At 35.3% G+C, this 274,481-nt stretch overlaps 5 protein-coding genes across 23 annotated transcripts in view; 3 read left to right on the plus strand and 2 right to left on the minus strand.

Moving 5' to 3' along the window:
- The first annotated feature begins 3,207 nt into the window (after positions 1–3,207).
- LOC101884647 (galanin receptor type 1) lies at positions 3,208–10,785 on the plus strand. Its single transcript, XM_017358400.4, has 2 exons — positions 3,208–3,973; positions 8,550–10,785. Exon 2 carries the CDS (start codon positions 8,569–8,571, stop codon positions 9,583–9,585), a length of 1,017 nt encoding a protein of 338 aa, XP_017213889.1. The 5' UTR covers positions 3,208–3,973; positions 8,550–8,568; the 3' UTR covers positions 9,586–10,785.
- Positions 10,786–20,557: 9,772 nt separating this feature from the next.
- Positions 20,558–44,603, plus strand: il17rc (interleukin 17 receptor C). Of its 2 annotated transcripts, none has more exons than XM_009306242.4 (17): positions 20,558–20,642; positions 21,698–22,028; positions 23,372–23,594; positions 23,677–23,729; positions 24,025–24,064; positions 26,464–26,564; positions 29,025–29,124; positions 31,012–31,053; positions 31,378–31,499; positions 31,647–31,703; positions 31,797–31,854; positions 35,152–35,369; positions 37,489–37,545; positions 37,631–37,673; positions 37,792–37,887; positions 40,608–40,643; positions 42,219–44,603. In XM_009306242.4, exons 2-17 carry the CDS (start codon positions 21,921–21,923, stop codon positions 42,905–42,907), a joined length of 2,043 nt encoding a protein of 680 aa, XP_009304517.1. In that variant the 5' UTR covers positions 20,558–20,642; positions 21,698–21,920; the 3' UTR covers positions 42,908–44,603. The 2 variants fall into 2 exon arrangements, with proteins under 2 accessions (XP_009304517.1, XP_073773186.1); XM_073917085.1 differs by lacking the exon at positions 20,558–20,642 and adding an exon at positions 21,537–21,577.
- A 357-nt stretch (positions 44,604–44,960) lies between these two features.
- creld1a (cysteine-rich with EGF-like domains 1a) lies at positions 44,961–67,765 on the plus strand. The gene is made up of 6 exons (XM_009306241.5): positions 44,961–45,046; positions 47,836–48,126; positions 51,215–51,298; positions 51,409–51,504; positions 56,903–57,043; positions 62,315–67,765. Exons 2-6 carry the CDS (start codon positions 47,964–47,966, stop codon positions 62,533–62,535), a joined length of 705 nt encoding a protein of 234 aa, XP_009304516.1. The 5' UTR covers positions 44,961–45,046; positions 47,836–47,963; the 3' UTR covers positions 62,536–67,765.
- Positions 67,766–73,888: 6,123 nt separating this feature from the next.
- erc2 (ELKS/RAB6-interacting/CAST family member 2) lies at positions 73,889–199,549 on the minus strand. Of its 17 annotated transcripts, none has more exons than XM_009306244.5 (21): positions 199,496–199,549; positions 185,115–185,849; positions 149,559–149,585; positions 144,009–144,446; positions 136,472–136,546; positions 129,060–129,215; positions 122,996–123,163; positions 121,560–121,727; positions 116,849–116,986; positions 113,335–113,475; positions 112,647–112,787; positions 110,781–110,816; positions 107,008–107,210; positions 94,420–94,431; positions 92,098–92,218; positions 91,852–92,012; positions 85,357–85,504; positions 82,702–83,283; positions 80,492–80,555; positions 80,185–80,379; positions 73,889–76,662 (listed from the first exon to the last, which is right to left on the minus strand). In XM_009306244.5, the coding sequence occupies exons 2-19, from the start codon at positions 185,766–185,768 to the stop codon at positions 80,529–80,531; spliced, it is 3,396 nt and encodes a 1,131-aa protein (XP_009304519.1). In that variant the 5' UTR covers positions 185,769–185,849; positions 199,496–199,549; the 3' UTR covers positions 73,889–76,662; positions 80,185–80,379; positions 80,492–80,528. The 17 variants fall into 17 exon arrangements, with proteins under 17 accessions (XP_009304519.1, XP_068080530.1, XP_073773163.1 ...); XM_068224429.2 differs by lacking the exon at positions 94,420–94,431 and adding an exon at positions 99,351–99,473; XM_073917062.1 differs by lacking the exon at positions 149,559–149,585.
- A 6,381-nt stretch (positions 199,550–205,930) lies between these two features.
- The window catches only part of bsnb (bassoon (presynaptic cytomatrix protein) b), a 187,288-nt gene continuing 118,737 nt past the window's right edge, over positions 205,931–274,481 (minus strand). The window contains exons 4-12 of one of the 2 annotated variants that reach the window (XM_073917005.1): positions 226,205–226,408; positions 219,215–225,484; positions 216,153–218,187; positions 214,929–215,776; positions 214,572–214,695; positions 214,320–214,445; positions 213,910–213,965; positions 212,714–212,814; positions 205,931–208,861 (exon numbers count right to left, since the gene is read on the minus strand). In XM_073917005.1, coding sequence (XP_073773106.1) covers positions 213,925–213,965; positions 214,320–214,445; positions 214,572–214,695; positions 214,929–215,776; positions 216,153–218,187; positions 219,215–225,484; positions 226,205–226,408 — 9,648 coding nt within the window. In that variant the 3' untranslated portion in view covers positions 205,931–208,861; positions 212,714–212,814; positions 213,910–213,924. Of the gene's footprint in view, positions 208,862–212,713; positions 212,815–213,909; positions 213,966–214,319; positions 214,446–214,571; positions 214,696–214,928; positions 215,777–216,152; positions 218,188–219,214; positions 225,485–225,970; positions 226,409–274,481 lie in introns of both variants that reach the window. The other variant, XM_005155903.6, reaches the window with a different exon arrangement.

Here is a 274,481-nt window from a genome sequence, read left to right on the forward strand (position 1 = left end):
GCCCAGACAGCAGCTGACATCGCTCAGTAGTGTTTGCTCTTCAGTGTTTGAACTCTCAGTAATGATTAAATCACACTGAACTGAGCTAAACTGAACTGAACTGAACTTAAACACTAAAACCTGAACCACACTGTTCCAGTTACTATGACCATTTATGTGAAGCTGCTTTGACACAATCTACATTGTAAAAGCGCTATACAAATAAAGCTGAATTGAATTGAATTGAATAGTTCTTCAGCAACTTTCTGTCCTTCCTCTGTGGAAATTAATATTCGCTGCTTCAGTCCAACATCTACATTAGCAAGAGGATGAAGATAAAACCAGAGTGGACATTTCAGCAAAAACACAGGCAAGAAAGTTCTCAAATGCTTTCAGAGAAAGAAAATCAAGCTGTAGATTGGCCCAGCCAATCACCTGACTTAAATCCAATAGAGAATACACAATAAATATCAGATTTAATAGAGGATACACACAGAACCATCCAAATTTGTACACTTTGTTGAAGTCTGTGAAAAACTCACACCTGAACAATGCATGTGACTTCATTCTATATGAGGCGTCCTTAAGTAGTCATTACCAAAAAAGCCTTTTATAATGTGTTAAATAAGTTTCAGCACTTTCTGCTTGTGTCATTTCATTATTACACATAACTAATTACTGCAGATTTTTTTTTTATGCTTGAAATTGTTTGGGTTTTTACCAAAATCTGGTTCAAATAAACAACTTCTTTAGATGAATTTTAAAATAAAAAAATAAAGAAAATAAAAACATGACATATTCAATACTTATTTCCCCCACTGTATATAAGTAAACATAGAAATAAAAAAATACTGGCATCTTATTACCCTTTTTTGATACCCAAACCTGACCAGTCCAGATAATATATCAAAACCCATAATAAAAGTCCCAAATTGCTATTTGAAAATGTAAACACATGCAAAAACACCAGTGAATTTGGGAAACTAATTTAAGGTTTTAGTCAATATACAAACTGTTTTGTTGATCAATCATCTTCCCTTCATCAGACGTGTGCTGACTAGAACAGGCAAATGGACAACATGCTTCAACATCGAGCAAGCTTTGTCATAAACCAAGTCATGGTGATTCATTGGATTAAGCTAAGTCCTCAAGGAGATAATAATGAGGGTATTTATGAGTCAGCAGGTACTCAGACAATCTAAATTACCCATGGGTCACTTTATCTGTTTGTTTTGCCCTTTGCCCATGTCGTTTATACTTTCAGATCACGTAAGTTTATGACTTTCTGTAACACCCTAAAGGAACCTGACATAAATTCAAGCTTATGTAACTCATGTTTTCAGTAGTTATTAGAGGAATGATTAACCAAAAAGTAAAGTATGCACTGTAAAGAAATTGAGCTTAAATTCACTGTAAATTACTGGCTAATAATTGCATTACTTTCACAGTAAAATACTGTATGTAAGTTCACAACTAATTACTGTGAGCTAGTTCATATTTACTGTATTTTTATTATATTCTTATTTTTATTATATTATATTTTTATTATTTTTAATTTTGTTATATTCAATTTCTGTGAAATTACAGCCATATAGTGTAGCTTTACAGTGGATAATAAAGTCCATTACTGTGATTTCACAGTATTATCTTGTAGAATTAACTATATTTTACGGTGAAGCAGGCTTTTCTCAGCTAGTCATTCTGACATTTACCCTGACTTTGAAATCATTTTGGGTCTTTAACAGTGTTTGGTTTTATAAATCAATTACTTTTGTTCCAGTGTATGATGTTTTTGGCTAAGTACAAAGTTATGTTCATTAAAAAATTATTTCATATTTCCATGTTAACCTTATAAAATGAAATAAAGATGCAGTGCACCCAAAAATGAAAATTTACAATGAGATTCATGTCATTTCAAAACAGGATGAGTTATTTTTGAAGATGTAACCAAATAGTTTTTGGGTCTGCAATAACATTGTGTTATTTATAAATATCAAACAATTGCCAACACTAACATAAATGTTAATTTAATATCTATGTTGAATAAAATAAAAAAGAGTTTGAATTCCTGTAACTAAAATGCAAAATATATAGCCCTTTGTACAGTAATTTGCTGAAATCATGCTAATTTGATAATTTCACAATAAAATTCTGAATACCGCATGTTACTGTGAATATTTACAGTTAAATCCTGTAATATGATACCAATGTAATTTACTGTGAAAAATTCAGTAACGTTTTGAAAATCTGAATTTTTTTACAGTGTTCATTCACTGTAAAAAGGGATTTGTGCTTTACTTAAAAAAGTGAGTAAACCCATAATAACATAGAACTGTTGACTTTACCTAAAATGTATAAGCACAGAGTTCATTTAAGTAAGGTGAACTTATAACTTTTTACACTGTTAGTTATTCACCCTCATTTAATTCCAAACCATTTATTCATTCATTCATTTTCTTGTCGGCTTAGTCCCTTTATTAATCCGGGGTCACCACAACGGAATGAACCGCCAACTTATTCATCACACACACTTATACACTACGGACAATTTAGCCTACCCAATTCACCTGTACCGCATGTCTTTAAACTGTGAGGGAAACCAGAGCACCCGGAGGAAACCATGCACGCGAACGCAGGGAGAACATGCAAACTCCACACAGAAATGCCAACTGAGCCGAGGCTCGAACCAGCGACCCAGTGACCTTCTTGCTGTGAGGCAACAACACTACCTACTGCGCCACTGCTTCACCCCAAACCATTTATTATTATTATTATTATTATTATTCATTCATTTATTATTATTATTATTATTATTATTATTATTCATTCATTCATTCATTTATTATTATTATTATTATTTTGCAGAACACAAGAAGATATTTGTTTAAATGTCTGTTTATTTTGGTCATAAAAAGCGTTCTGAACCCCTTTAATTGTTATTATATAACCAAAAACTGTTCAAACTAAAGGGTGGGCCATTTATATGGATACATCTTAATAAACTTATTGGGAATTTCACCAAAAAAAAAAAAAAAAGGCAATAGAGTGCTAGGTTTTAACGTAAATTTCTTCTTTCACGAGTTATTTACCAGCCCCCTCACATATACTAATTTACCACAAACAGAACATTAATATCACCAACCATTCCCGCTTTATTAAGGTGTATCTAAATGGCGCACCCTGTATAGCTCCTTTGTGCTTCATAGATGGCAAAGTATAAAATGACATGGGAGTAAGTAAAATAATGGCAGAATAAAAATTTTTGGACACTACAAATGTATTTTTTTTAAATTGCAAGGCAATCAGATTCCAGGTTAAAACAGCCTGGGATAGAAAGAAACTACTGAGAGGAGTTGAAGGTTTTCTCTATTGACTAAATGAGTGGTTAAACAGAGCTCTGTGTTTATAGGAGCTGCGTCACTGCTGTCAGGTCAAAGGACATTGACTTGCCTTTATCCGGCTGTTGAAGTTTGCATTTGAAGCAGAGCTTCGCACTCCAGATCTTTTGAATAATGGCAGCAGATTGACGCTCTGGATTACTGAGCTCACCGATGCTGAATTTATTCAAATCATCTTCCAGTTATCTGAAGAATTCAGCAAAACCGTTGAACGAATCTTCAATCTTCTGAGTACAACTGCAAGAGTTTTTGCCTCAAATCTGTCATAGACGATATAGAGATATCTGTGGAAAGACGATTAAACAATGTCATCAAGGAATATTTTGCTTTACCCAGAGAAAACCGCTGCAAACCAACAGCAGGATTTCGTGGCTTTTAGGTCTGCTGCAATCATTAACTTATGATGCATTCCAGAGCCTTTCATCAAGACTGCTGTACAGTATGATCAACGCTGGGCGTCACACTGTTCTACAAGAATGCATAAGGATATACGGTCTATAACCAAAATAAGGATTGCTGAAAAAAATAGTTTGCACACTTTTGTAAAGTCTGAGAAAAAATCTCAAATGTTTTTGCTGTAAGGGTGAAAATTTCAAGTGAGTATGCTGCTAAAAGAACCATTTCGTTTCTAAGAATGCTTTGCTATCATTACCATTACGTTATGAAAATTGTATAACCTTTCCCTTATCCAGTTTTTTCTTGCTCGTATGGATATTAAAAGAACAGTCCATTCTATCATATTGCAAACCTACTGAAAAAGTTACAGTGCTTTTAAAAGTTCTCTGAAAAAACAAAACCTAAAGCATTATAAACATTCACAAACAATCTACAAATGACGTCTAAATAAAGTTTGTGAGCTAAGATGTTGAGAACATTAAAGACATTTTTTAATTAATATTACTGAAAGAACAATTTGTTTCAATTCAAAGCATCCATCTAAAAATTCTAAAACCTCCTGTGGAGATACATAAATATAATACTGTTAACAATGTTCTGTAAAATCAACAGTAAATCAGTTACAGTATAAATACTGTATTTACACCACCATTTATCTTCATTGGATTTGCTCTTCAGTGTTTGGACTTACAGCAGTAAAAATTAAAGCATGCTGAACTGAACTAAACTGAACTTCAACTCTGAAAACTGGACTGACACAGTTTTAAGTTTTTGACTAGAACTTCTATGTTAAGCTGCTTTGGCACAATCTACGGTGTAAATTGTATTGTAAATTGTACACGATAGAAATTAAGATGAATTAAGTATTGCTGTATATGTATTTACAGTATTGTTTATCTTTATGTAAAATTCAATTTAAGTTTATTTGTATAGCGCTTTTTAAAGGTGCACATAATTGCATTACAGTACAATCAAAATCAGAAAAGCTAAGATTATTAGTTATCATACTTCATTATTTACTAATAACTTTAACTAATCAACTAGTAAATAATAGCTTTTAACAGTTAGTTTTATTATATATAAACATAGTTAACCTGTAGTTATATACAGTGCTTAAATTTAGCCAGATCTTGCTGGATCCTGTTTTAGAAAATGTCAGATATTCGTGCTTTGCATTTTGCTATTTATTTTGATGGATCCGGCATTAACTTGTGCAATCTTTGATTCACAATCAAAATTGTGAATACCTACATATGTGTTTGTGTGTGTGTGTGTGTGTGTGTGTGTGTGTGTGTGTGTGTGTGTGTGTGTGTGCGTGTGCGTGTGTGAGTGTGAGTGTGTGCGTGTGAGTGTGTGCGTGCGTGCATTCGTGTGTGTGAGAGAAAGAGAGAGAGAAAATGTGAATGAGTGCAAGTGTGGATTGATGGTAGTCACCATGCGAAAGTTAAAGCAAAGTTACGTTTCACTATTGGCCCTCAACAATATTTTCAACCAATCTGCTTTCTTATCTTTACAATCACTCTCATTGGTTGGTGATTGTTTCGCGGGCAGTGAGCAATGAAAATAAATAATGGCATAGTCAGTGGCGTAGCGCAAAATGCGGGGGGCCCCTGCAGGGGTTACTGGGGGCCCCTGGTGAATCACTCTCAGTGATTTTAAAAATTAAAAAAGGCAAGCATGTTTTCATTTATTAAAACCACCAGTAAATCTGAGGTAACACTTTATTATTATGGTCTATTTGAGTATTAGTAGACTGTCTGCTTAATATCTGTTGATACTGCTTCTTCAACAGACATTTAACTGACTTTAAGAAACTTTGCAAGTACATGTCAACTTATACTAACTCTAACCCCAACCTAACAGTCTACTAATCTAATGAGAATTAATTGGCATGTAGATGCAATGTAACTAAAATCAACAAACCGATCATCAAAATAAAGTGTGACCAAATCTGACAATGAGCCTGATCAAAAGAGATCTTGAGGAGATGAAACTGCACATGGATCAGGATAGCGGGAGACAGAAGCAAAGCAATCTCAAGTCAACCAGTAAATATGACAGAAGAGGTAACTGTGGGTTCTTCTTAAAGATTTGACTTAGTGAGTAATGTAATTATTATATTTTTTTAGTAAAGTGAACTGAATAGTGATTGTTTATATGATTTATGTTTGTAGCTACATGTTTTTATTATCCTTGACTGACCTATAACGATATATGGCACAAAATAATCAAAGACCGTTCAGAAATGTGATGCTCTTTTAAGGACGTCTGTTGTGGGAAAACTTTGAGTGGTGGATGTTCTGGGAATTATTTATTTACAAATTAAGCACTGGTTATATAGTGTGTAGGGGATGTCTGTGTGTACATGTAATTGAAAACTACAGAGCATATTCTGGTCTTTGGAATAAACTCCCTGGAATTTAAAAATCAATTCAATCTGAGTGTACATGCGTGGCCATCAAATTTACTCCCCTACAGAGTTAAAATCTCACTGCTTTTAGAGTTTTAACACTTTCTGGAGTTAAAATTGTAATCTTACAGAGAGTACATTTGAGTATGATATGAACTCCTTACCAATGTTAAAATGTAACACTTCTTAGAGGTATTTAACAACTAATGTTAGTGTGATTGAAAATGTAATACATAGTTGAAAACAGCATCTCACGGTCACGAATAAATCATGTTACAATTCAAAACATTCCAAGAGCAATATTACACGTATTAAATCACAGAGACATAAAGCTGTGTTGCTGGATAAAAGATATTAACGCTTCCTCGTTGTGTAAGTTAGCCTATTTAAAAAGTGAACAGCAGGTTTTTTCATCTGATCATGTAGCGCTTCTTTTTGACAGCAGAACACACATTTTCAGAAACACAAGGAGAGGAAAGATGATTAGCTAGTGTTAGCTTGTTCACTTTCACAACATTTTAAAAAAATACTCCACAAAAGAGACACATTGAAAAAAGCTAACTTTTGCTAGATGCTAAGTTTGCCACAAGCAGTTACTAGCGTCACAGTACAAAACAAAACAGCTACAGCAAAACACATTTCTGTCACAAAATATCCAACATTTCGAAAAAGCTTTTAGAATTGTATAACAACGCACTACCTCACAACGAACACAACTCCAGTTCCCTTGTGCTGCTCAGCAGGGTTGTGTAATGGCGGACTGTCTAAAAATGTAGAGTAACTCCAAATATGAACTTAAAGCACGTTCTGAACACCAACAAATGAACTCCAAAATACAGCAAAGCAGGATGTATCCCACATCACAAAATTTCGTTAGAGTTTTAAAATAAACTCCGAAAATTGAACTCTTTCACACTTTTTTCCTAACTCCTAATTTTTCAACTCCAGAAATTTGCTGTAAAGTATACTCAAAATTTACTGAAAGTTAATTCTACTCATTTACAGTTTTATATATTTTACTGTATTTTCCCTACAAATACAGTGTACACAGTGTTCATCCCAACCAACACAAAGTTGCAGATATCGTGATCTACATAAACCATCAACAGAACAGCAATTATTAGTATTTACTGAATACAGTCACAGTAAAAAAATAAAATAAAAAATACAAATAAAAAACAGCTATACTCCATCTGCTTTTCTGTTTTGGTCTGGCCAAGCAGTGGGGGAAACGTCACTTTGCAAGGCGAATCCAGCCACGAAAAGCATCAACTGCTATAGCTTGGAGAAGGGGTATACGTGTGCGCGTGTGTAGATTTCGGTCATTCCATCTCCAGGCAGAAAAACAATTCCTCAATAGGTTTGAGGAATGCATAATATGGAGGGAGATAAACAACTAAAAACATGGGTGGGCAGTAAACTATTTGTGAACCAGATGAGCTCTGATTTCTAAATTGCAATTCTGTGTGAAAGGTGTTTACTCATGTGATGAGTTAGTATGCAAAGTAGGACAACTGACTTTACAAATGTGAATGACAGTGTGTTCCTTGTAAAAACAAAAGGTTTTCTGCATGAAAATTGTGCAAAATGCAGAGAATTGTGTTGTGTTTTGAAAAAAAAGTGTGTTTTAAACCTGCAATTTGAGTGTAAAGCAGGAATTGTGCTTGTAGTTTAGCAGAATTGGTTCAGGGGGTTGGTGCATCAGTTACATGTTGTAGTCATTGTGTCTGAAGTACAAGTATTTGAGTGTAAACAATTGGAAAAACTGTAAAAAGAGTTTTGAACTCAGTGTTGAAGGTAATGGGTTAATTAAATACCTCATTACTTCAACTTAAATGGAGCAAGTTCACAGTACTAATATACTGTAGATTTAGATAGATAGTTTTTAGATAGATAAAAAGCCTTGATAGTTTAAAAAAAACGGTAGATAGTTTTTTAAACTCAAATGGTTTGTTGCAATCGGTTTCCTCAAATGGTTTGAGTTGCCTGAATTTATAGGGTTTTACAGCACTCAGTTGGTTTGAGTTATATTCATTTATTGGGTTTTACTGTGCTCAAATTGCTTTATTTACTCAAATGGATTAAGTTCACAGTTCTCTTTAGGATTAGTTTTTGAACTTAAATTTTGTTTAAAATTTAAAATTTGTTTAAAGCTTCAAATTTGTTGCAATCGGTTTTCATCAAATGGTTTTAGTTACATTAACTTTTCGGGTTTTACAGTGTAGTTTTCACAATGCAACTTTAAAATACAGTAACATACCACATAACTGTCAAATACAGTTCATAATACAGTTAAATACTGTGTCATTTACCAAAGTTGGTAACAGTGTTGGATTAAAGAACTAATCCTATTCAATATTACACAGGATTCTTGGACACTCCACCATGGTTAACATGTCCGAGTCAAACAGTTCCAGTCCTGGACTGAGTGATGTTGAGCGAGTGTTGGTTCCCATATTCGACAGCTTCATCCTGGTGACTGGAGTAATCGGACACGTCTTAGTTCTCATTGTCATCAGTAGAATGATGCGCAAAGGACATGGACAGCCCAGCGGAGGACGGACAGGAGGACTCCAACAAACCAATGCAAACGGGACGGATGTTCTTCTTCTGTCTTTAAGTGTGGCGGATCTTCTCCTGCTTTGCTGTCTCCCTTATCACACGGTTGCCATTGCAACCCGTCACTGGCCATTTGGAAGCTTCATGTGCAAGTCTGTGAGCTTCCTTAGTGCCATGTGTACGGCTGCAAGCGCCTTTACTTTGTCCGCTTTGGCCTTCGCTCGATACGTTATTGTGGTTCATCAGTCAAAAGCGTACCGATGGCGTAGAGAGGGCCGTATGAAAGTGATCGCTGGTGTACTGTGGATACCAGCCATTATCTTGGCATCGCCTCAATTTGCTTGGAGGACGCTGATTTCAGGAGTGGACGACCGTGAATCTCGCGAGGACTTGGCATGCTTTAATTTCCTTTCGGACTCAGGCCAGTTGGCTTACGGCGTGTGCCACTTCCTACTGGCTTTTGCATTTCCACTTGGGATCATCGTAATAGCTTACGCCAAGATATATCACTTCTTGAAGATCACTAGACGGAGTCGCACAACTCAAACCACTGACCGACTGGAGCACTACCATGTGCACGTGACCCAAACGTCTGCTCTGTTAGTGCTGGCGTTTACAGTGTGTTGGCTGCCGTCATATGGGTTGATGTTTGCTCAGATGGCTGAGAGTGACAAAGCGACTGGTCCTTTATCTCAGTTAGGACCGTTTGCCACATTTGCTCGCATCATGGCCACGTCTTCAACTGTGGCCAATCCCATTCTCTATGTTTTCATGTCAGAGAAATTCAGAAAGGAACTAATGGATCTTTTTAAAGGGGGCTGTGGAAACAGACTCTCCATATAGGAGCCCTATATACAGACTACAGACTTCCTGAATTAACCTTTGAGTGCTCAAGAGTAAATGACATGGTGAAGTCCATAAAATAAGTTGTTTACACACGGTACATAAATGCAATTGTTAACAATCAGTATTTATTTGTAAACAAATATGGAGAATATTTCTATGAGTGATGCTACAGTGACCAATGGCTTGGACTCACTGTCATTGATGTGTGTATTATGTCATTTGTATATTAAAATCTACAGATACGGGCCGTCACGGTGGCGCAGTGGATAGCCTTACGGCAAGAAGGTCGCTGGTTCAAGCCCCGGCTGGGTCAGTTGGCATTTCTGTGTGGAGTTTGCATGTTTTCCCAGGGTTTACATGGATTTTCTCTGGGTGCTCCCCACAGTCCAAAGACATGTGCTATAGGTAAATTAAGCTAAATTGGACTTAGTGTTTTCATTCATTCTTTAATTTTCTTGAAATGAGATCCATTTGCTAAAGATCTTCAAGTTAGTTCATTTTGCTTTATTAGACTTTTTTACTCTCAAAGAGCCACGTGGTAGCCTTTGACGTACACTCTATAATAATCCATCTCAAAATCTTATCATTTGAATCAAGTATTTCATGTGCATTACCAGGCCCGGATTGGCTAATCGGGAGGACCGGGAGAATTCCCGGTGGGCCGGTCCGTTTTTTGGCCGCGAGGGCCGGTGTCCCTAGCTCCAGAATCTCACACTTTTTAAATTAATTTATTTATTTACTTGACCACATTCTTCTTATTCATTATTTTACTGCAGCTCTACTCTTTTTATATACAACCAGCCTGCAGGTTAATGATGATATAACTCATGAGTAGATGAGTCACCTTTCAATATTCAGCTGTTGTGGTCCAGCGGTTAGCACCATAGACTGTAAAATATATGGACGTAGTATCCGTGACATCACCCATAGGTTTCTAAAGAGCGCACAAGTAGGCGTGGCCAACCGTCGCCATTTTGTTCGCGCGTCATCACACCCACGGCGGGATACCAAACATGGGCAAAGAGGCGGAGAGTGAGCGGAGCTACAGACGCATGCTGCATTTAGCTTGGACCTGGTTCAGACACCTGGTTTACTTTGGGAGAACGCTTAATACTTTATCACTTGTGACTCGTTTGTATTCTGACCACTTGTGCTTGGTTGTATACTATATCAATAAAGTGTTTAGTCTTTTAAAAACACTGCTGTAATACATTGAGCTACTAAACATTGTTCTTATGACGTTTCTCAACAGGAGGAAAACACGAATTACATCCAAACACTTCAGATATAGTCTGTGTTAATAAATGCAGGACTATTGATGAAATCCAGCATAACACTGTATGACAACACTTCAGATGACGGTTCTAGAGCCTACAGCTAATCAATCTGACAGATTCTGGAGTGCATTACAGCTCTAAATATAAATATAAACGATAAATGATCTTAAATAAAACAAATGCATGTATAGAGATGGTATATAAGTATATAACTTTACTCACATGGGAAACGGAGGCCACGTGAACGGTTTGTGAGCACAATTAAGTGCACTCAGCATGACATTCCATCAAATAATTGTAGGAAACAAGTCCAAAAGGCAGTCGACTGTGTAAAGCCACATAAAACAACACAGAAATACGATAAATATGCCGAGTTCAGTGGCTAATCTGCAGGATTCAGCTGAGGTGACGTGACGGCGACCAACGAGACCTAGCTGTCACTCAAGTGACCACGCCCTTAATTATGCAAACTTAATATAACTTAATATAAAGGAAACGGATGAGTTATAAAAAAATTCACCCCCCTCACAGTTGTCAGGAAGGGTAATATTAGCTGTATTAACCAAAACCTTTTTTTGTACCAGGCTGTAAACACCTTTATTTCTGCTGTAAAGTTGGCCATTCTAACAGTGGGCTCAATTGAAATTTGCTCTGTTTTGGAGCCAGGAGCGGCCAGGACTAGCGGAATTTCAGATGAATTGCAGTTTTAGTTACTTCCGTATTGGCTTCCTGAGGGAGAGCGGGAGGTTGCCGCTTGCTTAGCACAAAAGAATGTGACGCCGCTGACCCGGGTTTGATCCTCGTCTTAGTATGTTTTTTTTTTTTTTTATTTTTATTGTTAAGACATATAATACTGTTAGGGTTGTTGAACATTTGAAGTTCTAAAGCAGCTGTTTTCTCAAAAAAAGACGTGATAGTGTCATTAGAAACTGAATTGGAATGACCCGGCCCGGTGCATTACTGTACATTTGCAAGTACACACCACACATCGATGTCCTCATGTCTTATCAACTTTTCTTGCGGTTAAGGTAAAGCAGAGGAACACGTAAAGCAAGACACTCACTGAGCACGTGAAACTATTTTTAATTGGTGTGGAGTGTTAATACACATGTGCAAGACGCAGGGCAGCAGTTTATACAACAGCTAAAATTAGCACAGCAGAATACAGTACAACGCATCCTGTGTAAACAAAAAACGATCTGGTGGATATTTACCTCCACGCTTCCCCTTTTCTCAAATATTTACTGCTAGTAAATGAGATCGAGAAAAGGCCTTTGGGCTATAAAAGACAAATACAGTTTGAGTAACTCATTGTAGTTTATATCATTAAGCAAATATTACTTTGGCAAATATTAAATGATTTGTGTCGAATGTAGTTAACTAGGCAATATATGAACAGAGGCGACACGGTGGCTCTGTGGTTAGCACTGTCGCCTCACAGCAAGAAGGTCGCTGGGTCAGTTCTGTTTGGAGTTTGCATGTTCTCCACGTGTTCACATGGGTTTCCTCCGGGTGCTCAGGTTTTCCCCACAGTCTAAACCAGTGGTTCTCAAAGTGGGGGTCGGGACCCCCCGAGGGGTCGCGGGGCAATGAAGGGGGGTCGCCTGGTGATTTCCAAAAATCGATTTATTTTTATTAAACCATAAGAATTAACATATTTTATTCATAACTATACTGAAAATAAAAATAGTCGTTTATAGTTACTATATACTATATAGTTACTATAGTAGCTTATAGTTACAAGTTCTATTGGATTGCGACCCCTGGGGTAATTACATTATATTAAAGGCAGCAATAGCGTCAGATGCATTTTGATTTTATAAAATCAGGTTATACTTTCTGGCACATTTAAAGCACTGACACAAATTTAATTGGTGTGTCTGCGTCATTGCATGCAAGGTTTCTGTATTTATAACCACCTCAGAGGATATGGGGGGTTGTGAGTCACTGGCATTGTTATTTTGGGGTCGCGGGCTGAAAAGTTTGGGAACCCCTGGTCTAAACCACAGGTGTCAAACAGGGCTGCAGCTCTGCACAGTTTAGTTCCAACCCTAATTAAACACACCTGATCAAACTAATTGAGTCCTTCAGGCTTGTTTGAAACCTACAGGTAAGTGTGTTGGAGCAGGGTTGGAACTAAACTGTGCAGGGCTTCGGCCCTCCAGGAAATGAGTTTGACACCCCTGAGCTAAACACATGCGCTATAGGTGAATTGAATGAACTAAATTGGCTGTAGTGTGTGTGTGTGAATGAGTGTGTATGGGTGTCTGCATAGTGAAGGGCATCCACTTTGTAAAACATATGCTGGATTAGTTGGTGGTTCATTCTGATGTGGTGACCCCTGTGAATAAAGAGACTAAGCGGAAGGAAAATGAATGAATTAATATTTTTACTGAAAAAAAATAATAATTCATTCATTCATTTTTTTTTCCCGGCTTAGTCCCTTTATTAATCCGGTGTTGCCACAGCGGAATGAACCACCAACTAATCCTGCACATTTTTATGCAGTGGATGCCCTTCCAGCCGCAACCCATCTCTGGGAAACATCCACACACACTCATTAACACTCATACACTACAGACAGTTTAGCTTACCCAATTCACCTGTACTGCATGTCTTTGGACTGTGGGGGAAACAGGAGCACCCAGAGGAAACCCATGCGAACGCAGGGAGAACATGCAAACTCCACACAGAAACGCCAACTGACCCAGCCGAGCCTCGAACCAGCGACCTTCTTGCTGTGAGGTGCCACTGCATCGCCTACAGAAAAACTTATGGTTAGTAAAACATAATATATTTCTTTATCAGAGTCAACAACAACAAGTTTAGCCTATATTTTAATTCAATTAGTTGAAATTGTATGGATGCTTATAGATCTTATATGTAAATCTAGCTCGAGCCTATATTAAATGTGACAAAATCATGTTTGGCATTTGTTGCATCAGGGTTTTTTGCTAATATGGTGGGTGAAAACCCAGAGGCAAGTTGTTTAGAGGCAAGTACATTTTACCAAAACAATTTTTTTTTTAATTTAGATGTTTTGTTTTTGACAAAAAAAGTAACCTGTAGTTCTGATAGTTTATCATGATAATTTAATTGTAGACTACTATATGAGTTTATCTTTAATATTATATCTTAAAAGCTGCTTTATAAATTCTTAGTTTTATGATCAAAGCACTGAAATTTAAATTGCCTGACAAATATCTGACTGTCAGATGTAAATGATGAATACAATTTGACATGTATTTTGAATATATAGTTGAAGTCAGAATTATTAGCCCCCTTTTGATTTAGTTTTTCTTTTTTAAAATATTTTTCAAATGATGTTCACAGTATGTCTGATAATATTTTTTCTTCTGGAGAAAGTATTATTTCTTTTATTTTGGCTAGAATGAAAGCAGTTTTTAATTTTTTAAAAGCCATTTTAAGGTCAAAATTATTAGCCCCTTTAAGCTATATATATATATATATATATATATATATATATATATATATATATATATATATATATATATATATATATATATATATATATATATATATATATATATATATATATATATATATATGTATGTATGTGTGTATGTGTGTATACATATATATATATATATATATATATATATATATATATATATATATATATTACAAACACACACACACACACACACACACACACACACATACATACATACATACATACATACATACATATATATATATATATATATATATATATATATATATATATATATATATATATATATATATATATATATATATATATATATATATATATATATATATATATATATATACACATATATTATTACCCTTATCTGCTGTATAGAAGTGTCTTGAAAAATATCTAGTCAAATATTAAGTACTGTCATCATGGCAAGGATAAAATAAATCAGTTATTAGAAACGAGTTATTAAAACTATTATGTTAAGAAATATGTTGAAAAAAAAACTTCTCTCCGTTAAACAGAAATTGGGGGAAAAAAACAGGGGCTAATAATTCTGAGGGGCTAATAATTTGGACATCAACTGTATATTTATATATAGATTTTTATATATAGATTTTTAATCCTCACATGGATTATCATTCATTTATTTATTCATTCATTCATTTGGATCATCAAAACAGATCATCAAGTAAACCCAAGCTGCTTTCAGGACCTTGGTAAGTAATTTCAAAGCATTGACTTCATGCAATATTTAAGTTCATGTTTTATGTCAGTTTAATGTAATGCATTAGTTGAAATAACTTGTTTGAATTTTAAACATGTTAACAACTTGGCGTCACAGTGGCGCAATGGGTAGCACAATCGCCTCACAGCAAGAGAGTCGCTGGTTCGAGCCCTGGCTGGAGTTTGCATGGTCTCCCCGTGTTCACGTGGGTTTCCTCCAGGTGCTCTGGTTTCCCCCAAAGTCCAGAGACACGTGCTATAGGTGAATTGGGTAGCTAAATTGTCCATAGTGTATATGAATGTTTCCCATTGATGGGTTGAAGCTGGAAGGGCATTCGCTGAGTAAAACATATGCTGGATAAGTTGGCGGTTCATTCTGCTGTGGTGACCCCTGATTAATAAAGGGACTAAGCCGAAAAGAAAATTAATGAATGTTATCAAACTATCAGGAAAACAATGTTAAAATGGACCTCTAAAATATAACAGGCTGTTTGTTTTTTATTTATAAATGTACATCATTCATTTTCTTTTCGGCTTAGTCCCTTTACTAATTTGGGGTCGCCACAGCAAAATGAACTGCCAACTTATCCAACATACGTTTTACGCAGCAGATGCCCTTCCAGCTGCAACCCATCACCCGGAAACTTCCAAACACACTTATTCACCATGGACAATTTAGCTTACTAATTTCACCAGGAAACCGGAGTACCCGGAGCCGGAGGAAACCCATGCGAACTGACCCAGCCGAGGCTCGAACCAGCGACCTTCTTGCTGTGAAGCAATCGTGCTACCCACTGCGCCAGCCGTTAATTATTGTAATATTAATAATTTTATTTGTCAGTCATCATTGTATTGGATATTTTGCCCCCACAAGGGATAACTGATTGGATACTTTTGGAAAAATTGAAGACATCCATGTTCTCCTAAACCATACGAGCAATAAAAACCGGACGCACCAAAGCCAGATGAATGAAACATAAAAAAAACCTTAAAATCTCAGAGGTTTAATAAACAGTTCTGTTAAAATTTGACGTTTTTTTAGATCATATTTGAATGTTCAGGTTCAAGTTCTTAACATTGACGTGTGTGATGTAAAAATACCAACAGAGGGCGCTTTGTGACAGCCTATGCACTGAAGGTAAAGCCTCTCTGACTAAAGCAAAAATAAAATTAAAAAGTATATATCAGTCTATCAGTGATCTTTTTTAAATAAGATTTATTTTATTAATAAAACAAACAAATAAATACATAAATAAATAAATAAACTTATAGGTTTGAGTTGAATCAAAATCACTTAGCTACAATGCAATGTCATGTAATTGTGTCCTCTAAGAGTTTAGATGTAGTTATGGCAACTTTATAAACAAATATTGTAAAAGAGAAAGGAAACTGCTTATACATTATAGAGAGCAAACAGAAAGCAGCATTGCTAAATGTATTCAGTTGCTATTTAATTACACAAGAGAGCAAATTTACACAAGAGCAAATAAACATGTATTGTAGTCTCTATAAGGCACCATTGTTGTTGTTGTTTTTTTTTTTTTGTAATAATCAAACGACCTCTTTGAGAAAAAGGAGATAAAAGCATGTAGTGAATGTGGCAGAGCGTGTCAAGGAAATGCTACTTTTTACCTGGGCCAGAGTTTAAAGTAGTAAGAGAATGCAAACCAACAAGTCTAGTCAGATTTTGTTTTTTGGGCTGTGTTCAAGAAAAACTCCTTTAGCCATGAGAGATTTCTAGAACAAGCACACAGAATGAACGCTATGTTTTTGTTAAGTCACCAAGTGCAGTCAGGTTGATTGGAAATAAATCTTATAATTGATTTCAATAGGAACTTGTTCAATGTACTTATTTAAAATAAGCTTAATCGACTCAATTCTTGAGCTTTTGGGCAGGAGAACTTCATTGATTTATGTTCAATGCACTTAAATTTGTACAAACAATTAAGATTTGTGTTGGGACAAGGGAACCCAGCATTTTTACAGTGCAGATAAGTGATACGTCTATAAAGCAGGAGTTTATAATGTTATGACCTGCTAAAGAACATTTCTGACAGTACAAATTTCATATAAATTGCTTTATTATGACGATGACTATGATTCCACCATTTTTGTCCAGGTATAAATGACTTATTTTAACAACAGGCATGCTGTCAAGTCACCATTTGCATGCTTTTCTTGTGACTAGATGACTGTATTACAGTTTTTCTCAGTCACTTTTGTACATTTCTCAGATCAGAATTAAAATTTGCAAAACAGTAAGTGCATTTGTTAAAACACTGCATACAAATAGCAAAACACCATGATTACCTGCAAAACCTCTTGCTCTAAATTCTAAGTTCATCTTCCAAAACTAAATTTCTGTGTCAATGAACGTATCAGTGCCATCAGAATGACAAGTCCTTGTGTCATTGTGTGGATAAGACTCACTTAGACAAATCACTTAGTCATGTTGTCAATATAACAATGTACTCTGGATGAATGTTCTGATGTACACTCCCACACGGAAAAAAAACTATATAAACATATATGTTTTAATATAAGTTTACAAAAAATTGCTAAAATTTACCAGAAATTTTATTTTAAGGACATTTTTGTAATTTACAGTTTTTCTAGTTTGCTTTGACCTGGTTAAAGAAACTAGGTTCCTCTTCATTTTCCTCATCACTATCCCAGCAGAGCAGGGGACCGGTCTTGCAAATGTGTAAACCCTTTCTCATTGGGTTGACACATTTTCCCCACCATTTTTCCAAACAGTTAACACAGATATCATTCAAGCAGTCCAAACTCCATTGTTTTAGTTTTGGTAACCAAACAGAATCCATCTATTCCTAACTATTAAAAACTACCAACATCAGTATGAAATCACTGAAGCACCGGTTTGACACTCACACAAACCTTCAATTAGCCATCATTCTGCAAACCTTATATAAACGATGGAAGGTCTGTGTTGTTCTGTGCCAGCATTGATGGAGGAGGTCAGTATGGCTATGTCCTATACTCCCAATAGTTTTGACTGTATATGGTTTACATGTGTTTTCTCTAATATTTACAGTATTTTATTACTTTTGTCTGTTTTTTTTTATATACAGTATTTCGGTTTTCAGCCACAGTTTGAAAAATGTCATGAATTCAATATATATTCAATCAAAGCACATCTTATTCTTGATCCAATTCTTTGCAAAAAGGCGAATTTGACAGCCCAAATAGAGACAACAAATGCCATTGGCTATAAGCTACAATGGCAAGCAATGGTGGTGCATTTTGAGTTCTGTATTTTGTATTTTGTTGTGCATTGTGTAATGATTAATTGAAAGAGCTCATATACTTGTTTGCAAGTTGTGTTGTTTGAAGGTAAAACTAGCTTTTGTTGCATATGTTAAATGTTTTGACACGGTATGTGCCTTTTGCAAGCAAAATGTGTCATTTTGACCATGAGTGCCGCAGTTTAGGCCTGTGTGTTAACTGTTTTGAAAATGTGGAGTTTCAGTTGACAACTGCATCCAAGCAATCGAGAAAAACTGTAATATCCGTTATTTTATGGTATATTTCTGTAATTCAATGGCCGTTATTTTAAGTTTTTTTTTTCTGGCACCCCAGCTGCCGCAAATAAACTGTAAAATTACAGATTATTTTTACAGTGGGAAAACTAATGTTAACTTACCTCCATGTTGTCTCAACACAAATCGATTAACCTGTTAGCCAGCACTTAATTTTGGGGATTTACATCTAGCTAACTTTAAATTAAAACAATTCCTGACTCCAGTAAGCTACAAACACACATTATGTATATTGGAAAGAAGACACTCTGTGCTTTACTGTGGTAAAAGGAGAAGTTACTTGTTAAAAAATATAAAATGTTATGCATTATGAAGTCATGAGGAAAAAAATTGTATTGATTTCAATATGAGTTTTCCACATACAAACACGGGAAAACATTAATGTAACGTCCTAGAAAAAATATGACTTTAAAGCCAAGCATTTCATGAGGTTATATTTTAAATTCGGTATTTTAAATTTGATGAACTTAGTTTGTTAACTTAATCGATTATACAAATTTAAGTAAATTCAACATGAAACAATGAAGTTATCCTAAAACAACTAAAAAACTGTGTTGTTTCAACCTCATTTACTATAAGTAATGCAAGGCAAGTTTATTTATACAGCATATTTCATACATAATTTCATAAAATAATTCAAAGTGCTTTATACAAACAGGAATAAAAGAATTAAGTATAAGAAAATACAAACAACAGAGAATAAAAATGATTAAAACAGATTGAAATATGTTAAGAACTAGTTTTAAAGGAATGAAAAGGATGGATGCACAGCTAAACAGATTTGTATTCAGTTTTGATTTGAATGTGCCTAATGTTGGAGCACATCTGATCATTTCTGGAAGCTGATTAAAGCAACGGGGGACGTAGCTGAAAGCCGATTCTCCCTGCTTTGACTGAACTCTTGGAATTTCTAGTTTACTTGATCCTAAAGATCTGAGTGATCTGTTAGGTTTGTATTCAGTGAGCATATCTGTAATGTATTGAGGTCCTACAGTAGGTCATTTAGTGATTTATAGTCAAGTAACAACTATTCTGAATGTAATTGGGAGCCAGTGTAAAGACCTGAGGACAGGTGTGATGTGCTCTGATTTTCTAGTTCTGGTCAGAATCCTGGCAGCAACGTTCTGGAAAAAATTGTCTGACTGTCTTTTTGGGAAGTAATCCAACCTGCTGGTGATAAAAGCATGAAAAAGTTTCTCTAAATCCTCAATAGAAACAAAGCATCTAATTCTTACAATGGTTTTGAAATGATAGCATGCTGATTTATTGACTGCTTTGACATAACTACTGTAACTCAGATCTGACTCCAGAATCCAGTTAGGTCAAGCAGCATATATAATTTGAGTGAAGGATCAGATTAGTGTGAAAATGTTTTTAGAAAATAAATATCCCATAAAATCTTGGTGCCACAAATGATATATAAATAATATTAAAAAAGAAATGTCTAAATGATCAGTATTCACTGTATTTCAAAGTATCTTTGATCACAATAAATATTGAATTATTAAATTTCAGCACATTTCTAGTGTTGTAACAACTAGTCATGGGGATTATCTTTATTATCTCTGAATAAATCCTCAGGAGGGACTCGTTGCATTACTCCCTGTTTGGGTGGTTACTGTCTGTTATTAATTGACTCTTAAATCCAGGTGTATTATTAAAATCAGTTGCCATGATACAAGAAATAAAGAACCGCTAAACAAATCCACTCGGTTACCGAGAACAGGACTTTGCACCTGGCAGTGGTTACAGTTTTACGAAGCTGCAAATGACCAATATCATATAGCAGCCCAGGTAATTAAGAGCAAGCATTATTTTGAGGTTTTCAACAGAGGTCATTTGCATTTGTGTGTTTGTGTGTGTGTGTGTTTGTGTGTGTGTGTTTTGATTCTCAGATGGGAGGGGTGAGTCTCTCATGCATACTCAAAATTTGTTTCTCATTTAAAGATTGTCTGGCATATGTGAAGTCATATGAGCATTTACACACACTCCTGCATCATACTCTCTACTTTCTAAGACCTCAATGCAGTAAGTAGCCTACATTTTTTTATTTTATTATAGGTAGAGTCATCTATTCTTGTGTATTTTATTGTGAATTTGTGATTGTTATTTTTTTATCAGCTTAGCAATTTTAGCAAGTGTTTCCCAGTACTGGGTTGTGGTTGGAAGGGCATCCACTGCCTAACACATATGCCTGAGTAGTTGGTGGTTCATTGCGCTGTGGTGACCCCTCATAAATAATGGACTAGGCTGAAGGAAAGAAATTGAATGAATTTTAGCAAGTGATTTTTCTTGCTTTTATTTTTCAATGGATGAAGTAAGAGTTCCTAAAGTTCAATATGTAGATGCACATGTAAAGAGTAATTTGAACATTTTTTGTCAAATGTTCGGCTTGAAAAGTGAGTTTGAGTATGATTGTGCTAAATTACGAAGGGATAGATTACATCAAATTTAAAATTATGCCAGCAATTTTTAACCTCAAAGTTACAAACCGGAATCTCAAACCAGAAGAAAACAAAAATAAAATGATGTAAAAACTTGAGGCGTGCCTTTTAAAATGAATACTAATTAGTTTTCCACCAGACCAAATTTAATAACTAGATAAATCTGTCATTACCTATTCACCCTCTACTTGTTCCAAATCTTTCTGACGTTTTCCCTCTAAAGATATTACGAAGAAAGCTGGAAACCTGTAACCATTGACTTCCATTTGTTTTTCCTATAATGTTGGCCACTATTTCAGCTACCTTATAAAAAGAACAAAACAAAAAGGTGTGAAAGCACCTGAGGGTAAGTAAATAGTGTTTAAATGATCCTATTTGTCTGACTTATCCTTCAAGTGGCGTGTTTACATACATAAAATGAAAGTAGGCATTCCAGCAAACATGATTCATAAACACCCACGTTATAACCGGGAAATCTGTCATTCGCACAGACACACCTGAGCCTCGTGCGTACGTCAGGTGACTTTACCGGACACAAATCTACTTTTCATGTTGGACCAGGAGCTGAAATGATATATTAAAGAGCTGAAGAGTTTATATCTGTAGATATTAAGGTCGTTTTCTGTTTACTCTCCTCAGGTAACCGGGACATTATGCTGCATTGCTGCGGGTTTTCGCGCTTCCTGCTCGGCGAGACTCGAGTAATAACCGGACTGAAGATTTGGACTTTGTATCCGAACTGATCAACAATGGTCCGTTCTGGTCCAGTTAAAGGATATACAACGAAGTATATATAATCTACAGGATTTTGTTGTGAAGTAGTTTCGGTTAAACGCTTGTTGGACAGCGAAACTGTTACGTAATGGATTTGACGTCGTTTATATCGAAGCTGCTTTTATTGGCCGGTACCTGTGTGTGTTCAATGGAGCGGGTCACACACAGGCCAGAAAACAACATCACCTGTCCTCAGGTTGAGTATTTATGCAGTGATAATGTAATATATGCAATGACATACAAGGACTAGCACTATAATAGACAACTAATAGGCGGTCCATTCCGCTGTGGCGACCTCTGATAAATAAGAGACTAAGGCGAGGGATAGTGAATGAATGAATAATAATACAATACAATATGAAAGTTATACAAGAACATAACGCACAATTTCAGTGTTGGTTATAAAGTTAGCCTATCTTTAAAAGTAAAATATGACAACCACCAGCACTGAAATAAGTAACTAAATATGTTTTAAGGAAAGTAGTGTGAACATATGTGTTATATGTTATTTATTTACATATATTTTTAAGAGTAGATGTGTTTATCATAATATATTAATTTTAAAACAACTTTACCCAAAACTGTTCATTACTAAAAACTAGAAACACATTGGAACAAAACTGAAAGAAGTATGTTATATGCAAACAATAATTCAGCTTTGAATGTTGTTTACTACGTATTCTTTGTCTTTTATCTACAGTATGCAAATAATGATGTTATCCCTTTTTATAATGATTTACAGAAGATGCCCATAAATATACAATATAAAATAATTTACATATACAATTTTTTTAAATACATAGTTAGAAGAGGAGTCGTCTGATTACAAATTAAAAAACTATCTAAGAATTACGAGGTACAAGTGAATTATATAATATTAAATGTTCATTCATCAAGTCCCAGTTAAAATAGGTGAACGATTAAAGAACATAAGGGGTTAGGGTTTGAATGTAGGTTAAGTTTAGGGTTAGGTGCATGTAATTATGCGTGATTAATAGTAATTACTACAGTAAATACATGGAACATGTGTAACTAGGACATTCTAAATTAAAGCATTGCTAAATGTATTATTTTATACTTTTACAATATCCCAACACTGGGATATTATATTATATTATATTATATTATATTATATTATATTATATTATATTATATTATTAAATAATATGCAAATGTTTATATGATTTATGTACAACAGTTTGTTAAGTATTTTTATTTTTTTCGTTTTTAGCAGACAGTCTAATGGGTTTTGCATTGTAAACCTTAAACAAAAGATAAAATGTTTTTTTATTTCATAGGTAAAATTGTAAGTTACTATACTTTCAAAATCATTCCCCTTAAATCTGCAGATTTTGTGCAAAATTCTGCACAGAAATAGCAAAAAAAGTTTGCAGATTCTGTCTCGCCCTGCCCATAAATCTATCGCACTTCCCTCTTAATTAAGAAACAAAAACAAATCAGCTGTCTTGTGAATCTAGTCTAGACACAGTTTATGCAACCAACCCTTGATCATAACCTTGATGTTGTTTGTGTTTTCAGACTCTTTTAAACTGCACATTGAAACGCACAGATCCTCTCAGCGCTTCTGATGTAACCTGTTGCCCTGCCTCTGTATGTCATTCTGTGACCGTCAAGCCCAAACTGTGCTGTTACAATCAGGATTGCAAACCATGTTTTTGGATCAACATCCAGTTGAGCTTCATTGAAGATACTGAGGATGTTAGTGATGAATCAGTATATGAAGGATCTGAAGAAAACAGCGGTATGTCTTTATAGCAGCATCCAATTAGAGTTTGTGGTTCACAGGAATATGTTTTACATAAACCTAACCTTTGTGATTGCAGGAGAGGATTCAGAATATGTATCTGAATCAAATGACCATACACTATGCCAAATGGTAAGTGATTTATTAATTCATATATAGCAGGGGTCACCAATCTCGGTCCTGGAGGGCCGGTGTCCCTGCAGGGTTAAGCTCCAAGTTGTCTAAACACACCTGCCTGGATGTTTCAAGTATACCTAGCAAGACCTTGATTAGCTTGTTCAGGTGTGTTTGATTAGGGTTGGAGCTAAAATGTGCAGGACACCGGCCCTCCAGGAACAAGTTTGGTGACCACTGATATATAGTAAATATAGAAAATCTGAATGAGGAATCACCTTTAATCTTTAATATGTGTTGTTCTTTTAAACAGAAAGAAAATTTTAATTGTGAAGAACACACAGATGATAAAGGTAGGCCGACTGCACTTACAGTAAAACAAAAAAAATGAAATATCCTTTAGTTCTTTGTTAGTTTATAAGCTGTTTCAGCATTATGGTTGTGACATTTGCAGTAAAACTTGAAACATAAATTGACAGAGAATGTCTATGTTATTGTACTGTATATTGAAACATCTGTTTCCAAAATACTAAAGTTTATTTATGAACTAATTTCCAGAGGATCACATGCTGATGATTGCTGGCGGCTGGTCCCGCATAATCCAATTTATGACTGAGCAATCAGACGACTTATAAGCCACTATTAATACCCTAAGTTTCATATAACAGCCATCTTTGTTTTGAAGAATCCCCCCTTCCACCCCTACTTCTCCTTTCCTAGATGGGTGGCACAGTGGTTAGCACTGTTGCCTCACAGCAAGAACATCACCGGTTCTAGTCCTTATCAAGTCAGCTGATGTTTCTGTGTGGAGTTTACATGTTCTCTCACGTGGGTTTCCCCCGGGTTCCCCGATTTCCTCCCAGAGTTAAAAAATATGCAACTTAAGTTAATTAACTAATCCAAATCGGCATCATAGACATGCTCCTAGCAAGTAGTCTCTTAAGAGCAATCACTATCTGTTCATTAGCTACTACAGCAGGGGAGTTCTCGAGATCTACCTGAGCTCAAACTCCCCTCTCATCTTGCAAACAGGAGGGAGCCCCGGGCTCGAGGTTCTTATGAGCGCAGGGCTCTCTCCTGGGACAACATGCCAAACTCGCTTTATAATCAATCATCAGCTGAGTGTGACCTCTTGAAATGAGCAAAAAATAAATAAATAAATAAAAAAAATCCAACAACTAACCACATAGAAAAGGGGTTGGAAAGATATCAATCTGTAAATGTGTTTTATAGTTTAATTGAGGGAAATAAACATGCATTGTGGATGTGACCAAAAGAGTTTACATTATACAAAATACTCTAGAAATTCTGTGAATTAAACTGTACGACCCAAGAAAAATAATACTAATCAGGAGGAATTTGAAATGAACAAGAAAATGAATGAGGAAACAAATGTGGAACAAAAAATATTTATTTTGTTTTATATTTTTGCATTCATGAGGAAAAGCACGTTGTGTATGTGATATACACTTACCAGCCACTTTATTAGGTACACCTTACTAGTACCGGGTTGGACACACTTTTGCCTTCAGGACTGCCTTAATCCTTTGTGGCATAGATTCAACAAGGTACTGGAAATATTCCTCAGATACTTTGGTTCATATTGACATGATAGAATTATGCAGTTCAGATTTGTTGCACATCCATGATGCGAATCGATGGACATGGTCAGCAACAATGCTCAGGTTGACTGTGGTGTTGACACAATGCTCAATTGGTACTAATAAGTCCAAAATGTACCAAGAAAATATCCCCCACACCATTACACCACCACCACCAGCCTGAACTGTTGATACAAGACAGGATGGATCTTTTCTTTCATGTTGTTGACGCCAAATTCTGACCCTACCATCCGAATGTCGCAGCAGAAATCGAGACTTAACAGACTAGGCAAAAGTTTTTCAATCTTCTATTGTCCAATTTTGGTGAGTCTGTGTAAATTTCCTGTTCTTAGCTGACAGGACTGTCTCCCGATGTGATCTTCTGCTGCTGTAGCCCATCTGCCTCAGGGTTGGATGCGTTGTGTGTTCACCGATGATCTTCTGCATACCTTGGTTGTAACAAGTGGTTATTGAGTTATTGTTTCCTTCCTATCAGCTCGGACCAGTCTGGCAATTCTTCTCTGACCTCTGGCATCAACAAGGCATTTGCGCCCACAGAACTGCCGCTCACTGGATATTTTCTCTTTTTCGGACCATTCTCTGTAAACCCTAGAGATGTTTGTGCGTGAAAATCCCAGTAGATCAGCAGTTTCTGAAATACTAAGACCAGCCCATCTAGTACCTACAAGTGCCCATCTAGTGCCACGCTCAAAGTCACTTAAATCACATTTCCTCCCCATTCTGATGCTCGGTTTGAACTGCAGCTGCTCATTTTGACCCGGTCTACACGTCTAAATGCATTAAGTTGATGCCATGTGTTCGGCTGATTAGAAATTTGGATAGATGTACCTAATAAAGTGGCCGGTGAGAGTATATAAAAATTAGAAGTTGTGATTTTGGTAACATAAAAATAAAAATGTTTGAAAACATTTTCAGTAGTTTTACTATACTGTACTGTAAAATACAAACAAATTACTGTAAAAATTGTTTTGATGAACATATATTGTATGGCAAGGTTGACATTTGCATGGAATTGCTCAGTGTTAGCATGCAGATTTAATAAACTGTATATGATTTGTTGAATCAGCAGTGGATTCACCATTGTTTGTTGTGTGATGCTTTAATAATACCTCTGTCTTCTCTTCATATAGTTACTATTGCAGTTTGCTACCAATCAGCTGAAAGCAATGAAATGCGGTGCAACAGATTAGACTTCACTGTGGTTTCTTCTGAAAGGCACAAACCTCTCGATGTGAGTAACACCTCTGTGCATATTTATTATGACTTTTTTGTTGTGGAGGTCTCTAACAATTTCCATTCTAGATTAAAATCACTTTATTTCCCTTGTAATATATTGCAGCATCAGGTCTTACCTTTATATTTTATACCTAGAGCACCATTTACTGTTAAAAACTATCCTACAGTGCCATCTGATGTTAAAAAAACTATCCTAGGGCGCCATCTGCTGTTAAAACTAGCCTAGAGTGCCTTCTGCTGTTTAAAAGTAGCCTAGAGCCGCGATCTGCTGTTAAAACTAGCCTAGAGTGCCATTTACTGTTTAAAACTAGCCTAGAGTGCCATCTGCTGTTAAAACTAGCCTAGAGTGCCATCTGCTTTTAAAAACTGTCCTAGAGTGCCACCTGCTGTTAAAACTAGCCTAGAGTGCCATCTGCTGTTTAAAAGTAGCCTAGAGCACCATCTGCTGTTAAAAACCATCCTAGAGCACCATCTGCCATCTGCCTAGCCTAGCGTGCCATCTGCTGTTTAAAAGTAGCCTAGAGCCGCGATCTGCTGTTAAAACTAGCCTAAAGTGCCATCTGATGTTTAAAAGTAGCCTACAGCGCAATCTGCTGTTAAAACTAGCCTAGAGTGCCATCTACTGTTTAAAACCAGCCTAGAGTACCATCTGCTTTTAAAAACTGTCCTAGAGTGCCACCTGCTGTTAAAACTAGCCTAGAGTGCCACCTGCTGTTAAAACTAGCCTAGAGTGCCATCTGCTGTTTAAAAGTAGCCTACAGCGCAATCTGCTGTTAAAACTAGCCTAGAGTGCCATCTGCTGTTTAAAACCAGCCTACAGTACCATCTGCTTTTAAAAACTGTCCTAGAGTGCCACCTGCTGATAAAACTAGCCTAGAGTGCCATCTGCTGTTAAAACCAGCCTAGAGTGCCAACTGCTGTTTAAAAGTAGCCTACAGCGCAATCTGCTGTTAAAACCAGCCTATACTACCATCTGCTTTTAAAAACTGTCCTAGAGCGCCAATTGCTGTTAAAACTAGCCTAGAGTGCCACCTGCTGTTTAAAACTAGCCTAGAATGCCATCGGATGTTACAACTAGCCTAGAGTCCCATCTGCTGTTTAAAGTTAACATATAGCACCATCTTCTGTTTAATGCGAACCTAGAGCATCATCTACAGTTTAAAACCAGCCTAGAGCAGCATCTGCAGTTTAAAACAGCCCTAGAGCGCCATCTACTGTTAAAAATAGCCTAGAGCACCATCTGCTGGTAAAATATAGCCTAGAGCAGTTATAGTTATAAATATAAAAGCTTTATACACCGGCGCACACATACTATTAGGCTCAAGTCTATTCATTATTTAATTTTGAAGAACGCCACTCAGAGGCCATCCTCCATGTTCAATTGTGGCCTGTATTTATTTTAAATGTACGTGAGTGCCGTAAAAGGTGTCCGAAAGTTTAACCTGGTGCCCTAAAATCAATGTGCTGTGTCTTTAATATAGCGTAATCACCTCAGGGGTTGCAAACAAATGAGAGGCTGATGGCTTTTTATTTGCATGTTGTTGTTTTTTTAATGTAACTACTGTTTTACTTCTGTAGGTTATGGATAAAATATGTTAATTCTAATAGTTTAATAAAATGAATTTGATTTTTGGAAATCATCAAGCAACCCCCCGTCATTGTTCAACGACCCTCTGGGGGTCCCAACCCCCACTTTGTCAACCACTGGCTTAAAGTGCCATCTGCTATTAAATGAAGTTTCACAAACTAATTTTGAGGGGAGCACGTGATATGATTGACTGCAGCTGGCCACTCATCTACACTCATTGGCTAGCCAATTGGATTGATCCAAACTCACTATAAGTAACCTAGCTAAGAACTACTCCCTTATCTTCGTTTTCCGAAGAAACCCCCCATCCACCCCTTCTCCTCCTTTTTCTTTTGCCGAGGGGAGCTCTCGAGAACACCTGACCTCGTACTCCCCTCACATTATTTATGGACCTGGCGGGAGCCCTGGGCTCAACTATCTCCGAGCTCAGGGTTCTCTCCTGGGACAGCATGCCAAACCTGCTAACTTGCTAACAACAGTATCTAAGTGTGAACTCTTGAAAACTAAGCTCAGAATCAATTCAAGAGAGAATAGGGTTGCAAATCAGAAATTCGCAACCAGCTACATTAAAAACCAGATAAAAAGTAATCTCCCAAAACAAAGATAGACAGGGTAATGATCAAAGGTATTGAAAATTCTTGGTAAAAATAAATCTTTTGAAGTGGTATTGACAGTTTAATATTTAAAGCTTTAAATTAAATGCTCTTTTAATATTTAAATAAACTTTTCACCCAATTTGTCAAGTGTAATGTGCTTGCAAAGGTAAAGAGTGAAGCAATGCAGAATTTCCTGAAGATCCTGATTTCAGAAAACGTTAGCGTGACACTGGTGACTGGATTGTGATGTGTTAATCTTTTTGTCGTGCAGCTGACTCTGGTGGAGTATGAAGATGTTCTCTTTGGCAGAAAAATGACTATCTCGGTTGGATCAAAGAAAACGGAAGCTGAAGTTCCTACATTAAAAACAGGTAGTCATTGATGGACTACTTGTCACACATTTAAATAAATAACAGATTTTTGTAATGTTTGAACAAGAAGGCACTTACTCCATGTTCACTTTTTGATCAAAACACAGTTTATTAAAAATAGATTCAAATATAATTCATGGGCGGCACGGTGGCTCAGTGGTTAGCACTGTCGCCTCACAGCAAGAAGGTTGCTGGTTTGAGTCCCAGCTGGGTCAATTGGCATTTCTGTGTGGAGTTTGCATGTTTGTGTAGGTTTCCTGATTTCCCCTCACAGTCCAAAGATATGCGCTATAAGTGAATCGGATTAACTAAATTGGCCGTAGTGTATGACTGTGTTTGTGAATGTGAGAGTGTATGGGTGTTTTCCAGTACTGGGTTGCGGCTGGAAGGGCATCCACTGCGTAAAACATATGCCAGAATAGTTGGTGGTTCATCCCGCTGTGGCTACCCCTGATAAATAAGGGACTAAGCCGAAGGAAAATGAATGAATGAATTAGAATACATTAATTACAGGATGTAAAAATATTTCACATTGTGACTTTAATAGTCTTTAATGGAGTACATTTCAAACAATGTGAAATCTGTAAATGCAAATTTATTTGTATTAATTGTTTTTGCTTTGCACAATGTTTGTGTTATTGCATTGCATCTGAAAAATAAGAAGTATTTTAGATTTATATAGTTAATTTATATATTTTTATATTTATTTTTGTCATTTTTTATTTTAAACATGCTTTATGTGTTTTGATATTTAAATTATGTAATGTTTTATAAGATTTTTGGCACATTTAAAAGGAAATGCATGCAAATTCATTGTTAAGGCATTAAGAGATTACAAAGCAGTGACTGCCTGTCATAACATCGGAAAGGCATCTGCACAAACCAGTGTTTTATTAAGCAGTAGTTGCTGTAAATCAGGGGTGTCAAAACTCCTGGAGTTCCTGGAGGCCTGCAGCCCTGCAGTTTAGTTCCAATTCTGCTTCAAAACATTTACCTGAATGTTTAAAACACGCCTGACTCAAATAGTTTGATCAAGCGTGTATTAAATTAGGGTTGGAACTAAAGTTTGCAGTGCTGTGGTCCTCTATGCTCTAAAGCATATCTCAAACTCAGTTCCCGGAGGGCTGCAGATCTGCACAGTTTTACTCCAACCCTAATCAAACACAGCTGATCCAAAAAAATCAAGGTGTTCAAGACTACTAAAGACTATTTAGCAGGTGTGAGTTGTTGGTGGTTGGAGCTAAACTATGCAGAGCTATGGCCAGGGCCGGATTAACCAACGGGCTTTATGGGCACAGACCATGGGGCCCGTACGCACTTGGGGCCCCTGGAAGAAGGGAAAATGCCGATTTTGGAGTGTCTATTTAGGACAGAGTGGTATTATGGAAGACTCAGATTCACAGAACTGGATTGGAGAGGTGTTATATCCAAATCATATGCATTATAAGTTTGTAGAAGTTATACATTAAAAATACCCTTAAATATACATTTTCAATACTGCTTCAGTGAACATGAACAAGTATATTAAAATCCATTAATTTCACTAGTTGTATTAGTATATATTTTTTTCAAATTAAGCTTTAAATGCTTTAAAAATAAGGTAAATCTTTGTAGACTAGAAATATATGTACTGCATATTATTTATTTAAAAAATGCAGACAATAAATTATAGATTAATTTAATTATGAAAATATTATATTAATCTTATTTTTTAATTTAACTATAGAGGTGCGGAGCCTACAAGACATTGTGCCCAGGGGCCTCTGAATTCTTAATTCGGGCCTGGCTGTGGCCCTCCAGGAACTGGGTTTGAGACCATTGCTCTAAAGGCAGCAATGTAGAATGTGTGTGCTGTTTTTATTATAATATATATTTTTCTGTTGGTAGTGTGTTCCTCACGGGATCTCAAGGACATACAGCAGTGTAAAGGTATGCTTGGATTAAATGTATTTTCCTACAATGTGTCTATATACTTTATAATGATTTAAACCCAGGTTAAAATACAGTTCAAGACATAACTTAAACATTTAGAATAAAAAATATATGTCTCTAAATGGCTCAATCACTATGTGGTGCTTTGTTAGATCATCAAGTCTTCATCATATAATTTTGACTTGAGGTTCAAGAACGTTTTTAAAGAAATATTTAATTATTAATTTGGCATAATAATTTCTTATTTGTAGGACTAAAACCATAATGTTTGAGCTAATTTCACTTCAGGTGTCATGTCTTCTTGACGTCTGTTCATTTTAGGTCTCAGAATTCAGACTGAAACACACAAGGGCCTGGATAAGATGATATTGATCAGTAAAGATGAGGGAGCTTCTCAACCCTTGTACACGTGCATGAAACGCGGAAGAGAAGGGAAATGCTGGGTCAGTGAACTCAACATTTTTTTCTGTCCAAATAACTCACAGCCAGAGGACTCGCTGCATACTTACAGAGAATGCAATGTACAAACCTGTTTGTTCTTTCTGTCGTCTACCTGTTCTTGGTAACTTATGTTATACTTTGTCTTTCAGCCCCTGCCAAATAACAGCATTCCACTGGCATCAATCACAGACTGCATCTGTTTTCAGGTGCTTTTCAAACACATACAGATGCAAAACAAAGCCCAAACTATTTGTTTGTTCATGACTTTAATTTGCCTTCTGTTTGCTTATACGCTGTAGGCTTGGAAGCAAGATTCCGAACGTTCTGAAATCTGTCCCTTTGAAGGGAATAAAACAGGTATTTCAGAGCCTCATTTTGTTGACAAGAGCGTTCAGATTCACCTCTTTTAACAGTAGTGCATTTCATTTAAAATTCTTACGTTTTGTTAGGTTACGCCTGACTTATAGACTACTGTGGTTTAAGATTTGTTTCAGTTTGAAAATGTTAGGATTTATTGATCAAAATAGGCGGCATGGTAGCTCAGAGGTTAGCACTGTGGCCTCACAGCAAGAAGATTGCCGTATCGAGTCACAGTTGGCATTTCTGTGTGGAGTTTGCATGTTCTCCCCGTGTTCGCGTGGGTTTCCTCCAGGTGCCTTGGTTTCCCCCACAGTCCAAAGACATGTGGTACAGGCGAATTAAATAAAACTAAATCGGCTCTAGTGTATGAGTGTGTGTGCATGTTACAGTTTATTGGTGTTTCCCAGTACTGGGTTGCGGCTGGAAGGGCTTCCACTGCGTAAAACATATGGAGAAATAGTTAATGGTTCATTCTGCTGTGGTCACCCCGATAAATAAGCAGGGGCGGACTGGGACAAAAATTCAGCCCTGGCACTGTAGCCACATCAGCCCACAATACCACACCAACATAACCCCCCCCACGGACACGCACATTCACTATTTATTTTGATGTACAGATGGTGAAATAATATGACATTCTTGCCATTCTTGATTTTGATTACGTCCGGGTAACCTCGGATTGGGTCGGCCCATCTTGAAATCAGTTGGCCGTCGCCGATTGGTCCAAATGCTTAAGATTTATTATTATTATTATCATCATCATCATAATATCACATCTAGCAAGAGATAAAAGCTGTCTCCACGTAAAAACAATACATTTAAAAAATAAAATAAAAACTGACTGGCCCACATTTAAAAATTGGTCTGGCCCTTCTGGCATTTGCTAGAATTGCCAGATGGCCAGTCCGCCCCTGTAAATAAGGGACTAAGCCGAAGGAAAATAAATGAATGAATAAATATTGATTAAAATATTTATATGGTTTGCCACAGCCTAGATCTAGGGTTCTGGACCGAGTGGCCTTAAAAGTGTGTGGGTCTGCGGACCTGCAGCTGGATAAAGCTCTTGTAAACAGATATTCTTTTTTTTCTGTATGGGTGAGGAGCATTCATTCTCATTCTACTACATTCCACTAGTGCAAACACAGCCTTAATCTGAGACACAATAAACAGATGAGATATTTAAGTACAAATGCTTTGTTGACAGGCTTCTGCTGTGTTGGCGAGGTGTCAACATTTTTTTAATTAAAGATTTTTTAAGTTTTTGAAATGTTTTTTAGCATTGGCCTGATATAGTATGTTCATTCATTTATATTCTTTTCGGCTTAGTCCCTTTATTAATCTGGGGACGCCACAGCAGAATGAACTGCCAACTTATCAAGCATATGTTTTATGCAGGGGATGCCCTTCCAGCTGCAACCCATCACTGGGAAACACCCATACACTCAAATTCACACACACATATACTACGGTCAATTTTATCATACCCAATTCACCTATACCACATGTCTTTCAACTTTGGAAACCAGAGCACCTGAAGGAAACCCATGCAAACACAAGGAGAACATGCAAACTCCTCACAAAAGTCCCAGCCGTGTCTCGAACCGGCGACCTTCTCGCTGTGAGGCGATCGTACTGCGCCATCGCGTCACCCCTGATCGAGTATATAATACATTTTCCTGTTTTCTGATTTTGAGTACTGCAGGCCAAATTAATTCAAATAATTTAATCATTATGCCATGTTTTGATGTGGATATCTGGGTTTAATTTGTATGTACAGTTGAAGTCTGAATTATTAGCACCCCTGAATTATTATATTAACTTTTAATAACTCATTTCTAATAGCTGATTTCTTTTATCTTTGCCATGATGACAGTACATAATATTTAACAGAATATTTTTAGTATTCAGCCTAAAGTCTAGCCGACAGCTAGCTCTCTGCAATCTCACATGGTCGCCCACTGAAGCTAAGCAGGGCTGTGCCTGGTCAGTACCTGGATGGGAGACCACATGGGAAAGCTAGTTTGTAGCTAAAAGGGGTCTTAGTGAGAGCAGCAGGAGGTACTCAACCTGCCTCTGTGTGGGTCCTAACGCCCCACAATAGTGAAGGGGACTCTATATTGCTCAGAGAGCGCCATCTTTTGCATGAGATGTTAAACCAAGGTCCTGACTCTCTGTGGTCATTAAAAACACTTTGAAAAAAAAATTAGGGGTTTAACCCTGGCATCCTGGCCGAATTTGCCCACTGGCCTCTGTTCATCATGGCCTCTTTACCATCCCCATATCATAACTGGCTTCATCACTCTGTCTCCTCTACAACAATCAGGTATTGTGTGGTGCGCATTATAGATGCCATTGTGTCATCTAGGTGGATGCTGCACACTGGTGGTGGATAAGGAGATTCCCCCAAAAAATGTGTAAAGCGCTTTGAGTATCCAGAAAATCGCTATATAAATGTAAGCAATTATTATTATTATTATTATTATTAAAGTGCCATTTAAAGGCTTAAATAGGTTAATTAGGCTAGTTAGGGTAATTAGGCTAGTCATATAACGGGGGCTGCACGGTGGCGCATGTTCGCCTCACAGCAAGATGCTCGCTGGCTAGAGCCCTGGTTGGGTCAATTGTTGTTTCTGTGTGGAGTTTGCATGTTCTCCCTGTGTTCAAGTGGGTTCACTCCGGGTGCTCTGATTTCCCTTGACATGTGGTATAGGTGAATTGGGTAGGCAAAATTTTACGTAGTGTATGTTTGTGAATTCGTATGTATGAATGTTTCCCAGTGATGGGTTGCAGCTAGAAGGGCATCCGCTGTGTAATATATATGCTGTATAAGTTGGTGGTTGTGCCGCTGTGTCAACCCCAGATTAATAAAATGACTTAGCTGAAAAGAAATTGAATGAATGAACAGAATGATGGTTTGTTCTGTAGACAATTAAACAATGTTTATTGCTTAAGGGGGCTAATATTAACCTTAAACTTAAAAAAAAAAATTTAATATTTAAACTGCTTTTATTCTAGCCGAAATAAACAATACAATACAATATTTATTTATAAAGCACATTTAAAAACAACCAAGGTTGACCAAAGTGCTGTACATAAGATTAGAAATATTTGAAAAAGAAAAAAGTGCTGAAAGTTTTGACTTCAACTGTATATGCTGAGAAATTTGTACACATGTGAGTGGTAATTTTATTTATTTTAAGTCATATTGCACAAAAGTGATAATGCACTAGAATGTGCATTTTTACTCTTCTTATTTCTGTACTTATTTACTTTATTTATTTGTTTCTCCTACAGATTTTAGGGCCAATGTCTGGTCACAGACATCAGTGTCTGTTGTCCACATGAAAACAAATGACAACGAGCCAATGCTGAGCTGGAATTTAACATCGCCCTGCAGGATCAGCCCTGAGCTGTGGCCGTGTCTCCTGCAGGCGGATGGAGTATGCAAAGAAGTTAAAGGATTCAGGCAGAAGTGCTGTAACACCTGGACAGAAAACAGCACTAAACTATGGGTAAATAATATATTACATCATGCAAAGCTTTGACTCTCTGAGAAGCTATGAAGCAAATATTATTGGATTTAAAATAAGGTGACATAAACCAGCACGGTGGCTCAGTGGTTAGTCGCCTCATTGCAAGAAGGTCACTGGTTTGAATCCCGACTGGGCCAGTTGGCATTTCTGACATGCGCTATAGGTGAATTGAATAAACTAATTTGGCCGTAGTCTATGTGTGTGCATGTGAGAGTGTATGGGTGTTTCACAGTACTGGATTGCAGCCGGAAGGGCATCCACTGTGTAATACATATGCTGGAATAGTTGGCGGTTTATTCCACTGTGGCGACCTCTGATAAATAAGGGACTTAGCTGAAGGAAAATTAATATATGAAGATATAAGGGAATTATTATGATTATAAAATTTTATTATTATTAATTATTATAATGTTTTTTATTAGCGATTTATGAGTTATAGAAACTTTAAGAATGTTTTATTTTTCCACAATTATCTAAAATAATAGTCTTTTTTAACTGTGTTTTTATAAACATAGTATACAAATAGCATTTACTTAGAATGTTTACAATCACAAAAATGTAAACAAGTAATAGATAGAAAATAATAATAGATATAAATTATAATAACAGATAAATAAGAGTGACAGCTTTAAAAAAAAAGAAAAAAAGAAGGTGGGGAGTGTACAAATAAATACACTCCAATATAAGAATAGTCTTTAATAGTAGTTTAGTTTTTATTTTTAGTTTTTTTGTGATGTTTATAGCAATATGTATGAACACAGCAGAGGTTTTAGTGAAGGTTAGCTTTGAGGTTCCTTACGGTGAGATGCTGTAATTATAGCAACAGCAGTACTCATTGCCATTTGTTGGCAGAAACTGCAGTGAAACACTTAGTAAAAACACAGGTAGGGATGATAATTAAGGAGACACCGTCAATGAAATCTGGATAGAAAACAGCAAAAAATTTGACAGCATTCAAAGCTTTGATTCTCTTTTCAAGGTTGCAAATGAAGCAAATAGTACTATAATTATTACAAATATATTTCATCATTGGGTGAAAAAAAAATGTGCAAGAATATTGAAATCTTTTATTGAAATCTAGAAATTAAATAAAATTAAGTTAAATTAAATTAAATTTTTATTAATTAGTTTAATTTAATTTATCCATTCATACATTCATTTTCTTTTTGGCTTAGAGCCTTTATATTTTATATTTAATAATTTTATTTAATGACTTTATTTCATTCTTTTATTTAATAATTTTATTTAAAATTTTTATTTTATTTCCATTGATTCATTCATTTTCTTTTCGGCTTAGTCCCTTTATTAATCTCGCCACAGTGGAATAAACCACCAACTTTTCACGCAATTGTTTTATGCTGCGGATGCCCTTCTAGCTGCAACCTATCACTAGGAAACATCCATACAAACTCATACACTACAGACAATTTAGCTTACCCAATTCACCTGTACCACATGTCTACCAAGTCTTTGAACTTTGGACTGGGGAAACCGGAACACTCGGAGGAAACTCACACAAACACAGGGAGAACATGCAAACTCCACACAGAAATGCCAACGGGCCCAACCAGGACTCGAACACGCAACCTTTTTGCTGTGAGGCGATCCTGCTACCCACTGCGCCACCGTGACGTCCTAATTTAATTTAATTGTTTATTATTTTATTTCATCGTATTTTACTGTACCTGGAGGTCCTTCAACAAAACTATGAGATTATTGGATTCATATAAACAAAAGTATCATTATTAATTAATGCATAATTTATACATCTTGTTTTTAGTGTGTCTTTTTTACTTTAATGTTGCTTTAATTATTTTGATCATCATTATGTTTTGCTGAATTAAAAGACATACTATATCAGTTTTTCTTCTTCAAAAGTTCATGTTAATTTTAATGTGTTGCTATTTGCTTGTAGATTTCTGAAAATTGTTTCTTAGGCATTGTTCCACACCCCCAAGTGTACTTCTATTTAATTTAGTTTCACTTTTTATCTTGGTGAAATGTAATATCGCCTCTACCCCGACTGAGGTCAAAATCAATAATTGTTTTTCCAGCGATAAGAAAAAAAGTTTGCTTTACTGTTATTTGTCTTGGGCAGGCATCCGGGACGTTCGTGAACATCCCATCTGAAAATCAGCAGCCTCTCTGCATAATGGTAAGATAACATTTCTCGTTTTGATTTCCTTCGGACAGAACATGAACACAGTAAACATGATTCATTCTCTGTCTTTTGTCTGCAGCTTAAAGTGGATGAAGAGATTATGCAGTACTGTCAACATCCCTGTAAGTGTGATGATGAAGCACCACTAATCATTGCCATTTGATCGCAGTTATGCGTGTATGTTTGATGTACTTAAATCAACATTTGCTGTTCTAAATGTTATGACGGTTGTTGTTTTAGTGGAGCGGCAGTACTGGAGTCTTCTTCTCCTCCTGCCGCTGATCGGTGTTTGTCTGACTGTTGTTGGAGGACTTCTGCTGGTGAACAAAATCAAATGTAAGTCTTTGTTCATTTGTTTATGTACAGTTGTAAGATGTTTTGCCTCTCAGGTGAAAAAAAATTAGGTGACTCTCAACTAAATTCAATTAATTAAAATCACACACACAAGTTGTTTTTTGTGCTTTATGAGGATTCTCCATAGGCATACTGTAATTTAAACTGTAAACATTGCTGGTAACACTTTAAAACAGTAATATATTAGTTAATATATTTACTAACATAAACAAACAATTAGTTATACATTTATTACAGCACTTATTCATCTTTGTTAACGTTAGGTAATGTTATTTAAGTTAATGAAAGTTAGTTCATGTTAACTCACTGTAAATTAGCCAATATTAACAAGGACAAGTTTGGATTTTAATGTTTTTAGTTGTTTAATTAGTTGATGTTGAACTATTATTAATAAATGCTTTACTAAATTATTCGTTCTTAGGTATTATTAGTAAGTACATTAAATTACTTACTCTCAGGGCCATTTATATTAAAGTTGATATTTAACCGAACCATGTTGGTGTTTCGTAACATCTAATTTTTTACGAGGTAGGTCATTAGCCCAATGCTCAACCCCCAATCTGAAGAACCAGGGCATACACACGTACACTCCGGACAATTTAGCTTATTCAATCCACCTACAGCACACGTCTTTGGACTTGTGGGGGAAACTGGAGCACCTGAAGGAAACCGAACCAGCAGGGCTTGAACCAGTCACCTTAACTAGCATTAACTAATGATCCATTATTTTAAAACGTCACCAAGCTTATTATATGACCTTATTTTCCCCCTACCACTAATCCCAACCCGTAGCAAATTTTGAGTATGAAAAAAGTAGAATTTTACAGTTTTAAATTATGAGGACTGTGTCCTCATAAACCACTTCGGCATTGCAATACCTACAGTAGGTCACACCCATGTCATTACACAAATGTGTCTTCATAAATTACATAAATCACACACTACACACACACTACTACTAAATATGCATGTACAGGTAAAATGATTAGCCCTCTTGGTAATTTTTTTCTTTTTTAAATATTTCCTAAATTATGTTTAACAGAGCAAGAAATTTTCATGGTATATCCTATAACATTTTTTCTTATGGAGAAAGTGTTATTCGTTTTATTTAAGCTAGAATAAAAGCAGTAAAAAAAAACATAATATTATTAGCCCCTTTAAGCAATATTAGGCGGGAGGGGGTAAAATATTCAGGAGGGACTTCAACTGCATATATGGCTAAACTAAAATCAACTTAATACCATTAGTTTTTATTAAATTTAACTTTATTTTGTAAACTCTGTAAGAAAAGAAAATGCCATGGACAAATTAGCCAGTTCTCATTTTCTGAAAACAAAATAACACAAGCAAAAATGGAGAATTGTTATGGGCCCTTTTTATATTTCTCAGCAGCGGAAGTCAGCATAGTTGGGTAAACTTTGAACGCAGTAAATGGGAAAATACCAAAAATATAATTTTTACAATTATATTTGCTTAAATAATAAAAGGAAAAACTTGGTAGTATTATCAAGAAAATACAAAAAAAACATACCAGTGAATGCATTAGAAACACCTCAATCTGTATTTTTTGTACTTTAATGCAAAGACAATATGTAAATATAAATGTAAATACATATAAATGCTCATATGTTTTTTTTATCTGAAATATTAAAAACTTTCAAGAACTTAAGATGCTTATGACCAAATAACAATTTAGTAACCGGCTTGTGAAAAGGAAAGAAGAAAAAAAATTAAGAAAAAAAAACTTGTTAGTTTGTTAATATCCATAAAAATCCATGTTTAAAAAAGACATAAATGATTATATGTAACTCATTACTTTAGTACATATTATAAATCACTACAATAAATTTAAAAAAAATGTAAAAAACTGCGTGCGCAAGCTGTAAGGTTAACTAATCTGCTCCGTCATTAACTACATAGCGCAGGAGATCGGTTGCTTTCACCCTGGCAGCCAATGAGCTTGCTTCTCATCAGTTTAAAAGATCTGCATCATTTTACACTGTTAAGCTGTAGCGCATTTTTGGAGATCCTCCTCCACCCAAGCTCCACTTGAGTTTAGATCTGCTATGGGCGTTGAATATATATTATGTTTGCAGCAGCAGTGTGTTACATTCTCATGATGGCATGTGTGTGTATATACAGGCTGGCAGTAGCAGGTCTCGGTACTTACTCTGCCATAACAATCAAAGCAGAAGCAGCATTATAGCAGATCAAATACCGCCAAGACCAAATACATCAACATTGCCATCTACATATACATTACCATACTAAATCCCGAGAGTGTTCATGACAGAAGTAGATTTAGCATATCCTAGCCGCTAACTATTGTGTTTCAAACTACAAGTGACCAAACACATATCACTGTGTCCAGAGAACATTAAAAAGAGACTTTTTTGTTGAGTTTTTTTCTTTCTCCTCTTCTCTCAATGGATCTATTGATGCGCTTTTGGCAGTGGCACATATTTTTGTGCTGATCTGTGTTTAATGCATTTATCCCATCTAAGCCTGCTCTTTGTCTTTTCCTTCTGCCATTTTCTGTTCTTTCATCCATTTTGTGAAGTCTGTGAATCTTACACACTTTCCATGACTTTTCACTACACATATTATAGAAAATTATATATGAAAGTGGTTTTTTAGACATATTATAGAAAGCATTTTGAGAGTCTGATGAAATGTTTTATTCTTCTACATCCTTTTCACAGGGTCTCTGAGCGAATGGGACAGATGTTACTCTCAAGGTACGCAAGGTTTACAATCATGTGTACACAAGAAGCATTTCAGCATAGCAAAAGTTCAATTTTCCAGACTCAATTTCAAATCATATTTAAAGCTTTTTATAATTATTTAATTTTCAAAAGGGTACAGCATGTTAATCCATGGCAAATGTTCTTTAGAAAGTTTTAAACTTAACACAAAATAGCAACAGTCCAAACGTGTTAGCTAGGTGTTGAATAAAATTTAGCTCACATTTATTTTCTAAATGTATTTTTACTTAAATAATGCAGGGTTCCACACAATTTCTTTATGTTGTCCCAACACAAATTGATTAAGTTAATTAAATTGTTTTTGCAAATTTAAGTGGATTAAACATAAAACAATCAAGTTTTCCCAATAACACCTCAAGAAATGTATTGATTCCGCTCATTTTAAATAATTAGTTTAAACAAGTAGCACAATTTTTTTTGTGTGTGAATATAGCATACCCCACATGAGAAAATACCATAGTAATTTATAGTAAGTACTATTGCATATTTAAAGAATACTATAGTAAAGTATATTATATTGTATATATTATAACTCTTTATTAATGAATGCAATAGCATACTGTTTTACTATAGTGTACTGATAAGCTTTATTTAATATTGTATACTTACATTTTGTTTTACTACAGTAAACTGTGGTGTATAATATGCAATATAGTGCAACGGTTTGTACTGCATTGGGCACACTGCAAAAATTCTTTTTTAGAGTTTTTTTTAGTCCAAATATCTAAAAAAAAATTATTATACTTTTATAATTTTTATTTGTTTTAAATATTTGGACTAAAAACAAATAAAATTATAAAAGAATAATAATTCTAAAGATTTTTAATAATATAATATAAAGATTTTTTTTTTTAGATATTTGGAGTTTTAAATAATTGGACTATAAACAAATAAAAATGATAAAAGTATAATAATTCTAAAGATTTTTAATAATAATATAATATAAAGATTTTTTTATATTTAGACTAGAATAAAAAAAATAAAATTATAATTACTTATAAAGATTTGTAATAATATAATATACAGATTTTTTTAGATATTTGGACTTAGATATTTGGACTAGAAACAAATAAAAATTATAAAGATTTTCAATGATAGTCATAATATTAATATTTTTTTTTAGATATTTGGACTAGAAACAAATAAAAATTAATTATAATAATTCTAAAGATTTTTAATAATAATAAAATATAAAGATTTTTTTTAGATATTTGGACTTTAAATATTTGGACTAGAAACAAATAATAATTATAAAAGTATAATAATTATTTAAAAATTATAATAATAGAATATAAAGATTCTTTAGATATTTGGACTTTTAGATATTTGAAGTAGAAACAAATAAAAATTATATAATTTACTATAAGTTAGTATGGTGTGGTTGGAAAAACTCTTGTTTACAGTATTTACTGTAAATCACTATAATAAGTTTTATATGTGGGAAAGTACAAAGCTGTTACAAACATCCAGACAGGGCATTTTATAGTCAGCTTTGTCCCAACAAACTTTACAACATTTGTCTCATGATCTTTTCTTGACTGTGTGTAGATACACGAGGACAGGTGTTATTGCTCCATTCCCCTGCCACCAACTCACAGCTGGTGCGTAAAATAGGCCAGTTGCTTTCTGAGCTGGGTTTTAGAGTATTTCTTGACTTATGGAATCCAGCAGAACTGGGCTCATGTGGTCCGACAGCGTGGCTTCATTCTAAGCTCGATCACATCAAGAAACATGGAGGAAAAGCTCTACTTCTTCTTTCTCAATCAACACTACAGAGAGCTGACTTGTTCTGGGATGCTGCAGTGGAAAGACAAAACAATCCGGAAGCAAACTGCTCAGATACTTTAGCTTCGGCTCTTGGCTGCATTTTTGCTGACCGCCAGAAGGGCGGCGCCGTGCAGCGGTTCATTCTTGTGCAGATAGACTCTCCTGAACTGCTCGTCAATGAGGAGAATGACTTGCCAAAACTGTTGAGAGGCCTGCCGCTCTATAAACTGCCCTCACAGGCTCAGGGATTATTAACAGAACTTTGTTTGGAGAAACCAAATAATGTGAACGAGAAGCTGAAGAAGATGTGGTGGATGAAAAGGGCACAAAGAAAGTTGGCTACAGGAATGCAGAACTTTTGGAAAATGACAAGAGTGAGAACTGAATCCATGAACACCCAGACTGATTCACTTAGTGTCGACATGGAAGACACAGAGGAGAGAGTTTGTCTCAGACATGAACTGCACTGACATGCTGTTTGTATGGACTATTATTACATTATATGAATAATACTCATGTCCACAAAGATACTACATCTAAAAAAATGTTGATGGTGTGCTTTACTAGGCATAAATGTCAATTTACAGGTTTTTTTTATGTATGGTTTAGTGGCTCCATAGGAATGCCACTTAGATGTTATGCAAGCAAAGACTTACTTAGTATGTACACGACCTGAAGTAGGTCTGTATGGGAAATGTTTACATGCGGAAATTGAAAAGTGCAGACACTGCAGGAGGAACTTTAGACTAAAGAGGTAAAGACTTCAAATTCCAAGATGCGAATTCCAGTGTTAGGTTCGAATTCCTTTGTTGGGTAAAGTTACTTGTAAAAGTAATATGTTACAATCTCGAGTAACTTTAAAAATGTGTCTAAATAAGGGAAACAGTGTGAAAGTATGTGTTTTGTGGTTATTATTGTGGTTAGATTTTGTGTTATTTGTGCATTTTTAAATTGTAATGTAATGAAAGTTTGTAATATATTAGTATAGTATACTGTACATTATATTCATTCTGCTTAGTCCCTTTATTTATTAGGGGTCGCTTCTTGGTTTGAGGAGACAGTGCTTCTGAGCCACGTCTATTATAAATTACTTTTAAAAGTAACTTTACCCAACACCGTCCAAGCAATATACATAGTTATACTGTTCACATGCAATAGTAATATATGTATATAGCCATCTCATTATATTTCCATATGTATTACTATTAGGAAAGGGTTGACTTACCATTTGCAAGTCTGCATTTTAATTTAATAGTTGTAAATCATTCGCTCTCCTTTAGTTAAACGTAAATTCTTTTGTGAAATGGTGTATATTTTTCTAAACTAAACATATATAATGTGCAATAGTGTGGTTGTATGCAAATGTACAGTTTATTTACACTTATCAATGTCAATGTTAATGATGTCAATGGTGTTGTGTCATAGGGTGACCAGTGAAATATAGAATATAGCTGGCCAAAGTGAACTTTCTATCTAAACATAACTAAGACACTTTTGTGTGCTGGTATTGTTTATGCTTATCTTAACAATACGGGAATACTGACCCCCTTAAATCTATAATGATGTTCAAATGTAGAAATCTTTTGACTGCCACCTCATCTGGTTAGAGCTCTTGAAATTGTCTTATGACACTGACCAGCAAACCATCAGACTAGTCACAATTACAGTCTATAAAAAGAAGTTTAAGAAGGGGGCAGGGTAAAAAAATACTGTACACCAGACCCACTGCTATAAATAAGCTCTGTTATCTGAGAAGCGCAGTATGACCTCAGCTGACTGAAGTAAACTAAGAATTGAGGTTGGTTTGATATTCACACATTCAGACTTTCTCCTTAATCATATAATTTCAGAAAAGTATTCACTGCAAATTCTAAAGAGTGGTCATATTAGCAGCCAATGACTATCAAAGTACAGCACATTGAATAGTGCTAAGTCATACTTACATGCAAGTTCAGTCAGAATAGTTAATGTAGTAAACAATGTATAGAGCTGCTAAACGAATGTGTGAATATAAAATCTTTACCTCAATACAGAAAAAGACCCGGGGGGCGAAAAATTGTCTTATACTAATCAGGTACAATGGTGATAAATATATTGTATTTAACTGCTGTGTATTTTTAACAAACTATATGTTAAATAAGTTACAGCTATAAAAACGTTGGTTCATACGTGTGTCATGTGGTATGTGTATTTTCGCTGTCAGAGGATTTTTAAGAGTTAAACTTGTGAAGATTTTTTTGGGTTGTTTGTTTTTCGGCTACAGAAATGTGTAACGAAAATATTAAAACGGTTAAAACTCATACCTGTTTCTCCAGCACGACAAAACGAGTTTGGCTAAACTACTATGGCGAAGACGCATTTTAATATTTATGAGCTACAAGTTATCTTTAAAATACTGTCACTGTACGTCACGAGTACCTCGTTAATATTCACGAGCGTTAGCCTACCATTGGACGTGGAGAAATGAATATTCAATATTCATGACGCACGCCTTCGCCATAGCAGGATCTGTAATTTCCCGTCAAACGGCGCTCAGAGAAATCTCTGCTGGGTGTGTTTTTGCGCGAAACGCGAACTGTTTTTATTGACCTCATCACTTTCGCCTGTTTGTAAGTATTTAAAGTACTAACTGCATGCTGAACCTTCCAAAACTTTGTAGCCATTAACTAACTTTTACGTGTTTTGTTGAACTAAACTGGCTATAATGTTATAAACACAAACATATTTACTATTTTAGATTAAAGATATAAACCCTCTCCTAATCTTTACGAAAATAAACCAATAACCAAATCATCTACAAACGTCACAAAACATTATATTCACTGTAACCCGAATGAGTAATGTTTACTTTAGAAACGTTAGGGCTAAATATTTCTTAAATATTTTGACGTAAAAATACCTAAGAACTCTTGTACAGAACTAACTTATTAGAGTTAAACTAAACCTCACAGTTAATAGTTAATATATGAAGAATTCAGATGCAAAAACCTTTAAGTGCCATCTGAAATTTTCTTCTAATATATTAGCATTTCTCAGGTGTCTTAAGTAATTTCACTTTTATGGCAAATAACAGGTTATTTTCATAATTTTAACGTGAAATAACTGAACATAAACATACGAGGCTGAGAAAAATGCTCATTGTAGAAGAGAATTCTAGATGGCACTAGGTTTTTGAATCTGAACTCTTTATATAATATTGTAAAGTTGAAAATTTTGAACAGTTGTTTCAAAGAGTTAAGACAAGTTATGCATTAAAATCAATAAGATTTATGTAATAATGTACAATAATATAGGCTAACGATAGTTTCTTTGGTATTATTACATTACAAAAATACCTAAGAACTCTTGTACAGAACTATTAGAGCTAAACTAAAACTCACAGTTAATAGTTAATATATGAAGAGTTCAGATGCAAAAACCTCTTAATGTCATCTGAAATGTTCTTTTAATATATTAGCATTCTTCTCAGGCTCTTATCTTGATTCAGTTCTTTCACTTTTATGGCAAAGAAAAGGTTATTTTCATCATTTAACACATGAAATAACTGAACATAAACATAGAAGGCTGAGAAAAATGCTCATTGTAGAATAAAATTCCTGATGGCACTTAGAGGTTTTTGCATTTGAACTCTTTATAATTTAATATTTTATACAGTTGTTTCAAAGTGTTAAGACAAATCATTCATTAAAAGCAAAATGATTTATATAGTAATATACAATAATAGAGACTAAAGATAATTTCTTTGATATTTTGACATAAAAAAATACCTAAGAACTCTTGTACAGAACTATTAGAGTTAAACTAAACCTCACAGTTAATATATACTAATATGAAATTAAATATTATATACAGCTGTTTTTAAACCATTGAGACAAATCATTCATTCAAAGCAATGAGATTTATTACAAAAAGCTTACAACTTAACACTGAATTGTAATAACACAAAGACAAAAATATAGACTAAAGATAATTTTATTACTTTAGGTACTTTGACAAATATACTTTACTATTAAGAAATTTAGTTTGGAATTAATAAACAGAACTGTTACATTTAAACTAAAGCTCACAATCAACAGGTATAAACACTCACCGGCCACTTTATTAGGTACAAAAATCCAACTGCTTGTTAACACAAATGTCTGACTTTGACTTTGAACGTGGCATGGTTGTTGGTGACAGACAGGCTGGTCTGAGTGTTTCAGAAACTGCTGATCTACTGGGATTTTCACACACAACCATCTTTAGGGTTTACAGAGAATGGTCTGAAAAGAAAAAATATCCAGTGAGCGGCAGTTGTGTGGGCACAAATGCCTTGTCGATGCCAGAGGTCAGAGGAGAATTGCCAGACTGGTTCTAGCTGATAGAAAGGCAACAGCAACTCAAATAGCCACTCGTTACGACCGAGATATGCTGAAGAGCACAACACGTCCAACCTTGAGGCGGATGGGCTACAGCAGCAGAAGACCACACCGGGTGCCACTCCAGTCAGCTAAGAACAGGAAACTGAGGCTACAATTCACACAGGCTCATTAAAATTGGACAATAGAAGATTGGAAAAATGTTGCCTGGTCTGATGAGTCTCGATTTCTGCTACAACACTCGGATGGTAGGGTCAGAATTTGGCGTCAACAACATGAAAGCATCGATCCATGCTGCTTTAAATCAACGGTTAAGGCTGGCGGTAGTGGTGTAATAGGGTGGGGGCTATTTCTTGGCAAATTTTTTGCCCATTAGTACCAATTGAGCATCGTGTCAATGCCACAGCCTACTTGAGTTATGTTGCTGACCGTCCATCGCTTTAGGATGACCACAGTGAACCCATCTTCCAGCAGGATAACGTACCATGTCATAAAGCGCGAATTATCTCAGACTGGTTTCTCAAACATAACAATGAGTTCACTGTACTCAAATGGCCTCCACAGTCACCAGATCTCAATCCAATAGACATCTTTGGGATGTGGTGGAACGGGAGATTCTCATCATGGATGTGCAGCCGACAAATCTGCAGCAACTGTGGACCAAGATCTCTGAGGAATATTTCCAGCACCTTGTTGAATCTACGCCATGAAGAATTACGGCAGTTCTGAAGGCAAAAGAGGATCAAACCCGTTACTAGTAAGGTGTACCTAATAAAGTGGCCAGTGAGTGTATAACAATGTAAAATGTAATATTTTATAAAGTTGTTTTAAACAGCTAAGATAAATCTTTTATTAAAAGAAATGAGATTTATACATTTAAAAAGATCTTACACATCAACACTAAATTGTAATAATTGAATGCATACTAATTTAACTGCTTCAGATAATTATCACTCATTATAATTGCTCCTATGTTGATTTGTGTTAATATAACATAATATGTCCCCCTTCAAATGAATTCTTGTTTTTAAAATCATCAGATGTCGTGAGAAGATTCTTCTTATCAGCCATTCTAACAGTAAACTTTGTGGAAAGCGAGGGTTTTGGAGCACTCAACCGTGGCCTGAGCATTTCACTAGTGCATGGAGAAAACAAACCAGTGTCACCAATGTCACGGATGTTCATCCTGTCTGCTGCGCTCAGTGTGGCCCTTTCTCATCTAACCTGGGGTCAAAACTGCTCAGATCACTGCAAAGCATGTGGAGGGCCAGAGAACAACCAGTGTCTTCAGTGCCAAACCGGATTCATCCTGCATGACAACCTGTGTGTGGGTGAGTGAGATGAACACACTGCACTCTTAAAGGAACAGTTCACCCAAAGCTGAAAATTCTGTCATCATTTACTTGTCACAAACCTGTTTAAGAAGATATTTAGATTAATGCTGAAAACCCGTAACCACTGATTTCTATTGTATTTTTCCCTACTATAGAAGTCAGTGGTTACAGGTTTTTAACATTTTTCAAAATATCATCATTTGTGTAAAGAAAAAACTTACATACTCACATTGACAGCCTGTGTGTGGGTGAGTGAGATGAACACACTGCACACTTAAAGGGACAGTTCACCCAAAACTGAAAATTCTGTCATCATTTACTTGTCACAAACCTGTTTAAGTTTCTTTCTTCTGTCGAACACGAAAGGAAATATTTTGAAAAATGCTGAAAACCTGTAACCATTGACTTCTATTGGATTTTCTCCCTACTATGGATGTACAGTAAATGGTTACAGGTTTTAAACTTTTTTTCAAAGTATCATTTTTTGTGTACAGAAAAAAACTTACATACTTACACAGACAGCCTTTGTGTGGGTGAGATAGATGAACACACTGCACACTTAAAGTGACAGTTTACCCCAAACTGAAAGTTCTGTCATTTTCTCTCATCATTTACTTGTCACAAACTTAAGTTTCTTTCTTCTGTCAAACACAAAAGAAGATATTTTGAAAAATACTGAAAACCTGTAACCATTGACTTCTATTGTATTTTTGTTCTACTATAGAACTCAATGGTTACATCCTTTGCGTTCTACAGAAAAACTTACACACTCACATAGAGAGCCTGTGTGTGGGTGAGTGAGATGAACACACTGCACACTTAAAGGGACAGTTCACCCAAAACTGAAAATTCTGTCATCATTTACTTGTCACAAACCTGTTTAAGTTTCTTTATTCTGTCGAACACAAAAGAAAATATTTTGAAAAATGCTGAAAACCTGTAACCATTGACTTCTATTGGATTTTCTCCCTACTATGGATGTACAGTAAATGGTTACAGGTTTTAAACTTTTTTTCAAAGTATCATTTTTTGTGTACAGAAAAAAACTTACATACTTACACAGACAGCCTTTGTGTGGGTGAGATAGATGAACACACTGCACACTTAAAGTGACAGTTTACCCCAAACTGAAAGTTCTGTCATTTTCTCTCATCATTTACTTGTCACAAACTTAAGTTTCTTTCTTCTGTCAAACACAAAAGAAGATATTTTGAAAAATGCTGAAAACCTGTAACCATTGACTTCTATTGTATTTTTGTTCTACTATAGAACTCAATGGTTACATCCTTTGCGTTCTACAGAAAAACTTACACACTCACATAGAGAGCCTGTGTGTGGGTGAGTGGGATGAACACACTGCACACTTAAAGGGACAGTTCACCCAAAACTGAAAATTCTGTCATCATTTACTTGTCACAAACCTGTTTAAGTTTCTTTCTTCTGTCGAACACGAAAGGAAATATTTTGAAAAATGCTGAAAACCTGTAACCATTGACTTCTATTGGTTTTTCTCCCTACTATGGATGTACAGTAAATGGTTAAAGGTTTTAAAAAAAATTCAAAGTATCATTTTTTGTGTACAGAAAAAAACTTACATACTTACATAGACAGCCTTTGTGTGGGTGAGATAAATGAACACACTGCACACTTAAAGTGACAGTTTACCCCAAACTGAAAGTTCTGTCATTTTCTCTCATCATTTACTTGTCACAAATTTAAGTTTCTTTCTTCTGTCAAACACAAAAGAAGATATTTTGAAAAATGCTGAAAACCTGTAACCATTGACTTCTATTGTATTTTTGTTCTACTATAGAACTCAATGGTTACATTCTTTGCGTTCTACAGAAAAACTTACACACTTACATAGACAGCCTGTGTGTGGGTGAGTGAGATGAACACACTGCACACTTAAAGTGACAGTTCACCCAAAACTAATCTTTACTCATCATTGGCTTGACTGTTTTAGTTTCTTTAGTGTCTTTTTTTATCGAACACAAAAGAAGATATTTTGAAAAATGCTGAAAACCTGTAACCATTGACTTCCGTTTTTTTTTTCGTACTATGCAAGTCAATGGTTACAGGTTTCTAACATTTTTCGAAATATCATCTTTTGTGTTCTACAAAAATAAGGAACTCCTAAATAGTGAGTGAATCTTCATTTTTGGGTGAACTATCCCTATATAGTTCATCTAAAATCTTAACTTAGTGACATCCATTAGACATCCACTCATTGACACCCATTTGACCGGCAAAATAACAACACAAAAGTATTATAATATAAGAAAAGTTTAATTCATCTGATTTATTCATCTTCAAATCCAAATTTACTCTGGATTTTGTATTCCTACAATGCATGTAAACTACCTTGATGTTTTTGATGCCAATGTTAGATGTCAGTTTGATGTCTATTTGTCAATTTCCACCAAATCGATCTGCATTTTTGACATGTTTTTTATGTCGTTTTGACATGCAGATGCGCGCTGGGTTTGACCATTAAAGGTTAAAAAGGGTCAAATGTCTTTATACAAAGCATAAGACATTTCATAATAACAACACGCACACACATACACACAGTCTGATCAAATCAGCAGCAGATCAACAACAACAAGCCAAGCACAACAGACAATGAACTGTACTCTGGACTGTATTTGCATTTGTGGTGGATGTATTTTGGGATTTGTTTATCGGTGTATCAGATTTCATATTTGTTTGTGAATGATACTGCAATGGTGTACTACATATGCAAACATCATTGTAATGTCTTTACAAACATTGCCACCCAACTTGATCAAACTGTACATGCATGTGCTAAAGAAATAAAATGTGTTTGGTTGAACAATTTATGGATGTTGTCTGGGGCCAAAACATGCACAGTTTGGTTTTGTCAACACTTCCGCAAGCGAATGATATTGCTGCATTTGCCATCATCTTACAGTACATTTTATGAATCAACAAGGCTCACACTTTCAGCTAAAATGTAACTTCACAGTTATTAAATGTCCTGAGGCTGAGTAAATGAACAGCGAGTGTTCACCGAATGCTCCATTTTAGTCTGAAGTTGACTTTTACTCCTTTCCCCTGACAGACATTGACGAATGCGGGACTGATCTGGATCAATGTCCTCACAACACATACTGCTTCAACACACGGGGCTCTTATGAATGCAAAGGTCAGTGTAATTTACTGTGTGCTCAGTGTTGTTATTTCATTAACAGTAGCACACTGTACAAATACCCTTCTAATGCTTATCTATTTCTGATATGCTTTATTATTTGTCAGGCTGTGATAAGGCTTGTGTTGGCTGTATGGGTGGAGGAGCCGCTCGCTGTAAGAAATGTGCTCCTGGTTACAGATCTTCAGGCCTGAGATGCATGGGTGAGTTATAGCGAAGTCAATGTCAAGCAAATCAGCAGATACGAATGATTTCTGAACGATCATGGGACATCACAGATATCAATATTTTAACAATTTATGAAAAATGAATCACTTTCTGGCCATCTGATATAGAGATATAGAGTGCATCTGGAAAGGGTTCATAGTTTTGTCCTTAAAATGGTGCTTGAAAAGTTAATAACTGCTTTTATTCTAGCCGTAATAAAACAAATAAGACTTTTTCCAGAAGAAAAAATATTATTAGACATGCTATGAAAATTTCCTTGCTCTGTTTAATGTAATTTGGGAAATATAAAAAAAAAAAAATAAATTTAAAGGTGGGCTAATTATTCTGACTTCAACTGTATATATTCACTGGCCACTTTATTAGGTACATCTTACTAGTACCAGGTTGGACCCTCCTTTGCCGTCAGAACTGCCTTAATCCTTCGTGGGATAGATTCAACAAGGTACAGGAAAATTCCTCAGATCTTGGTCCATATTGACACGATAGCGTTACACAGTTGCTGCAGATTTGCCGGCTGCACATCCATGATGCGAATCTCCCATTCCACCACATCCCAAAGGTGCTCTATTGGATTGAGATCTGTTGACTGAGGGGGGCATTTGAGTACAGTAAACTCATTGTCATGTTCAAGAAATCAGTCTAAGATGATTTGCACTTTATGACTTGGCACGTTATTCTGCTGAGAAGTGGCCATCAGAGGATGGGTACACTGTGGTCATAAAGGGATAGACATGGTCAGCAACAACACTCAGGTAGGATGTGGTGTTGACACGATGCTCAATTGGTATTAATGGACCCAAAGTGTGCCAAGAAAATATCCCCCACACCATTACACCACCAATAGCCTGAACTGTTAATACAAGGCAGGATGGATCCTGACCCTACCATCCGTTACCATGCAGCAACATATATATTAGATTTATTAAACACAGTAATGTTGTGTTATTAAATGAACGCATTAATTAATTAATTCATTCATTCATGCATTCATGAAATAACAAAATATTTTTGTATTTAAAAAAAATCCCAGGTTTTTACTATATATTTATACTTTCGATTTAGTTAAATTTGAGTTTTTATACAAATTTTTTTTGTTAGTTATTGGAATGTTGTTGGTTTGATTAAACAAGTTTTCACATAAAACAAAATAAGCCTTACAATATATTGAAATTATAGGAATATAACTCTAAATATATTACAGTATACAGTATACAATAAAATTGAGCAAAACCATTTGCTGGGATACTCAAGAATGTATCCATCACCAACAAGAGATTTTTTTGAGGTGTTGCTTAAATTGGGTGTGAAAACTGCTTTAAAAAGAGTGACGCAACAATGATGCACTATATTTTTAAGTAAATCTAGCATTTTTTTAGTGTAAAAAATATGAACTACAATAATATACAGATCATAAAAATTTGCCTCTGTGAGCTTTAAGGAACAGTTCACCCAAAAATTGAAAGTCTGTCATTAAAAGTCTTTACTCATCCTTCACTCGTTCCAAACCTGTTGTGATTCTTTTTTCTGTTGAACACAAAGGCAGATATACTGAAATATGCTGAGTATATAAAATACCTGTATCTACTTTTTAGCAGTTGTATTTCTTACATATGACAGTGGATGTAAGGGTTCCGGCAACCAGCATTCTTCAAAATATCTTATTTTGAGTTCATCAGAAGAAAGTAACTTATAAAGCTTTAAAACCATGTGAGGGAAAGTAAATAATGAAGTCATTCTCATTTTTGGCTGAACTATCCCTTTAGCAGACTTCTTTCAATCATTAAAATAAGCATGACAAAGTTTGAACTAAGTGAGTGAATACTGCAATGAATTGAGTGAATACTGCAATGTTTTGTAAAAGTTGTTGCATTAGACTTCAGAGATGTGTGATAATGTTGTTTGTGGAGGACGATGTGGATATACAGATATAATCTAACTGTATAAATCATGTTAAAGATGTTTATGAACAGTAGTGTTGTGGTTCGGTTGGAGAAAGTATGATATTCATCTCTGGAGTGTGAAACTCTGCAGGCTATGGAAATGAGGAAGTTCAGGTGTGTGTGTTCCAGCTTATGTGAAAACAAACCTTTGCATTGTGTTTTTGACAGTTAAGAAAAGAATCGGATCAAAAACAAATTTTGTAAACACAAAACATGATAATCATCACCGCTGTTGATGTAAAAGTAAAATAAATAAATATTAATATTTCAAAAAGTATTTATTATTCAAATTTATGTGCTTGAAAAATTCTGACTTAAAGTTTGTGTTTAAATGTAAATAAACAGGGTTTTCAAGGGGGCTCAAAATAGTCTTAAAATGTCTTAAACCTCAAAAGTTAAAATTTAGTCCTTAAAATGTCTTAAATCTACTGAAATGTTGTGTTGTAGGTCTTAAATATTTTATAACAGGTTTTAATTTCCTTTGTTCATGGATAGCTACCCAATCTGGCCATCAACACCCATACAACCCCCAGCAATCCCTATCTCAATTAAACCTTTAACTTTTTATTTAAAAATAGCATTTAATTTCTTTCCTTACAGTAATATTTGCTTTAAAGTTCTCCATTTATTTACTGCTGAGGATACTGACCTGGCCTATATATTTATTATTATTATTAAATTATTATTATTGTAGACTGAAGCATTGACAGCTATGTTTTGTTCTATTCTTGGTAAGGGTTATAGGGTTTGTGAATGGATATATTTTTCATTCATTCATTTTCTTTTCGGCTTAGTTCCTTTATTAATTAAGGGGTCGCCACAGTGGAATGAACCGCCAACTTATCCAGCATATGTTTTACGCAGCAGAAGCCCTTCCAGCTGCAACTCATTACTGGGAAACAATGAATATATTTAAAATTCAAAAAAAAAATATATATATATATATATATATATATATATATATATATATATATATATATATATATATATATATATTCACACTAAATTATTATTATAGTATTATTAAATGTATTCAATTTTAATCATTTTTGATAGGGCAAGTGAAAATCTTTGCTAACTGGGATATTCAAAAACTTCCTTATCATTTAGCCCTGCACAAATCTAAAATTTCATTCATAATGTCTTAAAAAACATGTCCTAAAAAGTGTTACATTTATCTTGGTGAAACCTGCAGAGAAAAGCTGAGAAATATTATTTCTTCTCCACAATGATGCCTTTTTTAGCCTGTCTCATTTCTGGTCAAAATAAATAAATAAAAAACAATCTTGTTGGAATAATTAAAATGACTTTATATTACTTTTTTATAATGTTTAGTCTTATATAAAATTGAACGTCCTTCTTTTAAAAATCCAAAGCACAACCAGTTTGTTTTGGCTTATGTAGAAAGCTAACAACAATCTGTCCTTGTTTTTCAGTGTGGTTATCTGCTGCTTTTTTTTTTTTTCATAAGTTTGTAAAATGATCCAAGACTGGATCTTTTCAGTAACGACACAAATGAGACTTCTGTATGAAATGGCACCACCTTGTGTCCGAGTGTCATATAGCAAGAATGTTTTTATTTATTCATTTTCTTTTTGGCTTATTTCCTTTATTAATCTGGGGTTGCCACAGTGGAATGACCCGACAACTTATCCAGCACATTTTTTTTAATGCTGCGATTGCACTTCCACCCTTAACCCATCACTGGGAAACATTTATTCACCCTCATTCAATACAGACAATTTAGCTTACCTGATTCATCTGTACCACGTCTTTGGACTTGTGGGGGAAACCGGAGCACCCAGAGGAAACCCACGCGAACATAGGGAGAACATGCAAACTCCACACAGAAATGCCAACTGACCCAGCCAAGGCTAGAACCAGTGACTTTCTTGCTGTAAGGGGACAGCACTACCTACTATTTTTGATCAGTGGTCTCAAACTCAATTCCTGGAGGTCTGCAGCTCTGCATAGTTTAGCTCCAACCCTCCAATTCACACCTGCTTAATAGTCATTCATTCATTTTCTTTTTAGCTTAGACCTTTTATTAATCCGGGGTTGCCACAGCGGAATGAACCGCCAACTCATCTTTCACGTTTTTACAAAGCGGATCCCCTTTCAGCCGCAACCCATCACTGGGAAACATCCATACACACTCATTCACACTTATACACTATGGACAATTTAGCTTACCCTATTCACCTGTACTGCATGTCTTTGGACTGTAGGGGAAACCGGAGTACCCGGAGGAAACCCACATGAATGCAGGGAGAACATGCCAACTCCACACAGAAACACCAAATGACCCAGCCGAGGCTTGAACCAGCGACCTTCTTGCTGTGAGGCGACAGCACTACCTACTGCGCAACTGCTTCACCCTGCTTAATAGTCTCTAGTAGTTTTGAACACCGTTTTACCAGCGTGGACCACACCACACTTTGAGCTAGACTTTATTGTCGGAATGAAAGGGATGGTAAGGGAACAGTGGGATGAAGGGGAAGGGAAGTAAGAGGATAAACAGTGAACAGGTAGGTAGGTTGATTGGGCATCCTACGATGATGCCCAGAGACTCAGTGGGGGTACCGTCTCTGTAATATTTTGGTAGATTGTTTGGACCCCCAGAGTCAACCAAGAAGTGAAGAGAGAGTTATAGGATTGTAAATGGGAAGCGAGGAAATAAAGAGAGGCAGGGTGTTAGAGAGATTACATTGATATGTATATTGGGTGGCACAGTGGTTCAGTGGTTAGCTTTGTTGCCTTACAGCAAAAAGGTCGCTGGTTTCAGTCCCGGCTGGGTCAGTTGGCATTTCTGTGTGGAGTTTGCATGTTCTCCCCGTGTTGGCGTGGGCTTTCTCCGGGAGCTCCGGTTTCCTCCACAAGTCCAACGACATGCGCTATAGGTGAATTGAATAAACTTAATTAGCTATAGTGTATGTGTGTGAATGTGTCTATGGGTGCTTACCAGTACTGGGCTGCGGCTGGGTGGGCATTGGCTGTGTAAAACATATGCCGGATAAGTTGGCGGTTCATTCCGCTGTGGTGACCCCTGATGAATAAAGGGACTAAGCTGAAGGAAAATGAATTAAGTAATGAAAAAAAAAATTGCTATTTAATAAAAATGTAGCAATGCTAAAAAAAAATTTATTATTATTATATATTTGATTATTTAGTTTGTTATTTTTGATTTATTTAGCTATATTATTGTCATTTATTTCACTGCATTTTAATTAATACTTCATAGAATTTCATGCACATTGTTATCTTTTCATTTTAAATTCATATGGCCTCAAGAGCCCAATTTTTTCTGGTTTGGAAACGCAGTTTCTCTTGATGCGTCACAATAGCAGTGAAAAGCTGTTTGTTTGTTTGTTGTGTGTAATCTGTCGATCTGTTCTGCTTCTTCACTTTGCATGATGTTGTGTTTGTCCTGCAGATGTAGATGAGTGCGGTGAGGAGGTTTTAGCCTGCGCTGGACTCAATGTGTTCTGTGTGAATACTGAAGGCTCTTTCCAGTGTCAGTGTGCGGAGGGATTCACTCGCAGAGAGCAGAACTGTGAGAGACAACAGACCTCAGGTGAACCCCACAGAAGGTTCAATGACATGTATTTGAAGTCTGAATTATTAGCTCTCCTGATGAATGTTAAATTTTAAAATATTTTTCCCCGTGTTTTGTTTAACAGAGAGATTTTTTTCAACACATTTCTAAACATCATCGTTTTAATAACTAATAATATTGAACACATTTCTACATAATAATAACTGATTTCTATTTATTTTATCTTTGCCATGACGACAGTATATAATATTTGACTAGATATTTTTTCAAGAAAAGTTTTCAGCTTGTAACAGGTGTTAAAGGCTTAACTAGGTTAATTAAATAAAATCACTTTTATTGTCACATTATCAGCAGCACGTGTGCTATGATGAGTGAAAAGCTTAAGATGCGCGCCCGTAGCTCGCAAAGTTTGTTGTCCAGTGACTGAATGTTAGCCAGCAGAATGGTGGGGAGCACACGTCGAAATTTACGGTGTCTTATTCTTACATGGACGCCGGCTCTCTTTCCTCTTTTCCTGGCTGTGTTTCCGTCGTCGCTTCGGTTGTGTGACCCAGACAAAGGGCTCTGTTGCTGTGTTTGTAAACAGAGCGTCGTTAAAGAACTCAAAGTCCGGTCTTCAATGTGCAACGAGGGAGCCAATTTCCCGAAGTGTGTATCTGTCCGTACATGTCTTAACAATAAAAAAAAAAAAAAAAAAGATTCACTCAAGTGAGGAACGAACACGTATCGACGACATTGAAACGCAACGTGCTGACCACTGGACCACAATGGCGCTGTTATATACCTGAGGCCGGAATGTTAGTTAGATTATCATTACCCTGCAGGCTGCATTTTGCTCATGGGGCTGTGGGATAATAAATAAGAAGAGCGGAGCTGTGGCAAAATAATGAATAAAAAAGGTGAGGCTATGGTCAAATAAATAAATAAATGAAAAAATTATTATTATTATTATTTAAAAATAGTATTTAATTACTTTCCTTTCAGTAATATTCGCTTTAAAGTTCTCCATTTATTTACTGCTGAGGATACTGACCTGGCCTATATATTTATTATTATTATTAAATTATTATTATTGTAGACTGAAGCATTGACAGCTATGTTTTGTTCTATTCTTGGTAAGGGTTATAGGGTTTGTGAATGGATATATTTTTCATTCATTCATTTTCTTTTCGGCTTAGTTCCTTTATTAATTAAGGGGTCGCCACAGTGGAATGAACCACCAACTTATCCAGCATATGTTTTACGCAGCAGAAGCCCTTCCAGCTGCAACTCATCACTGGGAAACAATGAATATATTTGAAATTCCAAAAAAAAAAAAAAAAAAATAAAAAAAAAAAAAAAATATATATATATATATATATATATATATATATATATATATATATATATATATATATATATATATATATATATATATATATATATATATTCACTCTAAATTATTATTGTAGTAATATTAAATGTATTCAATTCATTTTTGATAGGGCAAGTGAAAATCTTTGCTAACTGGGATATTCAAAAAATTCCTTATCATTTAGCCCTGCACAAATCTAAAATTTCATTCATAATGTCTTAAAAAAACATGTCCTAAAAAGTGTTAAATTTATCTTGGTGAAACCTGCAGAGAAAAGCTGAGAAATATTATTTCTTCTCCACAATGATGCCTTTTGTAGCCTGTCTCAGTTCTGATCAAAATAAATAAATACAAAACAATCTTGTTGGAATAATTAAAATAACTTTATATTACTTTTTTATAATTTTTGGTCTTATATAAAATTGAACGTCCTTCTTTTAAAAATCCAAAGCACAACCAGTTTGTTTTGGCTTATGTAGAAAGGCTGTTGGCTGTCGTAGATAATGAGAGTGTGTACATCCAGCATGAAAAATGACAAAAATACAAGCAGGGCTGGAGTGGGACTCCTTTCCAGCCCTGGAGTTTCAAGCATTAGACCGGCCCACCTCAGGTCACGACTGAATGTATTAAAATAAGGTCATTTCCAATTCAGTTTCTAATTACACTATCACTCCTTTTTCAAGAAAACAGCTGCTTTAGAACTTCAAATGTTCAACAACCTTACAGTTTTTTTTTTATTGTAAAGACATGTAAAACTGTAAGGTTGTTGAACATTTGAAGTTCTAAAAAAAAAGTGTGACTGCTGAGAGTGAAAGCAGCTAGAAACGCCGGCTCTCATGGGTAAAAAACGGACCGGCCCACCGGGAACTCTCCCGGTCCTCCCGATTAGCCAATCCGGGCCTGAATACAAGATAAACACACAAAACACTACAAAGTTTGCTGGGAGCTCGCAACACGGCGGCCATGCTTGGCGCCATCTTGATGACGTTATCATCAATGTAATTAGATCAACTAGGCTAGTTAGGGTAATTAGGCAACCATTGTATAGCAGTGCTTTGTTCTTTAGCCCATTTTTAAAAAATGCTTTTATTTAGTTAAAAAAGTATTGTGTATTGCTTTTGTTTCTTTTGATTTTTTTAAATCATTATTTGTTTTTAATTTTATTTAATATTTTTCCACAACATATTAATTTGCGTGTTTTATTATTTTGGGCCTGGGATTTTAAGTGTTATTGCTTGATTAGTTGCAGTTTTACGATCTACTGTACACTGAAAAAAATGATTTCTGCAAAATTGTCGCAAACACTATATGTTGAATTTAAATAAATAAATTAAATTTAGTGATGTTAGGGTTAGGGTTAATTTGTTTGTTTAATTTCAGCAATTAGCAGTTATTACGCAGCAGATGCCCTGAACCCAGCACTGGGAAACACCCATACACTTTTGCATTCACACACATACACTACGGACAATTTTGCTTATTAAATTTAACTTATTTCATTGACCTATAGCGCATGACTTTGGACTGTGGGGCAAACCAGAGCACCCGGAGGAAACCCACGCCAACACAGGGAGAACAAGCAAACCACACAGACATGACCCAGCTGGGGTTCGAACCAGCATGCATATATATATATATATATATATATATATATATATATATATATATATATATATATATATATATATATATATATATATATATATATATATATATATATATTATTAGTAGTAGTAGTAGTAGTACACTGTACACTGTAAAAAAACAAAAAAACATCTGTGAATTAGCAGTTTTCTGTATTTTGTGATTCACGTTTAATTTTTTAAATTTTTATTATTTATGCTTTTAAATTGCATAATGGGACTTTGATCTTTTATCCAACAACTTTTAACCTTGAAAGGTTTGAAAAAGTGACATATTGACATTTTTAATAGTTTAAAGTGATATATTGCTGGGTTGGTGTTGTATTTTACGCGACAAAACTGCTGTAATAAACTGCCGGCACATTGCCTGTTATTTTACAGATTCATTTGTCTACATATTATTTCTTGGGCATTATTTTATTTCAAACTAATAAAATGTCAATAAAAGTCACTTTGTTAAGCTGTTCAATTTTCAACATCAAAAGTCGACAGAGCAGAGATTAACATCCAACAACAGCAGCAGTAAGAGGGGTCTGGATGCAGACTTGGTGCAGTGCAATCTGAGCTGCATGCAATGCTTTTTAATGGGCTCACCTAACCCCACCCCTACCCCTCACAGTGACATCACTAGCTACATTGAGAGACTGAGAGATGCAATGTCAGCTTACACCATAAAAGCTGCATCCCGATACTAACAAAGGTGTTGTGGTTAGTGTTCGTTTCAGCTAACAATAAAAGCCTGCTGTGTGCTGAAAACTCTGAATAGGATCTGTCCCAAAGGACTTATATTCCATTATTTTGTAACTCAATATATTGGGCTTTTTACATAATATGAGGACAATTACTCTTTTTGTATTCAGAAGTTGCTAAACCCGTATTACCTGCTATTAACACAAAAAATAAGGTCATTAATTCACTTTCCTCTGGATACTTCATCAGTGCATGTTTCTCCAAAAAAACAAAAAAAACAAAGAAAAATAAAATAAAATAAATTCAAATGTACAAAAATAGAATAGGCCTATTATTTTCTTGTATTTAAAAATGCATGTACAGTATAAAGAACAAAGTGATGTTTATTTATAAACTAATTTCGAGAGGATCACATGCTTATGATTGCTTGCAGCTGTTCCCGCATTATTCAATTTATGATTCACCAATCAGATGATTCTTAACCCACTATAAATACTCTAAGTTCCATATCACAGCCATCTTCGTTTTGAAGAATCCCCCCTTCCACCCCTACTCCTCCTTTCCTATATGGGTGGCATGGTGTCTCAGTGGTTAGCACTGTTGCCTTACAGCAAGAACGACACTGGTTCTAGTCCTTACCAAGCCAGTCGACGTTTTTGTGTGGAGTTTACACATTCTCCTTGTGCTCAAGTGGGTGTCCCCTGGGTGTCCCGATGGTTTCCTTTCACCATCCAAAAACTTACAACTTAAGTTAATTGACTAATCCAAATCGGCACTATAAATATGCTCCTAGTAAGTCGTTATCTCTTAAGAGCAATCACTATCTGTTCATTAGCTAGTACAGCATGGGAGTTCTTGAGATCTACCTGAGCTCAAACTCTCCTCTCACCTTGCAATCGAGAGGGATCTTATGAGCTCAGGGCTCTCTCCCGGGACAGCATGCCAAACAAGTTTTATAGTCAATCATCAGCTAAGTGGGAACTCTTGAAATGGCCTTTATTTAATATTCAGTTGAAGTCAAAATGATTCGCCATCCCATGAATTTGGTTTCTTTTTGAAATATTTCCCAAGTGATGTTTAACAGAGCAAGAACATTTTCAAAGTATTTCATATATTATTTTTTTCTTCTAAAGAAAGTCTAGTTTGCTTTATGCTTTATTAATTAAAAGCAACTTTTAATTTTTAAATTTTAAGGTCAATATTATTAGCCCCCTTAGGCAATATTTTTTGATTGTTTCCAGAACAAACTATCGTTATACAATGACTTGCCTAATTACTATAATCTGCCTCATTAACCTAATTAAGCCTTTAAATGTCATTTTAAGCTGTATAGAAGTGTCTTAAACATATCTAGTCAAATATTATGTGCTGTCATCATAGCAAAGATAAAAGAAATAAGTTATTAGAAATGAATTATTAAAACTATTATGTTTACAAATATGCTGAAAAATGTTCCTTCTGTTAAACAGAAATTAGGGAACAAAATATACAGGAGAGCTAATAATAAAGGAGAGCTAATAATTCTGACTTTAGCTGTAGATAACACAGCACTGGAATTATACAACTGTAATGCATGTTTTTAATGTTTGTCTGTTTGCTCAGCGTCTGCAGAAAAGGGTCTGTTTGACGATATTCAGGAGGATGAGCTGATGGTCCTGCAGCAGATGTTTTTCGGGGTTGTGTTGTGTGCGCTAGCCACATTAGCGGCTAAAGGAGATCTGGTGTTCACCTCTATCTTCATGGGAGCGGCGGCGGCAATGGCTGGATACTGGCTGTCTGATAAGAGCGACAGGCTGATAGACACCTTCATGAAGGGCAGATAAAGACACAACAGCATTCAACCACTACAGAATGCTTTCAAGAAGGTTTCTTCAACGTTAACATTCATTCATTTTCCTTCGGCTTACGACTGATTTTTACTTCTGCGTTGAGTGATCAGTGTGACCCACTGTGGCTGCTTTGCGCATAGTAGCATGTATACTTCTGCGTGCTGTTTGTTTTGCTTTGCAATAACACTCCCAAAAATCTAGCAGGCTGTGGGTTTTCATGTTCTCTGTGTCGAGTTTTTCGTGGGTGTTTTGTTTTTTTCTGAACGCTACCTTAATGTAAAAGTACTCGCTCATTCAGAGATGGGAATCGGCATACTGCAACAACTTTAATCATAAGGTAAACACAAAACAAAAGTTTCCATCTGGAGCTCCTTCACGGGACTCGACATTTGTAAACACTCGCTTCATGGGGCTCACGTCTCTCAGCCCCACCCGTACTCGTCACTGCTACCAAACCGACCAATCACAGAGCTTGCGCTACGCATCGTTGGGACATGTAGTTACCTAGTTACATTTTTCGAGAGGTGCGCATCAGTGTTGTAGTCAGCCACGGCGAGGTCTATGCGAACCTGCGAAGGCTGCGCGGGAGCATACGCGTGTGGTTGGGGCAGAAGTATAAATCAACTTTTAGTCTCTATTTCAGAGGTTGACACAGCGAAATGAACCATTAACTATTCCAGCATATGTTTTATGCAGCGGAAGCCCTTCATGCTGCAACCCAGTACTGGGAAACACCCATACACTTTCATTCTCTCACACATAGTCAGACACTATGGTCAATTTAGTTTATTCAGTTAATTTATAGCACCTGGAGGAAACCCATATGAACAAGGGGAGAACTCCACATAGAAATGCCAACTGGTTCTGCCGGGACTTGAACCAGCAATCTTCTTGCTGTGGGGCGACAGTGGGGCGACAGTGCAAACCACTGAGCCACTCTGCCTCACCAACTTTAACATTTAAAGCCTATTTTATCTGAAACTCATTTGATCAGATTGTTTTCATTCTATGAACACAGTTGTGGTTGAATGCAATTGAACAACCCCGGAAAGGACAAAATCTGAAGAGTCACACATTTGAAATCAAGTGAAAACAGCCATTGTTTCATAAAACAAATGATTTGCAAATTTTAATTTATTATATAATAATAGATTGCTGGTTCGCATCCTGGCTGGGCTAGTTGGCATTTCTGTGTGGAGTTTGCATTTTCTCCCTGTGTTCATGTGGGTTTGCTCCAGTTTCCCCCCATAGTTCAAAGACGTGCTATAGGTGAATTAGGCGAACCCAGGCTCATTATTATTATTAAAAACGTACCCCTATATACATTTCTGGAGAGAGCCAAATATGTCCCAAGAGCTATGTTTTTTTTTCACAGTTTTTGTTTTAATGGATCCGCCAGAGGACGCTGTGTGCGCTTTTTCAGATCTCAAATTTCTCTTGCGAGTGCCATTCGCGCCTGCTCTTCTCGAGTAAATCTACCAGAGGCCGCTGTCGATTGACTGATTGACCGACCGACCAACCAATACCCTACAACCACCCCCCTCCCTAAGCCCAACCGATAGTGTTTTAAAAAAATCAATACAAAAAAAGAAAAGCTTCCGGATTTTGCCATGTTTTTAGATTTAACCACGGTCTCAACCTGTTATTTACGTATTTACTTTTATTGTTAGCTTTTGTCTTTGTCTTACCTGCTTTCTGAAACCGTTCTTCATGGGACTCGAACCCTTTTGTCGGTTTCAACTGGTAAGCGGTCAACTGGTAAGCGCAAAAAGGTAGCGTTTGTTTTAAAGATGAAATGGAGCCATACGTACCTCTGGCTTCATTACTCGCGATCTCCAGAAATGTATATGGGGTACGCTTTCAGAATGAGTCTATATTGAAATTGGGTAAGCTAAATTGGCCATAGAATATGAGTGTGTGTTTCCCAGTACTGGGTTGCGGCTGGAAGGGCATCAGCTGCATTAAACATAAGCTGGAATAGTTGGCCATTCATTCCCCTGTGGTGACCCCTGAAATAGAGACTAAGCCGAAGAAAATTAATGAATGAAATTGAAAGTAGACACCAAGAAGTGTGTCCTTCAGTTGACTAATATAGCCTCATCTTATTCCACTCACTCATATCAGGTATCAGTTGTGGAGGAACATGAATGAAGCTTGAACTACTGTTTGTTCATCTGATGCCATTATAATTGTGCTTTGTGTGTGTGTGTGTGTGTGTGTGTGTGTGTGTGTGTGTGTGTGTGTGTGTGTGTGTGTGTGTGTGTGTGTGTGTGTGTGTGTGTGTGTGTGTGTGTCTGTGTGTGTGTGTGTGTGTGTGTGTGAGTGTGTGTGTGTGTGTGTGTGTCTGTGTGTGTGTGTGTGTGTGTGTGTGAGAGTGTGTGTGTGTGTGTGTCTGTGTGTGTGTGTGTGTGTGTGTGTGTGTGTGTGTTCAAACTAACAATTGAGCTTACTAGCATTGTAAAAGTTATGAAATATGACATTTTTTGTGAAGTGCAAAGGAGAATTAAGGAATAATATTATGAATATTGTGGAAATTAGACAGTTCATTGCAAAATTAGCACACCTTTTTGAAACGCTGATGAAGGAAAATACAGTACTAAAACACAGTAACAAGCTGTAAAGCTATATGGTGGAAAAATTACGTAATATAATACATTTTTTCTGCTGTCTATATTTGAAAATGACATCTATTCCTGTGATTGAAAACCTGTTTACGTGCACATTACTCCAGTTTTCAGTGTCACAAGATTTAATAGAAATTAAACTATGCTGACTTTCTCAAGAAATATTACTCAGTATTATATATTAAACACTTTGTTCTAAAGTAATTGACCTTACACTCATACATAAATATACACTGCCTGACAAAAGTCTTGTTATCAATCCCAGTTGAAAGAGCAACAAATAATAGCTTGACTTCTAGTTGATCATTTGGAAAAGTGGCAGAAGGTCGATTTTTCTGGTTGAACTGCATCAAACCATCACTAATACTACAGAAGTCCTATTGGAACCAGCATAAATCCAAGATTCTCACAGAAATCAGTCAAGTTTGGTGAAAGAAAGATCATAGTTTGGGGTTACATTCAGTATGGCGGAGTGTGAGAGATCTGCAGAGTGGATGACAACATATACAGCCTGAGGTATTAAGACATTTGTGCTGCCCATTGCATTGCAAACCACAGGAGAGGGCAAATACTAGAGCAGGATAGCACTCTTTTTCATTCTTCAGCCTCCTTATCAAAGTTCCTGAAGGCAAAGAAGGTCAAGGTGCTCCAGGATTGGCCAGCCCAGTCTCCAAACATGAACATTATTGAGCATCTATGCTCTAATTTACGGCAAGCTGTCATCCTAGCTCATCATTATACCATGGTGCAGAGCGAACATAAAATACAGAATGTGATTTCAACGGTGCACAGGTGTCCAGTGCAGAGTGAAGAGCAGAGACTGTCATCAAGGGAGTCAGATGAAGGTAGACCAAATATGGCACTTTCAGTGAGAGCAGAAACTTCTTGGTGATTAACTGATTTCCATTTACGTAATTTACACAATGTGCCACAGGTATGCTTATAAATGATAGATCCAGATTGAAATAAATAGTCAAATGGTCTGATAACCCAAGATCTACAGGAGTTAGCAATGGGTTGAATGCATTACCAAGACCTATATTGCGAGTAGGGAAGTCCACCAGATGTTTTAAGTCAAAACATTCTAGTAAAGAAAGGAAGTCGTTTGAAATTGCAGAGTTTTTGTCTATCTGGATGTTAAAATCCCCCAGGACAAGAGTTCTCTTATATTTGAGGGAAACCATGGACAGTAGGTCAGCAAATTCAGACATAAAGGCTTTATTTGGCTTCTGATACCTGATGATAAACAAGAAGTCAAATTATAATTTTTTGTTCCTAATACTTGAGTGCAGCTTATTTATAAACTCATTTTGAGTACAACCGGTCCCGCATTAGCTAATGCATGATCCACCAATCCCTCCTTCCACCCCTGTTCCTCCCCCTTTTCCCTTGACAGGGCAACAGTATGATTTGCACTGTTGCCTTACAGCAGGAATGTTACTATAGGTCAAGTCTTTACCTAGCCAGGTAGACATTTCTGTGTAGAGTTTACATGTTCTGCCAGTGCTTGTGTGGGTTTCCCCTGTGCTCCTCTGGTTTCTCCCACAGGCACGGCATGTAAGTAAGTAAATTGACCAAACCAAATCAACACCATAGAAGAGCACTTAATCAGTAGTACATCTGTCCACAGTAATTCCTTATTTCTATTTGCCATAACAAGCAGGGGAGTTCTCGAGACCTACCTGAGCTCAAACTCTCCTGGAGGGAGCCCCAAGCTCGAGGATCTCATGAGCTCAGGGCTTTTTCCCAGGACAGCATGCCAAACACGCTCTATAATCATCAGCTATGTGTGAATTCTTGAAATAGGCGACAAGACTTCTGTCAGGTGTACTGTATATATTAATATCATAAGTAAAAAAATTAAAAAACTGAGCTGAAACTTTTGAACGGTGCATCTTACATAAGATCTATTGTTATGGGGACTCTGTTAATTTTTTTTTTTTTTTACGAATAAACTTTTTACAAAAAATGAAACACCAAATCTCTGAAAGAAAGTCACTTTTATTTAATGATATAAACAAGCCGACTGACACTCAAGAATAGTTGGGGGTTACAACACATACAATAGCAAATATCAGGGAGTTCGAGGGTTTAAAAACATCGAACATGACACAGATTTCACACCGAACACCCCAGTCGACTTTTTCTGCAACACACACACACACACTCATACACACAGCATTCACACCCTGAAACAATCCTGTTTGCATACACAGACACAGTCATGCAAGCATATCCCACACTCTTAGCGTCTCAGATCTGCACACCCAAAACATGCAAACGCTTTTCATTTAGTTGCACGGGCAAAATAAATAAATAAATAAATAAAATCCACTGGCAGTGGGCAGGAAGATGTGGGCGAGGACACATCATATACTCAAAACACAGTACACACCATCATAATGTCAACGCTTGTCCTCCGTGATGCACACGTACACACAGAGTCATTCAGCATGCGGACACACACATTGGAAGTGTTTGCACTGCTGTACAGAAATAAAAAGAACTAATATATCATGTACAAATCTTACAGTCCCAAAAAAAAAGTCACATAAATAATAACAATAAATATCTTAAAAAAGTAAAAACTAAAAAAAGAATTATACTATTTCTTTTCTGGCATTTGTCACAGTGGTTTGTATCTTCATCCAGAGGTTTGCATTTTTTTTTAGGACATCGTGAAATTAAAGAAACAATGCACACGACAACTATAAATAATATAAATATAGAGAGAAATCTTTTCCTTCTATTTATGTTGGACCTCGAACTAGAGATCGCTTCGATTTAAAGACTTCCTTTCAATATTATTGATTTCTGCGTAGAGATTTCATTTTCACCACAGCCCAGAGTTGGCACATAATGTACATAATCATGCATCATCACCACATAAGTCAACATTTCTCTTATTATTATTATTTTTTTTCATCCTGTATTACTTTGTTCTGTATAATATATCTCTTCCCAAGGCAGGAGAATCATCCCCCTACTTCAAGTATTCAATAGTAAAAGGTCCTGAAGGTGGAGGACTGCAGAATGTCTCCCAAAAGGTCAAGTTTGACGTCTTTATGTATTTCTTTTCCCTTTTTTTTTGTCCTCTTGCTTTGCCTTATAATACAATTACAGACTTGCACAACAGACAGACAGACATAAATAGTAGAATATCAGATCAGACACTCCACTGTTGATTGAAACTGGACTCAGAAACATCCAAGATGATTTTTACATGTTGTGTGGACAGATTCAGGATGTGTGTTCCTTAATAGATACAGGTTCAGGAAGGCAACATAGGAATATTCTAGAAATAAGTGACAATGACTGAAAACTACTTGTTCATTGTGACACGTCATTGTGAGTATGTCCAGCCGATTCGATTGTTATCACTCGATTGAATGGGAGTTATCATTGGTTATCAGCTGATAGATGATAATATTAATATGATAATTCCTTATAGCACTTTTCTGGACACTGAACATCTTTCTGGACACATGGAAGCACTTTACACATTTTTGGAGGAAATTTTCTCATCCACTTGGATGACGTGATGGCAGACATATTGTGCCACACACCAGCTGATTGGTGGAGAGGAGACAGAGTGAGGGAGCCAATTATGATATAGGGATTATTAGGAGGCCATGATGGACAAGAGGCCAGTGGGGAAATCTGACCAGGATGCCGGGGTTAAATCCCTACCTTATTTCGAAGGACATCCTGGAATTTTTAATGACCATCGGGACCCCAGTAAGACGTCTCAACTGAAAGATGCCGCTCACTGACAGTATAGTGTCCCCTTAACTATACTGGGGCATTATGACTCACACAGACTGCAGGTTGAGCGCCCTCTGCTGGACACCACTTCCTGCAGCAACCTAGCTTTCCCATGTGGTCTCCTATCTAGGTACTGACCAGGTGCAGCCCTGCTTAGCTTCAGTGGGCGACCATATGAGAATCGCAAAGAGCCAGCTGTCGGCAATGATAAGGGCCAATAAGGGCCTCCTGCACCTACTGGTAGGCTCAGAAGGCTGTTATCATCCATCCACATGGTTAATCAGCTAAACTAATCGAGAAGACTCCAGATTCAGATCTGTTTTTACATTACTGTGGCGGTTGGGGTAGGGGTAGATGTTGATAAAATACAATTAATTAGAAATTTAATAAATAATATAAATAATTCTCATTTACAAATAACAGCTGTATATGGTCTATAGCTGATAAACCATGTGAAAGGATGATAAAAGCCTTCTGAGTCTATTAGTAGGCGTAGAAGCCCCCTACTGGCCAAATCTATCAGCCGAAAATGACTGATAACGCTCTTTCAATCGAGTGTTAACATTACAATCGACTGGACATATTCACAACGACCAAAAAGTTACTTCCCAAAATGAAAATAAATGCAGTGTCAGAATTATGCTCTTCTTTTTGGCTCAGCAGTTATTCATTTTAAGGGCAATGCTCAAATTGTGAGGAAGGAAGAAAATGAAACTGTGTAACTTTGGCTGTAATGACATTTTCTCATCATCATCTCATTTCAAACCCATTAGGCTAAATTGTCCGTAGTGTATGAGGGTGACAGGCCCATACGACAGTCCGGCTGGAATCATATCATATCATATCATATCATATCATATCATATCATATCATATCATATCATATGTTATCATATGGACAAGTCTAAATGGAGGACTTGTTCCAAAAAGAGCCGACCCTGCAACCATACGGGACTAAGGCCAAAGAAGAAGAAGAAGATCTCATTTCAAACCCATATGAAATGTAGTGCTCAGAACAACAAATTGGAACTTGTTATATTATTAATATATCAGATTTGAAAGTAGTCGGCTCAAAAACTGAAAACTGACACTCAAGCTTGCTTGCTTGATTCGTGAGAAGCAATGAGGTCCATTATTGTGTCGCATGGTTGGAGCTTACGCGAGATCCAATTACGTTTGCTCTCAAGATGAATTTTTTTCTAGATTAGTAGTAAGAAGTAAACACATTTATTTATTTTCTTTTTAACTTACTCCCTTTATTAATCAGGGGTTGCCACAGCAGAATGAACCGCCAACTTATCCAGCATATGGATGCTCTTCCAGCTGCAACCCATCACTGGGAAAGTAAAGACATTCAATCGAATTCAAAATATTTGTACTCTGATGAACAAATGGTTCTGGATCAGCGTGAGTAAATGATGACAGAATTTTTATTTTGGTCTGAACTAAGCATTAAAAGATGGATGCCATCATAATCCAAAGTCACACAATGCATTACAACTTTTGAGTGTTGCCATAACAAATAATTTCTGAACCCCAAAAGTACCAATAATTCTGACACTTGAACGCAGTGAAAAGAATGTAAACACAGCCAAAGAGTTATCTTCCAGAACACTTCGGAACAGAAGAAATAGAGGTTCTGAAATTGACATGAAGGTGCCAGAATAACAAGAATAAAAATGCAACATGGAAGCACAAACAGGTCATTTTAACAGTCTGATCTTGGCTATATTTTGAGCTTTGCCAATCTGAGAAACTGTGAACTTCACAACTATGGACAACAGCAGTGAAATAGAGTATAAGACAATGGAAAAACAAGTGTTATCATCTCAGTGTAAGCTTGCACTTGAACTGTGTTGATGTTGAAGCAATAGTCCACCACACGCTGTAAAAATCAATGTTACTTTACTGAGTAGACCTGTTGGAACTGTTAAATTGATTTCATTTTTATAACTATGCAACTAATTGCTTTAGATGCATCGGGTTTACTCACTTTTTGGAGTCAACTAATTGGTTTTTATAGTGCAAAAACATTTTTATTTTGGGAAAATGTTTCATTCCAAATCAGGGGTGCGTTTCCGAAAACCATCATTAGCCAACTAAGGTCGCAAGTTCCGTCGTTATAAACATACTTTGTTGATTGGCGTTTCCCTAATCCAACGTTTCAATGAACATTCACAAACTATGTCGCAAAATTGTATGCTTGCAACCACCTCAGGAGCTGTATTTAGAAGCCTAGATCCTGGCTGTGTTCTATTCCCCATTACCCCCCCCCCCCACATGCCCTATTTATTTAGAACTTTCTAACATTTAAAAAATAGAAAATAATTAAAGTCTTCTCTATTAGGTGTAATTTGCTTTCAAAGTATTTTTACATACTGAAAAAAAAAATTCAGAAATGATTCCATGGATTTACTCAATTTTTTTTACGTTAAGTACCTGTAAACAATTTATTTGGGCTGAATTTAAACAAACAAATTAAGTAGAATTTGATTAAATTTTATTTGTTTGTTTAAATTCAACACAAATTAATTGTTTGCGACAATTTTGCAGACATCTTTTTTTTCAGTGCAGATCAGTTTTAGCGATCTTCATGTTTACAATTGTGCTCCCTTCGCAGTGCACTTTGAAAACATTGATGTCATTTTGAACACAGCTGTGGCTCATGACGAAAACTATAGGTGACCTATTATTTAAAAGCGAAATTTACGTTTCGTCTCCAAAGCTTGTAAAAACAAACAAACAAACAAACAAACAAACAAACAAACAAACAAACAAACAAACAAACAACAACAACACAGCATATGTTAATGCTTTTAATTTTTGGTAGATTAGTTATCTGTACTGTATATGACATGGGTCTGTTGGTTAGAGCATTTCTGCAGAGGTTTACATGTGTCAATTTGTAAAATCAGACTTTAACAATAAACTAAATAAATCAACAAAATCCTACTTAATAATAATAATAATAATCATCATTAGTATTATTAATATTATTATTAAAATAGGATTTTTTTCATTTCCTAATAATAATAAATATTAAATTCCATTTCTTAATAAATCGCCTCATTATTTATATGATTTATATGATATTAGAATAGGTGTTTGCTTTTGTAAGTGATTCTATGTTTTAGAATAGAATATTTAATGTTCTCAATAATATTTGTAAAGGAATCATTGGTCTTATATGAGCCATATATTTCAATTAATATGAAAAGTGAGAGCATGCTTTTACCAAAACTGATATTGGGTTTTATTTTAATGTGTGTGTGTAAAACAATATAATTTGCACAAAGAGATTATAGAGTTCTTCTCTAAAGAAGTTGTTACTCCACTCCGTTTAGAGCATCGTTATGGGCGTTTTACATTATAACTAACATGGTACAAACGATTCGCAACAGAGGAAATCCGGATTTTGGGAAACACTCATCACTCCATCGTTCTTTTCCCAAACGATGCATCGTACTATGATAGTTCAGCTACGAGTTACGTTGTCGTTTGGGAGACGCACCCCTGTATGACAATCTTACATTCTTCTGTGGAACACAAAGATGTTTTGAAGAATGCTGGTAACCAGACAGTTTTTGTTCCCATTGATTTATATTATATTATTTGACCATACAGTGGAAGCCAGTGGAAAGCAAAACAGCTTATGTTCCTTAAATTACAATAAATAAAAAGAAATACTGGTAACCAAATAGCTTGATTTCCATTACATATATTTTTGTCCATTAAGTGATTTACTGTTCCACAAAACAAAATTAGTCTTACAACTTTGGAATGACTTGAGTGTGATAAAATCATGGAAGAATTCATTTTTTTGGGGGGTGAACTACTCTTTTACAGTGCGTTCATGCAGAAAATGTGAACGCATCTTTAAGGCTTGTGCACACCGGGTCGATTTTAACTTTTGCTTATCGACAACATTTTTCAGCATTCATACCCAAGTGATTTTCACTATTAATGAAAAACATAAATGGTACACAAGGTGTCGATGTGCAGCATAATGCTTTAGATCTTTGATTGTAGCACACTTTCAAGCTTTTACCTATCATTTTTTTCTAACATGTATTCATCACTTTTCCACTTCTGTTGAACCTCCTCCACTAAACCACACAAACACCTGTTCAAAAGTTTGCAGGATAAAGGTTACAAGCCATAAAAGAAAGTGAACTTAAACTCACTATTGAATCCTAATCTGCAATTGCTTTTTGCTTGGCTAAACCGTTTTGTGCTTGAGCACCATTAAGCCATGTTTTACTGTAACTCCAGCAGCTTAAGGCACGTGAACAAGAGTTTTTAAAATAACACATTAAAGATAAATAAATGATTTTTTATTTATCTTTTACGCCTGATATTTTGCACACTGGTTTTCACTCTCACAATGGTGTTTTTTATTTAGTCATGAGGTGTTAAATTTAGTCATTTATCAACTGTTAAATGAAAAAACATCTACAACTTTTCCTGAATATGTGTATATTTATTTCTAGCATTGGTTTTCTTATAAAATTACAAAACACAAAAGATCTATGAGTATTTCTACCTTTAATTTCCATAGCGGACAAAATGACAGCATGGATTGCTTTGAATATGTGTGTCTCTGATGCCTAGCAACTTCCTGCAAACTGATAGAAAGGCATAACTTTACTTCAGAATTGCCTTTCAAAACCACATTTTTAGTCCCATATAAAATAAGTGCATTCTCAAAGCATGTAAGTAAGCACGTTTAATAAAACAAAAAGAGTCAAAGGCAGGCAATATTTGCCCTTTAAGATTGCAGATGTGTTTGTAAAGAATATTATTTTACATTAGATTTCCACCTACAAAAAAGTAGAAATAAAGAGAGCTGACAGAATCAATGCTTGAATGAGCAAAGACTGACTCATTGAAGAGGTCGAGCTATGTGAACTTTTCCTAAATATGTGTATATTTATTTCTAACATTGTTTTTCTAATAAAATTAAAAACACAAAACATCTATGAGTATTTCTATCTTTAATTACCATAGTGAACAAAATTACCACATTTTAGAGTCTGCTACTTTTCCCCATGACTTTGAACATGCGTGTCTCTGAAGCTATATTACCAAAAAGATAATTTTTTTAAGCTAATGACTTTATAAAATATGATGTAACAATATGACATATTCTCAATGGTGTAAAGTAACAAATTACTTAATTGAGTTTTTCTCAGGAATTGTAATTTACTAAGTAGTTTTAAAAATGTGTACTTTTACTTTCCCTTGAGTACATTTTTAGTGCACTATCGGTACTTTTACTCCACTACTTTCCTTTAACCTGCAGTCGCTACTTTATTTTTCTTGTCTATGGGGATTGGCTGAGTAGTCTTGTGATTCCTGACCACTCAAATTGTACATAGAAGGAAAATTGCATCATAATGAACTACCTTAAGACATGAGTGATTTATAAGTGCAAACTGTTTGGAAGCAATAAAAGGGTCCAAGAAAATGTCCAAAATCTTTACAAGCATTGTCCAAGAGTTTGTTTAGGTGCATGTCACTGATGAAAAGATCACAAATGTTTACTGTATAAAGACCAAAATGGCCTTAAGCACCCAGCAGGCACAAGTCAACATGACGTCAGATTGACGTTGTACCCCAACATCGCGGGGACGTTACATTTAATTTGGAAATGAAAACCAGGTTGACGTCAGAACCCAACGTCAATGTCCAACCTAAAATCAACCGAGAATCAATGTCTAATGATGTTACAGCTTGACGTTGTGTGGATGTTACCACTAAGACGTAGGATTTTGGTTGCAATACCTAACAAATAAATGTCAGTATTTGATGTCAATATGACTTTGGTTTGAGATGTTGGCTCGATGTTGGATTTTGGACACTTTCTAACACAACCTAAATCCCTAGACGCTGGCTAGACATCGAATTTTGCTCACCTGACATCCCAACCTAAATATAACCTAAATAATAACGGCTCACAACGTTGTGTGCCTGCTGGGCAATAACTAAATGCATTACAGAATGTTACGTTTACACACATCCTCAAATTATATGTAAATACCTAAGCTTTTTACATTGTAATACTCACTAATTACTACTCTTGAGTACTTTTGAAAGGGCTACTTTTATTCATACTTTCAGTAATATTTACATTAGATGCTTTTATATTACTTGCACTAGATTTTTAGGCAAGTAATGGAACTTTTACTTGAGTATGACTTTTCAGTACTCTTTCCACCATTGCGTATTATATGAGAATGGTCAGAATGACCTTATAGATGATTTCTGGTAGTTCCAGTGTTAAATGTTGCGATAAGCATGAGCAATAATTATCCCGATGTGCACAGGCCGTTACCCTCAAGTGCAAGTTTCAGTCCACTGCATTGCTAATCTCATTGTCATTTAAATACTTTTTTTTTTCATTTTGTGAGGTGCAACATATAGTATACAACACTTCCTCGAGCTGAAGATCAAGAAACTAGATTTCACACATTTAATACATCCTGCAAAAGACCTCTTGGTTTGTTCCATTTTTTTTTTGTTTTGATTTTTTTGCATAGACCCCAGTGCCAAGATCTTGTAACGGGAGCACTGCAAAGGCCAAACAGACAATGACAACACACACGACTCAAACACGCCGGAAAATAAATTTCCTTCGATTTCTGACACAATAGTCTGACCACAGTAGACGCACTTTATTAAGCTAGTATTTCTCTATCTATATATATCTACTATCTATTTATAAATAGGCACTCGCCACCATATTGAGACGTTACGAGAAATCGGAGGTGACTCCGCCATTACCTGGTGGGACGGTTCGTTAAAGGAGGAAGGACAATCTCTTTGTGGGACACTCGGAGTGGAGTGGACTGGCCTTTCGTCAACAGACGTCTTGATAAACTCATCCCTGCTACAACCTGCAGCGGTAGCCCAGGAACACATTGCAATGATCTGCCCTATGATGGTGTCATGGATGCATGGAGTGTTACGGATCAGCTAATGTCCGAAATGCTTGTCGCCATGGCTGTCTCCATCTCTTTTGGGCCTGAGCACCAGTTGAAGCACCATTAGAAACGTTCCCTGTTGTGAGGGCTGGAGGTGCATAAGAGCTTGTATGCAAACCAGGCCTGATGGATTTGAGTGGAGCACAAGCAAAAAGAAAAGGGCAATTTGAGTTAGCATGGTGTGTGTTGATATAATGTGCGTTATAAGACAAAATTGAACTATGCATAGAGTAAACTACCTCGGAGGATCAACTGAGGTAAGACATGACAACTCTAGAAGGTCCGATATACACTAAAGTACCAACAATGGAGGCTAAATGTGGCACAGAATGACATGCATATTGTAGTGCATTCTCAAAGCATGTAAGTAAGCACATGTAATACAACAAAAAGTATCGAAGGCAGGCAGTATTTGCCCTTTACGATTGCAGATGTGTTTGTAAAAAAATGAGTATTTTACATTGGATTTCCACATATAAAATAAGAAAATGAACAAGGCTGACAGAATCAAGGCTTGAATGAGCGCAGACTGACTCATTGAAGAGGTGGAGCTAAATGAGAGTGGGCGGGGCAGTGTAGAGAAGAGGCGGACTCATGCACTGGAAACCAGGCAACAAGGAGCAGCTGCAGTTTCTCCAGTGTTGACTGAGCACGGAGAGTCGTCAAGGCAAATGTCTTAGAAAAAGATCTGCACTTGAAAGTGACTTTGTTTCTGTCCAGACTTCCTCTCCATTATTTTTTTTTAATCATCTGTTAAAAAAAGGAAATAATTATTTTTAAGAGAGTGTCAGCATGAAGCTTAGCGAAGCTGCATTCACTTGGTTAAAAATACAGTAAAACTGTAATATTGTGGGTCAAGGGTGTTGATTTCCGGAAAGTATTGATAACGCTTCACTTTTTTCTACAGTTTTTTATGTTACAGCCTTATTCCAAAATGGATTAAATTCATTTATTTCCTTAAATTCTGCACACAATACACCATAATGACAATGTGAAAAACAGAGTTTTTGAAATTGTTGCAAATTTATTAAACATAAAAAACCAGAAAAATCACACGTACAGCAGTATTCACAGCCTTTGCTCAGTACTTTGTTGATGCACCTTTGACAGCAATTACAGCCTCAAGTCTTTTTGAATATGATGCCTCATGCTTGGCACACCTGTCTTTGGGAATTTTTGCCCATTCTTCTTTGCAGTATAACTTTTAAGCTCTATCAGGCTGGATGGGAAGCAAAGGTTTACAGCCATTTTCAGATCTCTCCAGAGATGTTTAATAGGATTTATGTCTGGGCTCTAGCTGGTCCACTCAAGGACATTCACCGAGTTGTTGTGAAGCCACTCCATTGATATTTTGGCAGTGTGCTTTGGGTCATTGTCTTGCTGAAAGATGAACCGTGGCCCCAGTCTGAGGTCAAGAGCACTCTGAAGCAGGTTTTCATTTAGGATGTCTCTGTACATTGCTGCATTCATCTTTCCCTTTCGTCTTTCAGTTCCTGCTGCTGAAAAACATCCCCACAGCATAATCCTGCCACCCCCATGCTTCACTGTAGGGATGGTATTAGCCTGGTGATGAGCGATGCCTGGTTTTCTCCAAACGTAACGGCTGGCGTTCACTCCAAAGTTCAATTTTAGTCTCATCAGACCAGAAAATTTGGTTTCTTATGGTCTTAGAGTCCTTCAAATGCCTTTTGCCAAATTCCAGGTGGGGAGTGCTTTTGTGCTTTGACATGCACTGTCAACCCTGGGACCTTAAATAGACAGGTGTATGCCTTTTCAAATCATGGCCAATCATCTGGATTTAGCACAGGTGAACTCCAGTTAAGCTGCTAAAACATCTCAAGAATGATCAGTGGAAACAGAATGTACCTGAGCTCAATTCAGAGCTTCATGGCAAAGGCTGCAAATACTGATGTACATGTGATTTTTCAGGTTTTTTATTTTTAATAAATTTTAAACAATTTCAAAGAATCTTTTTTTTTCACATTGTCATTATGGGGTATTGTGTGTAGAATTTTTAATAATTTCAATAATCCATTTTGGAATAAGACTGTAACATAAAAAAATGTGGAAAAAGTGAAGTGCTATCAATACTTTCCGGATGCACTGTATAACGTAAAGTTAAAGGAATGTCTGACAAAAAGGTAGTTTAAAGACTTCTGTTTACTGAAGGCTAGTTTGTGCACAATCACTTACCACCGCATCTGAACCAATTTTTGCAAGTATAATATTGCTGTTTATGCATTCTATGCTAAAAGATGACTTCACATGTCTATGTTCTTTTCCTTCTCTAGGAGTGCAAACAGAACAGCACATGTTCTATTTCACATTAAAAAAAACTTAAATAGATAAATAAATCAAATACAATTGGTAATAAAAACAACAATAACTAAAGCATGTCTAATGGTGCGAAAGTTATTTGCATGATTTTACTTTGACAAGGAATTAATGCAGACTTCTGGAAAGAGGAGGCATATGACACAATAAGCATTTTATCTCGATTGTTGCTTTTTCATAATCGTCGAGGAGGCCAAAATCGAAACAATTGCACATCCATGGTAACTATTATTGTGGACTTGTATTGAAGTTGACTTTAAGCGAATGACACTTTTCTTTGAAATGTAGCTGCTTATGTCCATGTCTCACCTGAGTCTTGCACAATAAATCTGACTGGAAAATTTCGACATCATTTCATTTTATTTTGGAGGCAAATCCATTATTAGTGGGGACATTTTCATAATTTTGGATATTGGTGGGAACATGTCCCTTCTGTCTATGCTGATTCTACACCCTTGTTGTAAGTTATAATATTATAATAATACATATATAAAATTATAATAATAGAATTTTCTTAAAGCTTAATTTTCAGTATTTATTGTCAAAAGATCCATTTACAGTAAAAGACATTTCTTACTTTTATTAATGTAACAAAAGCTTCAATTTTAAGTGGAAACTATGATACATTTTTTAAGATTTTTTGATAAATGTAAAGCCCTAATTACATTATAAACACATTTTAATCAACTAAAAACAGACAAAAATGAAACTAATGTATGATTTACAGTAAAGTTTAAGTATGAATAAGTATGAAAAACTAATCATTGTCAGTATCATTGAAAATGAAAGATTATTGGAGCACATTTTATAGGAAAGGCATGCTCCAATATTCTACTTCAAAACTTTACACTCATCGGCCACTTTATTAGGTACACCTTACTAGTACCCGGTTAGATCCCCTTTTGCCTTCAGAACTGCCTTAATCCTTTGTGGCATAGATTCAACAAGCTGCTGAAAATATTCCTCAGAGGTTTTGGTCCATATTGACATGATAGCATCACGCAGTTGCTGCAGATTTGTCGGCAGCACATCCATGATGCTTAAATGGGGAATTGTAGCCTCAGTTTCCTGTTCTCAGCTGAAAGGAGCAATAGTAATCGGATGCAGCCTTTATGATGCAAGCTGAGATTGGATCACTCAGTGATGCAATGTCAGACGCAATGCACTTAATGGAGTGAGTGACGTCACTGTGACGGATAGCGTTAGGGGTGGAGTTGGGTGAGCGCATTAATAAGCATTGGATGCAGATCAGATTGCACTGCACCAGGTCTGCATCCAGACCCCTCTCGACAAGAGTGGCATCGGTGTGGTCTTCTGCTGCTGTAGCCCATCCGCTTCAAGGTTGGACGTGTGCCAAGAAAATATCCCCCACACCATTACACCACCAAAACCAGATTGATTTATTGATAAGGCAGGATGGATGCATGCTTTCATGTTGTTGATGCCAAATTCTGACCCTACCATCCGAATGCTGCAGCAGAAATCGAGACTCATCAGACCAGGCAACATTTTTCCAATCTTCTATTTCCAGTCTTCTGCTGCTGTAACTCATCCGCCTCAAGGTTGGACGTGTTGTGCATTCAGAGATGCTCTTCTGCATACCTCAGTTGTAACGAGTGGTTATTTGAGTTATTGTTGCCTTTCGTTCTGCTCGAACCAGTCTGGCCATTCTCTTCTGACCTCTGGCATCAACTATTATTTGCATCCACAGAACTGCCGCTAACTGGATATTTTCTCTTTTCCAGACCATTCTCTGCAAACCCTAGAGATGGTTGTGCGTGAAAATCCCAGTGGATTAAGAAATAGAAAGACTAAGAATTAGAAATTTGCATTAAAGAGTAGTTGGACATGTGTACCTAATAAAGTGGCCGGCGAGTGTATGTGTTACCAACCATTTCTCTGAGTGAAATGAGTGAAAATAGTATTAATTGCTTTTACCTGCTCAGGTGTTCATCTCCAGCTTTGTCCCTCCCACTCACACTAATGCTCCGCCTTTATCCTCAATGCATGGAAATAAATGGGGCCCCATCCAAAAAACAGTGAGTCTGATTGTAAGTAAAGACTGGCAGAGTGAACGATGTAGAATATCATCAGTATGGCATGGCTGTGCTCCTCCATAAGTGACTGAACTGTCTGAGAACATAAAGAAGGACCATAGTAATAGACACAATCATCAAGAGGTCATTTTCAAACAATGCAATCATTTTAAACTAGAACACTGACAGATCAGTTATTGAGATCTCACCCCATAGAACAACATCATTGCTTTGGTTTGGTAATGGTTAAGCCCAAATTCCTTCTTCATCATCCTTCATTGAGCCCAACATAAATCCAGATGTTCAACAGTCAGCATGAAATGGGAACAATTAGATTAGTTAAAGGTGAAAGAGCAGGTTGTTTAGTTCATAACTTCAGACTTTTATTACAATTAAGTGATGAGTATGTACAGGTCAATTGCCTGATGAAAAGTCAAACTTTTACTTTAATTAGTACTTTTATTAACATTTAATTAGTATTGACTTATTTAGGCTCTTTATTTACAGCTGATTTTGTAGTTATTATTAATAAATGTTACACATTAACTCACAATTATCTAAGCATTAGTAAACTTTGGATTAAAGACTATTAGTGCAAACTTTTGCTACAATTTCTTAGTGAAACATGTTTCTAGCCCTTTTTTTTTCAATGAGTAAACGGGAACCAAGAAGAAAACACATTGCGGCAATTTATTTGCTGGGTTTCCATCAGCCTGTGTTAATGCACATTTTGAAGTATCGCATGAGAAATGAGTGATAAAAACAAATGAGATACTATCAGTAGAGTTGGGTACCGAAACCCGGCACCATTATGGCACCGGTACCTTTGTAACCAGTATGAATGTCATAACTGAGGGGGCATTTTAATCCCATAGGGGGGCACTAGACCTGGTTCTGATTTTGGTCGCTCTTCTTCCTTTTATAAGCTTCACTTATTTATTATTACTTTGCATTACTGCCTAAGTTACTAATTTAAGGAAGTAATATACTTTTTTAGTAATAATAACATGCACAGTTTTAAAACCGGTAATAATACTGTTTACATAAATGCAGATGGATCATGGCTTTAGCGCCAAACAAGTTTAAATGATATTTTATTCTCCTTATTTCTCTCAGTTTTATTTCAAGTTTTATTTAGTTTTAGGTAAAGACATCAAACTATGCCCACACATGCAAGATAACCCACGGTAAGTCTATTTGTATAACCGGTAAATTAATAAAGCGAAATCAGCTTTACCGAGTCATCACGCTTACCCAACCAATCATTCATCAGTGTTAGGAAAAAGTTAAGTGGTACAATCTGATGTTATAAAAAAAAAAAAAAAACAGAGAGTTTGTATATCTACCTCGAAAAAAAGGAAAAAAAAGAAATTTCATAACTTAATTGCTTTTTCATATAATAAAATATCTAAAAAGTTCTGTAGGTTGGAATGACCGGAGTGTTAGTAATTAATGCCAGAAAGAATTTTCAGTTTTGAGTGAACAATCCTTTATGTAAAGTGAGGGGGCATAAATTATTTCTGAGGGGTCAAACTCTTCCAGCAGTCCTTACTTCATATTCTCTTTCAATACCTCAGTTTGTCATGGGGGCATGAACAATATGTTCCTGAATAAAAGTAAAACTGCCGAACTGCAGTTAAAGTTAAAAAAAAAATTAAACCCCCAAAATGAAATGAAACTCCTGAGGAAACGTGGATAACAAAGTGACGCAATGACGCTAATCAATTTATGTACTACAACATATAAAACAGGATCATGAAAGAATCATTCAAAAAGCAACTCATGTAAACACCTTAATCGTATTATTGTCTTATTCAGATTAAGGCAAATGATTGATTACTAAAGTTCATGTAAACATAGTCCCAAACCCCAACCCTAGGAAAAAGTGTTTCCTGATTTTGATGACAGTCTTTCCACTGGTTAGTAGTAACCTGATGTAATGTTAATTGCATAATGCAAATCTTAAATTCATACAAACAAACAAATGATCAAAATAGATATTTTAATGCAATTCAATCCAAAAATGTGAAATATAAATAATGTATATATTAAACTTCAATAAAAGTATATATTTTTTTGTCAAATAAAAGATTTTTATAGAGTCATCCACCATAATTTTGAGGCTCAAAAGTGTCTGATCAGGTACCATTTTAGCACCGTTACCATTTTAAGAGTATCGATTTAGCACTGGTATCGAAATAACCCCAAACGATACCCAACAATCAGGGAGTCCAACTGCCTCCTACAACCTCCCCAACCTTTGTCAACAACCTCATCCAGCTGTTTACTATCCTCGTTCCAACCAGTCACCCTCACACATATGATATATTTAACATGACAGACACCTCATGTTAGGAAGTGTAATATGCATTACATAATACAAATATATATACATAATTAAAACACATTAATGACTGACCTGGTCTGGGGAAGGTCTGTGTCCGGGATGAGGCTGTCCGCGTCCGGGCCCCCGGTGATGTGGTGGAGGGTGTCGAGGGTGAGGCCCCTGAGGCCCGGGGTGTGGAGGGTGATGCGGGTGTTGCTGCGGGTGGGGCATAGGCTGGGGAGGGTGAGGGCCCTGCTGAGGTGGAGGTCCGTGAGGGTGCTGGAGGTGCGGATGCTGCTGCTGCTGCTGTGGGGGGATCCCAGGATGAGGATGTTGGGGGTGTTGAGGATGTTGAGGGTGTTGAGGATGCTGAGGGTGTTGTTGGTGCTGAGGGTGCTGTTGGTGCTGAGGGTGAGGCTGTTGGGGTCGGGGAGGGTGTGGGCCGGGTGGTTGAGGCTGCTGCAGGTGCTGTGGGTGGTGTGGAGGAGGCTGTGGGTGCTGTGGATGGGGTGCGTGTGGGTATGGAGGCTGATGGGGGTGCGGGCCCTGTGGGTATGGCGGCTGCGGTTGGGGTTGAGGGTGAAGTGGTTGAGGTTGCATGTGGGGAGGTGGAGCGTGAGGGTGGTAATGGTCGTCCTCGTAGTTGTCGGCGATCAGTTTCATTCGGCTTTGTGTCTGAAATGGAGAAAATGTGGTAAAAAGAAAAAGTGTGAAACGTTGTTGAATGTTTTAGTTTGATTAAAGTTGCAATAAAAATAGACATGTTTTGAATCATTTTTACAGTTTAAAATAACTTTTCTTTTGTAATGTTTTTAAATGTACGGAGATCCAGAAGGGACATGATGAAAACTTTTTCAAAACTTTTTCTCCAAAAACACTTCCTGTTCACATGTTATGAATGTGGATTTCAATTACTTTTTGATTAATTGCCCAGCCCTAAGCGCATGTCTTTAGTCTGTGGGGAAAACCGGAGCACCTCGAGGAAACCCATGCGACCACAGAGAGAACATGCAAACTCCATACAGAATTGTCAACTGGCCCAGCCCAGGGCCGGAGTGGGACTCTTTTTCAGCCCTGGAGTTTCAAGCCTCAGACCGGCCCACCTCAGTTCACCACTGACTATATTAAAATAAGGTTATTTCCAATTCAGTTTCTAATCACACTATCACGTCTATTTTTGAGAAAACAGCACTTTTAGAACTTTAAATGTTCAACAAACCTTACAGTATTATGTCTTAACAATAAAAATGAAAAAAAAATAAATAAATTGTTACTCAGACGAGGACCGAACCCAGGATGGCCGCGTCATAATCTAACGTACTAACCACTGTACAACAAGAGCTGCATGTTGAATGGTGACTTATCTAGTTATATCATCATTATCTTGCATCCTGCTCACGAGGCTACGTGAAAATAGATAAAAAGAGCAGAGCTGCGGTAAAATAATGAATAAGAAGGCTGTGGTCAAGTAAATAAATAAATAATTTTTAAAAAGTGTGACTGCTGAGAGCAACCGATTCTGGAACTAGGGACACCGGCCCTCGCGGCCAAAAAACGGACCGGCCCACCGGGAATTCTCCCGGTCCTCCCGATTAGCCAATCCGGGCCTGGCCCAGCCGATACTTAAACTAGTGACCTTCTTGCTGTGAGGCGACAGTGCTAACAACTGAGCCACCATGCCACCCTTCTTATTATTATCAATGGCAAAAATATTATGCTACTTATTCTTTTGACGATATCAGCAAAATGTTTGTATAGATATAATAATCAACTGAAAAAGTATATATATATATATATATATATATATATATATATATATATATATATATATATGTATATATATATATATATATATATATATATATATATATATATATATATATAATATATATGTATTGTTTTAAAGCAGCTTTACAAAAGGTGCACATTATTGCATCGTTATCAAAAAAGTTAAGGTTTTTAGTTACCATAACTTTATTACTAACTATTAACTTTAAATAACTAGAAACTAATAGCTTTTCAAAAGTTCCCACTTAGATATGCTTAGCATTTATAGCAGGTTTGGCATGCTGTCCCGGGAGAGAACCCTGAGCTCTGAGATATTTGAGCCCAGGGCTCCCGCCCGGTCAATAAGCATATCAGGGGATCCGAGATCAGGTGGGTCTCGATAGTTCCCCCTTTAGAAAGGGGAGGAAAAGAAGGAAATGGGGTGGAAGGGGGAATTCTTCCAAAAAAGAGAAAGTGATCCATTTAGAGTAAGCTGGGATCACTCGGATTGGATTATTACTGATTACGGATGAGTGGCCAGCAGTGCTCAATCATATCACTTGCTTCTCTCGAAATTAGTTTATAAAACTTCACTTAACAGTTAAAGTTATATATAAACCTAGTTCATACATGGATTCATCAAAAAAACTAACACCCCCACCCAAAGATATAAAGATTTCAAAACCAGTTTATAAAAATATTAATATTTTATTCTGTACAATGTTATTGTGAGGCCAACATTTACTTAACACACAAGCAATTCATTAAACTTTTTAAACAATGTAGAATAGATCTATAACACCATCTAATTAAAATTCATTGGCCATAACACTTGATATCAGAATCAACAAATCAGCATCAGCAAAAACGCCAGCATCTGTGATCATCCCTATGAATATTTAATAATACGCTCAACGTACATCCAGTATCCTTAAACCTGTGTGCAATTAAATGGGCTTTCGAGTAAACAAATGCACTGACCTGCTGTTTGAGCTGATGCATCAGTCTGTCCTTCTCTCTCTTCAGCGCCAGCACTTCCTCCTGCGTTTTCTTCTTATTGGAGGACGAAAGCTCCAGCAAAGCGATGTTTGCATCCTTCTCACTGATAGCAGCGAGCAGAGCCTGTTGTCTGAGCAGAACAGAAGTTTTATAGACACATTTTTATTTCCACCTGTCTAACAAAAAGACATATGGATGATTCTTTAACTGCAGGTACATGTGGTGCAACTTACTTCTTTCAGCTTTTTTTTTTCAAAATGTTATGCTATACACTATCTGACAAAAGTCTTGTCGTCAATCTCAGTTGTCAGAGCAACAAATAATAAATTGATTTCTAGTTGATCATTTGGAAAAGTGTCAAAAAGTTGATTTTTTTTCTGATGAATCATCTGTAAAACGGCATCCCAATCATCCCAAATACTGCAGAAGACCTACTGGAACCCGCATGGACCCAAGATTCTCACAGAAAACAGTTTGGTGAAGAAAAATCATGGTTTGGGGTTACATTCAGTATGGGGGCATGTGAGAGATCTGCAGAGTAGATGGCAACATCAAAAACCTGAGTTATCAAGACATTTGTGCTGCCCGTTACATTACAAACCACAGGAGAGGGCAAATTCTCCAGCTGGATAGCGCTCCTTCTAATACCTCAGCCTCCACATCAAAGTTCCTAAAAGCAAAGAAGGTCAAAGTGCTCTAGGATTGGCCAGCCCAGTCACCAGACATAAACATTGTTGAGCATGTCTGGGCTAAGGTGGAGGAGGCATTGAAGATGAATCCAAAGAATCTTGATGAACTCTGGGATTCCTGCCAGAACACTTTCTTTGGCATTCCAGATGACTTTATTAATAAGTGATTTGAGTCATTGCAGAGATGTATGGATGCAGTCCTCCAAGCTCATGGGAGTCATACACAATATTCATTCTTTTTCCACTGCAGCATGACTTTTTATTTTAGGCATGATCATATTTTATTTTGGTAAAATAAGTGTAATCTAGAGGCCGTTGCCTTTCATATAAGCCACTTCTGATACCAAATGATCAACTAGAAGTCAAGTTATTATTTGCTGTTCCTAAAACTTGGATAGACAACAAGACTTATATCAGGTGGTATATATAAATACCACCTGGTGGTTTATATAGTCATGGATCACATGATGTTACAGGCCATAAAATTTATATAATGTTTCCTTCAAAATACATAACGGAAAAATTATGATATTTATTTTTGTCCAAATTAATCAGAATTTTCTATTATGTACTATTGTGTAATGAAAATGTTTACTTTTATTTTTTATTTTGGTAATATATATTACCAAAAAATGTAAAAAAAAAAAAAAAAAAAAAAAAATATATATATATATATATATATATATATATATATATATATATATATATATATATATATATATATATATATATATATATATATATATATATATATTATTATTAATACTGATAATTAGCCCCCTTCAAAATTTTTTCTTCTTTTTTAAATATTTCCCAAATTATGTTTATCAGAGCAAGGAAATTTTAGTATGTCTGATAATATTTTTTCTTCTGGAGAAAGTCTTATTTGTTTTATTTTGGCCGGAATAAAAGCAGTTTATAATTTTTTTTAAACATCATTTTAGGGACAAAATTAATAGCCCCTTTAAGCTGTATTTTTTCTCGATAATTCACAGAACAAACTTTCATTATACAAAAACTTGCCTAATTACCCTAACCTGTCTAGTTATCCTAATTAACCTAGTTAGGCCTTTAAATGTCACTTTAAGCTGTATAGAAGTGTCTTGAAAAATATCTAGTCAAATATTATTTACTGTCATCATGACAAAGATGAAATATTTCAGTAAACTAGAAATGACTTGTTAAAACTATTGTTTAGAAATGTACAGAAAAAATATTCTCTCCGTTAAACAGAAATTATATATATATATATATATATATATATATATATATATATATATATATATATATATATATATATATATATATATATATATATATATATAAACCCTACATTGGCAGTCTACAACAACAAATTGTTTAAAAACAACTTTTATTTTTTAATAGATCAAGGTCAGTAAACCTTGTGTCAACTCTGTTACTGGGCCATGTTTTTAATTTAAAGGTAAAGTACAGTATGTAAGTATGTATGTATGTCTTTAATGATAAGATCTGAAGCACTGAAAGAAATGTCTGCTTTCTATAAGAAACAATTTTCAACTGAAATGTTCTTAACGCAAGAGCGATTTTGTAAAACATCTAAACTGTTATCATATTATCTAAAGCAACACAGAATTTATCTGATTGCACAGTTGGTTGTATATTAGTGGCTAAGCACTGCGGGTTCGGAGGCACCTAATGTTTTTGTTAGCGTTTGTAAACTGTTATAACTCTTCTTCTTCCATTTCTTCCATCAGATTTGAATGGCAGCCCACATAACTGTATGCGGGAAAGTTGTATAATTTGCCACAATGATAGAGGGCAGTGTCAACATGAACCGCAGCAAAATTGAAGTCTAAAACTCTCTATTGCCACCACTTGTCCAAAGTTTCACTTACATTTATCCTTACAACTTATGAATTGAATAGAATGGAGCAGGGCCATAGTGGGACTGCTTTTCACCCTTAGAGTTTCAAGCCTTAGACCGGCTCACTTCAGTTCACGACTGACTATATTAAAATAATGTCATTTTCAGTTCAGTACTTTACAGAGAGGATTTATTTGAACTGTTAACACTATGTAATGCTTCAGAATCTGAATCTGAATCTGGGATCAGAATCTGTTTTCTGTAAGAGTTAGTGCTCATGAATAACTTTGAAATGAAAAAATATAAAATAAATACAAATATGAACTAAGGTACATGAAATTAAAACGAGATTAAAATCAAATGTTTAGAATTTTTTATTGACACTATCAGGTCTTTTTCAAGGAAATAGCTGCTTTATAACTTCAAATATTTGTCATAAATATGAGAACATTAAAGGCTATCTCCAACACTATTCTTTAAAACATCACAATGTCCTTTTCAGCAATATCTGAATATATGTTGTTGAAGCTTTTTTTGTTTAGATTTAATAAGTAATGTTAAATGATGCCTTTTAGCTTTGAATATTTTTGTTTTGAATAGTTTGCATTTGAGAACTTAGAATATTCATATGTGTTGCTCAGATGGATACTCTGTTCATTTTCCATTGAGGATTTGTAACATGTTAAAAAATTGTGTGCGGGCTCTTTAAGAACTGCGTAAATGTCAAATTTGCCAGCAGTGCGTTCTTTAGAAGACAGCAGAGTCACACAGTTTTCTTAACTGCATCCGTGATGGTTGAAATTTGAGGTTATATTTTGTTTAATTTTCTTTAATTTGTTTATGTATCTCTGAGTGAAAATAAAAAAGTCTGACAAGAAACAGACTATATAGATTTCTTTATTTGATATCATTAACCTGCAGGCTGCATTCTGCTGTTCTGCTCATAGGACTGCGAGAAAATAAATAAAAAGAGTGGATCAGCGGTAAAATAATGATTAAAAATATTGAGGCTATGGTCAAATAAATAAAGGAATCAAAAAAGTGAGACTGCTCAGAGTGCAGGCAGCTAGGGACACCGGCCCCTGGCCAAAAAATGAACCAGCCCACTGGGAAAACTCCCTGTGCTCCCGATTAGCTAATCCAGGGCCTGGGCTTTAGGCAAATTTTTTTTTAAATTCCCTCGATTTATTGGCTCAAGTCGATACAAATGCACCATATGACGTCATTTTTCATTATTAGATTTTTTCGCTATTTAGAATTTTTTGCAAAACCTATTTCTACAGATCATGCTAACCAAAAGTAACGGAATTCAAGTTGATCAAGACGAACTGTTTTTGTTTAACTTGCGAACAAATCTAATGTAGAGCTTGCAAAAATGTACTTGAGGCGATATCTCCGTAACGCATTGATAAATGCGCAATGAAAAACTGGTCTCTTCACATTTGACAGAGCATGCCAAGTTGAATGATGTCAGATTTTCCCAGATCAGCCATTTTGGGTGTCAAAAAATGCTATTTTTTACAAACAATTTCACGTATCATTACAAAACATGGTATGCATCTTCAACACCATGCCCTGAGGTACTAAAAAACTTCTGGATCAGCACCTTCTTGTGGCCAAAAGTTATAAGCAATTTTTTAAAAATGCTAATAACTTTTTCTAAACTTTCCTCATTGACATGACATGTGTCTACTATATTCCCTGGATCATGCAGAGACCACTGATGCCAAATATGTCAAAATGAACTAAACTCCCTCTCCGCCATTTTGTTTTTGATTGAAAACCTATTTTTTTTCTAACTCTTTTTAGACCGTTTTTTTTTTTTTTTTCAATTTTCACCAAATCTATCGCATATGTTCTTCAGACCATGTTAGCAAATTGTTATGGAATTCATGTTTATACGTGACATGGTTTTCATTTATGCCACCGATAAATATGCTGGCACGAGGTCAAAGTTTGTCTGAGGCTGTAATTCTGCAATGTTTGAACATTGATGCTGAACTTTAGGTGTGTCATTGACACCTCACAATAACCACAATGCATAAATTTGATAACAGCACCACCTAGTGGTCATGCTTTATAAACCCTTAACAAACCATCAATAATGAATAAATGTTGATTGCATAGGTTTATTGTGGTAAAATTGATCGTCTTATTCCTTGGGTCATGCTGAGAACATTGATACCAAATATGCCATATTTGGACTAACATCCTGTCCGCCTTATTGATTTTGTTCAAAAAATTAGTTGCCACCAAATTTGACTCGAACCATCTTCAGACCATGCTGACCGAAAGTTATGGAAATCATATTGATCAGTGAAACGGTTGTCATTTACGGCATCGACAAATGTGCTAGCATGATGTCAAAGTGAATCTGAGGCTGCGACTTTGCAATGCTTAAATATATTGACACCAAACTTTAGATGCATTATTGTCATCTAACATCAAATTTGTAACTCTGCCACCTATTGATCAAAAGTTTTAAACCAATAAATCATTAATATGTTGATTGTTTTCTTGATTTTTGATATTTTAAGTAAAACATACTTCAAATGTGTTTAAAAAACTCAAGGTTTCACTCGGCCTGATGCTACTCACTAACCGTGTTGCTTTTGGCTTTTGGACTGCTTTGCTCATTTAGCCTCTGTACTGATTTGCTCTTTATGGCTCTGAACTGCTTAGCCCCTTTACATTTACATTTACATTTAGTCATTTAGCAGACGCTTTTATCCAAAGCGACTTACAAATGAGGACAAGGAAGCAATTTACACAACCAAGAGCAACAATGAATAAGTGCTATAAGCAAGTTTCAGGTCTGTAAAGTCTAAGAAGGGAAGTATTAGTAGTATTAGTATTTTTTTTTTTTTTTTGTACAGTTAGTGTTATATTCAAAGAGGCAATTACAGATTAGGAAGTGTAGTGGAGACTAAATAGTTGAGTTTTTAGTCGTTTCTTGAAAGTAGCGAGTGACTCTGCTGTTCTGATGCAGTTAGGGAGTTCATTCCACCAACTGGGCAGATTGAGCGTGAGCGTTCGCGAAAGTGATTTCTTCCCCCTTTGGGATGGAACCACGAGGCGACGTTCATTCACAGAACGCAAGTTTCTGGAGGGCACATAGATCTGCAGAAGCGAGAGCAGATAAGAAGGAGCAAGGCCAGAAGTCACTTTGTAGGCAAACATCAGAGCTTTGAATTTGATGCGAGCAGCAACTGGCAGCCAGTGCAAACGGAGTAGCAGCGGAGTGACATGTGCTCGTTTAGGTTCATTGAAGACCACTCGTGCTGCTGCATTCTGGAGCAGTTGAAGAGGCTTGATAGAGTTAGCTGGAAGCCCAGCTAGTAGAGAGTTGCAGTAATCCAGTTTGGAGAGAACAAGAGCTTGAACAAGGAGTAAAGCTGCATGTTCAGATAAGAAGGGTCGGATCTTTCTGATGTTATAGAGTGTGAATCTGCACGATCGAGCAGTTCTAGAGATGTGGTCAGAGAAGTTTAGTTGGTCATCAATCGTTACTCCAAGGCTTTTCACCATTTTGGATGCAGTAATGGTTGCCCCGTCCATCTGGATTGAAAAGTTATGGTGTAGAGTCGAGTTGGCAGAAACTACAAGCATTTCCGTTTTTGCGAGGTTCAGCTTTATTGCTGATTGTAGCTATATTTAAAACTATAATCATTATTTCATTAGTGGCATGCACTCTTTGCATTTATGCTAGCAGGTAAGACTTTTGGATAACAAGTTTAGAAATTGTCAACTATATTACAGTTAAAACATAATATAGTTAACAAGAAAACTGTATGACACATTTTTTGTTTACAATAAAAAAACCTAGAAAAAAATACTCTTTTTAAAATCTTTGAAATGCAAAATGCAGCACTCTAGTTACAGAATCACCCCTATTATAGGATCCCCTTCAAACCTTTTTGTAGGATTAAAAGCATGTCTTACTTCATCTCTAAGATCTCCTCAAGCTGTTTTCTGCGTTCCTGTCGGAGGTTGGTCAGATGGCCGTCTCTCTCAGACAGAGACTGTTGGGTGGAGGACAGACGCTGTTTGGTGGCATCCAGTTCTTGCCTTGTCTTCTCTAAAACATTCATCAACTCCTCCATCTGTGATATAAAGGGAGAGACAATCATTGAGCTGAGTGGAAATACAAAGGCATCATCCATTTGGATGAATAAATAAAGCACAAACCTTTGGGTTGTCCATTGGGTTATCCTTGCGCTGGTCTTGCAAGATGTTCCCTGGGCCTTTTTTGTCCATCTGAGGGCCAAGCTTGATTCCTGGGCCCTTTTTAATTTGATCCTTGGTTTGCCTTGGAAAGCATACATAATGTTACCAGAAACATCGGATTGAATTCTGAAGCAATTAATTATAATATAATGATCCAAAATAATTATTAGAAAAATGTTAACAAATTAATCACATCATTCCTGAATTTTTTTTTCTTGTTTTACAGCACAAAAGTCTGAACATATTAAAATCAAGATACAATTGCTTGAGAAGCAAAATTAAGCAAAACTTTGAGTAACACTTTACTTGAAGGGGTGTTCATAAGACTGTCATGAAACCTTTATAATCATGACATGTGACTGGGATGTTATGCATGCTTGTAGCAACCGTCATTAAGTGTCATTCGCTCAGTTTTTAAATGCAAAGATAATAATGGTAACTGTTAGTAATGGTTAATGATAATATAAATTGTAAAATAATAATTTGGTTAATAAAATATATGTAATGTAGGTTAGGTTCAGTTATTTTGTGCATCAAAATATTTCTTCACTCAAAAAATTATTTAAATGTATTTTAAATGTGGGTCAAGACAAACTTATGTGGCCCACGTGTTAACTTTTAACATCTGGTCCAAATACTACATTTAACATTGGCCCATGTGTTGTGTGTCACCTTAAAGACGGTGCCACCTCTGTCAAACCTGCGCCAAGTTTGGCCCACATGCTGTTTGCCAAAGCCGGATGAATGCCTGCTGTGTCAGCTTTATGCCAAATCTGGACCAGAATTCTTTGCTACCTGGGGTGATACCAAATTTAGTATTTTTGTCAATATAGTGAAAGTCAGGGGAAACTGAACGTTTCTGAACCAAACTGAGTTTGGTTCAACTTCTATGGAATAACGAAAGTCATAAAAGTAAAAGGACAGAATTTTATTTTAGGGTGGACTGTGCCTTTAAATGTTAATTTCTGAGAAAAAAAAACATCAGAATTAAGTGGATTTATGCACAAGAAAAAAAAAACTGAACATTTTTTTTCATATGTAAGCTCTCAATTTGAAAGAAATATTATCAGACCTTTATATACAAAACAAATATTAAAAATATACTCAAATTCAAATATAATAAATCCAAAGAAACTGAGAATTCTGTTAACTGAGAATATAAAAAGAAAGAATGAATTGACAATTTAATCTTTATTTTGGTTCTCAAATGAATGCATCCTGGGTTAAGAATGTTTAGATACAGTTGAAGTCAGAATTATTCCCCCCCTTGTATTTTTTTCCTCCCAATTTCTGTTTAACAGAGAGAAAAAAATTTTTCAACACACTTCTGAACAGAATAATTTTAATAACTCATCACTAATAACTGATTTATTTTATTTTTGCCATGATGACAGTAAATAATATTTGACTAGATATTTTTCAAGACACTTCTTTACAGCTTAAAGTGACATTTAAAGGTTTAACTAGGTTAATTAGGTTATCTAGGCAGGTGAGGGTAATTAGGCAAGTTATTGTATAATGATGGTTTGCTCTTTAGACTATCGAAGAAAACATTTTGCTTAAAGGGGCTAATAATATTGCCCATCAAAATGTTTTTATTGTTTGCTTTTATTCTAGCTGAAATAAAACAAATAAGATTTTTTCCAGAAGAAAAAATATTATCAGACATACTGTGAAAATTCCCTTTGCCTGTTAAACATAATTTTGAAAAGATTTTAAAAAGAAAAAAAATTAAAAGGGGGGCTAATGATTCTGACTTCAACTGTATTTACACAAGAAAAAAAAAAAAAATTCCTTTGTTTGCAAATGCCTGTTAGTCTGACCTTTGTTATATAATAACTTTATAAAGTGTGTTTGATCTCAGGAGGAAGCATAACTGTTTTACGTTTTGCCAATTCAGTGGCTAATTTGTACAAATTCATACAAGTTCAGTCTTACGAAATGTAGGATTATTAAAAGGACGTGTGGCACCAAACCAATCCCCACCCCTAAACCCAACCATCATTGGGGGATGAGCAAATCCTCCTAAATTGTACAATTGAGATCGTACAAATTCATACGAAATAGCCACCAAATCAAAATTTGCCATGAGACAGCATTGCTTTTAAGTGAATGTCTGTGATCAGTGAAAGCAAATAACAAAACACGACATCACCATGAAATGAGAACCATCACAACACCACACAAATGCAAACATGATAACCATGTAACATCACATGACCCAAAACACGCTTGGTTATTGCTCAGAAGGGACGCTGGACACCAGAGAAACACCCTACTTACCTGGGAGCGAGACTGACGGTGGAGGAAGAGGAGGGAGGAAGGATGCAAGAAGAAGGGCAGGAACGGGAAGGAAGAGAAGCCACAACACAGCAAACAGGAAAGGAAAGGAGAAATAAAACTTTAGAATACACCCAAAAACCCAACAGAAAACAGCTGGAAAGAGTCCAGACGCAAACTAGGAGTGGTTTTAAAAACACCTCCTAAAAAGTCAACAAGGCAGGATGCATGACGGCATCAAATCTCAAATCATCACCGTCAGTGGGTACATTCGCCACTGATTCCAGATCTGCAGGGACCCGTGAGAGTGCCAACATGCAGCAACCCAACCAGCCGAGCCGCGGTGAGGAATTGCAAACGGGGCGAGAGAAAGAGTGCTCAGGCATAAGGGTGTGCAAACCTACTAGAGGAACACCAGACCCTGTCTAAAATACCCAGCTCATTCACTGAGCACAACAGGCCCGAGGTGCTGCCCCGACGTCTCATGCAGGCCGTTTCAGAGGATATTTTGTCGCAGGTTGGTGGTTCATTCAGAGGAGTGAGAGGAGAGATTGTGTTAGAAAAGCAGAAAGAGGAGAGGAGATGCAGATCAGCATGTGAAATGGGTGTTCAAGGGAAGAAAACAGGGTTCAGATCTTTGCCAGAGCCCTTGTATGAAAGCAACACCAAGCGGGAAGCATATCGATCATTGAAGCATGAGTGCTGTATGTGGAGAAAAAATACATTAACGCTGCAAAAAATGCTTTTAGCACTTGTTTCTTGTACAAACATCTTAAAATTCTTTAATCAAGCCGCATATTCTAGACAAGAAAAACATTTTGTATTGTTTTAAGAAATAGTGTCAAAATAAGTGAGTTTTTCCTTAAAAATAGCTAAATAATCTATTGATTAGGTAACCTAAATAAACTTATGTCAAAAGATAAAACTAAATCATTTTGGTCACCCCATATACATTATTTGCTTGTTTTTTTAGTTTTTTGTTTTTTTTAAACTCACTTACTTTTGAGATATTATGTCTTAAAACAAGAAAACTTCTCTAGGAAATGCGTTTTGATTAAATATTTGTAAGAAATCTCGACTAGAAATAAGACAAAAAATCTAAGTAAGAAAGGCATTTTTTGCAGTGAAGATTTAGTAAAATAGCACTTTTTAAAGGGAGAGTTCACTTAAACGTTTAAATTTTGGCATTATTTATTTATTTCTTCATGTCTTTCCAAATGATATAAGCTTTTTATTTCAATGGAACATGAAAGAAGATATTTTGAAGAATGCTGAAAATCAAAAAGTTTTGTTCTGATTTCAGATTTTGCCACATTCTCATCTTGTTATTTACTATAGTTTCTTTCATTTTTCAGCTTTTGTTTTTGTCTCATCCGCTTTCTAGAACCGTTCTTCACCGGATTTGAACCCCCTCATTGGGGTCAACACCGCTCTGCATCTCAAGTCCGTCGATATACTGTCACACCTGTTGCAGTGCCCTAGTTTGGACACTTGAGGGCACTTGTTTGTTTTGTAGTTTCACCTCATTTCCCATAATCCTTTATATCACTGATTGTGTTGTTACAGCTGTTTCATGTTTGTTAATTTAGTCCTGTCTTTATAAACCCTCTTGTTCTCTGTTTTAGTTGCCTTAGGATTTTGTGCTCCTCACGTTTGGTATGTTTGTCTGGTCATATAGTTTTTGTATTTTGATAATTCTTGGATTCCTGTTTTGTGTTTGTTTTCTTTAGCACTCCTACCCTGTTTTTTGTGTTTACTCGTTTTTGGATTTTTGCCTGTTCTCTTGTTTGGACTAGATTTGCATCCTGCTTTAGTTCTGTTCAAGTTTGGAAACCTTTGTCTTTTGGAAACTTTAGTCTTTGTTATAATAAATTGCTGCACTTGGATTTTTGCATTTTGTGATCATTCCCTATTTCGTGACACATACGTGGCGAGCCACTAGACAAACTGGTAACAGCAGGAAAAGTCGTCCTACAGAGGTAAGCGATCAGCTGGTAAGCCAGAAAAGAAATGGCCGTCATACCCCTCTGCAGTGTTCATTTTAAAGATGACATGCAGCCATACGTTGTGATCTCCAGAAATGTATATAGGGCTACGTTTTCAGAATGAGCCTATGTTGGAAAAATAATGACTTCCAGTGTATTTTCTTGTCCATAAAATGGAAGTCAGTAATGATTAAAAAGGTTTGGCTACCACGCAGTCTTCAAAGTACTTTCTTATTTGTTCCATCAAAAAAGAACGCAATTTAAGTGAACCGTCGCTTTAATCTCAGTGTGCCTTTGAAGATGACACATTTACATGTTGCCATGCCAACATCAACACAACAGACACAGTATCAGAAGTGCAGTTTTCACACATCTAGCACAAAGTGAAAGAAAAGTAAAGTGCTAAAACTGAGGAAACATTTTGATCAAATCTGAGATACTTCACACACTAAAAACACATATTATATAACAGATATAATGATAAAAGAAAACATGCACTCTGACTGATGCACACATACAACTTCTGTTCCAAAGCCCAATGAGTTGCCAAGCTAGGTGCCATTTAAGTGGACTTCTAACAGGGAGTCTGTTTGTGCATATACAGCTTGATTTTAAAAATTCTTAAAGTTTTGGGTTGATATAATTTATTAGTATATTCCTAAAAGAAAATATCAGTTCAGTGAGGCGGCTTTTAAAAAACAACAATAATGCTATTTGTATTATTTTCTCTTTTAATATATATATTATTCCTTCATTTTCTTTTCAGCTTAGTCACTTATTAATCTAGGTCGCCACAGCAGAATAAACTGCTAACTTATCCAGCATATGCTTTTTACTCAGCGGATGCCCTTCCAGATGCAACCCATCACTGGGAAACATCCATACACACTCATTTACACACATACAATACAGCCAGTTAAGCTTACACAGTTTACCTATACCGCATGTCTTTGAATGTGGGGGAAACCGGAGCACCCGGAGGAAACCCACGGCAACACATGGAGAACATGCAAACTCTACACAGAAATGCCAACTGACCCAGCCAGGGCTCGAACCAGTGACCTTCTTGCTGTGATGCGATCGTGCTACCCACTGCGCCACCATGACGCCCTATTTTAATATATTTTAAAATGTAATTCATGGGAAGATAAATATAAATTATTTGATGTTGATTGTTGATGAATGAATATTCCATTTTTAATTGTCACATTATCTTTCAAAAATCCGGCTAATATGCTTGTTTGTCGCTGAAAATATATTTATTATTATTATTCATTCATTCATTCATTTTTCTACGGCTTAGTCCCTTTATTCATCAGGGGTCGCCACAGCGGAATGAACAACCAACTTATCCACGATATGTTTTACACAGCAGATTCCCTTCCAGCTGCAATCCAGAAGTGGGAAACACCCAATACACATACATTCATTTATTCATTCATTTTCTTTTTGGCTTAGTCCTTTATTTTAATTTGGGGTCACCACAGTGGAATGAACCGCCAACTTATCCAGCATGTTTTATGCAGTGGATGCCTTTCCAGCTGCAACCCATCTCTGGGAAACATCCATACACACTCATTCACTACGGACAATTTAGCTTACCCAATTTACCTGTACCGCATGTCTTTGGACTGTGAGGAAAACCGGAGAAACCCACTCCAACATGGGGGAAAATGCAAACTCAGAAACGCCAACTGACCAAGCTAAGACTCAAGCCAGCGATCTTCTTGCTGTGAGGCGACAGTGCTAATCATTGAGCCACCATGCTGCCCATTATTATTATTATTATTATTATTATTATTATTATTATTATTATTATTATTATTAAGGCTTCATTATTAGGGCTAATTAAAAAAAACAAAAAAAAACAATGCAGATTTTTATTAAATTTGAAAATGTATTTTTAAATATATTTAAATACTTTTATTATTACTATTATTATTATTATTGTTATTAAGGCTAATTAAAAAAACAACAATGCAGATTTGATAATTTTTTTACATGTTTTTTTTTTTAAATATTTTAAATACTTTTATTATTATTATTATTATTATTATTATTATTATATTTTTAATAAAATAGTGATACGCATTTTACATTTGTCAGTATATTTCAGATAAATACCCCTTTTAAAAGAAATTTTTTTGAAATGTTTTGTCATAAATTAATTTTAAATAAATGAAATTTGTCTCACGCTGTAAAAATCATTTCACAAAATATAATAACAATCATTGTTTTTGTTACTTTAAATTAATAAAGTTTCAATTAAACATTTTTAGCTAAACAAAGTTTAACATATTTTTTGTTTGACTGATATTAGATGACTAGAAAGGTTGATTAAAAAAAAAACTATTTTACAGTGCATTTTTATCAGTTTGTCTTTGATAGCACTGTAAAAAAATACTGGGTTTCACACAAATTTTTCATGTTAAGTTAACTTTTTTCAATTGGATTGAACATAAAACAATTGTTAAAACAAAAGTTGTCCCCCCAAAAACTTAAGAATTGTGTTGTCTCAACTCATTTTTAAAATATTTTGAAGAAGCAGCAAAGGTCCATTTTATTTTTGAGTGTATTATATACATTTCAGTGCTAACCTGTCAATAAAAGGCAATCCCAAATAGCATCACAAAATGCTCAAGATGTCAACTATCTATTAGACAATGAGACATCTCACTGAAGATTGGAAGTGAACCATGTACATGTGCAAGAAACAGCAGAAAATATACAAGCACTTCTTTTCTAAGCTGTCTCGGTCCACTGATTTTCCAACAATGCAATGTGGCACTTATTTACATCATTATAATGATTAATAAACATGTTTTATCAGTTTTTTTAGTTAAACAATGCAGTGAACAAGAGACAGCATTAAATCAAACAGGCGCACAGCCGTTGCAGTCACAGATAGATCAATGCAGCCGAGCCGTGGTGCCAGGACAGAGCACTCACTTTCCCAGGAAGTCCCACACCATTCCCCCAATCTGCTGAGGGGCGGCGGACACTGAGGGCGGAGGGTCAGAGGGGGCTCTGCCACCAGGGCGGGGCGAGGGGCGGGTAGCAAGGGGAGGGGGGCTGGGCCACAGTGAACAGAGGTGGAACACCAATGAAAATGGCAAGAATGATAGATAGATAGATAGATAGATAGATAGATAGATAGATAGATAGATAGATAGATAGATAGATAGATAGATAGATAGATAGATAGATAGATAGATAGATAGATAGATAGATAGATAGATAGATAGATAGATAGATAGATAGAACAAAACAGCAGTAGATGCAATGACAGTGCAATAGAATAATAGATGACATGTCAGATTGATAAAGGTGCAGCAGAATGATAGATAAAATGATAGAGATGAACAATAGATAGAACAGCAGATATAACATCAGAATAACATATAGAATGACACCAAGATAAAAAGATAAACAGAACAGAACGATAGATAAATCAAACAATAGAATGGCAATTAGAATAACAGAATGATAGGAAGAACAAGGGAACGATGGATTGAATGACAGAAGGACAGATTGAACGGTAGAAGATTGGAAGAAGGTAATGATTAAACGACACAATAGAGCGATTAACCGAATGATAGAACAATGGAAAGAACAGCAGATAGACAGAATAATAATTAGAAAAATATGAAGGAAGAAAAAATGAAATAAAGAAAAGAAGAAAGAAAGAAAGAAAGAAAGAAAGAAAGAAAGAAAAAAGGAATAAAGAAAGAAAAAAAGAAAGAAAGAAAAATGGAAGAAAGGAAATAATGAAAGAAGGACGAACAAAAGAAAGAAAGAAAGAAAAAAGAAAGAAAGGAAGAAAGAAAGAAAAAAGAAAGAAAGAAATGAATGTAGGAAAAAGAAAGAGAGAATGAAAGAAAGAATTGAAAGAGAAAGTAAAAGAAATAAGATAAGAAAAGTAGGAAAGACAAACGAAAAAGAGAAAAACATTAATAAAGAAAGAAAGAAATTAAGGAATGAAAAGAAGGAAGGACAAAAAAAAAGAAAGAAAGAAAGAAAGAAAGAAATGAATGTAAGAAAAAGAAAGAGAGAATGAAAAAAAGAATTGAAAGAGAAAGAAAGTAAAAGAAATAAGAAAAGAAAAGTAGGAAAGACAAACGAAAAGATGAAAAACATTAATAAAGAAAGAAAAAAGTAAGGAATGAAAAGAAGGAAGGACAAAAGAAAAAAGGAAAGAAAGAAAAAAAGAAAGAAAGAAAGAAAGAAAGAAAAAGAAAGAGATAATGAAAAAGAATTAAAAGAGAAAGAAAGTAAAAGAAATAAGAAAAGAAAAGTAGGAAAGACAAACGAAAAGAAGAAAAACATTAATAAAGAAAGAAATATATTAAGGAATGAAAAGAAGGAAGGACAAAAGAAAAAAGGAAAGAAAGAAAGAAAGAAAGAAAGAAAGAAAGAAAGAAAGAAAGAAAGAAAGAAAGAAAGAAAGAAAGAAAGAAAGAAAGAAAGAAAGAAAAAGAAAGAGAGAATAAAAAAAGAATTGAAAGAGAAAGAAAGTAAAAGAAATAAGAAAAGAAAAGTAGGAAAGACAAACGAAAAGAAGAAAAACATTAATAAAGAAAGAAATATATTAAGGTATGAAAAGAAGGAAGGACAAAAGAAAAAAGGAAAGAAAGAAAGAAAGAAAGAAAGAAAGAAAGAAAGAAAGAAAGACAATGGAAAAAGAAAGAAAGAAAGAAAGAAAGAAAGAAAGAAAGAAAGAAAGAAAGAAAGAAAGAAAGAAAGAGAAGCAGTACAGAAGAATATGAGGATGAACAAAGAAATGAATGGACCGTGAAAAAACAGAAGGAAGTGAAGGAAAAGAGAAAGACAGAAGAGAGAAAGAAAGAGTTGGCGAGACGGTATAAAAACAGAACAGAAACACACATGATTAATCAAAGCACATCAACACTAAAGCAAAAGCATGTCAACAGAGAAGAAGCAGAGCTGGAGAACCAGAGGAACTCAACCTACACTTATAAATACTTATTAAACATAAACAGCTCACACTTAAACTATGTCAAATCAAACTGGAATTTTTGCCCAGCACTTATATTAGATTAACAATTTAATTTGATGTAATATTACAATACTAATTCAATATGATCAATAATAATTTATTATCATTTATATTATATATAATAAATGGTTATGCCTTAATTATCACTGATAGTAAGCAAATGCAATTACTGTTAATTACATGATAATTAATCTTTTGTTTTGTTCACCATCATTATTATGGCTACTTTTAAAGCGTGCAACGTTAGTGTGAACAGCAATTTAAGATGATGTAAAACCTGAATACCTGAACAACACACCTCAACAGAAGAATTCAGAACAAAGAAGAAACAAATATGAAAGCGTTTGTTCATGAACAAACACAGAGAGTAATTTAAGGAGAAGCGCATGAAAACAGAGGCATTTCACAACCATTAAAAAAACACAAGCTTCACATCTATATTCAGAGCATGTCAGAAACACAGAAAACTGATGACCTCATGAATGTGTGATTTTAGAAAACAGCACAAACATTTGCAATGGTCATCATATTTCAGCTCTTTGAGCACTCTGAGAGTACAGCGTGTTTTGTACTGCATCAGTAACAGAAAAGCCCTTCACAGCAGCAGTTTGATGTTCATACTCTGGCAGAATTAAATATTAGGTACAGTAGAAACTGTCAGCGGATGCTGTCAAAGCACAACATAACAGCAAAACTGGAGATCAGTACTGTAGGCGTACTGTAGGTACCATAGTTAGCAGAAGTAGTTTCCATCTCAATGCTCCTGAATTGCAAAGTTTTCACTACCAGGCAAACATTTGGACACATTTATTCACTGCTTACTACAATTTTGAATAATAGAAAAGGTTTTGTTAAATAAAAAAGAAAACACATTAAAGAGCCACTAGTATGGGTTTTTAAAAATGACCATCCATGCAGTGTGTAGCACAGCTCTAAGTGAAATATCCAGCTAAGGTTTAAATCTGAAAGTGCACCGTGTTTAAAACTATTGATTCATCTATAAAAGAAAAAGAGTCGACTCATAGTGCTCCAAATGAATCGTCTTAATACACTTATTTCACTCGACCACCATTTTCAACCCAAGCTCATTATGAAAACGTATTCCCATGGACGTTTCTGGAGACCGCGAAATACATCCCGGGAGGTACAAATGGCTGCATTTCATTTTTTTAAGCGAACGCAACGGGGCAGTGTGACGCCGTTTCCTTTCGCGCTTGCCGGCTGACCGCTTACCTCCGTGTGGAGGGCTTTCCCGCCGCAATCAGTTTGTTCGGTCAGCTCATCATGTGCATCAGCGGACTTCAGATGCAGAGAGGAGGAGTTGACAAATACGTCCGGGTTCGAGTCCGGGGAAGAGCGGTTCCAGAAATCAGGTAAGACAAAAACAGAATCCAAAAAATAAAGCGAACGAGTTCATAACGGGGTGAGAACGTGGTAAAATCCGAAAAAGTGGTAAAAAAAAAACAGACGAGGGTTTTTCTTTTTCTAGACGGCTTTTCTAAATTGTTGCTCGGGTTTAGGGAAGTGAGCGGGCGGGTCAATCGGTAAAACTGGTTGGGTTCAGGGAAGGAGAAGGGTGGGTCAGCCGATTGGCCGGTCGCGCAGTCAATCATGCAATCAGTCAGACTGCGGCCTCTGGTGGGTTGACACGAGAACAGCGCGGGCGTGAACGGCTCTCACGAGAGACGTTCGAGATACGAAAAAGCGCACACAGCCGCCTCTCGCGGATTCGCGAAAATAAAAACTGAACAAATACGTACCTCCCGGGACTTATTTTGCGGTCTCGAGAAATTCCGCTGGACTACGTTTTCAGAATGAGCCTGGGTTGACCATTTTAAAACACTAAAGCGAGGCTGCGGTAGGAACAAACTCGGAAGTATAGGATCAGCACTGTAAACATTGCAGCAACATGTTGTGTACTACAACCCCCCAGCTGTTGCCACAATTGCAAAATGCAGATATGGTGTAAACATCACTTTAATATCATTCAGTTCAGTTTAATTTAATCAATTAAATGCAAATTAGGCATCAAACAACATTACAATCTCTTTCAGAGTAATACGTCCAAGTGTCCTCCTAGGCTTCAGTTCATGGCAGCAGGTAAACACGGTGGGGACGCTTCCCTGCTTCAGTCTATGTAACCTGTTGAGCGATAAAACAATGCAGTCCTCTGTAGTACACCCTAGTGTTGTCAGTAACAAGAGGGTTACCATTTAAGCGCCTCTGATTAGCCATAGTATTCACCAGTGCTCAACAGAAATGACTATGATTGGCCGTGAAGGTCCTCAGCTCACCGCTCTTCACCGAGTGCAAACACAGATACACGGACATTGGAGCGTTTAAAGCCGTGAAGATCAGTCGAATTATTAGCAGATCGCTGGTCTGTGTTGTGGCTCGGTGAAGTGCGGTGAACTGACGACCTTCACGGCCAATCACAAGCATTTCTGTTGAGCACGTGAACACAATGGCAAATCAGCGCTGTTAAAAGAACGCAATCAACAGTGCCTTAAATGTTAACGGGTAATAGACTTCTTTTTTTTTCAGTACCGAAATTCAGTATCGTGGCATGTCTAATATAGTGAAAGAATCAGTTCATTAACTTTAGTTTGATAAATGGCATCAAAAATGTGTGTTTGGGAAAGAAAACGTTAGATAACTAATGCTATTTCCCTTAACTTAGCTGAAAATGAGGTCCAATATCCCTTTTTATTTTCACTATTCATTCAGAACGGACATTTGAGTTAATCGGAAGGCGGTGAAAGTATAAATTTGTGTCGATTTCTCTTCATTGATAAGATATACACCCAGGCACACAACATTCCTGTGTGACTCAGGCAATACTTCCGGGTTTCTTCCCACCACAGCCTCGATTTTGCTGTTTAAAACGGCGGCCGCGTGAAATCAGCCCATAATGAGTCTTTAGCCGTGTCGGAATCATGTCACGTAGACGCTGTGCTCTGAAGTGTGAGGGAAAGTTAGAGTTGCTTCCCTACCCAAAGATGAGGTTGTGAAGAGTCTGTGGTTGAGGTTTACTTTTGCAAAAATACCTCAGCATTATAGCCCAAGCCCTGTGATGTGTTCCTGTCATTTTTCTGAAGAGTGCTTCAGCAATCTACACACTTAAGCCGACTTTCCACTGCACACAACATTTGGACACGACTGTCGAAATACGCCCCCTTGTGGCAGTCGGTTCTGAATTTTCAGTTCTGAAATGCACCATGGGAGAGAAGCTGTTCTCGGAGTGTCCGAAATAAAGCAGTGCAAAAGCAAGAGCCAGCAATCTCTGTGCGTTCACCATGATTGAATGAATGAATTGAATGAATACTAGAAACTCATAGACCACTAAAAAATAATAAAGACAACATAAAAAATATATTACTTTATTACATACATTTATGAATAGAAATGTTTTTTATATATTGACTTTTTCTGATTCAAAAAATAACCAAAAAAACTAATATTTGTCATTTCTCGCACACGGACCAGCATGGACAACAATGGAATATATCACATTCAGTCGGCAGGTCGCATATGGTCTCACGGGTCTTCAAATATTTCATTGGATCCGTAGCTCAATTCATATCTCATTTTACGGAGAAAGAAAGATCGGAACTTCACGCAGCTCCTGGACTACTCTCCATTAAAAATAAATGACTTCCGGTCTGTTGCTTGTTGCTTGTCGTGTGCAGTGGAAAGGAGGCTTTACAACGGGTGATTCATCGGCCATTTGTTACAGGAAGAATCAGAAAAGACTATATGGGACTTTGCAGAGCTTGACAGAACCTTTACAGTAGACAGTTTATGGACCAGTTTCTTCTGCCACTTCACCAGTGTAAGTAATGCTGAGTTCAGACTGCACGATTTTCAAAGTAGTCGTGTCACGGATGTTTTCACACAGCATGACCATCTGGGTTAGCGTTCTGTCGGTGCTGTGTTTACACTGTAGGATGGATCGGCGACAGGACAGTTCACATTGCATGACTTTTAAATAGAAAGAATCACGGACAACTTTGTCCAAACTAAGTCTCACAGCCAAGCAAACATGAATAGTGACATGGAAACAACGCAAGGTCACGCAATATATCTTTCGTTTTTAAATACATAATGGAAAAAGAAGGCTTTAGCTTTAGACACTTGTGTTGCTCGCCTGGCTTTTGAAGAGAATTAACAATCTCTCCTCAACTTTTTTTTTTTCACTTTTAGACCTGATTGTGATATTGATCAGATGACACGTCAAGCAGACAAAATACTGCTGCCAAATTTACACTAGTTTTTCCTCCATTTCTTGGGTCCAAATAAACTTAAAATGAGCGCTTTTAACTTCTCCCCCAGCCTCCCGCTGGCCCAAACTAGTGGATGCTGCTCTCTCATTGGCTGTGGGTGATCGCTGATGTTATTTTCAATCAGAACACATTCACATGGCATGATCTGAATTGCTGACAGCTCTAGATATTTAACATGCCAAATGTTAAATCTCACGGGTGTCTGCGACTCATCGGCGATGCTCTTTTATCGCGTCGTTGATAGTTCACACTGTGTGATTGTCACTCACGTGAACGAGCACCGATTGTCAGCCTTTATTGCCAATTTAATTTCTCAAAACCTGTCGGCGAGTCAAAATCAGGGCTAAAATCATGCAGTCTGAACTCAGCATTAGTGCGATTAAAGTGGTTGCCATTATGTATTATTATGTAATTGCGTTTTGCTACTTGTAACTGCTTGTACTGTATCTGGTTAACTCTTTATATTCTCATATCACGTCTAAAGCCACGTTGAAAACTTGACGCGTACAGCTTTAAGGAATGCGTTTGTGAGCTTGCGTTCCACTGCCATTTGTCATTGCTATGGCCACCGTCAACTGTTCCAACACATGTGCAGAGGCCATGATACAACCTAGCTCAAAGCATTAACTTTCTTGCTGTGAGGCGACAACGCTACCCACTGCGCCACTGTGCAGCCCCACGTACAAATTATCTTCATGGAACATGATCTTTACTTAATATTATTCATTCATTCATTCATTCATTCATTTTCCTTCAGCTTGGTCCCTTAATTATCAGGGGCCACCACACCGAAACGAACCGCCAACTATTCCAGCATATGTTGCAGATGCCCTTTCAGCCGCAACCCAGTACAGGGAAACACCCATACACTCTCATATTCACACACTCATACACTACGGCTAATTCAGTTCATCCAATTCACTGTTGGCGATTGCTAAGGAATGCAGCCATGAAACATCAGACAGATTTTTTCATCCAGGTTGCCATTTAGTCTAGATCACAGGTGTCAAACTCAGTTCCAAAAGGGCCGCAGCTCTGCACAGTTTAGTTCTAACCCCTATTAAACACACCTGATCAAACTAATTGAGTCCTTCAGGCTTGTTTGAAACCTACAGGTAAGTGTGTTGGAGCAGGGTTGGAACTAAACTGTGCAGAGCTTCGGCCCTCCAGGAATTGAGTTTAACACCCCTGGTCTAGATCAACGAAATATTTGACTGGTAGTGTTCACTATATAGCACTGGAATGCACAACATAACACAATAAAAAGCATTGCGCATTTTTAAAAAAAATGTCTTTATTTCCTTACCTTTCCAACTCCTGAATCTTCTTATCCTTGTCGTTTTTCTCGGTCTCCACCTCTCTCAGGATCTCCAGTAACCGCTCCACTTCGTTCTGAGCTTTGCTGGACTCATCTTTGAAGTACGAAACCTCTTTTTCCAGAAGTTTGACTCGATCCACGTACTCAGGGTTTCCACGCGAGCTCTGCTGCACCTCCACTTCATGGGCCTTCTGTTTGAGCAATGACACACAAAATCAGTCAAAAAATCAATCAAATCCATAGCTGCAGAAACATTACCAGCTCTGAATGCCATTCTCAGACCAACACAGACACCAGCACTACAGCCTAGAGGAGCTTTGCGCTTCACAAAGCAAAAGAGCCAAGCTTTTTAATGCAAAACAACAACAACAACAAAAGTTAAATAGAGGGATAATTCACCCCAAAAATTAAATCTATCTATAATTTACTCACCCTCAGCTGTTTCCGAACATTTATGAGTTTAATTATTCTGTTCAGCACAACAGAAGATATTTTGAAGAAAGCTGAAAACAAGTAACCACTGACTTCAACCAACCATAGTTGGACATACTATGGACAACTCCTATTGGTTTTTACACTACGTGATAAAAGTCTTGTCGCCTATCCAAGTTTTAGGAACAACAAATAATAACTTGACTTCTAGTTGATCATTTGGTATTAAAAAGTGGCTTATATGAAAGTCAAAAGCCTCTAGATTACGCGTATTTAACCAAAATAAAATATAATCATTTTAAATCAGTTTAATGGGACAGTAAGGTGTCACTTCACTTAGACAAAAGTCTTGGCACTTAACAGAAATAATGTACAGTATAGAATATAAATTCAAGGAGCAGCGGAAAAAGAATGAATATTGTGTCTTCATCAAGATTATTTGGATTCATCTTCAATGCCTCCGCCTTTATCTTACCCTAGACATCCTCAATATAGTTTATGTCTGGTGACAGGGCTGGCCAATCCTGGAGCACCTTGACCTTCTTTGCTTTCAGGAACTTTGATGTAGAGGCTGAAGTATGAGAGAGAGCGCTATCCTGCTGAAGAATTTGCCCTCTCCTGTGATTTGAACTGTAATGGGCAGCACATATGTCTTGATACCTAAGGTTGTTGATGTTGCATCCACTTTGCAGATCTCTTGTATGCCCCCATTCTGAATGTAACCCCAAACCATGATTTTTCTTCCCCAAACTTGACTGATTTCTGTGAGATTCTTGCGTCAATGCGGGTTCCAGTAGGTCTCCTGCAGTATTTGTGATGATTTGGATGCAGGTCAACAGATGATCCATTAAAAACAATCTACCTTTTGCCACTTATCCAAATGATCAATTAGAAGTCAAGTTATTATTTGTTGCACTTACAATTGGGATCGATAACAAAACTTTCGTCAAGTATATGGTGGGCAACTTAATTGTTTTGTGTTCGATCTACTTAAATTAGTTAAACTAATAAGATAATTAAATCCTTCAAGTAGCCCCAACACAAATCAATTGTGTGGAACCCAGTTATTTTTACAGTGTAGGAAAAACAGTTACTATGGAGGCCACGGGTTACAGGTTTCTTCAAGATATTTGTCAAAATATTTTCCCTTGTGTTCAGAAGAAGAAACACTTAAAGCTTTCAAACAAGCAAAGGTTGAGCAAACAACGACAGAATTTTTATTTTTTGAGTAAAATCCCTTTAAATACAAATATTTGGTTTTAAAACCCACGTTGATTACTGCAGAACTGAGGAAGATGCATCATTTGTTTTAAACACTGTAAATGCAGCCTTGCTTACTTATTAAAACACTGCAAGCATCCTGAAACACAGAGTTTGCACAATGAAACACATACAGTACAACACAAAAATAAAGGTAAACTGGTCACATTTTACCAAAGCAACTGATCAAAACTGACATAATGGATCATATACAACACCAAAAGAATGTAGCAATATTAATAGTACCAAATGATGTTGTCACAAAAACCAAACATTTTACCAATGCAAGTGATCGAAGCTGCAGATTGTAAAACATGACATGAGAGGGACTGAACAGGACAGGGGAACATGCGTTGCATCATGCAGAGGTGGATTTTGGTTCAGTGGTAAGAGTCTTTGCAATGCTGTGTTCAAGTCTGGGAATTAACTTCCACAAATTAGTTACAAATTAGTCAACATTGGAAACATGAGGAAACAACAGCGCTTTTTGAAATCCATTGTGTTGTGTCATTTTATTTTGGTTTGCATTCTATTTGTGGTAGGTATTGCTACGTATCATTTATACAATACAAATGGTACATTAACGTGAAGGACATTCAATTTATGTTTCCCAAGTGGTGTTTAACAGGGATATTTTTTCAACACATTTTTAAACATAACAGTTTTAATAACGCATTTCTAATAATGACATTTTTATTATTATTTAAATAAATTTTCAATTTAAAAGTTTGATAGTTTAGGTTAACTAGGCAAGTTAAAAAAAAAAAAATTGTCCTGTTAAACATCACTTGGGAAATATTTGAATTCAAGAATAAAATTAAATAAAACAAAACAAAGAAACAAACTATATATATATATATATATATATATATATATATATATATATATATATATATATATATATATATATATATATATATATATATATACATACATACATATATTTTACTTAATTTACAATAATTTAGGTAAAACGTTTTTCTTTTAGTCCTTTGTATATAAAGGCAAATAAATAATAATAAAATTAAGCAGGTTGCACATTTAAAATTCATTTCAATATTATTTTCTTTTCAGCTTAGTCCCTTTATTAATCAGGGGTCACCACAGCGGACTGAACCGCCACATGTAAAATTGTAAATATCAAACAAATAATATTTAATATTTTTAAATTATTTTATTAATGCTTAACAAATAATAAAATCACTAGATGCTAATGCTTAGTAAATGATTCATAGTGTGTAGTTATTATAAAGTGATATCGTATGTTTCTAGTATGAATTTGTATGTTATTATTATGTCCAATGTAAAGTCAATGGCAGTTTTTTATAATAGAAGTATATGGGACAGTTGCTAGGGTGCCGTAAGTGGTTGCTAGGGTGTGGCTAGTAAGTTAAAAGGTCATTAGTAATTGGCAGATTGGTATTCTGGGTTAAATGAGCCCAAATGTAAGTCTGTATGACAGTCTGGCGCAAAGTTATGAGGACACAAGTTTTGGTCCAATGTTAAGTCAATGGGACTTTTACAAATTTTCTGGGTCAGTTTTCGAAAGACTATAAGTCAGATCAGTTGGAAAAGATATAGCAACTTAATTCAGTACAGTTTAGAGGTTTGGAGCTAGTTTGGTGTTTGTAGTATGTATGGTCTAGGAGGAGATGCGTTCCTAAAATAGTCTTAGAAGACGAAAACGGAAGAATAATAAGTTTATATAACAGTATGTTGGCTTTCTCAAGCCACCATAACCATAAACAAAACTCAAACAGACAACAACAACAACAACAAAAACAATCACAACAACAGCAATAGCAACAAAAAAAACCTAGTGTTCGCAATGTTGATTATTAAGAAGCCATACTTTAAAATGACACTTAAATTAATTAAATAATACACAATCTTAGACTGCATAAAATTCCACTAATGATGAAGCTTAAAATTGATCACAACTCCTGCTATCTAAAGCAGCACAGCCGAATAGTTTACACACCTTTAACAAAAAGTTAAAAGAGTAGTAACAACAACATAGTTTCCTCATGCTTTCAACATGTGCTGGTGCAGATCATAGAGACACTTACGGGGTTGTTCATTTGACTGAACAGCTGCTCTGCCTGCTACATTGCAAAGGAGGGAATTATGGGAAATGATGAGGAGGAGGAGGATGAAGGGACACAAGCTTTATCATTAGCTCTTCTTTCAGGTTAATGATAATCTTCTAAATTGTAAAGTCGAGAAAAAAAAAAAAAAACCCAGAGAGCAACAGAAGAAGCCTGCTGAGTCTCAAATCTGAGCGAGTCGCCTACCTAGACAGCATTAAAGGTGCTTTATGTAAGTTTTCGACTCTTCTAAAGCATATAAATGCTAGCAGATATTAAAGAAAAGTGCTTGTTTATCTGAAAAACAATGTTAAAGTTGGTTGTTCTTCTTTAAAAATGTGCGTTCTATGTCATTGTTTTAGTCTGTGACTTTGCCCACTACTAGTTTAACCAATTATATTTTGACATCCCAGGTTGCCTTGATGGAAAAAACAGTGTGATTAATTTTAATCTTGAAGGCTGTCATAATGTATGTGGAAACGGACGAAAATGTGACAGTTGCAACCTCCAGAATGATATAAAATCCACATGAGGGGGTTTTTAATGGACAAATAATACAAATTTTACAACAATAAACATTCGATGATGAGTTTACAGTGTAAGGTTTGGTCGTCATGCACACTTGCTCCTATTGGTGTTGTCAATCTGGCAACCTATGTGTGCATCAAGTCTGAGGAGGAGGAGCCAGGTGAAAAAAATCCTCTTCAATATTTTGAATTTGAACTGCAATACCTAATTCAACCACTATGAATTAGGAATTAATCATACATTAATCATACATGCAGCACATAATTTTTGGACATTTTTACTAAACTGTGAGCCTCTGGTAGTCAAAATAATTTGTTACTTAGGCTGGTGGCTCGCTGGGCTTTGAGACAGAGCTGTGGTCAGATTAGACAAATTAAACAAAGGCAGCAACATCTTATCAGAAAGGCTCCTTTTAAAGGAGTGACCATTAGTCTGATGCAGAAAACACATTCAATGAAACAACTGGATAATTCATTGAATGCAATTCCAGCGGTTAGGAGTTGACTGATATGGGTTTAAAGTGCTTCAAGATCAAGCTGACCGATGGCTCATATAACAGCAGAGTTCATACAGAGAGACCACTGTTGATAAATTCAATGCACCCATAGTGTATACAACAATACATTTGTTTATAAAAAAAACATACTGTATATGTTTATTTAATATGTTTACTATGTAACTATACTAACAGATTAATGATAGCAAAAAAGACAGTTAAAATAATTCTATTTCATTTATTTATATTTATTTAAACACAAACTGATGTGAGTTACTGCCTTCAATAAAAATCTATACAAATGGATGTTCGTTCATATTTTAACATAGGCTCATTTAGTTTCTTTAATCTGTTCAGAAATCAAGACAAGAAAAAACTGCACAGTTTTTTTGCATAGACATGTATATATTAGACATTTTTATTTAAATCAAGATAATAAGCAAGTATAAAAATAACACTATAAATGATTACTAAGCATGTTTGTCTTGTTTTCCTCTTGTTTTGTTTTACAAACAACATAAATACCTTTTTTAATTCCTTTAAAAAATGTAGAAGGTAACAAAATAATCCCAATAAATGAAATAGATTTTTTTGGTAGTAAACAAATATGACATTTCTGGGAAACAAATCTAAAATGCTGCATTAAAAATAATAAAAAATGAGTCTTATTGTATGCAAAACTACTTAATAAACATGTAAATAATAAAGAACAAAATGTCTGTTTGTATAATCCGTCAACAACTAATTCAACTGTTAGATTGCTGCAGCTGATAATGTTATAATAGGCAAAGCTCAACTGATCATGAAAGAGAATCTTGCTGTACCTTTTGTAACTGCGTCTCCAGTTTATTGCACTCCTCTTTCTTCTGCTCGATGGCGATCTCGAGAGACTTGAGTTTGGAGTCTTTCTTGAGGCCTGACGAGGCCAACGAGGACGCATGTTCCTTCAGATCTATCAGACTCGACTGGAGGAAGAAGAAAAAAGATCAGGGCACAAATACCACGAGTGTGTTTACAACAGTAATCCAGTTACTAACCTTATTCTGAATAAAACAATTTTAAGATTAAGGTGTTTCTGTGAGAATCTTTTTGAATATTTTAAGCTTTTAAATGTCACTTTAAGCTGAATACTAGTATCTTGAAAAATATCTAGTAAAATATTATGTGCTGTCATCATGGCGAAGATAAAACAAATCAGTAAGTAGAGATGAGTTATTAAAACTATTATGTTTAGAAATGTGTCGAAAAAAATCTTCTTTCCGTTAAACAGAAATTAGAAAACGAAACATACAGAGGGGCTAATAATTCTGACATCAACTGCACTCTATACTGGATTTTGATAATATGACTAAAATACTCCACCTCTTAGTTTGATTTATGCTTTCTTCATGTATGACTTTAGCTAGATTAGGATACAGTAATAAAAAAATCTCTGTATGCATGGTAGATTCTAAATAAGAGCCTGGTCTTGCTAATATTGCAATGGTATTACAGCAATTGAAACTAACGCACCTCTTTCTCCGTCAGCTCCACCTGCAGTGTGTTCACCTTCTCTTTCAGATCTTTATTCTCCTTTTTATATGAATCCAGCTCCTCCATTCGCTCTCGGTCTTCACGCTCTCTTTGCTCTTTCAGTCGCTCGATAATTCGCTCCTGTGAAACAAATGAGGAAGCAAAAACAAATATATTTCTCTTGGCTGATCAATATAAGTACTAAACATCTTCATTCTCCACAGATTAGAGGGTAAATTCAGTAAAACGGAATAATCCTGGTGAAGATCATTCTATTTAAAATGGGGCTGAATGCTGAGAAAGTGTGATGTGTTTAATTAAGGATTTTTTGGCTTGTTTAATGATTTGCATAATTACTTTATAGAACTGTGTGCTGAAATAACACAGTAGGTGAACATGAATGCTGCTATTAGAGAGCATACATTTGGTCCTTACTAATGTTTTCCATTAGCATTTATATTAGATGCAAAATTATTTAAGATATTGAGTCTTGCTTTTCTGAATAAGTGATTTATGCTTAAAATAGGAACAAATATTTGTCAGTGTAGTCCAAAAAAAGCAATAAGATACTTATTTTTAATCCAATGTTTAAATCTTGTTATATTTTTATCACAATTTTGACATTTTTGTGACATTTTTTTGTGAAAAAAAACTTACAATAGTGTTTCAGAGTGTTATTTCTGGTAAAAATTAATCTTGTAATAATTTATCGAATATATCCTAATGTAAAGATGTTTTAGTATTTAAAATGAAGATGGCAAATCTACAAGGGTTTCATTTGAGTTGGTAAACATTGTAAGTTGTCATATATTGCAAAAAAAAAAGTTTTCCCAAGTTTATTTTGGGTAACACTTTATTTTGATGGTCCATTTAGGTATTAGTAGACTGTCTGCTTAATATCTGTTGATACAGACATTCAACAGATATTTAACTGACTATATGAAACTTTGCAAGTACATGTAAACTTACACTAACCCTAACCCTAACCCTAACCCCAACCTAACAGTTTACTTATAATCTAAAAAGAAGTAATTGATATGTAGATGCAATGTATATTCAACAAACGGACCATCAAAATGAAGTGTGGTCTTATTTTGTCTTGTTTTACATAAAAATAGCATTACTAAATCATAATATATTCCCTTACGATGCAAAATTATATATCAAATTAAGTTTTATTTTTTTAAACAAAAAACTAAAGGTCGATTTTTACTTCTGCGTCAAGTGATCGGCTTGACCCATGGCACATGCCTTGCTCGTAGTCATGCATTTAAACTTCTGCGCGCTGTTGGTGTTGCTCCGCAGAAACTCCTCCAAAACGCTAGCTGGCAGTAGTTTTTATGTTCCTTTGTTTCTTCACAGTTGTTTTGTTATGCTTTCTTTTGTACAAGTAGCTAAAACTCACTCATTTAGAGGCGGGAACTGGCAGACATGCAGCAACTTCATAATGTAAACACAAAACAGTTTTCATCTAGTGCACCTTCATGGGAGTCAACACTTGTGAAACTCGCTCCATCGAGCTCGATGCTCTCAGAACCGCCCACACTCGTCACAGCTACCAAGCCGACCAATCACAGAGCTTGTGCTACATGTTGTTGCGACATGTAGGTACATTTTTGAAGGGTGATGGCTATGCGACCAACACGAAGTATGAACCAGCCTTATGTCATTAATAAAGTCAATTTATGGTAATCAATTAAAATTATTAAATTTAAGTAAGAACAAGCATCTGTTAATTAGAAAAATGAATTAACCCACTGGCAGATTTTTTTTTTTTTTACCTTGTTTTAAGAATAACCTCAATCCATTTTGATTATTTATTTATTAACAAGACTAAATGTATTGTCATTTTGACAGAATAAACTACCAAGATAATTTTTACACTGTATTTCTACAGCGTAAATACTGTGAATAATGTCATGCAGATTATTTTTCAATGCAAATTGTTGAGCATTTTATGCAGATATTACCTTAAAGGTGTTGTAAATAAGTTTTTGACTCTTCTAAAGCATAAAAATACCATTAAATGTTTGCAGATCTTTAAGAAACATGCTAGCTGAACATACTTGTTTATCTGAAAAACATAGCTAAAGTCAGGTATTCTCCTTTAAAAATGTGCTTTCCGCTCAGCATGTCTATCTTTGTTTTGGTCTGTGTAACTCCGCCCACTGCCAGTTTACCCAATTATAATTCCACACCCTGGATTGCCCTGGCAGAAACAAACAGTGTATTTCATTTCAACCATGAAGGCTGCCTCAATGCATGCAGGCGCCTAAAATGCTTTATTCACGCAACCTGGTGGCCATTTTCCCATGTTCGCGCATTTGCATTGACTTTGTTCCTATCCGCTGGTTAAGTAGTGACATATCGGTGATGTATGGAATACTGTTTCCGGGTCCAAGCCACTACTCATTTGAATTAAGAAAATATTTGTTTATGACCACAGTTTAGTCATATCACACATTTAAGTGATCATCCTCTGGGCTTGCTGCATCACAAATACCAAAAGTTTAAGAATTTATAAAAAAAAAAATAATAATAATTGTAATTAATCATTTTCTGGCCATTGGATATTAAGCATGGACAAATATATTACGATCGGGAATTTTCGAAAGTGTTACATCGCTTTCTAAACATTTATTATTACCATTTGATAAGTCTCCTCATACAGTTTGATAGAGTGCTGGGAACCGGAAGCCGCTTCGTGTAACATCACACTTGCAGATGCAGATGTAATCTACTTGCATGAATGCTTTCACTTTTGTTTTGCGTCCGTTGATGCTGCCAATCTGGCAACTGGCATGTGCATCAATCTAAGGAGGAGGGGCTGGGTAAAAAAAAAAAAACGACTAACATTTTGAATCTGGACTGCAATACCCAATTCAACCACTAGGCTGTCAATCCTACATATACTGGTAAAAATATCTGCTAATTAACAGTTTCCGTATTTTGTGATTCACAAGTGTTTTCTGTTTATTTATGGTTATGAATTGCTTTATGAGATGTTGATCTCTGCTCTGTCAACTTTTAATTACGAAAAGACAACTTTACAGTTTAACAAAGTGACTTTTACTGACATTTTAGTCATTTGAAAATAATATAATGTATAATAAATATATAATAATAAGTCTGTAAAATAACAGAAAATGTGCTGTCAGTTTTTTACAAGGTATTTGTAGCGTAATATACAACACCAACCCAAAGAATATATCACTTTAAACAATTAAAAATGTCAATAAAAGTTACTTTTTTAAACGTTTCAAGGTTAAAAGTTGCTGAAAGAAAGATTAAGTCCTACAATGAAATTCAAATGCATAAATAAACCGAAAAAAATAAAATAAAATAAAAATATGAAACACAAAATAGGGATTACTGCTAATTCACAGATATTTTTTTACAGTGTACTGCGCCTTTAAAGAAGCTTTACCAAAATGAAGGCTCTGGAAACCTAAATCAGTTTAAAAGACGCAGCTTTAATTTGAAGTGCTTGGATTTGGTTTGCTGTTGCTTGTACCTTCTCAGACAGAGCTTCCTCCAGCGTGGCGAGGGCAGTGTCAGTGTTGCTGGAGTCCGTCTGTAGAGACTTCACTCTGTCCTTCAGGTTCCCCAGCTGCTTATCTTTATCCCTCAGCTGCTCCTGAAGGTTTTCAATCTTACAGAAAGAAAGAAGATAAATCCACTGCAGATTAACTGTTCATCCAGTGTTTGGAGTCCCCTTTTGATTGATTGATTGTTTTATGTTCCTTCAGCTTAGTCCCTTATTTATCAGGGTCGCCACAGCAGAATGAACCTCCAACAATTCCGGAATATGCCCTTACAACCGCAACCCAGTACTGGGAACTCTTTTGATTCACAATTCAAATAATTTGGTTATTCGTGAATAAAATGTCTAGATAAAGGTGGTTTATGTAGGAATTTTTATGCATTAATCACTCTTTTTATTGCTAAAGTTGTGAGCAGCTTGGTGCTAGAAAAAAAGAAAAAAAAAAAAAGAAAAATTCTCTAAAGTCGTTTGTGAAAGACTGTAGAGTGATTATTTTGCAAAAGGAGGTGATGTTTATGCAGGAGGTGATTTATTCTTTGACACAATAAACAAATGCTTACAATGGTTAGGATAGCACACACTATACAATTTTTTTAATTTTGCTAATATATGGTAAATACAAACAAACACAGGTGTGGTTGCAAGAATTTTGCTATTTAAAATAAGTTTGAGACTATAAAATATTTTTAAAATTGTATGATAAACTACTGTATTTAATTAACTTACTACCATTGAACTTTTGTTACATAGGCAAAAAAAATCATACCAAAAGCATGTTTTGCTCATTAGCATAGACTGCCCTGAGTGAGAAGCAGCTGTCAGCTATTATTCTTTAAATCTGCCACTATGTTGACACCAAGGCATTTGTAGTTACGCACTCTTTTGGAAATACGGCGTGGAGCACAATTTAATTTGAATTTAAAACAAAAGTCACCTAAACAGCACAATTTGGATCAAAGTCGAAAAAGAGGGCAGTTTCAAATAGTCTTAAAACATTATCTGTGCAGTATTGTTAGCTGAAATTTGGCATAATAGGACCCCTTTCAACATAAAATATACCTGTAGGTGCACTGGTCATACATACATCAGTGCTTCTCACACACAGATTTTTTTTGGGCGGGCTGTCCTGGTATATTTACAGCCACCCAAGTATATTTGGTGACACTTTTTTTACTATTATTATCACTTTTTTGTATTTGCAAAAGATAACCAAATATCTGCGATTGATTAACCTGTGGACAGTCTTCTCTCACTCGACACGTTCCATACTGAACTTTCTTTGTGCGCGAGAACTGTCAACACTCCCACAGACATTCTCATGAGCTCTGCATCGACCCACAGAGATGCGCCTTTTTTATACTTAAGAATACGTCTGGCTGAAGTTTGTAAATCTCCTAAAATGTCTCCTAAAACTTTCTAAAGCTGTCGTTAATTGAATGCGTTTTGCATTACCTTCTTATTTAAGCCTATACTTTTTCTCTTGGCTTCGCAGCTAAAAGCTTGCACACAACCACGAGAGTAAGCAAGAGAAACATTGAATAATACATTGATTAATCTAAACAACTCAGAAAAATTTTACAATATACTCAGAGAAGACCAAATACCATCTAAACTGGCTGCAAAATATATGTGCACCGTTAGAAATGGTTAATCAGATATAACCAGAGAACGTGTCTGTTTAATTTTTTTTTTTCTGTCATTTATTTCTTATTTGCTGTATAATTTATTATGATGTTAATATATTACATATTTAACTTTAACCTATTAAAAAGAAAAAGTGTATTACAGTGTCATAATAAATGAAAATATTCATAAAAATCATATTATTTTTTGTTTGTCATATGTAGTTAACCAGGGGTGACGCGGTGTCACAGTAGGTAGTGCTGTCGCCTCACAGCAAGATGGTCGCTGGTTCGAGCCTCAGCTGGGTTAGATGGTGTTTCTGTGTGAAGTTTGCATGTTCTCCCCGCGTTCGCGTGGGTTTTCTGCGGGTGCTCAAGTTTCCCCCACAGTCCAAAGACATGCGGTACAGGTGAATTGGGTAGGATAAATTGTCCGTAGCGGATGAGTGTGTATGAGTGTGTATGGTTGCTTCCCAGAGATGGGTTGCAGCTGGAAGGGCATCCGCTGCGTAAAACATGTGCTGGATAAGTTAGCGGACAACTGACAACGGAGAAGGTAAATTCAGATAACTTGTTATCAGCAAAATGTTACAACTCTTTCTTTTAGGCTCCGCTGCTTTCTCCATCTAGCAGGAATGTGAGAGTGCGCAACTGACACAGATCGCCTGTGCTGCTGTTCTCTGCCACCCAGGGCTCTGTATTCTTTATCCATATGATTCATTAAATTGATTTGAACTTATTTGAAGCCTCTGACCGACCTTTAAACCTAGGGGACTACTGGGAAAGTCCAGCAGTGCCATGGGTAAAAGGTGTGTTTTAATCTGGCTACCATCACAAGTATCTTTCAAACCTGTGAGAAGCACAACATACATCATTTGAAAAATTCTAAGTCAACAAAATAAAAATAAAAATAATAGGTTGAACCGACAATGAGGAACATCAATAAGTCAGCATTTACTGAAAGGGATAATCATATTACTGTATTACTGGCGAGCTTCACAAAGATTTATGTTCAGTGGTCATTCAGAAATTGCATATACTCAAGGCCGTCCTGCACAGATGAATAACTCAAGAGTAACGGCCACAGCACATGGCCGTCTGAGTGTGTTTTGCGGTCTGCTGGTTCATCTTTCACCTTCTTCTCCATTTGGATGCTTTGTGTTTAAGAAGCCTGAGATTGTTTCAGACCACAGTATATATCTGATGCTGACTGTCAAACATGCTGGTTGGTCTCTAATGGTCCAGGAAGCATCTCGTGGGATTATTTATGCTTGATGATGATATTCGGTATGGTCAGATAATGGGCGAGATTTCACTTCCTTCAACCCCCCTATGAATTAATGCATTCTTTTTGATGAATGGCACAATATCCCATTACCCAGAGTTACAAAGCTCTATGAGAAATGAGCTTTGACAACAAATGGAGCTGCTTTAAGATTTGTTAAAGATAAGCATAAAAACAAAGGTTAAAAATAGTTTTATTTTTGCAAGAACTCAATAAAACACCACCATTTTTTACCTAAATTCCATTTAGAAGATATAAACATTCAAAACGTGCAGTCTTTCACTTTTGGCAAGAAGGATTGTTGATTTTGATACCACCACTGTAAAACTTGACTATTTATTTTAAATAGGAGAAATTAATTATCCTGAATTTGTCCAGATTCTGCCACTTCGCTCTAGTTAATTCTTGTTTTGATAGCAGAGTCTGGACACTAGTCCTGTCTTGTCTAGTATGTTGTGCTCGGCTTGAGTTGTCTCGGGTCGAGGACTCACACTACTCGTCTGAGTGACATCTTGGCTGCCCTTGGGTTGTGGGCACTCCCACTTGATGCAGGTGCGCAAAGTCCGGGCCTGCTTGGTATGCGTGCTCTCATCCTGGTGTGTTTGCTGAATTGTTCACGGCATAGTGTTTTTGTTCTTATCGCTCTAGTTTAGTTGGTTTCATTTTCGGTTGGCGCTGGGATCGGAAAAATGCATGCCGCATGTGAGTGCACTGTAAGTGTGTTTACATTTATCGTGTGCTCGTGTCTTGTGTTGTGTTTGTGTTGGTGTTGTGTTTAGCACGTGGTTCACATTTACATGAGCCGCATGCTTCAGTGTTGTGTTCCATGCGAACATGCGTTTAATAAATTCTCTCATTGGCTGCATGTTGTAGTGCCATCTATTTTCTAGTCCCACCCTCCTTGTTAACCCATTATTAGTTTATTAAGTTCACCTGTTTGTTTGCTAATTTTTTCACTTTACAGTCTTCTCTTGTCTGCTGTTCTGTGCCAGTGCGTCACACGTCGTCTTTCCAGTGTCTTGTTGTGTTCTGTACAGCCCTGCTCTTCCCTGCCAGCCTAGTTAGTATGTTTAGTTGCTTTTGTTAATGTTTCCCCCCTTAGGGTAGTTTTTGGTGCTCAGGTAGTTTCAACTACCTGACCTGTATGGTCTTTGTTTTACTCATAACCAAATCATAAACAAATAAAAAAATAATTAAAGTTACACGCAAATTACCACCTGTCAATCACTTTTTCCTCGGGACTCTGGCATGAATAAGCAGAGTGATCTGTGCTGTTATAATGGCGTCGACAAACTTGGTTGGTAAAAAATGTGCACAACCAACAGGAACCAACCAACAGTATCTGAGTAGTATCTAAAATTACTAAATACAGTATGAAAGCGAAAGATTGAAGCAGTGTACTGACGCTGTGACACGTTACCTGATTGATTGAAAAGACCAAAGAGTTAAATATCACGTTTAACAACTATAGTGAGATGTGATCCAGCGGTACATGCTTGATAAACTGTCTGATGTGCACTGCTCTCTGGGCTGACTGCTGGAGCTCAGACGCTGCAGCGCATGACAGAGTATGTGTTTGTGTGTGTGTGTGTGTGTGTGTGTGTGTGTGTGTGTGTGTGTGTGTGTGTGTGTGTGTGGACACGTGATGTGCGTTTTCAGCAGTATAGTGTGGAATGAGGGATGTTCAGAGATGCTAGGTGAAATGCCAGTGTAGACGTAGATTGTTTTCGTTTTTTAAACTAAGATGCTTATTGATTCATTTCAGATTGATTACCTTCTTCTGCAGGACGTTGATTTTGCGTTCTTTGACTTCCAGCATGTCCTTCATGTCTCGGATTTCTCCAGCCAGAGTTCCCTTCTCCTCTGTCAAGTCTTGAAGCTGCTTTGTCTTTTTATTAAGGAATGATTCTTTCTCCTCAAGGCGCAACCTGAGAGCATCCACCTGAAGACGAATATTAGGTTAACAATGAAATATGATTTTTTTTAAAATATAATAAGTGAAAAAAACAAATATGCACAGAAAATATAAATTTCTGTGGGATTCCACTGGGGAAAGACTTTTTTTAAAAATTGACAAAGGCGAATGTAAATATTAAAAGGTATCACTTTATCTTGATGGTCCCTTAAACACATTTTGTTGAATTTAAGTTACAATGCATCTACATGCCAACTAATTCTCATTAGATTATAAATAGACTGTTAGGTAGGGGATAGGGTTAAGGTTAGTGTAAGTTGACATCTACAGTACTTGCAAAGTTTCTTAAAGTCAATTAAATGTTGAAGGAGCAGTATCAGCAAAAAGTCTACTAATACTCAATTGAGAAGTAATTGGCATGTAGCTGCAATGCAACTTTTAGTCAACAAAATGTGCAATAGGGACTATAAAAAGTGTTACCATAAAAAAATACATTTTAATAGCATTTTATTTTATTTTTAATATAATAAAAGTTTTATATAAAAAACAAAACAACAATAACAAAAATAAATAAATAAAGTAAAAAATATAAATAAAATAAAATAAAATAAAATAAAATAAAATAATTGAAATTGATTTGCACACGATTAAAATTTTCACAATGGGCAAAGGTAAATGTTATAAATATATATTTTTAATTAAATAAAAATACAGAAATTAAATAAATAAAATAAAACAAACTTAAACATTAAAAATTTTTTATATAAAAAATAATAACAAAAATAAATCAATAATTTTTTTTTTAAGTTATGCACTCCAATATTTAAAATATAAAATTTTCATAGTGGGCAAAGGTAAATTTTATGAAAAAAAAAAAACACTTTAAAATGTATTAAACAAATAACAAATAAAGTTACAAAAATAAAATAAATAAAATAAACTTTTAAACATTTTAATAATAAAATAAATAAATAAATAAAACAAAATAAACAAACAAATAAATAAATAAATAAATAAATAAATAATTTAAAGTAATTTACACATGATTAAAATATTCACAATGGACAAAGTTAAATTTTATGAATTTTTAAAAAAATAAAATAATTATACATTTTTTTTAAAACCAAAATTAAACTAATAACAATAAATAAACTAATAAAATAAAATAAAATAAAATAAAATAAAATAAAATAAAGTAAAGTAAAATAAAATAAAATAAAATAAAATAAAATAAAATAAAATAAAATAAAATAAAATAAAATAAAATAAAATAAAATAAAATAAAATAAAATAACCTCTGTTTGTAAGATGGCAGCGCGTTGCTCTTTGGCAGTGAGGGATTCTTTGAGCACTTCAATATGTTGTTTGCAGTCGGAATTCTGATTATTCAGAGTTTCCAGTTTTGTTTGCAGAGCCAAAAGCTCAGACTCTTTCTTGGAGAGCTCCTGCTTGAGCTGGTCAATCTGAAAGACATAAACAAAGCCACAAAGAAAGAGTACTTATTTACGGGACACAGAAAACACTTAGCATGTCAAACATTACAAAACATCAGATTATTTCAATTTTTCTTAATAGGAAAGTTGAAACGTGCACTGGAGTTTTTCTTCTCTACATCTGTTCTCACTCACTGGAAAGACAGATTTCAGAACGCAATCCCCATTTAATATACATCAGCCATTTGAATTATTGATGAACTGAGGTCTATAAATATCACAACAAAACCCCCAGCTGATTCGCCAGCATGTAAGAAACAGAGAAGACATTGAACATAATGATTCCCACACACGTTCGCAAAAACACACACTGGCAAACTAATGAGAGACCAAAAAAAATCTGTTCAAGTCATAACTGATAAAAAATATATATTAATATATGAGAGACAAGATTCTGCATTATACAATTAACTAAACAACAACACAACACTAGAATATCTGTACTTCATATATTGGTGACTAAGTATGTATATTTAAGCATATACATTTAATTTAGCAACTAAATAATAATTAAAACAAAAATATAGACATATAACAACATGATAAAAATAAAACACTTACTAAAACTTTAAAAGAATTGAAAACAGAACATAAGAAAACTAAAATGACAATAGTTGTTTATGGTAATAAAACAACACTGGTCAGATTACCAAACCACATGCATTTTATTTAGTGTAAAATTTGCAAATGAGGCCAAATCTTAGTGTTTCTATTTATTATAGTTATATTTATTACAGTACTTATATGTTTTATTTATTAACAATTATAGAATTTTAGTTTATTTTAAGCTGCCTTTATTTTACATATATTATTAGTGTTAAATTCAACTGTGATTTCTGTTTTAGTACTTTTGTTGGGCTTTTGTAATTTGAAAATTAGAAAATAATAAATGTAGCTTTAAAATATCTGTATAAGTCTACAAACATAATTAATTTTAAAATTACAATTCTTAAAAATGTATTTTATTTTACAAAATATTTTTTAAAATCTTAGTTAATAATAACATTTTATTTAGTTTTTTTATTTAATGAAACCATTTTATTTGATTAGATTTTATTTCTATTTTTTTATTTTATTTGTAATTTAATTTTATATTTTATTTATTTATTTATTTATTTATTTATTTATTTATTTTAGCTTTACAATAAACAATTACAAAAACAACAGATAAATGCTTTTAGCAAGTGTTTATTTAATTTAATAAAAGTATTTTATATCATTATATTTTACTTTTGTTTTTTTTTATATTTTATTCTGTATTTTGTTATATATTTTATTTTATTAAATTAAATTAAATTAACATAACATTAACATTGACATAATAGTTTTAATAACTCATCTCTAATAACTGATTTATTTTATCTTTGCCATGATGAAAGTAAATAATATTTTTCTAGATATTTTCATGACATTCTCATTCATTTCATTTTCATTCTAGCTGAAATAAAACAAATAAGACTTTCTCTAAAAGAAAAAATATTATCATACATACTGTGAAAATTTCCTTGCTCTTTTAAACATCATTTGGGTAATATTTAAAAAGGAAAAATAAATTCAAAGGGGGGTTAAGAATTCTGACTTCAACTGTATGTAGTTGTTTTAAACTTGTGTCTGTTTATTTTATTTTACACAAATATTTTGTAAAGACTAAGTTAATAAAGACATTCTATTTAATTTTTTTATTTTATTTAATACAAATATTTTATTTTATTTTATTTTATTTTATTTTATTTTATTTTATTTTATTTTATTTGAAAAGTCAGCTTTGCAATAAAACAACAGATACATTTTTTATCAATTTTTTTAAAAAGTTTTTTTTTTTAAATATAATTTTGTATGTAGCTTTAAAATATTTGTATACATCTATATAGTTGTTTTTAATCTTTAATCATTCATTCATTCATTTTCTGTGGTTCAGTCCATTTATTCATCAGGTGTCACCACAGCGGAATGAACAGCCAACTAATCCAACATATGTTTTACAAAGTGGTTTCCCTTCCAGCTGCAACCCAGTACTAGGAAACACCTATAAACTTTCATTCACACTCATACACAACGGACAATTTTGTTTATTTAATTAACCTACTGTATACCGCATGTCTTTGGACTGTAACATGCAAACTCCACACAGAGGTGCTAACTGACCTAACCGTGACTCAACCTTCTTGCTGTGAGGCAACAGTGCTAACCACTGAGTCACCATGTCGATTGTCTAAATTAATAATGCAATTTTAGTTTTTTTATTTAATTTATTATAACTACTTTATTTTTTATTTAAAATAATTTATTTTATTTTATATTTTATATTTTATTTTATTTATTTCAATGTTTTATTTTATTTTATTTTATTTTTATTTTTTATTTTATATTTTATTTATTAATTTATTTCATAAACATATTTTAAATTGAATTTATTTAATTGAATTTTAGTTTTAATTTTATTTAATTTTAATTGTTTATTTAATTTTATTTTGAATCAGTCTTAAAAACAACATATACATTTTTTTTATCAGTTTTTTGAAGCAGAAAATTATGTATGTAGCTTTAAAATATCTGTATACATCTACATAATTGTTATTAATCTTGTGCCAATTTAATCTAATTTAATTATTTAATTGTATTTATATCTATTTTATTTTCCTTATTTGAAAAATCAGCGTTGCAATCAATGGACCAAAAACAACAGATAAAAGTTTTTTTTTTCATACAAAAGACAAAAAGAAGCATCAAAAAAACTGCTTTGTCACAGAAACAGCTGTCTTTTTCAGGATGACATCATCCATATTTCATATATCCAGTTCAATTCTCAAATAATGAAATTCCTACCCTAATTATTATTTTATATGAACATCACACTACTAAAGTGAAAGTGGTTTTATGTCATCCAAATCATTTATATTAACTTTTAGAAATGTTTGTCATATTTTCAGTTCTAGTTTACAATATCATGCAATCATCTGGTTATTTTCCAAAACTACACCTGCATGTTTTCTGAGCTAATATCACCCATAAACAGCCCTGTGCAATGTGTTATTTGCTAATAATTAGAGACGCAGTGTCTGATACACAATGCGCGATAGACTTGTTGGCACTGTAAACTGGGACTGAGCCAAAGTTAGTGCGAGAAGAAGAAATCCCAATAAACCTGCAGCCGAAGAGCCGAGGTGTTTTGACAAGAAACACTGTCAGCAACACCACCGTGAGAAATACAGTATATACACACATCCTACAAATCCTATTTTAACACTGCTGCTTCTAGCATTACTCAGCAGAGCTATCATTACAGTTCACTGACACACTCCAAACACTTCACTTCAACTAAACACTTCAGCAAATGACAGATTTATTATTTTCAAAAGACGCTCGGTGGAGTATTTCATCTGATTTAGCTGCTTGAAGGATCTGGTTGCTGCTAATAGGAAATCATGCTTAATGTAAAGTGATATGACAAATATGTAAATCTTTATTGTTTTATTTGTTACTAAGCAGGTTTCATAACACATTTCACTTTAGTAATATTATATTCAATAAGAGAACACTCTAAGGGCAGGACTTTCATTATGTGCATGAGAACTGATATGGGTATATGAAATATGGATGATGTCATTCTTGAAAAGGACAGCTGTTTCAGTGACAAAGCAGTTTTTCAGGGTGCCTCTTTTTGTCATTTGTTTAAAAAAGATATTATATACATATTTGTTTTGGTCTGTTTATTTGATTTTCTTTTCAAATCAGAAATTACCATTTAAAAGTTATATTAATAAAAAAATTAAAAATAAATAATAACAATAATAATAATAATAAAAATCTTTAAATCTTTAAAGTGATGTACACACGATCTGTGTTGTTACGAATACTATGAATAAAATAAAAGATAATAAAAAATTATTTAATGAAATAAAATTAAATAAAATAAAATACATTTAAATTAAATTAAAAATAATAATGAAAATAAATAAATAAAATAATGCACACACAATCCAAAATGTTATAAATAAATCAATAAAAAATAATAAAAAATAATAAATCAATAAATAAATACATTTAAATAAAATAATTAAAATTCAATTCAATTCAATTAAAATTGAAATTAGATTGTTTATAACAAATAAATTTTCTTTTTATCAATTATAATAAATGCACATGATGTAATAAATTTCTTGCCAATCTGTACATACTATTTGTGTTCACAATCATTATTTTTTTAATTTACAAAATCATTATTTTTTTAATTTACAAAATAGTGGGGCAACAGTTGGCATTTCTGTGCAGAGTCTGCATGTTCTCCCTGTGTTCACGTGGGTTTCCTCCGGGTGCTCTGGTTTCCCCCACAGTACAAAGACATTCACTATAAGTTAACAAAATAAGCTAAATTGGACGTAGTGTATGTGTGTGAATGCAAGATTATGTGGGTGTTTCCTAGTGTTGGGTTGCGGCTGGAAGGGTATCCACTGCATAAAACTTATGCTGGATAGGTTGATGGTTCATTCTGCTGAGGCAACCCCTGATTAATAAAGGGACCAAGCCGAAAAGAAAATGAATGAATGAATGAATGAATATCTGACTTAACTGCATTTAATTACATGAAAAAGTGAAGTGAAATGCATTATTTTAACAAACAGGAACATTTTCCACTTTGCATAGTTTGTCTTTGTCTTGTTATTGACAAATGTTATTTTTACAAACAGTAACATGTTCTTATTATTTACTTTCCACTCTTCTTCTCATAAAATAACTGCATGAATACCTGAAAACTAGGAAGTCTTTTTATAAGATTTGTATACTAATTTTGTGCTGCTTCTCCCCTACATTATATTAAAACAAATGTTTTAACTCAATTAAACAAGCTATTCACATTTTGGCACTGTTTTAAGCTATACAAAGATTAACATAACATTATTTTTAAACTTTTAAATTTAAATTAAGATGACCAGAAAAGCTCATTTGATTCAACAAAAACATTTCAGCCAGGCAAAATTTGTTTTAGTTTTTTTTACAATGAGGGATAGTTCACTTAAAAATGAAAATGATCAATCCCTCTCTCTCTCTCTCTCTCTCTCTCTCTCTCTTTATATATATATATATATATATATATATATATATATATATATATATATATATATATATATATATATATATATATATATATATATATATATATATATAATATTTTTGTGTTCAACAGAAAAAAGAAAAAAGTTTTAATTAAGTGCAGGATCAATAAATGATGACAGATTTAATTTTTACCACTTTAGGTTTGTCATGGCCATTATAAACTTTTCTATAATCCCAAAAGCATCCGTTTTCACAACTTCAAATAGTAATTAAAAAAATTTATTAAATTAAATAAAAAATACGATAAAATAAATAAACAAATAGATAAAAATTTTAAATAAATATAAAATAAAATAAAACAAAATAATAATAATATTAAAATGAAAAAACAATAAAAATTAAAAAAATAAAAATAAAGATAAAGATTAAATAAAATAAATCAAAAATTGAAATAAAATAAAATACAAAATAATAATAAATAAATAAATAAATAAAATAAACATTTGAACAAAAAAGTATAAAATAAATATAAAGATAAAGATAAAATAAAATAAAAAATACCATAAAAATAATAATACAAAATAAAATAAAATTAATAAATAAAAAAAACAGATAAAATAAAATAAGACAACAAAATAAAATAAAATAAAAAATACTAATAAAAGTAAATAAAATAAAACATAAAACAAAATTTTTAAAACATTTTTTACTTTTAAATTCCTTTAAAAACACTTTATACCATCTCACACACACAATGCGAGCATTTACACTCCCCAAGTGCAATGTTTATCTTTTTAAAGAAGCTCTTTACCTTGGTCTTCATGAACTTGGAGTGGTTTTTGTAGACCTCCATCTGCTTGATCTCCTCCTCTCGGTCTTCCGTATTCAGCAATCCATTCGCCTTCAACATCTGAATCTCGTCCTCCAGGTCCCGAATGTTGCGCTCCAAGGAGGCGATTTTGGTGTCCTGGATAAACAATTTAGTGGAAAAATTAGCCACGTTGTACTCCATCCCCTTAAGCTAGCAATGACAACTTTTTATGGGTGCAGATTCAAGGGGTCCGAGGCATGCCAAACCACAATTCCCAACACACAGGAAGAAATCACAACAAGACAGGGATACGCCAAAAACTCAGCACCGCCAGTGAGGAGCTGCAGTACTGCTGCATAGCCAAAGCAGAATCTGTCTCTCTCATGCTAATGGATCAGCATGTAATCACCATTTGGTCGAAGTAGGAGCGCACATCCAGCCCGGACGGAGACAGAGATGCTCTTTCTTTGCACGTTTTTGCCTCTTTGAACTGGGAGAGAGGGTTGCGGCGTTGCAGCTCCTTCAGCTTTTTAAATAAATAATACAACGTCTTTGGCATTAGCCATGGTCCATCTCCCGTTCAGACATACTGTACATAAGAGCATGTTTGCCACTGCGTTCCTCTGATAACCCGCCCTTCTCTCTCTCTCTCTCTTTGCTCTCACAGACATCAATAGACACCATTTACACATGAGGCCTTTGAAAAGCATTGCAGAAATCGCAGCTTTGACCATAATGTTTGCTCATTTAGTAGTAAGTGAAGGTAATGCTATACCTTGCGGCTCTATGAAAGATATTATCCATCTTCAGAGCACATGCAAACAGATCAGATTTCCGCTGTGTGTTTCTGTCATCGTCTCCCACGCCTGCATCCGTGCTCTCGGTGTTGTAAACAACTCCACCTGTTCCCATTGCACCGGAATCAGCATCCCTGCTCGGCCAATAGGGCGGGAGAAAGCTTCTAATGCTAAACGGGTCATGAACTGACTTTCTTTGTTGATTTAGTCTCTAAGGTCCACTTATAAAGATTTTGCACATCAAAAATGTCACAATTGAAAGCTAACAGGCTATTTTCTGCTCATGTTTTGAATTAAAAACACTGTTAGAATAGGTCTAAGACTATAGAAAGCATATAGTTTATCGTGTAACGGTCAATATGGCGAATGAAGCCCCACCTACAGGAGCCAATTATTAATCAGTCTGCGGGAGAAGCTCGGACCAGACGTGTGCTTTATGACAGGCTTTTTGTTTAACAAATACACTGGAATCTCAGCTAATATTTGCTTCAAACACATAAGAAATATATCCACATGAAGCTTGAAATCTGTATTTTTTAATGAACCAACTGCACTTGAAAACAAAAGTTTTTGATTTTGTGATCTGTAAACGAGCTTGAGGTACAATGCATCCTGTCAAAATCACAAGACAGCAACTACAAGAACGCCCAAAACTTGTAAACAAAGAGTCGCTGACATTTCTGGAGAAGATACGCCATCAAGACCAAGTTATGAATTACTTCAAAAGACCACAGTGATCTGACAAAGCATTATCCAGAGGATGGAAATTTGCAACGCTGCCATAAATGAGGTTGGTGTCGTGATCTTGTTACTTGCGCATTCACTAGGGCAACCTGAAAAAGAAATGCTGATTTTGTGTGATTCAAACGTTTAGAAACGAAACTTCCCTAGTAGCAAAGAATTCTGGCCCAGATTTGGCATAAAGCTGGGACATCAGGCATTCATCCGGCACTGGCATACAGCATGCGGGCCAACCATGGCCTGGGTTTGGCAGAGGTGGCACCGTCTATAATGCGGCACACAAGATTTGGGCCAGATGTAAAACATAGTATTTGGCCCAGATTTTAAAAATTGAGGGCCACGTGAGTTTGGCCAGTCTTGACCCACATTTAAAATACATAAAAATAATTTTTGATTAAATAAATCAATTCTACCAATCAGGTCACTGAGAAAAAACAAGGCCCATAGTGTGCCTAAAGCACAACGCTACATAGGTTTATTAATTTCATTGCAATCGTGACACACCAACCTTTCTGGCCCAGTTCAGGCCCAGTTATGAGTTATTAACTTGGCTGAGACTTGGCCCAGATATGGTCTGTGTTTGGCCCTTGTCTGGAAGCCAGATTTGGTCCAGTCATGTACCGTAATTCACAGCGGCATGTGGGCCAAGCAAAACCTGATTGTGTGGGCCAGAGCTGGGCCAGAGAAATTTTGCTATGTGGGTTATGAGACAGTTGTTTAATTTTATTGTTGATTTCAAATATGTAATATAATCAGAGTTCGACGTTAACTTTTTTGATCACCAGCTACTGTGGCTAGTAGATTTCCAACATTACTAGCCACTCGCCGTTTTCACTAGAAACACTTTGTGGTTGGGAAAATATATTTTATTTGCATAAATTTGACTTTGACATGCTAAAATGAGTTGATTTAGATGTTGTGTTATGTCCACATGCCTCCTCATTCATTTAACTTCTTGTGTGTATTGTGTATTAGCTGGCTCAGTGTGCATGAGCAAATGTGTTGTCGCAATGCAATCAGTTTTTATTTCACATGACTTTTCAGGGCTCAAAATTAAGGATTTACCAAATTTATCTCTGACCACACCAAATAAGTATTTCTTAGCCACAATTTTTTATAAGCTAAAAATATATCTCTGTAGATGCACTCTTTAATTCAACAAAACTTTTCTTTAAAAAAAACATTACATTAAAAAAAGGAAATATTGTCATGTATCAAAAATATGCACAGCAATCTGTCCTGGCTAAAAGTCCCAGATCACCAGTTAACTACACATTAACGGAAAGTAATCTCCCATTAAAGCAATGTTATTGTAAAAAAATATAATTAAACCATATTAACAAAAATAACTGTAAGCAAAAGAAAGCAGGTGAAACATACCGTGTTTGATAATGAAAGGATGATCACGTGCACACGGTTAGTATAGGCCTGTTAATAATCTGTTTAAAGAATAATCAAAAGTGACCACTTTTAATTTCAATTTTGAGCTTTTGAAAGCAGCAGGACTGTGGGTGCACCACCATCACTCTTTGTCCAGTCTATTTCAAAGGGAACCAATCGCACCAGTTTCCTTTAGACATGGTTGCTTCGCGCAAGTAAATGGCAGCCCGCGAGTGATCATCCTCTCATTCGGTATTTACCTTTTTTTTTTTTTACTGTTTTGCTCGCGCGAACACAGTTATTTTTGTTAGTCGTGCTGCTTCTCCATTCTAAGATCGCAATTGCACGAATATTGGGCCACACTTATTGTCGAACCCTGCTTTTAAGAAAACTACAATTTAAAAATGATTTCCAACCAGCCAAAGTGGCTAGTGGAGGTGTCTGTCTAACCTGCCAGAGCTGAAATTTACCTGCATTTAGTGGGCTGGTAAGTGTTAATGTAAAGCTCTGAATATAATCATAAACTTGGCAAACAGTTTTGGAAAATTTGATGTTTCCAAATTCAGACAGAATGCATAAGCAAATACTGCCCGAGAGGCATTTCAAACATGGCCGCCGATTAAAATGGCTTGCTTTAATGTTAGTTCATAATCACCAACCTCCTTAATTCATCATTTATTCATAATAAAGTAATGTTTAGTTTACATAGCAATGCATCATTATTCATGGACTGTTAATGTAAACTGTTACCGATAATATTTTTTGTGTAAACCCAGAGTGAAGCGAGTGCATGTGCCCATTTTGGCCAATCAGACATTTCTGTTGAGCTCCTGAACACAACGGCCATTCAGCTCATGCTGATATCCTCTCTCATTGGTTGCAGCTCGTCACTACATCTGACCACGGCCACCCCTGTGTAAACTCTGGCCACCCCTCTGGCCACCCCAATGACATTGCTGTTGATATTATTAATTTAAATGTACTTGCAAAAATGTAAAATATTTAAATAAATAAATAAATACAATGGGAATATGCAATATTTTAAGAGTAATACATTAAATGAATTTAAACCACATTATTTCATTTACTACAAACAAAAATATAACATTACACTGCATTTTTTGTGTACCACCCTAAGACTTGGTGTGGCCTCTTCTGGCCACCCCTAGGAAAATTTTCTGGGGGCGCCACTGCATCTAACCGCATGTGGAGACGAGTCGGCCGACTGGTCTGGAATGTTTAGCCTGCCAGATATTAGATTTCCATCGCTTCAGTGAGCCTCTTTGAAGCATTGTTTAGTAGTTCATACATAAAGACTGCCGAGCTCCCCCTTTTTTTCTGCGATCCGATCAGTCAGCGAGCTCGTTCATTTGCAAATGGGACTCAAATCGGGCTTAAAATCCTGTAGTGTGAACTAGTCTTAACAGTGACAACAGTGAAGGCATAATTAAACTAGTCTTAACAGTCTCAACAGTGAAGGCATAATTAAAGGTGAAATAAAAAAAATATATATATTTTAGATGTTACAATCAGTATGTTAGTTTTAATGATGTCTATAAAATTTGCGTTTAGAAGATATAAACCTGATATAAACACCCAAAGCTGCAGTTTGTCTTTTACGCCTAAACGTATCAACAATTTTTTTCACCTCGTACTTCGGAGGTTCAAATCTTGACCAATCAAATGTTCTCTAGTATCTGACATGCTCCACCCCCTTCAAGACACTTCTCATTTGCTTTTCATTTGAAGTGTTTAAGCTCAAACTCTCTCACTAGCAGAGCTGTTTTAAAAACAAAACCCAATTGGCTGTTTTTAAAGGGGAGGAGCTACTCAATGTCCTACACTCCCTTCATGTTTCACTTAAGATTATGTCAAATTTCGAATAAAATGCACATTTCAAAGCACTTCTTGAGACCTTTAAAGCATTATGGTTAGATCCAACATGGTTAAAACCGCATTTAATTTTTGTCTCTAAAATCAAATTGTGCCCAGTTTGAAAACAAATCCATGGTGAAATTAAGTCGGTCTGGAACTTAATCTTAAGTTTAAAACATAATTTTGTTTTTGGGGCTTCTTTATCATTATCATTTTCATTATCGTTTTCTGCGTAGACATGTGTGCCTCTCATTTTCATGTCAATTTGAATTGTTGGGTGGATCTAAACAGGCAGTGATGTTGGCATATAGCTCTCTGCAACTCTCACATGGTCGCTCACTGAAGCTAAGCACGGCTGCGCCCGGTCAGTACCTGGATGGGAGACCACATGAGAAAGCTAGGTTGCTGCTGGAAGTGGTGTTAGTGAGGCCAGCAGGAGGCGTTAAACCTGCGGCCTGTGTGAGCCCTAATGCCCCAGTATACTGACTCTATACAGCTCAGTGACATTAAATCGAGGTCCTTGCTCATTGTGGTTGTAAAAAAATCCCAGGATGTCATTTTAAAAAGCATCCTGGCCAAATTTACCCACTGGTTTCTGTACATCATGGCCTAACCTATCATCCCTATATCCTAATTGGCTTCATTACACGGTCTCCTCTCCACCAATCAGCTGGTGTGTGGTCTGGCGCAATATGGCATGCATTGTGTCATCCAGGTGGATGCTGCACACTGGTGGTGGATGAGGAGATTCCCCCTAATAATATGTAAAGCGCTTTGAGTATCCAGAAAAAGCGCTATATAAACATTCCACAACCTGCCATTTTGGCAGACTGGCTTCAATAATACCTGTTTTTAGACTAACAAGAAAGATTTGAGTTCTGAAAATTGCAGGATGTTTTTTTATAACACAGAAATAATACAAAACCTCTTATATGTCGAAAGAATCAGCACATTTTTATTTCTCGGTTCATGACCCCTTTAAAAAAGGGCACTAGAGAGAAGTCCAGGTGAAGCAGTTTGTCCAGTTATTTTAGTTTTTTGGGGAGTCTATCATTGTGTCACATCAATGCGGTGGTGAACTCTGGGTAATATTTAGCTCCAATCAGAGGGGAGCTGAGGAGTGTGTGCGTGCTTTGCATGATGTCATACTTTATTTTTAGCACGGTGTGTAATGCTTCTGCTGGCAGGGGTTGCTCTGCCTGTGAGCGCACAAACCCACTTACTGTTTCATTCAGCCATTAAGCAGCAAACTGCAGTGACTCTGCCATCAGACGTTCCTCTTGTCTTTCTGGTCCGTTCTGTTTGCTTTTTCAGTCTAATATTGTTCTTTCCGAGCAGCAAGAGCTTGCTTGATTAATGGATTTGTTAAGCAAGTCTATTAATCTCATAAAGGCTGAATGAATTGATCAAAGTGCAGTAGAGTATATATTCAAATAGAGTAATATTACAACTATTTGAAATAGCTGTTATCTATTGTAAAATGTTTTAAAAAGTCATTTATTCATGTGATGCAATGCTGCATTATCAGCATCACTGCTCCAGTATTTAGTGAACTTTCAGAAATCGTTCAAATATGCTGATTTAAGACTTTCAATTGGGTCATATTATATAAAGTCAAATATAGGGTTTTAAGAATCAAAATAATTACACACCTTTAAATGATTTTTAGACTTTTTGCTGTGCTAAACAGAATTAGAAAAATGTTCAGCATAACAATAGTTCATATACTGAAAATACTACATTTAATTACATACTCTAACTCTGTTTAAATAATAAAAGTTGACTTAACTTATCCTTCATTCATTCATTCATTCATTCATTCATTCATTCATTCATTCATTCATTCGTTCGTTCGTTTGATCATTCATTTTCCTTCAGCTCAGTCCCTTATTTATCAGGGGTCACCACAGTGGAATATACTGACAACTATTCTGGCATATGTTTTATGCAGCGGATGCCCTTCCAGCCACAACCCAGTACTGGGAAACACTCATAGACCTCATATTTTACAAACACACACACACTCATGCACTACAAGGTCAATTTAGCTCATCCAATTCACCTATAGATCATGTCTTTGGACTGTGGGGGAAACCGGAGCACCCGGAGGAAACCCACGCCAACACGGGGAGAACATGCAAACTCCACACAGAAATGCCAACTGACCCAGCTGGCTTAGCAATGCTTTATCAATTTGTGTTATTTCAAACATTAAAATATACACCTTCTTGCATTTAATATGCTTTCAATGTGCATACACTTTTGTAAATTTAGTTTGATGTGGACGCAAAAATGGGACATTTTGTGTTTGACCCATGTATATATATATATATATATATATATATATATATATATATATATATATATATATATATATATATATATATATATATATATATATATTATTTTATATATATATATATATATATATATATATATATATATATATATATATATATATATATATACATATATATATATATATATATATATATATATATATATATATATATATATATATATATATATATATATATATATATATATATATATATATATATATATATGTATGTATGTATGTATTACACAAAAAACAAATATTATACAAAAAACATTTACCTTCATCTCTATGATAGTCTGAAGGGCTTTAGTTTTTCCAGGGTCTGGGTGAAGCTGGTTTCTCCGATGAAGCTCCTGTGGGAAATGAATAATGTTAGTAACACAATGACTTAAATTAAAAATTAAAATTAAATTAAAAATCTAAAATTAAAATTGAAATTAAAAATCAATAATCATGTTTAGTGGAAACATTAGTTTTTGTAGTGTAAAGTCAAAAAAATTTGTAACCTTAAACAGGACCAGATTACCCAAAGATCATTATGGGCACAGGCCCAGGGGCAAGTGCACACTTAGGGCCCCTGCGAGGGGGGGAAAAGATTGATTTTAGAGTGTCTATTTAGGCTACGTTAAAAAATCCTTCCTCATTCTTCTTTTTCCCCATTACAGGTAAGATTGGAAATACATTTATTTTTATAGAAAATAAATATTTTTGTTTAAAAATGAAAATAATGAAGTCACAAGTGGCTTGTGGGTATTTAATAAGGTTTAACCTATTTCATATGTGTATAAACAGCATCTAAATAGTTATATTAAATATTCTATAAACAGTTATTTTCTACCTGGTGTGGAATGTTAGTGACATCTTAATATAACTTACTTGTATTTACAACAAATACCCTTTAATATATATATGTATATATATTTTAGTACTGCTTCAGTGAACTTGAACAAGTATACTAAAAACCATTAATTTGCACTAATTTTATTCATATTTTTTTATCAAAGTGTGCTTTAAATGCTTTATAAATAAGTAAACTATTTGTAAAGATTGATATAATATTTTATTAAAAAATATTTTCTTATTCTTATTTTTTTATTCAACTATAGAGGTGCGGTCGGGTAGGGGGCCCAAGAAGACAATGTGCCCAGGGGCCTCTGAATTCTTAATCCAGGCCTGCCCTGAAGTAATCCACAAAAATTGGGACATTAGATGGAAATCTCCCTTCTGAAAATCATATTGTGTATTCTGATCTTTGTTACGATTTCACATTTCAATAGTTTTAATCTTACTCTCTCTGAGTTCATAATGAATTATGTGTGTCAATCTCAGGCGCTGAACTACACAGACTTATACTACAGATTTAAAAAACATACATAAAAAAACTGAACTGTACAATAACCTGTCTCTATTTCACATTCAACTTGTTTTTATTATTCCCTCTGACATTTTTCACATTTTTATGCACATTTCTGCCTTTTCATATTTCATATGTAAACATGCTATTTACATTATGCACTGTGCACCTTTTGTTTATAATTAGAATAGAATTATATATATATATATATATATATATATATATATATATATATATATATATATATATATATATATATATATATATATATATATATATATATATATATATATATTGCACCTTATGCTGTATTTACAGTCATCTGCATTACACTAGTCTCTTCCCTTCTACCTCATAACTTGTCATAAAGCTTAATGCATATACAGATTTTATATTTATTTACATGCCATGTTTTTTGCACCCCTGGTTAGATGTTATTGGTGTATCAGTAGCTATGTTTCCATTCAAAGATGTAAAGTAAATTCATGCGCAAACTTCCTAATTATCTGTTGCCAAATTTTAAATGTAAAAATGAAATTTACCGCGGTAGGAGATGCTGCGTGAATCTTTTCTTTATTTAATAAATGACTCGCGCCTCAAGACAAATGCCAACACGCAATGAACATTAGGTTATTATGTAATTAATAATATAATAACACTAATGCTGAAATGGTTACGGCGTTTTGGAAGGCCAAAACAACATTTCAGATGTTTTACAGTGTGCTCAGCCTGCTGGTTTGTCCATTCACACACATTTTTATCATCACATGATTATAACAAAATCACATGACTTTTTTAATGCGCATACTGGAATTTGTTATAAATTATTGGTAATAAATATTTCCATCATAGTTTATGCCCATCTTTTCTTTTATCTCTTTAAATAAAAACTATTTCCTACTCATTTTTGCGCATACATTTTTTATGTGCAGATCCAAAATGCGCATCAAAATAGGTGGATGGAAACATGGCTAGCGGCTCTGTATTTGTACTGTGCACAATGACAATACTGTTGAATCTGATCTAATCTAATCTACCCTGTGTGTTTGTAGCAGTGCTGGCACAGATCTCCTCTTGGGTCCAGATGACTCAGAGACCATATGCTGTTATTGTCTTGGTTGAGTCTAACTATCTGTCTGACTATTAAGATGGCAAACCACTTAACCTCAGATTGTTCCACAGAGACTGTGCGTGAGTTATTGCATTTCTCTGCCTCCAAAATCGTTCTTTGGGTCTGTTCATGCTTGAAAACAATTATTTGTGCAGTTGGTCATCCAAATGGAGCCCATTGTAATGGCTAAATGGCTAAAGTTCAACAAACAATTTCTTCAAATAAACCAAAATATTCCAAACAAAAACATGAGTTGCAGGATTTAATGTCATTTAAAGAGTTGCAGCACAAGTTTTTAGACAAACCATTTTTCCATTCTCATTGTAACATAAAAAGCAGACAAAATCACAGAGAATCAAAGATGACAATGATGTTGAAAAAAAGAAGTGGACAATATTTGTGTTGTAAAACTATAAGCTTACTTCAATAGCAATAATGTACAGTATATAACTTCAATGTCTGCTTTTAAAGTCAGCAAATCTTTGTCACTATTGGGATGAAATATCTGAAAATATACACTACCTGACAAAAGTCTTGTTGTTGATATCAGGTGTATGAGCAACAAATATTAACTTGACTTCCAGTTGATCACTTGAAAAAGTGGCAGAAGGTCAATTTTTCTGACGAATCATTTGTTGAACTGCCTCCCTATCATCACAAATACTTCAAAAGACCTGTTAGAACTCGCATGGACCCAAGATTCTCACAGAAATTTGTCAAGTTTGGGGAAGGAATAATCATGGTTTGGGGTTACATTTAGTATGGGGGTGTGCGAGAGATCTGCAGAGTGGATGGCAACATCAACAGCCTAAGGTATCAAGACATTTGTGCTGCCCATTACAGTACAAACCACAGGAGAGGGCAAATTCTTCAGCAGGATAGCGCTCCTTCTCATACTTCAGCCTCCACATCAAAGTTCCTGAAAGCAAAGAAGGTCAAGGTGCTCCAGGATTGGCCAGCCCAGTCACCAGACATAAACATTATTGAGCATGTCTGGGGTAAGATGAAGGAGGAGGCATTGAAGGTGAATCCAAAGAATCTTGATGAACTCTGGGAGTCCTGCCAGAACACTTTCTTTGACATTCCAGATGACTTTCATATGCAATATTAGTTCTTTTTCCACTGCAGCATGACTTTATATTCTATACTGCACATTATTTCTGTTAAGTTAAAAGACTTTTATCTAAGCAAAGTCAGACCTGTCTGTCCTAGTTAAATAATTCAAAATCAAGGCATGATCATATTTTATTTTGGTAAAATAAGCGTAATCTAGAGGCCTTTGCCTTTCATATAAGCCACTTCTGATACCAAATGATCAACTAGAAGTCAAGTTATTATTTGTTGTTCCTAAAATTTGGACAGGCGACAAGACTTTTGTCAGGTAGTGTATATCATGGCTTCTGAAACAAACAAGCCAAAATAAATGCAGGGAAGGTCTAGATTTTCCTTTTATTATGTAAAACTGACTGGATGATTGTGGTTTGCTATTGGTAGATCTCATGTCATTGACAGATAGATCCCATCCTCAAGCCAGTGAACACCAAACAGAGGACAAATGGCATTGAAGAGGGAAGGTAAATCATTTAGAAAACAAATACTATAATATTTAATTCCAAAATAAAGCTCAATTTATACTTCTGTGTTGAGTGAAGTCTGTATCGTATGTCATAGCCTATGCCATGGCCTAGTGGTTCACAACCATGATAAAGTTTGTCATTTTAACAAAAGCGAGTTGTGTTTATTTATTAATACAATGCAGATTATACCCTGTTATTTTACATTTGATTTTCGAATTTCTGTACCTCAATAGTGACTCCATTTGAACATTAAAGCACTGTTTATTAAATTATGATCTTTGTTTTGTTGTCGTCTGTGCATTTTTTTAAATTGATATAAAGACGTAATATTTTATTTATATGCACTCCCCTACAAAATCCCAATCAATCTAAAATTAAGATTTTTTCCCCTAAATAGTCATCTTCTGAAAATATATTCATATCGCAATATAAATTGCAGAAAAAACGAAATATTGCAATGTCAGTTTTTCCAATATCGTGCAGCCCTACAATGTAAAAAAAATATCTCTAAATTAGCAGTTTTCTGTATTTTGTGCTTAATGGTTTTAATTTTTTCCCTTTTTATTTATTAAATTGCATTATGATCTTACTTCCACCAACTTTTAAACTTGAGAAGTTAAAAAAGTGACTTTTATTATCATTTTAATAGTTTAAATTGATACATTTTCTGGGTTGGTGTTTTATCCTATGCTACAAAAACTTTGTGATAAGCTGGCAGTACATTTTCTGTTATTTTACAGATTTATTTATCCACATTTTATTTCTTAAGGTTATTGCACACTGAATCCAAAATGTTCGTCCGTTATTTTTGCACGTTAAAAAATTTATTTGACCTCACGTTGTGTGAATCGTATTGACACACTTCCTCCAAAAAATGTATCCATCATTAAAAAACTGAACCAGGTTAGATTTTTTTGGGCTTTTCGCAGCCAAAAAGTGCTTTGAGAGGTGTTTTGACAGTTAAGAGTCACCGTAAAAGCGAAAAGCTAAATACTTTGTTAAATAATAATATTTTTTTAATAATTTGTCAAATAATAATACTATGTTATTATTTGAGCTATAGATAACTTTATGACAAACACAGTGCAAAATATAAGACAGAATGTGGCGGACAGTTGAGAACCCCAATTTGTTGGATTGAGTGACTGGCGCACCCAGGGGTGTCGTCACTAGGCCCCATTTACTGGGGCATGTAAACGCCAGTGCCCCAGTAAAGGTACCTTTAAGGTACGATTTACTTTATATGCAAGTGTATTTATTAAGAGTGGTTATTCCAAATGAAGACGTAATTCTCTATGTGAAACCGAACCAACGCTGGTAAAAGCAAAGTAGTTTAATCAAAAAGAAAACTGACGCATGCATGCTGAAAACCATACTTGTGTGCCTCACACTCCTCATGCACTGCTCTATGGCAAGCTCCCAGTTTGAATCCTGGTACATACACGCCGAAAGAGTATGCACTGCTCATGCTTAGTGAAACCGGCGTAACAGCCTTTTATTCAAAGGTGTTGGCAGTTGGCACGTAGTGAGTTTTGCAAGTTGACAAAACTAAAGTTTAAATAATATGATGGTGATCTTACTTAGACTATAAGCACGGCCCCTGATAGATTTCTTTTGTATGAGGCAAAAGGGAGGGATGATGATAAAACTCGGCCATGTGTCTAAGACAACAGATGATTCTATAAAACATCTTTTTTTGTATTCTATATAATTTAATTCTAATGAAATTAATATTCATGCAAAAGATTTCTAAAATGATCTTAGAATATCACTGCAGTTTAGAAATCATTTCTGTTATTTTTTTAGAATAATGAATGTATAATAATAACAACATTAATAATACTTTTATTTGTTTATAATAAATATTTTTGTATTAAAATAACTATATATATATATATATATATATATATATATATATATATATATATATATATATATATATATATATATATATATATATATATATATATATATATATGCTACAGTAGAGCTTTATGTCTAGCAATGCCCCTGGGCGCATCTCTCCCCTGCTGCTGCTTGGTATGTGTGTGTCCATACATTTGAGATACAGCCCATATACATTATATTAGAAAGCATGGTTCTCTTTCGGTCTGTTGCTTCAACACGTCAACGTGACAACCATCTATTATAATGTCTATAGGTACTGCCAGTCTGTTCAGAATTTGTTTACGTACGTGTTTGAATAGGGAAACATTACGTTTTCTAAAACTACTGGTCAAGCTTACAATTAAATTCCATATTACGAATAACCAATACAATTAAACAACAACTGTCTATTTAGTTTCATTTCTAAATGTTCCTATTACATAAAATCTGCAGAAACTCACGCCGGGTCCGAGTCCCTCCCCTGGAAAAATGTCATTCTAAAGTGATCGCTGATTGGCTCCTGTACTAGAAGGCGGGCTATATTCCCCATATAGCGATCGCTGATTGACTCCTCTACTGGAAGGCGGGGCTTCATTCGCCATTTTGAGAGTTACACATTTCCCCTTTCAAAAGTATACGAGTGAAATGTCTTGTGTATTCTATGGTCTTTGTTAATACACATCAGACTCAGTTTGCAAGGTTTATTTACGTGATGAATTTTTGGCATATGAATACGTAAAAAAATCATGAAAATTTCGGACTTCAGTATGCAAAGACTTTTAGACATTATATTATTCCAAAGTACTAAAATGTCAATGAAAGTCACTTTGTTCAACTTTAGACATTACATTTACATTTAGCAGATGCTTTTATCCAAAGCGACTTACAAATGAGGACAAGGAAGCAATTTACACAACTATAAGAGTAACAATGAATAAGTGCTGTAGGCAAGTTTCAGGTATGTAAAGAACGTGTAAGAAGCAAAACATTAGTAATTTTAATTTTTTTTTGTAGTTAGTGGAGGAGTCAGAGAGGAAATTGCATATTAGTAAGGAAAGTGGAGACTAAATAGTTAAGTTTTTAGTCGTTTTATGAAGACAGCGAGTGACTCTGCCGTTCTGATGCAGTTAGGGAGTTCATTCCACCAACTGGGCAGATTGAGCGCGAGAGTACGGGAAAGTGATTTCTTCCCTCTTTGGGATGGAACCAGGAGGCAACGTTCATTCACAGAACGCAAGTTTCTGCAGGGCCTATAAATCTGCAGAAGTGAGAGCAGATAAGAAGGAGCACAGCCAGAAATCGCTTTGTAAGCAAACATCAGAGCTTTGAATTTGATTCGAGCAGCAACTGGCAGCCAGTGCAAACGGATGAGTAGCGGAGTCAACTTTAGAGTTGAATTTTATATTGACACCTCATTTAGGAGAGAAAGAGGCATAAACCAGTAAAAACAATGCTCAACAATCACAAAATAAAGTGAAAAAACACTGTCACCCCAGCCCTTGTGCCTGCCCACACAGCTACCAAACTGACCAATGACAGATGTTGCATTCCGTGTTGTCTTGATGCACTCGACGCAAAACAAGATTGCCTTAAAAATGCAATATTTGATCTCACACTAACCCTTTATCATTCATTCATTTTCTTGTCGGCTTAGTCCCTTTATTAATCCGGGGTCGCCACAGCGGAATGAAACCCACACGAACATAGGAAGAACATGCAAACTCTACACAGAAATGCCAACTGAGCCGAGGATCGAACCAGCGACCCAACGACCTTCTTGCTGTGAAGCGACAGCACTACCTACTGCGCCACTGCGTCGCCTCACACTAACCAGTATGGTCCAAAATCCTCTTTCAACCCAAATCATTAGCATTGTAAGTGAATACCTCTCTGAGATGAATGTTCTCCTTTTCTTTTTGGTCCAGGATGACCTCCAGGTGTCCGAGCTGAGCTTCAGCTTCAGCGATTCGTCGGGCTCGCTCTTGCTCCTCCTCATCTGATGCCCGTCCTGAAGCTGGAGGAAGACCTTTACTCTGCAGCATCTCCAGCAGCTTCTTGATGGACTCGTCTCGGGCTCCCAGCGTCTGTTTCTGGGTCTCGATGCGCAGCTCCATCTCCTCCAGGGTTTTTCTTAGAAGGAACAGCTCTTTGGCCTGTCGGTCGTGTTCAGCCTGAAGCCTGCGGAAGTTTTCTTCGGTCAGCTCGATGGTGGTAAAGTGGTCTCCTCCGCCGGCCCGCGAGCTGCTCTCCTGCTGGAGGAGATGGTTGAGGTCTCGCTGGGTCCTCAGCTCGTCCTGCAGAGCCTGGATGGTCAGCTGGAGGTGCTGGAGGTGGAAACAGAGCAGGGGTCAACATGATGGGATCAGGGAGCTTCTTTTTTTTAGATAATGAGCAGAAGGTATCCTTAACCAGACCCATTCAGAACAGGTTTTGAGATCATAAAAGTCAGGTTGGATTTAGTGAAATGACCCCACTGTGGTGTTTAAATCTGGTGGTTTATAATTCTGTCTCGACCAGGATCAACGCAAGCTTTCACATCTTTTTATGCACATTTTTTTTGCCTTTTTTCTAGTCCAAATATCTGAAAAGTTGAATATTTTGGGGCATTGCTATGGAATAAACTCCCAGTGGATATTAAAAGTATTACAAAAGTGGTCAGCTTTAGTTTAAAATTAAACTAAATTTTACAGTATGTTTTCATTTTTATTTGTAATCGTATTTGTATTCGTTTTTATAATTTAGTGTCAGTGTACATGTTACCAGAAGTAGCATAATCTTCACATCAAAGTACTTTACTTTATTGGGTTTATCCTTGATGAATTACTTGTAATCACTTACAGCATTTTTTGGCAAATAAAAAGAAAGAAAGAAAGAAAGAAAGAAGGAAAGAAAGAAGGAAAGAAAGAAAGAAAGAAAGAAAGAAAGAAAGAAAGAAAGAAAGAAAGAAAGAAAGAAAGAAAGAAAGAAAGAAAGAAAGAAAGAAAGAAAGAAAGAAATTTTTATAAAAAAAATTTTTTTTTAAATAAAATCGAAAATCGAAAATCTACATATGCAACGTCAAAGAAATCCTGGACACTTAACCCCTTAATCTGATGCTACGGATGACAACTTAATGGAAATTATTTAACAGCTTGGTCTAAACTATAGTTATTCTGTGTTTCCTGATGTGTGTATAATGGGGTGGGGGGATGGGGAATATATATGGGGTTATATCTGTTAAAAGTATTTTGTTATCTGATTGTAAAAATTGTATATTCTCACTTTCGGAAATAAAAAACTGAATTACAAAAAAAAAAAATCTTAAATCTTGTTTTCAGAAATAATATGTAAAAATCAAGAAGTATTTTCTGGACAATTAAAACTTATTGCATTGTTTACAAAAGTAATGTCAGAATTAGTTGATTTTTCCTTAAAACACTATCAAAATAATACACTAATGTGTTAGGTAAAATAATATAGTTTTCATTTTAAAATAAGATTACTTTGCGTACCCCATTGGCAGATTATTTTGCTTATTTTAAGAAAACGCTCTTAAAAAACAATCTCTCTGATTACCATAGAGTATGATGCATTTGATTTTCAAAGTAAGTAGTGGTACTTTTTACAAGTGCTGTTATTGTTAACTAAAACCAAACTATTTTTGGTAATTGAAATTAAGCTGATATGACTGTAAAGTTATAAATGAGTTATAAATAGAAACTGCAAATGTTGAAATGAACTGATAGAAATTGCTAAGGCACCTCTATTAATTATTCTAATCTTATCAGAGCAAATTAAATAAAAAAAAAAAAAAAAATTAAATTTCAAATATTATTTAATAATATTAAATTTACAAATATAAAATTTTAGGGAAAATTATATCTTTAAATTTATCATAAATCATAGAAAATCTGGCACAAAAAAAAGAGAACAGTTCGAACTAAAACTTGAAATAAATATTATAAGCAAAATGAAACTTATAACCCCTGCTCATAATTTTGCAATATCCAGACCAATACACTAAGCATTAATTAAAAATAGGAAATAATATATAAACAATATAAGAACTAACAAAACAAACAATATAATGTTGTGTTGAACCTGGTTTGCATACAGATTAGTTCATTTTTGCATTCACATAAATGAGAACAGTATGGAAGCTACATGACATTTGTTTTTAGCAATATCTGTACATACATCTTGAAGAGACCACATAAAATCCTCAGATTTTCTGGATTTACTGTATATATTATGGTTTTTAGCAGAATGTTAATATTTGATTTATTATAATAAGGTCTTAAAACTATTGTTTAGTCAGAAAAGGACAGTTTCTCAGAGCGAAAAATGTTTTCATTTGTTATAATTGACAATAAATCCATCAAATAGGGATTTTTATAAAACTCTTCTGAAGTGAAACTGGTAATGTGTTGTCTAAAAATGAACGTTAATCTCAAAATCGAGTATCTTTTAGTTATTTTATGCAAAGAAATTACAACATTTTTATCTTAAATTTAGGCGAAATATCACTAGTCATTTACAGAATTAAATCTAACTAACATTTTACCCCAACACAAAACAATAAGCAGTAAATTCAGATAAACAGAGCATTTTGCAGTGGTCTCTTCTTTTATATATATATATTTCTCATAAAAAATCCAAAAGAGTCAATTGTCAGGAAAACCACAGTGAGGTCTATTCCAGTTGAGGAAATGGGAAACAATCAGGTTTCTCGAGAGAAAACACAAACTGATAACTTCTAAAATAAGGTTAATGACCAAAAAAATGTGCTAGAAATAGTCTGAAGATAATGGGGTTTTCTAGTCTATTTGGCACATGAAGAGCCTTGGGCAGAACCACAGAGAATATGAGCTCAGAAAATCCAAAACGCGTCTCAGAAAATGTAGATCAGCACAAACAGACACAAAATCTCTTCAGTATCACACGCATGCTTTCGGTCAGGAGTTTATAGGGAAAAACAACAATTTAAGGCCCAGTTAACCCTTAATCTTAGCTTATCTGGAAGAAACATGGAGGATAAGGGAAAATGTTCCTTATTGAGGTTGTTCTTATGCAGATCTGATCCATTCATCACTGTAAAAGCGATGGTGGGCTCAGATCAGCAGTTAGAGATGCACTGATATCAGTATTTTAGCTGATAATAGCAGAGAAAGAATTTTTTTTATTCATTTTCTTTCCGGCTTGGTCCCTTTGTTTTGTCTATTTTTCAAAATCGGTTTTTATGTATATCATGAGACATAAGGCATCAAAAATAAAAAAGAATAAAAAAGAAAGAAGAGAAAACAGGTTAAATTACAATTTTAAATAAATTAGAATAATGAAAACGGCTGGTAAAATTAGCTTCTGTTAATTAAGTGTAAAAATGTTTATATTTGATAGTGGTTATATAATTATAACGACACATTTGGTACTGAAAAGATAGAAGGACAATTGCTATTTGATAAAATAAAATCTGATATGCTTCTAATCTGCAATTAATCTATGTAATCACTTAAAATGATTTCAATAAAAAAAAGATTCAAATGAGATAAAAAAAAATAATTATTCTGATAAAATATGCTTTCTATATTATTCCCATCTGCATACTATTTAATGCGATAATTACAATTACTAATAAAATGGAACAGTTTAAATTAAAAAAAATATATACAGGTATTAAATTAAATAAATTAGATTATATATGCTTTTTAACTGGATTTCATCAGATCGATGCAATAATATAAAACTATTTAAACTAAATAAATAAATATATAGAATAAAACATTTGTCAAAACCATGATAACAACAAAATTAAAAAATACAAAAAAACTTAAAATATTTTTAGCATCTGCTTTTATTATCAATTTTTTCTTAATAATTGTATTGCAGTAATTGAGATTACTATTAAAATGGAATATATTATTCTAAAATAGACTTAATCAGGTGCCAATAATGCAATAATTTGAAATGGTTTTTATAAAAAAATTTAAGCAAAATTAAAACAAGACAATAACAATAATTATAATAAGTAGATATAATAAATATTAACAGAATATGCTTCTATTATCAATATTTTATCGATAAGTTATAAAATGCAACAATTACAAATACTATTAAAATTGAACAGTTGTAATAAACAGAAAAATAAAATAAAATAATATTGAAAAATGAAATTAAAAGCTGTTTTAAATAAAGAATTTAAATAAAATAAGTAAAATAAAATAATAATAAAAATAAGTGAAATTAAAATACAAAAAACTAATTATATATATATATATATATATATATATATATATAAATAATAATAATAATTTTAAAATAATAATTACAATAAATAGATATAATTAATATTAACAGCATCCGCTTTTGTTAATAATAATTTTAATAATACATGTTGTGAAAAGCAATAATTTAAATAACTATCAAAATTGAACAGTTTTATCTGAATTAAATTAAATTAAATTAAATTAAATTAAATTAAATTAAATTAAATTAAATTAAATTAAATTAAATTAAATTAAATTAAAAGCTGTTTAGCTGAAAATAAAATAAAATAAATTAAAATAAAATTATACTAAAAAATTAAATAAAACTAACTAACTAATTAACATCAAAATTAATTAAAAAATAAAATGAAATAATAAAATAAAATACATTTTTTAAAAATTAACTAAAAAGTTTAAGTACAAATGTAAGAAAATAAGTTACAATAATAATAATAATAATAATAATAATAATAATAATAGTTATTATTATTGTTATTATTATTATAACATACTAATATAATAAAATAAAATACAAAATACTATTGAAAATACTAACAACACTGATATAATTATAATATTTTTTTAATAATTACATAAATAGATATAATTAATATTAACAGCATCTGCTTCTGTTATTAATATTTTTGCTAATAAATGTTATAAAATGCAATAATTAAATATACTATTAAAATTGAACATTTGTAAATAAAACAGAAATAAACAAAAAAATAAATAATTTTTAAAGTTGCTATAACTGAAAATTAAATAAAGTTAAAATAAAATAATAAAAATAAATTACATTTAATTTACATTAAAAATAAAATAAAACAACTATCTAACTAACATCAAATTAAAAATAAAATAAAATAAAATAAAATAAAATAAAATAAAATAAAATAAAATAAAATAAAATAAAATTAAATTAAATTAAATTAAATTAAATTAAATTAAATTAAATGCTTTTATTATCAGCCTATAACCAGGCCAACACAAGTTAAAAACCCTCTTACTAACTGACACTGATATGGTCAGCATTACTGTGCATCCCTAGCAGATAAGAACAACTCTCATAGAAACCTGTGAGATCTGAATCCGGGGATCAGGTTCAGGGTACAGTCTGGTTCAGTGTAAATAAAGACACACGTGTTACATGTTCGGCTCACAGCAGCAGCGGTGGCCAACATGACAACAAACCTTCGTCCTCCTGGAGTCCAGCAGGTGCTGCGTGAGGTTGAAGACCACCAGAACAGAAACAATGCAGAAACACAGCAGAGTGAGTGCAGAACGAGATGAAGCAATGACAAACACAAACTCACAGCATTATTCAAACACCGCAATTACAGAGAATAATGAGGTAATTCACATTCAGAACACACCGCTAATGGAAAAACTGCAACAGAACACAATTAAAGACCATATAGAAATTGATGAAGTGAATGTGAATGATCCTTCTGGAAAGAGGGGAGATATTACACCAGATGAATTCATGGTTACGTATTTATAATCTTGACACTCTTTGTAAATATAAGGGAAATGCTGAAGGAAAGTTGCATAATTTTTCATAACATTTGGATTTTTTGCTCTAAATATTAATGAGAAAAGAACTTATTTAGAGCATTTAACAGTGAAGTATACTGTATGTACAGTTGAAGTCAGAATTATTAGCCCCCCTAAATATTTCCCAAATTATGTGTAACAGAGCAAGAAAATTGTCACAGTATGTCTGATAATATTTTTTTCTTCTGGAGAAAGTTGTATTTGTTTTATTTTAGCTAGAATAAAAGCAGTTTTTAATTTTTGTAAAACCATTTTTAGGTCAAAATTATTAGCCACTTTAAGTATTTTTTCCCATCGTCTACAGAACAAACCATCACTATACAATAACTTGCCTAATTACCCTAACCTGCCTTGTTAACTAAATTTAAGCTAATTTTAAAATTGATTTCTTCATTTTCATTCATTTTTTTTTCGGCTTAGTCCAAATTATCCAACACGGGGAGAACATGCAATCTCCACACAGAAATGCCAAGTGACCCAGCCGAGGCTTGAACCAGCAAACTTCTTGCTGTTAGGCGACAGTGCAACCCGCAGCGCCACCGTGCCGCTCATGTTTCATTTGACATTTTTATATTATTTTTTTTCCCAATTGTATTTATTTTTATGTATTATTAGTTTTATTTTAGTAATTGTTTTTAGTAATTTGTAATTATAGTAATTGTGCTTTTACTATATAACTTTTGTATTATTTATTGTTTAATTAGAAATTGTATTTATTTGTATTTATTATTAGTATTATTATGGGAAACATAACACAACTTTTATTTCTATTTTTTTTATTAGTAGAATTATTAAGGAAAAACAAAATCCTCAATTTTGTTTTTTTATTTTTTTTTATTTTACATTTTATTATTATTGTTTTTTACTATTAAAAATTAGACAATTTCTTATTTATTATTAGTTTTATTATAAGGAAAAAATATTTTTATTATACATTTTTATATTCTTCAATTTGTTCTTGTAATTTTTTTTTTATCATTAGTATTATTAAGGAAAAACAAAATACTTTTTATTATTATATTTTTTAATAGAATTTTTATTTATTTGTATTTATTATTATTAAGGGGGCGACGCAGTGGCGCAGTAGGTAGTGCTGTCGCCTCACAGCAAGAAGGTCGCTGGTTCGAGCCTCGGCTGGATCAGTTGGCATTTATGTGTGGAGTTTGCATGTTCTCCCTGCGTTCGCATGGGTTACCTACGGGTGCTCCGGTTTCCCCCACAGTCCAAAGACATGCGGTACAGGTGAATTGGGTTGGCTAAATTGTCCGTAGTGTATGAGTGTGAATGAGTGTGTGTGTGTGGGGGGGGGGGGTTGGGGGTGTTTCACAGAAATGGGTTACGGGTGAAGGGCATCCGCTGCAAAAAAAAAAAAACGTGCTGGATAAGTTGGCGGTTCATTCCCCTGTGATGACCCCAGTTTAATAAAGGGACTAAGCCGAAAAGAAAATGAATGAGTTATTATTAAAGGGAAAAAAAACAAGTTTTATTATTTTAATATGCACTTTTATATTATTACTTTTAAATTATAATTTTTATTTAATTGTATTTATTAGTACCCCATATATTATTAAGAGAAAACAAAATCTACCAAAACTACATAATCCTACATAGTCCATAACTGGCGAAGTTAAGCCCTGGTCAGATCACATGATTTTTATTGTTTATTGTCAGATTAAGCGATTTTTTTCTGGATAAATCTTGACTTGTCGTGGGTAACAAATGTGCCAGACTACACGTTTCTTCACGATCAGTCATCCCATGACATTTTACGACCCAAAGCAGTCACAAGTGTTGAATTAGTTGAATATTGTAGTCAGAAAGTCTTCAAAAGTCTGGGCAAATGATTTGAAAGGGTTTAAAGAAACAACAAAAACATCCCCCCAAAACAAAACACCCTCAAGCATCTTCAGTATATATTTGTTATATTTGGAGAGAAAAAGAAATCATTTCACACAATAAAAAAAACATTGTTTCACAGCCCACTTTGCACATATTAAAGGGATAGTTCACCTAAAAATGACAATTGACTCAACATTTACCCACCCACATATGCTTTAATGAGTTTCGTTTCTCTGTTGAACACAAAAGAAGATAGCAAGATGCTGCAAACTACTGCCTTTCATTAGAAACACCATGGAGGTCAATGTGTTTCAGGTCTTCTTCAAAGTATCTTCTTTTGTGTACAACAGAAAAAAAGAAACTCAAACAGGTTTGAACAATCGAAGGATGAGTAAATCATGAATTTTGAGTTGTAATGTGTGTTTTTGTCCAGCAGATAGAGCAAATGAGCTGTGTGCGAGACGCTATAGTGAACAGTTAAGTTGAGCTGCCGTGTGTCTGCCTGTCTTACTTCCAGATCAGCGGACACTCAGTCTTATGTAAGAAATGGCGTTTTGGGCTGCTTCACTTCTGCCATTATACATTCACGTCACACAGACACAAACACACACTAAAACACTTAGACTGATGTAGATATACAGGCATCCACAGGCCTACTGCCACAGTGCTCACTGCTCAGAGGCACACGCCCTTTTGAATATGAATATTTTTATCCATTTCCCAGTGAATATAGACAATACTTTTAGTGCGTTTGAACAAAAGTATTTTATTAAACAGTTATATTAATTAAAATCTTTAGGGATCATCTGGAAAGATTATACATCATTAAAGCACAAATTTGATTGCAATAAATACATGAATAGATAAAAATAAATAAACTACAGATCTTCAACTCAATTAGATTTTTAAAAATGTTCCTCTTGATTTTTACCAGATTTTTTTTCACCAACATAAAAAGGAAAAACTACGAAGGCTTAATTATGGAAATATATTTGAATAACACTATATACAGTAGGTATACTACACTTAAAACTAAATGTACATATGAAGGAAATACAAATATATTTTGGAAACATCATATTTATAATTGAAGATGATTAAGTACATTTTGTTCTAAAGCATATGTCTTAAACTTGATTTCTGGAGGGCCGCGGTTCTGCAGTTTTACTCCAACCCTAATTAAACACAGCTGATCCAAGTAATCTAGGTGTTCAAGAATATAGACTATTAAGCTGCTGTCACACTGGACTTGTCTCCACATAGACCTCCATTCATACGCATGCGAATGCGTCAGACTGGAAATGCATGGTCATGCGTTATGATTCGCAGTTTGCTGCGGTGCAAAGTTCAACCTTGGTGAAATCGAAACCTGCGAAATCGCATCACTTGACTGAATCTGCGTGATCTTAAACTTGTTTGATTGAGTAAAATATTATTTATTACATTTTATTAAGGGGTAAAATATGGCCTGGGTATCTTCTTGAAATGTCTTATGAGATTGACTAATCTTCATAATGTAACTTCATAAATATTCCATCATCAAAAATGACTAATTGTCTTTTCTGACTAACTTTATGACTCACCTGCAGACTATATTAAGTGTATCTAAAGATATAGTGATAAAAAGTGATGGTGATGTAAATGTATCTTGGTCTTTTTTTGCACTTTGTATTTGAACACTGATAAATGCAAAGTACATTTTGAACACTGTTCATGAACTGGAAAATGGTAAAACTATGGAAAAAAGAAAACTGAATTACAATGGGAAAAAATGTAGCTGTGTAAAATAAAACAAAATAAAATAATAATTTGGTAACCATATATACCGTGTATGACGTTATATACATTTTTGGTCCATTAGAAAATATATATTAAATCTCTTATTTTCTAATCATTAAATATTTATTTTTAGTTTGGCAAAAAAAGCAAGCTGTTTTAGGTAAAATAATAATAATAATAATGCACAAAGAAATAAAATAAAATAAAATATTTGGTTCATTAAAATAAAAAATAAAAAATAAAAAAATAAAATAAAATCAAATAGAAAATAAAATAAAATAAAATAATAAAAAAATTAAATTAAATTAAATTAAATTAAATTAAATTAAATTAAATTAAATTAAATTAAATTAAATTAAATTAAATTAAATTAAATTGGTAAATGTATAAATTGATTACATGCTGGTTCATAAACATTTCTAAAAAAAAAAATTGGTCTGGCAAAAATAGAAGTTGTTTTACCTAAAAACAAAATTAAATAAATAAAATATATATTTTTAATTAATTTTAATTAATAAAAATAAAATAAAATATTTTGTTCATTACCATTTCTTAAAATATAATTTTTGTCTGTCAACAAAATGGAAGCTGATTTCGATAAAAACTAAACATTAAAAATAGTTATAAATAAAATAAAATAAAATAAAATAAAACATTTGGTACATTTACATTTCTTAAAATAAAATTTCAGTCTGACAAAATATAAAGCTGTTTTAGGTAAATCAAAAATTATAATAAAAAAATCTAATAAATAAAATTAATAAATGGATAAAATGAAATTAAAAATAATTTGGTAAATGTATAAATTTATTACATGTTGGTTCATTAACATTTTTAAAAAAATTATTTTAGTCTAACAAAAATGGAAGCTGTGTTAGGTAAAAACAAAATTAAATTAAATTAATAAAAATAGAATAAATAATAAATAATAAAAAATTTGGTATTTTGGTTCATTACAATTAAGTAAAAACTAAACATTTAAATGAAATGAAATTAAATTAAATATTTGGTTCATAAATAAAATGTAATTTAACTTAATTTAATATTTGGTTCATAAACATTTCTTAAAATAAATTTATAGTCTTGCAAAAATGAAATCAAATTTGGATAAAAAAAAAAAAGGTTAAAAAGATTCCTCCAAATTTCCCTGCACTGTTATTTGTTCCCAAAGGATGTCAAATGCATCAGAAGTGTGCTTAATTGTGGATAAAACAAACTCACTGATCTTTAAAGAAGTTTGATTGCATTCACGTTGAATCTAAATTATTATTCCTTTTTTATTCAGAGGAATTTGGAGATTTCCTCCACCTTCTATGTAACTCTACATAGTCTCAGAAGTGACTAATGGTCTTTTATGAGTCAGTGCTGATGGTGTGCTCTGTCTCCACTCATTACCTCTTAAAGGAATAGTCTGCATTTACCGCAGGCACATTAGCAAATTAATTCAGACCCTTAAACAGACACACACATTCACGCACGACAGCAAACACGCAAAATAAAACACGCAAGCTCCTTTAACACAGATTAACACCACAGATAAATCCTCCGAAATGCACAAAACACCTGAGGGAATTCAATAAGTCGTCTGAATAGATTCTCCATTTATACAGCTCTATTTCTGTTGTTTCACTCAGAGATTGTGTCTCCTTCGGGTCAGGAAGTTTATTGAGGACACAGGACATTTGTCTTTTTCAATCCTTTCTCGATTCCTTCTCTTTCCGTCCCCGATCAATAATCTGTCTTGGCTGGCGAAGTATTCAAGGAAACGGTCCAATTATTCCATTTGCATAATTACAAGCGTTTGCAAAAGAACCACAATCCTTCGGGCTGCAAAAAAATGGCGGTTGAAATTGATTAGAGATGTATTGAGATGTATTTTCAATGGATTTAAATTGACCCTTGCATGTTTGTTTTCTTCTTCAGATTTTACCTTTCAAATGAGTTGTCTCTAATTTTTATCCCATTTTTGCTCAACACCAAAATTACTTTCATATAAAAATCCATATATTTTTGGCCAATTAATGTGCAATTTAATTGATTAACTAGGTTAACAAGGCAAGTTAGGGAATAAGGCAAGCTATTGGACAACCATGGTCTGTTTTGTAGCAAATAAAAAAAAAAAAAAAAAAAAATATATATATATATATATATATATATATATATATATATATATATATATATATATATATATATATATATATATATATATATATATATAAATACCTTTTTATATACCTATTTTACTTTAAAATTGTAGGTAATTTGCATATCTTTTCTTAAGGGTATTATTACTGACCTGAAAAAAAGAAAAGTAGAAATAATATAATAATATAATAATAATAATAATATATATATATATATATATATATATATATATATATATATATATATATATATATATATATATATATATATATATATATATATATTCTTATTTTTTCTAATTTTTTCATATATTTTTTTAAATGTATATATATATATATATTAGGGATGTGCGGAGCAGCCGGTATTTGTATTTGTATTTGTATTTGTTGAGGGGGGAAAAGTATTTGTATTTGTATTTGTATTCGAGTAAAATTCAAAATGGCGCAAAAATCTATAATTTTTCTATTACACTTCTAATTTACGTTATAGTGAAAGTATTGTTTAATTATACCCATTATATAAATTATAGATATGCAATATTGGCTGTTGTTTTTGAACATGTGACAAGAAATGTCATTGAAAAGAAAATAACATAGAAGCCATTATCTCATCCATGGTTAAACCAACAACTATTAAAATACCATTGTGAATATTATGAACCCCCACCACCACCGTTCTTGTTGAAGGACACTGAATAGACAGAATAAAAACAAATAATACTTCAAAAAACTGTTCTTCTTCTGAAAGAACTTCTTTCCAATGCACAGAATTCCAAAAACTAAAATTAGCTAAATAAATCTTAATAAACCCTGCCTGGGAGATCTGGCAGAACAAAAGTATTCTATATAATACTAAAAGATACAGCCCTGCTATTATCATCTGCCAGCCACAAAACATACACAAAGTTTGTTTGGTTTTTTTTGTTTTTTATGTTTGAAACTGACTTGCTGGGGCAGAATGTGGCTGTGTTGGTGGTTTGGTGCTTGTGGAGGATTTAGCAGAACATAGCTGTGCTGATTGAGGGGATTGATGCTTGTGGGGGGTTCACAGACAGTATCAGGAGAGGATGCTTTTAGTGCATGTGATAATACATTACATAGAAGGTTGCGCAGTGGCACAGTGAAGGTTGCTGGTTCGAGCCATGACTGGGTTCTCCCCATGTTGGCGTGGGTTTCCTCCGGGTGCTCCGGTTTCCCCCACAGTCCAAACACATGCAATACAGGTGAATTGGGTAAGCTAAATTGTCCCTATTGTGTGTGTGTGAAAGAGAGTGTATGGATGTTTCTCAGTGCTGGGTAGCAGCAGGAAGGGCAGCCACTGCGTAAATCATATGCTGGATAAATTGGTGGTTCATTCCACTGTGGCAACTCCAGATTGATAAAGGAACTTAGCCGAAAAGAAATGAATGATTATGCATAGGAGATGTTGACAGATGTTTAATATCTCTGCCGATTTCACTTTTGCACACATTATAACGTTACAGTATCAGTTTGTTTTATCTGCAGCTCCACTGACTGTACAATTCTTCCACAAAGAACATGTTTTTTTTTTTTTTTTTGACTGGTGGAGGACCAAGAAATGGCTCAGCAGCACTCTCACTCTTTTTCTATTCGGGTGCCCAAATGTATTTGAGGAGTTTCAAGTTAATAAAAAGTGACGGGAAGCTATGCTAAGATTAACTAGCATATAGCATATATCTTGCTGTCTGCAAAAGACAGTAATGTAGACGTACCATATAACTCCCATAAGTGCATACTATTCGACACAACAGCACAAGCATCATTTTAACCTTTATAAACGAACGTTAACGTTACTCTGTCAACAGTCTATTGTCTAAATTACCGCGCTAACAGAGCTAACGTTGCGTAAACAGAGCAACATCCGGTTGCAAACTTCCCGATCAAACTCCGCTACAAGTTTATAAACTGCATCTGGAACCCAATTAAGGTACAAAAATCTATTTAACAAAAATAGTGATGCAGATAAGAATTTTTTTCGCTCAGCCGAGCCTTCTCTGTCTGTATCTGTGGAGAAGATTGTGCCAGACACCTCCGCCCCGCCCTCCGACTGAGACTCCGTCTCACTCGCTCTCTCGCTCTCTCTCTCTCTCTCTCTCTCTCTCTCTCTCTCTCTCTCTCTCTCTCACTCACGCGGGCATGCACTGTGGTCTCATGAGGAAACGCTGCTTTTTGATATGTTTTTCTTGCTCCCGAATACAAATAATTTTTCAAGTATTTGTTCGAAATAAGTATTCGTAAAAACACGCTATTCGTGCCTTTCCGAATACCGTATTCGGGTTCGGCTCCACCCTTAATATATATATATATATATATATATATATATATATATATATATATATATATATATATATATATATATATATATATATATATATATATATATATATATATATATATATATATATATATTTATTTATTTATTTTTTTTTTTTTCTTATCATTTACAAATCCCTGTGCTTCACTTCACAAACGCAAACAGAATTACATTTTTGGGTGAGCTGTCTCTCTAAGAGCGTGATGTCTGACTAAAGTCAGCTGAGTCATTCAGAAGTGTTCAGCTCTCATGTTGTGTGCATGTGCTATGTGTGTGTGTGCATGTGTGTGTGTGTGCACTGAAGCATAGGCAGGCATGAATATGTATTCCATACGGCTGTGTGTGATAAAGGGAGAGTGAGGGAGAGCTGGCAGCCGGAATAATCCACAGCATCACTTCCTCCCTCTCTCTCTCTTTCTCTCTCTCTCTCTCTCTCTCTCTCTCTCTCATTACTCATTACCCCCCATCACTAGCACAAATGTTTCAGCCTCCTACATCCAAGAAACTATTTTTCAGTCAATTTGTCTTGATGTAGACAGATTATTTCCTCCGCATTTTGCACCTTTATACTCTGCTAATGATATAGGGGCAAGGAATTATTTTAAAGAGATTCCTAGACATTTCTATTCAAGTGAATACCACGTGGATACTAATTAAATTAATTAAATCCAATTAGATATTTTTTTTAAACGTTCTATTAATCAAAAATATTGAAAATACATAGATTACCTTTGATCAAAATAAATTGAGCGGCAAATCATTATTTAAGAATTATTATTATTATTATTATTATTATTATTATTAATATTATCATTATCATTATTATTATTATTATTATTATTATTATTATTATTATTATTATTATTATTATTATTTTACACCTGGATTGAAGTAAGGATGCTGAAAATTCAGTGTTGAAAAAAACATTTAAAAATCCATATAGACAATAAAATAGAAAATACTAGTTTAAATTTGTAATAATCTTTGCTACATTTATGCAGTTTTTATCAAATAAGTGCATGTGCTATGTTGCATTGTATCTTGTTGTATTGTGTTATATCGTGTTGTGTCATATCATATTTTATTGTATTGTATTGTACTGTGTCGTGTCATATCATGCTGTTTTGTATAATATTGCTTTACTATTTTAAACCCTCAGTTCAAAAGACACAAGAAAGATGAAGAAATAACATCTAATAAAAGTAAGCATCTAAAATACAATGTTGACCTTCGTATTACAAACTGTAATGACCTCTGGCTCTCAGCATTAGAAAATGTAAAATTAAATTAAATGTTTAAGCCCAGAGTAAACACTGACTCTAAAACAATGGCTAACACACACACACACACGCACGCACGCACACACACACACACACACACACACACACACACACACACACACACACACACACACACAGTGACGTCCTGCCCCATGACAGATGCTTCATCTTTCTGCAAAACATCCATCAGCTCAGTCCAAATGTGGAAATATTTGGCTCTGGCTGTCAGCCTCCACAGTAAATGTTACTGTGCCTCTAAATGAACGATTACACTGAAAGGCAAAACAACATCCAGAATAGAAAAACAGCATTAGATCAATTTTGTTGTTTTTCATTTCCCCCCCCAAAAGCCTATAAATCAAGGTGTCATGATTCAGAATGTTCTCCAGCCTCTCTCAAATCTGTGAAATTACAAGACCACTCACAGTATGAACATTAACATATATATTTATTTAAATTTCACGCTCACTCAAAATTAATGTATCCAGAGGGACTTGCTAAATAAATTGATTTGATTTATTGCCCTCATTCTGAGATGCAGATGTGTGCTCGTTTTTGCGATTGTTTTAAAACTTCTGATATACGTAGTTACCTATGGGAGAAATGACTAGGAATAATAAACGGGATGTATACAGCAATACGTAAACGTCTTTACAAATGAAAAAGAATTAAAGGATTAAAATATTACAAAAATTCTTATTTATTACATACATATAAAAACCACTGCCTTCATGCCTTCTTCATCTTGGGGGGGCTTTTTTAGTTTATTTATGACAATTTGCTTTTGTATAATGTTATTATTAGTAGTAGTATTGTTTATTATATGCATATGTATATTTGTTTTAATAAAACAAGCTTAAATTTGCCCACCTGTCAGGTTTTAGTCCATATGGGGCATAGCATGTTTATTTGGAAAGAACTCAGTTTTTTGACCAAACAGATCTTTGCGCTTAACAAACTAAATTAATGATGTAGGCTAATGGATGTCTGTGCGTACAACACGTTTCCCTATCCAGGAAAGAGAGTGAAAGTGAAAGTAAAAAATAAGGAGCTCATCTCTCATTCTCATGCTGCAGATGCTCTGTTTAACTGTTTCTCGCTAGTGAAGCGTTCAGTTTTTTCACTTACAAAGTCCGCCATGTAAATAGCAAATGCGCTTTGGCACAACGCAACTGACTCTTAAAGGGAATGTGAGATGAGACAACACGAATAAAAGCTTCTGTGTATAAAAAGTATTTTTTCGACTTCTTCATCCCAATGATATTCAAAATTGTCAAAATATGAGCAATCAGAGTCTATTCAGCTACAGTTGAAGTGAGAATTATTAGCCCCCCTTTGAATTTTTTTTTCTTTTTAAATACTTCCCAAATGATGTTTAACAGAGCAAGGAGACTTTTTAAAGTATGTTGATTAACCTAGTGATTAACCTAGTTAAGCCTTTAAATGTCACTTTAAGCTGTATAGAAGTGTCTTGAAAAATATTTAGGCAAATATTATTTACTGTCATCATGGCTAAGAAAAACAAAACAAAACAGTTATTAGAAATGATTTATTAAAAGTACTATGTTTAGAAATGTGTTGAAAAAAATCTGACCTCCGTTAAAAAGAAATTGAGGCAACAAATAAACAGGGGGCTAAGAATTCTGACAATTTTTTTTTTTTTTTACATATGATTTGATCTACACTGATCATGTATTTCAAACCCAAGAGACCCAGAAGTCCTGTATCTCGCACTAGGGCTTTCTTTACTGCAATACACTTAAAACATGGATTTCCATTAAAAAAATTAAAAAAAATAAAATAAATAAAAACCTTGTCAATGGTTGTTTCTTAATTGACTAGATATTTCATCAATGGCAGGAAAATATTTAATTGTGGCCACAAACTAATAAGTAAAAACTGCCCAACATGGCAACGATTGACTGAAACTAGAGCAGTATTGACCAGCTACAATTGACCAATTTTGAGGTAGATATAATTTATCAAAACAAGGCACTGAATTAATACAATATGGTCACAATTATTTACTAAAAAGAGGAACCGGAATCGTACAATATAGTCGATCAGTTTATTTAAATTATAAAAGTACACCATGACCATGATTTAGCAAAAAAAGAGCACTCGAAAATGTGCAGTGCCAACATCATTTACTAAAACGAAGGAACAAAATAGTGCACAGTGGAAACTTTACAAAAATGTGGGAATGAAATGAGGGAAATTGTTGAGTCTCACTTTATATTAAGTGGCCTTAACTAATATGTACTTACACAGGAATAAATAGTTTGTTACAATGTACTTATTGTGTAAATACATGTATTTACTGTGTACTTATGCTTGATTAAATACATGTATGTAATTACATCTGTAACTAACTTTTGTAATTACATTTGTAAATACACTGTTGACCATCCCTTACACCTTAACCCATCCTTAAACCTACCCATACCACCAAACCTGTCCATAACCCAACCTCTATACCAACTCAAAAGCACCACAAGTGTTCTCAAATACATCATAAACACAGTAAGTACACTGTATTTATTTTTTGATGTAAGTACATAGTAGTTAAGGACACTTAATATAAAGTGGGACCAATTGTTGTAATTCTTCTAAAACAAGGCTTAATTTATTGCCATTATATCCTATTCATTCATTAAAGAGATATTTACCCAACAATACAAAGTTACTCACTATTTTCTCTCCCTTAAGTGGTTATAAACAGATTTTTAAAGATATTTTAAAGAAAGATGAACACTTGTATCCATTGACCTCCAGAGAAGGAAAACAAATACAGTGGAAGTCAATGGTTACATTTTTCAGCTTTCTTCAAAATGTACTGTATGCTTTTGTGTTCAACAGAAGACAGAAATTCATAAAGGTTTGGAACAAGTAAACGGAGAGTAAATAATGAAAGTATTTGCATTCTTGGGTGAACTGTCCCTTTAAATGGGAGTGAAAAAGAATAAGAGAAGTAATATATCATATGTGGAGAGTCACAGCCTCTAAACCCCTCAGGCATAATTATGACTGCATGTTAGGACACGCACATGCACACGCACACAGACACGCACACACACATGCGCGCGCGCACACACACAGACCAGAGCTCAGCAGATCATACTGAAGATCAGTAACCACAATCTGTGCCTGAGCAACTGTAGTTAAAGCTCTTCTCCACAATCAACACTCCACACACACACACAAACACACACATTTATTTATATCAAAATAAATTTTAAACAAAAATTGTGTTATTCACAAAAACAGTGGCCAGAAAATGCATTTCTCCTCTCTTCAAATCCTCCACTTGTCTTCTACAGAGCGCTGCTTTGCTAATCTGTCTTGTAATTCCCTCCGGCCACTATTTCCCCTCGCAAATGTGCTTTTCAGCCATCCATCCATCCCTATTTAGTTTCCTCCGCCGCTTAGACTGGTAATCACGGTGAATGCATGAGAAAAATCACTGATTAAAGAATCTGTGTCTGTGCTTCGGATTTAGTTTTAAGCAATTAGTGGGAACAGGGAAAGAATGCGATCGAAGATCATTACTTTGTTAGCCGTGACAACAGGGAATAGAGGTCTCGCTTCTCGCTCCTGCCACGAGTCCCTTTTTTGGCTTAGTCATTCCAGAAACTGCGCAAGGAGACTGATTCATCGTAGATAAACTGCAAATATAGCAAGGTAGAAATGGAAGGAATTTCATGCTCATTGTCTTTTTAACAGAAGCCTTTTTTAGCATAGACAAAGAACATTAAAGGTGCAGTATGTAAGTTTTTGACTCTTCTAAAGCATACCATAATATGTTTGCAGATATTTAAAAATCATGCCAAGTGATCATTCTTGTTTATCTGAAAACATCAGTCAGATATTCTGCTTTGAAAATGTGAGTTACATGCTGGAATGGCTGGCTTTGTTTTGGTTCTTTTACCCTGCAAAATGCTACTCTAGCCAGTGATATTTCAGCATCCCAGGTTGCCTTGTTGGAAAACCACATATTTCATTCATTCAGTCAGAAAGGCTTTCAAAGCATGAGTTTGTGACTGAAATGCAACCTCCGGTGGACAATAGCTGAAATGAGACGCAGATGCAGAGTTCCACATGAGGTGGTTATTAGTTGGCAAATAATATAAATATTATAAACGTAAACATTAGGTGAGCAGGCTACATTATAACCGCGTGTCCTAACAACACGCTACATGACAAGATTTGCAGTAATAAGGAAATTGGCTGTTTGCACCTGACGAAATACCACAAAAATTTAAATACAGCCATTCTGAAGCCCAGAATAGTGCACTCATTGCACTTTGACAAAATGGTAAGGTTTATAATCTAATTAATACATATTAAATCTCTTTAACATTATTAAAAGTATATTCTGAACCACTAATATGTGTTGGCTTGCACTGAGTCACAATTTTGAAGATCAATTCAAATGGTTTATTTTATTTTCAAGATTTGAGGTGAACTATCTGCTGCTGCTTTCAGTACGTCATGTAAAAATAAAAGAAAAAAAAATAATAATATATATATATATATATATATATATATATATATATATATATATATATATATATATATATATATACACAGTTGAAGTCAGAATTATTATCCCCCTTGTTGATCCCCCCCCCAACATTTTTTTCAGCACATTTCTAATCATAATAGTTTTAATAACTCATTTCTAACAGCTGATTTATTTTATCTTTGCCATGATGACAGTAAATAATATTTTACTAGATATTTTTCAAGACACTTCTATACAGCTTAAAGGTACAGTTAAAGGTTTAACTATGTTCATTAGTTTAACTAGGCAGGTTAGGGTAATTAGGCAAGTAATTGTATAATGATGTTTTTTTCTGTAGACTATCGGAAAAATATAGCTTAAAGGGGCTTATTGCGACTCCCTGATGCCTCCTTGAGTCGCTAGAGAGGCAGTGAGGGTCCTTTGAATTTGTGACTTGCTGGTGGCTTTAGACAGACACACTGAGCCCAAGATGTTATAAGGAAAACTTTATGTAAACTTGAGGCATGACAAACAAAACAGCAATCTGTGGGTTGAATACCTGTTTTGTATGGAGCCGATTATTGCGTTGTAGTGATGGTTGTTGCGTGTGCCGTTGTGATGCCGTTTTGCGATGCCGTTTTGCGGTCAACAAAAAATACGACTACCCTTCTCTCCTCCTCACCTGTTTGATTGTGCACGCACTTTATATGTTCTAGCAGGTGCCAGTTATGCCCACATGACCAAAACACAAAACGTCACTGTGAAACTCAAACTAATCAGTATACAAATAAACATTATAATTAAATGAAAAGTAACATGGCTCCTATAGGGCTAATGATATTGACATTAAAATGTTTTTTTTTTTATTTTAAACGGTTTTCATTGTAGCCTAATTAAAATAAATAAGACTTTCTCCAGAAGAAAAATATTATTATACATACTGTGAAAATTTCCTTGCTCTGTTAAACATAATTTAGGAAATATTAAAAAAATAAATAAATAAATAAAAGGGGGGGGTAATAGTTCTGGGTTCAACTGGGTTCAACTGTATACTTTAATGTCTTTTTTCGCACTTGCAATGGTAGTCTAGGTTACATGTTTTATGAATAGATGATCATAAAACAAAGCACTTCTGACTAACTTCACTTTCTCTACCGTAACCAGGGAAACCAATCTAAAAAAATCAGATATTAGATGTTTTGTCAGAAACTCCCTCACAAGATCAAGCAATGTGACGGACTGAGCCTCTTTGTTCTGATTTAGCTTGCATGCGTCGACTGGATGCTTGAGTTTCCAAAGTATTGAATGTTAAGCTGCTAAGCTTCCACAGACCTCTGGATCAAATGCCAAAACTGGCTCGTGTCTCAATTACAGCAGAAGCCCACGCTAGCGCTGGATGAAATAAGCATGTCATTTAAATGCTAATATTCTGGTTGTACAGCATTAGATTACGCCCTCGATCATTTAGAATGCCGCGAAATGTCAGATTTGATCCCAATTACTGTACTAGACAATGAACAGAAAGGTGCTAACCTAACCTGCTAAATGCTAACCTGAAAATACACTGAATGCTGTGGTATATTAATGGAAACATTTAAAGGAGCCCTATTATGCTTATTTTGTTACAGATTATGATGATTTAATGTGTAAAGTTGACACGTGAGCATGAAAAAAAGTTCTACAAAGTCTCTCCAGTGGGAGTTATTCTCTACAGTCATTTATTAATTTTCTTTTTGGCTTAGTCCCTTTATTAATCTGGGATCACCACAGCGAAATGAACCGCCAACTTATCCAGCATATGTTTTACGCAGCAGATGCCCTTCCAGCTGCAACCCATCACTGGGAAACATCCACACACACTCATTCACACACATGAACAATTTAGCTTACCCAGTTCACCTACAGTAAACCGCATATTTTTGGACTTGTGGGGGAAACCGAAGCACCCAGAGGAAACCCATGCGAAACAGAACCAACTGACCCAGCCGAGGCTCGAACCAGTGACCTACTGTACTTGCTGTGAGGCAATCATGCTACCCACTGCGCCACCACTAGCCACTGCGCCCGTGCACCCTATGTCTCTCGGCTGGCCTTGGTAACGCCTCGGAATCCCACCTAAGCTACCTGGAGGAAATGCCTGGGGAGAGGGAAGTCTGGGGTTCTCTCCTAAGACTGCTGCCCCCGCGATCCGGCACCGGAAAATCAGTTGAAAATGAAATGAATGAATGAATGAATGAATGACAAAAAAACCTGCATGTTCTGCTTCCACATAAAACATGTGTTTCACAACATAATAAATGACCTTTGAGATATTTTGATCTGACACCGCTTTAAATTCACTCTGTAAATCTCAGCTTTTCATTAGCTTTCTCAGTCATGCCGAAACACTGATCATTATTCTCCTCGATAGCATCACGCTTAAACACAGACCATCAAATCTTGTTACTGTACAAATCACAAACAAGTCAACCCCCACTAATCCTTTTTGTATTGGCTTTCTTTCAGGCACCCCAGGGGCAGAGAAATTGAGACAGCTGAAACAAGGAGTCGAGAAACGGAGGAGGCGACGGGGAGGAAACGAGCTCAAAAAAAAAAAACAAGCAACAACACTTGAGCTAAACTAGCAGCGCCCGAGGACATTCACTCACCCGTTCACCTCTGAGTCCTGAGCTACAAAAGAGCCATTAGCAATGAGCACTAGCCACCCAGCGGATAAACCCCATCATCATTCATCAAAGCCCAGCTATTAACATCAAGGGAAAGCATCAATCCTGGAGAGGAGAGGATAATTTTGGAAGAACTAGACTAAGATCAAGAGGTTGCACTGTCTATTTAAATCAATACCACTTTTTTCCTGACCTACTGACCAAGAGGATTAACCAGACTTAACAGCAAGGTCACCAATAATGCTGTTACAACTGTTTTCAGATGTATTTTATTCATGCAAAGTACAATGTAGCCTTTTCCAAGCAAATAGAGTCTTACAAAGCATGAAGCTTCATGGGATTTTTGATGGCAGTTGCTTAGCACTGTTACGACTCTCTATTAACACTGCAGATTACATTCATTCAAGTTACTAGAAATAATTTTATCATTCATTTTCTTTTTGGCTTAGTCCCTTTATTAATCTGGGTTCGCCACAGTGAAATGAACCGCCAACTTATCAAGCATATGTTTTACGCAGAGGATGCCCTTCCAGCCACAACCCAGTACTGGGGACGTTACTAGAAATAAATTTTGTTTAATTAATGTGTACTGTAAAATATTAAATATACCAAAACATCTTTAAATAATCCTAAAATATTTTCAATAAAACTAAAACAAACTAAATCAAATAATAAAAAATCTATAATTAATAAATAAATAAAAAACATATAAATTATTATTATTATTATTATTACTGGTACATATAATATTTTTCAGCTAATACAAAATACATGGTAGACAAAAGCTAGAAAAAAATCTATAAAATTATAAAAACACAAAACTAAATTTCTAAAACTTCAAACATTTAAACGAAAACCTAAAAACAAGTATCTCAGTATCTCAAACTATTAACAAAACTAGTGTAGGTGACAAAATTAACACTGATGTAGATATATACACATAAATAGTAACTAGTTACTGTAAAGAATAAATTATTTATTTAGCTAGACAATGTTTTGAATGATTACAAATTAAAATCAAATATAACACACTAAATTAAACAATTCATTTTAGATTTCTAAGCAATTACATTTGGAATGTTCTTTTACAGTGTATGTGCATACTGTCTGCTATTCCAGCCTGATCTCATGAGAAAATGTAAGTATTTTACGTCTGTCAGTTTAGTGGCTATTTCGTACGAGTTCTGTTGTACGAAAATGTACGATTTTAAAAAGGAGGCGTGGCAGCTAACCCCACCCCTAAACCCAACCGTCATTGGGTGATGAGCAAATCATACTAAATTGCATAAATTAGATTGTACGCATTTATACGAATTTACCACTAAATCAAAGTTACGACATGTCGTGAGATTGCCTTGGCTATTCTGATTTCAGCTCTAGCCTGACCATCTGAACGAAAATGCCCAACACCCATTTAAAATAGCAAAATGCTGAGACCAGAAGAACAGCAAATCAATTTAGGCTGGTTTAGGCTAATATTTTCAGCAGGTTTCAACAGACTTAAGGCTTAATCTTTCTTGTAAGCAGTATGTGATGCAGCAGGCAGTATACAGTACTAAACAAAAGTTTCTTCCAGTTCAAGGTGACCATATTTCAGATTGCAAAAAAAAAAAAGATGACTCCAAATTGTTTTGCTATTACTTTTTAACAGATTAATTAATATACATCAGACTGCTAGATATGCGTTGGACTGCACAATATATTGTTTGAGCTTCGATATCGCAATGTGTACATCAGCACTAGTCACATCGCAGGATCTGCATTGTTAAGTTGGGATCATACAGTTTAGGATTATATACAGTTAAAGTCAGATATATTTTCTTTTTTAAATATTTCCCAAATTATGTTTAACGTGGCAAGGGAATTTTCACAGTATATCTGATAATATTTTTTCGTATTATTTGTTTTATATTAGTGCTAGAATAAACCATTTTAAGGTCAGTATTATTAGCCCTTTTAAGCAATATTATTTTTCCATAGTCTACAGAGCAAACCAACGCTAAACAACAACTTGTCTAATTACCCTAACCTGCCTAGTTAACCTAATTAACCAAGTTAAGCCTTTAAATGTCACTTTACGCTGTATAGAAGTGTCTTGAAAAAGATCTAGTCTGACTTCAACAGTATATTATATTGGGATTATATAGTCACACAGTTTAAAATACAGGAGATTTGTTAAGTTATTGCAGAGTTTAACCATAATGGAGAAAAATTTTATTATTTGCGCATCTTTAAGCCCTACGAGAGTTTAAAGCATTCAGGCATAAGCTATTTTACCATTTGTAGCTCAATTAAGAATATTTATTAACTATTTAAACAGTAAAGTCTTTGCAGTGTTATTTTATATTAGGTTTTTTTTAGCTTATTTACCTGAATGTGATTTGACTAGCCTGAAAACCAAAAAGCAAAGTTTATTTCACTTTTGTGTTTGCTCTATGGGATTTAGCTATACTTGTGATTTGTTTATTACATTCAGAGCATGATTTGTTCCCCTACAGAATCATGCCAATCAATGGAAATTGTCTGCATATTGTCATAAATATTGCAGAAATACAAAATATTGCAATGTCATTGTCGCAATATTTTGCATTCCTACTATGCGTGACAGACTTTAGGATTTTGTGTGTTCATAAAGGCTTGATACAAGCAAAGAGAGCAAATGATGACAGAATTTTCATTTTTGGCTAAACTATCCCTTTAAGGCTGGCCAACATCTTTTAAAGAAACTGCAAGCTCCTTTAAATGTAGTATCATTGCATAAAGATCTACAGCTGAAGGGATTTTTAATGGCAAAATAAGAAAACACCAAGCATTCAGATCCCACCATCAATCACCTGCCACCTCCAGACTCACAGCACGAACATGTGGCCATAATGAAAATGGAGCAGGGCTAACAGCATATGATGACGTGCACCTTTTACTAATTGTGTCTGATCATCACTGTTATAAAGACAGCATGACAACACAAGTCTCCTCTGAGGAGCTGGAATCTTCAGGACAAGCATGAGTGTCCTTGAGGAGCAGACGTGCTGGATGGGTGAACTGCAAATACAGCCCAGTGCACACTGTCAGACAGCAGGCCAGCCAATGATGTTATGGAAAGGCTTGTGAATGTTTGGAGCTGATTTGGCTCACACATTTCATTGCTTTATCGTTCCTCTGGCAATTTCATTGGCTGCTGATCACTGCTGCTCTCTTTGCTTGTCAGTAAAAGGTTTGGATGGATTTCAAACCAGTTTAACATTTATCACAGCATTCAGACTAGTCTCACAGTGCACTCATTTTGAAAATATATGATAATTGTTTGATTAAAAAAACAAACAGCGAGGATGTGATATTTTCTAGTCCTCTTGTAAAATTTGAATTATTTTTCAAACATTGCCCAAGTGATGCTTAAGAGAGCAAGAATGTATTTTTTCACAGTATTTATTATTATAAAATTTTCTTCGGTAGAAAGTCTTATTCCTTTTAGTTTGGCTTACTTAAAAAAAAAAAAATATATATATATATATAATATTTACATAAAAAAATATTATATATATATATATATATATATATATATATATATATATATATATATATATATATATATATATATATATTTGTTATATATATATATATATATATATATATATAAAAATATATTATATATATATATATATATATATATATATATATATATATTTTATATATATATATATATATATATATATATATATATATATATATATATATAATATATATTATATATATATAAACAAATATATATAAACAAATATAATATATATAACAAAAAAACAAATATATATATATATATATATATATATATATATATATATATATATATAAAAGCCCCTTTAAGCAATTTTTTCTGAAAGTCTACAGAACAAACCATCATTATACAATAACTTTGTTGTTAGTCAACAAGTATTTTTTTATAGAGATGTTCAATCAGGTTAAGTTCAGGACTTTGGGCTGACCATTTCCTGATATCAATGTTCTCAGCTCTAAGAAAGTGCTTTACCCATTTTACTGTTAAATGGGGCACATTGACATTGATAAAAATAGCATAGCTGGCTGATTGAATGATGAACACGGGGAACTAACCACATGTTGTTGAAAAAGCATTATATGATATACCTTTTTATACACTAACATATGAATTAATATGCATTAGACAATGCAAAGTGCAAATGCATTTTATTAAAGCTTCAAATAAATATACAGTACCACTGATGACAAAATGACTAGTCCTCTTGTAAAATTCAAATTATTTTTCAAACATTGCCCAAGTGATGCTTAAGAGAGTCAAAAAAGGGCAAGACAGGCAATTTTTCCACAGTAATTATTTTTTTATTAGACTTTTTCTTCTGAAAAAGTTATTTTTTTGTATAGTTTGTCTGAAATAAATAAATGAATAAATAAATATATATATTTAGACATATTTTTTACATACTATTATACATATTTATACATACATACATATATATATATATATATATATATATATATATATATATATATATATATATATATATATATATATATATATATATATATATATATATATATATATATATATATATATATATATATACTTTATACATACTTTATACATACCTAAAACAGAGCATTTTTGACACTTATGACCGTTAGTGTATACACACACACCATTTTGTACACCACATTTTAAAAATAAATACCTGTATATTTATCCATTTCTCAGTACATATAGGCAATATGTAAACAGAACAGATTTATTTTTTTAAATAATATTTTAGTCACCAACATTTAAAAATTGAAAGATAATGCAATTAAATTGAAGCAAAAAAAGTTACAACCTACAAAATTTTAACCATTATTTTTATTTTTATTTTTATTTTTTTGCTTCTCTTAATTTTTCTTCTTTTTAAAATTTGTATTTAAAATTTTCTATAACATTTAAATTTGGGTGTGCTAGTTTTTGTTCTGTTATCGTAAGTTATTTTGTTAGATTAGCTTCAGATTTGACTTTAGCACTGACTAATCTAATGTATATGCACACATTTAACATTGCTTAGCTTGTTAAATGTCACAAAATGCTACAGTAAATGTTATTAGCATCCTTAAAATATATTTTTGTCCAATGATTTTTTTAGAGAAAAAAAAATCTCTGTTGTCCAATGACATGCCTTATTAGCTTAAAAATGTGTTGACAAAAATCTCTGTTAAAAATAACTTATAAATATTTGAAAAAAATCACAGTAGGGCTAAAAATTTTGTCTTCAATTGTATATAAATAAATATATAAATATCCAAGAAGGGAGTTTCCAAAAATATATGTGAAAGTTGGTAAAACAACAAAATAGCTAACAATAAATTTATTCATTCATTTTACTTCGGCTTAGTGCTTTTTATCAGGGGTAGCCACAGCGGAATGAACCGCCAAATGTACAAATGCATTTTATATATTTTAAAGCTGATGTTTATACCCACATGCTCATATCCCTTTTTGGAAACTGTTCTCTTAGATCTTTGTTTGCATTTGATCATAAAAGTCTCTTTGAAAAACGTGGCCATGAGTCATTTACGCATTTGGCTGATGCTGTTATCCGTAGCGACATGCAATGCATTTAAAAGACACATTTGATCAGTGATTGCATCTGTATTCAAATAAGTGCAAAACAAATGCATAGTACTGTAGCACACATACACAGTTTAAACTCCAAGGGCTTCATAAGAACCCCCTGGCATGTCTAATCCTGTTACTTTCTACCACAGGGCAGAACCGTGTCACGGCAGCACTGTCACTGGATATGTACCTACAGCTCTGCTAATGTCCTTCCCCATTTTCAGGACACATACACAGACACACACTCACCCACACACACACACACACACAGGTGTTTGCTGGGAGCTGGGGTGACACCATCCTGTTTTAACCTTGAGGATTCAGAAGAAGCGGCAGAAACGAGACACACACACACACACTTTTACAGAGCAGCCAAGAATAAGCTTGCCTAAATTGCATATCCAATCTCATTTGAGCATTTGAGTTTTCCTGCCCCAGTATCGCCACATGATTGCATTCTACACCATACATCTGCTCCTGAATAGTGAGCTTGCAAAAAAAAAAAAAGACATATTCATGCAGACTAAATGCAAGAATGTTTTCTCCTTTAATACAGACAATGAATAATCAAATCCTTCCGCATATCACATCTATCTGTCATTTATGGTATTTGAATGGCTACACATAGGGATGCCAATTGATAATTGATGATTATTCGCATATGCAATATAAAATGATTTCAATTTTATCCATAAACAAGGAATGTAAACATTAAATGAAGTATGCATCACAAGATTACTTTAGCATCACCTCCTCAGTAACTGCTGTTCTGCTATTAGCCGGAGCAGCCCAAAGGTAAACCTAGAGCTGAAAATAAACACTAATGGCTGGAATCAAGAGAGAGGGAAATGACAACAGCCAATCAGAGTCAGGAATTAGGCTTTCAGTCATTCATAGGCTGCGTCCGAAACCGCCTACTACTCAGTAGGTTCTGTATTTGAATACTACTCGGCCGTTAGAAAAGTACATTCTATACAGTATGAATGTGAAAAGTATGAATGGAATTCGGACGTACTACATTCGCCATTTTGTCATGGTCACATGAACTACCTGCGTCATTTGCGTCGCTTCACTTCCATTCATGAATGGGATGCGCACTCCAGAATCTCGCCGGAGAGTAGTAAGTCATCCGGGTACTTTTCGCATACTGATGTTCGAATTCTATGAATTCAGACATACTACTCTGCTCGCATACTGATTTTAGCGTACTATATAGCATGGAAGTATGCGGTTTCGAACACAGCCATTGTGTTTTAAAGACTAAGGGCTTTATTTAAATGATGTAGAGCGCATGGCACAAAAGCATTACGGGAATGTCTGAATCTACTTTTGCTGTTTAAAGGACGGAAAAATACGCTTTGCGCCCCGTTGCATGGTCTAACAGGGTTGTACTTATTCTCCTAATGAGTTATGAGTGTGTTTTTAGCATAACGTAAATTAAACCCATGAGAGTCTCATCTCCCATTCCCTTTAAGATTCAGTTGCATCGTGCCATGGTTTATTTACTATTTACATGCTATTCACTGGCGAGAAAATTGGTAAACAGACCATCTGCACCACAAGGAGAAAGAACAAACCTCCTCTATTCGGCCTCTTTACTTTACTTTTACTCTTTACTCCTTTACTTTAGTGGATAAGGAAACGGTGTTGTACGCACTTCACTGAAGACATCATTAGCCTACTGTACATATTTAATTTCACTTGATAAGCACAAAGATTTGTTTCGAAACTGTTTCCAAATTCAGTTCTAATGTCCTGCAGACTAATAAATAAACAATATTAATGAAGTGTGGTCTAAAAACAGAGCTATATCCAAACACACGTCCCATATGGCCCAAATGGTGATGCAGAAATTTACAAAACTCAACAGATGGACAAATCAAAACTAGCTTTTACTTAAACAAATATGAATAAGCATATGATAAATAATACTGCTATAATAATAACATTATACAAATGCAAATCGTCATGAATAAACTGAAAAAAGCCCCCCAACATAAAGTAGGCATGGAGGAAGTGCTTTTTATATTTACCTAGAAAATAAAAATTTATATTTTATTATTTTTCATCTTTAAAGATAATTTAGATGTATTGCTGTACATCCTGTGTGTATTAAGCAATGTATAAACGTTTTGGGCTCATAACTAATTTGGAATTTAGACTTGCTTTCAGCTGGTCAATTGTCAGTCTATTTTAGTTCCTTAAAATAGCAACGCGCCAACAGTGCGCCTTAACACTCCTTCTTTCCAGAACACCCATGAGTCCATAAAGAGGTGCAAATGGATTTACAACTGAAACAACATGGTGCAAAACCTGAAAATTAGGGTTGCGCTGGTCTGAAAATAGCAACAAAATCACACCAAAAACGTCTTGTGCCTTATTGCGCAAGGGTGTATGATAGGGCCCCAAATGTTTGCACCTTGACTAAGTAATTAGATCAGAAATGTGTTTATTTGTGTGTTTATTGTAATATCGCAAAATGAAATTTTTGTTATTTCTTAAACGTAGCTAATAAAAATTGCATTTAATTATATTGTAAGAAATATCATTATTGAAATACTCAGCAACAACATTGCATATTGCATATTTTTGCAGTATCGTGCAGCACTAATAGAAAGGCAGCACATGCTGTTTTTTCCATCTGTTTCAAGCTACAAATTTTTGTTTCAAATATCAACATTTAAATTGTGGACACATGCACCCTCAGTTGTGCACATCTATTCTGTGGATATTTCTCAACTATTTAGTCATTGATGATGTCATTATAGCACGTATGTGTCTGATTTTGTTTATTATAATTTTTTTTGTTGTTGTTGTTTTCTTTTGCTTAGATTCAGTGATTAACTTGTGAATTGCAAGGTCCCAGAACAAATCAGGGTTACGGATAGACTAAAAATTTATGAGGACGACTGGTGTGGTGGGGGGTGGAGGAGTGTTGCAGACGTTAGTAAGCGGGCATGGGTGTCGGGAAGTAAGTGAAAGTGAACAGCGAACGGATGAGGAGGGTGGTTAAAAATGGGCATCGGTAAAATGAGGTGCCGGATCCGGTGTATTCTGGCACAAATTAAGCCCTGCTTAGCTTAATATTTGCTGGTAAGAAAAATCTATTCATTCACTTCTGCTATTTGTACTTTGTATTTCAATTTATACTTAATGGCACTTAACCTGCAAGTTATAATAGAAACTATATAAAAGGCATGCAAACACACTGAGAGTTATAGGTACCATAGAGTGTTGTGGGTCAGTGATACTACCGATCTGTACAAATCCCTAAATATCTTCTTTCTGGCTGTGCTTTCTATTAGGCAATTCTGTAGAAGCACAGCCCAGACATGTCTCCTTGTTGGTTAATAATGCTATATCTTATTGCACAACAATCATACAGCTTTTTGAAAAAAGAGAGAAATCACTTCATCCAACAATGAAAGTTTTGTCTTCATTTACTAAACCTTGACATGTTCCAAACCAGGTTTCTTTTTTTTTTTTCACAAAAGAAGATATTTAAAAGAATATTGGAAACCTGTAACCACTGACTTCCATTTGTTTTTCTAAATATGAATATCAATGGTTACAGGTTTTCAACATTCTTCAGAATATCTTCCTTTGCATTCAACAGAAGAAAAAAAAACTCAAAGTGGTTTGGAACAAGTCATGATTGAGTAAATTAAAATGTTTGAGTCAACTATACATTTTATAGAGAAATCTATGAATATATAAGTGTTCTTAGCAGCAATTATGAATAAAATTAGATTGGATTAAGATTAAATTATGCAAACAAATGCACACTGCAATTCCAGGAGCCCATTTTGGTGTTTGAATCATGCAAATTGCATTTCAAAAATGTTTTGACCATGCTTTCACAGTTACCTGATCTGTATAATTCCATTCTTTAGAAAAATGGGTGCTGAAACAACGCATACAAATCAAAGAAATTCTGTTCACTCACGTCCAAATCTCCTAATGCATCATTGCAATGTGGCTGTTTTGTAAGAAAACGAAAGGCAATTTTAGCGCCAATGAAAAGCTGAGATATGTTATTTGCCTAAATATTCCATTTCTGAACTGCAGACTTTTATTTAAATAAATTAAACAATAACCAACCGGGGACATAATTTCCTTGTGAATGCCTTATGGATCATTTAAATCACATTTTCCGGATAAAACCTCTCAGATTCAAGTATTCAGCTTGTAGGTCTGAAGGACATTCTTGAAAATAAGGATTAAAGAAGTTTGAATTCTAAAGCTCTCCACGATAAAGTAAAACAAATGCATAAATAAGCTGCTGTGGGGTGAAAGGGAGTTTAGTATAAAAATTAATGGAATGGATAGAAAGTGCAGCTTAGTTCATTATCAACAGGTCAGATTCTACACACAAGGTCAAACTAACACTGGAGTGGCTTAATAAAGACATGGTCAAACACATTATTAGAAAACTGCAGTGAAAACATGTCGTCCAAATAGCCTGAATGACCTGCTATTGCACTCCTGGTTAGACCTAAACTGCATTTCGATGCCTTGTACTTGATTGTGTAAAGACAATAAAGTTGAACCAAACCTAATCTAATTTCCTTGTATATAATTACTAATAAAAGATTAAGTATTAATGTATTGCCAAAAATATATCTGTGTAACACAAGGCAAGTTTTAGGGCCAAGAGTCGCATAAAAGTTTCAGACAAGATATATTTCACGAAACATAAAACCGTTAAATCTACTCCATTAAATCTCAATACAAAAGTAATGAGAGTGATGTGATTCCATGCTGCACTTCCAGCCATATTTGCTCCAGGTCATTCAGGCTATTTGGACGACTCCTGTTCAGTGCAGTTTTCTAATAATGTATTTGACCATGCCTTTATTAAGCCACTCCAGTGTTAATTTGACCTTGTGTGTAGAAGCTGACCTGTTGATAATGAACTAAGCTTCAGGTTTCAGCCAGAAAATCTTCTGAAATACTGCAATGCATTTTGTATTCCTTCTTTCTTCAGTTTTTATACTTAACTCCCTTTCACCCCACGGCAGCTAATTTATGCAGTTGTTTTACTTTGTGGAGAGCTTTAGAATTCAAACTTCTCTAATCTTCATTTTCAAGGATGTCCTTCAGACCTACAAGAATACTTGAGTCTGAGAGGTTTTATCCGGAAAATATGATTTAAATGATTCATATGGCATTCACAAGGAAATGATGTCCCCGGTAGGGTTTTGTTTTTGTATCATAACATATCTCAACTTTTCATTAGCGCTAAAACTGCCTTTCATTTTTAAACAAAACAGCCACAATGCAATAATGCATTATAAGATTTAGAGATTTATTATTCACACCTTAAAGTTGGCTTTGATTGTTCGGTATTTACGCTTTACCAGTGCGTGCACTTTGTAACATTTTATTTCCCAAGTGTAAGAGTCTCTTTAACACATGTTTATTTTATTATAAATAAATCTGATTCATTCATTCATTTTCTTTTCAGCTTAGTCCCTTTATTAATCAGGGGTCGCCACAGCGGAATGAACCGCCAACTTATCCAGCATATGTTTTTACACAGCGGATGCCCTTCCAGCTGCAACCCATCTCTGGGAAACATCCATATACACTCAATACATTATGGAACATTTAGCCTACCCAATTCACCTGTACCAAATGACTTTGGACTGTGGTGGAAACCGGAGCACCTGGAGGAAACCCACGCGAATGCAGAGAGCACATGCAAACTCCACACAGAAACGCCAACTGACCCAGCCGAGGCTCAAACCAGCGACCTTCTTGCTTTGAGGCGACAGCACTACCTACTGTGCTACTGTGTCACCTAAATAAATCAGATATTTTGTTAAATATTTAGTTTTTTGACTATTAAAATGATTTGCCTTAGTAATTGTTAGGTCCCATGTGGGACCTGTTTGTTGTTTGGGTCAACACCTGAGACCCATTATGTAGTGCCTATAAAGAATCCAACATTCTCTCTGAGAATGAGCTTGATTAGATAGACGTCCATGCCTGGCATTTTGGATTTATTTTAGTTTGTTTTGGATCATGAGCTCAGTTCACTACCATACACATGCTTTTCACTACTGACTTCCATTTATGCTGACTTTGATTACTTTAAATATTTCGTTAGTTATGTTTTTGTTGATAAATCATTTCTCTTTTCAATTTACTTGGTTCTCTAATGTTCTCTGAGCCGGTTGTAACAGAAATGTTGGTCAATTAAAATAAAGTGGTTAAATAAAAAAGACCTCTAATATTCCTAAATGTATTGTTAAAACATATTCAAGATTATCAATACTGAATGATATGAAACATGATCTTGTTATATATTTTTGCAATATCGCCCAGCCCTCCTTTAAATACAGTACTCATAGCCTCTGCTTAAACTGAACTCATCATGTTTCCTGTAGCAGCTAAGACACAATACAAGAAAATACTGTGTAACATTGGATTCACCCGCCAGCACTTAGTAATAAAATGTCACCAAATCACAGTTTGAAATGCAATTTAGTCAAGTTAGTGAACTGGTAAAGTGCCTGAATGCTTTGCGAGTTTCTTGATGTGGTATTTACAGTATACAGCATCCATATGTCATGCAAAATATGCAAGTAAATGCCATATGGTGCCTTGGAGGATGGGTAGAGAGAGTAACGGAGAGCAAGACGGCTGTAAAGGACACAGGATGAGGAAGAAGCACGGAGAGTGAGGATGTGTGACAGGAACGGAGCCAAAAAGAGAGCTGGCAGACAGAGAGAGAGAGAGAGGATAACAGACAGCGGTTGAGTCAAACGCTGGCAGAGGAGACAAAGAATCAGATGGAGGGAAACAAAGACACACATTTGCCCTTGACATTCCTTCATCTCAGGTCTGGTGCCGCGTGCTGACGGAGTGTGATTTAACTAGGCCACCGTTTCACGCTCAGACACACTGATCGACAGGAGGAGAAAACCGACGTGTCCTGTCCTCAGCTGTTGAATAGAAGAGACTATCACCTTCAGGTATGAGAGACTGACCTGCTGTATACACATTACAGAGCTTTATTATTAAGCCAAATGCTGAAAATCACATACTTCTATACTATATAGTATGATAAAAACAATACTTGAGTCGAGTAGTATGTCTGAATTCATCGAATTTGAAAAACAATACGCGAGAAGTACCTACTACTTCAGGTGAGATTTTGAAGTGCGCATCCAATGAACGCTATGCTATCTCATAATGCACCATGAGAGAATTCATGAATGAATTCTTTGCGCTGTCGCCACTGGCTCGCATTGGTAGAGCTACGCATCGATGAATTTGCTCTTCAGTGTTTGAACTCTCAGTAATGATTAAATCACACTGAACTGAGCTAAACTGAACTGAACTGAACTTAAACACTAAAAACTGAACTACACTGTTCCAGTTACTATGACCATTTATGTGAAGCTGCTTTGACACAATCTACATTGTAAAAGCGCTATACAAATAAAGCTGAATTGAATTGAATTGAATGAATGAGAGTAAAGCGACACAGCTGACGCAGACAGGTCACGTGATGATAACGAATGCCGGAAGTAGTACATCCAAGTTCCATTCATTGGAGTCCACAGTCATCCCGTATAGAATGTACTTTTCTAAAGGTCATGTACTGAATTGCAATTTAAATGTAGTATATACTAAATAGTAGGCCATTTTGGTCACAGCCAAAGTCTCTTTTAGAACAATCAGTTCAACAGGAGCAAGCTAGATTTGCTCTTAACATCAGAGGGAACCGATGAATCTAATATACCTCAACACTTTTTACTAAGCTAATTACTGGCAACGAGGTACTGTAGTTTAATAATGACCTCCATTTACTTCAGCATATGTAAATAAACACATTTTTGCATTCCCAGGAAAAACGGGAGTGTTGGCAGGTATGATTCTGACCCATAAGGTATGCACCTACATAGTCATAGTCATAGACTAAGTAAGTGCATACCTTAAAGGCAGGGCCGGAGTGGGACTCATTTTCAGCCCTGGAGTTTCAAGCCAGACCGGTCCACCTCAGTTCACGACTGATTCCAATTCAGTTTTTAATGACACTATCGTGTCTTTTTCATGAAAACAGCTGCTCTAGAAATTTAAATGTTCAACAGCCCTAACAGTATTATATGTTTTAACAATAAAAATGGAAAAAAAAAAATTATAATAATTTTTTCAAGTGAGATTTGAATCCGGGTCGGTGGCGTGGATACACAATGTGCTTACCACTAGTCTACAATAGCGCTATTACAGCAGGAATAAAAAATAAGTATTGATCTGTGACCCGTGAGTGATGGCTTACTCCTTTTCTCCCCTTTTTAGATATCTGATCAAGTTATGTCAGATTTATTAATGTAGTGAATCATCTGATTTTCATTGAGCAGGTGTATTATACATTAATATTAATTATTCGAATTCTTATATTCACTAAGGTGCCACTGTTTGGGGTCGAATCATGATAGTTACATCATCATTAACGTTAGTTAACCTGCAGGCTACATTTTGCTCACGGGGCTGCGAGAAAATAAAAAAAAGAGCAGCGCTGCGGCAAAATAATGAATAAAAAGAGTGAAGCTATGGTCAAATAAATAAATAGATGAAAAAAGTGTGACTGCTGAGAGTGCAAGCAGCTAGGGACACCGGCCCTCGCGGTCAAAAAACAGACCGGCCCACCGGGAATTCTTCCGGTCCTCCTGATTAGCCAATCCGGGCCTGCTTAAAGGTCAGGATCATAACTGCCAACACTCCAGTTTTTCCTGGGAATGACCCGTATTTCACACCCATCTCCTGTTTAGTTTTTTCTCCTGGAAAATTACCATAATTTCACCACCCAACCCCCCGCCCCAGCCCTCAACTTTGGTATAGTACCCGATTGCACCACCTGAAAACCAGTTCATGGCACAGTTATTAACACCACATAGACCTCCCGGTTCTCAACTTTGTTCCTCAAACCACTACCACGTAACCCATTCGTCAACCAGCCCCTCACGATTGTAGCTGACGCTGATTTGTCAGCTTGTATTTTTGTTTATTGTTTTGTATTTCATTATTTGAATGTGTATTGGTATATGTTTATGTTACTATTTTTTTTGTTTCAGGTTGGCTTGAGGGGGAGGTCACATGATTCTCTTTGTTGATTTAACCTGCGAGAGTTTGTATGGTCACTCAGCATAGTGAGATCTCAATACAAGCACCTGTTAAATGCTCCTGCTTATTCTACAGCTGGTTATCAGGCCAACACGGTAAACTAAACATTGTTTTATATATTATTTGTTTATTTTGATGTCCTTTGTGTTTGTGTGAAACATTTGGTTTGTTTATTTGTTTATCTTTTAGTTTTCAAGGTGTTCAATAAAGGAAATGCATACGGACATCAGTGTTTGGAAGCGTGGACTGTTTTAATAGACGGTGGGTAGTTACATCGATGTTCTGGAAATTTGTAGACAAATGTTGGCAGGTATGGTCACACCAAGTCAATGCCGAACAACTAGCCCAAACGAAACCCAACTGTGTTGTTGACTAGCATTGGATTGCATCTGGAAAAAAGCTGTGTGTGAACGTACCAAACAAACAAAAGTCGAATAAAACAAAAGCTGCATTCTGCACCGAAGGGGGCAGTATCTGTTTTCTCGTTCTGCAAAGGGAAACCAAACTTACAACACACAGAGATAAAGCGAAATCAAAGCAGCGAATCAATTCAATAATCAATCAATTGTGAATAATTAAGTATTGAGATTAATTATTGAGAGACAGAATGTAATACTAAATATAATATTCAGTCATTCATTTTCTTTTCGGCTTAGTCTCTTTATTAATCTGGGGTCGCCACAGTGGAATGAACCACCAACTTATCCAGCATATGTTTTACGCGGTGTATTACCCTTCCTGCTGCAACCAATCACTGGGAAAAATCCATCCACACTCATTTACACACATACACAATGGAAAAATTAGGTACTGAAGTTTTAAAACTTCCATTTCCGCTAACATTAAAGCGCCGCAGAGCACATTTATAAACGATTTACCATAGTGTTCACCAGATCGCTCGTCTGTGTTTGTACTCGGTAAACAGCGGAGGTTGAACTGATTACCTTCTCGGCCAATCACAGTCATTTCTGTTGAGCATGTGAACTCAATAGCAAATCAGCGCTGTTTTAAGAAAGCCATCAACAGTGCCTTAAATGTTAGAGGAAAATGGACGGTTTTTCTTTTAATTCAGTATTGTGACAAGTCTAATATAGTGAAAGAATCAGTTTATTAACTCAAGTTTGATAAATGCCATCTAAAACGTGTGTTTGGGGAAAAAAAAACGTTAGCTAACTAGTGCCATTTTCCTTAACTTAGCCGAAAATGAGGTCTGATATCCATTTTTATTTTCACCATTCATTCAGAACGGACCTTCAGGTCACTCGGAAGGCGGTGAAATGTCACTTTCTCTTCGCTGATAAGATATACATCTAGGTACACAATGTTCCGATGTAACTCCCAACGATACTTCCGAGTTTCTTCCCACCACAGCCTCGATTTCGCTTTTAAAAATGGCAGCCGTGTGAAATGAGTCTATATGCATATCAACCATTTAATGAAAGGAATTGCATTCATACTCTGGGTTCAGGCTTGACTGTACATACAATTTACCTATATTTTTGTAATATAAAGTGAAGGGAAAGTGTTTGTGGTACAAGATTTTTGCAAGGAAATATTTTCCTCCCGTTCAGTTTTTTTTTCTTCCATCCATTTTTTTTTCTCCACCAACATGTCCCTTCCAATTATCCATAGAAATAGAAAAGTATGAATTTAAATAGTAAGAATATTTCAAAGTTTTAAAAAAAAGTTTTCAAATACTTACCGATCTAAATTATGAACAACATATTTTTTAGGCAACTATAATACATATACAAACTATTGGAAGGCTTTAAACAAGGCACATCTAGTTATATTTTAGAGTCATAAAAAAATTATTCACTATATGGTTTTGTCATGTCTATTGATGGTGTGCTGCATCAGATTAAGTGAAGTTTCATAAACTAATTTCGAGAGGAGCACGTGATATGATTGTGCACCGCTGGCCACTCATCCGTAATCAGTAATAATCCAATCAGAATGATCCTAGCTTAGTATAAATGGATCACTTTCTCCCCATTGAGGGAGAAATTTTGGAAGAATCCCCCCTTCCACCCCATCTCCTCCTTTTTCTCCCCTTCTAAAGGGGGAGCGATCGAGACCTACCTGATCTCGGTTCTCCTGATATGCTTCTAGACCGGGCGGGAGCCCTGGGCTCAAATATCTCCGAGCTCAGGGTTCTCTCCCGGGACAGCATGCCAAACCTGCTATAAGTGCCAAGCAAGTGGGAACTCTTGAAATGATTAAATGTTAATAATTATAAGAGCCTCTTTCCAGAAGTGCCACATAAAATACAGACAAACCAAAAAGAAGAAATCAGCTGTGAATAGACTTAAAGAACTGGAGAGTGGGTGGAAAAAAAAGTGAGAGCGTGATTACACAGTTGAATGAGACACAGAACGGAGGAGAAGAAAGGTACAGCCCACAGATGACACCAAAACTGGAGGCAGGAAGAGCAACCTTGGCAACACCACAATTCATAGACTGGGCGGATTTCTCAAGTCTTACAAGGAAAGTTCATCAGAAATGAAAATTCTGTCATTGTTTGCTCATCAAATCTGTTCGACATTCTGTATGCTGTGTAACGAAAGGAATACTTTTGCACATCGGTCATGAAATTTTACAAATACACATTTTTCCCTTACAGAAAAACTATGAGGTTCACATGTCTTAAAACATTTTCATCTGCAAAAAAGGTGGTCACATGACCATTTTTTCCCCAAATAAAAATCTTTAAACGCCATGATTAATGTGTTTTAACGTGATTTTAACACGTGACAGCACATGCAAAGCTCATGTGTTTGTTCTGTAAGGATTTTTCATCATCTTTAATGTTCCATTAATGACCATATGAATTTGATGTAGCAGACAGTTTTCATTTCAACATACTGTCATATATTAAAGTACACTATTCTTCAAAAGTTTGCTATCAGCATTTTTCTGCTCACGAAAACACAATAAAAATGTACAACTGTTAAATATTCTTACAATTTAAAATATCCTTAAAATATTAGTCAAAACGTACTTGTATTTGTAGCAAAGCTAAACAGAAGTATTAATAATAATAATAATATCAACAATAATGATAATAACATACATTGCTTACTGATCTCAGACAATTGAATTTTAGTGTACTTTGAATGGTTATCTTTATAAACAGCCCAAAGAACTCAATAAATAATCTATAAATGCCACAATCTATTATTTATGCCTCTCCTTTCTAAAAAAAATGAAGGTTCCAAAGGGGGATTTACAGCACAACCTTTTTCACTTAGGGTCATTTTAGAAGAATCTCGACACACTGGGGCTACAATAAAAATATTGAATGGATGAAGGCTTTAAGCTTATTTTCTCCGCATTACTGTAGATCATTAAAGGGATAGTTCACCCAAATTTGAAAATCTACTCCCTATTAACTCACCATCAAGTGGTTCCAAACATTTATAGCTTTCTTTCTTTTGCTAAAACACAAAAGGAGATATTTTGAAGAAAGTTGAAAACCTGTAACCATTGACTTACAGGTCAAAACAAATACTATGCAAGTAAATGGTTAAAGGTTTTCAGCGTTCTTCAAAATATCCTAGCTTCTGTTTAAAGATGCCCTAAAATCTGAGAACATTTCTGGGAAAATCTGGGTATTTTATGGAGTAACAAATGTGCTTATAAAACCATATCTGGAGATTTTTTTAACACTACCAAATCCATAAACCTACTATGTAAATGTCAGAAAACAATTAAACTTATTAAACCAATGCAGTATTTGACACCTAAAAGACGAAGGAAAGTCAAACGAGTTGGGAACAACTAAAAGGTGAATAAATGATTGCAGAATTTTCATTTTTGGATGAACTACGCCTATTAGGTCATTTTTCCTCAATCACAGAGCCTTACGTAATCAGTATAAGTTAATGTAACCATCCTAACCTGATTCTCCTCATGGGTCACCCGCATCTGTTCTTTGAGGATAGAAGTGCGCGCCGCCTCCTCTTTCCTCATTATGCGCTCTTTCTTCAGCTCGGGGCTCCAGAAGCTCTTGATGCTGTTGGTGGAGGATCCCAGCTTACTGTCCTTCAGGTCCAGCTCCCTCCGAAGGAGCTCATTTTCCCTCTGCATGTCCCGTAGCTGCGCTTGGAGTTCCAGAAGTTCCCCACCGCCGCCCCGGACCACCTGACGCAGCAGGGCTGATGGTGTCCCTTGGTGGTGGAGCAGAGACAGAGAGCCCAGGTCTCCATAAGACTGAAGGTCTGCATGCGGGATTCCCACCGTGGCGATATTAGGGGTGCTTCCCATCGCTGTGACCCGACCGCCATACATGGCACGACTCGTGGCCCGACCGAGTGTCATGGTGCCTTTAGGGTAGGTCGCCGTGGACCCAACGCCTTCATGGTCGCTTAGGTACATTGGGCCAGATGTGGCGTAGGCAGCATTGAGAGACTGGATGTTTTCCATGGATAAGGTTTTTCCACCCGAACTGCTGCTGTTGGCTCGACGGTGGCCCAATCGAGGAGAACGGGGCAGCCGCGGGGAACGAGCGGGACTGCCCTCGATGTGGCCGACGGCACGTGCGCTGCCATACATCTCCCAAAGTTATGAAACAAGGGGAGTCTTGTGTTCTTGAGAAAAGTCCCTTCGCTGATTGACAAGGGGGTTTAGTGCATCCTAGAGAGAAGAGAAAAGAAATCAACGTTTAATAAATAATAAATAAAGAATTGCACACCAGTGCAAAGATAGTGTTTGCATATGAGTTAAAGGAGGCCTAAAAACTGAATATTGAGCTACTGATTAGGGCTGCATGATATTGGAAAAATATGTGACATGCTATATTGTTGTTGAGTGTTGAGATAGCTATATTTTGTTTTTTTCTTTTTTATGATTTCCACTAGGGATGGGAAGATTCATCGATATGTATCGATACGCGGTCATGCGCGTGCACGATGCGAGTGCATTGGTTGAGCAGCAGAGGACGAATGAAATTTTGGAAGCAAATCGAGATGCATCGGTTTTTGCGAGATGCATCGATTTTTCCGAGATACAGCTTATATTTTTAATATAGAATGTATTTTTTATTTATTAACAAGTGTTGTCAACCTGTTTTTGGCGCATAATTTAATCGACCTACATAAAGTATGCCTTAGCAACAGATTTGCGGATGTGTACACTCACACTACAACTTAGTGTATCAGGTGTGCGGATGAAGCTAGTGGAGCGCCCTCAGAAAGCGCGAGAAGCAAAACAAACATTTTATTCCTTACTGAGTTTTAAATCTAAAGTATGGCAAGCAACATTATGGATTTAAGGATGGACGACATGACAGGACAGATGCAATTTGCAAAATGTGCCGCGCATCTGTAAAATACGCGGGCAGTATGACTAATCTGAAATCTCACTTGAAGCGGCGCCACGGTGTTGTTGTGAAAGCATCTTCCAGTGTTCCTGCATCCCCGGCTTTCGCACTGCTTCAATCAGCTCCAAAAGTGGTGAGAAAAGCATTGCAAGTTTTTTTTCCGTGCGCAACAGTTTTGTGCGCTCTACGCCAATAACGAATGCTATTGCATTGCTCATCTGCAAAGATATTCAGCCTAGTGTCACGGAGAACGAAGGTTTTAAACACCTCCTCCTGTTAATTTTTATTTAATTATAATAATAATAATAATATTAATAATAATAATGATAAAAATAATGGGTGGCACAGTGGGTAGTTTGACCACCTCACAGCAAGAAGATTGCTGGTTTGTTATATTTTTATTAGCCTGTTGTTTACAGTGATAGTGATGTTTCAAAGCAGCATAACACTGCTAGTTCACAACCTTAAGTTTTGAATAATCAGTGGCAAAATATCTTTGTAAAACTTGTTTTCATAGTAGAAAAGTTAAATCACAATTCTTGTTGTGCAATGGTAAACCTTTATGTTGAAAGAATGCAAATATATATATATATATATATATTTTAATATATATTGCACTTATACATTCTGTTTATCTTGAAAATACTTAAATAATATGTGCTATATGTTCTAAAATGGCCCTCTACTGTAAACTGACACTCTGGCTATGAGAGAAGAGACAGTTTGTAAAAAAAGTCTTGGTTTTGCTTGGTTTATAAATAATCAAACTCATTCAATGGCACAGCATCCTCTTTCACATCATCTCATAAAGTTGATCTGATAAGTTAGTGCTGAAATATCGCATCGTATCGTGATATGGGTGTGAATCGTATCGTGTTGCATCGCAATATGTCACAAATGTATCGCTAATATATCGGATCGTATTCTTTGTATCGAGATGCGTATCGGATCGGCATTATAGCTTAGATGCCCAACTCTTTCCACAGCTCCAAGTACACCATTTGAACCAATTTCCCGAATGTTCATTGCCAGTATTAGCCAGTTGTAATGATTTGTTTTGGGTCCATTTTGAATTTGAATTTCCACAACCAGCGCAGAGCCATGTGGATCGCAAGGGAGCCTGGATTGAATCCCCCCAGATCTAGCTATATTTTTTACGATATAATTAACTTTAAAAAGCCCTATTTCATCAGAAATTTATAAAATGATTTATTTAATGATTTTACTAAAATAAAGAGCCAAATGATTTCCTTCTGAGCTAATTAAATCTAAAAAAAAAAAAAAAAACCATTTAGCGCAACCTTTGGCGCAAACTCTGATCCTTAATGGCATTAGTATTTTTTTTAACAGCACCTCTTGGAGAAGTGGGGATGAAGATAGTAGAGGCCCCATCTGATTGGACAAAGGAACAAAATAAATAAAGAATTACACACAAATGCAAAGATGGTGTTTGAGATAAAGGAGGCCTAAACACTGAATATAAAGTACTGATTAGGGCTGCATGATACTGGGAAAATATGCGACACACTATATTGTTGTTGAGTGTTGCGATAGCTATATTTCTTTTTGTTCTTATGATTTCCATGACTCTTAAGTATGCTGGTCGAACCACTTTTCCAATTGTTCATTGCCAGTATTAGCCAGTTGTAATGGTTTGTTTTGGGTGCATTTTGAATTTCCACAACCTGCGCAGAGCCACGGGGATCGCAGAGAGTCTGGATTGACTCTAGATCTCCCTAGATCCAGCTATATTTCTTACGATATAACTATCTTTAAAAAGCCCTATTTTTATCAGGAATTTATAAAAATCATTTATTTGTGTAATAATCTTACTAAACTAAAGAGCCAATAGATGTTCTTCTGAGCTACAGTAATTAAATAAAAAAAATACCATTTAGTCCTTAAAACATCATAATACATGACTGAAAAAAAAAAGAACGGAAATTCTGATTAATATTGGAATTAGCATTTATTTTCAGCTTTAAGTTCACCTAACATCACCTACTGGAGAGGTGGGGATGAAGGCCCCATCAAGTTGGTCAGATTTGGATAAACAATCTATGCAAGCAACACATACAATGTAACAAGCAACACATAAAAGGTGGGACAGTGGCTCCGGATGCTCCTGTTTCCCCCATAGTCCAAAGATAGCAGTATAAATTGGACAAACTAAATTGGCTATAGACTATGAGTATGTGAATGAAAGAGTGTATGAGTGGTTTCCAGTGCTGGGTTACATTTTACAGCCCTAGTATACTGAAAGCAAATAGGGAGCTGGGTTGCCAGAAATTCACTGTCAAAAACTGTGTTTTGGGAGTGCATTGGTGCATTGCACTTCTTTTATTAAGTGATAAAATGTTAAACTGCTAAGCTATTTACCTTAAACTGGCTGCAACAAAGCATCTTGTTAGGAGTGCAAAGGGAATTCTGCTGGCACAGTCAAATCATTATACATTGTAAATTAAAAGTTAAAGTGTATTCAGATTAGTGAAAAAAAGGAAGAGGTTCATAGTGGTGGATATGCAATGCTCAGATGGTGGAACATTTTCATGTATTTCTGGAGCTGTTGAGCCATTTGGTCGAATTGGCAAGAGGTAATGCAATATGACTTTTGATGATGGAATTGATTGCCTTGCTCTACAATGTATTTGGGCAATTTAGCTGCTCATTTAATGCTGGAATACTAGTACCTAACACGAAAGTGGCTCCAACAGTGACTGAATGATTGGCCACTGTGACCAATATCCAAAACATGAAGAGAATGCATTTCAAGTCAATTCATTCATTTTCTTTCAGCTTAGTTTCTGATTTATGGAGTGGAATGAATGCTCTTCCAGCCACAACCTAGTACTGGGAAACACACATTCTCACTTTTACACACACACTAATACATTCATTCATTCGTTTTCTTTTTGGCTTAGTCCCGGGGGGTCGCCACAGCGGAATGAACCGCCAACTTATCCAGCATATGTTTTACACAGCGGATGCGTTTCCAGCTGCAACCCAACACCGGGAAACACCCATGCACCACATTCACACCATTCACACACATACACTACAGCCAATTTAGTTTATTCAATTCACCTATACCTAAACCACGGTTTTGGACTGTGGGGTAAAACCGGAGCACCCGGAGAAAACCCATGCCAACATGGGGAGAACACAGAACTCCACACAGAACTGCCAACTGGTCCAGCCGGAACTCAAACTAGCAACCTTCTTGCTTTAAGGCGACAAAGTTAACCACTAAGCCACCATGCCGTTCCTCTAGTCACTAATTTCCACTAAAAAAGATACATTTTTAACCCTGCTACAATATGAAAACAACACAAAAAGGCTCAAACTCAAACAGTTCATGCATTGATTTATTTTTTTTGTTTTCACACACATATACTACGGCCAATTTAGTTGATTGAATTCACCTATACTGCATGTCTTTGGACTGTGTGAGAAACCGGAGGAAACCCATGCCAAAATGGGGAAAACATGCAAACTCCACACAGAAATGCCAACTGACCCAGCCTCGAATCAGCAACCTTCTTGCTGTGAGGCGATCATGCTACCCACTGCGCCACCATGTCACCCAATCAAACAGTTTTCGCACATGACCAGTAATAATCAGCTTAAACTAGATCAAGACAAGTAAGAACCAGCTTAAACCAGCTCATGACTAACAAAAAACAACTTGAGTCAGCTTATAACTTGTAAGAACCAGCTTAAATCATCTCACAATGACCAACAATAGCCTTTTTAAACCAGCTCAGTAAGAAATTAGACCAGTAAGAACCAACTTAAACCAGCCAATAACAAACAATAACCAGCTCAAGACCAGTAAGAACCATCTTAAACCAGCTCATGATCAACACGAATCAGTTTAAACCAGCTCATAGCCAGTAAGAACTAGCTTAAACCAGCTTAAACCAGCTCAGGACCAGATTAAACCAGCTCATGACCAACAAGAACCAGCTCAAGATGAGTAACAACCAGCCTAAACCATTTCAGTGCAAGAAAGAACCAGCTTAAACCAGCAAGAGCTAGGTTACACCAGCACATGACCAGTAAAAATAATCTTAAATTAGCTCAGGACAAATAAGAGCCAGCTCATGACAATGGAAATGTTAATTAATCCCATGCTAAAATCTCATCATTTATAAATGTTTAACGAACTCTTTAAAAATGAGCACTGACAAAGATACATTTTCGAGGCAATTAATATTTCAGAGCTCTGCACATCTCTTTCATTTTACAACAGCCTAGATTCTAATCGAAAAGCAAAGACTAATTCAGTTGCTGTGAGACATTGCGAAACATAATGAGATATTTTGTTCGCGTTCATTTAGGAGAAACCGTTACTTCCTCTGCAGTTCAAGATAACGTCAGCGCCTATTCTTTAGGAAGATGAGTCAAAATGAAAAGTGGCCCCGCAGTTTTCCTCCGAGGTGGGGACCACTTGCTGCTCGCGGGGATGACGCTGATGCTGTGGAGAGGGTTGCTATGGCAACAGTGAGTGAGATGATGAAGGAGAGCGCACCTGTTTTCACTCGGATGAAAAGTGAGGATGTGTGGGCATTCATAGGCGGAAGTGCGAAATGTACATTTATGCTGACATTAAACGAAGCTGGCCTGCAGATGGCCTGGTCATCTGTGCTCTTCCGTGCCAGACAAAGGACGTTTCCAGTCCTCATCTTTCCGGCCAGAGAACATACTGTATATAGCATGCCATACTGGACAAACAAACTGAAACAGAGGGAGAAGACTGGATGCAAATGCCAAAATTTGTACATTTTCTAGTACTTGTGTGGAAGACATGTTGTTTTCTGGATGGTTGCATTTGGTTTGAGATAAAAGAGCTCATCACCAATGATAAAAACTGCTGAAAAGTGGACTTTTACATTAAAAAGTATTAACAACCTGGTTCAGACATGGGCTTTTTCATTAAAGGCAATATTTATTTCCCTTGTATTGATTTTCAAGGTCATTTTGTATCTTCACAGGAGCAATTTTCATAATTACCTTAATAATTGTATCTGTGTTGCCTTTATTGTCAAATATTCATTTTCTTTTCAGCTTAGTCCCTTTATTAATCAGGGGTTACCACAGCGGAATGAACCGGCAACTTATCCAGCATATGTTTTTACACAGCAGATGCCCTTTCAGCCGCAGCTTATCACTGGGAAACACCCATACACTCTTGCATTCACACACATTCACTATGGCCAATTAAGCTTATTCAACTCACCTGTAGCGCATGTCTTTGAATGGTGAGGGAAACCAGAGAACCCGGAGGAAACCCATGCAAACAACAGGAGAACTACACACAGAAATGCCAACTGACCCAGCCGGGGCTCGAACCAGCAACCTTCTTGCTGTGAGGTGATCGTGCTACCGACTGTACCACCATGACACCAGATGTCAAATAATTCAATGTTAACAGTTACTTCAATGAGTTAGAACACGAACAGTGTCACGACTTGCTTTCTCACAAAGGCACAGGATCGCAGAGATTATCAAAATATGTATTTATTTACATAACACTCACTGGAAACACTGAAACATTAACACACAGGAATTATGGGGTAACAACAACATGGAATGGCGTACAATACTGGACCAGAAACGAACTAAACACAGAGACTGCTCTAACTGATTACATACAGGGTGAGACACAGGTGGAAACACTGAACACTAACAAACAGCGGGAAAACAGAACAAAGGACTCACATGATGCAAACAGCCCTGCTGAAAAATCCAGCTTAAACCAGCCTAGGCTGGTTGGCTGGTTTTAGCTGGTTGACCAGGCTGGTTTTAGAGGGGTTTTGGCCACTTCCAGGCTGGTTTCCAGCCATTTCCAGCTTGGTCTTTGCTGGTCAGGCTGGGAGATGACCAGCTAAAACCAGCTTGACCAGCCTAGCCAAGCTGGGAGTCCAGCCAAACCAGCTATGTCCAGGCTGGTCAAACTGGTTTTAGCTGGATTTGGCTGGTCATTTTCCAGTCTGAACAGCTAAGACCAGGCTGGAAACCAGCCTGGAAGTGGCCAAAACCCTTCTAAAACCAGCCTGGTCGACCAGCTAAAACCAGCCAACCAGCCTAGGCTGGTTTAAGCTGGATTTTACAGCAGGGAGAAGTACTTGGAACAACACAGACCCTGACAATAGAGTGGAGGAACTATGACGTCACTTTGTAGGCTAATCGGCTGCTAGCATAAAACTGGTTCCCTCTATAAAATCCCTATAGGATTTTCCCATAGGCTTTTTGAAGATTGCAAATAATAAGCTCTGTGTTCAAACACAGTTCATTACACTTACACATTTTGTCCAGCTGGATAATCCTCACATGAAAATACAACTTTGAGCACATTTGGATCTTAAATGCAAACGCAAGAACTGAAAAGCTAACATTAGGCTATAAACGGACTACAGTGCCCTCAGGGCGCTCGCCTGTGACGTCAGCACCACCCTGCTACAGACAACTTTTCAAGCTTATTTTTAGAAATATGGTCCATGTCAAAGTTTTACTCTCTCTGTTAATGATATTATAATCCACGCTACATATTATAAACAAATAAATACGCAATAAACACATAGACCTATGTGCCTTTTGGATAATTTTTACGTGGGGAATACATCTGTTTTGCTTTACAGTTTTTGTTAAAGTTTTAAAACTGTATGTATAAATGCGCCTACATATCATATTTAAATAAGTGTATCGCTCGCGTGCACACAGCCTGCTTACCTTAACAGACGACAGAAATGAGGAGCAAGGGACAAGTCTATCAAATTTAAATTTTCAATCAAATCAAATGCCTACAAGTTCCATCCTGGACACAGAACAACATTCAATACTCTTTTTATGTCACGAAGTACAGCGAAAAGCAGCCTATACATTCACATCTCCTATACATTTTATGGAGGAGTGTAAATATTGCGGTTATGACAGTTAAATGTGTTTAGATGAAGAAAAACCCGACAAAAATCACTTGATCATGTTAAAATTACAGTTAATATGTATGTATTTTTACACATTTATTTACATGTTTGCATTACGGAGAGCAGGAAAGAGGCAGGCTGAACTGGTAAGCAGTAGGCTATCTTCATAATTTTGTTTAATTAAAATAAATGATCAACAAATTAAGCTGTCTCGACGGTCTAAAGACACTTGACAAGTGAAGAAATGATCTACACTCAATATGAATTCCCAATTAGAAAAATACTACAAACTATAAAATACTATTCATGAAAATACTCAGACAAATCCACATACCAATGCTAGCGAGCTGCGCTCAACACCAGTTCAGCTCGATGATGTATAATGTCTCTGACACCACCCGTAGTCCCATTAAGCAACTTGATAGCAACCGTCTTTTTAAAGAAGCATAACTGATTTTAAAAAATCAAGAGTGTGATGTAACTGATGTGTTTTATGTCGTAACATAAAACATGAAAATATCTTGAGTTTGTGTCAACCATGGACCTTATTTAAGGGATTTTACTGAAACCCCATTTAAAAAACCCATTGACTTTGGGACGAGGGAACTGGAACTGCTAAAATGCTAACTCGCTTCACGGGTTTTTGCATACAAATCGACATCATAGTTTCTCCACTCTATAAGCTGTTACCAAACTGTTCAATACTGTGTGCAAATAGTAAATTTTTAAAAAGGAAATCATTACAGGGTACAGCTATGATGAAATATATAATTATTGTAGCTCTTGATGTTGTAATAGATACAATGAATTACACAAATTCTTTCGTTGCACTAGTACATTTTTGACGAAAGCAAAAAAATAGATTGTATAGGGCAAAAAGATTGTTTTTTCATGCCAAAAATCATTACAATATTAGGTGAAGATCATGTTCCATAAAGATCTTTTGGAAATTTCTCACTGTAAATAAAAACAAAACTTAATTTAAATAACTTTAAACATGATATTCTCAGTATTTAGATTATTTAAAGTGCACCTATTTTACCCCTTTTTCAAGAGTTAATTTTTCTCGTCTCTAGAATGTGTCTGTAAAGTTTCACCTCAAAACACCCATCAGATTATTTATTATATCTTTCAGAATATTACGATATTTTGCTTTAAACACTTGCTTCAAGAAACGACTAAAACTCAACTATTTAGTCTCCACTTTCCTTCCTAATCTGCAATTGCCTCTCTGGATCCACCACTAACTGTACTCAAAAAAAAAAATTCCTTACATTATTAATGCTTTGCTTCTTACACTTTACACACCTGAAACTTGCCTTACGGCACTTATTTATTGTTGCTCTTATAGTTGTGTAAATTGCTTCTTTTTCCTCATTTGTAAGTCGCTTTGGATAAAAACGTCTGCTAAATGACTAAATGTAAATGAACACAATGTAGCTGTTTTTATTGCCTGTGCCTTTAATAGTAGTTCCCCCCTCCCACCATTCCCACGTGCCTGTTAGAGTGTGCCTCAATCTCTGCCTCAGCTACTTCTGATAAACAGCACAGTGACCGACATTAGAGAAGCTGATCTCACGTAATGTCTGTGAGAAATACTACAGTAAGAACTTTACCAATGATTATTTGATGTATTTGTGGAGTTACAAAGAGGAGTCACACACAATGTCGTTCATGCAAGTACGCGCGCAAATTTCAATAAAGAGACTTATTGTCTTTATATCACTTTTTATATCACAAACAGTTTACAAAAGAAGATTTTCACCATAGGTGCCCTTTAAACATCAGATTCCAGTTGTATCTTAGACAAATATTGTCCTATCCTACAAAACCTACAAAAAAATGTATTAATGAAAAGCAAATTTATTTATTAATTTCTTTTGTTAAAACAATTTCTGACTTTACAGACAAAACATGCCGCTTCATAATAACGCAAGTTATGTAAAATAGTTTTACATTGTTAACTTTATTGTTTTGATGCAGAATTCAGTCAGTGAAACTTAACAAAACTTGCTCGATGCTGAAAACATTCAGCTTAAAAAAAAATCTGATGCATGAATCTTGACTTAATGACACAGACCGACATTACTTTTTAATGGTGACTGCCATAATAGTTACCCAGTAAACAGTAAACCAAATATATATATCTAATTCAATTACATCTAATTTATTACTCAAATTTTATTTAAGTTTTCAGTGGTTTTAAGGGATATTAAGTGTATTCTGACCTACAGTAACCAATTTTGGCTTTTTCTGCGGTTCTCAATCACCTTTTTGATATCAAACATGCGGTGACAACTTTGCATTCCTACGCCAATAAATGGATGACCATGAAAGACTGCACTAATTTATTATTTAACTGTTTAACTTCCATGTGCAAGCAAGTGTACAAAAAAATACAATCTATGCAGCAACATTGTATTACTTTTAGGCTACATGTTGATGCAAACACCTATTTTACAGGAAAAAAATTTGCGAACACTTACAATGACTACGTTTACATGGACAACAATAATTTATTGCAATTAAGACAATACTTTGATTAAGAGTCTACCATCAACAGCGATTTTGAATAATTTAATTTAAATATCAACTTCGATAAATGGCTTTGGGAGCAAGTAAGTATTTAAATTATTAAAATGATTTAAGATGCATATCAGGGAAATCCACCTAGTAAATCTGGTTTTGTTGTCCTTCAGGGGGATCAAGCATTAATTAGAGGGGTCAGACCCCCTCAAATCTCTTCTAGTTTGCTTTTGAAAACACTATCGGTTGGGTTTAGGGAATGGAGTACATAGGTCAGTAAATAACAGATGGATCTAACGATGTGTAAATGACACATGGATGGATACGAGAAGGAAATGTAAATGGCATATACTGTACAATAAGCAAACGTTAGCCAGTAATGTTTTTGAGACTGGCAGAAATGTGCACAGCAGCCTTTAGTGGATTAACGAGAAATGGCACACATAAGAAAACATGGCCTAGTAACTTTTTTGAGACTGTCAGAAATGTACATAGCAGCCTTTAGGGGATTTGTAAAAACAAATACAGCAAGCAGATGTAGCCCAGGCACCTATTTCACAGGTCCCACAATGTAGCCCTGGGCACATATCACCAATGAACATAAGTTGCTTAAAACTTGGCATGAGTTACTGTATGATAGAGATTTTTGCCTCAGGAAACACTACTAATTAAACTGGGCTTCCTGAAACTTCATTTCTAAAACCAAGGTCATGGGTTTGATGTCCAGGGAACACATGATAGATACACTTGTAAGTCGCTTTAGATAAAATCTAATCTATGCCAGCAGCAAGCGTATGAAGCTTTTAGGTCTCCATGAACGTAACTCAAAGAGACTGAGCTGGAAATGTCAGCAGAGTTAAATGAGAACTAAATGGCAGAAAGCGCTTTTTTGGTCAGTAATATATAGAAGGCAGCTGCTCTCCAGCATAAATGGCTTAATCAAGGTGGCGGGATGAATATCACGAGCCACTGACTCTCGCTGCCACCCACTCTGACGCTGACAACAGTGTGTTCACAGAGGCACAAAGGGCAAATTACCCAGACTTCAATAACACGACATGCTCAGAGAGAATCTGGCCAAGCCATACATCTGTTGCATTGAATGCAGTTTAGCCAAGACAGTTTAAATCCAAAACATTTATAAAATTGAAGTCAATCATTTCTATGAGTACTCACATTTTTACAGACCTCATCATTACCCTGGGGAAATATTTTAGTCACTAGTCCATCATCTAAAATCAATTTATGCCACTTTTCAGCATACTTCATTGGAATAAATAAAATTAAATAAAAATGTAAAAAATAAAAATTTAATCAAATTAAAAAAATATTAAAAATAAAATAATCTAAAATAAAACAAAAATAAAATGAAATAAAACAAAAAGATTCTTTTATAAATGTACAAATTTTACATTAAAAAACTATAACCAAATATCACCCCTTTACACAAATAAAATTAAATCCTTATCTTACAATAAGGTTTTATTTAGGTAAATTTGCTGTGCTAAAATAAATAAATCAATAAAATAAATCAAGCACAAATTATATGACTATGCTTTAAAAAAGCATTCAGTCTGCTTCAATTTGACAAATAATCCAATGTATTGGCTTTTATCTTTACGTTTTTGTGAAATCAATAGCAATTTCTGATGATTTCTGCATATATCAGTGCATAAGAAAGCATATTCACAAATTCCTATGCAAAATTCATATACAATTTCCAAGCATTAAAATATGTGATTAAATATCCTGCTCATTTTACAATAAAAAGGCAGCTGAGGATACCAGAAGCTCGCTATATTGTCAGTATTATGGGGAGTGCTTTTTGGTACCTTATAATCATATAACAGAAAGTTGTATATTAATATAAAAAATAAGCTACATGAACTGCCAAAATTTTACCACAAAATGTGCTGACAACCACCATAATACTATAAAAGTAAAACAGAAATCATACGATAATTCAGAGTTCATTGTATGAGGCAAATTATTGACACTTCTGGTTATACCTTGTTTATTGTAAAATAAAAAGTGAAACACTGTAAACCTTTATTTTAGTATATTTCTCTTCTCAGTTAATAATACTAATAATATCAAATCAATGAAATAAATCAAGCACAGATTATATGTCAAGCTATGCTTAAAAAATTCAGTCAGTCGGCTTAAAATGGACAAATATTTCAGTGTTTGACTTCTATCTTTAAGTTTTTATGAAATTAATAGCAATATCTGAAGATTTCTGCATATTTCAGTGCATAGAAATATATATTATTATATATAACATGCAAAATTCATATACAATTTCCAGTATTTTTACGTGAATAAATATCCTGCTAAATTTACAATAAAAAGGATACAGATCTGGCATCTGAGGATACCAGAAGCTCGTTATGGTTCCAGTATTATGGGACTGCTTTTTGGAACCTTATGATCATATATCAGAAAGCTATATATTCTAATATTATATTAAATAACTATATTATTTAACCAAGCTACATAAACTGACAAGATTTTTCCTCAGAATGTACTGATAGCCACTGTAATACTTTAAAAGTACATTAGAAATCATATAATAATTCAGAATGCATTGTACGAGACAAATTATTGATACTTAGAGTTAGATAATATCTTAAGGGTAATATCTTTATATCTAAAATAATACATTGTAAATCTCTATTTAAGAATAGTTCTCATCTCAGATAATCTTAGTAATAGGCCTACTGATAATATCAGTTGAATGGATTTTAAAGAGTGACAGTTCAAACTACACAACCACTGTTAACAGATGCCTGTAGGTCACACTGTGAGAAAAATAATGTCCCTTAATTTTTTATTATTTCCCAGAGACAATGTCCGAAAACCAATAAATTATTTGATATTTTAAAGACCAGACAGAACCCGCATGTGAAATCCCTCCCTCATCCAGAAGCCACTGGCTGTGCGCATAACAGCTGTTTTCTGATTGGCTTTTACCACTGTCAATCATCCCCCAAAAAATCACTCCTAGAGGCTGACAGGTCATACATGCCCATGTTTTTTCCTAAATGAGAAGAAATCGCTGAGAAAACCACCAAATGCTACGTGCATTTCAAAATGGAATGCACCAAAATCCACATCACAAAATTATAGGTGTATCCAAATAAATATACAGCTAAATAAACGTCAATCTAACGTTCACATCGAATTGTTCACGTTTAGACAATTAGACCGCACAAATAAATATCCATAAAGCAATATCAAGCGTTTACGAAGACACATTAACACTAAAACGAACAAAAACATTGAAGCAAAACTGACTGTTAATCCTAAAGCAAATGCATCTGAAACAGCATCGAGCGACGCTTCATCTCGTTCATACTACAGCGGATTTAAGCCCATTTTCCGTCATTCAGAAATAATATAATTAGCTCGAATCGATGAATCGGGCCTCATTTCGATTCCTTACTATAAACCCTGTCTTAGTGGGGTGAATGAAAGCCTATGGGTGTCGTTAAATCACGTTTCGTTACCTTTTCAGCGTCGTCGCCGCTCCATCACTGTGCGGGTCCCCCAGCATCAGCATCAGAGTCCCACGTCCTGCATTCACTCCAGTATCAGCATCCCGCGCTCTGATTGGACACACGTACACTAGCTCCGCCCCCGACACCATAAATGCACTTCAGATTTAAAGGGCCAGCGCACAAGAGGGACAAACTAGCCGCGTCGACCACATGAGGCGTTGTCATGTATGTATATGTATGTTGTGTCGGTTGATAAGCTCAATTTTAAGTCAATGTGGCCTGAAAGACAGAGTTAAAAAGAAGAGTTAAATCAAGGTTTATCGATATTATGACTAATACTAGCCGCGTCTCCCACCTGAGGCGTTGTCATGTATAGGCTAGGTAGTCTCAGTTGATAAGCTCAATTTAAAGTCCATGTAGCCTGTAAAGACATAATTAAAAGAATAGTTAATCAAGGTTAATCTATATTATAACTTTAACTTAATCAATGTTTGTATGTATGTATGTATTTGTATATAACTTAGGCCCATCTAAAGTATTCTGGTTATATATATATATATATATATATATATATATATATATATATATATATATATATATATATATATATATATATATATATATATATATATATATATATAATTACATAGCCTGTTTGTGCATGTGTCATCATATGTATCATAAATAATATGATAAAATATTATATAACATTGCATATGAATAAAAAATACCTTCCATTTTGTTGAGATATACATACATAAGTACAAAAGTACATAAATATTCATTTTACATACAAACACATAATCAATTTACTCATGTAATATACACCATATTCGTAGTTGTACAAATGCCAAGTGGTAGCACTGGCATGGTAACAGGTTTTTGTAGATTTAGAGTACATATGCTTAATGAATTATATTGAATTAATTAACTTGTTTAGCCATTAAATGATGAAAAGCTCATTTGGTAAGAACCTCCTGTTCTCATTATATATTCTGTGAAGGTCATCTCTGAGAAGTTTGCATGAAGTTGAGTGATGAGCTCTTCGCTGTCTGCAGCCATGCCAATCATATGCAGCCAAGTGTGATCATGTGACCCCTGCTGTAATTGGCTTTGATGCCTCTGGTGCTTTGTGATTGGCTGACTGTCAGACTTTTTCCTCCAGCTCCTTCTCCAGACATGATGCTTCAGGGTGGACAGAGACGGATGGAGGTCTGTCTTTAAACCGCTCTCCACTTTCACCATTAAAAAAAGACAAGGGTACATTATTATAAGATTATGACTAAAATGCATTCCTGCCTGAACATCAAAGGGATAGTTAACCCAGAAATGAAAATGTACTCACCATTTATTCATGCTCAAGTGGTTCCAAACCAAGTTTTTTTTCTTCAGTTGAACACAAAAGAAGATATTTTGAAGAAAGCTCAAAACCACTGACTTGCATTGTAGGAAAACCAAATACCACGGAAGTCAATGGTTACAGGTTTTCATCGATCTTCAGAATATCTTCTTTTGTGTTTAACTGAAAAATAAGCTCATAAATGTTTGAAACAAGTAAAAGGTGAGTAAATGATTACATAATTCTCATTTTTGGGTGTGTGTGCAAGATCAGTTCAGATATCCATGCTGAAAAACACACACAATATTACTTATTAAAATCAGTATATTTTAATGTTTTCCAGTGTGTTTTGGAGGTTATTTCATTAGTATTTATTAGTTTTAACCTTCCAACCAATTGAACTGACAAAATATTACCATTAGAGACTCGAAGGACCATTATATCTTCCAATAAAACCAATATAAATCCATTATAATCATGACAGATTCCATGATAGTTTAATATATATATATATATATATATATATATATATATATATATATATATATATATATATATATATATATATATATATATATATATATATATTTAGCAGGGTATAATAAACATTCTCTTATAAAAGTCTTGTTGCCTATCCAAGATTTGGAAACAGCAAATAATAACTTGATTTCTAGTTGATCATTTGGTATCAGAAGTGGCTTATATGAAAGGCAAAGGCCTCTAGATTATGCTTATTTTACCAAAATAAAATATGATCATGCCTTGATTTTTATTTATTTAATTACGACAGTAAGGTCTGACTTTGCTGAGACTAAAGTTTTGTCACTTAACAGAAATAATAAAATATAAAGTCATGGTGCAGTGGAAAAAAGAGTTAATATTGTGTCTGACTCCCATGAGCATGGAGGACTGCATCCATACATCTCTGCAATGACTCAAATAACTTATTAATAAAGTCATCTAGAATGCCAAAGAAAGCGTTCTGGCAGGACTCCCATAGTTCTTCAAGATTCTTTGGATTCATCTTGAATTACTCCTCCTTCATCTTACCCCAGGAAACCTCAATAATGTTCATGTCTGGTGACTGGACTGGCCAATCCTGGAGCAACTGCTGAAAATTTGCCCTCTCCTGTGGTTTGTAATGGGCAGCACAAATGTCTTGATACCACAGGCTGTTGATGTTGTCATACACTCTGCAAGTCTCTTACACAAGCCCCATACTGAATGTAACCCCAAACCATCACTTTTCTTCACCAAACTTGACTGATTTCTATGAGAATCTTTGGTCCATGCAGGTTCCAGTAGGTCTTCTGCAGTATTTGTGACTGGGATGCAGTTCAACAGATGATTCATTGGAAAAATCTACCTTCTGCCACATTTGCAAATGATCAACAAGAAGTCAAGTTATTATTTGTTGCTCTTACAACTGGGATCAACGACAAGACTTTTGTCAGGTAGTGTATATTACAGTATTTAATTTAATATTCATAATTACTTTTTTGGAAAGTATTCAGATATGAAAAGTGTTTACAGCCTGTTGGTTTTTACATCTTTTTCTAAAATGTTCATTTTAATGTGACCCGTGCAGTTTACAGTACAGCAAGTGCCTTGATTAGCCAGCATGACTCAATCTTACCAACAAGCTCTGTTAGTCCCATGCTGAAGTGAGTAATGTCTTATCACAAGGCTTTTATATGCTACATGCCGTCCGGGTGCTGAGGGATTTTAGCCGGTGCTGACGATGAGCGGGTGTGACAGTGGGAGGACAAGTAAACACACACACACAGTTACACAAACACACATCAGCTGCCTCAAGTTCCTACAGAAGGCGGGTCGAGGCGACACACTTCACACTTGTTTTAGTTTATCTCTTCATCTCAGTGTGGAACAAATGCTCTATTGATCTTTATGCAAAGATACCACTGCGATGAAGTAGAGTTTTGCACAGAAAAATGCTAAATATTGGTTTTAAAATCTCAGTGCAGCAGATTGCAATCAAAGAAAATGTCTCCATCTTTCCATTTCTGTTCAATGAATCCAGTGTTTTCATGCAAAACCATTATTTCCCCCATTATTTCCTTCACTGGGGACACTGATTGCTGTACAAAATCAATTGCTGTCAGTGTTTGTGGCCTTTGGGGGAAGAATTTAATTATCGGACACAAAATATTGATTTAGTGGAAGACTGATTATAATTATTTGCATTTAAATCAAATTGTAGGCAGCCGCAGTCCATTTTAAAATGTAAAGTTATTCCACAATACATGTCTTTCATAATTTCATATCAGTTTAGCTCACCGTAAAACCGCTGGTCCTTTTCGGACATCTAGAGGTCATGGCAGAAATTGCAGCTCTGAATTTTCATTATGTGAACTTGGACAATGTAGGCTACGTAAACCACATTTTTCAGTCACATATCGGCCCATAAACGGAATGTAAAAACAAACAAACAAAAAAATCTATTATGAATCGCTTGTATGTCTCACAAAAAAATGATTAGACCAGAACAATAAGCATGTGATCTTCTGTTTCTGCACAAGAAAAAAGAAGTATTAAATCTACACACAAATGGTGTTAAAGGATTAATAGAAAAATCTTATTATTTACAGATGCTATATGCCAATGTGCACATACCTGTATATCACGTGCACATCCATTATCCAAGTAAAACCAAAGCTTCATGGTATATGGCAAGCCATTTAGACTTTTATTCATTCTCAGGATATGTATTCTTGATATCAACAATTCAGTTCTTGATATCAAAATGGTAATTGCTGATATCAAAAACTGAACTGTTGATATCAAGAAAAATAAATTTTTGATATCAACAATTTATTTTTTGACATTAACAGTTATATTTTTGATATCAAGAATTGAATTTTCACTAGTTAAATGTCACCATAGGCTATGACTGAAATTCAAATTTAATTGTTGATATCAATCATTGATTTTTTTTTTTTTTTTGATGTTGTTGAAATACAATTTTTTATATCAATAACTTGTGGATATGAAAAATGTAATTGTTGATGGCAGGAATTACATTGTTGATATCAAGAAATACTTTTCAACTAGTGAGGATGTTCATTATTGATATCAACAATTGGTTTGTCGCTAGAGACAATGTTAATTTCTAATATCATAAATGTAATTTTTACTAGTGAAATTAGTCATTTTAGACATCATTAATTACTTCCCTAATAGCAAAAATTCATTTTTAAAAATCAGACATAATAAATGTACAATTGAAATATAATTCAAGAATTACATTTAAACTAGTGAAATTAAGTTCTTGATATCAGAAATTGACATTTTCACTTGTAACAATATAATTCAGTTTCTGAACTTGCTGATATCAAGAATACATATCCTGAGAATGAATAAAAGTCAGAACGGCTTGCTGTGCACGGTCGCCCTCTGGCGACTGGATGCAGTATATATATCTTAGCATTAAAAAGATTAAATTACACTTCCCAAATATACATTCAGCAACTTTAAGTCGTTCTTACCGCATTGATTTATGTTCAAGCGTTACGTTTTCCAATTACGCTACTTTGTGTTTTAAGTTAAGCTAGTTAGTGAAACAAAATGGGGTTTGTTATTTTTACGCTCTTGTGTTTGAAGAGACAAAACCAACAGGAAACAGCAGTTAGCCTATGAAATCATCTGATTTGTCTGCACAGGCTCTGCAATCCAACAGCATCTTGTGGACATATGAGGTAGGCCTATATGTAGATGAGGTAAAAGTGCATGACTATTGGCCAGTGGTGTAAAGTAACTAATTACAAATACTCAAATTACAGTAACTGAGTAGTTTTTCTCAGGAATTGTAATTTACTAAGTAGTTTTCAAAATGTGTACTTTTACTTTCTCTTGAGTACATTTTTACTGCTGTATCTGTACTTTTACCCCACTACTTTCCTTCAACCTGCAGTCACTACTTTATTTTTTCTTGTCTATGGGGATTGGAAAAATCAGTCCTGTGATTCCTGTCCAATCAGATCACAAATAAAAGGCAAATCGCATCATAATGAACTACAACAAGACGTGGGCTATAAATATTTGCAGCAAACTGTTTGGGAGAATTAAAAGTGACCAAGAAGATGTCCAAAATCTTTACACGCAATTACCAACAGACTGTTTAGATGCATAAGAAGATGATGGATGTTTACTGTATGATGACCGAAATTGCTTTAAACAGGCACAAGATGTGTGACAACATGATGTCAAATCGATGCTGTACCCTAACGTTATAGATGTTGCATTTTAGAAATGAACATCAGAATGATATCAGAACTCAACGTCCAACCTAAAATCAACCAAATATCAGCGTCTGATGATCTTACAGCTTGATGTTGTGTGGACGTTACTATTATGACGTCTATCAGATGTTGGATTTTGGTTGCCTTATCTAATGAATAAATGTCAGTATTTTTGATGTTAATATGACGTTGGTTTAAGATGTTGGCTCGACGTTAAATTTTGGATACTTTTTAACAACCTAAAATCAACCAAACATCAATGTCATTTGTTGTCGTTGTTAGACATCAAAATAACATATTCCTTAGACGCTGGCCAAACATTGAATTTTGGTCACCTGACATCACAACCTAAATCAAACCTAATATTAACATCTTATGACGCTGTGTGCCTGCTGGGCAAAAACTAAATGCACTACAGAATGTTACGTTTACACACATCCACAAATTACATGTAAACGCCTCAGCTTTTAACAGCGTAATACTCACTACTCTAGAGTACTTTTATAAGGGCTTTATTTTATTCATACTTTGAGTAATATTTACAACAGATACTTTTACTCTGCTTGCTCTACATTTGTAGGCAAGTTATGGTACTTTTACCTGAGTATGATTTTTCAGTACTCTTTCCACAACTGCTATTGACACATTGATTTTACAGTACAGAATGGCTCTTTTGGCATTATTCTGAACATTATATCTTTATTATATTATATCCTTATTATTATGACTTTAACATGATTCACATGCAATATAATCAAACTGTTTCTATTTCCTAAGACAAGAAAGTTTCATATATGTTCTCCCTGACATCATACAATGAAAAACACAGATAAAAGACACCAAGTAAACTGTCATTTTTTGACTTTATTCTTTTCCAGTCTGGAAACAATTTGCAGGTTCATTATTTTCATAATCACATTACATGACATGATGCACCAAAATTTATCTTTTAACAGGAATACATTGAAAAGAACACAATATTTCACAATGAATACTGGACTCACATTTAGCCCATTGCACTTACAACAGTGAGTGAATCTTCATTCGTGAGAGCGTTTTCCTGGAGTTTCATCTTGTTTTTTCCCCCCGATTCCTGACTGAGTTTATATCACATCTGCTTATTCACTGAACCTTCTGTTTTTTTCTGGCACGGTCATGATGGAAGCCACTTACATAATTTCCATTGTATTCAGATTTAACAAACACAATATGTATAGAAACCCTACACAGACCAGATTGTACGTTTCTCGTTTTTTTTTTCCACTGTAGTCAACAGTCATTGAGAGCCAGCAACATATATACTATGATATTTTTTCCCTCATAATAATAACAATAATCATCATTATTCTTTTATACACAAAAGCACAAAAGGTTGGCAGCAAGGCCGGCGTGAAGTTGCACAAGACGGCCATCATTTTACTCATGATATTTAAACACTGTACAAAATAACCAAAGTCAGTATTTACAGCGACATTTAGTCTGTGTGTGTTTGTGTGTGTGTGTGTGTGTGTGCGTGCACATGCCTGTTTGTGTGGATATGTCAGTGTTTGCGTATTTCTATCTTATCACTGTGGCCGGCTTTTGTGGTGGCAACTTTGGCTCATGCACTTGTTATTGAATATCTCCATGGTATCGGTGATGAAGAAGACTTCATATTCTTCAGGATAGTCATAGTCGTGATTGACTAAAGAGCATTCCAGTATCGAAAAGGAAAAGATTCCCCTCGAATCTACCACCTCATGACACATTCAAACCAATGAGGCCCTACAGAACTCAAATGACGATGGACAGATTGTGCTTTCAACGTGCATGCCCTGATTTTCATATAGATGGCATGGAGGTGAATTCATGCTACATACTGTAGAGTGATCACGTTTACAGCAAGTTGAAACACTGAAAACATTGTGTTCTTGTGTCAGCAGCGCTCATCTTTATCTTCTTTATATATTGACCAATTCACCATGATTCCGGTGTGAGGAACACGAAAAACATTCGCCACCAAACGCGACATACAATGACATTTCCAGTTGGAGGAGACGAAATAACGAGTGCATAAGCTGTGTGCCCCGTCTTGTCGCCCGATCAAACTGCAGACACGAAGAGCGAATGACAGCATTACAAGGAGCCAAAGAGAGCTGAGCAGAATTCATGCTGCAAGCAACAGAGATGGTGGATGTCCAAGACCAACAGTCCACACAGTTAACCCTTTGGCAACAGATTCCCTGAAAACTAGGGAAGACGAGGGCTTTCATAAACATGCCACAAAAAGAAAATGAAAGGAATCTAGTAGTTCGATATTTTCATACATACAAGGTAAATACAAACATGTCCCTATTCATATTTGAAGCGATTGTAATTCTGTGTCGGTGATGGATATCGCGGTGGGAATGGTTTTACATGGATTATTGCATAGAATATTTGAAATTGGATCAAACCCTTTTGGTGGATGTACATAACTGGTTAATGTGTGTGTGGTTTTTTTTTGGATGGGGGGAGGGGGGGTTGTTAATATGGGTGTATGGTTGTTGGGGTTTGTAGAAACTTAGTTTTACCTGTCTATGTTTGACAATCAGATCTGTAATGAGGAACTTGAATGATTGCGGATCACTTTCAGCAAAAGTTATTGTGCTCTGTACGGATTAGCATGCTATTGCTTCAGGAAAAAAAAACTAAACAAAACTATATAAAAACATATAAGTTAATCAATATAATGATGAGAAAAAAATATGTAAAGATATAAATAATAATACCAAACATTAAACAAAGCAATACCAGAAATATAAATCCATAAATACACAAATCAATATCTTACATAAGCAGAGTGTTAACAAGAGATATGTACATGTTTAGCAGTATACAGATGTGCAAAATAAATCAAGTAAGGATGACTTTTAAAAAAATGTGTGAGGTATACAAGTAAAAAATTTTAGTAAGGCTCGTAATTTAAAATAAAATTAGGCAAAACTGATAAGCTAACGCCAACAAAAATGCAAACTTAGGGTATTCTGGGAGAAGGTAGCAATGGCTTAATGGTAAATAAAAGAGGGACACGACTATGCTAACATTCTGATATTACTGACCTCTGCACTTCACCAATAGTTTTATGTTAAATAACCAGCTTTTTACACAAGGTGCACATGGCTTCACCCTTAGAGACTTTGAAAAGTTTTCTAGATATGGATTCATATATATCTCATATATGTATACATATATATATTTTTTGTGCGTGCATTCCATGTCCACGGTTTACACATTTGCATTCATTACACACTTGACAAAAAGGTTAAGGAAGAAACAAAAACATTCATAGAGAGGGTCAATCATCGCCATATTGGAATGTCAAGATCTTAGAAATCGAGCATACATTTTTTTTTTTTTTTTTTTTTTTTTTTTACAGAGTTTGTTTGAAGCTTTTGTAAGATAGTCGCTCTCCTTCACTGCTACGGTCTCTTCGAGTCTGGGCATTGAAGTCTTCGTTAGAACTGCAAAAAGCTAAGACCTGCTGCTGCCTGACATCTTCATGCTGTTTCGGGAACAGGGAGGGTCACCTGAGCACAGATTATGTCATGTGAGGGAAGACATAATTGTCTGGAAAAACCTCAAAAAGAACTGACAGTTTGGCATTTTGAGAATTGCAATTGCTTCAGCAGCAACTGAAAACACTTTGGAAGAGAGATTACGCCTCCGTTTTTGGTGGATTTGGTTGATTTCATAGGATAGATGGTGTTTGGGATTTCGTCTTAACGTTTCATTGAAACTTCAAGGGTTGACACGTATCTGAAAAAGTCATAAAAGAAAAAAAAGCATTAAATATAGATGCAGAGCTCAATGCAATCGTCAGAATTTTAAAACTTCAAAACATTTTTCTTTTAAAATTTAAAGGGATAGTTAACCCCTGAAAATCTGCTGTTAATTTACACACCTTCAGGCCATCCAAGATGCAGTTTTTTTTCTTCATTACAACAATATAAAGGATATGCAGCTGAAACCATAATCCTTGGTGATTTATCAAATGCAAGTAAACCAAAAAATATACAGCCAAAAGAAAACCAATACCTGCAACTTCTGATGATACACCGAGGTCTGATGTAATAGAACTATCAAATCTTTAATGATCTAAATTAAAGGGAAGTTATTTATTATCAGTGGTGTAAAGTAACTAATTATAAATACTCAAACTACTGTAATTGAGTAGTTTTTCTCCGAAATTATAATTTAAGTAGTTTTAAAATGTTTACTTTTACTCTCCATTGAGTACATTTTTAGTGCTGTATCTGTACTTTTACTCCACTGCTTTCCTTCCACCTGCAGTCACTACTTTATTTTTCTTGTCTATGGGGATTGGCTGAGTAGTCTTGTTATTCCTGTCCAATCAAATCGCACATAGAAGGTAAATTGCATCATAATGAACTACTGTAACTCAAGACATTGGCGCTTTATTATTGTAGCAAACTGTTAAGAAGCATCAGAAGTATCCTAGAATGTCTTAGAATGTCCTAAATCTTTACATACAGTAACCCAGAGACTGGTTAGATGCATGCCACTGATGAGAAGATGACTGATGACCAAAATGGCCTTAAACAATCAGCAGACCAAGGCGTCAACATGACGTCAGATTGACGTTTTATCGCAATGTCGTGGGGACATTGTATTTTGTTTGAAAATAAAAATCAGGTTGACGTCAGAACCCAACATCAGTCCAACGTCAAATTTCAATGTCCAACCTTAAATCAACCAAATATCAACTTCTAATGATGGTACAGCTTGACAATGTGTGGATGTTACCACTTTATCTATCAGACGTTGGATTTTGGTTGCTCAGCCTGAAGAATAAATGTCAGTATTTGACATCAATATGACGTTGGTTTGAGATGTTGGCTCGACGTTGGATTTTGGTCACTTTCTAATACACTCTAAATCCCTAGACACTGGCTAAACATTGAATTTTGGTCACCTGACATCATAACCGAAATCTAACCTAATATTAATGTCTTATGACGTTGTTTGCCTGCTGGGCAATTACTAAATGCACTACAGAATGTTACGTTTACACACATCCACAAATTACTTGTAAATGCATCAGCTTTTTACTGCATAATACTCACTACTCGAGTACTTTTAAAAGGGCTACTTTTTACTCATACATTCAGTAATGTTGACAACAAATACTTTTAATCTACTTGCACTATATTTTTAGGCAAGTAATTGTACTTGTACTTGAGTATGAATTTTTTAGAACTCTTTCCACCACTGATTATTGAAGTTTTATAAACTAATTTCGAGAGGTGCATGTGATATGACTGATATCAGGGCTGGTTTCACATCAATGATCATTGCTTGTCCAATCAGATGAATTCTAGCCTAAAATTTAGCCTAAAACCGTTCATCTTACCTTCCTTCTTCATTTTGAAGAATCCCACCATCTTCCCCATCTCCCCCTTTCCTCTTTTACCAGGGGGAGCTCTCAAAAACTACCCGATCTTGGACATGCTTCATGACTAGGCGGGAGCCCTGTGCTTAAGTATCTCTGAGCTTAGGGTTCTCTCCTGGGACAGCATGCCAAACTTGCTATTATTATCAAGCATTTTACCTGTATATATACATATTTGATTCTCATAGTGCCAGTAGTAGATGTTAATCTGCATTTTGTGAATCTCCATGGTTTCAAATCTTCTTTAATGTTCTACTGAAGAAAATAAAAGTCACCTACTGTACATCTTTGATGGCCTGAGGGTAAGTAAATTTACACAAAAAGGTTAAGGGTTTTACAGTACACCTCTTCTTAAACACTAGAGGGCATAAGAGGACAACTTTCTTTAAACAGGCAAGGACCAAGTATCAAAATGAGATAAATTCACTATGGGAATCATGAAAAGCTTTGTCGAAAAAAAAAAAAATGGACATTGACTACAAATTTGAAAAGGCTGTACAAATTACGAGAAAGGGCTTGGATTTAAATATAAGGCATGATGTTCAGCTGCCCATCTCAAAATGAGAGCAGTGATTGTCGATACAAATCTACAAATGGGAATGGAAACAGTGGGTTTTTAATCATAGGTGTAGTATCTGGTCTGACACATCCACACTTTCCAATGTGGCTGTGTGAGTAAACCATGCTGATGTATGGAGCGGGATTTGGATTGGATTGTAAGCCGAGAGTTGAATTGGATTAGCCATGGTTTAAGAAGCCCCTAAACCTGTTTTATCCCAGATCCTTTCTCTGGATCTACACATGCAGCACACCCCCTGACAGTAAAATACCACATCACTCACTATGATACGATACCAGAAACGAAATAGGCAAAAGACAGAGCCCAGGCTGACAAAGAGTAGGAGAAATACGGTAACTATAGGAAATTAAATCTGCCTTTTAATTAAAAGACCCACTGGTCTCATTGGCTATGCTCAGCAGAGAATAAGAAGTAGAGTGGGAACTCGTTCACAGGCCCATGTTTTACTGTTCAGAGCTAAATTAACGTGCAGCGTTTCATTACTTTCTCCGTATGATTTCAGTGTCCTTTCTGTAAAAACTTTTTGACAGTTTTAATTAATGTGACTCATCAGAATATTTACGCCACAAAGATGACTGAGCTTTGCCTGGATGCTAATGCTAATCCAAGCCCACTGATCTGTCTGCTAATTATAGATCTCTTTGACTGACCTAATTCACCCAAGCTGAAGAGTCAAAGGTTAGTTCAGAGTGGCCTGAGATCAGGGGCAGTTAGCCTGAGCTCTGACCTTTAGTACAGAGTAAAAAGCAAAAATCAGAGGAAATACTCTGTTCTTCAGCCTTTTTTTAAATCATTGCCCTGCATGTTGAATTTGCATAGTACTGCATAAAAAAACTTTCACTTTCATTTGTATAAGTTGCTTACTCTCCCACAATGCACTGTACACTGACTGAATGTCATTTATTATACAGAATGCAATTACTTACAAGTATTTACATTGCCCTGAATATATATACAGTTGAAGTCAGAATTATTAGCTCCCCTTTGAATTTTTCTTTTTTTAAATATTTCCCAAATGATGTTTAACAGAGCAAGGAAATTTTCACAGTATGTCTGATAATATTTTTTCTTCTGGAGAAGGTCTAATTTGTTTTATTTCAGCTAGAATAAAAGCAGTTATTAATTTTTTAAACCCCATTTAAGGTCAAAATTATTAGCCCCTTTAAGCTAATTTTTTTAGACTGTCTACAGAACAAACCATCGTTGTACAATAACTTGCCTAATTATCCTAGGCTGCCTAGTTAACCTAATTAACCTAGTTAAGCCTTTAAATGTCACTTTCAGCTGTATAAAAGTGTCTTCAAAATACCAAGTAAAATATTATTTACTGTCATAGAGGCAAAGATAAAATAAGTCAGTTAATAGAAATGAGTTATTAAAACTGTTATGTTAAGAAATATGGTGAACATTTTTTCTTTCTGTTAAACAGAAATTTGGTAAAAAATAAACCAGGGGTCTAATAATTCAGGGGGGCTAATTAGAGAGAGAGAGAGAGAGAGAGAGAGAGAGAGAGAGAGAGAGAGAGAGAGAGAGAGAGAGAGAGAGAGAGAGAGAGAGAGAGAGAGAGAGAGAATGAGAGTGAGTACTGGAGTAAAGCATTGCAGAATACAATACTCACCCGTGTCCTCAGGTGTACCCCACCCTCAGCTAAAGATGTTAAATGGCAGATACAGATTCTTAGGTTTTGCAGTTCTAGGCCCAAGTCACCCCAACTAACACCTGAGGAAAAAAAAAAACCTTTCACATGGGTTGTTGCAAAAGCTCAAGTGTAATTCCTACAGGTAAGGCAAGGCAAGGCAAGGCAAGTTTATTTATATAGCACATTTCATACACAGTGGCAATTCAAAGTGCTTTACATAAATAAGAATAAAAGAGACAAGTGTTAGAAAATGAAAATAAATAATTAAAATTATAAAAATAAGAATAAAAACAGATAAAAATGTGTTAAAATGTTATAAGATAATGAAAAAGAAGAAAAAAAACACACATTAGTGCGATCTGTCGGACGCAGCACAGTGTTCATTCAGTAAATACACAGCTGAACAGATGTGTTTTCAGTCTTGATTTGAACATGCCTAATGTTGGAGCACATCTGACCATTTCTGGAAGCTGATTCCAACAGCGAGGGGCATAGTGACTGAAGGCTGATTCACCCTGCTTTGACTGGACTCTTGGAACTTCTAGTTTATATGAATTTAAAGATCTGAGTGATCTGTTAGGTTTGTATTCAATCAGCATATCTGTAATGTATTGAGGTCCTAGGCCATTTAGTGATTTATAGACTAGTAATAATACTTTAAACTCTATTCTGAATGTAGCTGGGAGCCAGTGTAGAGACCTAAGGACAGGTGTGATGTGCTCTGATTTCCTGGTTCTAGTCAAAATCCTGGCCCGGGCGTTCTGGATGAGCTGCAACTGTCTGACTGTCTTTTTGGGCATGAACAAGTTTCTCTAAGTCTGCACTGGAAACAAAGCATCTGATTCTTGCAATGTTTCTGAGATGATAGTATGCTGATTTACTTATTGCTTTGACATGACTATTGAAACTCAATAGGTAGCAGTAAAAAGTTACAAAAAGTAATCATTTAAAAGATTAACTTGAGAAATGTGTTAGCTGACATACTGAGTCCAGATATACTGAAATATTGACATTATGTTATGTGTGCTTTATGTTTAACTAGCTCAGCCAACAAGTCCCAGCTTCATCTGTTTGCTTGGTGAACAACACCAATCTACCAATCCTGCACCAAATAGTATTAAACACACCAAACGAAATTCATACTGTTTTATTTCAGGTGCACAGTGTTTTCTCACCTTCCTATCGGCAGATCACCAAAATGAAGTAAACTTCTTCCCGAGAGCAGACACAGCTGTAAGAAAGATTAGCAAAGCAAAAACACAATTAAGGTCACATGTGCCATAACTTAAAAGATCTGGACAATAAAAACTAAAGCTGTATATTCTGTCTTAGGTAACTGTATGTCAGGATTTTTAGAATTACTGTGATCATAGTGCTCAAACCCCCACCATTTTTCACTTATACCCTGGGTACCCTTGGGTGCCATTGCTGAAATTACTGTAGTAAAAGCTGCTTTGGAAGAAAAGCATCTGCTAAATGGCAACTAATTACTATCCTCAGTCAAGACATGGCACATATTCTCCATAACATCTGTCTCTATCCCTGCTGCCAATTTTTTGATTGCTTATGATTCACAGTTCCATACCATCTCCTAATTTTCCAGCTTGTTCCGCTGCTCCTCCCTGCAGGATCTTTGTAAGCACATTTTCCCCTTCGGCAGGCTGCTGTGCAGCACTACCTATACCCCCTGGCCGGGGTGCTGCCTTTGAACCTGAAAAAAAACAAATGATGATGTGCTAAGATCATGGAAAGGTAATGAAACATGTTTCCCTGAAAATTCATATTGCTGTAATTTAAAGTTAGAATTATATAGGACTTAGGGGTTATTTCAACTTACCAATTCCTGTGGCAGGAATCTGGGGTGGTTTTGCAGCCTGTGGTGCAGCTTTTGATCCAATTGCAACTGCAGGAGTTGGTGCAGGAGCAGGAGCAGGAGCAGGTGCAGCTATGTCAGACTTGGCCTGTACAGCCAATAAAAAGTCAATGTTAAAAATATATATATATATATATATATATATATATATATATATATATATATATATATATATATATATATATATATATATATATATATATATATATATATATATATATATTTAATTTCTTTTGCATCACATTAAAAGTCAATCAAAACTTAATAAGAGACAAAGGAAAGCTTGTATGCCAAGCCACAGAGGGACTCATGAAAACTCACCATAGCAGCAGCTGGCTGGGCAGTGGGTGGTCCTCCTGGTTGTTGTCTTGCCTGTGCTGGAGCCTGACCCGGCTTAGATTGCTGCTGTTGAGTTGTTCCTGTTCCCATACCAGCAGCTGTGGTTGTGGGCTGACTTGCTCCCATTGTGGTCGCTGGCTGTTGTCCAGGATGCTGTAGTGGCTGCTGTTGTGTACGGGTTGTCTGTCCCAATTGTTGTTGTCCTTGCTGCCCTGTCTCAGGTGGCAAAGACCCTGTCTGCTTGGCAGACACTTGCTGGCCAGCGCTTGATCGCTGCTGTCCTTGCTGGGATTGCAGTTGCTGCTCTCCAAGACCCTGCTGTGGCCTGGAACCTGAAGAGGGCTCCTGCCTCCTGGATGAGCCTGGTTGTCTCTGGCCTCTTTGTCCACTTGAACCATGGTGGTGGCCTGATGGATCACGAGAATATTCTCCGGAGTCTCGGTGGCTGCCAGATCGTGGATCTGAGGATCTTTTCTGTGTTGAGGATGAGGTGGTTCGCCCATCTGACCGGATGGAAGGATCTTTTGGATGTGATCGTGAAGAACGAGATGACCTGGGATCATCTGTGGTATGACGGGAAGAGGTGTGTCTTCCTGAACTGCTGCCATGGTGACGGTGTTCTCGAGATGAGGTGGAAGAGGAATGCCGTTGGTGTCCGTATTCATCTTGAGGCCAGAGATCTTCCTCAGGGGGCTCATCATAATCATGGTAAGTGTGCTTTACATTGCCTCTCCTGCTAGAAGATGAGTGACTTCCACTCCCATGGTGTTTAGAACGAGCTTCGCGTGGTTTTTCAAACCAGTCTGTTTCCTCCTGACCCAAATGATAGGCTTTTTGGGAAATGAAGGGAGAAAGTCAATACTTTGTGCTACAGGAAGTGCCAATAACAAGAACTGGCAATGAATACAGTGAGCCATGCATCACTCAAATCCCCAAAAAACAGCCAAGGAACAAAAAGAAAAAAGAAAGCCAGCAGCCAACAACAAGAATAACAAAAATACACTTAAATTAGTCAAAACATATAACATATCATGCAGTTCATGCAAAAAAGGCATATGTGGTTTCATGCATTGATTACAGCATTCATATATAACAATAGTCCAAACTTCTGTTTTCTCTGCCCTCAAGGCAAGATCATTGGCATGCAAGTTTTTTTAATTGCTGGGTGCATTTAAACATGCAGCTTTTAAATTCAGCACCAGTTACCTTCACTGTCTGAAACAGCACAGTGCATGTCATCTGCAAGGTAAGGGTCATCTGGCTTATATACATGACTCTTAGGAATATCCCTCATATGGTGGTCCTGTACATCTGGTAACGAATGGCTGGAGCCATACTGATTTCGTACATCATCTGGCACAGAGCCACGACCGATTCCCATGGGCTTTCCAACAGGACTCAGAGGACTCTCTTCCTCCGAGTTTTGTGTACGCATAGAAGGACGGCCACTACGACCATGGGTGCCCCTTTGTGATCGCTCCATAGCATCCCTCTCATAAGACTTACTTCGGTAGCCACTTGAGTCTCTGGAGGAAATTTTATCCATACCATAACCTGTGGACCTTGATCGTCCAGAGCCATAGAGGCGATCATCCTCTTCCAATGCCTCCCTTGATCCATAGTACTTCTGCTGGTCATAGCCTTTTTTCACACCAGTCCTGGACACCACAGTGCAACTACCACCAGTCGATGTGGTCATAGTGTACGAAGCGAGATCGGACTCTACATCTCGAGCTTCTTCAATTGGAGAGAACTTGGAAATTTTTTGCTCCATGCCTTGCTTTCTATGTTTGCTACGTTTGGACGAAACAGCAGGTGCCAGATTTTTAGATGAGTGCTTCTGGCTGCCCATTCCCCCACTGCTGCGTGAAGAGTGCTTATAGTCATCATAATAATAACCAGAACCACCACTTCCAGAGGTGATTGGGTGTCCATGGCTGTCGACTCCACCTTGATAGGTGTTTGAAGTTCTTCCATATAAATTCTCAGAACCATCACCATAAGTCGGTCCACGTGGGCCATTCTCACTTCCATAACCTAACCTTGCCATATCAGAGGACCCCATATTCTCTTTTGTGAGTTCGCTGATATCATCAATCATGACATAATTTCTGGGGATGTTTTGTTCTAGATTTGTGGCATAGACACCATCTGTTCCATATCCTGATGAAGGACTTGGGATACGTTCAGTCAAAGGTTGATCAGAGGGCCGATACTGACCATAAGCATTATTTAATGGTGAGGAATAGACACCGCTGAATCCAGTATCTTGAGCTGATGTTGCTACTGGAATTGAAGGATTACTGATCACTTCATAGTTTGTGGGTAGCTTTTGTTCCAGATCAGCTAGTGAAGTTTGCCTTGGCCTTTGGTGGGCTGAAAGCATGTCTCCTTGAGGTTGGAAGGACATGCTTTGTGCAGGATAAGGTAGCGTCTGGCCTGCTAAAGGTGCAGTTGGTGGTTGGAATCCCTGGTGACTGGGTTGCTGTAATCCAAGGTCAGACTCATAAGTAGGCTGACCATAGTTATGAGTCTGGTATGGCCCTGGGGTTTGATAAGATGAAGGTTGAGGAGGATGAGGTTGGAAGGTTCCAGGCTGGGGCTGTGAGGAGGTTGGGTATGGTGCTGGCTGAAACCCAATCTGATAGGTGGCAGTGGGTGGTTGCGTGGGTGTGGGTTGGGGCTGTGGGTATTGATATGGAACATATGAAGAGGTAGGAGGGTACTGAGATGCATTCAAATCGGAAGTAAACTGGCTGAGAGGAGCTGTACTTGGACGTGACAGCATTCCATTTTCTTCATAGGTGCCTGGCGCTACCCCAGCTAATCTCAAATTATTCAGTTCACTGTCTGACATGTAGTCACGTGCATCCCCAATACATCGCAAGTATGCCAACTCTCGCCTCTCTCTCTCTTTTACTCTGGTTTCCTTGCGTTGAGTGATGCCCATTTCCAAACATCGTAGCTTAGCATCAATCTCCTTCTCCTCTTCTTCTAGCTCAGCCTGTTGTTTACGTAATTTGGTGGATTCTTGCTCTACGGCTTTTAGTTCACTCAACAAGCCTGCTTTCATTGCACCCTGTGCAGTACGTGGCAAAACCCTTTGGGATACCCCAGGGGAACTGTATATATGGGGAATTGCTGGTGTCATAATCGGTAAAGGTGACTCATCTGGAGGAGGACTTGGGAGAGTTCTCTTCACCTTTCTCATCATTGCGTTCTGCTGTTGCAAGGCAGACATCTGGAATGCAGAGATTTTAGAGATTAAAATAAAAGCAACCAGAAATATTTCAAAGCATGTTTTAAGATTAGGTTGGTAAATCTGTCTTAATAATAAACATACTGCATTCTGTTTTATTTTATTATACTTTATATCTTCACTGACTTTAGGGCATACATTGAAAAAAGACCAACATTAAAATCCAACTATTACCTGACAATGTACTGCAAGCACACTCAAAATGCTAAACGCTTTAATTAAAGTAATTATAAATTTTATTTTATAAAAGATCCATAATCAGTCAAGCAATACATTATGTGTGAATAAAAATGGCTACAATAATATTTAACTGTAATGATTTGACGTCAACCACAGAGTAAGAGCTTTAGTGTTAACACAATAATCACAGGTCAGTTTACAAACAACAAAGCAGTAAGTAGACATCAAATAACAAAACAAATCTGCATACCTACAGTAACGTGGAGGTAGATAATCCATTAAAGAAATTCAGTTATATAATAGTCATTGGATGAAGTAACAAAATAAAGACTCCTTTAATCTGGTGTGCGGTACACTGAATGCACAAGCCTGAGCATTCCTTAGACGGGATTCAAACTGAGAATGAAAGACTCTCTGACCAGCTGCTGACAAGCCGGAAGACAGCAGGGCTGACCCAGTATGCCTACACTTTGTGCCACCCCCTAGCAGTTCAGAGACTTTGCCAGATATAGCAGTTTCTCTCTCACTCACTCTCTCCCTCCCTCCCTCCCTCTCTGTGTGTGTTTTACATATACAGTATGTTCATTCCCTGCTATTTTTATCACATATTGTATACACATAAATAAGTAAAGATGCAATTAAAAAAAAATCTGAAATTGTAAAAAAAAAAAAATAAATAAAATAAAAATCTATACTTTTATACAGCCCCACAGTGTATAAATGGTTCATTTTTAAAATTGTCTAATTTACTGTCTATAAGGTATGGTTTTGATGTCAACAAAAGAACACTGTATACTAAATAAAAATCTATGATGAAATGGTTCCATACCTGACTCGCTGGGCTGGCTTGACTTTGGTATAGGGAGAATTTAGTCTTGGCTGGGTCCTCTGATGTTGGACTGAGAGGCTTAGGGTCGGACATTGACCGCTGAACACTCTTTATGGGCCTTGGAATAGTCTGATGCCTCTGTGGTGATTCTGTAGTGAAGGCTTTTTGTTGGGGAGTCACATGTGCTTTGTTGAGTTTCTCACTGGAAGCAAAGGTAGTCTCCAACATACGATGGGGGGACAAAGGAGATACTGGAGAGTATAGCACTTGTGGAGATTTGGGTGGCTGACGTGAAGGAGATTCATTTTGCTGCTGAGCTTGCTGATATCCGATGTCTAATGGGTCTGGCTTTCTCCTTTCAAATTTGGTAGGTGTGGCACCAACTAGTTGTAGACTGGTGGAATAGGGGCTAACAGTAGTGGGAACACTGAGCTGAGGAGCAACCACTCCATGGGATTGTGCCTCTGGATCAGTTTGGCATGCTAAACTCTCTCCCTTATGGGTTCTTTCTGGAGCAGATATGTAGTGAAGGAGTTCAACCTTTGATGTTTCAGCCATGGTAATGTGTATAGCTGGAGATATTCTACCCAACTGGTCTGACTCAGTCTGACATGAAGAGTCATTGGTGGTCTGAATGGCAATACTAGATTTAGATGCATCACTCTTAGTCTCTGCAGCTGGTTCAGAATGTTTTGAGTACCTTGAACGTCTGCGGCGTATTGGCTGATTGTCCCACTCACCCTGATCCTCTTCATCTGTCTGGACACTGCAGTCAGCTATACGTCTAGTTCTGCGACGGCGAGACATGAGTTTGTCCTCTGCGTCTTCATCATCAGTTTGGACACTGCAATCTGCAATTCTCTTTACAGACTCATCCTCTGACCCATTCCTCAAACGGGGCATTGAGTTTTGCTTCTTCATAATCCGATCTCCGTGTTCTTCACTATTCTTAAGGGACATCTCTGAAGAAGAGCTGGGCAAAGGTCTAGTGGACACCACTGCCTGGACCACCTGTCCATCAGCACATGGCAAAAGCTGCACACTCTGGCCCTCTTGTGGAATAATTCTACCACTCTGGTCATAGATAATTGAAATGGTTTGAGGGGTAGTTCCACCAACCATCACACCTTGCATTGCACCTTGAGCTGTTGTAGCCGCTGCTGCAGCTGCTGCTGAAGCAGCCGCCGCTTCTGCTGCAGCTGCCACTGCTGCTGCTTCAATCGCTGCTGTTTTCTGCCTCTTTTGTTCTTCAAGTTGTTGCTGGAGTTGTTGTTGTAGAGAGTGAATTTGGTCAAGCTGCATCCTTTGCTGTGCCAGTTGCTCTCTTTGCATTACAAGCTGGGTTTCCCTTTCAGCCTGTTGCTGGTGAAGTACCTGCTGCTTTATGGTTTGAAGTTCTTGAATCTCCCGCTGCATGAGTAGATGTTCTTTCTCTCTGTGCCTCTGAAGCTCCACGCGGTCCCTCTCTAACTCTTCTTGTAGACGTAGCTGACGCAATTTCTCCAACTCAACACGTTCTCGTTCTAGCTGCAAGAGTTGCTCCTGCTGTTGTCGCAATCTTTCTTCTTCTTTTTCCTTCTCAGTATCTGCAGATGTTGTTATCGTTGTACTGGCAGATGCATCTGGAAACACTCGGGTAATTGCCTGGGTTTGTTTTTGTGGCAGTGTTAGTGGTTGAGGTTGTGTCTGAGGCTGGCTTTGAGTCTGTTCCTGACCTTTGACCAATGACTGTGCTTGAGTTTGAGGCTGTGATTGGAGTTGCATTGTAGTACTGTCTACTGGCATATGTGTTATAGGAGCATTAACAACTGATTGTACTGGTACCATACTAGTATGTGCTGGTTGTATGCTTTGCATGCCCATATTTGAAACAGGTTGACTAGATTTTTGTGATGCATTTGTTGACATACTACCAGGAGCTGTAGGCTTTCCCAGATAAACTGGAACTTCCTGTGATGTACTAGAAGGTGGGACGCTTCCTGATAAAGTTTCTGGAGCAGTTGCTGAAAACTGATTTGGAGGAGGATATCTGTAAGGTGCCTGGGCATTTAGAGGCATTCTTGGGGTGACTTGAGGCAACCTGGTGAGGCTAGCCAGAGGTACAGCAGTAACGCCTCCTGAAGTGTAAGGTCCATATGCTCCTCTTAACATGGGATTAAGAACAGGGGCAGGCTGGGTGGTGATTGGTAGGGTGGAGGCTATTGGCGTGTTAATAGTAGAATATATCATGCCATCAGCTGTTCTTCCAGCAGGGGGATATAAAGATCTTAGACTAGCTTGTCTAGCATTGATTAAATTTGTAAGTGTTTGACCATGTACTGTTGGTCTGCCATCAGGACCATACAACAAGTTGGCTCTGATAGATGCTAGTCCTTGTTGAAGGTTAAGTCTACCTGCTGGGCCTCCTCTTCCAGCACCATACTGCAGAAGCTCAGGAGTGCTAGTGTATCGACTCCCAAACTGCTCCATGGAATTGAGAGCAGCACACATTCTGCTAATCTCTCTAGCTGTAGTAGCGCTGTACTGTGCAAGATTAGATTCTTGAAAACCACCAAGATCACGTGGAGGATAGCCATATTCTGCATTTATATTGGACATTGAACCATATCTTCTCAAAGGTAACGGTGGAGCTGAATCACTTCCTTGATGGCGTAAATCTGTGTATGACCCATATTGAGAACCCATTCCAAGATATCCTGCTTCATAGGCCTGCTTCATAGTGCTTAAATCCACTGCTAGGTCTCCAGGGTCCGTCCTCTGATAATATTGGAGAGATGAACCTGCTAGATTATTGTCTGACATAGATGGTGGAAGTCGTCCTGCAGGAGGCAACGTAAAGGATTTGGATTCATCTGCAGTTGCTTGTATAGTTGCTGTTTGGTAAGCATCATTTATAGGTTGGCTCTGCTGCCCGTGAACTTGGGTTGGCTCTGCAGGTGGCTCTGATGGTGTCGTCTTACCTCTCTGAGAAAAAGGGCCAGAGCAACTGCCAGCAAATGGTAACTTGTAGACAACATCACAGCAGGCTAACTGATTCTCTGGCTTTATCTGTCCTGTGAGATCTAGAACATCTACTGGTGGAGGAGGCTCCTCTCTTTTAACAAGTTGAGTTACTGTTGCTCCCTGAGTGCTATTCTCTTCCAACTGCACCATCATTACCTGGGGATTCACTGTGGAGAGATTTATTACAGCAGGCTTGTTCTTTAGTTCCAATGCCACTCCACCATATATGTCATGACCAAGTGTGGGTGTGGTAGATGCAGAGCATGATAATGGTGGTGGAGGTAGCGGGGATATTTTGGCAATAGAACTAACTGCTGTTTGTGTACCTCCACTGGCGTTCTGACTCACAACCAAGTCCTTCTTTAACAATATTGGCTGTACTTGATTTGCTAAGTTGTATCGAGCAAAAGATGCATTTTGATGATGCTGCTGGAGCTGTTGCTCAAGGAGCTCTTGTTGTTGTTGAAGCTTCTGTTGCTGTTTCTGAAGTTGCTGCTGTTGAATGCCTAAATTTTCCAGACATGCATCAATTTTTGGAATGGATGGATCTGTAATTAGTGGCCTATTCTGTGTCAAACAGACTGCAGATCCAACTCCTTGGCCAAAGTCGACTCTATTTTGCAAAGGATCCCCATATACAACTGGTTGCTTTGGCTGTGATATGAACATAGATGCTGCCACAGTGACACTTACTGTTGTTGGTGTAGTTGTAGTCACCTGAGGTTGTGCCTGTGAATTTAGATTCATAATAAGAGGTTGTACAGCAGTATGACGACTTGGGGCTGTTTCTGAATCAAGCGAGTATCGTCTTGCATCAGAGGCTAAAGATGTTAGGTCCATACCCTGATCTGTCATGATGATTGGGGCAGGCTTCATTGGTGCTCTAAGATCCACTATATTACTTCCAGGAGCAATAGTGCCTTGCTCTACAACTCTTGAGGTACCAGGTACAGTTGAGATTCTACATAAGGATATGTTTCCCGCAGGAAGAGATCCACTACTTTGGGCACCAGCAGAGATGGCTGTACTTGCAGGTAAACTAACTCGCTCTGATATCTGTGCCCTTTGTAAGACATGCTGAGACGTTTGGTGTGTTGGATATTTCTGTGGTGATGTGGGTGACTTTGTTGTTGTATGTTGAGTCTGATAAATTGTTTTTTGGCTATCTTTTGTCGGAGAGGATAAAGGTGAAGTGGAGGAATTTACCGTTGCTGGTTTGGTTTGACTGCTAGTCCCTGATCCCAATGTAATCACTATAACAGGGGAATCTTGGGAGGACTGTTGTCTTGCAAGACGTGGTGCCCCAGATCTATGGGGGCTTTGAGAGGTTTGAGTGGGTGCCACTGTAGAAATAGTACAAGGTGCAGGGCCACGTGTTGGACTGTGTGTGGGGGAAGTAGAGGGGGATGTTGAAGGACTTGAGCCTTTGAAATATGAGAACATTTTTGATGTTAAAGAGGAAGCTCCGGGATCAGGCACTTGACCCTGTGCAGTCCCTTGAACTCCAGGTCTTCCTTGAGGCTGTGTTGGAGCAGGCTGCCTAATTTGAGACTGTGGGGAACCACTATGGCCTCCCTTAGAGGTTTGGTTGTTCATTCGAACTTGACTTTGTGAATGACTCTGAGTAGACTGCATTCTTTGTGCCCCTCTACCTGAAGGATCATTTCCAGAGAATGAGACTGGAGCTGAGATCTGGGTAGGGCTTGTACCCGGACTCAAGGAAGTTGTTCCAGAATCTAAATGCTGTTTTTTGTCAGTTTGAAGCATTCTTTCCTGGTTTTGTTGCCCTGGTCCTCCTGGTGCACGTTGCTGCTGCTTTTGCATCATTTCTGCTTTTCGCATCATTTCCTCATAAACCTCTTCAGCACTTTTTAATGATTTATCTGCTGTAGATGGAGAGACAGCAGATGTTTTCTCTGTTGGTGAGTACAAAGACATGAATGTTGGCAAATTATATTCACTGCCAGACTTGTACAGCTTTGATCCCATTTCAAATCCTTCAGCTTCTGAATCCATGGAGGGAGAATATTCTGAGCAGGATGATCTATGGAGTTCTTCCATTTCCGCTGCTTGTCTAAGCTCTTCTGTTGGGGATGCATCTTCTATAGGTGAAAGGTTACTAGGAGGAGTCTTTGATCTCTCTCTACGTCTCTGTGCCCTTAGTTCCTCTTTGTCCCTTTTGGTTTTCCTGGCTGTACTGCGAATTCTCTGCTGTTCTAAGTCTCTCATCTTCTCTTGCTCTCTCAGAAGTTCCTCCTCTTCTCGCAATTCATCTTCTTCTGAGGAGTCCTCAATGGTGGGAAGCAATGGGCCATGAGATCGATGCCTTGCTTTCCTCTGCTGCTTTGCTTCCTCAAGTCTTTGTCGTCTGCTAGGACTACTATCACTGTCATCTTCCATTGATGACACAGAAGTGGGAGAAGTTCCAGAGGTATAACTTGGTGTTGTTGCAGGAAGGGTTGAAGAGTATTCTCCCCGTGATCTTTCTTCAGGTGAACCAGTAAGGCTTTCCATCTCAAGCTCAGGCTCCCTAAGGTCATGATCTGTGCTGAGTTCCATGTCACGATTGAAGCTATTTGTGTTATTCAGTTCTATAGTTTTAAACCGTCTCAGCCCACCTTGTGAGGCCATCATGTCATCAGCTTCAGCAGATTTGTAGTTATCAGCACTTTTAGAGTCTTCTTCAAAACTGCTAGATTGCTGTGTCAAGCGACGCCTCTCTTTTCCAAGATCTCCACTGTGTTTATGGCTCCTTTTTGACTTTACATGACCTTCAGTATCTGCTGTATCTTCCTCATCTGCACTCATCTCCAGAATTTGTCTTCTCATAAACTCCTCATCTGTTAGCTCCTTCTGTGACTTCTTCTGCCGGGGTGGCAATGGAGAAAGTCCACTTTCACTGCTATCTTCCACATAATCATGTCTTAATTTACAGCTCAGATCATCTGATGCTTCCTCATCAGACTCAAATTCTTGATCTTGTGTTATGGACAGAGATCGAGGCCTCTGTTGGTCTGCATTGTCCCTTCCATCACGGTGCTGTCCTTGGCCGGTGCCTGTATGTGATTCCAACAGAGGTCGCATCGAACTTTCCAGTTTTGTTAGTTCAGATGGACTTGGGGGACTGCGTTGGTCAGTGACCCCCCTCTCATTGAGCTTCATAGAGTCTTCTTGGATCAAGCCAGTAATCTCACTTTGGGAGCTGGAAATGCCATCTGAGGAGTAGCCTGTATCACTCAGACTCTGTGTACTTGACTTGTTGGAATCCTGTAAATGCATAAGATAATACATTAGGACATAGATCATTATGTAATAAACATTTATATGACCAATAAACAAATTTAAACATTTTAAATTAATCAAGCACAACATACAAAACATGCAAATGGCTCACATTAGATAAGCATGCAAAACCTGAAGGGGATGAGGTTAAAAGTGAATTTAAATCCTCTTGATGCTATTAATAATACTAGTTATTCACATATAAATGGCATGCAAATATTATTATATAAATTGTAATTCAAATTAGAATTCTGGAAGAATTATATATATATTGCATGGGGCTAGATTAGTGACCTGGCAGTATCAGCAAAAATGGTGACACGTTTCAACAACAGTTCATTTTAAACTGGTCTTGGATACAGATGAAATTGGTGAATTTATTTGACACATAACATTCCCATCAAAGAATGTTGAAGTGATCTGTTATGAAAGACACAGACAGTGGTGATGAGGACACAGAGGACCACTCACGTCATCTTGTTTAGATTTCTGTATGCCACTACTTTTCTTCTCATCTTTTTTATCCGATGTTCCCTTTTTAGATGATGCTTTGATGTCCCCATCTTTTTCTGTTTTGGACATAACTTGTTTCTTGTTATTTCCTTGATCTTGTTTTTTTGTGTCAGTCTTAGTTGCAGGTAATTGTTGAGAGGGGCCCTTGGATTGTGGTGCCCCTTGTTTTACTGGAGAGAAAGGAACACTTACTTGGGCTCCAGCTGGCTTTTGCTGCTGAGGACCAGTTGGTCTCAGTGAAGCTTGCTGACTGGACCCTCGTTGCTGCTGCTGTTGATTGGCTGGGCCTGGTAGTCGGGGAGATCCAACGGATGGTGGCACAGGAGGAGTAATATCCCCTAAGCTCCCTGACATTGCTCTCTGGGTTTGGCATGTCAAACACAGCCATTCTTTCTTCTGAAAATAGAAAGCAAACATGCGATGAATATCTTGAAAGAATCAAGATAAAAAGGGCAATACAACTGAATACAAGGTGAAAGTGTCAATACTCAGATTATATGTAATTTATCACATCACTCATCCTTCACTGACATTCTCTCTTCCTCTCTCTGCCTTTGTAACACTGCTATTGTAATTCAAAAGGGATTTGGTCAAGCTGAGCAAGTAAGTGTAATTGGGTTGTGGCCAAGACTGTGACCTTTTCTCAAAGGCTTTGCCGACTCCCTTTAAAGTCAATGTGTTTAACACACACAATTATGTACCTTCTGATAAGTCCAGTAAAACACCCAAGCTTAGAATGATGGCTGATTCCACTAAATAAAGGTGGCCTCTGAGCATTTATATTACAGCATTTCATGAAATAAATTTAGAAGAGGTATATGATAATTTAAAAGATTTAGCTTCTTATTTCAAACATAATTATCCCAAATATATGTTGTAAAAACTGACTTTGCAGTACATACAGTAACATAACAGCAATATAAAGAACCTGACTTCATAAATCCCAGAAAGTAATATCTAAAATGATTATAGAGAGTGATTGTACAGTATAAGAAACTCAATTGCATTGGTGGAGCCAATAATACAATAAACCATCTACTGAATGCTCTTATATTTAATAGCCATGAGCCTACAGATAATTTAAAAACATTTAGGGCTTTATTTTAATGATCTAGGTGGAAAATCTAAAGTGCATGGCCTAAAAGCATCAAGAGTATGTCCGGATCCACGTTTGCTATTTTTAGAAGAATACGCTTTGCACCCCGGCGGATTTCTGCGGAATTATTTTGGGAGTATCCAGCGGAGTATAATAACTAAATCCTTAACATATGAGATAAAAAGTAATAAATTACTGAATAAAAACTGAATAAATTCAGATTTACACATTTACTCAAGTAAATAAGCAGAATTAATGACGGGCTAAAAATCTGCAGAAATCTGCGGAGTTTTGCGCAAAATCTGCACAAAATCTGCAGAATTCTGCGCGCGCAGATTCCGTGTGGGCCTAGATATGGGTGTGTTTTGAGCATAACGTGCATTGAACCAATCAGAGTCTCATCTCCCATTCACTTTAAGAGTCATTTGTGTCATGGCATGGCGCATTTAATATTTACATGGCGAACTTTGTAAGTAAAAAACTGAACGCTTCACTAGCAAGTAAACCGTTAAACAGACCATCTGCAGCACGAGGATATAGAATAAGCCTCTTTTATTCGGCCTCTTTACTCTCTCTTAAGTTTACTTTTACTCCTTTACCTTTGTGGAGTAAGGAAAGGTGGAAACTCACTCCACTGAAGACATCTATTAGCCTACATATTTAATTTAGTTCGTTAAGCGCAAAGAATCGTTTCAAAACTAATTTCCAGCAAACGAACAAATGAACAATAATAAGGAAGTGTGGTCAAAAAACGGAGTTGTATCCAAAACACATGTCCTATTCTTATGCCCCATATGGTGACGCATGCATCTCCAAAACCCAACAGGTGGACAAAACTTGTTTTTAATAAAACAAATATAAATATGCATATAATAAATAATACTGCTAATAACAATAAAACTATACAAATGCAAATTGTCATGAATAAACTGATGAAGCCTCCAGACATGAAGGCTTTTATATTTATGTAGAAAATATTAATTTCTGTAACATTTTAATTCTTTATTGTTTTTATATTTAAAGTTATTTGTGTATTGCTGTACATCCTGTGTGTTAGGCAAAGTGCATGCATTTTGGACCAACATAGGCGCATAAATAACACGCTCTGCGCTGGACTTTAGACCAGCTTTCGGTCTATTTCATTTCCTCAAAATAGCAACGGTTTAACAATGTGCCTTAACACACCTCTTTTTAGACCAGCTCACCCATGAGACCACAAAGTGGCGCAAATGGATTTGTTATTTAAACAAAGTGGCGCGAAACATAAAAAAATTAGGGTTGCGCTAATCTGAAAATAGCAACAAACTGCGCTATTCACGTGCCTTATTGCACCAGGTGTATTAAAGGGCCCTTAATGTCTACTGTCCTGAAGAAGCATGATAATACCCGTATGCATATACTGCACAGTATATTACAACCTTTCTGGCTACATTTAATTAGTCTCATGAGTGCAGGAATAAACTACAAAAGATCTACTAGCTCTATGTATAAAACTAAATGCATTTTCAGTTTGATGTCCTCTCTATCTTTTCTCGATTTTCTTGTCAGACTTTCACATTGCCTGGCATAGGGTTCTGCAGGTATGCCTGTGTTGGATTGTTTGCTTTGTTTTTCACTGAGATTTTTGACTCTGGTTGATAAACAAGCATTGCACCTCACAGCATTCTGTTCAGTGTACACTGATGCAACTGCTTGTACATATTTGGTGCAGATATAAGCATGCGTAAACTGTCACAACCTGCATCATATTGCTCACTCATGTAAACTGGCCTTAAACAGTATACAAATGTATACTGTAAACACAATACAAATGTATTGTATTTTGCCTAGGCAATACTATGCACATAGCTGTTCTGACAGATTTTAGGCTAATATGGTAAAGGACAGTTGCAGTTTTGGGTGCTTGCTTATTAAAAAAGACAAAGATTCCAATCCAATGATTCTTTGGTCCTTATATGATGCCTCATTAGACATCTCAAAGATATTTGCAATTAAACACAAAGGATTATTTCATAGAAATCAATAGTAATACACCCTATAAATATGAGTAAACTTGTAAATTCATATACTTTCCGAAGAAATTTTCCAAAACCAAACTGGTGGGTAGAGAAAAAAACGTTTTGTGCCAAGTAAACAGCTCTACTTTTAACAAAATTCTGACAAAATGAATGTGCATAGCTCTGCTTGACTGCTGGAGCGGGTCAGGATGAATTCTGGGGAGAGGCTGAGGAAAGGAAAGATTTCGCCATGCGAGACAGATGCCTTTTCTTTTTGATTCTGCGTCCCCCCAGTGCTCCACACTGAAGCTAAATATAAACAGGTGCAGCGCTCACTCAATGCTTGTGCAACGCTCACAAAATGCTCTGCCATCTGTGCCTTTCTGCTTTTTATATGCTGCGCTGAAGCGAGATGGACGTTGTGTGAGTGTAGTCATTTGTGAGGTGTGCTTTTAGCATAATGAACGAAGCAGAGGTAATGCAGTGTGTGCTCATGAAGAAAGCCCAAGAAAAATTGCAACCGAATTCCCATTCTAAAGCAAATGATCTGTGCAAACTGCAACTGAGACTGGCAAAATTTAGAAGAATGGCTGATTTCTGCTAGTTGCACGAAGTTCCATTCAAAACCAATTGGCTCAGCTTAAACGTGAGGTCTTTGGCTATACAGGTTAAATAAAGAGGCTCCCAAAATTGACCAAAAATTTGAATAACATACTACTGTTATAGTCGACGCAGTGGCGCAGTAGGTAGTGCTGTCGCCTTACAGCAAGAAGGTCGCTGGTTCAAACCTCGGCTCAGTTGGCGTTTCTGTGTGGAGTTTGCATGTTCTCCCTACGTTTGTGTGGGTTTCCTCCAGGTGCTCCGGTTTCCCCCACAGTCTAAAGGCATGCGGACAGGTGAATTGGGAAGGCTAAATTGCCTGTAGTGTATGAGTGTCTGTGTGTGGATGTTTCCCAAAGACAGGTTGAGGCTGGAAGGACATCCGCTGCGTAAAAACGTGCTAAATAAATTGACGGTTTATTCCGCTGTGGTGACCCCGGATTAATAAAGGGACTAAGCCAACAAGAAAATGAATGAATTAATGAATGAATGAACTACTGTTATATTTTGTAAGTATTGGGAAGCATGAAAACCTCATGCGCAATGTCTCTTGTCAATAAAAATGACAGTGTGTAACAGTTTTAAGTGAATGAAAACATTTAGCTGAGGGTTACATCTGAAAATGCACTGTTAAAAAATATAGATTTTTAATAAAAGATTTGACTCCGAGTCGTTATGATTCCTCATTTGTCTGAATTTTTTGCCTGTTCGTATCAATGTTGACACGAAATGATACCAATTAAGAACTGCCGGACCCAGTAAAATGTGAACCTTTCCTTTCAGACACTAGAAGACGCAAAGATTACTATGGCCAGACATGCGGTTGTGGGAAATAAAGGTTTAAAGTTCCTTTTCACAACAACACTACAGGATAGCCAACAGGGATGCAAGGGTTCTTAGTAAAAAAATAACTTATCCCGCTGTCCTCCCACGGTTCAGTGCGCTCTGTGATCCACGGTTCAGAATCTGCATTATTAATATTGGTTTGTTAATAAAAACAACTGCAACAAAGCTGTTCTGCTTTTTTACGCTTCCGATTACCTTTCCCATCCATTGCACATGCGAAGACCTGTCCAATCACCTCTTAGTGTGTAAATCTGTTGGTTGACATCACGTTTCCTCACGTGTCCATGTGTTTGTGTGTGTGTGTGGAGTTTCTGTGCGTTTCAGCATGGCAAGTGAAGGAGATACAGCGCAAATGCGCAGGTGAGGCCAGATCACTCAGTTTTAACAGACACTCTATATAAATTAAGAAAGGCACAAAAACATAACATATGACGATAGATAGCCTAGATCAGTGGTCACTTACAGGCCGATCGAGGCCAGTATACAGACCAAGAAGTGTCCCATATGGACGCGGACATACAACAGGTCTGTTACTTCAGTGCCGCTCACAACAGATCACTATACACTCTATTTTCTTCTCGATGTACTGAATGACGAGAGAAGAGCCGAATGCTCTATCTTTGCTTACATAACAGAGCTCTCCGGAATCATGATAAAATCATATAGAAATCATAAAAAATGTGTTGTTGCCTTGGTAATACAATCCTGATGTAAACAGAAATAATCAATACTTTAAAAGTGCTCAATTATCAAGATTTGTTGACAATTATGATCTGCGTAATTGGTCGAGACTGTTGAGCCAAGATGTAAAATGGAAAAAGGAGGAAATTAAGCTTATTTTCTAAAGCAATTTATTTGAACATACAATTTTTAAAATGCCCTACTTTAATTTAATTCATACGAGAAGAAGCCCTTTTTTAAATGTCTATAGACTGGCCAATGAAAACTGAATTGTGTGGAAGATTTCATGAAACATAGCAATGCATACAAAACACAAATTTTCAATAATTAGGTATTTATATGTCTGAAAACCTATTTATTTATTTATCTATTTATTTTTTTCTAATTTTTATTATTTTTATTTATCCCCTTTCTTTTTCATTTGTTCCTCTTCTCTTGTTATTTGTATTGATTTGTACTCATATGTATTTATGCTCTATATGTAATGTACATATGCAGATATTTGACTGGACTTGTGGATGGCATGTGTAGGCATAGATTTCTCATGGAGGAATATGATTAACATATCTGATTACAAATCTGAGTTGTGGATGTGCATGTGCATATGTATTTACATCTCACATATGTTTATTTATTATTATTTGCTGGGATGGGAGGGATATGGGATTTGTTCTTTAAAATGTGAAAAACTTTAAATAAAATATATTTTAAAAGAAATTAATGCGAGAAAATGCAGATCTACAGTCATATGTGTGAAGCTGTTGCATTGTCAGGTGTTTGTTAACCAATAAATATGCTTATTGTTCTTTGAATCGTTCTGTAGGTATTTTTTTTTTCTAAACATAGCACAAACCATACCAAAACCGTGACCCTAAAACCGTGATACATACTGAACTGTGAGTAGATTGAACCACTGCACCCCTTGTAGCCAACCGTGTGTTGTTTTTTTCCTGCCATTATTCTGATGATTGATACAATAATCTTTAATATAATTTTATATTAAAGGAAGAATCAGCAAATACTACAAATGCATGTACTTTGTCAGTAACTGTTACACATTTTGTATGAACCAGTTTCTTCTTCCTTTAGATCCTGTGTTTCTCCTTCCTACACAATGTAAAGTGTGATTAAAATGGTTACCTCAATTTCTGTAGCCTGCAAAATATGTATTCAATTGTGTGTTGTAACTTGTGATGTCTGACCTTGCATATATAGTATATACCTGTCCTAATCATACAGAATCTTTTCAAATGTAATGCTAGTAAAAAAAAAGGTCAGTCTGCATAGAAAGTATATGGTTTGAACATTTCAGCTATCTAATCATCTACATTGCCAGTTAACAGCATTAAAATGTTTCAAACTCACACACAGTAACTAAATAAGTAGGAAATGTTTGAAAATGTCTTCCAAGGCCACGTGAGATGATTTGCAAAATAATATTCAAGACATCAATTAGCTGCACTGCTGTGAACAACAAAAATGTTTGCTAGCATTATTTAGTTAATCCACAGGACCCGAATTAGCTAATTGCGTATCGGTGTTCCTCTCTGTGCATCTGATTTGAGCTCCCAGTTAATATCGTCTTTTTATTTTCATCAAACAGGTGCAGAAATGACTGTTTTGCTTTTTGTGATAAACCACTTTTCCAACAAGGCCCTGAAAGAGCAGGCTTGCAAAGTGTGTATTCACTTTTGAAAGGTTTGAACCTGGTGTGATGGATCTGTTGTTTTGTAAGTGTAAAATGCTGGCATCTGAACACCAACTATTTATATACTGTTCCACATTTTATTTTGATGGTGCGTTTGTTGAATTTAAGCATTCAACATTGGGATGTGAAAATAAGGGATATGCCCACCATAATAAGCCCCTATCCCCCCCCAATCCCCAATTACTAAACATGTCCATTTGGAGCTGTTTCATTGTAAATAAACAGTTAAATAGTCAGTAATATGTTTTAAAATTATTATTACCAAAAGAGAAATAAATATATAGATTAGCAGCTAACACATTAGCAAACAGTTCAGCTTATTAAAATTAATAGCTAATGACATAGAATCAAGCTATCAAATCTCATTAGCCGTTTCTCCACTGTATAACTTACCCATTCTGATTAAAGAGCAACGAATGAATCTCTCATTTATTAAGATTTATTTTATTACATTAAATAACAGGTGTCACTTTAAAAATGCACACATCTAACGTTATAATGAAAGCATTCGACTGCTTTGGATGGGCGACGGCACCTGTAATCAAAAGGAAATGGAATCGCGCCGTTTTTAGTATTTATTTATAAGTTTTTTCATTCCTAAACAAAGCGAAAGCACAGAAGACTCACGTTTTAGAGCAAGGGGTGACCCCTGGTGGTTTGGCGGTATGTGTTCCGTATAGTGAGGCTTGGCTGTTTAGAGAAAGACTGAAAATACGGGAAAATAACTTTACGTGATGATATCGGGATAGAACAGTAAAATACGGCAGAATCCCGGAAAAAACGGGAGGGTTAACAGGTATGCAACTAATTCTCATTAGACTATAAGTAGACTGTTAGGTGGGGGTTAGGGTTAGTATAAGTTGACATGTACCTACAAAGTTAGTCAGTTAAATGTCTGTTGAAGGAGCAGTATCAACAGATATTAAGCAGACAGCCTAATACTCAAATGGACCATCAAAATAAAGTGTTACCCATCATTTGTGTTTGATAATGTAATCCAGACCTATTCCCTAGCCCTAAACCCAATCATAACAGTAAATTATTCCCAAAACTATAGAGGAATTATGGTTGGAAAACAATCATGTAGAAGTGCATAGACTTAACCCTAAGCCTAAAGTTAACATAAACTGTAAACGTATCCTATAATTCTGACTGGCTGATTAGAATGTTGTTCCAGGATCAACATGGATGTTAATCCAAGAACACATCCAACTTGGTGAAATCAGTTTGGAGGAAAAGGACATCTTAAAATAAAGGCAAATTAATATAATGACAACAAAACAGCACACCAAGCTATGGTCTCTATTCACAAACCACTGCACATGGCTGAACAAACTAAAACAGAGGTGGAGAAATGAAATCAAGAGTGTTAGCATATCAGTTTATAGTCATTTAAACCCCGTAGTGAAGGTCAGAGAGAGGTGCAGCGCTCTTAAAAGATTGAGCTGAAGAGATTGTGGGTGTGAGGCATTTGCAGTGTTTTACATAAAACTCTGCAGTTCAACACCCCATGGGGAAAACACACGGGCCACATAATCAATCAATCCCACATCAAGCAGAGGGATTGAGAGAGAAAGAAATATGAGTGTTTGGATTTATCACAATTAGGTATGTTTATTAGAATTGATCACATGGATTATGAAGCAACGTTTTAGATTTGACTGCAGATTGATTCATATGAAGGAACGTACCAAGACTGACTGCAAATATTAAGCAACCGCATGAGAAAAATCTTCACAGATGGTGTTGCTTCTCTGCCATTTTTATATCGATAGGCAAGAAAAATTCACCCTTTCTCTCTACCAACATTTAAGGTAGCACGTCAGTCTAATACTGTGAAGGATTTGCATGCAGCATTTGCAAAGAAAAAGCTTGATGCATTTTTATGTAGCCTTTAAGTAGTCTACAGAGCGACATGCATTTGCATTATTATAAGAATAGCATTATAAGTCAAGCGGGTTGAAATGAATGCTCTCTCTTTCAAACCTGCTGTTTCTCATTTCCACAGCCACATGCAAAGCTAAATCGAGCACTAAAAGGCACACACCGTAAAACAATGCATAGAGCCAAACAGGCAACAAAGAAAACAGTTTGAATGGCAAATATCTGCTTTTGTGTTCTGACAGCGATTGATCTAAGAATAGCTGCAGAAAGGAGATTTTAGGCTAAATACATTAATGAAACAGCAAAATAAAAATACGGAACTGAAACCGAAAATTCTGAATGCACCTGGCTGAAAACAAAAACCGAAAATGCTTTGTAATAATTCGTATTAATTGTATTAATTAATTTCAAAAGACTTTTTAAATTTAGCTCAATAGTTTATTTTATAACTGATTTTACAAAACAGAAGCCAATAAAATAATTACGTTTTATTGACAATAAAATTGTATTTACAGCACAGTAGCACTATTGAACAGTCTCTGTGAACAGCGCTTTTTTTTTTAATTTACCAGTAAAGTCGTTCCGGACAGATATTTACCGGTATCACTGTATGAAAGGCGCTATGGACAAGAATGTTTACGTAATATTCACAGAGAGGAATACTGAGCTATTTTGAACTTTGACTGCATTAGGTAGTTGATGATGCTCTCTGCTGCTCTTGCACTTTGGTCGGCATGGCAATAAACCACTCTTGCTCATCAAAAGCCATTGAAATTAATTTTCATTATTTCAAGTTTCATTGCACAGCGCAGCGCTTTCCGCATCAGGTGTGAAAGCCATAGCATCTTTTTTGGGCTTATCAGTTTAGCAGATTTTCTCTTTGACATTGACTGAAACTTTCTGTTGTACACCATGGTATTAGTTCCATTACCAGACGCAAGCCTGATAAAGGTAACCCATACCGTACTGTACCCGTGGAAACGGGCGAAACCTTTGATGCATCAGTCAATAAATGCAGTAAAAACATACAAGAGGTCACTTGAACTCAGGCCGGCTTGGAACTTTAGGGTGGGCCAAGTGATATTCCAGGTAAGCCAAAAAATAAATAAATTATATATATATATATATATATATATATATATATATATATATATATATATATATATATATATATATATATATATATATATTTAGCATTGTTACAGTCACTTCAGTTCAATTTAGTAACTAACTATAAGCATTTTTCTTGCTATATGATTTATTGTTATGTCTACACATTACTAAATTTATCCATAACAGAGTTGACAAACTGTTTGTTCCCTAAGAAGTAAACCTTTATATATGTTTGGCAAAAGCTTTCTAAAAGATTAAATACACTTTCAATAAGATACTGGAAATAATTCTTTGAGTTTTATTCCTTAACCTTTTGAAATGTCAATTATACACCCAATAGAATCACCCATATTACTTTTAATGCATGTAATAACGTCTACAATAACTGTAACTAGCGTTGTCACGATGCTGGAATGTCCAAATTCAAGATGATACCTTGAAAAAATATCAACATTCCATACCCTTTTCAATATTTTGTGATTTTTAAAATATCTTAATATTTTTATTATTATTATTATTATTATTAATTGTTATTTTATGCACCAGAGCCAATATGTAAATTATTATTTTTGAATAGCAAATTTTTGAATAGCAGATCTATAGCCTATAAAAAAAAATTTCAGCATTAATTTCACATTTAACAGGTTTTAATCGACGCACAAATGGGGTTTAGCATGCTTTACCATAGCGCTCAATGTGTGTGCGTCGGCCTGCTCGCTAAAACATCTTAAATTATTAATATTTATTCAATATTCATTATTGAATCCTGAATCGTTAATATTGTATTGCACTACTGTTAAGCACAACAGTAAACATTAACAGTTTAAGACATTAGTATATGTTTTTGACGTTTTCCCTTGTCAAAAGATGTTTTTTAAAGATCACGGTCACATTGTATGCTGCTTTCTCAGTTTTAAACACATCGCAAAAAAAATTGTTGTTATTTGATGTGGGACCAGAGTGGACCTACTGTAGCTCCTCACTGTGGAGCCGGGCCTGCTTAAACTGCTTAATGAAGAGCAATGTAATCATAATGGTGCATTTTAGTTCAAAACTGCTGACATGTTAATTACATTCACAGGGATTCATTTCAATATTGAAATATTAAAATCCTGGTGATTTAACTTTTCAGGTCTGACCTTTTCAGTCAAAACCGCTTTGATTGGTGCATATATTCCAGGCAAACAGAGCCATCTACAGCCTAGCAAATTGAATTAGCTCATCACAGTCAGTATAAGATTTACATAAGACAATCTCTTACATAATCTCATGCTGTCTGCTTTGTGTATCAGAAATCAAGACTGTGATCATAAGCAGAATCCACAGAAAGGCACCAGAGCATCTTAAAGAATTAAACAGATTGGATGTAGCAGCAGAGATTTCTTTAGTACAGTACACCCAAATAAGATTATATTTTTTTCTAACATATTATTACATAAGAGAGATCCGATTGGACAGCAATGAAACATGCCAGGCCATTTAAAAATCAAGATCTATATTTTTCATTACTGTTGCTGCAAAGCTTAGGGATTTGAACAAAGTTGCGAGCATTAAACTTTGCGAGCACAACTCATCCTGCACTGACATGAATGATAGCTCAAATTATTTGTCTTGTTGATGAGAGGTCTGCTATTATTTATACTGGACTTATGCTTTTTGGCAGGTCATAAAAGTGCTCCATGATGTGAGCCATATCCAACACTAGAATTGTGTTCCTGGGGGTAATCACCTAGAAACCAATCCAGACACCCTAACAACTGCATAGCAACATATCAAAAATCTCTCAAAACCTCACAGTAACCAGTACTCTAATTCAATAGCATTTATTGTGACAAAATATTTACAGTGCTCAGCATATATGAGTACGCCTCTCACAAATCTCACATTTAAATTAATATATTCTATTGGAGGTTTTACAATATTGTGTTTGTGCATATACATTAGATTAGTCAGTACTGAAGCCAAATCTGGAGCTTATCTAACAAAAAAACTTAAAATTGTGGTCCAAAAAATAGGTAGCCAAATTAATATGTCAGTGAAAAGTATGAAATAAAAATTGAACATAAAAATATAGAAAATTTTAATGAATTTTAATGTATTATCTCTCCATTCCTAAAGATGTTCGGTGACTAAAATATTATTTTAATACATTTTTTAGATTATTAAATATGTTTTGTTCAAAAGCACTATGATATATTACTCCTATTTACGGAGAAATGTAGATTTCAAATAAATATTGATTATTAAATGTTTGATTTTATTGCATTTTGTTGTTTATTGAATGTTTGCTAAATATGGCTTATTAAATATTGCTAGTTAGATGTTTTTGAACTTTATTCATCACATTTCTGTTTATATTTTTATTGTGAGTATTTTTTTAAAGCAGCGCAACTGTTTTCAAATTAAGAATAATAATGTTTAATGTTTATTGAGCAGAAAAGCAGCATGTTAGAATGATTTCTGAAAGATCACGTGACTGGAGACTGGAGGAATGATGTTTTGCATCACAGAAATCAATAGCAAAATAACATACAGTACTGTTCAAAGGTTTTACAGCATTCATTTACTCACCAAGGATGCATGTAATTGATCAAAAACTCAAAGAAAAGGGTAAATTGGTAAAATAGCTGTATAAAATTATTTTTAAAATGCAACATATTTATTTTCTTTGGGTTTTCCAACCAGATCATAAATATGGTACTACTACTATTTTTTGTATTAGTGTTGTCACAATACTGGAATTTCCAACTTTAATGTGATACCTTGAAGAATATCAATATTTGATACCATTTTAGATACCGCAGGGAACAAATTCCAAAACATTAAAAGTATGCAGCTGAAGTAAAAAAAAAAAAAAAGGGAAAAAAATAAAACATACACTGACTGGCCACTTTATTAGGTATACCTCTTCAGCAGCAGTTCTGTGAGCATAAAGGTCTTGTTGATGCCAGAAGTCAGAAGTTAATGAGCAGGCTGGTTTGAGCTGATAGAAAGACAACAGTAACTCAAATAACCAGTCATAACAACTGAAGTATGCAGAAGAGCATCATTGAACACACAACACATTGAACCTTGAGGCAGATGGGCTACAGCAGCAGAAGACCACACTGGGTGCCACTCCTGTCAGCTAAGAACAGGAAACTGAGGCTAAAATTCGCACAGGCTAACCAAAATTGCACAATAGAAGATTGGATAAACATTGCCTGGTCTGATTAGTCTCGATTTCTGCTACCACATTCGCATACCTGGGTCAGAATATGGCATCGACAACATGAAAGCATGGATCCATCTTGCTTTGTATCAACGGTTCAGGCTGGTGGTGGTGGTGTAATGTTGTGGGGGTATTTTCTTGGCACATTTGGGCCCATTATTACCAATTGAGCATCGTGTCAACACCACATCCAACCTGAGCACTGTTGCTGACCATGTCCATCCCTTTATGACCACAGTGTATCCATCTTCTGATGGCTAATACCAGCAGAATAACACGCCATGTCATAAAGCACAAATCATCGCAGACTGGTTTCTCGAACATGGCAATGAGTTCCCTGTACTCAAATGGCCTCCACAGTCACCAGATCTCAATCCAATAGAGCACCTTTGGGATGTGTTGGAACGGGAGATTCGCATCATGAATGTGCAGCCGACAAATCTGCAGCAACTGCGTGATGCTATCATGTCAATATGGACCAAAATCTCTGAGGAATATTATCAGCACCTTGTTGAATCTATGACACAAAGGATTAAGGCAGTTCTGGAGGCAAAAGTGGTCCATCCTGGTACTAGTAGGGTACCTAATAAAGTGGCCACTTAGTGAATAATGGTTATATCAGGTACATCAGTCCAAAAGCCAATAAATTACAAAAAAAAAAAATAAATAGTGCAATCTCATCTTATTTTCTGATCAAAACAAAAGTGTTAAAATCCTTATATTATGTGTGTTTATCTCGCTGCTGGTGAGAAGAAAAAGTGCAAAACAGCAAAGCCAGTATCGATACAAACCAAAACCAAGATTGAATAATTTTAAATATTTCAGATTTGATATTAAGTGATGTTTTTGAAAACACTATTACATATTGTCAGAAAAGTGGCTAATACAAGCAAATTCATAGTACTTCATTCATATGAAAACATGCCATTTTTAAAAAGGAGGCATGACCCTAAACCCCACCCCTAACCCTCATTGAGGTATAAGCAAACTATACTAAAATGTACGAACGAGATAGTACACATTAATGTGATTTGGCCATTAAATAATAAAGAAAAACAGTTGCCATGAGATTGCATTGAATTTTTAGCATCATTACTCCAGTATCACTGTCACATGATAATTCAGAAGTCATTCTAATAAGCTGATGTGCTGCTCAACAACATGTATTGTTTTAATGACTCTTTGACGAATAGGAAGTTCAAAAGAGCATCGTTTATCTAGTTAAAAGTCTGTTCTCAGTAAGTGCTTTACATGAATCAGGTTTGAAGACAGGAGTCACTCAGAGCTCTGCACTATTGAACTGTACTTTCATTAAGAGAGGAATCAGAGCCGTCTCTCGGCGGGGTTCAGGAAAGTGGTGGGTCAGCAGGATTGATCCACACTGTGAGCTGTGCTGAATCACCCTCTGACCAAACACCTGTCCTTCAGCCTGAGCTCTGCTTGCATGACAAAGCATGTGTGTGTGTGCTTGCATGGACATTCACTGGAGATCCATGTGATGTTGCGGCTCCGCGCGTGGCTCACCATGTGAACATTACTACTGCTATTGGACGTCTGACATTTTGATGTCTAGCAACGTGTATGTAAAGTAGTGTTTGCACCATACTGGAAAAATATACGATATTGTTTTTGAGTACTGTGATGATGTTTCTTACACTGTACACTTTATCAAAGGAAATAAGTGTAGTTAACTCAAAATTGACTGAAAGTTAACTCTACTTATTTGAAAAGAGTTTTAAACTAGGTGTTGAAGGTAATGAGTTAATTAAATATCTCATCACTTCCACTTAAATGGAGTAAGTTTACAGTACTCATATAGGTTAGGGTTTTTTTAAACTCAAATGGTTTGTTGCAATCGATTTCCTCAAACGGTTTGAGTTGCCTTAACTTATCGGGTATCACAGTCCTCATTTGGTTTGAGTTCTCTTCATTTATTGGGTTTTACTGTGTTCAAATTGCTTTGTTTACTCAAATGGATTAAGTTCACAGTACTCATTAGGATTAGTTTTTGAACTTAAATGATTTGCTGCAATCGCTTTCCTAAAATGGTTTGAGTTACCTTAACTCTTTGGGTTCTACAGTGCATGATATAACATTCCTCATTTTATTAGCTGTTTTTAAATCAGTTATTTATTTAGTTATATTAAAACAAACAGGTGTATTTTTATGATTTTACATTTAGTCTTGAAAACACTATGACTGAGCAGCTACTGTGGAGGCGGAGATGAAGATAGGTTTAAAGATTGGTTTAATTTAGGTCAAAAATAATGCATATATGATAGTTTTGCGATATATTGTGCAGGCCTAAGGCAAAGTTAATTAAAAATAGTGTTTTTAGTATGATATAAAAAGCAACGTTATATAAAATAAAATAATTATTCTATATAACACTGTATTATTACATACACTTAAAATAATATATATATATATATATATATATATATATATATATATATATATATATATATATATATATTTATATATATATATATATATATATATATATATATATATATATATATATATATATATATATATATATATTTATATATATATATATATATATATATATATATATATATATATATATATATATATATATATATATATATATATATATATATAAATATATATATATATATACACATATATACATACACATACATACACATTTGACCCCATATCTTACCGCAAGCATTAGATTTTCTGGAACTTTCCTTCATGTTATTGCATGCATTGGTTTCAGTTGAGTTCATATTGTTTTTTTACATGATACAAAAATAAAAACTTTTTTATTTGTCATATATTTTACTTATACTGCATGTATGTTAGGTGACGCAGTGGTGCAGCAGGTTGTGCTGTAGGGTTTCCCCCACAGTCCAAAGACATGCAGTACAGGTGAATTGGGTAAGCTAAATTATCCGTAGTGTATGAGTGTGAATGAGTGTGCATGGATGTTTCCCAGAGATGGGTTGCAGCTGGAAGGGCATCCGCTGCGTAAAACATGCTGGCGGTTCATTCCGCTGTGGCGAACAGATTAATAAAGGGACTAAGCCGAAAAGAAAATGAATGAATGTATGTATGTTTATCAGTACTGTATGTATCAAAATGAAACTCAAGACTAGGTTAAATATTACCCAAAAATATTTAACCTGGTCTTAGGCTTCTTTTTTCATACCAACTTTCATACCTCAGTTATTTTAGACGCAAGATGTTTTATTATTATATTAATAAAAGTACAATGAAAAATCTAGTCATATGTAAATATCTTGGGAACAATACTTTTCTTTTCATGGTGGACGTGACAGATTTAATACACACACACACACACACACACACACACACACACACACACACACACACACACACACACACACACACACATATATATATATATATATGACAATGTATGTTCTTTAGTTCAACCTATTAAAATATTAAATAATGCATTTAATATAAACCTTACACAGATAAAGCATAATAATAATGTTTATAGATAATAAATATTATTAATACTACTACACTTACTATTTTTCAATATTGCAAAAATTAAATGTCATACTTTATATATTTACAAAAATATAAAACTTTTATTAAACAGTTTTTATAAGAAAACCTGTATTTTTTCTAAAACAATCTGCATTTATATTAAAACACTTCAGTCTGTGAGAATGGGCTAAAAATACATTACAGCAGAAAACTCAATCTCTGCCAAGCTGAGGTTTCCCAGTTTCCCCTGAGGAGGGCACCAGAGAGACCACATCATTACACATTTAAATCACCTCCACATTGGGACACAGGTGCAACCACACGCTAGTACTCGCAGTCCGCACACACACACTCCTCTCTGCCAGAAATCCCATTCGTCCGGTGACACAAACAGCCACATGCGTATGCTTGCCACTCAATGCCTCTGCAGGACGCCTCCCTATCCCTGCCGACAGCCCACCGGGCACAGGTACTCATGCTGGGACAGGGAAATGTCAGTACTCATTACCAGCCAAACCACACCCACTCAGACTCCTCCACGTCACAGCGCTGACCCTGAGCGCTGGCGTCCCGTCAGAGTCTGAGCACTGCCTACGCTTTCCCTTCATCAATGAGATCTGACATTTCAATCAGGCAATTAAAGCATGCTGGACTTATGTGACTGTTCATCAGCTGTTTCTCCATGCTTTCAGGAAAGATGGATGATCAGAGAGATATGGAAGGATGAACAGATGAACAGACAAAAATAGTGACGAACGGACGGATGGATGGAAAGTTAGATAGAATGAAGAGTAGAACAATAGACAGAACGATCAATAGATATAATAAAAATAGTGACAGACGAACGGACGGATAAATGGAATGATAGATAGAACGAAAGTCAGAACAATAAATAGTATAAAAGATAGTAAATAGAATGAATGGTAGAACAAAGGATGTATGGATGGATAGATAGATAGATAGATAGATAGATAGATAGATAGATAGATAGATAGATAGATAGATAGATAGATAGATAGATAGATAGATAGATAGATAGATATAGAAAGGTAGACGGACGGATGGATGGATGGATGGATGGATGGATGGATGGATGGATGGATGGATGGAAAATTAGAATGAAAGGATGACAGAAAGATAGATTGTATGGATGGATGATAGAATGATAGAACAATAGATGGATAAAACGTTAGAATGATAGAATGATAGAGTGACAGACAGATAGATTGGATGGATTGAACAATAGAATGATAGATGGACAGAATGATAGATGGATAGAACGATAAATGGATTAAACAAAAGAATTATAGATAGATGGATAGAATGGATGGATATGAATTGGATGGAGGGATAGCTGGATGGATTGATAGAAGGATAGATAGAATGTCAGAATGACAGAAGAATGAATGGATGGATGGATGGATGAATGATAGAATGATTGATGGATAGAACGTTAAAATGATAGGATGGATGGATGGATGGATGGATGGATGGTAGATAGATAGATAGATAGATAGATAGATAGATAGATAGATAGATAGATAGATAGATAGATAGATAGATAGATAGATAGATAGATAGATAGATAGATAGATAGATAGATAGATAGATAGATAGATAGATAGATAGATAGATAGATAGATAGATAGATAGATAGAAATAGAAAGGTAGACGGATGGATTGATGGATGGATGGATGGATGGATGATAGAATGATAGAACGATAGAGTGAGAGATAGATAGATTGAATGGACGGAACGATTGAACGATAGAATGATAGATGGACAGAATGATAGATGACAGAACGATAAATGGATAAAACAAAAGAATGATAGATAGATGGATAGAATGGATGGATATGAATAGGATATATGGATAGATGGATGGATTGATAGATGGATAGAATGTTAGAATGACAGATGAATGAATGGATGGATGGATGGATGGATGGATGGATGATAGAATAATAGATGGATAGAACGTTAAAATGATAGTATGGATGGATGGATGGATGGATGGATGGATGGATGGATGGATGGATGGATGGATGGATGGATGGATGGATGGATGGATGGATGGATGGATGGATGGATGGATGGATGGATGGATGGATGGATGGATGGATGGATAGATAGATAGATAGATAGATAGATAGATAGATAGATAGATAGATAGATAGATAGATAGATAGATAGATAGATAGATAAACAATAGAACAATATACATTGTAGACAGTAGACAATAGATAGATAGAACAACAGAACAATAGATAGAACAGTAAATAGAATGAAAAATATAGACAGAACAGAGGAACAGACACAGTTTTTTTAATGTGGTCTCTCACATTCAAGACTGGACTGTGCAATAAAACCGGCTCTCTCAGCAACTCCAGCAGTGATTTATGAATGTTTCTCACATGCATGTGCATTCATCTGTCATGCTGTATGAATATGTGCGCATGCACGTGTGGGTGTGTGTGTTAGGACGGTTTTACAGGGTAAGTCAAGAGATATGTGGGTTAATCCTGTGGGACTCCTTCAATGGGCCACGTGGTACACACACACACACACACACACACACATGCGCGCACACACACACACGCACGCACACGCGCACACAAAGATCCTCCAGGCCCACTGCCCTGAGTCTGAGCTTGCACCGGATTACAGTGAGTAGGAAATGAAAGATCATCCAGCATAAAGGCACTGAGAGAGCACCCATTCAAACTCCATCAGAGAAAAGAAAGGAGAGAAAGCGAGAGAAGAGCATCTGCGTGTGCATTCACATCCACCTGAGCTGCAGCACTGCAACACACACATATTACAGTCATTTGCTCATGTACCGCCTCACTATCCATTAAAAACAGCAGCAGGATAGAACAATAGAGTGAAAAAATGATAGACAGAGGGATGGATGGAACGATAGAATGTAATATAGATTGGATGGATGGAACGGTGGATAGAACAATAAATGGATAAAACAAAAGAACAATAGATAGATTATAGAACGATGGTTAGAAAGATGGATGGATGGATGGACGGATGGATTGTTAGAATAACAGGGATTGGATGGATGGATGCATGATAGATGAGTAGATTGTTAGAACGATAGAATAACATAGATAGACTAGATGGATGGATGGATGGACGGACGGACAGACGGATGGATAGTTGGATGGAATGTTAGAACGACAGACTGATAGAATGACAGATAAATTAAATGGATGGATAGAATGAGAGAACGATAGATGGATAGAATGTTAGAATGATAGAATGATAGACTAACAAAGATAGATTGGATGGATGGAACGATACAATGATAGATTGATATATATATATATATATATATAAAACGATGGATAGATAGAATAATAGATGGACAGAATGATAGAGGGATGGAACGATAAATGGATAAAATAAAAGAACGATAGATAGAGGGATGGAATGATGGATGGGTAGATGGATAGAAAGAACGATAGATGAATGGATGGATGGATGAATGGATGGATAGAAAGAATGATAAATGAAGGATGGATAAAAAGATTGATGGATGGATGAATGGATGGATATAAAGAACAATAGATGATGGATGGATGGATGGATGGAATATTAGAATGAAAGAATGACAGATAGATAGATGGATGGATGATAGAATGATAGAACGATAGATCAATAGAGTGACAGATAGATAGATTGGATAAATGGAAAGATAAATGGAAAAAACAAAAGTATGATAGATAGATGTATAGAATGATGGATGGATGGAAGGATGGATGGATTGATGGATGGAAAGTTAAAATGACAGATGGATGAATGGATGGATTGATGATAGAATGATTGATGTATAGAACGTTAAAACGATAGAATGACAGATGGATGGATGGATGGATGGATGGATGGATGGATGGGTAGAATGATAGAACGATAGATGGATAGAATGTTAGAATGATATAATGACAGAAACGATAGAAAATTACAGAAACCTATCCAATATGAATATGATTTTAAACTGCAATACCTAGTTTAACCACTAGTTAACAATCATAGAACGATAGATGGATGGATGGATGGATGGATGGATGGATGGATGGATATAATGAATGAAAGATGAATAGAAGTGTGGAAGGATAGATAGATAGATAGATAGATAGATAGATAGATAGATAGATAGATAGATAGATAGACAGACAGACAGACAGACAGACGAACAGACAGACAGACAGACAGACAGACGGACGGACGGACGGGTGAATGGATGGATGGATTAGATAGATTGGATGGATGGATAGATCTCATGAATAAACAGGATTGACTCACTGCAGGATAAACCTGTGAGAACACAACACTATACTTTGCTTGTCTTTACTGAAGCTCCTGCAGCACCTGAGGCTAACAAAAGACTTCCAATCATGTGGATAATTGATTTTGCTGTGTATTAGCAGCAGGGACTGATATTACACAACACAAAATAAACACTTCTGAGAAAGCAGTCAGCTTCCCCTACAATAAAGTTCAGAGATTGTGTCAGCTTGTTAATGATTTTGTCGGTTACACATCTCATATAATAAATATTTGATTTTACATTAAATGAATCCTTCAACCAATAATTTAAATTCAGTTCTTGTGTCGACTTTTATTCTGATCTTCTGGAGCCTGGAAAAAGATGTTAGACTGGCTCAGTTATTATTCACTTTCATTGTGAAAGGGGGGAAATGCAGTAGAAGTGAACGGTGACAGAGACACCCAGTTCCTAAAAACAGAGACACCCAGTTCCCAAAAAAATTGCAGACAGACATACGGAACAAGTAAATATTGTAAATTGATAAAACTTATATTAACTTGACTTATATTGTCGTTCTAGAATTATATAATGAGTGGCATAAAATGGTCTAATATCATCATTGCAATATATTTTGGTGCAATATATTATACAACAAAATATAGATATCATTACAGGCCTAGTTTTAGTGTCACGTTAGAAAACAAATTTCAATTTACGAGATTAAAGTTATAATATGTCCAGAGGAAAGTCAAAATTTAAAGAATAAAGTTGAAATGTTACGAGAATAAAGTCAGAAGTTTACCATATTAAAGTCATAATATTTCGAGAATTAAGTTTAAATATTACAAGAAATATAATTACATGAATAATCTTGAAATATAATTACGAGAATAATCTTGAAATAAAAGTATGAGAATAATCTTGAAATATAATTACGAGAATAATCTTGAAATATAATTACGAGAATAATCTTAAAATAAAAGTGTGAGAATAATCTTAAAATAAAAGTGTGAGAATAATCTTGAAATATAATTACGAGAATAATCTTAAAATAAAAGTGTGAGAATAATGTTGAAATGTAATTACGCGAATAATCTTGCAATATAATTACGAGAATAATGTTGAAATGTAATTACGTGAATAATCTTGAAATATAATTACAAGAATAATCTTGAAATATAATTACGAGAATAATCTTGAAATATAATTGCGAGAATAATCTTGAAATATAATTACGAGAATAATCTTTAAATGTAATGACACGAATAATCTTTAAATTACATTTTTGAGAATAAACTTGAAATATAATTATGCAAATAATATAATTATAAAATAATATATTATAATTACGAGAATAAACTTAAAACAATATGAGAATAAAAAACTATACTCTCATAATATTTCAACAGATACAGTAGACAGAGTAGCTGCAATTAGAGATTAACTGACTTTATTTTTTTTTTACTTTTGCCTTAAAATGATTAAATAAATTAAGAGCACAATTATACCATTTAAACCAACTTAATAATTTACAATGGGTCTAGAGTAACTAATCTCTATTTACATTGCAGATAGATAGATAGATAGATGGATAGATAGATGGATAGATAGATAGATAGATAGATAGATAGATAGATAGATAGATAGATAGATAGATAGATAGATAGATAGATAGATAGATAGATAGATAGATAGATAGATAGATAGATAGATAGATAGATAGATAGATAGATAGATAGATAGATAGATAGATAGATAGATAGATAGATAGATAGAGAGATAGATAGATAGACTGTCATTATTCATTTAAATTAAATAGGGAAAACTGCAGTAAAAGTGAATGGTGACAGACTCTCTCTGCCTGATATTTTGCATAAAATCTTTTCTGTGTGTATGTGTTCCAGAGATTAATGAAAGTCATATAGGCTGGAGCAACATGAGAGGAAATAAATGATGACAGAAATGCCATTTTTCGGGGACCCATCTCTTTGAGCAGTGCATTCTCCCTGATTTATGTTTTGCATATCATTACAATTGCTCGATTATTCAAATTACTCTGTAACTTTTCTGGACAGGCAAAATTTCAGCTTGCATTACTTATAGTCACATTATTTTAAATAAAAAAAAAGTTTTTCTATCTCTGAAACTTTTCTGCTTACATGACCAACACCACAATATAAATAAATTAATAATAAAAGCATCAGCCAACTACATTTTTAGACAATTATCAATAATATATTAGACAATATTGAAGTGTGGCGTATCCATGACAACTCATTGCCACAATGCTATGTTTTTTTTTCTTTGTTTCTTATTTTCTCGAAAGACACAGTTTACAAGAACAGTTAATCTGTCTTTGTTACTCTGAGATTCATTTAATAAAGCTGAAAGACACTAATCAAACCCCAAATGGGTTGCTATGTGGTCAGAGAGGTGCTGAAAAACAAACACAGGGACAATGTAAGATGTCTATCTGGACAGCTTTGTAATGAATACTATCTTTCTTCGTCTCCTATAGTATCTGCTAAAGGCTACACAGCCTTTACTGTGTATTTGTGTAGGTTTACGACTGAAGGAACCACCTAGAGCTGCGACAGAGCAAACATAAAGGTGTATTCAGCTGTAAAGGTACTGTTATATCAAAGGAGACTGACTTAATTTACACATGTGATTAATTAAGATTGTATTTTCACACAGATTATTCAGAGCAAATGAGATGAACAATTATATGACAATAAAGTACACTTACTTGAATTGAATAGTTATTTTATGTAACATAACCATTACAATTATTTGTAATATATAAATGATACGTATAAAAATGAAGAATGACACATAAACCTATTGAATCAATGAATTGACAGAGAGACAGACAGAAAGACAGAATGTAGATTCATGTTTGTTCCTGTAGATGTTGGCAATCTGGTAACCTGCATGTGCATTAAGTCTCTCCAATATGAATATAATTTTAGACTGCAATACCTAGTTTAACCACTAGTCGATCCTACATACTGAACAAATAAACAAATGATAGATAGATTTATCTATCGATCAATAAGTAAATAGATAGATCCTATATGAATTTATGAATATGAATTTAGACTGCAATTCCTAGTTCAACCACCAGTCAATCCTACATACTAAATGAATAAAGGAACGAATGGACGAAAGAACGAATAATCGATCGATAGATAGATAGATAGATAGATAGATAGATAGATAGATAGATAGATAGATAGATAGATAGATAGATAGAATGACAGAACAATAAATAGAAAGGTAGAATGATAGATTGATGGATAGATGGAGGGATGGATGGATGAATGGATAGAATAAAAAAGAGAATAATAGATAGAATGAAAGGTAGAACAATAGACTAGGATGGATGGATGGATGGATGGATGGATAGACGGATGGACGGACAGATAGACAAACAGATAGATAGATAGATAGATAGATAGATAGATAGATAGATAGATAGATAGATAGATAGATAGATAGATAGATAGTAGATAGATAGATAGATAGATAGATAGATAGATAGATAGATAGATAGATAGATAGATAGATAGATAGATAGATAGATAGATAGATAGATAGATAGATAGATAGATAGATAGATAGAATGACAGAACAATAAATAGAAAGGTAGAACGATAGATAGATGGAGGGATGGATGGATGGATGAATGGATAGAATAAAAGATAGAATGATAGATAGAATGAAAGGTAGAACAATAGTACAGGATGGATGGATGGATGGATGGACGGATAGACGGACGGACAGACAGACAGACAGACAGACAGACAGACAGACAGACAGATAGATAGATAGATAGATAGATAGATAGATAGATAGATAGATAGATAGATAGATAGATAGATAGATAGATAGATAGATAGATAGATAGATAGATAGATAGATAGATAGATAGATAGATAGATATAGATAGAATATTGAACTATATAATATAATTTGAACTGCAATACCTAGTTCAACCACTAGTCAATCCTACAAGAGCGAATGAACGAACGACAGATGGATCCAATATCAATATATGAGCATGAATTTAGAATGCAATACTTAATTCATCCACTAGTCAATCCTACATACTGAACGAACGATAGATCGATCGATAGATTCAATATGAATATATGAATATGAATTTGGACTGCAATACCTAGTTCAATCACTAGACAATCCTACATACTGAATGAACGAACGTACAAACAATAGATAGATCAATAAGTAGATAGATGGATAGATCCAATATGAATTAATGAATATGAATTTAGACTGCAATACCTAGTTCAATCACTAGTCAATCCACAATGAATGAAATGAAAGACAGATATGCTGAATAAAGAAATAATAGACAGATTTTGAACAAACAACAGATATAACAAAAGTAGATAGATATTTAGAACAAACATTTCAAATATTTTCAAGGCCATTTTCTACCAGACGTTTTAATTTCTTTGACCAAAAAAAAAAACTGCAAAAATAAAAGTTAATTAGTCAGCCTCACTCACACACACATATATATATATACACACACACAATTGGTCCAGTACATGTGTGTCGCTGCAGGATAACAGGCTGTCATCGGTGATTAAGCAGGCGCTGTTTTTGCCTCTCAGGGCCGATGCAGGGCAGGGTCATGTATTTGCGCTCTTTATTTACGGCTTGTGTCGCTGTGCATCAGTCGCTTGAAAATGAAATCGCACAGACGCTCTGTGACAGACAACACACATACACACACACACACACACAATACAGACCGCAGACCATATCAGATGTTATCAGTAATGAAGTAAGTGCCGTGTGAAGCTGTTGCCCTGAACAGCGGCTTCACACGGCCCATAATGCTCTCTGATTACCTGAGTGCCCAGATCTTGACTACACCTTCTAGCAATGGTCTCTCAACCCAAATATATCTGACTCCTGACAGCCAGAGAAAGTCTAATAAGAAAGCTGCAACGCTGGATGGTTAGCATATTCTCATCTGGCTGTTTGTCATTTAGCAGACACTTATATCCCAAGCAAATTACAGCACATTTGCTCCAGCCACCTGTGGGTAAGAGTGAAGGCACAGCGGTGAAGCATTTAGATTACATCCCAGACACTTCACCCCTTACAGCACCACAGCTCTACAGGACGGTCATACTATTAGCCGTAATGAGATAATTATATGTCATGTGCATGCTGACAAGCACCACTTAATGAGTAAACAAGTGTCCACAATATAATTAATATCTGGGCATTTGGGTTGATTAACTGGAATGCAGAGTTTCCAAATATAGTAACACTGACATTAAAAAAGCAAACAAACAGTTGGAGATTTTATCCCCTGCTTTAATTTTGCAGGCCTTTATTTCTGATTAGGGATGCATCATATTGGGAAAAATTCAGAAGGGTATAAACGGAGGTCAGAGACAGCTCCAAAAGTGGGCAAACCTCCTGCAATTTTCATTTATTTAATGTCTTGTACATGACATGGAGTCCAACCTATTTTGTTCTATGAATGTCTACACCTACCACAACCCTAAACCCAACCCCACAGTAACCTGTTAATTTATATTAACATCTACACCTAATACAACCCTAAACTCAACCTCATAGTAGCCTTTTTGTTTTGTTAACGTCTACACCTGCCCCAAACCTAAACCCAACCCCACAGAAACCTATTGATATAATAATGCCTATTTCACCTATCCCAACCCTAAACCCAACCTTACACTAACCTGTTGTTTATCAATGTCATCCACACCTACCCTAACCCTAAACCCAACCTTACACTAACCTGTTGTGTTTATCAATGTCATCTACACCTACCCTAACCCTAAACCCAACCACACAGTAACCTGTTGTGTTTATCAATGTCATCTACACCTACCCTAATTAACCCTAAACTCAACCTCACAGCAACCTGTTGTTATATTAATGTCTACTACACCTATCCCAACCCTAAACCCAACCTTACACTTACCTGTTGTGTTTATCAATGTCATCTACACCTACCCTAACCCTAAACCCAACCACACAGTAACCTGTTGTTTATCAATGTCATCTACACCTACCCTAACCCTAAACCCAACCACACAGTAACCTGTTGTGTTTATCAATGTCATCTACACCTACCCTAACCCTAAACCCAACCACACAGTAACCTGTTATGTTTATCAATGCCATCTACACCTACCCTAACCCTAAACCCAACCACACAGTAACCTGTTGTGTTTATCAATGTCATCTACACCTACCCTAACTAACCCTAAACCCAACCTCACAGTAACCTGCAGTGTTTTATTAATGTCATCTACACCTACCCTAACCCTAATCCCAACCAAACAGTAACCTGTTATGTTTATCAATGTCATCTACACCTACCCTAACCCTAAACCCAACCTCACAGTAACCTGTTGTGTTTTATCAATGTCTCCTACACCTACCCCAACCTTAAACCCAACCTTACAGTAACCTGCAGTGTTTTATTGATGTCTACTACACCTACCCCAACCTTAAACCCCACACCACCACCAACCTGATTTCACCAAGTAGGACATGTTTCTGTATTTACATCTATGTTGATCCTGGAATGACATTCCAATTAGCCAATCAGAATTAATAGATATGTACGTTTACGGTTTATTTTATACGTACGGTATGTATGTTTACAGTTTATGTAGTTTAGGCTTACTTGTTATGCAACTACTCCCAGGTAGCAAGGAATTCTGGCCCAGGTTTGGCATAAATCTGGCACAGCCGGCATTTATCCGGCACTGGCATACAGCATGTGTGCCAAACATGGCCCTGGTTTGACAGAGGTGGCACTGTCTTTAAGGCAGCACACAACACTTGGGCCAGACGTGAATTCAAATATTTGGCCGAGATGTTATAAATTTATATGTAAGCCATTTAGGTTTGGCCTATAACTTGACCCATATTTAAAATACATTTTTATCATATTCAAATAAATAAATAAATAAATAAGCCTAATCAGGTCGCTTCTAGAAAAAGCACGCCTATAGCACGCCTAAAGCGCAATGATTCATGGGTTTATCAATTTCACTGAAGTTGTAACACACTAACATATCTGGCCAAGTTCTTGTCTGGAAGCCAGACTTGGTCTAGTCATATACTGAAATTCACTGCGGCACATGGACTAAGCAAAAGCTGATTGTGTGGGCCAGAGATTTTTTGCTATGTGGGTTATTCCCCTCTTATTTTGGGAATAATTTATAACTATGGTTTGGTTTAATGGAAGGGAATAGATATGGATTACAGTTTTGAACAAAAATTGTTCGACAATTAACATAGATGTTAATCCAGGATCGTATCATACTTGGCAAACTTATGATGTGCCAACCCCACAGTAACCTGTTGAGTTTTATTACCATCTACACCTACCACAACCCTAAACTCAACTCCACAGTAGCCTGATGGCTTTATTAATATCTACACCTATCCCAACCTTAAACCCAACCGCACAGTAACCTTTAATGTTTTAATATTGTGTACAACATCAACCCTAAACCCAGCCAAGTTGCGCAATACCTCCCACTTAAAGGTCAGCAGGCTGCAGCAATACCTACTTGTAAATATTTGCATTGCATTATATTGATTTTCTGCGATATATGTTGTAATATTAATAAAATTTCACTGGATGGATTGAATACCAAACCCAACATATAAACAAATAAAATATCTAAACAAGACAATAGCAAATAAACAGACTAATCGCAGGAAATACATACTAAAATGATTGCCTTAACTAGCCGATCACTTCTGCTGAGCACGTAAACACAATGGCCAATCACTGATGTTTAAGAATGCACTCAACACAGCGCTCAAATGTTAGCGGGAAATTATTATTTTTAAAAATTCAGTACCAAACCCGTTAAATTTGACAACACTAGACGCGTGTATTTCCAATGAGCCTACTGTATGTTGGATGCTATGATTTCTTACATCTCATTAGCACATGAACAAAAAGCATGTATAGTATACTCTGACAAAGTGTTCACATCTTCTCCTACAGACTATGTTCTTGGCCAAAAAGGCAGTGGGAAATCTCTGGAGACGTCCTGTAGAGGACAGGGACTGATGTGAAGAGTCTAAGATCAGGATCTGTGTGTATTAAGTGCCTGAGGGCAGGATCACTCCCCTGTAGAGACCCTTTTCTCTTTCAATTCAACTCCTTTTGTTAAAGAATAACTGGCAAAAGACTGATCCACTGGATATATAGTCTTGCTATGAGATATAGTTGACTCTTGATGGTAATTTGTTCACCAGAAATTCACCATGGTAACCAAAACCTCCACCAAAATAACTATGGATGTTAGCTGCATCTTATTGCTCTGACAATTTTTCTTGGATATTAATCAAGAATTATACTAAAACATCTATTTATAGGTAAACTTAGTCTTCAATAACTTAACATTCATAAATTAGTATTAATTAGTGAATATTCTGTGGTGGAATTTGTTATTTTTATTACTGAACATGCAAAGCAATGGCAGCAATATGTTCACTCACGCAGAGCTGACCAACAAAATCTCACGACTTATGGTGGCAGATGGAATGAAGATATCAAATTAAATGTCACAAGTTAATTTATTGGCCTGCTAGAATTATTGCTCAATTTGCAACCCAAGATCAGTCTGAAAACGTAGCCCCATGGACGATTCTGGAGACCGTGATTTACGTATGGCTGCATTTAGTTTTTTCAAGCGAACGCTACAGGGTGGTGTGACGCCGCTCCTCTTTGCGCTTGCCGGCTGACGGCTCACCTCCTTCGTATGGAGGGCTTTCCTGCCGCAACCAGTTTGTCTGGTTAGCTCGTTGTGTTACGTCGGCGGAGCTGAGGCCCAGAGGAGGAACGGCTTCGAGTCCGGGGCAGAGCCTGAATTTCAGAATTCAGGTAAGACAAAAAACAGAATCCAAAAACTAAAGCAAACGAGTTCATAAAGGGGCAAGAATGCAGTGAAATCTGAAAACGCGATCAAAATCGGACAAAGGCTTTTCTTTTTCTGGACGGCTTTTGTAAATTATCGTTTGGGTTTAGAAAAGGAGGAGGATGGCTGGGTTGGCCGATTGGCCACCCAGTCAATTGTTCTGTCATTCAGTCAGTTGGACAGACGGTCGCTCGACAGCGGCCTCCGGTAGCTTTTTACACGAGAACAGCGCGGGCGTTAGAGATGCGAAAAAACGCGCACAGCGTCCTCTCGCGGATTAGCAAAAACAAACACTGCACAAATACGTACCTCCCGGAATGTATTTCGCTGTCTCCAGAAACGTACACAAGGCTACGTTTCCAGAATGAGCCTGTGTTGTCCATTTGGCTGATGTGTAGCAAGAACTTAGTTATACTGTATGCTGAATAATAAACAGCAAACCAGTGTGCTTGTGAAAAGGCTATTCGTTTGTAAGTCTTTGGACGAAAGCGTCTGCCAAATGACTATATGTAAAATGTATTTATGGTTGACATGAAATGTAACATAGTCTTTTTTTCTCTGTTGTGACTAGGGGTGTCACCGATCGAGGTTGATCCAAGGTTCGTATGAATCACAACCCACAGTTTGGAACAAATGTGACCCACGGATTAATACATTTTTTACTGTAGATTAATCCTAAATTTGTAATGATCACAGAGAGAGATCACCTCTCACGTCATTCAAATAACATGTATGAAAGCATTTAGGCAGCACAGAACATTATGTAGAAATACTGTAGCCAGGTATTCAGCCAGGAAATTTAAAATTGGCCACAAATGGGTCTTCCAATCAGACCATGACCCTAAGCACACTGCCAAATTGGTTCAAATGTGCTTTAAGGCCAACAGAGTGAATGTTTTGGAGTGGCCATCACAAAGCCCTGAGCTCAATCATATAGAGAATTTGTGGGCAGATTTGAAAAAGCTTGTGCAAGCAATACAGCCTACAAATTTGACTCAGTTAACCATTTTTGTCAAGAGGAATGGGCCAAAATTCCTGGAAACTATTGTGAGAAGCTCGTGGAAGGATACCCAAAACATTTGACCAAAAGCTATACAGTTTAAAAGCAAAGCTAAAACAATAACAAGGAAATGTATGTAAACTTTTGACTGTCTAGAAATTAATAAAAAAATTTCCAAAAAAAAATTAAAAATCTCTTATTATTCTGACATTTAGCAAACGTAAATCATTTAGGTAATTCTAACGGACCAAAAATAGTAAACGTTTAGTATGATTTATCATCAGACTTTTTTTTTTAAAAAAGGTTATGCTTCTTTTTTTTAGAGTGCATGTAAACTTCTGGTTTCAACTGTATACGAGAGACGGTCTAAAATCCGGATTTGCCTGAACTTTTAGCTGCATGGCTAAACCTTAAGAGTGCACAGTCATGAGTCTAGATTTCTGCAGATATCTCGTTTCCTCTCTTGGCACATCTCATTATCCTCTCCTCCCCTTTCTTCATCCTTCACTATCATCTCATCGTGTCTCAGCATCCATCTCTGCTTTCTTCCTCCACTGCTCTCTCCAGGCCTGATGAGTAGATATGAAGAGCCGCCGCAGGACCAGAGCATGAGCGACTTCCAGCTATTCTAAACAGCCAATCACATTCCAAGTGATTTACATCAGCCAATCAGCTCAGGCTAGACTAAAAGCCTTTAGGAAGTCATTATGAGTAAGAAGAGCATTCATTTGAATGTGGAGTTGAATATATGGATGCATATATATATATATATATATATATATATATATATATATATATATATATATATATATATATATATATATATATATATATATATATATATACATGAGGTAAAGGTGTGAACACCCTCCTTTAATTAATTAATAATTAAGGTTTAATTTGATGTAGTAATCAGGAGAGGACTGATCTTCATGTTACACCATATTTATCATAATCTAAAGCTATTAAAAAAAACCTTTGTTCAAGGATGGGAGGGAAAACATACACAATTAATATAATGTGTGTACAATTTATAAAAAAGTTAAATAAACCTTCAGTGGTCAGCGGTGACAGTGACGATGCCTATTAGCCTGCATTGTTTCAGTTGACCTATTACATGATACATGAAATTTAAAAAAAAATAATAGAACAAGTATAATAAAAAAATACACAAGAAGTCGACGAAGAAAAACGAACAAGAACTTATTATTATTATTATTATTATTATTTATTTATTTTATTGAAATTAATAACAAAATTTAATAATAATAAATAACATGATTTTTATTGTTGTTATTATTAGTATAAATATTTATACATATTGTTATATTGTTTTTATTTTAAATAAAATAACTATTCTAAAATAATTATAATTAATATTATAATCATTTTATAAATATTATTATTATTATTCTTTTGAATACAATAATTGTTAATAATAATAATAATAATAATAATAATAGTAGTAATCCTAAATCATTATTTTTATTAGTATTTAGAAATATTTACAAAAATGTTAATATATAATTTTTCAAGTTTACCACTTTTTTTACATTCCTTAAAAAATAAATTAAATGAAAGCTAACATTAACATGAAACGAAACAGTGTAAAACAATTAATAAGCATGAGAAAAACAGACAACAAAAAAACTAAAACACTATACTAATTTAAAATGAAAACTGCAGTTATAAAAACAATCCAAATTAACACTTTAAGGGTGAATGGAAACACCCCCTGCAAGTCAACATCGATGGCTAACCTCTAATGCACCCGTGTCCAACACAAAATAATTTCTCATTAAGCTCAAATAAACACATCACACTATTTGTTGTAGAATCGTCTTGTTGCTCATCTACTTTAATACTCGAGTATAGGTAGATCTGACTCATGAATGGAATATATTTTTCCAGTTACTACAGAATTCAGTTTTATTCTTTCCTTAGAAATGCGCAGGTTGTCCAACCCCATGAGTCTCTGAAAGGATGACAAATTTACAAAGACCAACTGGCTTTTCCTTATGGGAATGACCCACTAGTACATTTACATTTCTATTCATAGTAAAACAGAAAAGGCAGGATAGTGTCGAACAAAGCAACTTACAAAAGAAAAAACTGATATTTAGCTAATATTCACAGGCTAACAGGGTAATATGTATAAATATAAATATATAGGATTTAGGGTAATTAGGCAAGCTATTGTATAACGATGGTTTGTTCTGTAGACAGTTGGGAAAAAAATAGCTTAATTGGGCTAATAATTTTGTCCTTAAAATGGTGTTTAAAAAATGTAAAACTGCTTTTATTCAAGCCGAAATAAAACAAATAGAAGAAAATATATTATCAGACATACTGTAAAAATTTCCTTGCTCTGTTAAACTTCATTATGGAAATATAAAAAAAAAAGAAAGAAAAAAAACAAAATCAAAGGGGGGCTAATAATTCTGACTTCAACTGTATATATGTATATAAAATATATAATATATATGTATATTCACACACACAGTTGAAGTCAGAATTATTAGCCCCCATTTAATTTTTTTTTAGATATTTTCTAAATGATGTTTATCAGAGCAAGGAAATGTCCACAGTATGTCTGATAATATGTTTTCTTCAGGAGAAAGTTTTATTTGTTTTATTTCGGCTGGAATAAAAGCAGTTACAAATTTTTTAAACATGATTTTAAGGACAAAATTATTAGCCCCTTTAAGCTATTTTTTCCCGATAGTCTACAAAACAAACCATTTATATACAATAACTTGCCTAATTACCCTAAAGTGCCTAGTTAACCTAATTAACCTAGTTAAGCGTTTAAATGTCACTTTAAGCTGTATAGAAGTGTCTTGAAAAATATCTAGAAAAATATTATTTACTGTCATCATGGCATAAGTATTAAATAGTGTTGGACAATTGGCAAAATGGGAAATGGCAATAACTGTATTTAAAATTCAGTATGAATAATTTCGAGCTTGACTGTATATATAAATAAATACACTTGCACATGCACACACATACACTATGGCCAGTTTAGTTTCTTCAATTCACCTATTGTGCATGTCTTTGGACTGTGAGGGAAACTGAAGCACCCAGAGGAAACCCACGCCAACACAGAGAGAACATGCAAACTCCACACAGAAATGCCTACTGGCCCAGCCAAGGGTCGAACCAGCGACCTTCTTGCTGTGAGGTGACAGCGCTAACCACCGAGCCACAGCATCACCACAATTTGTAAAATTTTTATTAAAAATTGCTATTGCAATTGCAATTATTAAATTACAAAAGAAATACTTAAAAATAGATACAAACATAACATAATAAAATAACAATCAAAACATTAGAAAACTTACAATTACATTTCATTCATTTTCTTTTCAGCTTAGTCCCTTTATTTATCAAGGGTCGCCACAGCAGAATGAACCGCCAACTTATCCAGCACGTTTTACGCAGCAGTTGTCCTTCCAGCTGCAACCCATCACTGGGAAACCCATACACTCTCATTCACACACATACACTATACGGACAATTTAGCATGAGAACATGCCAACTCCACAAAGAAATGCCAACTGACCCAGCTGAGCCTTGAACCAGCAACCTTCTTTCTCCGAGGCGACATCGTTACCCACCGCACCGCCACAATTAAAATAAATACACTCATTATGTTTTTAAATCTATGGCATCACAAATTACTCCTAAAACAAGATGAAATTTCTGAAGTAGTAATACAAGACAGAACCAACACTGCTGTAGTAAATAGTTCTGCTATATTAAAGCCCAAAAGTGCTGTGACTCACAGTTTACTGTAAATGCAGAGAGGAGAGTCTCTAGACGCCAAAGAGAAAAATAAACCTGGCCACATCACACGCTCTTCAACACCAGCTGATCCTAAAAGACTTAAGAGTTTTGGCCGTACTGTAGTTAAGGCTATAAAAGAAGAACAGTCGTCATTTAATTATGAAACTGTTTCCCCTCCACTGACTCACATCTCTTCAAGCACCTGTGAGTCAATCAATCAATCAGTGCAGCTCAGCCAATCAGAGGCAGCGCATACAGGAAAGGAGGCGGGACGAGCAGGAAATGATGTGGTCAGATTCATCAGTGTAAAACATGTGGAGACGTAGGGATGGACCCCTGAGGAGCATTAGTCTGATGAATAGAGCTGTGTGTGAATAACACAATGCCAATCCAGCCCACAGACAAATGCTTCCTGACCTCTGCAGACCGCACAGGCCGTGTGTTCTGGCTTTGAGGATGAAATGCTAACAGCGGTGTTAAAAATAAAGAAAATCTGCATAATTCCTGTGTCATCTCAGCTCTGAACAAACACCAGGTGTACAGTGATTCTGACACTATTGTGTGATAACACACACACACACACACACACACACACACACACACACACACACACACACACACACACACACACACACACACACACACACACACATTAACCAAACATAAAAAGACAAACAGAGAAACACAAACACACACATAGAAAACAAACCCACACACACAAACTAACAGACACACACAGGTACACACTAAAAGACAAACAAACACACACGCACGCACGCACGCACGCACGCACGCACGCACACACACACACACACACACACACACACACACACACACACACACACACACACACAGACAGACACAGACACTCAATCACTCACGCACACACATTAACCTAACATACAAAGATGAAGAACCACACAGAAACACGTCCACACACACACACACCCACCCACAGAAAACAAACACACACATACATACACAATAACATACAAAGGCACACCCACACACAGAAAGACAAACACACAGACACAAAGACTAACATGCACAATTACACGAAAGCACACACAGACACTTACACACACACATACACAGATACACAGTAACACAAACACACACACATACACACGCAAAGAGACAGACACACACTAACACACAGACAAAGAAACAGGCACAAACACACACACACACACACACACACACACTCACAAACAGACACACAGACTAACATACACACACACAAAATAACACAGACAGACATGTAAATTAACACACACACACAAACACACACACACACACACACACACACTCACACAAACCAACATACACACAGAAACAAAATCACACACACAGACATGTACATTCACAAACACACACACACACACACACACACACACACAGACACAGACAGACAGACACACAGACTAACATACACACACACAGACACGCAGAGACCGACACTCAGACTAACTGACACTCAGACTAACATAAGCACAGACACAAAAACACACACAAACACACACACACACACACACACATTAACCTAACATACAAAGACACACAAACACAGAAAGACAAACACACAGACACAGACTAACATGCACATTCACACAGACAAAGGGATACAGATACAAACACACACACATTAACCTATCATACAAAGACACACACACACGGACATACAGAACGACAAACACACATACTCACGCACATGCACGCACACACAAAACAGACACACATACAAACACACACAGACAGAGACACACAAATACAGATACAGAAACACCCACACACACAGACACATGCACACAAACAGACACACACACATTTTTATGATTTACAGTAATATTTACAGTTTTCAATCAAACCAAGACCATTTTTAAATTAGTGAAAATAAAGTTCTCTGCCTCAGATATTATTGCATAAATATATGCATTTATTATAATTTTTGTATTATTATTTTTAAAAGTGACATTCTTGTGCATATTTTTAAATGCAAAATTGTATAATATGTATTAATATGTGATATGCATACATATACTTTATACAGTGCATAAGCATCTATATGATATGAACCATAAACATCATCCTAATTAGGTGTCGCCCAGTCACTTTCTCTCAGGATCTCCATGCGCAGATGATATGCCACGACCAGACAATCATAGAAAGACAAAAATGAAATAAATAGAATCAACACAGCAAACCCCCATCTTTAATTAAACCCTAGAACTGGGATCTGTAATCTTCTCGGACTGCTAACCACCACACCAGAGCCACAGAATTCCCAGAATAACTCGCTAGATTGAACAAAAGCTTAGACGGTAATCTGAAGTGACACATCCCGCCTCCGTTCGGGACAAATTGGGTGACTTGATCAAGGATCTCATATCGAAAGCTGTGATAAACTCGTTAAATGTTAACGATTTAGGGACGAGCTCCGCTGAACCTCCCTATCAATATTTTATCGGCCTGCCTTGCAGAATCAAGCTCTTTAATCACAAAGGGGAGGTGAGGATCTTTCTTGCCAAAAGCATGTTGGCAAATTTGCAGTCTTCAGCAAGACTCGAGCCGACACAGATCGCACTGAGGACTTCTGCTTTTTTTGCGGCGATTAAACTCCAAACTTCATTTCACCATGACCTCCGCATCCGTTTTTCACTGTACGAACTTCATTTTTTGTTTCCTTATCTGCGGTGTGTATTTACTTCTATGCCTTAGCTTGTCCTCGCTGAATCATTTTGTGAGGCTGAGCAACCCTTTAAACAACCTTTCAGACTGGCTGTTACACAAAAGCACAGCGTTTCTGACAGCAGGCCCGAAATGCTCACAATAATTGAGTCGCTACAGTGGCTGAACAAGCGGATATAGAGACGTATATAACTCTATATGAGGTTACACAGGAGAAACAGTACACACAAACAAACAAACAAACAAAAGATGAATGTGCGAGCTTTGTATGTGCCAACCGAATCTACTGTATGTGTGCCCATGAAGAAATGAGGGTTAGATTAAAATGAACTCATTTCGTAGTTGTCCTGGACGTGAATAAATGGTCGTTCACAGCAAGCATGATAACTTTAATTTAGTGTGCTGGGCAAAGATTATTCGTGAATAATCATAATCACATTACAAAATTATAGTGTTATATATATTCATATATATATATATATATATATATATATATATATATATATATATATATATATATATATATATATATATATATATAAATAAATATATACTATATATATATATATATATATATATATATATATATATATATATATATAATTTTTTATTTATTTATTTTTTTAAATATGTATATGTATATATATATATATATATAATTTTTTATTTATTTATTTTTTTAAATATGTATATGTATATATTGGATAAAAATGTATCCAAAATATGTATATATTCATTCATTCATTTTCTTGTCGGCTTAGTCCCTTTATTAATCCAGGGTCGCCACAGCGGTATATGTATAATTGTGTGTGTGTGTATCTATCTATCTATCTATCTATCTATCTATCTATCTATCTATATATATATATATATATATATATATATATATATATATATATATATATATATATATATATATATATATGTATATATTGCCTTGTTAAAATGATCTATGAGAATTTTGCTCATCTTTTAAGTATTTAACTCATATTACAGCACAATGAGACATTTTCACCACTGGAGGGCGCATGTTCACAACAAACAAAGTTATATTTACCTCAAATTCTCTATCGAACTCCTTTTTTTCAACATTATTCAAACCATAATGTGAGTACAGCAACATATATAACACTATTCTAGTAGTGTATGAATATTTTAATGATAAAAAAAATCTTATTAACATATTCTGTCTTTAAAATCCAGCTAAAGGTATCATAAGTGCCACAGTGTTTGTCCATGCTCCACTGTGTACACACTGCAGGGAAACTATGGCGTCTGTAGATCTTACAGAATCTCTGTGAGGATAAAGCAGAGAATCTCTGAGGATCAGAAGACATCTTAGCACTAACCCACCTTGCATGCTTCTACAATGAGAACATACATAGCAGAGCAAACTGAAGCTTGCTGAAATGCGTTCACGTGACTTCAACACTGCAACAGAGGTGTAAAATAAAGTCACGATAAACCACTGCTGCTCTAACAGAGTCCCTGCTGTTTAACCAATCTACTGCTCAACTAAATCCACCATTGTTAAGCTAGATAATATACATGCATGCGATAAAAGAAAAATAAAAGCAGTGAAGTCTAAAATGACACTACAGACATACACAAATTCACTTGTATATGAGGGATCAGAACACGAACCAAGTACTAACATAAGGGATTTTTTGAAGTAGTAGTTGTTTTAAAAAGATTTCCAACAATGATTTAACACAGATGTTTATAGGCTGTGTGCATAGTGACTTCCGAGTATAATTCTTTCATGTTTGCTATTTTAAGATGATTTCAGAATGTGCTGTTCTCAATTGCCACGTATTACCTAGCAACGCAAAGATACATCGGATTAATGATTCAATCAGGTTTTAAAACTTGTGCATTGTACTCCACCCTAAAGTGTATGTATGAATATTTGTGTATACACGGCCAAATAAAAGTCTTGTAAGTTTTAGTAACAGAAAAAAATAATAACTTGACTTCTAGCTGATCATTTGGTATCAGAAGTGGCTTATATAAAAGGCAAAGGCCCCTAGATTATGCTTATTTTAACAAAATAAAATATGATCATGCCTTGATTTTTAATTATTTAATTAGGACAGTAAAGTTTGACTTTGCTTAGACAAAAGTCTTCTCACTACAAAAAAAAAAAAGTACAGTAATGTCAAAATAGGTGTTTTAAAAATACGCCAGCATATAACCCAACTATAGATTATTATAGCACCCTCCCAACTATGGGTTATTTAACCCAATAGATTTGGTTATTTTGATTAAATGTTATTTTTTTCCATTCTGGTATTACTACAACTATTTATTTTATAATTATAGCTGTGTAAACAAATAAATGTCTCTGCTGTGTCCTATATAGGTGAGAATGATGGCCGGTTATCCCAAATATGTGTATCATTTCTTTAAAAAAAACAAACTGTAGAGATGAACACGTGAGGTAGAGAAAACTCTATATCCATTTAATATTAATATTAAGAGTGCTGGTGAAACGTATATAAAAAACACGACACGGAGAGGTCATTTGATAAAACAAAAACAATATTATTGTGCTAGAGCTTAACATTTAAACCACGAAAACAACATTACAAACGCATATAACTACAGCTGTTCTGTGTCAATTAAATCAGTTGACTGTTGAAAATCAAAATTTTAACCCAACTGGTTGAGTTATAATATAAATAACCAAATAAAGGTTATAAATAACCCAACAAAGCACCAAATATTTAACCCAGCTGTTTGAGTTATTAATAAATAACCTAATAAAGGTTAAAAATAACCCATCAAAGCACCAAACATGTTCAACTTAACCATTGGGTTAAATAAATAACTCAATGTTTTTTTTAGTGTGTGTAGAATATAAAGTCATGCTGCAGTGGAAAAATATTTATGATTGTGTATGACTTCCATGAGCTTGGAGGACTGCATCCATACATCTCTGCAATGACTCAAATTACTTATTTATGAAGTCATTTTGAATGGCAAAGAAAGCGTTCTTGCAGAGTTTATCAATATTCTTTGGATTCATCTTCAATGCCTCCTCCATCATCTTACCCCAGACATGCTCAATAATGTTCATATCTGATGACTGGGCTGGCCAATCCTGGAGCGCTTTGTCCATCTTTGATTTCAGGAACTTTAATGTGGAGGCTGAAGTATGAGAAGGAACGCTATCCTGCTGAAGAATTTGCCCTCTCCTGTGGTTTGTAATGCAATGGGCAGCACAAATGTCTTGATACCTCAGGCTGTTGATGTTGCCATCAAGTCTGCAGATCTCTCGTACACCCCCATACTGAATGCAACCCCAAACCATGATTTTTCCTTCACCAAACTTGACTGAATTCTTGAATATCTTGGGTTCATGCAGGTTTTAATGTGTTATCTGCAGTATTTGTGATGATTGGGATGCAGTTCAACAGATGATTCATCGGAAAAAAAAATCAACCTTCAGCCACTTTTCCAAATGGTCAAAGAGGTATCATGTATGTTTGTCAAGTATTCATAATTATACAATAATTAAACTAATTATTAATGAACAATGAATGAACAATAATTAAACTAATTTTAAAAACTAAACTAAGGTAAATCAGGTAAACATATTTTCATAATTTTAAGAAATGGCCTTATTTGAAAGTTGCTAACAAGTGTAAATATAAACAGAAAATTTACAAAAATTATATGTCTATATATCTACATTTGATAATATTTTAAAATAAAATACAAACATTTTAAATTGTTAAAACATTTCCCAATATTACTGTGTTTATTGCATTTTGATAAACGCAACATTGGTGAGCATAACTTTTAAACCCAACAACAGATAAGACAAAAAGACAATTACCTTAATACAATAAAGGAGAGACCGAACTTTACACAGCACAGAATTCCTAAGGGTAACAATCAACTTTGGCCTAAAAAAAAAAAAATCACCCCATTCATCTGTTGTTGGCAGTACTGGTAAGCTAATTTTGGACCCTGCGGCCAAACACACACAAAGAAACGTTCTCAGCAGGCCGTGAGTGGCAGTGAGTGAGCAGTCACACAGGTGCAGGTCAGAGCAGCAGAAACATCATCTTACAGCCGCTCTGCCAACACTCCTTACCAATTCAATCAACACGTCAACAAACAAGCAGCCTTCCAGCACAATACACAATGAGAGAGAGAGAGAGAGAGAGAGAGAGAGAGAGAGAGAAGACTGGGGAAAGAGAACAAGCGGTACACAAAATGGAAAAAGGAAAAGCATTCCAAAACCTATGCCTATGTCAAGAGAAATGCATTATTTTAATGCTATAGAAATCCGAAATAATTTTTGCTTATAGTTTTTGTTCCATTAAAATCCTAATTTTGTTAGATTTTTTTATCTGATCCTGATAATGATTTCAGCTGAGGCGAGGTGCCGGAAATAAACAGTAAAATAACGGACATTAAATTTCTGACATTTTCAGTAAAATAACGGAAATTAAATTTCTAAAATTTACTGTAAAATTACGGACATTGAACTACAGAAATTTACTGTAAAATAACGGACATTGAATTACAGAAATTTACTGTAAAATAACAGACATTAAATTACAGAAATTTACTTTAAAATAGTGGAAATTACAGAAATTTACTGTAAAATAACAGAATTAAATTACATTAATTTACTGTAAAGTAATAGACATTAAATTACAGAAATTTACTTTAAAATAGCGGAAATTACAGAAATTTACTGTAAAATATCGGACAATAAATTACAGAAATTTACTGTAAAATAACAGACATTAAATTACATAAATTTACTGTAAAATAACAGACATTCAATTACAGAAATTTACTTTAAAATAGCGGAAATTACAGAAATTTACTGTAAAATATCGGACAATAAATTACAGAAATTTACTGTAAAATAACACATTAAACTACAAAAAATTTACTATAAAATAACGGACATTAAATTACAAAAGTTTACAGTAAAATAAGGGACGTTAAATTATAAAAATTTACTGCAAAATATCGGCCATTAAATTACAGAAACTTACTGTAAAATAACGGAATTCACCAAGAGAAAGAATGAGCAAAAATAACTTTTTCTGTATATGTATAACGGTCTCCAGCATCCTCAAGTTATTACGGAGCTGTTTTGACAGGAGCAGTGATGTTCATGACGCATCCAAGCATTTGTTTCTCAAGATCAACTTTATTTTTCTTACAAATGCGACAAACAAACACGGTCAAAAAACTTTCCCCGCTACTCCTGTCAGCTGATCACCCATCACCTGTGAGCCCTTACGTAAGCAGGTGAGCTGACGTGACATGTAGGTGGAGTTTATCTATATCATTAAACCACTCGATCAGTGACACAGAATAATACTTTATAATATTATTAATCTTAATCAATCATGCAACAAATAAACAAATTAAATATAAATATAAATATCACAAATGGCTCCAACAATAAGTGTAATAATGCATCTCATAACCCCTTAAATACAAAGTGTGTCACTATCGCCAGTTTTAATGTGTGGTTTACATGGCTTCCTAGATCTCATTATGCAAGCGCCCACCTGTCTGATGCAACCTCTTGTTAGTGTCAATAACACATCTGATCGTTCATCACCAGGGTTCATGCATTTCCATGTTTCAGCCTTTGTCATCTGTTTATTATTTTTGATTAATACATGTAATCTGTTGCACTTATTTAATGGATTTGCTATTAGAACCATACGTCTGCGTGGATTTTGATTACTGGTACATTTAATTAACTCTGCAAATAGATGCATGTTAGCTCCAACAGTCACACTTGACATATTAATCATAGACTGGATGACACCTTGTAACTTAATAATCCGTCATTAACAAACATTACACTGTATGATGCTAAACAGGTCAGTGAAATCATTCCTTAGAAATGCTGTTTATTCATTATATATATATATATATATATATATATATATATATATATATATATATATATATATATATATATATATATATATATATATATATATATATATATATGTATATGTATGTGTATATATATATATATATATATATATATATATATATATATATATATATATATATATATATGTATGTATGTATGTATGTATGTATGTATGTATGTATGTGTATGTATATATATATATATATATATATATATATATATATATATATATATATATATATGTATGTATGTATGTATATATATATATATGTATATATATATATATATATATATATGTATATATATATATATATGTATGTATGTATGTATATATATATATATATATATATATATATATATATATATATATATATGCATGTATGTATATATATATATATATATATATATATATATATATATATATATATATATGTATATATATATGTATGTATGTATATATATATATATATATATATTTTTTTTTTTTTTTTTTACTACAGACAAAATCCTGCAATGTAAAATAAGACCTGTGCAAAATATTTAAGACCTAGAACAGCGAATTTAAGACTTTTTAAGGCCTTAAATTTCAATTTTTCGCAGAAACCCTGTATTAAAAATTAGAAATTAAATCTCTGCCATGCAGCCACTTTAATAATCTTATTTATTTACAAAACTATTCACAAACTTCAGCCCACAGATGAAAAGAAGCAGAGCACAAAGTTATCAAGCTGCTTTCAAATCGACAAAGCGAGTCGATGTGAGCAGTAACACTACAAATCACCATTCTTTTAAGTTCTGTTTCTCTTGTGTTGTGCTCGGCTAATCCTATTGGATTCCCTGAGGTCACTTATCAAGTTTTTGGGCCCCGGGGGCCGATCCAATCACGCTGCATGCTTTCATCCCTTTGCTTACAAAAGGGAATCAGGAAAAAAAAAGGGACACAAATCTCTCGGGCTACAAACAGGTGTGTATAAATATGTGCAGGTCTGTGAGTGTATTTGTATTATATATTAAGCGTGTCTGGTGTTGTACCCTGTGATATTTCGCCTGGCTTACTCTCGCGCAGAGGGGCCATCTGGTCTAAGTTGGCTCTCCTGCAATGCAACAACTGATCCATGCCAAATGAGAGTGTCGTAGCTTGCATGGACGCCACAGACCAGTATGGCACAGTACACACACACACATGCATCCATTGTCCCGAGCCTGCTGTATATGTAATGCCAAAGGCCAGTTCTGGGGGACTGAACGCAACAAATTAGCAGCTACACACACTGTCATGCACATATTAACTCCCGCTTACAGCTCACTGAAATAACACTTGTAATACCTTCGCTTACAGCACAATGAAACAATGCATCAAAGTGAACAGAGATATTTTCATGACAATATGAAAAGTGATGCAGTTTGCATGTGACTTTTTTTGAGCATGCTTGTATGCATGAATCTATGACCCAAGGAGAAATTTGCAAGCACAGGCCAATGCACACACACAAAACACTCACTCACATGACTATATACATAACATAGGACCATCCTACAGGGTAAATGTACAAAATTTTGTTTTATTTGTACTTTTATAGTCAAAGTTTTTGGCACTAATATAAATTAAATGTGTTTTTTCATGACCTCCACTGTCTCACTGATGCCTGCAAAATGGACAAGAATAAAATAATTGGATCCAGGAATAAAAAAAAATATATATATTTATATATATACAGTTGAAGTCAGAATTATTAGCCCCGTTAAATTATTAGACCGCTTGTTTATTTTTTCCCCAATTTCTGTTTCAGGGAGAGAAGATTTTTTCAACACATTTCTAAACATAATAATTTTAATAACTCATTTCTAGCAACTGATTTATTTTATCTTTGCCGTGATGACTGTAAATAATATTTTAAATGATATTTTTAAGACACTTCTATACAGCTTAAAGTGACATTTAAAGGCTTAACTAGGTTAATTAAGTTAACTAGGCAGATTAGGGGAATTAGGCAAGTTATTGTATAACAGTTGTTTGTTTTGTAGACTATCAAGAAAAAATATAGCTTAAAGAGGCTAATAATTTTGTCCCTAAAATGGTTCATAAAAAATTAAAAACTGCTTTTATCCTAGCTGAAATAAAACAAATCAGACTTTCTCCAGAAGAAAAAATATTATCAGACATACTGTAAAAATGACCTTGCTCTGTTGAACACCATTTGGAAAATATTTAAAAAAGAAGAAAAAAAATCGAAGGGGGCTAATAATTCTGACTTCAACTGTATATATATATATATATATATATATATATATATATATATATATATATATATATATATATATATATATATATATATATATATATATATATATATATATATATATATATATAATAAAAAAAATTTAATTCCTGGATCTAATTATTTAATTCTTTTTTATATTTATTATAAAAAAAATATATTTTATATTTGATGTAAACATGGATGGCAAGTCACAGCAAATTTTGTGCTGTAAAAAAAAATAAATAAATAAATAAAATATATATGAATATATATGAATATATATATATATATATATATATATATATATATATATATATATATATATATATATATATATATATATATATATATATATATATATATATATATATATATAAATATATATATATGTATGTATGGATCTATGTATGTATGTATGTATGTAAATATATATATATATGAGCAATTCCAGCGTTATGGATGTGACAACTGCAGTTAAAAACTCAAAACATAATTTCACATAAAAAGGTTATGTTAACATTATATTGGAAAATAAACATGCATTATGGATGTGATAAAAAAAGTCTGTGGGTTTACAATATACAACACACTTTGAGAAATTCTATGAATTAAACTGCACAACCCAAAAGAAATAATGATAATCAAAAGGATAAGAGTGGGCTTTCTTTAAAACAAAAATGATTGGTTCTATTTTATTTATTATATTTTTCATTTATGAGGAAAAGTGTCATTATGGATGTGACATCTCTCGGTTATGGATGTGACGGATGTGAAATTGCCATTTGTGTGACTTTGGTAAATCAAATAGAATAGTTTGAAAACATCGACATTTGTTTTTTGAAATTTGAGTATTTCTAAAGTACTGTAAAATACTTGCTTACACAAAAAACCCAGAAACGGTTTCTGTATTTTAGTAAAGACTTTATTTTTTTCATGGCAAGGTTGACAATATATATATATATATATATATATATATATATATATATATATATATATATATATATATATATATATATATATATATATAAAAATATATACATACATATATATATATATATATATATTCCTAATATAAATATATATATATATATATATATATATATATATATATATATATATATATATATTTTAAATTATTATAATAATATATATATATATATATATATATATATATATATATATATATATATATATATATATATATATATATATATATATATATATTATAGGCCTGTGTCGAATAAAATTAGGCCGATATCTTTAAACCAATAAATTACACAATTATACTGAACTGCCTGCCTTTTAGTTTTATTAAAATGTGGCTGCAGACCGCACACCTTGGAAGGAATGCCAATAACTTAGGGTTATTTCCAATCAAGGCTTGCAGCTTGCACACGCAAATAGGGTGGGATGCACGCATGGAGTGCAATCTGTCCACACGCTGATTGATGCAAGTAGAACTAACCAATCTGCTTCACACTTTGTATGGAACATACACATTTCAGTAATAATGGCAGACTAAGAACCTCAGACAAACACAGCGCATCCAAACACTGCAGTGCATTTTAATTATCTTCATCAATAAAAACTTGTATCGGAACCGCAGCAATAGTTTTTCCATTTGTCGTCCTCGAACAAAGAGGTTGATGGTCGCCTAGTTTTGAGAGACAAGCACAAAGTGCATTGAAAATTGTGAAAGAAACCACACGCTCGCGCTTTTCACATGCTTTTCAAAAGTTCACACTTAAAATAATGCTTGACTATTTTAGCAGCTTTGGTATGCTGTCCCGGGAGAATACCCTGAGCTCAGAGATAGATGAGCCCAAGGCTCCCGTCTGGTCAATAAGCATTAGCAGGGATACAAGATCAGGTAGTTCTCGATAACTTCCCAAGAATAGACCACTTACTGCGCCACTTTGTACGTAGCAGGTGCTAGTGACTTTAACTTTTGTTGATTGTTTTTCGAGTGTGGGAAGAAACCGGAGTACTCTGGGAAAACCCACAGAACATGCAAATTCCACACAGAGAGTGTCGACTGGCTCAGCTAGTGTTTGAACCAACGACCCCCTGGCTGTGGGGTAACATTGCTAGCCACTGAGCTAGCCACAATCCTATCACATGCTCCTCTCGAAATTAGTTTGTGAAACTTCACATGCACGGACTCCGGTTGGGTTCAGACATCATCACCTCAGGTCAGGATACCAACAAACAGTTTACAGAGTGATAGAGTTTACTGCATCCTTATTATTGACATCTTACAGATGTTGATATATCTTAAAGTTTGCTTTAATTGTTCAGCTTTTACACTTTTGCACACTGTAACATTTAAAAACATTTTATTTATAATTTATTAAGTTTAAAAGTCTCTTTAACACTTTAGTTTTATGTTATAAGACATAAGAGACATCTATGCCTTAGTTATGTTGATAAATTAAAATAGTACTTAAACAAAAATGGCTAATATATATATATATATATATATATATATATATATATATATATATATATATATATATATATATATATATATATTCCTAATATTAATATATAAAAATATATAATTATTGATAGCAAATGATATGAAACATTTTATTGTGATATTCTTTTTGCTAATATATTATATATAAAAATAATGAAATAAATTGGATTTAATATGGCCATATTCTTATAATTAAACATATTTCGTGTAGAAAAATCCAATATATATATATATATATATATATATATATATATATATATATATATATATATATATATATATATATATATATATATATATATATATATATATATATATGTATAGGTATATAGATAGATAGATAGATAGATAGATAGATAGATAGATAGATAGATAGATAGATAGATAGATAGATAGATAGATAGATAGATAGATAGATAGATAGATAGATAGATAGATAGATAGATAGATAGATAGATAGATAG

Source organism: Danio rerio, chromosome 11, assembly GCF_049306965.1.
Source record: "Danio rerio strain Tuebingen ecotype United States chromosome 11, GRCz12tu, whole genome shotgun sequence".
In the NCBI taxonomy this organism is placed as follows: domain Eukaryota; kingdom Metazoa; phylum Chordata; class Actinopteri; order Cypriniformes; family Danionidae; genus Danio; species Danio rerio.

Coding starts and splice junctions, on each gene's coding strand:
- erc2 (XM_068224429.2), bottom strand. CDS start 185,768: ATGTATGGCAGCGCACGTGCCGTCGGCCACATCGAGGGCAGTCCCGCT. Junction 113,476..116,848: donor AGGAAGCTCTGTCTGAGAAG/GTACAAGCAACA, acceptor TTTGTTTCACAG/GAGCGAATTATCGAGCGACT. Junction 92,013..92,097: donor ACCCAATGGACAACCCAAAG/GTTTGTGCTTTA, acceptor TTTATATCACAG/ATGGAGGAGTTGATGAATGT.
- il17rc (XM_009306242.4), top strand. CDS start 21,921: ATGGATTTGACGTCGTTTATATCGAAGCTGCTTTTATTGGCCGGTACC. Junction 26,565..29,024: donor AAAGGCACAAACCTCTCGAT/GTGAGTAACACC, acceptor TTTGTCGTGCAG/CTGACTCTGGTGGAGTATGA. Junction 31,704..31,796: donor CAGACTGCATCTGTTTTCAG/GTGCTTTTCAAA, acceptor TATACGCTGTAG/GCTTGGAAGCAAGATTCCGA.
- creld1a (XM_009306241.5), top strand. CDS start 47,964: ATGTCACGGATGTTCATCCTGTCTGCTGCGCTCAGTGTGGCCCTTTCT. Junction 48,127..51,214: donor GCATGACAACCTGTGTGTGG/GTGAGTGAGATG, acceptor TTCCCCTGACAG/ACATTGACGAATGCGGGACT. Junction 51,299..51,408: donor GGGCTCTTATGAATGCAAAG/GTCAGTGTAATT, acceptor ATTATTTGTCAG/GCTGTGATAAGGCTTGTGTT.
- LOC101884647 (XM_017358400.4), top strand. CDS start 8,569: ATGGTTAACATGTCCGAGTCAAACAGTTCCAGTCCTGGACTGAGTGAT.